Here is a 268,383-nt window from a genome sequence, read left to right on the forward strand (position 1 = left end):
TGTTTGTGGAGTCAGTTTAGAAGATTGTGTTCTCTTAAACGTGAAGATAGTAGGATACAGCAGAACAGAGGGAACAAGGAGAGCAGGATAGGAGGCGCAGTGTGCATCACGTGGAGTCAAAGTGGTACTTGGGAAACTGCGGTTGCAGATTCCAGGCAAAAAGTTTGAAAAACACTGTTTTTGGTGGGTTCCACTTGCACTGAATGACATCTCCTTGGCGTCCTGTTTACTTCGTGGGCTTTCCCCCACTACGTTCCAGGTTGCGCTGATGAAAAGTTAATCAGTTGATCTAAGAGAGAAATGGAAATTTTATTTGGGCCAAATTGAGGATTATAACCCAGGAACAGCATCTCAGAATCCTCTGAGAACGGTTCTGCCCATAGGAAGTCAAGGCAGTCAGGTAACTTTTCGAGACAGAGGGCTGTATGTTAAATGGCGCCTTACTGACGGTTCACACAGTCCAGGTTTAGGCGTCATCATGGCCCCTCACGGGACCAAGAAGGAGTGTTGCCTTTAAGGAGCCGTCTCGCTGATGCTGGGAGAACGCCAGTCTTTACAGTCGGGCAGGCGTTTCTGAGGAGCGGGCAGGCCTGGTCAGCACGCAACGCAGACACACAGTGCACAGTGCCGGGAGAGAGGAGGCCAACGGGCAGAGAAAAAACCACGTCTAAGTCCTTGTTTTGCCGTAAAATGTGTATTTTGTTTCACAACTCCCCCCACTTTGATCATTAGTCTTTCAGTAGGAAGCTTTAGGCGAGCAAACGTTTGGTCCCTCGATGCCAGGGTGGCTGCTTGCCTGCCTCGGGCCCGTCGCGCCCCTCAGTGCAGGGTCCTAACAGCCAGTTCTGTCTCTCGGGCCGGGGGGTGGGGGCTGTACTAGAAGACTGTTCGGCAAGGGCTGAGAGCCAGTTCTAGTTGTTCAGTAAGACTGAAGCCTATGTTCTCACATGCGCATGGTGTATGTCCATCACGGTATAGAGAACTCTAGACGTGATCTATAGTTCCAGGTCACTTAGGCATCATTATCTTGGAGCAGACGACGCACCATGAAAGGCAAGGAACCAGCACCTTACAAGTTCCACGATGATAACCAAAATGTCATTAGCAAAGATTTAAGTCAAGATCTTCCTGAACTAAACCATTTCCCTGGTATTCTCTGAACTGGGAAGAGGATTATTCAGAGCAGAAATCTGACACTTGATGGGTCATAAGATGAGTCAACAAATACTGTGGCCAAACGATCATATCACTGGGAACCTGACAGAAACCAGCTTGCTCACGTTACAGACTGATGTCGCAGATTGACAGGGGCTGTTTGCACGGCTACCCGTAGGTGACCTGAGCTCAGAGGAAACCAACGGAGCATACCCCGAACAAAGCTCATAACCGTGTTTCCTCAACCACTGGGTCCTGTTAGGAGCTACCCAATAGTCAACATCTGGTGAAAAGCCGTATTTATGGCCCGGTTCAGAATAGTCCCCACTAATTGGCCAAGTAAGAGGGTCTCGCCTAGTGATATTGGTGGTAACATTAGCTCGTACGGTGCTTTTAAAATAAAATTTCTAAAGGCCGTTCAGTTAGCGCCTTGGAGGAGAGAAATCCACCAAGTCCACCTGGGAGCACGAGGCTTAGGTAACTGGCCACAAACTCAGCATTTGGATTGATTTTTGAAACTTGCGTATGATTGAGCCCAAGGAGGAAATACACAGGTTCATAAGCAAAACTGTGAGCAGTTGTCACCGTAAGCGCTGCAGGCCTGGCCTGGCGTCTTGGCTCAGCCGTCTGCTTTGGGTGTCATCGTCTCGTCCTGGTCGGGCAGTGCTGGTCCTAACTGAAGCTGCAGGTCAGAAGCAGGAGTTGCAGGGGGCGGGTGCAGCGCAGGTGGCAGAGAGCACGCTTAGCATGCAGGAGGTCCTGGGTTCCATCCCCAGCACCTCCTCCACATATAAATAAATAAATAAACTCAATAACCTCCCCCTCATAATACAAAGAAAGAAAGAAACAGGACTCACAGTTCATTCGGGAGAGGCTTGATGAGGTATTTTCCAAACTGGCTGCAATGAGCACTTTATCTGATGTCTTTTCCAGCATGAGTAATCTCCTGGTTGCAGGTCGTGGTGAATCCGATCTTCTCCCAAAGTTCGGTTACTGTGATGAGCTTCAGAAACAAACTTAGAGTGACTTTTAATAACTAAACTTTACAGGGCGCGGTCTGGAAGGTGAGTCTTAGCCAGTAGACACAGACCTCGATTAGCAAAACCAGAATTTAATACCCACTGAAGCGCAATCTTCTCTCTAAAACTACCCTCATTTCCCTACCAAATATAGCCAAATTAAGACTAATTGTTTGTGAGATAAGTTTGGTTAACTGACCACGTAGACTCTTTAAGTTGGCTGTGCTAAAACTTCTCATGAGGAATCTCAGGCTAAACTTTAAAAACACCCAGGCCAAGAAAGCCAGGCCAGAGGTGTGTCATGGACTCCATCTGTGATATCGACAGATGTGGGTGAATTCCTCTCTCCTTGATGTCCCCAGATTGCCTCGAGATTCCTGTACCAGTTGGGAGTTGGACCTCCTTATATTCCTGAGAAAGCTGCTGGGAACCTAAGAGATTCCAGACTCTGGAGGGATTATGTAGAGAGAAAGGATCAATGTTGCAATTCTACTTGCAGGGTATAGTCCAAAGGGTTCCTTGTATCTGGAAAACGCAGATTAAAACCCAGTAAGTAATATTTCAGAGAGAAAAACAAAAATTATACCCATACTCATAACGTTTGCTCAGCCCTATGTGACTAATCCATGATCTTCTGTTAACAGTTTTATGCAGCCATCAGATTTTCCAGAAGAAATTCTTTAATTTCTTACCCAGTTCAGCATTATGATCTGAAAGTTATCAGAAACCTGTACCTGCCAGAAAGTCTTCTATGAATCTTTTTGGAGATGAAGCATTTTTGCCAAAACATCAGGATAAAATCATAACTGTCCATAAATGACAAAAGTCTTTAAAAATGCAAGGTTAAAGATCTGATTACAATGCGACCGACAAGAAGAAAGGTGGTTACTGCTGGGACATACAACAATTTAAGATAATTACTAAAATCTTGACTGATATCATTTACCAGGACACATCAGAACTTTGGGAGTTCCATATAATGTCTAGAACATCTGTGTTAATAGCATTCACCTATATGACACATCCTAAGAAGCTGTATCCCCACTCATTAGATAAAGTTTCCCATGTAATTTGACATACCCAACAAGCCTGGTTAATTTAATCTCTGTCTCCGAGTTGGAGAGAAAAACGAGTATTCTGAGGTATTCCAGTGACCCTCTGGAAAACCTTCAAGTTAGCTGGAGGTCAAGGAACTTCATTTAGAATTTGACCTTGGGAATTTTGTCCAAAATATCGAAAAGCTGCAAAACACCTGGTCAGATAGGATCAAAGGAAAAGAAGAAGAAATGGAAGGGATGTGCACTATGATTGAAAAGTTGAAACAAATAAAGAAAATGGGTGCAATAGTCTGAGATGAGAGCTCTCTAAAATTTCAACAATTTAGCAGACTTTCCAATCCCAAGGCTCCAAGGGCCAGCCCTGTATTTCCCCCACTAATCGAGTTTCAGAAAAGAGCAAACACTTACCACGGCTGTTTCCAGCAGACCCTGCAGGCACAGAAGGCTGCCAGCTCTAACCCCGTGCTCAAAATTCAGTTTCGGAGCCCAGAAGAACCCCGTCTTGGCCATGTCAGGGCCTGATTTCCTTCAGCTGTCAACTAAGTACTCGCAAGCACACGTAAACCCAGCTGATCAGCTGCCCGCACAGGAAGCGTCTGTCCTTTGAGGCACAATTTCCCAGGATTAATTTCATAGCCTAATTCAGAGGTGCGGGTGGAACAACGTCCCGAGGGTGGAGTGGGGGACGGCGCGGTGCTGCGGCTGAGTCCGGCTCTGCTCCCGGAACCAGCACGCACCTCCCGGAGGGTGTGGAGCTGACAGACGACGGCGCCAAGGATGGGCAGGAGGAAGGTGCAGGAGTCGCAGCGAGTAAGGAGGGCACCGCGGGCCTTTCCCAGGCAGTGTCTCCCCAGCAGCAAAACCGGGGAGGTTTTGAGCTAAGGGTGCGTGCATGTTGGTGAAGGGGCCTGAGCAGAGGGGGAGAGTTCAGCGTAGACTCGGGGCTAAGGCAGACAGAGACTGAGCTGCAGTGATGGAAGCCGGGAGAGTCAGAAAGGCCACGTCCTCCCGCGCTGGGCTCCCGCTGGCTGGGCAGCAGAGCCCTCAGGCTGGTCTTCACCACTGAAACGGAAATGGGGCCTTTACAGCTGACGCACTGTCTCTGCTCCTGCCACTTCTCCTGCTGGTTTCAGTCCTTTGTTCTTCTGTTCCCTTAAGGTCTTATTCCTGGGGAGGATGTAGCTCAGGGTCAGAGTACGTGCCTAGCATGCATTAAAAATATTAATTAAAAATAAACAGACAAATAAAAACCTAATTACCTCCCCCCAAAATAAAAAATGAATTAAAACCACATCTTATTACTGAGAGCTGCTCCAGTTCAAGGCCAAACATTGGGAACAGCTCAGATCATGAAACGGGGAGGCCAGAAATGGCTTCTCGTGCCAAGAAAGCTAGGCCTGGTCCTCCTTCTCCGGGACCGCCTGCCCCGCAGCGCCCCGTCCGCCAGGTACCGCCAGGTACCGCCAGTCTTCCCAAACCGAGCCTTCCCAGCAGGTTCCCAGCGGTGTCTCTCTGGCTTTGGCTTGCGTTTCCCTGGTGGCCAGTGATTTGAGCTCCTTTTTAACATGCATGTGGCCTCTTTTATACTTTTCGATATGAAGTGTCTGTTCAATTATTTTGTTCGTTTTAAGAAAACTGGGCTTTTCAAATTTATTGAGTTTTAAGGTTAAGAAAATACAGTTCTTTATCAGATATGTGTATTTTGAGTCTTTTCTTTCAGTCGATGCTCTGTCTTTTCATTTTTCTCATGGGCATCTTTTAAAGAGCAGAAATTTTTGATGTTTATGAAATCCAGTTTATCGACTTTTTTTAAAGTGCTTTTCATGTCCTTTTAAAGAAATATTTGCCAGCCCCAAGGCTGTGAAGGGTTCTTGTTTCCTAGGAACTCTGCGATTCAGCTTAGATGCTGATGATCTCTCTTGAGCTGCTTTCGGTGAGAGGCCCCTGAGAGGCCCCAGCGCCGTCTGTGGGGCGGCCTGCCCTTGCCCTGGGCCAGTGCCCTTCCAAGACCAGCTGAGAGCCCGTGGTCGTGGGACCCCTCCCCCTGCCTAGCGCCTCCCCCAGCATTGGCGGTGGGCTCTGTCCCATGCTCCACGTGTTCCGGGCCACAGGCAGGATCGTGTCCCCTGCAGCCCAGCATCTGCCACGCAGACGATACTACATCAGCGGCCAACCCCTCCTGCAGCGGCAGGTCCTGGAGACCCCGGTGGGCTGTGTGGCCAGGAGTGTGAACTCAGACCTCCGGCCTTGGGAGCAAGCCTCGTCTGCGTCTCCGGGGAGGATGCGGGCTCTGGCATTGGAGGCCCAACTGGAACCCCAGTCACGCCAGACTCTGCGCACAGGCCCCGCCTGGAGTCCGCGTGTTCGGTCAGGGCATGTCGTGGGACTGGGGTGCAGCCCACCCCACTCTCCCTCAGTGGTCACTGGGGCATCTCCAGCAGGTCATTCTGGGGAAGACCCCATGGAGACAGGGCACCCAGGATGGTGGGCGGTGGGCCTGGGGTACAGGGAGGAACCACTCAGCCCTCAAGGCCCTGCCCGGGAGGAGGACCTGCCAGTGGTCAGACCTCAGATGGGGGCAGGAAGGGGTGCAGCTGCCAGCTCCTCCTGGGGGGGAGGGTGCGCTTGTCCAGCGTCTTCACCAGGATGGCCCTCTGCTCAGGGACTGGTCTGGGGGCCCCTGAAGAGGTTCAGGTTGTGGGGTGGGGGTGCATTGGTGGAGGTGAGAGCCCACCATGCAGAGGCATTTTGGAGTCAGGTCAGGGAGAGCAGCTGGGGCTAGCCATGGTGGAGACCCTTCCTGGGGTGTCACCTCGTGGTCAGATCGCCCCCCCGACCCGTCCCCCATTCCCAGTGGGATGTGTCCCCTGTGACCCTTTCCCCATGAGCCAGGGGAAGGCTGATCCCTCCCCACAAGCTAAACCAGGACCCCCTGGGATGCTGATGAGATCTGGGACCCTCCCATCCATGGACTCAGCAACCCACTTGCTCCTGGGGCAGGGTGTGACCTCCTTCCCTTCTGGGAGGGTCGCTGGGTGTGTCCTTGGGAGGGTTCTTGACAGCCCTTAAAGTTCTGCTGGGGCGGGTGTCTTGCTGGGTGAGTTCTGCTGGGTGAGGCTGCTGGGCCCCGCCGAGGACCAGACCATACTGCAGGTGGACGTGGCTGGGCCCTGCGGAGATGCCGCGGGGGGCCTCTGGGGCTTTTCCAGTGTTTTCAGGCAAAGGCAGTGGGCCTTAGAGGGCGAGCGTTAGCAAGGGGGTCAGAGGATGCTTCTGTGACTTTTTAATTTAATGTCATTTCAAACAAATGCACACAAATGTGTAGTAAATGTGCAAAGAACTTTCATGTACTCTAGACTGACCAGCTGCTCACATCGTGTCCTGAGTGGTTTGTCGTATGTAAGAACTTTCATTTCTGAACCGTCTGAGCAAGTTGCAGGCACCATGCCGTTTACCCCTCCTGCTTCATGTGGGAACTGGTACTTCTTGTCAGTTGTCAAGAGGAAGTTCAGCATCGATGCAATATTACTGATGCCAATTCAGATTGGAACCGTCTAGTAATTTCACAAGCGTGCTTTCCTGACAAATCCCCTCTGAGAACCCAGGCCACATTCTGGGTCTGGACGTTCTGAGGGTCATTTGCCGAGTCTGTGATGTCTCCTTGAGTCTGGTTAAGGTTTGCCTGTGAGCCCCTGTGCGTCGTGCCCAGCGCCCATGAAGTCAGGCTGTCCTATTTCTGCTGACGTCCTGTCCCTGGGCGTCTGCACCACAAAGCCACCTTTCCCTTTGTGGTTGGTAGGGACCCTGGGGAGATACGGAGACTCCGTGCTTCACTCACATGATGAAGGCTGTGGCCACTGTCCTTTCCTAGACTTAGTCCCTCCACGTCCCTCCACGTCCCTCCCAGAGCAGAGTTTTGAAAGGACTGTTCTAACAGGGATGCCGGTGTGGACGGACCTGCTGATGACGTAGGGAGTGCAGAGGGGTCCAGGGTTAGGGTGAGGCCTGCTTGACAAGGAGAGGGAGGGCTGAAGAGGTTGAGGAAACCTGCGTCTGGAGTTTGGGGGAGAATTCCTGCTGAGATGAGGAAACGGGCTATTGGATCTGGATGCCTGTGAGGCCAGAGGGCGATGCAGGGTGATGGGAGTCTGTGAGGGTGGTCATGTCCCTGGTCTCCAGGAAGTCCCTGAGAGTGAGGGTCCTTGGCTTCATGCAGGAAAGAATTCAAAAGTAAAATGAAAGCGGATTTATTCAGGGAGATGCACGGTCCCTAGACAGAGGGTGGGTTGTCCCAGCACGACAGGCCCCGGTGTGGTGGTTTTATGGGCTCGGGAACTTTAGACACTAACAAGTGGGGGGATTATCCCAACTATTTTGGGAAAGGGGCAGGGACTTCCCGGAGTCCACTTTGGGGCCTTGTATGGTCAGCTCAGGACTGTCACGGCGCCTGTGGGGATGTCACGTGGCAGCTGAAGTATTGTGTGAGTGCATCATGAGGCTCAGGGTCGACTGGAAGACCAGTCTTCCGCCATTGTGGGCTTTGTTGTCTCTAAGCAGCTCATGTCGCGCCCCCAATGGCCGCGTCATGCTTCTGAAGGCTGTGCCCTGCCCCCTTCCCTCCCATCAACCCAGAGAGGGCCTGGAGGACAGGTCACGATGTGCATGTGCTGAGACGCCTTCTGTATGCTCTTCCTTCCCGCCAAGCAGGAAGCAGGCGTGTGACGTGACCTCGGAGCACAGCAGTGTCAGGCTGCCTTCCGTCCCAGCCCCGTGGCTTGCTTCTGACTTTTGCTGTTGTTGTTCTCTCTTTGTTTGTACTTCTGATTTTTGTAAGCAAGTTTTGTACAATTGTTTTCTTCTTTAACAAGTGCTCTTGGAAAAAACTCTATTCCAGAACATTTTGTTACCCAAAGCGGAGTTTACCTCTTGGTGTTGAGCCAGAGATCGGGAGGAGGAAGCAGTAACTAGCTGCAGCAGGTAAGGCAGCAGGAATCCCACTCAGTGTGTCCTCAGCAGCAAAACTGGGGAATCTTAAGCTGAGGGTGCACGCAGGTTCGTTAAGGGGCCCAAACAAAGCAGAATTCAGCAGATTTGGGGCCAAGGTCGACAGAGTCCACGCTTTGGCTGATTGAAACCAGGAGTCAGTCAGCATCAACCCGTCCTCCACCTGGTGGGGCCTTGGCTCCTGCAGAGCTCAAGACCGTGTCAGCTGTCCGGGTGTCCCTTGAGGAGGAACTAGGGCTCTTACTGCTGAACTGCCGCTTCTTGGCTGCTCTTCCTGTTCCTGCATTCCCTCACTTACCCCTATTTGCAGACAGCCCCTGGTTTGGCATCCCTGGAGCGGGAGGGTTCTCCAGCCCAGGGCGCTCAGGGCTCCATCATTTCCTTGTCAAACATCATCTTCGTGTCGCTCTCAAACTTTCCTTGAAAGTTCCCTTTTAGGCCCAGCAGTGTCTGCAGGGACCAGTTTCAATCCCAGCTGTGCTGGGCACCACCCCTTCCCCGCCGTCCAGCTTCCTCCTGCAGCCCTGGTGCTGCTGGTCCTGCCTCCCACCTGCTCTGTTCTTCTGGCCCCTCCCACGGCCCCATCCAGGCAGGTGTGGGTGCCTTGTTCCCAGGAGACAACCTTCATGTCACAGAACAAGGGGTGCTGTCCTTGGGAGTCAGGAGACCCAGAGCCCGAGGGACCTTGGAATGCAAAGGCCTGGAAGCGGGGCTTCTGGGGGGTGGCGCCGAGAGCCCTGGGTTCCCAGGGCTCTCCCTGGTCTCTGGGCAGCCTCCTTCCCGTGCAGCCCGCCTGGCTCCTTGTGGGCAGGACCCAGAGACCCTACAAGAGGCCAAGGCTGGGCTGGTCTCGGTCAGGTCAGCGTCATGGGGCCCAGCTTCCCTGGACTAGACACCCCTCTCCCATCATGTTAGCAGAATTCTCGACCCTGCTGCTGCTCCCTTGGCCCCTGGCCTGTGGGAGAGGAGAGTGTGTCTGAGCCTGGACCCAAGGCGTACAGCTCTCCTGACCTCATTCCTTGCTCTTGCCCCAGACTTCCCACTTTTGGTGAACATCCCCAGAGGACCCCCGGAGCCAGGCCAGCAGCAGGGATGGAGTTGCCAGGGTCCGGCACACAGCCCACCAGCCCCAAGGCCACCCAGGAGCCGTCCCTGGCCAGCCCGCGCGCCCTGGTGGACCTGTGTCTGGCCTGCTCCCGCTGCACCCCACATCTCAGTGAGAGCACCTATCTGCGGAGCAGGGTGGAGCACAGCTGTGCCTGCGACATCCTGCTGGCCCGCCTGAAGAGAGCCGCCGAGAGCAGTGTCTGGCGCAAGGTGGACCGCCCGCCCAGCTTCCCGCAGCCTGCGCGCTGTGAGGTCGGCCGCTACTACAGCCCGGGGCTTGGCTGCAGGCACCACCACAACCAGTGCACCTTTGCCAGGAGCCCCAAGGGGGCGCTAGTCTGGTCCTTTGAGCTCGAGCACAACGTTGGCCACCTGTGGGTGAAGGTGGGGGCGCAGAGCGGCGTGGCCCAGGGGAAGCCGCTGGCCCCAGCCGACGCCGTCCTTGCGGAGTTTGGTGGCCACTTCCAGACACTCTGCTCTCCCTGCTTCCAGCGCCGCCCCCCGGGCATCTGTCCGGTGGAGCCCCACAGCTGATGCCTCGATCATGGGAACTGCCCCACTCTCCTGGCTCGCGTGAGCACAAGGGGCTGTCGAAAGCAAGTCCTGGCGGTGCGGGTAGATGTCTGGGGCCACCAGCCCCTGGCCTACTGCAAATGCGTGTAGCGAGGGCGTCGGTGCCAGCACGGCGCGTCCTGCCGCCGCTGTGATCACAACACTGTGGAGGTGCCTGTGTGGGAGGCCCAGCTTGGTCAGAAGGGCCTGCTCACGGCCCTTGCCCTCAGTGGGGATGGGCACACAGCCCTCCACGGCCAGCGCCCCAGAGTCCAGCTGGACTGCCACGCCTGCCTGTCACCTGCCGCTCCCAGGAGGCCTCCGAGAACCACTGCTCCCCCCCTGGAGCACACACAGATGCTGGAATTGAAACTAGTCGTGCCCTTGAAGCACCGCAGCCTGCCTACTGGGCTCGCCCCTCTGGAGCTCTACCCGCGGTAAGGACGGGAAAGCGGGGTTTGCGGATGGGGGATGAACCCCCTTCAGCTGGAACCAGGATTCCCTGTCTTCTGTGTGGCCTCTGAGGGGTGGGGAAGGGAGGTCCACGGAGGCCACTCCTGCCAGGTGCTGGGTGTGCAGCAGTGGGTGGGATGGGGTTGCTCCCTGCCTTCTGCCTGGAATCAGCTTTGCTCCCCGACATGGACGGGCCAGTGTTGGGCTGAGGGCCCTCACCCCCGTGTGGCCTGCTGATCACCCCCGCCCCCTCCAGGCCCAGCCTCTGTGAGTTCGGGGACTTATGAAACAAGGTGCAAAGCAAGAGCTGCAGGAGTGGACCCAGCATTCTGGACCGTGGAGCTGAGGTGGTCGGCGGCCTGGCAGGATGGGCTGGGGTCTCACTGCAAGAAGCTGCTGGCTGAGTACCAGGACAGTGCCAGTGAGGTATTGGTGGTAAGTGGGGGCCGTGAGAATGGGGGCAGGGCTGGGCCAGGGTTGCCCTGCTGACCCCTGGCTTCCTGGGCAGTTGGCTGAGACCCCTGACCATGTATCTGTCGGCTGCAAGCGGCCCCTGGTGCGGTGGACTTGGGAGAGGCAGGCGGCGCACACCTGGACCTTCACCATCTGTTCTGAGGTGAGGGGCTGCACAGTCAGGGGGCAGCTGGGGTCTGGGGTCCGGAGCTCTGCCCTGGGCAACCTCTCCTGAGTCTGGGATCTGGAGCAAGCCTGTGTCTCCCGCTGGGGTTGGTGCAGAGAGGGAGCGCTGGGCTGGTCCCCACTGAGTGCCCCACACTGCCCCCATCACCTGGGCCACAATGGCTATCCAGGCTGGCTCAGTGACCCCATCTTGCAGAGGAAGCCTCGAGGTTCAAAGAGGCCAAGGGCCCTGCTGGGGTCACAGCCAGGAGGGAAGGCAGGGTCTGTGCTGCAGCCTGGACCTTGATGGGCAGGGTGGATTCCAGAGGCCACCTCACCATCCATCTTCTGCCCCAGGAGCCCCTGCGATGTGTAGCCCTGCTCAAGCAAGACTTTGGAGCAGACGTCTCACTGGTGGCCCCCAGCCTCTCAACAGGCCGGGTCTTTGCCCAGAGCGAGCACTTCTGCACGCCCAGCTGTCTGGCCGTGTTCCGGGTGGGGTGCTCAGGCAGAGCGCTTCCCCAGGCACCTTCGAGCAATGGGTGGTCTTTGACTTTGGCTGCCGGCTGGTGCTGCTCAGGAAGCTGGAGTTGCAGGTGGGCCAGGAGCACTTCCGGGGCCCTGGGCAACGCCACACCTGGCCACCTCCCTGAGGAGCCGGACCGCTGGCACACAGGCAACCGCCACGTGGTGCCTGGCATGGAGAGGATGGCGGTGCCCAGGTGGCCAAGTCCGCGGGGTCTGCTCCAGCCCTGGAGGCCCCTGACCAGGGCTCCATCTTCCCCACCGACCCCGGCAGAAACTGCACTGGGCTCTGTGTGAGGAGGAGGCTGCTCAGCGACACCCGGTGGCCAAGTGAGTGGGGCTGGCGGGGGCAGGGGCTGCCGACCCATGTCCTCCCCCGAGGCTAAACTGTCGGGGCCTGGCATCCCTGAGGACAGCACTGGAGACATCAGTCCTGGACACACTCTTGCCGCCACAGGGACCCCTGTACGCTGAGAGATGCCCGACATGGACGAGGGCTTTCTGCTGAGCCGCGCAGTCAGCACGGCGCTCGTGGCCCCCGTGCCTGGGCCTGATCCCAGGGTGTGTGGGGTGTGGGTGGAGACGCGGCCCAACTCGGGGCAGGTGCTGTGGCTGCTGCTGCCTGCCCACTGTTGCGCGGCCCTGGGGCTACAGCCCAAGCCTGGGCACCCCATCTTGGAAGTGCAGTTCCAGAATGACCCGCTGCCCTTCCACCTCTGGCACCAGGCGGTGGACGCGCTGCCAGAGGAGAGCCTGGTGGTGCCTGACCTGTCAGCCTGCACCCTGCCCTGCCCTGGGCCTGTCTCGCCCACACTGCAGGGCGACCGCAGGCAGAAGCAGGCTGTGGCGGTCATCCTGGGGACCAGCCCTGGGGTGGGGGCAGCCTGTTGCCCCTCTGCTCGTCTGTGGCCCCTCTGGCACGGGCAAGACCTACACGCTGGCCATGGCCTCCCTGGAGGTCGCCTGCCAGCCCCTCGTAAGGTGCTCCTCTGTACGCGAACCGACAGGTGAGCTGGGGCTGTTGGGCTGCTCTCCCGCCTCCCCGGCCTCACCTCAGGAGAAGAGGAGGGACCTGGGGGTCTGGGGCTCGGGCTGGTTCCCGGGTTCACTGGAGATCTCGGTGGCTAGTTCCAGGAGAGGGTGGGGGCTGGGCTGGGTGGCAATGAAGCCCCTGGGGCCAGTCCCAGGCATTTGAGAGTCTACCTGACAGTCAGTACCGGGCTGAGGACAGGGGACGCCTGTGCTTCAGGCCCGGTGCATGGTCTCCTGCCCACAGAGGAACATGGGCCAGGCAGAGTGGTGGGTAGGGTTGTGGCTTGACCCACCCAGCATTTCCTGGGGCGAGACTTGGGTGTTCTGAAAATCCTGTCATAGTTCCCCCCAGATGGACAGCTGCTCAAGCACGGGGCTCCCCATCTCTGCCCAGGGCTGACTGGCTACGGGACTGGGGCTCCAGGGGCCCGTGTCAGGCAGAGGCCCTGGCTGGTGGTCCCCTTCGGAGAGGTGGGGCCAGGTCTTGCTGCTCCCTGGCTGCTCGGGGTCAACCCCAGTCTCGGGCCGCGCTGGTGGCCCGGCCCACGCTGCGCCCTCCCCAGGGCTCTGCTGCTGTCTGGTTCTCATCGGGCACTGACCTCCTGCTTCTCTGTCTGTCCCCTGTGCTGCCGGGTTGGACTGCCTGTTGTCTGGGCAGGGGGGACGCACGGGAGGCACTTTAGCAGACAGGCGCTGTGCCCTTCTCCCCCACAGGGCGGCCGACACCTACGCTGCGGAGTATTTCCACCCCTACGTCAGCAGCGGTCACCCTGAGGCCGCTCCCCTCTGGGTGGTGCACACGGACTGCCCACCCAGCCTGACGGACGCGGCCACGCTGAGGTACTGCTGCCTGACCGAGGACCACCAGGCCTTTCGCCTGCCGACCTGGGCCAAGCTGGAGCGGCACCACATTGTGTTGGCCAGCACCTCCTGGACACGCCAGCTCGGGGTGCCCATTGGCTTCTTTTCCCACATCCTCATTGACCAGGCCTCCCAGATGCTGGAGTGGGAGACGCTCACGCCCCTGCGTTACGCCGCGCCCGGCACCCGAGTGGTGCTGGCGGGCAGCCACGTGCAGGGCACGCCCGGCTCTTCAGTGTGGCCGGGCGCCGGGGCAGACGTGCTGCGGCACCGCCTCCTCGAGCACCACCGGCAGCAAACGCTCCAGGTCGCCCAGAGGAGCTGCACTATTTTGTACAAGAACTACCGCTCCACCCAGACCGTTGTCCGCTTTGTCTCCGACCACGTCTCCCTAGCCAGCGGCCACTCCATCCAGGCCAGCGGCAAGATCCCTGGCCACCCCGGTGGTACCCGCTCCAGTTCTGCCGCGTGGCGGGCAGCCCCAGTGCGACGTCTCCACGACGTCTTGGCTGAATGCAGCCGAGGTTCTTCAGGTTGTCGAGAAGGTACAGGAGGTCTGTAACTCCTGGCCCCAGTGCTGGGGCCACCGGGAGCAGAGGAGCACCGCGTTGTGTCCCACAGGGCCCAGGTGAGACCCTGCCGCCCAGGGCAGCTTCCCCCAAGCCCCGTCTCCCGGGGAAGCCTCCCTCCCCCGTGGCCTGGTAGGCCTCCTCAGCCTGCTTTCCTTCCATACGAGAGGCTGAGATATTCAGATACTCACCTCCCAGGGCCTGGGAACCAGGGTCCCGTCCTTGGCAGGGGACGCTATGCCTCACTGGGGCCCCTCACCTGACCTGGTGGTGTGTCTCCAGTGAGCGCGATGAGGCAGGAGCTGAGGAAGCGGGACCTGGGCCAGGTGTCTGTGGGCAGCTTTGAGAATCTGCCAGGTGGGTGATCGGTGCTGGGGGAAGGGGGGCCCCTCCCCTCCCCCTCCCCTCCCCCCTCCCTTCCCCTCCCACTTCTGGCCCAGCCTGACCCTGTAACTGCCCCCCTTGCAGGTGAGACTTCCGGGTGGTGGTGCTGGGCACACTGCACACCACCCACAGCCTGATGAGCCGGAGGCACCGGCCCCAGGGTGCTTCACGGACGCCTGCGTGCTCAGCACCGTCATGACCCATACACAGGCCCAGGTGGTGGCCGTGGGCGATGCTGTGGCCCTCTGCTCCCTGGAGGCTTGCAGCAAGCTCTGGGGGAGCTTCCTCCGTGAGTGTGTGGAGCACGGCGCCGTCTGCCCCGAGGGCCTGTCTCTGGAGCAGATCCAGAAGCAGAGCTGGGCCAGCTGCTGGCAGCCTGCGGCCCAAGAAACAGAAAGGTTTGTGGCAGCAGATGCCAGGGACACTGTTCCAGAGGAGGGGGTAGTGGGGGGTGGGCCACAGCACATGTGGCAGGGGCATGGTCTCCAGAGGCGCTGTGGCAGGACCGTCAGCCCCAGAGATCAGGGAGCCCGAGGGCCCTGTGGGCTTCTGGCCTTTTGACAGGGAGCTCAGCAGCAACGAGCCCCGCCCGCAGCAGCTCCTGGACCACAGCCGGGACGTGACAGTGACCGTCCAGGAGGATGGGCTGCTGGACAGCTTCGCCCGGCCCTTGTCTCCCCCGCCGGCGTGGCAGTATGTGAACCTGCCGGAAGCCAAACAGCAGAAACTTCTCCACAAGTGGCCCCAGCAGCACTGCTGCCACGCCTTCCTGAGGGAGAGCCTCCGGGAGGTGAGAGCGTCCCGCTGGACGACGGGAAGTTTGGGCCCATCCAGCTCAAGGGCCGCCTGCACTGCGGGATGGCCTTCCCTGGGGACGAGGCGCTGGTGCAGGTGCTCGGCTGGGCCAGGTGGCCCCAGGGCCGCGTGCTGAGCATTCACCAGAGGGAGCATCGCCAGCTGGCGTTCGTGTGCCATGTGGACGAGTGGGAACCCTGCGTCATGACCCCCATCGATGGCTCTGCCACCAAGGTCCTCGTGGCTGGGCTGCAGGACCCGCTGCAGGTGCCTGTCCACCGCCTTCTGCAGGGCTGCGTGCAGCGTGTGGGGCACGAGCCACTCTCGGTGGAGGCCTGGCACCACCGCCTCTTCTGGGTGTGTGTCCTTCTGTGGCGGGAGCGCTTCTACTACCCACTGGGCGTCCAGAAGGTGCTGCCCGAGGCCACCACCTGGGAGCAGTCTCCAGATCTTGGACCTGGCCTGCAGGCTGAAGGAGCCTCCCCACACCCGGCCTCGGTCCGCGAGGCGCTGCACAGGCACCACGCTGAGCTCAGCCGGGCGCCCAGCTGCCTGGAGGGCTGCCGCAGCTTCCTGGCCTTCGCCACGGACACCCGCTCACCTGCAACCTGGACGGCGCCATCAGCGCCAGGACCGGGGCCCCACGTATGAGGTGGCCACGCACATCGCTGACGTGGCCAGCTGCATGCCCAGGGACGGGGGCTCTGGGCCTGGAGGCCTGCAGGCGGCGGGGGCCACCATCTACGCCCCTGACCAGGAGCAGTGTCCATGCTGCCAGCCAGCCTCCTGCCAGGCCAGGACCACTTAGCCGTCTCCCTCTTCTTGACGACCGAGAAGGGCAGCAACCAGCTCAAGAGTGAGTGCTTTGCACCCGCTGTGATCTGCTCTGACCACCAGCTGACCTGTACAGAGGTGGAGCAGGTGATCAGGGGGCACCGGGGCGCCGGCCTCAAGCTCAGCCTGCCTGGACTCTGTGGACGCCTGTGTGGCAGCCGCGTGCTACTTCTCCCACATGCTGTGCCAGCGCCGCCTCAGGGGCGACAGTCATTACAAGCAGCTGGACGGGGACAGCGTGCTGGGCTTCCGCGTGGCCCACATGATGGTTGAGGAGTACATGGTCCAGTTCAACAGCCAGGTGGCCAAATTCCTGGTGGACAGTGAGGGTACAAAGGGGGTCACACCCTTGCGGGTGCAGTGTGAGCCCAGCTTCGGCTGGCTCAGAGCCCTGAGCCAGGACCACGAGGACTGGGTGCCGTTGTCCCTGCACCTCTGCCACCACCGGCTGGGCAGCTTCAGCTCCTACATCTCCCCAGACCTGCAGTTCCACGTCCTGGTCTCCGTCTAGAGGTAACTCCAGCTTGCAGCCCACGCCCAGGGCTTCATCTAACTGGCGATCTCATCTCCACGGACGACGTGCACCCCTCCCTGGCCCCTGCCCTCCTTGACTTGAGCAGGGCCCAAGGCCACACAGTCTTCGGCCGCCAGGGCATGGAGCTGGATGGCCACTACTCGCTGCAGGTGGACAGGTACACCTGGGCCACCTCACCCATTTGCAGGTACATGGATGTGGTGCTGCAGCGGCAGATCCTGCTGGCACTGGGCCAAGTAGGGTCCCCCTACGTGCCCGGGGACATTGACGAGCTCTGCCAGGACTTCAGTTGCCAGTACAGGTGTGCCCAGAGCTTCCAGCGCTGGGCTTGTGGCCTGAACCTGGCCGCCTGGCTCAAGACCCAACCGCAAAGCAAGCTGGGCTTTGTGGTGGCCGCGGAGGACACCTGCTTCAAGCTGTTCTTCCCAGCCAGCCACAAGACCCTTCTGGACCTCGACCCTGTGCACTGCAGCTCCCTGCAGCCACCCAAGCACCCCTGTGGCCGGCCAGGTGGCTGCGGCTGCAGCTCCTATGGCGGCGCCGCCCTTACTCCACGCAGGTGGGTGGGCAGTGCCCCCCACTGCCCAGCACCCCGCTTGACCCATGTGTCCAGCCTGTGGACTCCACCCTGTGGCAGCAGCTGCTGAGGCTGATGAAGAAGCCGAGGGCGGGCAGCGGGGCGAGCCCAGCTTCGAGCCCCAGCAGCGGGAGCCGGGACAGGCGAGGTGGAGCACCTGCGGCCCCTTCGTGGAGGCAGCCTGGGAGCTGGGCAGTGGTGATACACTGCACGTACAGCTCCAGCTCAGTGCCGCCCTGTAGCGTGGGCTCCTGGAGCCGGTCCTGCAGCTGTGGACTGTGGCGCCTGGCCTCAGCCTTTGCCTGGAGCACGTGGAGCAGCCAGGGGACGGCTTCTCACCCTGTGTGCCCCTGGTGGGTCGGGACTGGCACCAGGACGTGGAAGACGAAGCCCACGTGTGGGAGCCCTTCTGCTGCCTGGAGTCGGCCACCCGCGCTGCGGCCGAGAACGATCCTGTGACTTTGCAGGATGTGGCCATACCCTGCGGGGTGGAGCGGACGCCCCAGGGGCAGCTGCAGGGCACCTTCTGCCTGGAGCCCGCCTTCCTCCAGGAGCGAGGCATCGACATCAGCTTTGGCCACTGCTACCCGTGCATCCAACTCGAAGGGCTGCTGGCCACGCCACGCCCCCGGCCAGCTGCGTCATCCCTGTCCGAAACATTGACCCTGACACACATACCTGGGTGACACCCGGGCTGGCGGAGGACTGAAGCCCAAAGGAGGGCTGGGCCAGCTAAGTAGGTGCCCTTCTTCCTTCAGCACGTGGCCATGGGTGTGGTTCCGGAAGAGGGGCTAAGGCCTGGGGCCGCTTCACCGCCGACGAGCTGCCCAGGCAGCTCCGGGGCCTGTGAGTGGCTTCCGGGGAGAGGCTGGCGGGTGGGCTGGTTGGGCTGGGAACCCCTGTCTCCTGGGGTGGTGGCCCGTGGGCCGTGCTCCTTGCCCGGGAAGATCCTGCTGGTGTCCGGTATCCATCTTCACCCCCACCTGCCCCAGCTGCCAAGACGAAGCTGTGTGTCGGCTCAAGGGTGCATCCCCGTGGGTCATCAGCATAGCCCAGGGCCAGCCCACCCCCCAACCCAGCCAGCAGCCCCTCCACAGAGGTGGGTGGATGGGGACCCCTTGGCTTCACCTCTCCAGCCCTGCCCCGGCCAGTGCTCAGAGGTCTGCCTCCTTCCTCAGGGACCCCCAGCAGTTTCCTGGAGTGACCAGCCTTCGACATTCCTGGAGGCCATCACAAGATGAACCCAAGCCAGAATGAGGCCGTTAGGGAGGCTCTGAAGAAGCAGTTCACGGTCATCTGGGGCCCACCAGGGGGACCCACCTTGGAGCTGCGGGACTGCCCGAGCAGGCAGGTGGGGGCTCTGCTCACCCCATGCTCTGCCCACAGGCTCTGGGAAGGCGGTGCTGGGTGTCCACACTGCCTACTGGCTTTGCACGTCAAACGAGGAGCAGGTGCCAGCCTGTGGCTCCCACAGTGGCCAGCTGGGGGGGGGCCATCTTGTGCTGCAGCCCCTCCAACCAGTCGGTGGCGTGCTGGCAGGCGCACCGGGGCAGCTGGAGGGGCTCTGCCAGGGGGAGTTGGGTCCGGGAGCCATCACTCACACCCTGGCTTCCTCAGGACTTCTCCTGAGCAGGAGGGCAAAGCTGAAGCCCCTTCGTGTGCACAGGGAGCAGGAGGAGGCCACTGAGTGCCCAGTGCCGGGTGTGGGCAGCAGGGGCCCCCTAAGAAGACCCCTCAGGAGGGGAGGCCCAGCCAGACCCTCAGGTGCGGCCTCTCCACTGTTGTTCTATACAGGGTGGAGGCGAGGGGCGGGGGCTGTCCAGCTGGCCCTGCCTCGGGCAGGGGCCAACACGGCTTCACACAGGTCTTCTCACTGCCACCCACCCCCAGGAGCATCGCCCTGCACCACCGGGTCAGTCAGTCTTCCAACGCCCATGCGGCTGACGTCAGGGCCTCGGTGCCCGGCTGCAGGAAGGGGAGATCTTCTCCAAGGAGATCTTCAGCTGGTAAGCAGCTGAAGCCATGGGGCTGCCTCCTGGCCTAGAGCGCAGGGATGCAGCCTGGGTGACCATATGGTGTCCCCACAGGTACAGGAAAGTCCTAGGGCAGGCTTGGAAATTCGAGCTTGACCGGCACCGCACTGTCCTGTTCACGTGCTGGCATGCGGGCTCCTCCAGCCTTGAGGACCTGGACATCCGTCAGATCCTTGCGGATGAGGCGGGTGTGGCCTCGGAGCCAGAGACCCTCATTCCCCTGGTGAACTTCTCCCAGGCTGAGAAGGTGGGTAAAGCAGGAGCTGAGAGCCCAGGCGTGTGTCCCTGGGGGTGCAGAGGTGCAGGGAATACGAGGGCAGCTCCAGGGTGGGGCGCTGCTGACCGAGGGGTCAGGACATGCCTGCCTGTCCTCCCAGGTGGTCCTTCTCGGGGACCACAAGCAGCTGCGGCCTGTGGTCAGGAGTGAGCTGCTGCAGAAGCTGGGGCTGGACCGGTCTCTGTGGCAGAGGTACTTCAGGGGTGCCTGCCTGTGGGATGTGCAGTACCACATGCTGAGTGCCCAGAGCTCTTGGGCCCAAGGTGGGCGAGGGCCAGTCTGGCCCTGACTCCTGTCCTCGCCTTCCAGCATGAGCGCAGCTGTGCGTTCCCCTCAGGGGAGTTCTACGAAAGGGAACTGAAGATCTGGCAGGGCCTGGGCAGGCCGCCCAGCGTCCTGGGCCACGCTGACGAGAAGGGCTGCTCGGTCATCTTTGGCCACTTGCAGAGCAAAGAGAAGAGCCGGCTGCTGTCTACGGACGAAGAGGGTGAGGATTCCAAGGCGAAGGATGAGGAGATGGCAGTGGTGGCGGCCCTCCCCCGGGCCCTCCCTGGTACCCCTTGCTTGGGAGGGCTCCCTGGGGGAGGAGGCAGAGGAGCTGAGGGAGCCCAGGGTGGGACAGACATCAGGGCTGGCTTCACCGGCACCCCTGGTCCCTCAGGTCTGCATCGCCAGAGAGCTGCCCCTGAGGGGGACAGTGGGCCCCAAGGACATTGCCATCCTCACGCCCTACAACGCCCAGGTGGCGGAGATCAGCAAGAGACTTGAGCATCAGGAAGATGTTCCACGAGTGACTGTGTGTTCCATCACCAAGATTCAGGGTGGGGCTGGCACCGGGTGGGAGGCCTGTGCGCGAGGGGTCAGGTGAGTGGGTGGCAGGGGCTTCACCAGACTCGCCTCGCCTCCCAGGGAGCCAGTGGCACTATGTTATAGTGAGCATGGTCCGCACCTGTGACAAGAGTGACATAGACCCGTGACCGACCAAGAACTGGCTGAAAAACTCCCTGGGCGTCATTGCGGACCCCAGCCAAGTGACCGTGGCCCTCGCCCAGGCCCAAGAGGGGCTCTGTGTCATCGGTGAGAGCTGCTCAGGGACGGAGGGCTGGGGCCGCTCCTCCTGCTGGCAGGGCTACCTCTGACTCCTGCTTCCCCTCACAGGAGACCACCACCTTCTGCGCTGCTGCCCGGTCTGGTCCTGACTCCTGGACCTCTGTGAGGCCCAGCAGAGCCTGGCCCCGCCTCAGAGGTGAAAGTCTATGGGAAGTCACACTCTCCCTGAAGACCTCACTGCCCTCAGGCTGCCAGGACAGCACGGGAGAGTTCAGAGCCCTCTTCTGCCACCGCCTTGGCGGGCCCCTCTCAGCAGGACCCACAGGCCTTCAGTGGTCACTGCCAGACTGAGCAGGGGTCGCGGGGGGCCAGCCGTGGCCGTGCACAGTTACCACCCGGGCTGGGAGCAGGCCAGCCTCGCCTTGTGTGCAGACTTGGGAGGAAAGGGGACGAGTCTGCGCTCCACCCTCCGGAGCTGCTGCACTGGGGCACTTGGTGGCAGGGAGCATCTCGGGTTGGGGTAGTCCTAGTGTCACTGGGAATGTTTGGGGTCAGGACGGGAACCCCGTCGGGGCTGTTCTTGGACTGTCTCTGACTACACTGAGTGTGGTCTGTGGGGCTCAATTTATTCTCTAGTTTCAGATAAACCAAAAGCTAGCGTCTCTTACTGGAGCAGGGTCCTCAGCCCAAACTCAAGGCAGGGAGGCTTCCCCGGAGGGAAGACAGGGCCTTTTCTCTGCCATCAGTGCCCCGTCTAACTCAGACCCACACCCCTGTGTCCTTCAGGGACTGGCCCCTGGCAGGGGAACCAGGTGACGAGCCCCTTGTGGACGTGGGGCTCCACTCTGAGCTCTGCAGCCCCCTCGCAGCTTCAGGCCTGCTCCCAGGGCAGGGCCACCCAGCTGGGTCTGCGTTTCTTTGCAGCACTGAGGACCTGGATCTGCCCCTCAGGCTGTGTCTGTGTCCTGCCGTGTGATGCCGCAGAGTGTGACAGTATGGCTTAGCCCCTGGCCAGCACGCAGCACCATGAATGTGTCAGAGGCTTAAGAGACCTGGGAGGGGCCCCAGGCTAAGACCGCTCCAACCCTGCAGTGCACTGTCCACAGCCGGGGAGGGGGGTGCTGGGCCTTCCTGGCACAGCTGGGGGCCCCTCAACCAGCCACGTGTCAGTGTGGGGGGGGGCTGTCCTTCTGGCCACACCGCCCTGGCCACACCTTCTCTTCTGAGGTCTGTCGTGGTGACCACCATGGTGTCTGTGGTGAGGGGCGGAAAGCTAGTTATCAGTGTACTGGGGGTGGCTCTGGGCCTCTTCCCACTGACAGTACTCCTCGGCCATAGCCGGGGCACACGGCACAGCCAGGGCTGTCCCTCCTGGACCCGTGGACGCAACGGCCACATTGCCTTCCAGAAGTGGACGTGTGTGTGGGGAGGGAGCGAGCTGCTGGCCGATCTGGGGGGTGACACGACCACAGAGGATGAGGACAGACTCCCCAGGTCACCACACGGGCTGGACGCCGGAAGTTGGTGGGGAGCGCTGACAGACTGCAGGGAGGACCACCCAAACAAGAGCTGGCCAGGCTCCCTTACTGGGACCTCAGCCACCCCGGGTGGGCGTCACCCTGGGTGGGGCTGCAGTGAACTTCAGCTTCTTTTGGGGAGAAGATAAGACTTTAATTTTTGTTAAAAGAAATGTCCTCTTGGCCATGGGCCCCCTGTCTTCGGTGAAGCTGGGGGCGGTGGTACTGGGGGCGGTGGAACTGGGGGTGGTGGAACTGGGGCGGTGGTACTGGGGTGGCGGTACTGGGGGCAGTGGAACTGGGGCGGCGGTACTGGGGGCGGTGGAACTGGGGGCGGAGGTACTGGGGCGGCGGTACTGGGGGCGGTGGAACTGGGGCGGTGGTACTGGGGGCGGTGGAACTGGGGTGGTGGTAACAGGGCGGTGACGGCCCCCAGTGGGGCCTGGGCAGGGCCTGGGGGTATTGTCTTCCCTTGGGGAATCCCAGCCCAGGAGGCGGGAAAGAGCGGAGCCTGTGCTGGGCCCACAGCTGGTCATGGAGGGGGTGGGTGGGGGAGATGTGGGAGGGGCTGGGGCCCAGGGGTGGAGCCCTCAGGGCAGCCACATGCTGGGCTGAAGCTTCTCGCTCCAGGGGTCAGTGTTCTGGAAAGACCGGCAGGGGCTCTCCCTGGAAAAGGTGCAGGAGCTGGAGGCCTGGGGCTTGAGGGTGGGCTGGGTTGGGTCAGGAAAGACACTCACAGCTGCTGCCGCCTTTCAAGTGTAAGCAGGTTGGTCTCTCTCATTGTGTGCATGTGTTTACTCTCCTCTTTATTAGTGGATAAATATCAGAAAATCATCTCTCGGAAGGTGTGGTCAGGGGCAGGCCTGGCTTGCCCAGCCGACTGGGGGCAGGCCCTTCGGGGGGCCCTGGCCTGGTCTGCAGGGTGAGGCTGTCCCGCCAGGGCTCGTACACCAGCGTGTAGCTCTCGGCCCGCTTGACGGTGAACCTGTAGGAGCGGTTGGGCAGCAGGTTCCGGACGTCGAAGGTGCAGGCGGCCACGGGGATGATGCCGCACTGCAGGCACTCCTGCTGTGTCCGTGGGTCCAGCAGCTTGAAGCGCAGCTCAAACTGCTCGGGCACAGCTGGCTGGATGGTGACGAACCAGCGCAGGCTGACCCAGTCCTGGTAGGCCACCGACTCCTTGCGGTCGAACATGACAGGCATCTTGGTGCTCAACATGAGTCGGATGTGCGGGATCTTGGTGGCGCCAACGTCGGACACGAGGCGGTGCTTGATGTGCAGACGCCCCGGCACCATCATGGCCAGGAAGCTGTCCATGATGGCCGACAGGTCCGCCAGCCGCCGCTCCACGAGCCCCCAGCCGGCCAGGAAGGGCCGAGGGTCGGGCGACTCAAGCAGGGAGTCCAGCGCAGCGCGGCCGTGGTCCAGCTGCTCCAGCAGGTCCCCGAGCAGCAGGAGCTGGATCTGGGTCTGGGCTGTGCCCACCTTCTTCATGCGCTGGAACTTCCAGGGGTCGATGAGCTGGAACATGGTGCTGGGCAGCACCAGCGGGTTCTGGTCGCCCAGGGCCAGGGGCTTGGGGAGGATCTCGATGTAGTAGGAGCACTTTCTGAGGAGCTCCATGCGGGCGTGGTGGCGCTTGAGCAGCTGGGGGCTCAGGTCTGAGGTCAGGAACTCGCGCAGAGCGTTGCGGCGCTCCACGTAGGTCCGCCAGGCCTCGGGCTCCAGCAGCTGCCTGTCCTCAGCCTCCTCTGCCTCCTCCTGGTCCAGGAAGGACTGGGGGCTGTCCAGCTTCATTTTGTCCAGGCCCAGGCCTGTCACCTGGAAATTCATGGTCTGGGAGCCGGGGAAGGGGGAGGGGGGAGGGCATGAGCTAGAACCATCAGACCGGCCTCTGCCACCCACCTGAGGGCTCGCTGGGGGCAGTGTTTGTGTGTGGGTGACTTCAGGCCCACTGCCCCTCCCACTGCTGGGCCCTCTGCCCTCCCCGGGGGCCGGGGGAGGAGGGCTCATCTCTCTGGAAAGAGGCTGCTTGGAGGGCCAGGCGGGCAGGCTGCAGATCTGGGTGCAAGTGGACGCTGAGGGGCCAACACTACTGGTTGTTGGCTCTGATGGCATAGGGCAGGGCTGAGACTGCGCTTGGGGCCAGAACAGCCTGTGCAGAACCCAGCCATTGACCAGTGGTGCGGCCACATCTGGATGGGGTCGCGGTGCCCCTCTGGAGCAGCTGAGAGGACTCAGTGTGATCCTGTCTGAGTAGCACCAGACCTCAGGGGGGACACCACTGTCCTGCAGACCCTCCACGCCTCACTGCAGGTGCAAAGCAGAGGACCAAGGTCTCTCAGAGACAAGGCAGCTGGGGACGGGGCCAGCTCGGGGGGCAGGCTGGCCGAGGCCTCAGCTCTGAGGAGTAATCGTGCCAGCTCCTGATGGCTGAGGGTGTGTCCTGGGGTATAACTTGGAGAGCTCACTGACTCCAGGAGAAAGGCCCCTAAGTGATGAGGTGTCAGCACGCTGCCTCACAGGGCGGGTGCCTGAGGCCAGGACACTTTGCAACTTGCTCTCAGTCAGGGCTTTGAGCCCAGCAGGGACCCCAGAGCCTGGGTCTCCTTTTGCACCCTCCCCCACGTGGGTTCCCAGCTCTGAGTGTCAGTGGGAGGGGGCCAGTGCACCCCCCAGGCCTGGCAGGCCGTGGCCACAAGGCTGGGGCTCCTCGGAGAAGGAGCCAGCACCCCTGGCTGTTGTCCCAGGTCCCAGCCACTTCCAAGCTCAGTGAGACAGAGCCAGTGGTTTCACTTGGGACATCTCATGTTGTCCCAACCCCGTGAAGTTTGGATGAATTACAAATGGGAGCTGAGAGGCTAAGGGACCCGCCCCAGTCTGCACTGCTAAGTGCAAAGTGAGGCTGGGACTCAAGCTGGTCCCCCCACCCTCCGTTGCCCCCTCCCCCCTGCCCCACCGGCAAAGGCCAGGCCTTGAACTTCCTGGGGCAGAGGCAGACCAGCCTTGGTGCTGCAGAGAGGGTATCAGGGTGAGGTGCCAACAGAGACTAGGACCCAGGACTCCAAGTCCCATGGTGGCCGGAGGCTGGGGCAGATTCAGGCCACCTCTGGAGGGAACTCTTGGTCCAGATCTGGCTACGGGACAGAAGTGTGTTCGTTTGCCAGTGGCCAGCGGTCTCAGTTGGAAAACTGTCTAGGGGCTGCTGGTGAACTCTGGGGAAGAAGCTGCCTGCCCTGGCGGGCCTACCCAGACCTACATTCTACTCGGCCTCCAACTTCATACCCCTGACCCCAAGCCCACTTCCCCTAAATCAACTTCCACTCGCGCCTGCCTGCCCACCTCCGCCTGCACCCCCAGCCCGCCTCTCCAGCCTCCCCGCGCCTCCAGCCTCCCCGCGCCCGCCCACTTGCCCTGCCTCCCGGAGCGGGCCGAGCAGTGCCGCCCACTGTGCGCAGAGCCACCGGCGCCCAGCCTCGCATGCTCGGCGTCCAGCCGGTTGCCATGGGGATCTCCGGCCTCTGTGACGCCCCGCCCTCCCGGGGGTGGAGGCAGGGTGGGCGGAGAGTCCAAGGCGTGGGGGTCGGACACCTGCGGCTGGAGGGGCTGCGGCAAGATCGCGCGCGGCGCGGTCCCGGGTCCCAGGACTCCGATTGAGAGAACCTCTCTTCCCAGCCGAATCTTCAGCCCTGGGCCCGCCTCCTGATCTCAGCTTGGACGGAACCGTCCAGAGGCTTGACTCCCTTCCCTGGGAACCTGGGGCGTCACAACCCGGGAGCCTCCTCAAGGCAAGGGACGCCTCTTCCTCCAACTACTTGGAGATCAGTGGCGGGAACCCTTCCAGCATGGCGTGTCTGCGCCTGGGCTCCCCTCCCAGGCTGTTCCATGGCAGAGCCTCCCCTCGGCACCCCCGTCCCTCCTACTGACCTCACTCTTGGGAGGAGGCTAAGCCCCAATCAGCCTATCCTCTGGGTCCAGGCCTGAGCGTCGAAGCCCCCGCAGGTCGGGCCTGGGAAGGAGAGCCCTGGGCGCTTACTCAGTAATTATGTTCTGTCGTTGTTACGGTTATTTAGGGGTCCGAGGAGCAAGAGTCGGATTATGTGGAAAGGGAGGTGCTGTCTGAAGGTCGAGGGGTGCCTGGCACCTGGAAAGTGGGGAGGGAATGAAAAGTAGTGGGAGGAAGACCCCAGACCTGCAGCCCACCCACAGAGAGGGGGTGGAGGGGCAGCGCAGCCTTCCTTCCTCCTCTGGGCCAGGCATGCCCTGGACCTCTGCCAGCTCCCATCTTCTTTTTTTCCCCCTATTTCTCATTCCTCAGCTAATTTATTAAAATTAAACTTTCATTTTGAGATAATTGTAGATTCATCTGCAGCTGTAAGAAATAACACAGATCCCAGGTACCCTTTGCCAGAAACACCTTGCAGAACTGTCCTACAAGGTCACACCGGGAGAGTGACCTTGACACAGCCGAGACGCTGGCGACTCCTTCCCCAGAGGGACTTCCCCACTCTGCCTTTTACAGCCCACGAGACCCCACCCACCAGGCCCCGCCCCATAGCCCCGCCCCGACGCCTGTTTTGGGACACCCTCTTCCAGGCCGCCTCGACTCCGCTTCTTGGGCGGCTCCCACCCCAGCCGCACCCGGATCAGAGCAGTCGCGGGCCAGTCTTGCCCGCGAGACACCCTCGAGGCCGGGGAGAGGAGCGGCCGTCGTGTGTCCGGGGCTGGGGGCCCCTGCGCTGGTCTGCGCACCGCCGGGAGCGGGCGGGGGCTCTGCGCGCTTGGCCGGGAGCCCCTGGGGAGACCGTCCCCCCTACACCGCGCGCAAGCTGAGGCCCCGCGCAGCGAGGCCCCGCCCGCTCGCCATCCCACCGCCCCTCTGGTGTCTCCCCGTCGGGAGCGTCGCGGGGCATGGAGCCCTTCCTCAGGAAGCGGCTGACCTTCCTGTCCTTCTTCTGGGACAAGATCTGGCCGGCGGGCGCGCCGGGATTCCTGGACCCCGATGCAGACCTCGAGCCTGAGCCCGCGGGGGTGGAGCCCCCCGCCGCGGAGCCCTGCAGTCCCCCGGCGCCCGCGCAGCTCTTCAGGGCGCTGTGCGACTTCAGGGCGCAGAGCGCGGAGGAGCTGAGCGTCGGCCGCGGGGACAGGCTCTACGCCCTCAGGGAGCAGGGCGGCTACATCTTCGCCCACAGGCTCTCCTGCCCTCCCAGAACCGGGCTGGTGCCCATCACGTGCGTGACCAGGGTCACCCCTGAGGCGTTCTCCGACCAACCGTGAGTACCACCGCTCAGGGGAGTCAGGAATAATCACAGGATGGAGTCGGGGGACTGCCCGTCCAGGGATACGCCTCCAGGCCCTGCCCCTCGGAGCTGAACAAGCACACAGGCGTGGGGCACAGACAGCCTGTGACCTCAAGCCGAGCCCTGTACCCCCGGGAGGGAAGGCGGCAAGGACTCTGTCCGGCAGGAGTGGCTAGGTGGCGCCAGGGATCAGCTGCATGGTGTGTGTGCACGCTGCTGGCCAGGCACCCGGCGTGGTGGTCACTCTAGGGCCCTGCCCTGCTGGCCAGGTCCTCCTGCTCCCACACAGGGATTGAGCAGTGTTGGCTGAGTGGCCACTGCTTAGAGGGCCAGGGGCTACGATCTCGGGTGCAGTTCTGACCGAGAGTGAGGACATGAATCGGCGGAGAGGCCGTCCTTGTGCTGTGAGGGGGCAGGTGGTGACCCCGGCGTGGAAGGGGCGATACGGTGGGTCAGAGAGAGGCATTCACCTGCGCCTCTCACCTGTCCACCTTCCCCCAGTGCCCCCGCCTCCTGTGCTGGGCTAGCTATGGGGCAGGCATGGCCCTGGCCTTCGGGATTGCTCCCAAGGAGGCTTGTTTGGGGGGGTGGATGCAGTTGGGGGAACCTGCCCATTTCCCCCGAGTCCTCAAGGCCCCTGGGGCCAGGGCAGTCCACAGGAGGGGAGTGTCTGGCACAGACACTTGGCTATTTGCATGCCAGTCTGTGATCATGGAGGGAAGCAGAGTGGGGCACTCTCCCAGAGGGCTCCTCAGAGGAGGTGACCTCTCTGCCCAGGGTCAGGGTCTGCACTCAGGACAGGGTAGCCTCCTGGCACAGCTGTGTGCCGGCTCTGAGCAGGGCCCCGCCATATGGCTGTAGACATGGTACGTGGGCCTCAAGCGTTTGACCCAAAGCCTGGGCGTGGCCCCTACCTGTCTCCTCTGGATGCGTGGCCATGTAATCCCTGACTTCAGACGGATGGGGCCCCGGCCAGAGAACCCTCAGGGCGGAGATGCCTCTGCCTGGCCCCAGCCTGCAGAGGGGTGACGTGCTGGCTGAGAAGAGGCCAGAAGCTGGTTGGTGGACAGGGCTAGCAAAGCTAGGCCCACTGCCCAGTTCTCGCCCTGACATGGGCCCCTGGTCCCGCACCAAGCTAGGCCTGTGCAGATCAGCATCCGGTCTCAGCTTCACTCCAGCTGCCTCCAGCCTCCTGGGGCCCCTAGGTGTTCCCACAGTCTCCTGGGGTATTTGCAACTAGGGGAAAGCCTGAATCACAGGAAGGTGCCTTCTGAGGGGACTCCAGCCCCAACCATGCCCAGCCATTCTGGTGGGGAGGGGCCTACAGTCACTCCAGGTGGAGGACAGATCCCATGAGCAGCTCCGGGAGGTGATGGTAGGGTTCCGGGGGGAGGGGAGGGGCTGCTGGGAGGAAGAGCTAATGACTGTTTGCCTCTGCTGGGATGAAAGGGCTGACTACACCCACAGTGTCATTAGCCCCTGGGTCAGCTGGGCAGGGGGAGCCACTCTGAGAACATCGCTGAAGTCGGGGTGTGCACCGAGGCTCAGCCTGCTCCTGGCCCTGCTGTGGGTCCGGGGCGGGCTGGGGGCTGGGAAGCACTGCAGGCCTGGGAAGGGCCCCTGTAGCCCCTTCACAGGGGGGAGGCTCTCCTGGCTCAAGGACCCCGGAAGGAGGGCAAGGCCTGGCTGTGGAGGCCCTTGGTGGACGAAGCCCAGCGGCCTCATGTCTGCACCTCCTGCTCCCAAATCTAGGTGACCCAAGATGTGTCGGCTTTCCCCGAGCCTGCTGCCCAGCCAGGTCTGGTCTCTGCGGTCCCATGTCCTCAAGTCCTTGACCCTTCCTCTTGTGTCTGCTGACTTTAGCTCCTAATGTACCCCAGGCCTCTGCCTCTCCGTCCCCATTGCCCTACCTCTTCCTGTCTCCAGCTTTCCGCTCCCTCCAGCCTCAGCCTAGCCCCATGGCTGACTCTAGCCTCTCCCCATATCTCCCCATGGTGGGCACAGGCTCCTGTCCTACCAGGCCCCAACCTCACCCCAGGCTCTAGCAGTGCCCACCTGCCCAGGACAGCCAGCTTTGCTTACCTCGTTCCCTCGTCTGGGGACACCTCCACCTTGTGTTGACTTACTGAATCATGCTTTGGGTCCTCCAGGATCCCTGCTGATTCTGCCCACCCCGCAGTGGTCTGAGAGCTGACCCACCTCCACAGTCCCCAGATCCCTCTGCCCTCCCCCCTTCAGGATGGATGAGGGGCTGTGTTCTCCAAACTGTCCCTGGGCAGCAGTGCCCCCCACCCAGGGGGCAGGCATCCTGCCACTGGGTTCCTGGAAGCTCCCAGAAGCAGGAGGGTCCAGGTAGGAAGCTGCTGATTCAGGGGTGGGGTCCCCACTCTGGGCCTCAGCTAGCAGGCACAGGCCATGGAGCAGGGCTAGGGGCTTTTCCATTTTCCTCCCCAGAATGTGGAACCAGGGAGCTGCACTTAGGTAGCCAGTCGGCCTGGATGGGGTGTCAGATGGGGGAGCCCCAGGCAGGCCCTCGCTCTACCCTGTTCTGCGCTCAGGTGTCTGAGCTCCCGGTGTCTGAGCATCCTCCACAGACCGAGGAGTGGGTGCCTGGGAGCCCCTGCCGCCCTGGTGTTCAGAGCCACCTCAGCACACCTGGCTTCACAGAGGAAGCACCTCTGTGTGCGCAGAGGGCCGGGGGCCAGGGCCTGCGCTGGGCACGGCCCCTCAGGGGCGGACATGCGGTGCTTCCGGCCTCCCCCAGCTTCTCCACAGCCTCTCCCAGCCACTCCAGGGCGAGGCCTGTTTCTCTCACTTCACTTGTCCGCCTCCCAAGGTGTGCGGGCCGCGTCCAGCCGGGTGGTGCGCTGGTCCTCCTTGCCACAACTGCAGCCCCTCCCACGCAGGGGGCAGCTCATCAGGGCCCCCTGGTCCCTGGTGGACCCCTTCCCTTTGCAGTCCTCCACTCTGCAGCCTTGGACTTCGGTGGCCTGGGCTCATGGTCATTTTATGAGCAGGAGAGCCTATGCTGAGGTGGTGGACAGTCACCTGACACAGGTCACTGCTAGTGGCTGTGTCACCCCTGTGCCAGCCCAGTGGTCCTCCCATCTGGTCCCTGACGACCCCAGAGGCTGAGCCCTGGGGGCTGGGGCAGGTGCAGACCCTGGGTTGGGCCACCAGCTTCGGGCACCGTGTGCATCTTCTCCCCGAGAGACTGCAGGACCTCGGGCCTCGGCTCTGCTATCTGCACAGGGTGGGCCTCCAGGGCCTCGGACCCACGTGGGGCCTGTGTGGGGACCGCTGTGCTCACCCTTTGCAGCTGGTACTTCAGTGGCATCAGCCGAGCCGAGGCCCAGCAGCTGCTCCTGTCCCCTGGCAACGCGCCAGGTGCCTTCCTCGTCCGGCCCAGTGAGAGCAGCCATGGGGACTTCTCGCTGTCAGGTACCGCGTCCCTGCCCCGAGGCCCCGCGCCCAGCTCCTGCCAGGCTGACTGCCCCGGCTGTTGGGTGGCTGCTGCCCAGGCAGTGCAGCCCCTAAGCCACCAGGGCCTGGCGGACCCATCCCCCGCCCCCGCACGCATGTGTTTCTTCACTTACACACTCACCCATTCTCCCGTCACCACTCACTCATGTGCTTGCCCACCTGTTCACCCCTGGACTGGTCCCTTCACCTCGATTCACTCACCCTGCTGCTCCCCCCCCTCCACCCACACGTGGACTCATTTGTCCCCCAAGTATCCACTGAGCACCTGCTCTGTGCACACTGTCAGCAGGAACCCCCCCCCTCCGGCCCTCCCCACTGCCCCTGTGGCCTCCACGCAGCTCCAGTCATCCCAGGGCCTCAAGGCGGGAGCTGAGCCAGGCCCCAAGGAGGGTTGGGTGGGTCATCTGGTTGGGGTGGTGGGACAGTCTAGGGCAGGTTGCAGCCAAGACACAGCCTCCTTCTCTGTGCCCCCAAGTCCGGGCCCAGGCCAAAGTCCACCACTACCGCATCTCCACGGCAGCCGACGGCAGCCTCTACCTGCAGAAGGACCAGCTCTTCCCCAGCCTGGAGGAGCTCCTGGCCTATTACAAGGTCCACTGGCAGCTGATCCAGCCCTGTGTGCCCCACGTAAGCCCACTGAACCCCCACCTGCCAGGCTGCCCCTCGCCAGGCCTGAGATGCTGCCCAGAGCACACCCGGCTGGCCTGGCCTGGGCCGGGTGCTGCTCAGGTGTCCCAGTGCCTCCTCCACACTTTGGGTGGGGCCTTGCCCTGGGGCTGGGTCTGCTCTCACCATCTCAGGGGATCCCTGGCATAGGGGGAAAGGAGGCCTGTAGGGTGCCCTCTCCCACCGCCCAGCTCTGCAGTAGAGCACCAGGAGGGCAGGGACAAGTCTGGGGAAAGCGCCCACACAGCCCCAGGCCAGCGCGGAGGCTGTGGGGGATGCGGGAGGGACCCTGCCACACCTGCACTGGGGCCACAGTGTCTCTGCAACCATCCTGGGCGAGCAGTCCTGCCGGGGGCCGGGCAGCAATCTGGTTCCTCTGGTCTCTTAATGACAGCCCAGACGGGTGGTGATGAGTCTTTGTGAGCTGATGCCTACCGCCAGCAAAGGTGCCACTTTGGTCCGGAAGCAATTAGGGCCAAGCCTGGGGAGGCCAGCAGCTGGGCCCCTCACCCCACCCAAGACCAGGGTTGAGCTGGGATGCAGGGGCAGAGGGTGGGAGACCTGGCACCCGGGGAGGAGGTGCCCACTCTGCCCAGGAGCCACGTGCAGAGGTGCTGAGTGCCCCCCACCCCCGAGCAGGACAAGTGGGAGCGGCCACGCTCCGAGTTCACCCTGCAGAGGAAGCTGGGCGAAGGCTACTTTGGGGAGGTGTGGGAAGGCCTGTGGCTGGGCTCTGTGCCAGTGGCGATCAAGGTCATCAAACCAGGTGGATGGGGCCCCTGGAGCCTGGGGTGGGGGGGCACAGGGGAGGGGTGGTGCCCCCGGAGCCTCGGGTAGGGGGTCAGGGGAGGGGGGGGTGGGTCCTGGAGCTCTGCCCTGTCCCACAGCTGACATGAAGCTCACCGACCTCGCCCAGGAGATCCAGACGCTCAAGAGCCTAAGGCATCAGCGCCTCATCCGGTTGCACGCGGTGTGCTCCGCGGGCGTGCCAGTGTACATCGTCACTGAGCTCATGCGCAGGGGCAGCCTGCAGGCCTTCCTGGGCAGTGAGTGTCTGCGGAGGGGACGAGGACTCCAGCCTGGGCTCGTGCCTGCCTTTGACTGCTCTCCAGGCCTCTATCCTGGACGCTCGATCGTCTGAGGCTTGGATGGCCATGGTGGGCTCTGGCCACGTGCGAGGTCGGGCCGGGGTCTGGGCACTGTGGTTCTGGGCTGGGTGGGATGCAGATGCGGCGGACCTCCATGTCACCAGCCCTGGACAATGTCAGCGGGGGCTCCGCCCAGCCCTGGGCGCCCCCTCCCAACATTGGTCCGTTTCTTGACCCAGGCCAGGCTGCCACAGAGCCGCCTGCTCCAAGTGGCCACTGCCCGCGGGGTCACTGTGGCAGCACAGAGCCCTCAGCAGCCTCGGTGGGCAGTGCTGTTCCGCCCCGTCTTAGACTGGCGCATGGAGGGAAGTGACGGGCAGTTGCCTGCGCCCTGACTGTCGGCCCCGCCTGCAGGCCCTGAAGGCCAGGCCCTGAGCCCGCCTCTCCTGCTGACCTTTGCCTGCCAGGTGGCCGAGGGCATGAGCTACCTGGAGGAGCGGCACATCGTGCACCGGGACCTGGCTGCCAGGAACGTGCTCGTGGGCGACGACCTGGCCTGCAAGGTGGCCGACTTTGGCCTGGCCCGGCTGCTCAAGGTCAGGGTGAGCTCTGGCCGTGGACCACGGCGGGGTGGCCGAGCGGCTGGGAGGGGAGGGTGCCACTCTGCCCACTGCCTGGCTGGTCTTGCCTCGCCCAGGACGACATCTACTCCCCGAGCCGTGGCTCCAAAATCCCTGTCAAGTGGACGGCGCCTGAGGCAGCCCACTACTGCGTGTACTCCCAGAAGTCGGATGTCTGGTCCTTCGGAGTCCTGCTCTATGAAGTCTTCACCTACGGCCAGTGTCCCTACGAAGGTGGGCCTCAAGGCCGGAGGCGAGGCGTAGTCTGAGGGAGGAAGTGCGGGAGCCAGCCCGAAGCAAGAGGTGCACCTGTCCCGGGGGTCACTGACCCTGGAAGGGGCTCCAGGCCTCAAGGCTGCCTGCTTGGCAGGGTCTGGCCGATGGCTGGGGGGAGGGCTCCACGGGGACCCCAGGCAGAGGCGAGGCAGCCCCCACCCAGCCCCTCATCCCCCTCCCCAGGAATGAGCAACCAGGAGACTCTGCAGGAGATTATGCGAGGGTACCGGCTGCCGCGCCCGGCTGCTTGCCCCACCGAGGTCTATGTGCTCATGCTGCAGTGCTGGCGGGGGAGCCCTGAGGAGCGGCCGGACTTCGCCACCCTGCAGGAGAAGCTGAGCGCCGTTGGCAGGCGCCGCCACCCTGCCCTCACGTGACTCGGGCCCCAGACACCTGGCCAGGGCCACCCCCTTGCTGAGGAGCCTCCCAACCCACAGGACAGGTCAACACACACAGGGGTCTCTGGTGCCCCAAAACTGTTGCCAGCCCGCGCAGCCTCTGGCCGTGGGCCACACGCCCTGACACGCTCTGACACTTGCATGGGCACGCAAGGCAGACATATGCAGACACCTGCTCAGACAGAGGAGGGGCTGGGGTCCTCTCCTGGTGTGACTGGTGTCCCTGGTGGGGTGAGGATCTCTGCAGAGAAGGCCAGATGGAGCCCCCTCAGCTCTCTCAGAGTCAAGAGTGAGAGGTGGGCTTCCCAGTGTCTCCAAAGTCCTGCTGTGGCCTTACCGAAGCGGCAGGCTGGGGCTCTCTGGCAGACTCGGGGCGCTGGCCACACGTAGCGCAGGCTGGGCACGGCCATCAGCACACGCATCAGCCCCCAGATCACAGCAGGAGCTGGAGCTGACGGCATGGTCCCCCAGCTGGCTTACCACAGCGGAGGAAGAGCTGGTCCCCACCCGCGGGCATCTTTGCGCCCAGAACCAGGGACCCAGGGGCAGCATGACTCCTGGGCTGTTGGCAGGAACCGGCTGAGGCTGCAGAAGCTGTACGAACAGCCCTTTCCATCTCCCTGGGGCTGGAGCAGAGAGGGCTGGGGAGGGGGGTGGGATGGGTCAGGCCACTGGAAGGTGACTAAGTTATGCTGGGGGTCGGTTCTCTGGGGGTGGGACAATGGTCAGGGAGGCAGAGTGCCTCAGGCGTGGGGCTGGGTGCTGGCCTGGCTGTGCAGGTAGGGGTGGGGCAGAGGCCATGTCGTCTGGGCACCTGGGTGATGACCAGCTCCCCTAGGAAAGGAAGCAGCCAGTTTCCAGGATGCGACTTCCCACAGGGCTGGTTTCAAGCCACGTCAGAGTGTCACCAAATGTGGACTGGGCAGGACATCACATTGGTTCCAGATCACCCTGATGGCTTTGGTCCCCAAGAGACAGACAGTGGAGGGCGGGGACTGAAGCCTTCCCAGAGGGGAGGGGTGGGCACTGTGGGCAGAGGCAGCCCAAAGGACTAGGTAGGAGGTAGGAACAGGCCACTTCAGGGCCCCAGTCGGCCTGGCTGTGGGTCAGAGCCTGGGACACCGTCCTCCCGACCCAGGCAGACAGTAGGGGCAGGTGGGTTTGGCCTGAGCCTTTTGGGGCCGCAGGCAGCTAGGGGGTCTGCCTTGGTCTGCAGCCCTCAGGGGTGGAGCTGGGCTCCTTGGGCTCTGGGTGGTTCCCAGATAAAGTGGTGTGAGGTTCAGGGCTCCGGCCATGCTGGAGGGCTCACCCGCTTTGTTTCCTGGAAACTGTGGCATGTGCGGAGCGGGGATGGCAGGCGCACTGTGGCCGGAGGGCTGTGCTGGGCGGTGACCGGAGAGGCGGGTGTGCTCAGGGTTGGGGTCACTGGCACATCCCTGGGGCATCTCTTCAGCACAAGCCAAGCAGGTCTGGTGGTGGTGCCTGGGGAGGGACCAGGGTCTCCACCTCAGAACCCTCCTGCGGCCCACATCCCAGTGTGGCCCCGGGAAAACCCCCGCACATCCGGCCGAGGCCCTGGACGCGGCGCCCAGGTGTCCCGGCAGCGGTGAAGGGTGGGCGTGCAGGGTGGGGCCTTGGAGCCCAGGGGAGCTGAGCAGCTCACCGCCCAGCCCTGGGTCCCTGCCCCCTGGGCCTGGCCCCTCCCTGGTCAGAACTGAGCGGGCTGCTCTGTGTGCTCACAAACTTGTGAAATGACACTTGTACTTGGTTTCAGTGAAGCGAGTGGTCCCATAGTCTCGTCTCAATAAAAGGGAAAGCACCAGGAAGTAGGGTTAGAGTGTGATTTCCCCTGGTCCTTGTCCTCACCGCCTTCCTGTCGTGGCAGAGTTTCCCTGCTGGGCTCAGGGACTGCGCAGGCTCCGTGGGTGAGAAGGAGGCACCTGGCACTTGGAGAACCTTCGGTAGTGGGAAGAGACTCAGTGCCCACCGGGGCTTCCAGCAGCCATTCTGCTGAGAGCTGCCTGTTGTTGTGTCCTGGCTCAATCCCAGCAGCCCTGGGAGGTTTGGGAAGGGAGCGCCCTGGCTTGATCAGCTACCCCACCCTCCCTCCCCTGGTGCTCAGGTCTGGCCGTGTGGCCAGGGACACCTGAGTGGCTGCTTGGTGGGCAGGTTCCCCACAGCAGGGAGGCAAGATGAGCACCCAGACTGATCTGGCCCAGGGGTAGGAGGATGGGGGGCAGCTGCTGGGGCCCTCAGGGTGGAGTCGAGGGTGCTTGGGGAGGCCCGGGAGAAGCTGTCCTGGTGGCACAGGTGTGACCAGCCCCGCCACCTTGTCAGGGAAGTGGGCAGTGGCCCAGTGGGGCGGGCTGGCCTGTCAGCGTCAGCCCTGCCCACACGCTGCTCCTAGCCAGCGGTGTCTGAGCCGGGCCAGTGAAGGCGGCGAGGCCAGGAGGCCCAGTTCTGCCACTGTACCAGCCATGGGGTCCCAGGGCCAGGCTCCCAGGGGCCCCAGGTACGTGGGCCTCTGGGACTTCGAGGCCCGGACAGCCGAGGAGCTGAGCTTCCGGGCAGGGGACCTCTTCTGCGTGGCCAGGAAGCAGGAGGAGTGGTGGTGGGCCGTGCTGCTGGACGCGGCGGGCAGCGCCCTGGCCGAGGGCTACATGCCCTACAACTATCTGGCTGAAGACGAAACAGTGGAGTCTGAGCCGTGAGTGTCCTTGCCGCCCCAGCTGGTCATTCCAGGGTGCCTCTACTCCCTGGGCCCTGCTGCCTCTCATGAGCTCAGGGCAGGGCAGCTGTCAGGACAGAGCTCTGTGCCGCAGTGGCCGGGCTTTGGGGTGGACAGGGGCACAGGGCTGACCAGGAGTGAGGGGCCTGTGGCTCTGTCCCCCTGTGCCCCCATGTGGCTGGACCCACCATCTTGGTCTTGGGATACCTGACTGGGCTCTGCTGCCTGACACCTGGGGACGGGGGCTGCTGAGGCTACGGCCCCTCCTCGGGCTCCCTTGGGACCACTTCACAGTGCCAGGCGCCAGAGAGGGCTGCCAGCTGACAGTGATGGGGTCCGCACAGGGGTCCGAGGCAGAGACTGGGCCTTTTGGGGAGAGGAGTTTGACTCACCTTCCAAACACACGAAACCAGATGGGTGGCCTCGTCAGAGGGAGTGGGAGGGCCATTGCGACACACTTGCATGCGGTGTGGGCTGCAGACACTCCCTGTCCCAGCATGGCTGCCCCAGCACCGGCAAGGTGGCTCCCAGAGGCAGCTGCGGGCCTGAGGGGTGCAGCCTGGCATGGCTATGTGCACGACGACCTGAGGTGCTTCTCTGAGCTCTGGGTAGGGAGGGCCCAGAGGAGGGATCCCCACGACCTGCTGCACGCCCCCGTGACCCAGCACCTCTCCCCATGCACCACTGATTGACTGCCTGCTGTGTGCAGGGCAGACAGTGGCCACACGCAGGGCACCTCCTCCTGGAAGGAGCCAGCTGCAGACTGGGGCCTCCACAGCAGTAGTGCAGGGGCTGGCGTGGCTGGTGCAAAGGCCCGAGGCCCTGGGAACTCAGCACATTTGAGAAGTGGGAAGGTAGCAGGACAGTTGGGGGGAAGAGCAAACGGGGGAGATTCCAGAGGTGCTGGGTCAGCTGGGGGTGGGATGTGGACCCCACAGGGCTCTGTGCCGGGCCGTGATCTTCCCTGCAGGGGCTGGCATTCCAGCGGGGCCTGAGGGAGTTGGGGGTGCAGAGGGCAATGGAGCTGGCAGCAGAGGCCACCTGGGGAACTCCACAGGCCCCACCCTGCCCTCCAGAGTCCAGGGCTTGTCCCCCGCCCCGCACTGGGAGCTGGTGTCTGAGAATGCATGTGATCGCACGTGTGCGCGTGTGTGCATGTGTGAGCGTGTGGGTGCACGTATGTGTCTCAGACACTCAGTCCCAGTCCCACAGCACTAGAGCACAACATGACTGTGGCCTGGGTGCAGAAGGTGGCCACAGAGTCACAGCGTGACATGGCCTAAGAGTGTGGCTAAAAAGCCACATCCGAGGTTTGGGGGGTTGCTGTACCCATAGAGTGGGGCAGCTCTGTCCCCGTAGATGGGACACTGTGCAGGGTGGTGGGAGGGGCCTTTCCCTGTGTCCAGAACCAGCCACATGGGACATTTGGGGTTGGTGTCCGGCAAAGAAGGGGACTCGAGGTCAGTGAGTGTCAGGGGGCAGCTGTGGGTCAGGGTTGGGGGCGTGAGGAGGCAGAGGGTCAGTTGGGGGCTGGGACTCCAGGTGGGTAGGGTTGGGGCATGGGTGGGGGTCCTCACTGCTCAGGATCCTCGCCCTGCAGGTGGTTCTTCGGCCGAATCTCTCGCTCGGAAGCCTCGCACCGACTGCAGGCCGAGGGCAAGGAGCGGGGGGCCTTCCTGATCAGGGTCAGCGAGAAGCCAGGCGCCGACTACGTCCTCTCAGGTACCCCCTTCCCACCTCGTCCACACTGTAGCGCCCCCATGCCTGATTTTGGGGCTTTTTGTCCCTAAACCCTTCTTGCATGCAGAGAGCCCGGCCGCTCTGGCCTGCCCTGCCCCCGCGCTGCTCCGGGAGCTCTGACCCCCGGGTGGGCGCTTGTCCAGAGGTCCTGGCAGGTTTCTCCCTCCCTGGCTGGGAGAGCCTCTGCCTGCGGCCCCTCCCTGCGCCTATTCATGAGCGCCCCCCTCCATCCAGTGCAGGACGCGCAGGCTGTGCGGCACTACAGGATCTGGCGGCGGGCCGGCCAGCTGCACCTCAACGAGGCCGTGTCTTTCTGCAGCTTGCCAGAGCTCCTGGACCACCACAAGGCCCAGAGCCTGTCCCATGGCCTGCGGCTGACCTCGCCCTGCAGTAAGGTAGGGCCGCCCCACCCCGGCCAGGCCCTGCCGCGGCCCCTGCCCACCTACAGCTCTTCCCTCCTCAGGGACACAGCCCTTGGGCAGGGGTGGGTCCTGATACCCTGACTGGCGGGGCCCACTCAGGGAGACTCAGCCTAGGGAGCTGTGCTTGGACAGAGCTGTGCGTGGCAGCAGGAGGGTGGGCAGGGGACACGCCCTCCTTTGCCCGGTCACTCTCACCCCTGGGCAGGTGAGAGGTCAACTATGCTTCTGCCACGTCCTGACTCTCTCTGGGGGGGTGGGAGCCTGGGGACAGGCGACAGGGGCCATGTGTCCCAGCCAGCAGCTGGACAGGAGTTTTGTGTGAGTGGTACTCAGGGCAATGTCACCGGCCCGGAGCAGGTGGTGGGGGTGGTGTTTGTCTACAGGACACAGTAGGGGTCCACCAGGCTGGGGGCAGCCCCTGGCACACACACTGGACACTGGGACGCTCCCAAGCAGAACGTGGCCCTACATCTGAGGGCAGACCAGGGGCTCCCCCTGCTGGGGTCAGAGTGGGGACTTCCTGACCCGCCGGCAGGGATCCCTGCAGCACGTGCCTGAGCCCCTGCCCCTCTGCGACGAGTGGGAGAGGCCGCGAGAGGAGTTCACGCTCTGCCGGAAGCTTGGGGCTGGCTACTTCGGGGAGGTCTTCGAGGGGCTCTGGAAGGACAAGGTCCGAGTGGCCATCAAGGTGATTGCCCGAGGTGAGTGGGCTCCAGGCCAGGCACCCCTGCCCTGCTCACCAGGGCTGAGGCGGCCTGTCCAGCCCTGGGCCCAGGCGCCCACGGACTGCACGCTGCCCTGCCTCGTACCACGTGTGGCACCTACCGCCGCGTCTGGGCGGCTTCCTCCTTTCGTGCTTTTACCTAAGTGCGTTTATCTTTGAAGGGAATTTAAAATTCTCCATGTAAATGGAAGGAAAGCCACCAAAATAAGCAGATCACTGGAAACCTGGACGGGTTCTTCCAAAGTGTCCTGGGACCCCCCCAGAGGCTTAGATTCTCCGCTTCAGGACTGGGGGGCCAGGTGCCTGGGAACACACTCGGGGAACGTCCTGGATCCACCCCTGACTTGCGCAGGCGTAAACCAAGTGGGGGTGCAGGTGGTGCCTGGGGTGTGGGGCGAGCAGACGGTGGGCACAGCAGACCCTCGTGTGAATGGTGGGGACCGGGCTTGGGAGCCAGGGCGTCTGGGGGAAGGCGCCCACGTTTCCTGAGTCGCTGTGGCGTGCAGGTGGGTGGAAGGAGCAGGGATGGGGCCCCACCTTCTCCGACCGCCATACCCAGCGAGGCCACTCGTCCTCACAGACGACCTCCTGCACCAGCGCATGGTCCGGGCAGAGATCCAGGCCATGAAGAAGCTCCGGCACAAGCACATCCTGGCGCTGTATGCGGTGGCCTCCGTGGGGGACCCCGTGTACATCATCACTGAGCTCATGCCCAAGGGGAGCCTGCTGGGGCTGCTGCGGGGTGAGTGGGTGGGCGCCTGGGCCCCTTTCCTGGGACCAGAATGACACACGCTCGTGGGAGGGAACAGGAAACGTGAGCAGGAAGAGAGAGGACCCCCGACCCCAACCCACACACAGGGCTGCCTGGGAATCTTGGTGCTTTGTCCGCTTTTCCTGTCTGAGAAAGGACTGAAAATAGCTTGTGATAAATGCACCACCTGTCGTCGGAGGAGCTGGAGAAAACACAGTTGAGAACAAAGACAAGAGAAGCCCCTCAGAATTCCTACACCCACAGTGGACTGAGGCCACCTTGGTCAGATCCTGGCGCGGCCTGCCCACCCCTCCCGCTGCCAGAGCACCCAGGCCTGGTTCTCACTGCGCTTCTCTTCCTGGAAGGCACTGTCCCTCCTCGCGCTGTGTACACACCCACACTCCAGCGTGCACACGCTCACACACGTATCTCGTCACCTGTAAAAGTCCCATTACTTCACTGAACACCAAAACCAGACAATCGCAGCCAATTCGCTGAGGTGCGCCGGGTGCAGATGCGGCCCAGTTCCCAGAGACGTTACAATGGGAAGAAACGGGCACTTAGGGTGACAGCCAGTGTGCACAGCTGCGTGTCCACGGACGTCGTCACACCCCGGCACGTGGAAGGCTGACACATCAGCTTGATCATCGCAAACGGCCCCCATTTTAAATGCTCTTCAGACGTGAAACTGACAGTCTGCCCGCCACCACGTGATGTGCTGTGTCTGCTTAGCCAGGCGCCTGTTGTTGACAGTTTTGAGGTTTTCAGTCATGTAAATAATGCTGTGATGGACACCCTAGTCCTTAAAAATGCCTTTGAGTTCCTATTGTTTTAATGTGGATTCCCAGAAGGAAATCCCAGACAGCATGTTGGACTGTGTTTGGCTCTGATACAGAATCGCCTTCCAGAAAGGTGGCAGGGGGCCCACAGTTCCAATTTTGAATTAGGCCAGCTGCCCTGTGCCCCAGCCCCTCACTGAGGGCAGGAGCTTGCAGAGTGGACTCAGCCTGGCCGCACCGCTCACCCTAGCCTCTCGCTGCCTCTGCAGACTCTGACGACAAAGCCCTGTTGGCCTCGGAGCTGGCGGGCATCACAGCGCAGGCGGCTGAGGGCATGTGTTACCTGGAATCGCAGAATTACATCCACCGGGACCTGGCGGCCAGGAACATCCTCGTGGGGGAGAACAACACCTGCAAAGTTGGGGACTTTGGGCTGGCCAGGCTCATCAAGGTAGGGCTGGGGGAGGGCGGAGAACGGGGGTGTGGGGCGCAGGGCCACCTCTGGGCAGGGGGCAGGAGACTCCCATGGGCTTCCTGCCCTCAGGGAGCCCGGGTCGGGGGCAACAGGAAGCTGAGGCAGCTGCAACTCTGACGGGTGAGATGACGGGGGCCACGGGGCTCCGGAGGGCAGTGGAGGCATGAGCCTGGGAACTGCAGGAGGAGAGGACAAATGTGCAGGGTGGGGCGCGGCGGGGAGGAGTGGACCACCACTCACTCGCCGTCGGCCACTGTCCAGCTCTGCACACATCAGCATCTCGGGAACCCCAGTAACACAGAAACTGAGGGGATTCCTTCAAGTCGTGATGCCCCAGAGCGAAGCTCCAGCTTCTCGCAAACCACACTCAGTCACTGCAGTTTGCTCCTCGAGCGGCCCCTCAACCCCGTCATGCCTGCTTGGCTGCTAACCTACGACTCCTCCCAGGGTCTCCTAGCAGCTCACTTTGGGAGAAACTCTGCCCCCTTGTCCCGGATTTTGCAAAAGGGTCCTCTGGGGTGGGGCCTGTTGGCATGGGTGGGTGGGGACTTCCTGCTTAGCAGGCATGGGTCCCAGGAGGCCATGACACAGTGTGGGTCACAACTGTACACTTGCCCGCCACGCACCGGGCTCCCCAAGCCTGTCCACGCGGCAGGGGGAGGGCACAGCGGCCCCCAAGACCTGCGCCCAGCACACATCTGATTGCAGGAGGACATCTACCTCTCCCACGACCACAGCATCCCCTACAAGTGGACTGCCCCTGAGGCGCTCTCCCGAGGGCATTACTCCATCAAGTCCGACGTCTGGTCCTTCGGGGTTCTCCTCCATGAGATATTCAGCGGGGGTCAGACACCCTACCCAGGTACTGGGTGCCCAGTGCTGCCGACTGTGGGCAGGGGGGGGAGGCGGCCGTCACCCGGACAGGGCCCCTGCACCATTCACTGAGCACCTGGACGCCTCCCAGGGTTCACCGTCCAGAGGGAGGGCCCTGGAGGTGCCAGGGATGCAGAGGATGAGGGCAGGGCCCCAGGACACTGGCTTCTCTGCCTCCACAGACCCTCTTGTTCTGCCCCCTGCAGGCATGTCCAACCACGAGGCCTTCCTGAAGGTGGAAGCAGGCTACCGCATGCCCTGCCCCTCCAAGTGCCCACCCACCACATACAAACTGATGCTCTGCTGCTGGCACAGGGACCCCACGCAGAGGCCTGGCTTCAAAGAGCTGCGGGAGCAGCTCTCCAGCTGCACCAGGTACGAGAACCCATGAGGAAGGGCCTGAGCAACCGCGGATCAAGGGTGTGGGCTGACCTTGAGTTACTGAGGATTTGTGCTAAGGCTGCAGCTCATGAACCAACTGGACACTCCCAGGTAGGGGCCCCCGGCAGCACTGGGCCCGCCCTGTCCCGGGGCAGGGGAGCTCACCCAGTGCAGTCTAGGGCTCAGACTACCCCTTCCTCCCACCTACTCCTCTCGACACCAGCTCTGGAAAGTGCCAGGCCCTCCACAGCCCACGCCTGCTCTGGAACCCTCCCTTCTTTCCTAAGGGAGGGGACCTGTCCCTGGTCCTGACCCGAAGCCCACTGACTGTCAGGACAGGACTGAGCCTCCCTGGCTGTGCACGGTGGGGACTTAGGCTTTGGCTGCACTCCCTCTGCCACCTGGCCCTGCCTGACCCCTGAACTTGAGGGGACATGGACTTTCCAGCACTCTGCATTGACAGGAGCCCTGATGCCTGCTACCTGGTGCGAGGCGGCTGTCCCTGGCCACCTGCCTCAGCAATCAGCAGCTGCCACCAGGGGATCTGGGGGCTTCATCTGGACACTGTGGCCAGAAAGACTGGGTGGGGCTCAGGCCAGCCTTGGAGGTATGCCCCCTCCCCCTGGCTCATCACTGTCTACCAGCCTTTGGACCACAGGGGAGCCCACCCCCCAACTCTGCAGTCTGTGTGGACACACTGAGGGCAAGCAGGACAGAGGGTGCAGCCTTTGGGGGCCACTAGCCATCCAATTGCCTTGGAATGGACCTGTGCGAATGAGGCAGAGTGCAGATGGGGAGGTCAGAGAATGGGCTCCTTCAAGGGCCTGCTGAGCCCAGCCCATTAACCTCCCACCAAGCCTCCCTCCACTCCCCCGGTCCACCTCTGCTGGACACCACCAGCCAACCACCAGGAGGCCAGCAGAGGATGAGCCACACCCTCACCACCACACACAGAGCCCCTGGAATTGGACTTTGCCCAGAGCTGGGCTGTCCCTGGTGGCAGGGCCCCTCTAGGGCACTCCTACACCTCCTACCCCTCAGCCTTAGTTTTGGGTGCCTGGGGCCACGCCCCCAGGGTTGGGGAACCCTGTCCAGAGAGCATCTTTCAAGAGGCTAGAAAAAGAAGAGGTGACCCCTTACCAGAAGGCACCTGGGAAGACGTGGCATATGAACCACCCTACACCAGCTTGAGGACGGCCTCCTCAAGGTCCTCCAAGGGGCACTGGGCTCCTGAACCCAGAGCCAGAGGCCCAGCCCCCAGCATTAGTGGCAGGGACAAGGGGTGCAGTCAGAGGGCCCTGACCGCAGTGGCTGTCCTGGAGGCCTCCTGTCCAGCTCCTGGGCTGCCTGCTCTCCCCAGCTCCCCAACATAGCAAGGCACCCTACCCCTTCTCAGATGCGAGGCTCCATGCTCACCAGAGCTGCCTCCCCATGTGCACCTGGGCCAGACCTTGGAGGTGGCCCCCTAGGGAGGGGCCCCAGGAAGGCCCAGGGAGCAAAGCCAGTTCCCCACCGCCCAGGAAGTGAGAAGGTTGAGGGTATGGGTGACTTCTCCCAGGGCGGGGGGCGGCAGGGTGCGGGTGGGGCACACAGCTCACACACACCATCAGGCTGATGGCTGCTTGGAGTTTATTTTCTACTTGGTGCAAGGCACAGGGTTGTTAAGTGTCAGGAAGGCTCTCACGTGGCTTGGACAGCAAAGAGTGCGGTTCTCTTAACTTCCTTTTTGGTGTTTTGCTGTTTTGATATTAAAGAACCCAACCGTTTCTGTTGGCTGTAGCCTGCTTAGTCTCAGGGAGGGGAGGGAAGAGGAGGGGGAGGGCTCTTATGAGCCTAGCGCCTTGGAAGGAAGCCTGGCAGCTGGTGGCAGCCACTCAGGACGGGGGCCTGGAGTTGGTTTTGCCAGGCTGGCTGCCAGGCTGCTGCTTCCCCACGGCTTCCCGAACCAGGTCACAGGTGATCGTGCTGGTGGAAGTCTGGGGCGATTCCGAGCTGGGGGAGAGCGTGTGGTCAGAGGTTGCTTTCACCTGCCCACCCCCCTCACTGCCCCCCAGGAAAGTGGACTCACTGCTCTGGGGACTCCAACACTGTGGCCATGAATGGGAGAGTGGACTTCCCGAAAAAGAAGCTAGCCCACCAGTGTCCCAGGTCGGCTTTGGGGAGACCTGAAGGAAGCAAAGTGAAGTCAGGATGCTGCAGCTGGCTCCTTCCAGAGGGCCCCTGGGGACAGATGGGAACGGGGCCTCCACTCACCCGGGTGGTGGGGGATGGCTTCCCCAGGGTACTCTGCACTTCCGCAGGAGCTGTTACTGGAAGTGGAGCCCAGGCGGCCTGGAGAGAAGAGGCCCAGTCAGCTCTGCAGGGTACTGAGCCCCCAGCCCACCAGGCCAAATGCTGGCTTTGCTGGCAGCACAGGGCAAGTGCCAGGGATCTTTAGCAGCTCACTCCCCACCCAGATAAGGGTTCTCAAGACACTGGAGCTGCCGCCACAGGCTGGGTGAAGGAGGCTGGGTGAGACTTGGGGAGGGCGCGACCGAGGGGCTTACTTACGCCGGTAGTAGTCGTGGGTGGCCACGAGCGAGCCGCTGGAGGGGATGGCTGCCATGATCTTGCTTGGGCTGGTGGAAACCTGCAAAGGCACCGTGGGGGAGCCCCTTTGGTCACCGCTGCCCGTCGAGAGGGACGCTCCCCACCCGGGCTGAGCCGCCCGGTCGGGACGCCAGGCTCAGCCCCACGGGCTCCGGGGCGGGGCACAAAGGCTGGGTTTGTTTACCCAACCGAGGCGGGGCTCGGGAACTCCCGGCCCGCCCTCTCCGCGCGGGCGGTTCCAACCAGCCCGAACCGGCCGCGCGGGGTAACAAAGGCGCTTTGTGCGCGGGGCCGCAGGCCTGGGGCTCTGGAAGCGGCCGGCGCGCCCCTAGCTCCGCGTCCCGGGCCCGGCCCGCCGCCCCTGCCCGCCCGCGGCCCCGGCCCCGCCCGCCCTTCCGTCCTCTCGGCCGCCGTGCGACCCGCCCCGCCACCGTCGCGCACGGGCCGGCCCGCGCCGCCCGTTAGGGCCGCTCGACCCCACCCTCGCGCCGCCCCAGCCCCTAACCTCGGCGGCGACCCCTCGTGGGCCTCGGCGCACGATCACAGGTGGCGGGGACGGGGACGCTAGGCCACGGAGCCCATCTGCAGAAGTGACCGCGAGCTACAGCTCCACGACCCAGACGCGCGGGGCGCGCACGCGCGGACGCGTCTCCTTATACGGCGGCGCCGCAGTCTCGTCACGGGGGGCGGGACGAGCTGGCCCTCAGGCCCCGCCTCGATTCAGGCCCCGCCCAGGACCCCTGCGAGGCCTCGGCTCGGCCCCTCCCCAAGCACCTCCCCTCCCCAAGCACCTCCCCGCTCCGCCCCCTTGGCCTGGCCCTTGCCGGCCTGTGCCGGCGGAAGTTCAGTCCTGCGGCGTTGGTCAGACCTGGGCTCCCGAGGCAGCGCACCCTGGCGTGGCCTGGAGTTGGAGTAGTTAAATGACCCTCGCCCCAGTCCTAGAGCACAGCCTGTCTCCCTCCCACCTCCTGGACCCCCCCTTCCCGGGCTCTGGCCATTGCTTTGGGCCCTGGCCCCCAGCTGGTCTAGCCTGCCCCCACCTTTCCAGCTCTGTGGGGGCGGCGAGCAGCTGGACGATGGCCCCTGCGTTTCTGGTCCGTTTCTGCTGCTGCCACAGCCCTGGGCTGAGCCCTTCAGGCCGAGGCCCCGCAGTGCCCCTCTGCTCTGGCCTTCTCCGCTGAGGATGGGGCCTGCCCCTTCTCACCCAAGACAGGTTGGGGGTTTTTGCTTCTGCGTGCTCAGCCCTCCAACCAGACGTGAGCCCCCGCGGGCACACGGTGGTACCCACAACAGGCTGCATGCCTTGAGCTTTCCAGCCCTTCAGGGACTTCACCGCGGGTGGGAAGCTGTGGAACCCACCACCCATGACCCCTCACAGCCCTGGGGGCTCTGGAACCCACTCCCAGTTCTCAGCTCCAGCCTGCATCCAGCTGCTCGTGGGGCGTGGGGGAGGGAGGGAGGGAGAGTGGAAATCAGGGCAGGCAAAGGTGGGGGTTATTTCAGTGGATGAGGTAAAGAACTGCTGTCTGGAGAAGCCTCCGGTAGCTGGAGGTAAGGCCCTCTGGTTTGGGCAACCCCAGAATGTTCCCTGTTGTGGCTGGGCCCTGCCACACCCTGCCTCTTAGTCAGGAGGAGGATTTCCTTTTCAGTGTGGAAACCAGCTTTCCCCCTCCACCACACAACCTCCTCCAGGCCCCAGCCTCCCTCTGCAGGGGGGGAAGTCCCCCTGCATTCTCCCTGGCTCTTTGCCACTAGGCCCTGGCTGGGCAGTCTCGGCCCTGGTGGTCGGGAAGGTCTCGGGAGATCTGTGGGGGCTTCAGGGGGGCCACCAGGAAGAGCCCATAATCCTCTTGGCTGGGCTCTATATAACTTCACACCTCAGTCTGACTTTTCACTCAGCAGACGAAAAAGCCAAGGCCCCAGGAGGGGAGGGATCTGGGTGCCCCGGATGTGGCCCTTTATTGGTCTGGGTGGTGGGTCAAGGCTGCTGACTTCTAACTGTGACCTGCCTTGGGCAGCAGCGTGGCTGGGAGGACCCTCAGAGGAGAGCTACCTGGCCTAGGTGAGTTTTGGTCCTCCATCTCTTCCTGGCGTCCCCACGGACTGGACCCTGGCTGGTCACAGGGAAAAGGACAGTTCCAGGGGCTCTCCCTGCCACCTGTCCAGCTGGGCCTTTCATGGGCCTCCAAGATAACTGTGCTCACGGCGAGAGATGTGGCCCATACAAGTGAGGCCAGACCTCAGAGGAGAGGCACATGGCCCCCCACTGCTCCCACCTCAACCCCACTTCACAGCCAGAGACCTTCGCTTCCCAGAGTCACCCACAGCTGTGCCCTGGCCAGCTTCCTGCCCCTCCAGGGCATTAGTTCTGGATCATGACTTTACTTAAATTTAAAATCAAGTTTAATTCTTACCACTTGCCATTTGCCCTCCCCTGCCCCCGTACACTCACCAAACCCTGAGCTTCGTAGTGGATGAGATGCACCAGGGCCATGTGGCTGGGTTATTGGCCATTTGGGTTCACGCAAGCTCCAGCCGTCACCTCTTCTCGGGGCCTCATAGAGCTGCCCGCTGTGTGGAGTGGCCTCTCCCCTCTGGTCTTAGCTCTCAGCCGGCCCCTGACCACACGCTTGCCTGGGATGGGCAACAGGGTGCCCTCCCCTCAGCTGACAAATTGCCTGGTGCCCGAGTATCTGCCCCTTATGCCCCCCCCCCCCGAGATGCTGGGCATCAGGCCCCTCCCCCAGAGAGGGGCAGCCCCCAGTGGGCTTGCAGCATGATTGGGTTCCATGTTTTGTGGTTCACGAAGGTGATTGGGGTGGTTGGGTGCCAGTTGTGTGCCCCAGGCTGAGGACACTGAGGCCAACGGCACCTGCCTTTGTGGGTTCGTAGTGAGGACAGGAGAGCCAGGCAGGGGCACTGAAGGGGGCCTCTGGGTGAAACTGGGCCTGCCTGGACCGTGCACCACGCTGTTCACTCAATGCTCGGGTTGGCGAGGCACCTTCTGTGTATGTGTAGCTCAGCGAGGCATGGGGGTGGCTTGGGGAGTCAGATGGGGGCTCCTTCTGGCAGAGGGGCCAGACCAGAGGGCAGGGCCCCTCCTTGGTGAGCAGGGACAGGAGGCGGAGTGTCAGGCTTAAGCTGAGGGCCAAGCAAGGAGGCGCTGGGGCAGGGCCAGCACAGACACTCTGAGACCCAGTTCTCAGAGCTGGGCAAGGGCAGGGCGGCGGGTGTGCTGGACAGGCAGGTAGCCAGGCCTCCTCACTGGGGCCCTGAGGGGTCACTGATAAGGCAGACTGGTCAGTGCGATTGACAGCAGGAGGATGGGACATTCTGGCAAGAATGTTCCAGTCTTGTCTCGCTCTGAAGGACCCTTAGCCACAGGGCTCTGCCCCTTCCCTGGATTCCCGTGTCCCTGTGGCTGGCAGCCAGGTGTGTGGGCATCTTGTGGTGTGCCCCTTGCTGGTGCCTCCAACAGGACTGGGGTTCCGGGGCCTGGAGCTGGAGAGGCTGGCGTGAGGCGCCAGCCCAGGACCATGGACAGCTCATATGGTCAGGACGCAAGGTTTGGTGAGGGGTCTGCTCAGAATCCTGGGCCTGGTGGTTGCTCAGGATGGGGCACAGCTCAGGGAATGAGGGCAGGTGCCATTCCTGAGGGCCCGTGGGACGGACGCAGTGTACCCTGGGGGGAGTGGGGAGCAGCAATATGGGAGGTGAGATCCCAGTTGGGCTGGGACCCCTGGGGCAGACTTATCCTATGGCAGGGTCTGAACAGAGAGCAGGGACATGGGTCTGCCCTGGAGAACAGGGTCAGCTTAGCACCCCCTGACCAGGGCAGGAGGGCCACCAGGGCTTCTGCTGGGAGGGGCTTGGGACTGGAGAGAGCCCTGGTGCACTGGGCTGTGGGTGTGGGGAGGTTGAAGTCAGGCCCTCTCTGCTGGCAGGGAGCAGAGGAGATGTCTCAGTGACTCCCCGGGGGTGGGTGAGCTTGTGACACCCTAGTCACTCATGCGGGCCTCACAGCCTGGTGGTCCTGCGCCTGGGGCCTCGGCAGCCTCTCCTCCCACAGAGCTCATGAACAGTGCTGGGCCCCTGGGACGACACTGATGCAGCCACACCCAGCGCCTGCTCCTCGTGGGACCCAGGCCTTGCCTCCCGGCGCCTCCCTGGGCCTGGCTCGGGCCTGGTCAGCTGGGGAGAAGGGAAGTGCTGGGTGGCTGGGATCCTGACACCCCTTCTCCATTCTTCAGGAAACCATGGAGCCCCCTCCACCTGCTGCCCCTGCCCCGGGCAGAGCTCACCTCCTGGGTGGACTGGAAGCTTTGGACCCTCGTGAGAGAGACCTGGAGGAGTTCTCAGGCTGTCCTCTGCACCTCCGGGAGCTGACACTTCCTGGGGACAGTTGCTGCCTCTTCCATGCTCAGAGCATGGCACGCCTCAATTAAGTTCTGTTCTATCCACTCCGGTTCCCCTGGCTCCAGCCGGCAGGGCTCCCCTAGCCTGTTGAGGCCACGTGACACCCTGCGCTGGGCGCGGACGTGTGCTGGGTGCGAGCACGGGGCAGAGCCTGTGAGCGTGTGCTCGGGGCTGAGGGCAAGGCTGGGGTCACCCTGTGGCAGGCCCGGTCAGGGAGCCTGGGCGGGTAGGGCACTCGGCTGTGACCCTCCGTGGCCACTTCCCGTCTGGGACTCCTGCTTGCACAAGTGTCACAAGCTGAGGTCTTGGGAGCAGAGGCTGGGACAGAGGCTGGGATGCAGGATGTGTGTTGATGACCCACACATGGGAAAGGGCTCAGTAGGGGGACATGTCAGCTCAGGTGCTGGCCCGCCGTTGGGGGTGACCTGCATGAGGCCCCACGTGGCCACCTGGGGAAGCAGCCCTGGGCACGGCGGCTCTGTGGCCAAGGCCTGCCCTAAAGGAGCCAGCAGTGGGGCCGTCTGCAGACCATTCCCGGCTGGGCACCTCCCCTGAAGGCGCACTGATGAGTGTGTCTCCCACCTCCCCAGGCCACCTTCCAGCTGCCTGCTTGGCCAGCCTGCCCCAGTCCACCCCACTCTCAACCTCACCGATGGTGACTTCAATAACAGGCAACCTGAAGAGAGGGTTTTTTTAAGTGAACGTGTAAAAGCTGCGTGTACTAAGCTAGGAAGGTGGGGGCTCTGCCAGTCCCTCCCCAGAGCTGGGTCAGCGGTCTTGAGGGGGATGGGGGCACGTCCTGGTGAGACTGGGGAAAAGGGTGGGGTTTCGGGGTCTCAGGTTCCCTCTGTCCATCCCCAGCCTGTGTGTGGACCATCTGGGATGACCCCAAGGTGGCCACACACCCGTCTGGCGTCCTTGGAGTTGCTGAGTTGACCTCAGGGACGCTGTCTTGCTGGCTGCCCTAGGAGTGGCTCTAGCCCTGGGGGAAGGCGGGCTCTGGAGCCCCGAGGCCTGGGATGGAACCCGCCTGCCCACGCTGGCTGCCCCGCCTCAGGGGGGCTACTTCAGAGTGGGCGGTAACGACAAGGTCTGGCACGGGCTGAGCTCGGGGGAGAGAGGTCAGCCCTTCCCTTCCACCAGCCCCGAGGGAATGGTGGCCCGCCTGCTTGGAGGCTTGTCTGGGGCTCAAGGTGGGCAGGGCTGGGCCCGGGGTCAGGACGTAGCACCTGAGCCTCCAGCCACCTGGGAAGTGGGGACAGGAAAACCCTTGGGAGGGCCAGAGATGTTTCCCATCAGGATGGCGTCCAGCCCCGCCCTACCTTCGGGTCAGACGATGCCTCCCTGGGTGGTAGCTGCGGCTGGGCCCTCGAGCAGGAGCTGAGCCTCTGTCGGTGATGTCAATGTTCTCAGAAGAAATGAAGCTACTGACTAGTACTTAATGAGAGCTCATCACGGGGGTCGCTTTGTGTGGCCAGAGGGTTCCTCGGGGAGCCGCAGCCGGCCACCGCCACTCCCCAGTTTCCTCGTCTGTGAGACAGGACGCGCGTGACTCGTGGGACTTGGTGTGGATGCGTAGACCAGGGCCCAGCTCAAAGCAGGTGCTCCGTGGAGGTCAGGTGTGGTCACCAGCTGCAGCGCTGTTCCCACCAAAGATGACCCCATCGGTTTTCCTGCTGGTTTAGTCAAATCTGTGAGAGCCAGGCTTGGACCCACTGTGTCCCCAATGGCTAAGAGAGATCAGCCCTGACAGGCATACGAGAAATACATTTGAGGAAAAGGTGAGCCGTGTAGTAAGAGATACTACAGATTCCCAGCACGAAGGAGTGAGGAGGTCAAAAAACTTCCTCTCCAAAAAGCAAATATGAACCTTGGAAAAACTGTCAGAAACAAGCATTTCAGTGCCCTGGAATTCAGCTCAAGGTGTACAGCAAACCACAAAGTGTTCATTCTTCAAAGACACTGAACTTTGGGATAAGAGCTAAAATCACTCGGCATAAAAGCACCAGGGAAACCTCAGGAAGTGGCACTGGAGGGACGAACCCTGACGCTGAGGGGACCTGACGAAGGCTTTAAAGCAGTGCTTGTGGAAATGCACCAGCTGGCAGCCGTGAGCACGCCGGTCAAATGATGGACAATGAGCTTTGGTAGACCCACTCGTGATGAAAACTCAGCAAGCCAGGAAGGGAAAAGGGCGTCCTTGATCTTGTAAAGAGCGTCAGTGGAGAGCTCACACCAGCCAGCTCCCAGTGAGCAAGGCCACGTGTGCTTGAGGGAGAGAGACAGACTCCCTCCCCGGGGCGGGGCTCTCTCGCTAGGCTTACCCAGCACCCCCCGGAGGCCTTAGCGGTACAGTGGGGCAAGAGAAAGACATAGGGGCACACAGATCAAAAGTGAGGAACGAAACTGTGCCGCTTCACAGACAACTTGGTGGCCCGTCGTCAAGGAACCCCACCAAAAGACTGAGCAAATGAGATCAGCAGGATACGAAGTCAACACACAAAAACCAGCCGTGTCCTTGCATACTAGTGATTTACAATGAGAAGCAGAAATTTCAAAAATACCGTTTATAATGGCTACCCTCTGCTATGGAACACTGAAGTATAAACCTGACAAAACATGTCTAGGGTTTGTACGCCGAGAACTAACTGCTAATGAAAGAAATCAAAGAAGGCCTAAGTAAGTGGAAACACAGCAGAACAGACACCCGTTCCCTCCAAACTGATGTCCAGATTTAATATAGTTTTGATAAAAATCTCAGCGAAATTTTTGAAGCCGTAGATCCTAAACCTGGGGGTTTGCCAGTGTCAGTGGATCATCCCACGCAAGAAAAAAAGTGGGTGCATCGGACTTCATCAAAATTAAAAGCTTTGGTACTATGAATGGCTGTTAAGTAAATAAAAAGACAAGCCACAGACGGGGAGAAAATACTTGCAAACCAACTACCTGACAAAGGACTTGTATCCGGAAGACATAAAGAGCCCTCAAAGCTCAACGCTGAGAGAATAAACAAGCCACTTAGAATCGGGCTAAGGGTCCGAACGGACGCTTCTCCAGAGGAGGTACACAGATGGCCATACGCGCGGAACGATGCTCAGCATCGTCAGTCTTCAGGGAAATGCAGATCAAACCACAGCGAGAGACCACTTCACACTCACAGACGAACTCTGATCAGAAACACAGACCAGTCACGAGTGCGGGTGAGGCTGTGGAGGTGCTGGAGCCCTCCCGCCCGGCCGCCAGGGACGTGAAAAGGTGCAGCCGCTGTGGGAAGCCGGCTGGCAGTTTCTTGAAAGATCACAGGCACCACAAGACCCAGGAGTTTTGTTCCTAGATGTCCACCCAGGAAAGATGAACAGATACCCACCCAGAAAGCTCGGACAGGACTGGCGTGGCAGCACCATCCCTCCTAGCTAAAAAGCAGAAACGACTCGAATGCCCATCAACTGGAAAGTGATGACAAGAATGTGGTACGACTGTACGACGACGTGTTACGCGCAGCCCATGCGCTCGGGCCCAGCCAGAGGGGAGAGACCTGCTTGCTTACTTCTTAGGAGAAAAGGCTGCAACCTACAGCAACGCCTACTCCAGGCCCGACCGAGGAAAGTTAAAGCTGAGTCCCGCAGAGAGCTTTGCGGGGGCAGAGACTGGAGTCTGAGTGTCACCGAGTCGAGGGCCTGGGAGGCACTTCGAGGTTCCCAGGTCAGCAGCAGCGCGTGAGCACAAACAGCCACTGGGACGTGAACCAGCGGTCTCCCAAGGAGTCCGGAGGAGTCGGGACCCGGGGTCTTCACAGGATGCTCAGTATGCAGCCCCAAATCACCAGACGTGCAAAAAAAATAGGACAATTTCCTCTTCGTCGAGGAAGAACACCAGCTATCTGTTTCCCCTTGGCTATAAATTAACCTGTCATTGCCTGCTCTGCGAAAATAGATCTGCTCGCTGTAAAGGAGGAATGCTTACCATGGTTTTGTTCGGTGTCACCGACCAGGTATCAGAGGGGGATCTTACAGCCAAGAGGCAGTGAATGAAAGACTGGCGTGATGTACATACAGCTGTGTGTGCGGCAAATGGAAATATGCACACAGGTGGGACGCAGGGAGGTTCTGAGCAGCTTTATTGGCTGTAGCCCCAAGCTGGAAGTGGAATGCCACCCAGCAGCAAAAATAAACTAACAGCTCCCCTGCGCAGCAGCCTGGGCACAGCCGTCAGCATGATGGCAGGTGAGGGAAACCGCCCAGAGGATACACACCGTGCACACCATCCCCGCAGAGCTCAAGCAGGCCGTGCTGTCTGCGCGGGAGGAGCCAAGGTAGCCGGTGCTCTCCAGGGCGGGAGGGCGGGGCTGTTTCCCGACTTGGGGGCGGGGCCCATTTGTAACTTGTTTCTCTAGGTCTGTTCAGGGACAAGCTGGGGCACTGTCCCCCTCAGTCCCCCTCCCATCCTTTGCCCCGCCCGCCATCTCCGGCATCAGCCCATCCCAAGAGGCCCCAGCGTCTCTGGGGCTCCCCAGGCTGGGTTATTCCCAACTGCCCAATTGAGGGGAGCTCCGTTCAGAGAGGAGAAAACACGGGCTCAGAGATGCTAACGAGCTTCACGTTCCCCTGGGCAACTCCTGCCTGGAGATGCACCCCTTGAACCTGGGGGTGGGGAGGCTGGCTGAGCGCTGAGGCCTCGCCTCCCCCACTCCAGGGCTCCGGGGTGGTGCCGGTGCCAGGGCACCTGGATCCAGCCGCAGGAGGAGCTGGCCTGTCCCTTCTTGGCCCCTGAGGCTGATCCCCGCCCCCCCCATCTCTGGTTGGCCTCCCAGCCTGCAATGGACCAAATAGGGGGCCTGGCCGCTCCTTCTCCTTAGCTCCAGGCTGGAGCCCCTGGCCCTGGGCGCCGGCCCACCAGACCCCCTCTCTGCTCCCTAGAAGCCGGTGGTGGCCTGGGGTCATGAGCAGGGCTGCGCTCAGACGTCTGAGGGCTCCTGTGGGGTGAGGGCCTGGGGAGGAGCCCGCAGGGGCCACCTACTCCTTCGGCACGGTGATGGTTCCCTGCGCGCTGCAGGTACAGGTGGCCCCAGCTCAGGTGGGGGTGGGGCAGGCCAGGCAGCCCCTCCCCCTCTCTGAGGAGCTGTGAGCCCCTCTCCAGGCCTCCTTCCCTAGGTGACTCAGGTTGGCCTCACACCCTCCCAGACACTCAGGGTGGAGTGTTTGGGAGCCTGGATTGTCCAGTAAGTCACCCCAACTCCCCATTTCATTTGGCCCAGGGACTGAGCACAGCCCCGGCAGGCTGTGCAGCCTTGACTGGCCTTGGGGTCCAGCTGGTGTACACATGGCCCCGCCCCGCCCAGCCCAGCCCCCCTTCTCTGATTAGGGGCCGTGACCTTGCTTTTCTGAGGGAAGCTCTGTAGCCAAGAGCTCTTCTTTGCCATGGAGACCACTTAATTTTCTGCCTCAAGGGCAGCTCAGACCCCTGGGCTGGAGAGCTGGGGGCAGGGAACGTGTCTCTGAGGCCATCTGAGGTCCTGCTGCCCAGGCAGGCTGGGAGACTGACCCTCACGTGAGGATGTGCGCCTGATGCTCAGGGGTCAGAGGGCAGCCCGCGGCCCAAGGCCAGAGGTGAGGTCATTCTGAGACACTCCGCCCCCAAGCCCCACCTGCTGGCCAAGGCCCCCCAGGAAGGCGGCACAGGTAGAAAGCTCTGCATTGGCAGGTTATTATTAACCTGGCCCGCGGTGACATCACTCGTAGCCAATGGAAGGCGGGTTTATTTCCAGGGCTGACAGCTTGATAACGGTTAATTTTAGCTGGATCTTCTTTCCCCAGGCTCGTGAAACCCTCGCAGTCCAGCCAAGAGGGGGCTGCCTGTGTTGCCCCAAACAGCTCCCGGCTGGGCCTGGGAGCTACCGGGGCGGGGCCAAGGAGGTGGGGCGGGGCCTGCACCCTTCCTACTGGGAGGCTGCCCTAGCCTGGTTGGCTGGAGTGCCTCCCTCCCTCATTCCACCGCCCGTGCCCTGGGCTGCTTGGGGCTGCTGTGACCATTGGCTCAGACGTGGGAGAAAGCCGCTGTGGCTGGGGTGGTGAAGCCTGACCTTGAGGAGGGGCGGAGCCTGGGTGGGACCCTGGAGGGCTCGTCTAGAAGTAACAGGGGCCTGGCTCAAGCCTTCCGAGCCAGCTGCAAGCCCGGCCTCCTTGCTCTGTGGCCTTGGGCCCTGTGCTCTGCCTCTCTGTGTCCAGCTGGCTCTTGGCCCACGGGTCCTCAGGCTGCCTGGGAGACCCCCCAGCACTCGGTGAACTTGCAAGGCTTGGTGACTGTGGCAATTCAGTACATGACATAGTAAGTGGTATTGCTTAGTAGTTAGTAGTTATTCAGTACTAGTTAGTGACTAGCAGTAAGTTAGTACTATTCACTAGTTACTAAGTACAAATCAGTCACTAGTAGACATTAAGTGCTACTTCATAGTTAGTAGCTGTTTAGCAGTTATTTGCACCACGCAGTGGTGGCAGCTGTCTGCTAGTTATTTATATGACGCAGTGGTTAGGAGCTGCTGACCAGTTACTTGTGCCATGCCTCGGTTAGTAGGTGAGCACTGCTGGTGTGTCAGTATTTAGCATCATACCTTCCTTAGTCTCACTGCCTGCATGAGCCCGAGTGTCTCCAGACGGCCCAGCGGCCTGGGCCTCCGGGGCCCCGGAGGCAGTCCGGCTGATGGGCACGTCCTGGGGACACGGAGTCCCTTTGGAGAAACCACTGGAGACCCCTTGCCAGGGCCAGCGAGGGAGTACACTGCATTCCACCAGCAGTGGCCACTGCTCTGGGCAGCCGGGCCTCCCAGCACAGACTAGCCCTTGGCACGGGCACTCCACTGCGGTTTGATTCCTGCCAACTGTCAGCTGTGGGTGAGGGGGTGGAGAGGTGAGGCTCAGACCTGTGTAGGGGGTGTCTGATGGACACCCTCTGAGGCTGCAGGTAGCTGGTGGTCCCTCGGGGGGAGTTGGGGTGGCATCCACAGGGACCCAGGCCTCCTGCCCTCTTGGTCTGTCCCATCCCAGCCTCAGCCAGTCACGCCAACTCCCAAATCCTGCCTAACCTTCAGCAGGAGGGGGACGTGGTAAATATAGAGGCCAGCTGGGCAGGGTGGGGCGGGTCACGCCTTCTCTGCAGGCGTTTATTTTTAATTCCTGGCTCCCGTTTGATGGTATCAGCAGCACTTGGACGGGCCGGGTCACTTGCAAGCTGCTCCCTGCCTGTTCTGTGAGGCAGACTCTGGGACAGTCCGGCAGGAGGGCCCCTCCCCTCCCTGAGAGACCCTCCCCATGGGCTGGGGAGACCTGCTCGGCCCCAGCCACTGCCCCAGGCCCGTCTTTACCTCCTGACCTGGTGGAGGTCCCATCTCTGGGGCTCTCCTTGGGCACTGCCCATCAGAAGGTGCTAGGCACAAGGCCTCTGCTCTCACCCACTCAACACACATTTTTTGAGACCCTGCCTGACCCTGTCCTGGACCCTGTGGTTACAAAGCTGGCAAAGATGCAAGCGTCCTCCGCATCTGAGGCAGACAGGAGGGGTGGCCACGGGGAGATGCCGTCATGGGTGAACTGACAAGATCAGAGGTCCCTGGTAGAGGCCCACAACGTTGGTCTTCGCTAACCCATTCCCCTCCTCAGAGTCTGTTTTGGCCACTGCGCTGGTATGACCAGGATCCTCAGTGACCATCGCACTTCTGACAGACTGGCTGTGGTTCGGCACTGTGACCCCACCAGGGCCAGGAGTGAGGGAGGCCGAGGGGCCACAGCCTGGAACTCTGTCTGGGAGCTGATTGTTTCACTGGCAAACTCTGCTTCCCTGGGAACCCTCGCCCATGCGTGCAGACTAGCGCAGCCCTTGAAGACTTCGGTGGGCCCTCAGGGTGGACTTAAAGTATTCCGTGCACTCAGGGGGGCCCCGGGTGGAAAACAGTTCTTTCCAGGGGCCTCTGAGGGAGGTGGTCTGACTGGGCCTGCTGATGGCACCTCAGGCCACGTGGCCAGCGGAGGGGACCCTGGAGGTCCCTGTTCGGGGCCAAATCATGGGGCAGATAGGGAGAACCTGGCTTTGAGGGCCTGTTGGGGTGAGCCCGTGTGGCAGGTACGTTGAGGCAGGGGTGCTGGGAACAAGCCGATTCTGGGGTCTCACCAGGAGGGCCTGAACCCCCAGGCCACCTCCGGTAGAAGTCTCAGAACACAGCTCCATTTGAAAATCAGGCACCAAGGACATCCAGGGCCAGCCCTGGCCCTGGGAGATGCAGGCAGGACAGCTGTCCAGACCCCCGACCTCAGCAACCCCCTCCCAGACCTGACCGGTTCTTCCCCTGCCCCACCTGCCCCCTCCCTGGACCAGCCCCATCCGCGGGCCTCCTTTTATGATTAAAATGTCTTTCTGTCTTGTGCGGGGCCCACTGCTCCTGTCTCCATGTCCCTGAGCCTGGTGCCTCAGTCTCCGCTTTATCTGTCCTCCGCCTCTGGCTGTGTGTCTCTCCCGGTGCCTCTCTCCATCTCCGCCCCTCCCTCCCTCTGTCTCCCTCTCCGGGTCCCCACCCCTCCCCTGCCTCCGATGGTGTTTCTCTCCCCGCGCGCCCTTCCTCGGGGGCTCTTCTCTGCCTCTGTAGCTCGCTCCCTCGCCGCATCCCCTTCTCACGCCCCTGCCGCTCCCGCAAGCGTCCTCGGGCCGCCGTCCCTGCATCCCTGCATCCCTGCATCCCTGCGTCCCCGCCCCCGGCCCCGCCCGCGCGGGTACCGCATTGCCGTACTGCAGGGGCGCAGTGCATTGCGCCTGCTCCGTCAATAGGTGGACCCCCTCCTGGAGAGATAAAACCGCCGGCGCCGGCGCTGCCAGTCCCTCTGGCTGAGACCTCGGCTCTGGGTAAGGACGCTGGGCCTCCGGGTCCCCGCCCCCGCGCCCAGCTTTCCGCAGAGGGTCCTTTCCCTGGGGACCGGCCCTAGGGGCAGAGAGGGGCCAGGCTCGGCGCCTGGCGAGGCTGCGCTGCTCACCGCGGAGATCGGCCGCCGGCCTCGCACTCCCGGACCCGGCGCGGGTGGTCAGTCGCCGGGCGTGGGGTGGGGGCACAGGGGTGGCGTTTATTTACGCGGCAGCTGCCGCGGGGGCTGGTCTCCTGGGCTGCTGCGATCGCCCTGCAGCTGTGACCTTGGGAACACCTGGGGCCCTGCGGGATTGGGGCAGGGTCGTCGGCGCTGGGGCTGGTAAAGGTGGGCGCTGGGGGTGCCCTGTCGACGGAGTGGGAAGAGGGAGGCAGTGAGACCTGAGGGGTCCTTGCCGCCCTGCCCCCTGCCTTGCCGGCATGTCTACCCAGTGTCCCCACCCTAGGGTGCACGGTTTTCGCCCTCTTTCCCGCCCCCAGCCACCTGTCCCCTCCTGGTCTGCCTAGGTTTCTTCACTAACCTCCAGAATGGGGCAGGGGCTGTGACCCTGTGACCAGAGGGAAGGAGGAGGGGATGGCCCCTTATCCCACCAGGCTGGGGCATCTGTCTGGTGTCTGCTGAGCTTGGCGGTTGGGGCCAGATTCTCCCTCCTCTGGACAGAGCAGGGACACCCCCCCCCCGCCCTACTGTCTGCCCCCGTCCAGATCCCGGGAGGGCCTGAGCTATTCTGGGCCCCTGATCTGGGCATCGCATCACTGTGCCTGAGCTCTGATCCAGCCTGTCTCCCCTGGTGCCAGCCAGTCGGGCAGGGATGAGAGGAAGATGGCGCTGTCCCTGCTCGGGATGGGGAGTGGGAAACGCTGACCGTCTCTCCTTGGTGGCAGCTCTGCGGGTGGGGGTGGGGTGGGGTCGGGTGCAGTGTCCTGGCCCAGGACTCCGGGTGGGGCAGCAAGTCCTGGGGACAGGGCAGGGTGACTCATCAGCAGGCTCCTGACTGGTCATGGGGCTCACCCAGCCGGGTGTTTCTCGGTCCCTCCAGATGGGGGTGAATTTCTTTAGTGGAGGGGTGTCTCTGCAGGCAGTTGGACTGTTTGGGCTTGCCACCGGGCTCTGCTTGGCCAAGCACAGGCTGGGGAGGCTCTTCCATCCCCACTAAGCTTGGAGACCTCAGGGCCTAGTCTGTGGGCAGGGTGTGCTCCCAGCCAGTGCAGGGCAGTGTCTTTGTTGGGCTTCCGTGTGAGGCCCTCCATCACCTGTGCCCCCCCCTACAGAGTCCTGCTCAGCATCCCCCTCCCCCCGAGCCGGAGCATCCCCAGGTCGTGCCAGCCCCTCCCCACCCCCCAGGCAGCATGGGCAAGGAGAAGACCCATATCAACATAGTGGTCATCGGCCACGTGGACTCAGGCAAGTCCACCACCACCGGCCACCTCATCTACAAATGCGGAGGCATTGACAAGAGGACCATTGAGAAGTTTGAGAAGGAGGCAGCTGAGGTGAGCCCGGGGAGGGGCCCCCACACGGCAGCAGGGCCTGGGGCTCAGGTGATCTCCTCCAGGGCAGGGGGCAGGAGCCTCAAAGGACCCTGCATGGGAGACCTGTATGTCAGGGTGTTGGGGTGGGAGTGGTGTAGGGGGAGCAGAGGTGGCTGCTCTCTGAGAAGGTGCTTGGTGGGGGAGGTGGGATGGCCTGCTGGCCCTGGCCCTGGGGGAGGTGGGAAGTGGCTGGAGGCTGTCATCTGCTGGGCACAGGTCCACAGCAGGCTCACTGGACTTGAGAGGTCTGGGCCTGTCTCTGAGCCCCCAGGGTTGGGTTCCTGTGTCCCCAGGGCTGAGGTCTGGGGCTGGAGGTGGCGCTGTCCTGGCTTGTCCTAGGGCTGGGCCAGGACTCAGGGTGGCTATTTATAGCTGACCGATGGGCAACCAGCCCATCAGCCCCACTTCCCCATGCCGAGTGGGGGCAGGCTGTTTATCCAGGATGGCGCCCTTGGAGGGCGGCGTCTTGGTCGCCTGGTGAGGATAAGAGGGCCCCATTGGCTGACCTCCCTCTCTTGAAGCCGGTCCTCTCACATGGCCGAGATCCATTGTGGGAAGTGTCCACGGAGTGGGGATCTGCTCTCTGTGTCCCCCTTACTCCACCCCTGAGTTCTAGGAGAAGGCCCGTCCAGGGGAGCTGTGAGGGCTCTCACCTGGATGATGGCGGGGCTGGGGTCAGGGCTCAGGAGGGGGCAGTGGCTGGCCTGGGCTAAGCCTTGCGGAGGGGATGGGGGTGCTCCTGGGCCCATAGCTACATCTCCCCTTCCTTGCGGGGCTGGTGTTGAGGGGCGCTGAGGGTGTTAGCAGGGTGTCTGGTTCAGGTCCAGCTGGGCCCTGGCTGCAGAGCCTCCTTAGAGGGCAGAGCCCTGTCCAGCTGGGCAGTGACCGCAGCCCTGGCCCTGGGCATGGGGGTCTCGTGGGCTCTGGGCACAGGTGTTGGCAGAGGGCAGCCCAGGCCTTGCTTCCCCTGCTCAGGTTGGGCAGGGAAGGGAGGAGGCGCCTCGGCGCCACTCGGGTGCTTTAGGGGCTGCAGAAAGAGCTGGAAAGCCAGGCCCCTCCTTGCAGCCTCATCCCATGTCTTTCTTTTTCCCTTAAAAAAAAATCACAGAGGGGTTTTTTGGTTGGACAGCCTGAAACCCAGTGGTGTCGTCAGCCGACACAGGGGTGGGGGGGCTGGCTTCAGATAAAGGGGAGCCCTTGGCAGTGGGGGAGGGGTCGAAACCGCCTGGCGGCTTCTCTCCGAGAGTGGCTCCCAGGCCCTTGCGCCCCCTGCTGGTGGACGCTCGAATGGCGCCCGTTTAGGCGGCGGAGGCTGGCCCAGCAGGGCATGGGTACGCCCCGTTCCAGAGATGGGTCCAGAGTCCCAGGGTCCCAGCAGGACAGAGGGGCTTCTCCGCGGTGACATGCTGCTCCCACGGCCCAGGGGGACCCGCTGGCCGAGCCAGCAGAGTCCGGGTCCCGTCCTGAGCCACGCCCCCACCCCTCCAGATGGGGAAGGGCTCCTTCAAGTACGCCTGGGTGCTGGACAAGCTGAAGGCTGAACGGGAGCGCGGCATCACCATCGACATCTCCCTCTGGAAGTTCGAGACCACCAAGTACTACATCACCATCATCGACGCCCCCGGCCACCGCGACTTCATCAAGAACATGATCACAGGCACCTCCCAGGTGGGCGGGGCCTGGGGCCTGGGGTGGGGCGAGGGTGCCCAGGTGGGCGGAGCCCAAAGGTGGGGCAAGGGCACCTGTCCTGGGAACACTGGGGTCCCGAGTCACTGAGGATAGTTGGGTCTCCTCTGCGTCCTTGCCAGGGCTTGAGACCTCTCACCTTTGTCACCACTGCCCCCCACCAAGAACTGATTAAGTCTCCTGGCATCTCAGCCCAGTGAGGATGCCTGTAAGGACAACCGGCCACTGTCAGGGCCACCTTCACAGACACACGGACACAGGCCAGGATGGGGACACTGCAAATGTGGGCAGAAATGCACACAGACGGTCCTCGACAATCTGACATTGCCAGGAATTCATAGACAGACGGACACTGCCCCTGAGGGCAAGACCCCAGGTTCTACCCCAGGGCGACTGCCCAGCCCCCCGCCTGCTGCCCCGGGGGCCTAGGCCTGGGCGCGGGGCGGGGCTGGGCTCACCCTGCGCGACCTGCGGCAGGCGGACTGCGCCGTGCTGATCGTGGCGGCGGGAGTGGGAGAGTTCGAGGCCGGCATCTCCAAGAACGGGCAGACCCGGGAGCACGCACTGCTGGCCTACACGCTGGGCGTGAAGCAGCTGATCGTGGGTGTCAACAAGATGGACTCGACGGAGCCCGCCTACAGCGAGAAGCGCTACGATGAGATCGTCAAGGAGGTCAGCGCCTACATCAAGAAGATCGGCTACAACCCGGCCACCGTGCCCTTCGTGCCCATCTCCGGCTGGCACGGTGACAACATGCTGGAGCCCTCGCCCAACGTGAGTGCCCGGCGGGGGGCAGGGGGCAGGGGCTGCTCAGACCCCTCGCCGAGGACCCTGGGTCAGGGTGTGGCACAGACAGCCGGAGCGGGAGGTCGGAGGGCTGTCCCTGGGCTCCCTTCGACTCTGTCTGGCTCCCTGGGTCTGTACCAGCGCGGAGCCAGCCCCGGTGGGTGTCTGTGCTGGTGGGGAGCCCCAGCCTCAGACCCTCAGTCCAGCCTTCTCATGAGGCTGCCTCCACAGTCCCTTCTCTGGCCAGGGACAACACCCCCCCGGCAGACACTGTGTGGGCAGTGGCCCAGGCCCACCTGCCACATCTCTGGGACACCTGTGTGGTGGGGTTAGTTTTCATCTTCCCTGGGAGCCAGGGCCTAGAGGGCTCCCAGGTACCTCCCTGAGGCCTGGAGCAGGTCAGGCTCTCTGCTGGTCAGCCAGAAAGCTGGGGGCCCTGGCAGCCCGTGTCCCAGGGACTCTGACTCAACAGGGAGTGAGGAGTGGAGCCTGGTTGTTATGAATGTGTGGAGCCCAGGACCCAGTGCCTCGCACGGCCAAGCCAGAGGACACCCCTGGCCCGGCAGGGTGGGCCTCATCCTGGTCAGGCTGCAGCTGCCCACACTGAGGGAGGCGGGCATGGAGGGGACCTCAGGGGAGCCAGGGGAGACCTAGTTCTAGAACCCTGTGGTCGGGGGCTCCTGGGTCTGGCTGGGCAGCGTGTTTGGTGCTGTGGATGGCACTCCCCTCACTGGATCTCACGTAGGGAGGGCTGAGCCAACTACGGGCGGACCTTCAACAGTGCTTTCTTCCTCCTGCCCAGATGCCATGGTTCAAGGGCTGGAAGGTGGAGCGGAAGGAAGGGAACGCCAGCGGTGTGTCCCTGCTGGAGGCCCTGGACACCATCCTGCCCCCCACACGCCCCACGGACAAGCCCCTGCGCCTGCCACTGCAGGATGTATACAAGATTGGTGGTGAGTGAGGGCACCATGATCTGCCCATCCCACCAGCTCCACCCTCAGACCTCCTCCTGAGGACAGGCCCCTGACAAGGACCATCCGTGGCCGGGTTATCTCTGCCTCTCCCTTCTGCTGCACACTCTCTGGGGGACCATCTACCCCCTGTCTCCATCCATCCATCCATCTATCTGTCCACCGGTCCACCTCACCCCAACCCATCCAGTATCCATTTGTCCATGTGTCCATCCATCTGTCCATTCATCCGCCCACCTACCCCCACCCACCCAGCAGTCCATCTCATATTTGCCAGGATCTTCCTCCCTCCAGAGAAGTGCCCAGCCCTCAGCCAGGACCTTGGCACGGGGTCAGTCACGTGTTGCCTTTCACCTGGAGGTTTTGGTCTTGTGGGAGACACGGTCTATTCCAGGGATGGGAAAAGCTGTTCGTGAAATGGTACAGAAACCATGAATCAGTATGAGGCCAGTGATGGGTAGCAATAGGGGCTCCTGGCCAGGCAGCTATGGTAAGAGACGTTGGGGGCCTGTGTGCAGGGTGCGGGTATCATGCTCACCCAGCACAGGGAACAGCCACCAACCTCAGTCTCCGTGAGGCCACGCGAGCCTCTGTCACAGCCCAGGAGGCCAGGGTGAAGCCCCCCCATCCCCTGCTCTGGGGGGCACCAGACACCTACTGAGTAGCCTTGCAGTGTAAGCAGATTGTGGCAAGTGTTGGGACGCCCGTGCCCTTCAGGACTGGCCCCGAGACCCCCAAGACCGCAGCACTGGAGCCAGCTGGGCCATCCCCAGTGGGGCCCGCTCAATGTTGCTGCCCATAGGCAGGGTCCACCCCACAGTGCCTCCTTGGGGACTGCTGCCACCCAGGGGCAGGGTGGGGCCCTTCCAGACTGCCTCCCCTTGCCTGTTTTCCTTATGTTCTGGGAACTTGCTACCTCAGTCCCTTCTTCTCCTAGTGGGGCCGGGGGAGCCTCCACTTCTGTCCACATGTCTCAGTGTCTGCCTCGCTCAGTGTCTCCCTGTTCCCTCCCTCCCTCCACATGGCCACCCCTGCCTGCCAGGGAGAATGGGGCAGCCCTCGGCCCCTGCCTGCCCTCATGGCCCCTTCCTTTCACCCAGGCATTGGTACCGTGCCCGTGGGCCGGGTGGAGACGGGCATCCTTCGGCCAGGCATGGTGGTGACCTTTGCACCAGTGAACATCACCACGGAGGTGAAGTCAGTGGAGATGCACCATGAGGCACTGAGCGAGGCCCTGCCCGGCGACAATGTCGGCTTCAATGTGAAGAATGTGTCCGTCAAAGACATCCGCCGGGGCAACGTGTGTGGGGACAGCAAGTCTGACCCACCCCAGGAGGCTGCCCAGTTCACCTCCCAGGTGGGCAGCCTGGTGGCCAGGGGGCCCACCCCAAGTCGTCACCAGGGCTGTCCTCAGTGAGGTGGCTGCCTGGAGCCAGGGAGGACTCAGATCCCCACTCTACCGAGGGGGCCACTGAGCCTGTGGGGTCCACCCTGGCTGAGGGTGCTTGCAGAAAGAGCAGATGGGTGCAGGCCCAGGTCTTGTTGCCCCCAGCCTCACTGAGGTCCCACTTAGGTCCTGAGAACACTTTTGTCAGTTTATTGGCTGGGACAGGTCTGTGATGTTCTTATTCTCTACATTTTCACTGTGCCCTCTTTGGTCACCTCGTACATGACTACAATTTTTAAAATTGGCTTTACTGAGATGTAACTGAAAGATGGTCACCAAGGTCCAGTCTTATCACCAGTGCCCCTGTCCTTGTCTGTCTCTTGTGGCTTTTCAGGGGCTTGATGAGGACCATAGGTCCAGGTCTGGGGGCCTGGGTCCCCCCAGCCTGACCTTCCCCATGGTCAGCACTCTGGGCCCCAGGGACCCAGGAGGTGGGCAGAGCCTCCTTCAACTTGGTGCCCTCCCCAGGTGCCCACCTTGGGCCTGCCTGATGGCCTCGTGCAACCCTGCCCACAGGTCATCATTCTGAACCACCCTGGGCAGATCAGCGCCGGCTACTCACCGGTCATTGACTGCCACACAGCCCACATCGCCTGCAAGTTTGCCGAGCTGAAGGAGAAAATTGACCGGCGTTCTGGCAAGAAGCTGGAGGACAACCCCAAGTCCCTGAAGTCCGGCGATGCGGCCATTGTAGAGATGGTCCCAGGGAAGCCCATGTGTGTGGAGAGCTTCTCCCAGTACCCTCCTCTTGGTGAGTTGGGTGGTGAAGGAGGGGCTGGGGGGAGAGGGGGGCAATCTAGGCCAAGGGTGGAGGACCCCTGCTGGGGGAGGTGGGTCCTGCACTTTTCTTCTGCGGCTTAGAGCTTAGCAGAAGCCCCCGGCCTTGGCCTTTGTCTCCAGGAGCACAGGTGGCCCCACTGGGCAGGTCTGGGATGGTGTCCCTCTCTGCAGATGAAGGCCCCTAAGTGACTTGCCCAAGGTCCACAGCTAGTCTAGTGGCAGAGTTAGGACTAACCACCCACCTCCAGCTGGCCCGCCCCAGATACCCACAGGATGACCCACAGATCTATATCGGAGAGCTGCCTTATGCAAGGTTGCTGGCCATTGTTAAAATAGCTAAAAGGGCACATTCGGTGCCAGGCATGTTCTAAGGACGGGTCACATGCCATTTAATTCTCACAACAAGGCCTTGGCCGAGTCCTATGTGAGTCATTCCTGCCACCGAAGTTAGGAGACGGGAGCTTCGCACTCCACCGCCCCCTCCCCCCACCCCCAAACCGGCGCAGGGATTGGGGCGGATGCTGCGGGCGCTAGGGCGCCTGCGCGCTGCATCCCGGCCCGCGCCTCACGCCCTCTCCGCCAGGCCGCTTCGCCGTGCGCGACATGCGGCAGACGGTGGCCGTGGGCGTCATCAAGAACGTGGAGAAGAAGAGTGGCGGCGCCGGCAAGGTCACCAAGTCGGCGCAGAAGGCGCAGAAGGCGGGCAAGTGAAGCACGGGCGCCCGCGGCGCGACCCTCCCCGGCGGCGCCGCGCCCCGCCCCCGCCCCCGGCCCCACCCCCGGCGCGGCCCCGGAGCCCCGCCCCCCCTCCAGGCGCATGTCTGCACCTCCGCTTGTAAGAGGCTCTCCGTCAGCGACTGGATGCTCGCCATCAAGGTCCAGTGGAAGTTCTTTAAGAGGAAAAGCGCCCCTGCCGCCCCGGCTTCCTCGTCCAGCCTTCACCACGCTCAGTGCCCGTTTTACCAATAAACTGAGCGACCCCGGAGCCGTGTGCGCCTGCTGCTGGGGGTGGGGTGGGGCGAGGCGGCCTGTCCTGCAGGAGGGTGCTTGTTAGGGCCCCTTCCGGGTCCCCGACCAAGCTGCTGGCCTCTCCCCGCTCGGCGTCCCGCCCGGGGTCCACCAGCCCTGCCGGCGCCTTGACCAGTGTCCTCCCGGGCTACCTGGGGTGGGCCGTGGGGCGCTGGATCCCGAGTCCAGCTGGTGAGGGGGCTTTGGCATTCCCCCTGTGGGGGCTTCCAGGACAAAGCCACTTCGGACCCGCAGAAGGGGGTTGAGTGTTCTTGGGGTCTCTCTAAGGACAGATGGGCTGAGGGCTCCTCCCCCACGCGTGATTGTCATACACACACACACACACCCCTCGGATTTTCCAGCTCCCACGCCCTTGGAAGCCCTGTCTTACTGTCCTCACCAGCCGGTCACTTGTGGCTGGAGACAGCTTCCTATCCATCCTGCTTCGCAACGGGGCCCTTGGCACACCCAGGAACTCCAGCCCCAGGAACCCCAGAGCAAGCCCTGACCTTGGTCAGCGAGCACAGGGTGTGGGGGTGGGAGTAGGGGGTGGAGCGGCAGGACCACTCCCATCTCAGCCACTCCTGCTGCCAGAACACAGCCAGACTGTGCCAGGTGTTGGTGCTGCAGACCGAGCTCAGGGTGGGGGTGAGCAGATTCCCTGAAAGAGTGCACAGTGCATACTTGTCTGCCTTCAGCAGGAGCTGGCCTGCAGGGTGCAGGCTCCCCTCCAGGGTGAGCACTGGGCCAATCGCAGGGCACCCTAGTGTGAGACCCCTGGGGCTGCAGCAGCAAATGGACCTCAAGCTGGCAGCTTAACACAGCAGCAATGAACTCTCAGTCCACAGTCAGCACTGGGACTAGATCCAGTGTGGGCAGGCCCGCGCCCTGCACTGGCTCTCGGGAAGTGTCCATCCCATGCCTCCTGCAGCTTCTGGTGGTTGCTAAGTTTCCTTGGCTTGTGACCGCATCTCCCTAATCTGTCTGCATGGTCCCATGGCCCACTGTTCTCTGGGTCAAGTCTCCTCTGCCTCCCTCCTACAAGGACAGATATGAGGGCACCGAGGGCCCACCTGACCGATCCCAGATAATCTCATCTCAAGACCCTTGATTTAGTCACTTCTGCAAAACGCTTTCTTGCCACATGTCACAGGTTCCAGGGTTGGGCCTGAAATCTTTGGGAGCATAACCAACTCACCACACTAGGTGGGGATGGGAGTTGTGCAGGCGAACAAGGGGCCAGCCAGGAGAGGAGGGCACACGTGGTTTAGGGTTAAGCCCATGGAGGGGCTGCTGGTGTCTCCCCACCCAGTCCCAAAGTGGGGACGGGCCTCTTGGAGTGGGGATGGGCTGCACGCAGGGGGAGGACCAGGAAAAGGACAGCTGAATTGGCCAGGCAGAAAGTGGGTCAGGACACCCTTCCCAGGGTCGTGCTGGTAGCCGGGAAGGGTCGGGGCTGACCCACAGAGGCCTCCAAGGAAGGCAGCTTGAATCAGCAAACACAGACACAATCCCCAGTCAAATTTGGATTTCAGATAAATGGTGGATAATTTTTTAATATAAATATGTCCCATACCATATTTGCACTGAAAAAGTATTTGTCGCTTACCTGAGATTCAAAGTGGACTGTGTGTTTTATCTTGTGGCCCTACCCAAGGAAACTGGGGGCCTCCTGCAGCTCTCCGGAGCCCTGGCAGTCCTGGGCCTCCTTGAGCCACCATTGCTGGTGAGAGGAACCTGGTGTGATCCTACAGGCTGTGCCCCAGGAAGCTGTTCTGACACATTTTGGCCCAGTTAGAATTAGGGTCAAGCCAGAGAAACTTGCCAACCTGAGACAAGGTAAGAGTGAAACCAGCTGGGGTCCAAGGAAGCCTCCTGTGTGGTCCCTGAGGGGACCCTTACTCACTCTCTGGTCCCAGCAAATTCTGATCATCGAGATGTCCCGGGCAGGGCAATGTCAACCTGTCCTGCCCACCAGAGGGCTGCCCCTGGGGTCGCACTGCCCGCCCCTCTGGTCGGCGTGTTTCTGGTGTGGGGGCACAAATACTTCCAGGCTCATGGGCTCCTAAGATGGCATGAGGACAGAAGTGGAAGCGTTTCCTGGTGCCCAGCACAACCTGAAGCAGACGGAGGTCCCCACCGCGGTGGAGGGTGGGGTGTCTCAGGAGGACCTGGGCGCCTCGGGCCCCTTTGGGGATGGAGTACTAAAGCCAGGCCCAGGAAGGTGCAGGCTCCTACTCTGTTGCCTGGTAGGGATCCGTACCTCGCTGCGCCCCTGGTGCCTTTCTCAAAGTGGAGTCCGCGGGGCGGAGGAGAAATTGGGTCCTAGCTGGTGAGGACATGCAGTAGCTCCCAGTGTCCACGCGGGGGCAGCACACCCAGCACTTCTCCCAGGATTTTCCCGCTGACCTCCAGGTTGGAGCTCCCCTACCACCAGTACCCTGCAGAGATGGGTGTGGGCAGAGGCCAGGGTCTCTGGGCTGTTCCGGAGGGGCTTATGGGGAAGGATGGGCTCTGGCCACACCTGGGGCCTGACAGCGGGAAGATGTGCCCCAGTCGGGAGGGGAGGACTGGGTGGGACAGCTGAGCCCTTCACGCTCCGGGCGCCGGTTCTCAAACCCTCAGTGTCAAACACCACTGGGGTCGTAGCCATGTGTTTTGTGCCCAGGAAATAAAATCAGAAATGCATAAAGCACAAGATCACACAGCACGTGGCCCCGAATACCCCACTGTAGGAGGGAGAGCAGGCTGGACAGAGACCAGGCCTCGGTATTGCGGTGAAAACAGCTTTGACCTTGAGGGCCTTCTGGAAGGTTCTTGGGCCCTGGGGTGCCTGGACCGAACTTTGAGAACGGCAGTGCAGGCAGCAAGGGTGCAGGTTCTGGCCTAGGCTCCCCCCACCCCCCAACACGCGCGGATGGAGCGGTGGTGGGTGGAAGGAGCCGCTGCGGTCAGGTGCTCGCTGGCGCTGCGCAGTGGCCTCCCAACTGCCCCTGCCGCTGTCCAGCTCCCAGCGCGGGCGCTGGAGTCCAGGCTGAGGTGGCGCGGTGAAACGTTTGGAGTGGGGGGCCCTCCCTTTGGTCCAGCGGGCTTTCCCACTGCCGGCTGGGGCAGAGGAGCAGGGCAGGGGGCGGAGTCCACCGAGCCTGGGGGCGGGGCAGCGGGTGGATGGGGTGGGCCACCAGAGCCTGGACAGTGAACCCTGGGGTGGGGGCAGTGGTACAGCCTCAGGGCCGGGGCCCAAGCTGGGGACAGACCAGTGCTCACACCCAGCTTGAACGCCTGGGCTGCCAAGGAGGACGTGGGGGCCCAGGGGGCTGCCCTCCCCGCAGCCACAGAGCTGGTGCCAAGCCCAGGCAGGGCGAGTGGCCCCTGAAGCTGGGGCCTGGGGCCAGGTCTCTCCCGCTCTGCTGGTCTGGTGAATAATTTAAAGCAGGACCCGCCATGACCGGATTGGCAACTTCAATCTGCACTTTGGGTGCCTCTGAAAAATTAATGAGTCCGTGGAGATGCAGGGTCCTGCTGAGCTGGGCAAATGGGTTGGCTCTCCTGCTCTTGTCTCCCCAGGATTCCCAGTGCCCTTCCCTCAAGGCAGGAAGCACCTTCCCTCCCTCCTCCAGGGGTTGGGGTGACCCTGGTGGTGACAGTTTTGTGTCTGATCAGGGACCTCAGACTCCAGTGACGGGACCCCAGGGTTTCTCATTTTGTGGGTGGCTGTGGGTGTGTCTCCTCCTGGGTGCCCTAGCATGTCTCTGAGTGGGACCGTAGGTGTGTCAGATTACATGTGTGCCCCGGGGGTGTGTACCCAGCCGTACAGACCTGTGCGAGAACAGTGCACATCTGCGTGTGGCTGTGTAGAGTGTGGGCAGAACATGGTGGGGTGAACCGGAGTCCTTGGGAGCTGGGGCAGTGGATGTGTGCAGGTGTGTGTGCGTGTGTGTATACACGTGCATCTTGTGTGTGCTCAGGAGAGCATGCATGTGCATGCACGTATGAGTACCTGAGCATGACTGTGTGTGTGAGCACACACCAGCTGTGTCTCGGCTCCACCTGCGCTGATGGCTGGCTGCCTGGAGTCAGGACTGCGTCCCTGGGGGTGCCCATGGCTGGCTGCATGAGGGCAGCACTGGGCAGCTTTCCTGGCCCAGCAGCCATGTGGGGAGAAGCCAGCCAGGCAGCCACACTTGTTGGGCAGAGTATGAGTCCAGGCTGCTCCTGACTCCGCTGGGCTGGGTTGTGGAGGGATGGAGCTCATGAAAGGGGGAGCTGCCTCCTTTCCTGGCTTTATTTCCTGCTCTTGGTGTCTCTCTGTGGGGGTCAGCTGGGGAGGAGGCAGAGAAGGGCTGGGGGTGGCCATGACTGCATGAGGAGAAAAACAGCTCAAACGTGGGCTCATCAGCTGGGAGCCCAGCCAAGGTCGCTACCAGAATGGCTGTCCAGTCAGCCTCACACCAGGGCCTGGCCTGCACATGGGCTAAGGGGGCCTGAGGCAGCAGTGAGCAAGGCGCCAAGACCAGGAGGAGGCAAGAAGGTGCCCAGGCCCTGCTTGTCCTGTGTCCACTCTGGGTAGAGTGGGCGGCCTGGAAGGGTCAGTGGAGCAGGGACCAGATCATACTCTCTGGGCCGTCTCTAAAGATGCTTGGCGAAGTGGCCCCAGCCTCTGAAAGCCATCTTGCGAGGCACACTGGCAGCCCTGTGGGGGCTGGGGGCTGGGGGCTGGGCTTGTGCCAGCCCCGAGTGCCTGATGGTCCCAGCTCCCTGGCCCAGGGAGCCCACCCCAGGCTCTGGCAATGAGCATCATGCCAGCTGCTGTTTGAAGCTGGGCCTGTATTGCCGGCTGGGGTCCTGGGGTCCAGGCCTCAGCTGTCCAGAGAGTAAGGGGCAGTACTGAGCCATGGGGACTTGGAGGACAGGCAGAGGGAGGGAAGAGGGGTGGGGCCGTGCTCCTGAATCCCACGGTGGGGTTTTGTAAAATTTCCCCTTCCGTCTCAGGTCTCTGAGCAAACTTCCTGCCCCTCAGAGTGGGAAGGGCCTGGATGGGGGCTCCATGCACCTTTAGGCCTGGGGTCTGGGTGAGACCAGGGCTGCTGCCTGTGCCCCAGCTCTCTCAGAAGGAAGGCTGCAGTGGCCTCTGCTGGGGTGGGGGCGGGCTCTGGGGACACTAGGTGCCTCTGGTGTCCTCTCAGCCCTTCCTTTACTGTGTGTCTCCCGACACCCAGGATCCACAGCCCCGGTGTCGAGGAAGGGGGTACATACACGTTGGAAATGTGATCACTCAGAGCCGGCCCTGGAATCGATTCATTTATTTTTACTTTGAAGCTTATGTAACGCTTACTCATGCCAGGCATTGTTCTAGGTGCTGTGCACTGTCATTACACTCCCGTGACATCTTTATCAGCATCACCCCATCATTTACAGGCTGAGGGACGGAGGGACAGAGAGGCTCACAGCTGGCCCAGTCACGCACTTAGAGTAAGCCAGTGAGCTGGGAAGCAGAAGCAGAGATTCCTTGTTCTGTGATGGTGTAAAGGTAGACGTTGTCATCAGGCTAGAAAATAGCAATATGGAAAACCTAGGGTTACTTTGTTGAACTCCAGTGAGGAGCTATCCTGTCGCCACTTGGCAGATACTTGCCACCCAAAGCCGTTCCTGGAGTGGGGGGAGTTGCTCTCCTTCCCAACACCCCAGACTCCTTCCTCCTTGCCCGTGAAAGCTCTCCTCCCTTGGCTTAGGTATCCTTAGGAGCTTTAGGGAGAAAATTAATTTGTTGGCACTATTTCATACTAAGGTGTGAATGGCTAACTTATCAGAAATATTTGCCTTTTAAGAAAGAACACTTGTTAACCTAAATCATGGTGTCTTAACCTCAGTACTCTCATCATCTAGGGAGAGAGAATTCTCTGTGGGGGTGGGAAGCTTGTCCTGTGCACTCTTGGAGGCCTCTACCCATTAGATGCCAATAGCACCTGCCCCCATCATACCAATCAATCAAAATATCTCCAGACATTACAGATGTCCCCTGGGGGACAAAGCTGCCCCGCGTGAGAGTGACTGGCTTAAGAGGATCTTATCTCTGTGATTAGACACCGGGAGGAGGCAGGGGTGGTGTGTCAGCAGGTCTGAACTGGGAGTCTTCCCCCATGGGAGGGTTTGCAGGAAACCAAGGAAGCAGGGGCTTCTAAGCTGGGACGGGGGTCACCGTGTGTCTCCCTGCTCTTTCCTGGGCACTGCCCTGTCCTGGGTGCTGCTCTACAGGGTCATCTCCATTTAGCACCAGGCAGCCTCATGAGGTGGGACCATCTCCCTCCGCCTGACCAGTGAGGAGCTGCCCCCGGCCTTCTGCACTGCCGCGAGGTGAGCTCCTGTTTGCCAGTGCTGTGGTTCTTCAGTGGCCACCCCAGCAGGGCCCCTGCTGCTGGCCAACGGCTGCAGCTCCTCCTAGGCTGATGTGTCCTGGTGTGCTGGGACAGGAGTCCACCCTTTCTGTCCCATCTCCCTGGCTTAGTGTGTGGTGACCTTGTCCTGGGTGAGGGGGTGAGGGGAGGGGGGACTTTCACAGCCCATGGGCTCTGCCCCGGGCTGGACTGTTCTGCCCAAAGCCTAATGGACATCTGGCCAAGCAAGCAAGCAAGCACTCAAGCGAGCCTGGGCTGGCAGTGGGCGGGCAGCCAGGGCCTAGATGCCAACAGCCTGTGTGTGGGCAGGGCGGCTGACCGCTCTGTTGCTGGGGAGCTTGTCTCCACGGAATTGAGCTCTGGCTCACATCCTCCCTGGTCTATCCCAGCAGCTGCTGCCCCACACCAGCCCAAGGCGAGTCATCAAGGGTGCATCCTGGCTGGAGGCTCCAAGTGACATCCAGCCCTAGAACACGGTGTTCACTCATACAAGGAAGGTTGATGAGCAGCTTCTGTGGGCTGGGCCAGTGGCCATGTGCACGGGGAGGGAGTGTGTGCATGGGGCTGTGAGTGCACGGGTGTGAGTATATGCACGGGGTGTGAGTACACGGGGTGTGAGTGTGTGCACTGCTCTCCTCTTGAGCTTCCTGTCTAGTCAGGGTAGCGGATGAACAGGAGAGAGAAAGTAAGTAACAAAGTCTCAGGTTGTGATGAGAAACCGGAGCTGAGAGGGAGGGCTGGAGTCCCACCTCAGGGGAGACCCACAAGCAGGGCCTCCCTGAGAAGAACCACAGGGACCTTCCGGTGCTCGTGAAGGAAACTTCTGGTGCTAGTGAAGGGAACAGCATTCTTAGCAGAGGGAACAGTACATGTGAAGGCTCCTGCTTGAGGGTCCTTGCAGCTGTCATGTGCCCAGGGTAGGGAGGTGGGAGGTAGGGAGGTGGGGTGAGGACGGGGTGGTCTGTGAGTTGCAGGGCTGGATCACAGAGGTGAAGAGTCTGTGGCAAGGAAAGTGGATGTCCTCAACTTGCCTTGGGAGGGACGGCAAGTTGAGAACCCAAGTGGGGCCTGGGTCACACCTCAGGTCCAGAATGTGTGAGCTCTGAGCCCTGTTTTCTCTCTCACGGAATGAGGATGAGTGTCGCAGACTCCCCACTTGCCCAGAGGTGTGGGAAGGGGAGGGTGAGTTGCCTTGTACAGAAGCCATGGACTGATGAGGACAAAACGCACAGCCTCCCAAACACCCCCTGCTCCTAGAAGCTGGCCAGTGGAGTGCGGGGTGGGGGCACCTCGAGGCAGAGCGCCAGGCTGGGGGTTCCCTCGAGGGTCCAGGATCTACAAGTTGATTTATGCCCTCTAGACACGTCCAGGGCCACCCTTGCCTGGCCTGTTTCTGCTGCCCGGGCGACTGCGGGCTCCCGGTGACAAGGTGTTGACTGGTGGACGAGAAACACCCTCCCACACAACTAGCTGGTTTGCCAGGGGCTGGGGGCTTGCTGAGAGTTCTGATCTTGGAAACAACTATAAACTAAATTTATATTGCCTTTAGTGTAAGATGATTTAAAAAATCAGTGCCTTCATATCTTAAATACTTTCCTCGCTTCCCTGTTCCCCCATAAGTTGGATAAATAGTACAGCCCTTCTCCCTAATAATGGAAAATTCCTTGGCAGGGAGGGCCGGGACTTTCTGTCTGAGTAGGCACTTCTTGCTGCCCAAACCACAGGGCTAGGGCAACAGCAGCCCTGACCCAGGTTACACGACTGAGAACCTGGCTCTTCTCATTTCCCCAAATTAAGCCTTGCTTCTCTGTCTGGTGGAGCTTTCTCTCTGGGTGCTGTGGGGTCGTCTGCTTTTCTGAAGGCACCATGACTGGAGAAGGAGCTTGCTCCTTCCCTGCTGGGAGGAAGCGGGGAGGGGATGGGACGGAAGACGCTGTTTTCAGTGTTGGTCCCCCGTGTCCATGTGGTCACTGGCCATGAGTGGGGTGTAAGGATCTTCTTTGTGACTGCAGGGTCTCAACAGAGCATCCCATGGGGCTGTGCCTAAAGGGCCCCCGCAGCAAGGTGCTGGAGCCGCCTCCCCCTCCACCAGAGTGGCCTGCACGCCCTCGCAGCTGATGGCCCTTGGCCAGGATGGGCAGCCGGTGGAAGTTGGCTTCTTCCCCACTGACTCCCCTCTGCTCTGATGTCTTCCCTTCTGGCCCCACCGTCCAAGGTTGAGTGTGTGGAACTAGAGACACGAGCCACCGGCCTTGTGGAGAAGTGGGTTCCCAGGAGGTGCTGAGCCCACTGTCTCAGCTTCACCATCATGGGGAGGGTCACCATTGTAGTTTCCCCAAAGATGGGATAATCCAGGTATATTTCCCGATGGCCTCTGCCAACAGCAGCTGTGACATCCCCGGACTACATCGTGGGCCCTGTCTGTGACAGGCTCGGGGGGACATGATGGTGGGTGAGAGGCACACAAAGGCAGGGGAGCCAGGACAGGAGAGGCAGGGTCACAGCCCTGCGGGGTGAGCTCCCCATGGGAAAAGAATGCACAGTAATACTTGGGGAGGGGATTTGTGAGACCCCGAGCTGGCCTCTGATGTGACAGTGGCCAACATCAGTTTTGTCAGCTCAGCATTCCATTCTGGCTACTTAGTGTAACCAGTGACGTGCACCAGGAGGAGGAGGCCACGGGGAGAGGGCAAAAGAAGAGGGTATCTGGCTCGGAAGTTTCAGGGGAGCGTGCGCTGTGCCGATGGTGCTGAAAGGACAGCGCCCGGCTTGGGCGGCTGCTGCCCCAAAGCTCCGGTGAAAGCTTCCTTCCCAAACTGGAACTGGGTGTCATGTGCATCTGAATTTTTCCACTCCTCTTCTCTGGATCCTGTCAGTGCAGTCTTGGCAAAGATGGCTTGAGCCTGAAAGCTCTTCCCGTCTGTTTTTAAATAAATGGAATTCTTGTCGCTTGCATGAAATTCAGCCCCAACTGTCTTCAATGGACCTGCTTTGCCTGGGTTGCAGGGGTGGGGGCAGTGGTGACCAGGACGCTGATGGCACACTGTCTGTGGTGTGCAAGACACAAAGCTGAGGGCGTCAGTGATCATGGACAAGATGCCCTAAACAGAGGAAGAGGTTTCCAAACTTTGATGCAGGCTTGCCTTCCAGAACCCCTGAGAGATGTGGCAAAATTGCTGGTGCCAAGGCCACTGGGGACAAGTGAGCGGGGGCTCAGGGAGGCAGAGGCCACCTGCACCTGAGCCTGGTCCCCTTCCAGCCTTTGGGTGAGGGGTCCCTTTCAGCACTGCCTCCCCCAGGAGATCTTGAAGGTAGCCAGGGGCCCCTCAGGCTTCAAGGACACCCCCTCCTCTTTCTTCCTGCTCAGTGCCCTAGAATGCAGAGCCCAAACCTTGCTCCTGTCTCAACGCACCAGCTAAAGTGACACCTTCATCCTCTGTGAACCACCCTAACCATGGGCCCACTTTGCTCTCCCATCCAACCCTGGGGAGGGGCTCTCACTGTCCAGAAGATACCATGCCCAGCTCAGGTGGCACCCCGGGGTCTGGAAGGCTCCTCCTCAGTACGACAAGATGGCCCAAACCTTGTGGCATCTGCATGTCCAGTTTCTGAGGACTGAATGTGAGTGTCCCCCAGACGTGCCTCCTCCCCATGTAGACCCAGCATGTGCGGGGACCCAGTGGTCCCTTCTTTCCTTTTGTAACCCAGGTCCACCCCCGCCCCTTGAACTGACCAGGTTGGCACCTCCTTCCTCAGCCTGGGTTCAGTGGGGGTGCCTGCAACCACTTGGGGCAAACCTACCTAATGCTGATGATCATAGCTAGTGACCAGGCATGGAGGCAGGCAGTTGGGGGTCAGAGGTGTGGCCCCAGGACGAACCTGTGTGCACAGGTATGTGTGTGGCATGAGCTGCAGTCCATCCCCAACCTTCTAGGTGACCTGCATTGACCATTATGTTTTCTGCCCAATTAAAAAAAAAAAAAAAGCCCAGGCCACTGGCTTTGGAACCCAAAGGGCAAACAACACAGCTGCCCTGATGCCAGGGGTCCTACTGTTTTAGTGGCTGAGTTACTTGAGGGGGCAGCACCAGCTGCTCAGCAGGGCCTTTCTCTCGGTAGACCCCACAACGCCGGATGGATGTGGGAAGGGGCTGAATGTCATCAGGAGGGGCACCTGCTGGCAGCACCATCCCAGGTGTGCAGAGGGAGGCGCCCGTGGGCACAGGGGAGGCACTGACAGCATCAAGTGTGCAGAGACCCCTCAGGGGCTGAGGAAAGGGTCCTTTGGCCTTCCAGCAGCAGGGTCCAGAGTGACCCCTCAGGAAACCCATGGCTAGGGGAGGCCAGCTCTGCCGAGTCTCCTTCAAGGGGACAGCCTGCCGTCTGTGTCCAGAGCTTGCCCTCCTTTGTCCTGTACTGTGGCACCAGCGTCCCTACTGGCCTCAGGCCTAGGCCTTGCCTGAGACCCACCCTCCAATTCCCTGCTCCTGTGGCAGGCCCCTCTGGGGTCTGCAGAACAAAGACTTCGAGGTCCTCCAGGGGTGAGTCTCTCAGGCCTTGCCCTTCTGACCATCCTTGCCCCTCTCCCTGCCGAGAGACCTCTGCAAATGCCCGCCTTGCCCCTGCTGTCTCCCTTCCAAGATGCCTTCCTCAAGGCCCAGTTCAGGCTACCTCTTAGGTTCTCCCCAGACACCTCTCTGCGGGTCTGGGGTCTTGAGGGTCCTCATGCCTGGTTCATCTAGAGGCCAAGAGCATATTGTCCCCAGGCGGCTGGGTCATAGCCTGGCAAGAGCTGGTACCTGCCTCACTCCAAGGTGTCCAGTCTCAGGGCCCAGCTGGTAAGAATTCAACAGGGCTTGGGCCCTGGCACCGCTTGGGGAGCCAGAGAGAGCTGCGGGCTCTGCTCAGGCAGTGTGCTTGCCCGGTGCTGCTCACCCCAGGTGAGACCAGGGGGCCGATTCCCTCGTCAGGGCACAGGTGTCCGGGGAGCGGGAAGGTGTCCGGGGAGCGGGAAGGGGTCCGCTTCCCTCATCTCTCTTCCCTCTCCTCCCGCCCTTTCCTTCCTGGGGCCCAGCACGGCAGCGCAGGGGTTAACGGGGGGCGGGGCGAGGCGGCGGGCGGAGCCGGCGCGGCCTCGGGCCAGGAGCCCAGGAGCGCGGAGCGAGGTGGCCGCAGCGTCCCCGCGCGCGGCCCGGGGCCCATAGGAGCGCGGAGCCGCCGCCGCCGCCGCCGCCTTGGCCATGCGGCTCCCGGGCTGGGGACCTGGGCTCGGGCCCGCGCCGCCCCCTACGCACCGCCCTCGCTGAGCCCGTGCCCGCCCGGGCGCCGCCCGGCACCATGGTGCAGAAGTCGCGCAACGGCGGCGTGTACCCCGGCCCGAGCGGGGAGAAGAAGCTCAAGGTGGGCTTCGTGGGGCTGGACCCCGGCGCGCCCGACTCCACCCGGGACGGCGCGCTGCTCATCGCCGGCTCCGAGGCCCCCAAGCGCGGCAGCATCTTGAGCAAGCCGCGCGCGGGCGGCGCGGGCGCCGGGAAGCCCCCCAAGCGCAATGCCTTCTACCGCAAGCTGCAGAATTTCCTCTACAACGTGCTGGAGCGGCCGCGCGGCTGGGCGTTCATCTACCACGCCTACGTGTGAGTGCCCACCCGCCGGGCGGCGGGCGCGGGTCGTGCGGCACCGCCGGGCAGGTCGGCTGCTGGCGGCCCGCAGCCGCGCAGCCGCGGGCCATGAGGGCCCGCCGTCTGTCACACGGTCACACCGTGTGCCTGGGGTCCCATGGTTAAAGCGAAGGGAGGAGGTTGGAGAGCGATTTTGGAGATATCTGGCTAGAAGGAGTTCTGGGGTCAAGCTCTTAGGTCGGGGTAGGGGCGCCTGTCCCCCTCCCCCGCCCGCGGCCTGGTTGGGTTGCATCAGCCCCTCCCCCGCAGGATGGGGAGATGTGCAGCGCCCCAGCCTCCCCTCCTCAGCCCGAGAGGCCCCTCCCCACGGCCGCTGCACCGAACAAAGGCCAGCCTGGGAGGGAGGGCGGCGCTGCCTGTCCTGCCACTGGATCCGGACTCCTGGGGGGGCCCCCTCTACATGGGCTCCCCCAAGGAAGGAAGCATGGGGGAGGGGCTGGCCTACCTTTCCCCATCCCCCCAAACCTCTCACTCTCCATCTGGGGTGAACTTCTGGGTTGCTGACATGGGGGAGGGGTCCTACTTGCCGAGCCCTAAGCTAAAGGCAGTTAGTTGGCCATCCTGCCCCCCTGTGCCTGCATCCAGCCCTGGCTAGGCCTGCACCCCCCACTCTCCCCTCCACCCAGTGCAGCCCTGACCCCTCTCTGCAGCAGCCAGCTGGGGACCAGGTGTATGCTTGACACCCCTGCGCACATTCTGGGCTCTGGATCCCCTCCTTGGCAGAGCAGACCTCCAGGAGGAGGCGTGCCACCGTCCTGGGGCCCACCAGCCCTGTCCGTAGAAGGGGCTGTCAGTGTCCTCAGGCTGGGTTTTCAGGGAACTCCCGGCTCCTGGGGCAGGGCTGGTGGCCTCGGGCAGGCGTTGTGTGCACATGGGTGTTTGTGTGTGTGGCATTTGTGCAGGAGTCGCTGCATGTGCATGTGCGCCTGTGCCGTTGGCGTGCACAGCCTCTGAGCGTGCAGGCGCTCTCTCCCATCCCAGCTAGACTGGGACCGGGACTCGGCCATTTTGTATGAAAGAGGCATTTTGGGATGGGAGTGAGGGGTGGATTCTGGGAAACCGGCTCTGACCTGGTGCCCACCCTGGGGTGAGGGGGTGTGTGCCCCATGAGTGTGCCTGTGACTTGTCAGTGTGTGCTCTGGACAGACCCTGTGTGGAATGGGGGAGGAGACCCGGGAGGGAAACGCCAGGCTGCTGGCGGGGTGGGTGTGCTGGAGCGACCACAGCCCTGGGCACTGTCCCCAGCCCCAGCGCTGAGCCACCCTGGGAGTTCCGAGAGGCATGGGCTCCCCTGGCACCAAAGTGGCAGCTCCTGCCTGCCCCCGGGGAGGTGGCCCTGGCTCTTCCCAAGCAGGCATGCCCAGGTGTGCCCTGCATCCTTGAAAGAGCCCTGTGTCTCCTCATCCATGGCCCTCCTCCCGCCTTCTCCTGCCCTGCCTGGCTGGGGCTCAGGGGTCTCCTTGGTCAGGCAAGACCTGGCCCGAGGTGACCTCCAGTACATAGACAGAGCCTGCCCCCACAGCCCACCCCACCTGGCCTGTGGCATGGCTGCTGGAGGACTCGTGCTTTGGGTGTGAATGTCCCTGATGGTAGCCTTTCCTGGGTCCCGTCTGTGTGGCCTCTCCCTGCCTGGGCCTGAGTGGTCCACCTCCCTGTGCGTCCTGCGTCCTGACGGCTGCAGCACCTGGAACCGGGGACAGAGCGTGTGTGGCCGTGCATCAGGCAGCTGCCTTTGCGTGTGGGGTCTGTGCTGCCTCCTCCTTGGGTGTCCCTGAGTCGGGACAGAAGGGCCTGCTGCGTGGGGGCTCCAGTGGCAGTAAGCAGGGCACAGCTCCCCTGTCCCCAAGGCATTGTGGAGGTGAACCACGTGGGGTCTCCACTCTCCCAGGTCTGGCCCGGGGTCTCTCCCTGAACAGCAACATCTCTGTCCTGCTCTGTTGCTCATCGGCTGTGCCCCAGCTCCCCAGGCCACTGTCCCTAGGTCCAGCCCACCCAACCCAGGAGGCCTCTACTGCCCCTGTGCTGGTCCCAGAGGGTGTGGCCTCCCCTGTGCACCCACACCCTCCACTCCCACCCTGCATGGGCTGGCCCACATCTGCATCAATTGGTTGGTTTGTTGATTCCTTAATTAAGCAAGTTCAAGTCCCTCCTGAGCTGGGCCTGGGGAAGCTGGTGGGGGCAGGGACTAGAGTCCAGGGCTGGGGGCCCCTCCTAGGCCACCTTTCTCTGCCTTTCTCACCAAAGCCTGGCTTCTGGAAGGTGGAGATGTGCCGGGCTCTCTGGGTGTCCCAGTGGGTCCAGGGGCAGCAGCTGTCAGAGGTGGGGAAGAGGCGGCCGCCCAGTGGCCCCCAGGCTTGGTGGGCATCAGACCAGGCCTCCTGTCTTTGCGGGGGGCTGTCTCCGCAGCCGTGCCTCTGGGCATGGAGCCATGGCCATCACGCCCTCGCCTGTGAGCTTCTCCAGAAGCCCTTCTGGAGACGGGAGACTTCCCTGAGTCAGGGACGAAACAGCTCAGACCACCCCTCCCTGCCCTGCAGCCCCCAGAGGGTTCTTTCCTCTGCCCAGGCTGGAGACAAAGCCGTCTCTTGGGGGGGGGCAGGCCCCAGCCTGCATGAGTGCGCACCCAGACCTGGGTGGGCTTCTGGGGCACAGGCTCGCGTCCTCAGTGGTGGTGGGAGCCCTGTCTCGAGGAGCTGGACCACGTGGGGTGGGGAAGGGTGTATCTCAGGGTCCCGCCGCCCACCCTTCACACTCTGCGGCAGGTGTCCGGGCTCTGGGGTCTGTGCATCTCAGGACCAGGCGTCTTTACAGAGAATTTTCTAGGTGCGGTTTTCATGAGTTTCTCAAAGGGCGTGTGAGCCACAGAAAAGGCCCCGGACCATCCTAGGTACACGTGTCTGGGCACACAGGGCTCCTAGGTTACTCACCTGCTTCAGGAGAGCCCTCGAGGCTCCTTTGAGAGCCCGCAGGTGAGAGCTGGGAGCGGCAGTCAGTCCATCCCCGGAGGCGGGGGTGGGGGGGTCTCAAGTTAGGCGGGAGATGGACCGACACCTGCTCTGGGCCTGCCGTGTGCGGGGCCCAGGCGTCTCTTACTTTGCTGGCCCTCGCTCGCTGTGGGGAGACCGAGGCCAAGACGGTCGAGTTCCGGATTTGCCTACTGGTGCCCAGAGGGGTCTCTGCCCAGGGGCGCAGCTTGGGGTGCAGATAAATTGACGTTTCCAACATCCCAAAACTACTCTGAGTTGTCAGGATGAAACCGTGTTTGAAGTAGGCCGAATGGAAAGTGCTGGTGACAGCAGAGGGTGGGACTGACCCCCGGAGGCTGGGGCCCCCTGGACCGCTGGCCTTTGAGAGTCCCCCACCCCACCCCGGGCTGGTCCGTCAAACCCTTTCCATCCTCGCGTGTCACCCAGGGGCATCTTTGAAGGCTGACATATCGGGGGCCCATGGCTGGAGGCTGCTGGGCAGCTGTGGTCATGGCAGTGGGATGGGGACCTGGAGCCCCAGGGCCCTGCTCCAGTTCCCTGCGTGGCCTTGGACGACCCACGTGGGTCCCATAGCCCGGCTCACCTTCTGGCCCCAGCAGGCGAGCCTGGATGGGAGGCGGAGTCGGGGCCCCCGTGCTGGCTGCTCTTTCCTTGGTCTGACCGCATCTGAGGGTGAGTGTGGGCTCAGGCTAGTGGCCAGGGTCTCTGCCGACGGGTGTTCTGCTTCCGAGCAGGGGACTGGAGACTGCACGGCTGAATTCTCACCTTCTTTCAGGTCCCAGACCTCCCTACAGCCCCAGGGAGGAAGTGGCTGCTGATTGGAGAGACATACGGAAATTTCCCCAAAGGTGAAAGCAGGGGGAGGGTGTGGTTTCCGGGGAAACCTGGGCTCAGCAGGCTGTCCCGGCTGTCTGGAGACCTCGGCCTCCTTGTCGGATTTCTCCCCCACAACCGTGAGCTGTTCCTGCATCACTGTGTCTCACTACACTGTGGAGCAGATCCCACAGGCAGTCTCATGTCTTCGAGGCAACGGGGCAGGCCAGAGCCCCAGTTCTTGACGGTGTGGTGACTGGGGCAGAGACAGCCTCTGTTTTGCTGGAAATCAGTCAGATGTCAAAGCGGGTCTCCGTGGAGACTCAGAAGCAGGCCTTCCGCGCGGGCACAGCCTCTGAAGAGGCGTAAGTCCCGGAACATTTTCGAAGAGACCGAATCGCTTCCCAGAGCGCAGGCTGAGTCCAGTGGTCGGTAGAGTGTTCAAGGCGGTGTTTCCCCAGCTTGCTTCAGTCAGTAAATGATCTTCAGACCTTGTCAATTCTGCACTCCGGCCTGTCCACGGAGGCCCAGCATGCCTGTGTATCAGTGTCACTCACAGGATGCCCTGAGTCCCTGCCACCGAGAGCCACAAGGCTGGCCTCCACCCCCCAGGAGGCACACTCTGACGCCCTGGAGAGGGAACAGAGTCCAGAGGACGAGGGCTCTTGGGCATTTTATGGAAGGTGAGAAGGTGGGGGAGGCAGGGGAGACCACGGGGAAGATGAACCTCTTTATAGAATATCGCGGAGGGACACGCAGCAGGTGTGCTGGGCCACCTGAGCGTCTCCTGGAGGTCGGGCGGGAGGGGAGGGGCCAGAGGCCGGGCTGAGCCTGTTGAAGGGCCAGGCTGGTGGGTGGACTCTGGGCTGGATGCTGCACCGGGAGGACGCTGGCATCTTGTTACTGCGTGTGCCGACATCTGGTTACGACAAACAGTGGTGCCCAGGCTACCTTGCAGCTGGGACGCGGGAAGCATTCTGGAGCATGAACGTAGGCGTAAGCCAGGCGCTCCCTGGGTGGACGTTGCTGGGTGTGCGCTTCAGTGACACACGTCACCTCTTCACTCCCACGCCCCCCGCGAGGTGCGATGTGAGGGTATAACCAGTGGAAACGGTTCAGAGGGCGTGTGTGGCAGAGGATGGTGAGTGGTGGGGGCCACGGGCTCTGCCTCTGCCGGGGCTTCCGAGTTGGGGCCCGCATCTCCTCGTCTGTGACGTGGGGACAGTTCCGTGCTGGCCTCCTGTGACTCGCTCAACGCTTGGTGTGTGTGGTGTTTGGGGGGCTTCTGGCCATCGTCCCGTCTGCGTGATTGTGGCTTGGTCGGGAGAAAGGCAGACGAAGGCGGCTGGAGGCTGGTGCGTCTTGGACAACACCCTGGGCCGCCTGCCCCCACCCAGTTCTCAGTCCAGTCGGCCAGTGGCAGGACCTGGATGGAGAGGTTTGGGGCTGCTGTTAACTGGACCTCATGATTAGACACAGGGCCCCGGTCTGATGCTGTGCATTTGCCCAGGGGGCCTGGCCGTTTTCCTAAAGGAGACTGCTTGCTCCATGGCTGCCTGGGTTTGGGAGAGGCCTTCTGTGCACAGTTGACGGACTCACGGCCCCAGCATCCTGAACCTCCGAGCAGGGAGGCCGGGATGGCTTTGGCTTGAAAACCACCATTGTGGGCGGGTTGTACCAGTGGGTGCCCTAGACCTTAAAGGGGACGTCAGCTTTCCACGTGGGCTGTGTCCCCGTGAGCACCCCCTCTCTCCTAAGCTGTTGTGTGGTGACTTGGTGCATGTGGGCCCCTGCACGTGGGAGTCGCCTGCCGGTGGGGCTGCTCCTTCCCAAAGGCTGGATCTGCGCCGTGCTTTCCACGGCGGTTTGCTGACAGTTCTGGCGGCCTCCAAAAACGGGCCTCACCTGCTCCATGCAGCGTCCTCGTGGCGTGGCCATGGGCCCCCGGCCAGCAAGGCCAGGCCAGCTGGGTCAGGTCCAAGGAAGGAAAAAGAGGGGCATGTAGCCCCTGAAACCCCTTGTGGTGAGGTGGGTGCTTGCAGGAGAGGCTCGGGGCAGAGAGATGACTACTTCTTAGGCCTGTCTGTTCCTCACCTGAGCTAAGACAGTCACAGCCACGGAGTTGGAGGGAGGGGCCCGGGGCTGGTCAGCAAACAGACCGGTCAGGAATTAGAGAGGGAGGACCGGGGTCTTTGTTGCTTGAAGCTGGGACGCATCATGCTATTAATTCATCTGGGAGGAAACAGGACTGGACACTCGAGGGTCACGTGCCCTGCCTGGGCCGCTCTGGGACCTGCGTTCCTCGTGCGGCTGCAGGGCCCATGTCCCCCACCTCGACGCTGGTGAGCTTGTGTGGCTCCCTCTGCAGCCAGCCAGGGCCCTCGGGGGACAAAAGCCCCAGCATCCCCACCTGTGAAGGCCTGGGCTTGGCAAAGTGTGGGTTCTGCCACGGAGAGGGGTTCCCACGAGAACAGGCAGGATGGTGCCCAGTGGAGAACAGGGACGGTGACTTGCCTCCCGCCAGGTGTTGTGACACTGAGGTGGTGGGCCCAGGTGGGCCAGTGCAGTAACCGAACCAAGACCACACGCTGGCGAGCGAGGCCGCCAGCTCTGCAGCGTGGCTGGTGCAGCGCGGGGGCTGCGCCTTCTTCAGCAGCCCCGAGCACTGTGGGGAGACCCCTGGTCCGGGGCAGGTGACCTGTGCATGATGGGGCTCTCACTGCTCCCCAGCCACCGGCTGTCCAGAGCCTTAGCCCCACTGCCCAGCAGCTGCAGTTGGCCAAAGGGAGGGGGTGCAGGCGGGCAGGCGGAGTTTTCCGGCAGCACTTTGCAGAGGCCGTGGTGGTTGGGGGCCGCGGTGGCTCCACTTGGGGAAGCGGGGGGGAGGGCCCGGGTTCCAGGCTCTCAGTCCTGAGTCTGACTTTTGTCTCTGGGACGTGCTCAGAGCTGAGAATCCTTGGGCTCAACCAGTTACTGGCTTGAATAAAATTAGGTCTTTAATTTTTTGGATTACCCGGAATAATTTTGTAAATGTACAAAACAGCATTGGTTCCAGAAAGTCCTCCTGGAAGCGATTGGAAACACAGTGTGTCCAGAGATCCCTTACTCACTGGTGGTGGTGGCGGGTCACAGCTCCCAGGGCCCGAGGCAGCCTGGCCTGCAGGGAGTGTCCTTCAGGTTGTTCTGGTGTCTGCTGCGAGCAGCCCCCTGCCCAGGCCCCACCCTCCTCCAGGCCCTGTCTGGTCTGCCCCTTCCCTCCACAGAGCCTCAGTCTTGACCTTTTGAGTTTGCTTTTCCATTTAGGTTTGGAAAAAAATATTTGAAGTGTTTGTAGGAGGGAAAGGCGTATTTCTCCTGGGACCCCATGTTTTGAGGGGAGGAAGCTGGGTCACCAGGAGGGGATGTGGAAGTGGGAGGAGCCGAAGTGAGCACTTGGCTGATCCGTGCAGAGCCCTGAGCCAGGTGTCCAGTCAGTGGACAGGTCACCACAGGAGCCTGGCCACATCCACGGGGGGTTAGAAGCCTGTTCACCCCAGAGGTGAGGAGCCTGATGTGGGATGTAGTGGCACCACCCGGGAGGGCCCCCGGCAGGGCCCCCGGCAGGAGGGCAGGGCAGACCCAGCGCTCCCAGGAAGGGGGAGTGTTTTGGAGCTCAGCCTGTGGCAGGGGTGGGGGTGGGGGGCCGGGTCGTGTAACCAGGTGGGTGACACAGGGGAGGGCCGTGCCGGGCGCTGGCCATGGTCCTGAGCACAAGCCCCCAGCCGTCTCTCCGTGGGGGCTCAGGCCCAGGGAGTGCTGGGGCTTGGCCCACTGCTGCTGGCACGGGGCAGGGCTCTTGGGGCCGACACCCAGGCACGGCCACTCCTCCATCTCCAGACTCAGCGATTGTGCTCCCAGGACGCGTCCCTCCTCATTAGGGTTCTCCAAGATGGTCCCCTCTGGTCTGTGCGGTTTAATTAGCTGAGAGCTGAATTAATATTGTGTGCATGGAAAGCAAGTGTTTCGGCCCACGCGATGGGCAGGCAGCACTGCACAGCCTGAGCGGGGGCACGATGGCTCTTAGGAGAATGCTCGGTTGTGCTCTATTATCTTTTCTGATTTCAGAAATAATACATGTCCACTGCAGGAAACGGGGAAGACATGGAAAACCCGAGGGGGAACGTTTGTCTGTTCCGATGTGTTTCCGACTGTCTGTGCCCATCTCTCCTTCCTTACAGGAGGCAAAACTCAGACTCTGCTGTCCTCCTCTGTGTTAACCACGTGCTGTGGCATCAGATGGGCCGCCCATGGGCGAGTGTTGGCTTTGCCTCTGTCGTCAGGGCTCCCGGTGCTCCCTGGGGCAGGGGACGAGGTGGCCTGTCCCCGACCCCTCACCCTGCGCCCTCGCTGGCTTACAGCTGGGGAGCAGATGGCGGCAGTGGGTGCTGGCCTGGGGCAGGCCCCCGAGTGAGAGCATGCCTGGTGGCCACCCGGGGTCAGGACCAGGGCTGCCCTGGGAGGGGGCTTGTTAAAACGAGGTCCTGCCCATGGGTGAGCCCTGTGTCGCTGGAAGCATGTAAGTGGAGACAGAGAACACTGGGAGTGGTTTAGGGGACCAGTGAGCCAAGAGCTGGGGAGCCTGGGGGGTGGGCCAGACAGAGAAGCACTAGGAGGGTCTTCAGAAAGAGTCTGGGGGAGACTGACATGGGGGAGGTAGGTCTGTGAGGCACCCTGGGTCAGCAGAGCTGTTGCTGGGGGCCCTGAGCACCTGCGTGAGTTCCTGTGCTCACGAAGGGGATGTTAGATGCCAGGGGTGTGGCCCAAATGGACCCCCTTGTTGGGGGAAGAGCACCCCCTGAAAACTGGTGTCTGCACAGTGAATTACAAGCTCTGTAATCGCATCCTGATCGCAGAGGCCTGTCCACAGCAGTACTGCCCTCGGGGAGTCCCTCCCAATCCCGCTCCTGGGCAGGCTCCACACAGCAGGGCCGAGATCCGGCAGGGCGGGGCTGTGGGACCTGCAGGGGCAGGAGTCAGCCGTGCTGGTCTGGTTAGGCCAGCTCCGGACAGGGCAGGGCAATCGAGGGACCTAAAAGGTGCCTGTGTCAGTGGTGTGTGTGGCAGGCCAGGGAGACACACCCAAGGACGGGCCCCCAGAGTGAGCCGGGGCCAGGGGAAACTGGGGCTTATGAGGACAGAGCCCAGAGGAGACCATGGGATGGGTGCTCCCCCACCAGCTCAGGAAACCGACTGGCCAGTGGTTGCCCACTCCCCGCAGGAGGCCACCTCGTGTGTTGGTGCTGAGGCTTCACGAGGGGGAGCTGGGACTGTTCCTGGACAGACCTCCCCCCCCAGGACGGGGCCAGGCCCCCTGGCAGGGGGGGTGGGGGCGGGGCGTCTGGGGGAAGGTGGTGGCTCTTCCCACACAAATCTGTGCCGGTGCAGAGGGGGCCCAGGGCCCAGGTTGTGGGGGGGGGCACTGCCGGGCACAGGCAGGCGGGCGGGGCTTGGCTGCTGCTTCAGACCTCAGCGGCCTGGCCTGTTCTCTTTCCTGTACCTGAGGTGAAGTGCACGGGACACACAGGGAACCATTTTCAAGTGGCCAGTTCGGTGGTATTCAGTTCCCAGTGAGGTGTCTTTTTCTCACCCCATAAAGTGCCCCAGCCCCTGTAGGCCCCCGTCTCCCCACCTCCGGCCCCTGTAGGCCCCCGTCTCCCCACCTCCGGCCCCTGTAGGCCCCCGTCTCCCCCACCTCCGGCCCCTGTAGGCCCCCGTCTCCCCCACCTCCGGCCCCTGTAGGCCCCTGTCTCCCCACCTCCGGCCCCTGGAGCCAGATTCTGTGTTCTTGGCCTTTCATGTGAGCAGGTCGTATGCCCCGTGGCCCGGCGTGTCTGTGTCCTCTCACTGAGCATCGCGTTTCCAAGGTCTATCCAGGTTGTGGCGGGTGTCGGTGCTTCACTCCCCTCAGGCTGAGCTGCACTCCGCCGTGGACGGGCCCCCAAGTCCACCACTCATCTACCGATGACCGAGCCCCTCAGCCTCGGTCTGCGGTGCCCAGACTGGACGTGGGAGTTCAGGTTCCTGTGCTGACACACGCAAGCGTTTCTTGTGGAACTGCAGCCTTGTTTTTAATGAGCTGCATTTCCCACCTCATGGGCTCAGATGTGGCCAGGCCCCCCCCGGGGCCGGCTGTGCCCTCCTGGTCTCGGGACCTCCAGGCTGGCCTTTGGAAGCCTCTGCGTTCATTGGGACACAGGTCTCCTGTCCATGGCCACTTCTTGGCTCCTTACTCCTGAACTGTCCAGTGGGTATACGCCTTCGAGCTGAGGGCACTGCTGTGTGTGGGCTCTGGCCGTGCACTTGAGGGCCTGTGGACAGAGTGGGCGAGGAGGGTGCTGGCACTAGGAGGGCTGAGGCCCCAGGAGAGAAACTGAAGAGAGTTGGGGGCTGGGCAGCCTCTCAGAGAAGGTGACGTTGAAGGTAAATCCTGGACAGGAGGAGGAGGCAGCCTTGTGACAGACGTGCTGGCAGAAGAACATTCCAGGTGGTGGAGGAGAAGGTGCAAAGGGCCTGGGGCAGGGAAGCTGGCTTGGTGAGGCCCAGAAATAGGCAGGAGGGGAGCAGGCACTCTTCCTGTGGTCTTAGTGTTGGTGGGGGCCACAGGTGGCAGGAATGGGGGTTGGACAGCTGTGACAGTCGGGGTACACTGGATGGGACAGCTGAGGTGAGCCCTTGGGAGGGAGGACCTCTGACTGGGGGCTGTGAGCCTGGTAGGGGGTACTGTTGTCTCTGAGAAGGTTGGGGTGGGAGGCAGAGGGAGAGCCCAGGGTATGGGTGTGGTGGGGTCAGGTCCCCCATGCTGCCCGGTATGTGTGTGAGTGGGCTCTGGTGTGGGATGGGGAGGGTGCGCAGGTGAGCCTTTGATTCTACAGTCTGCGTGTGGACAGGTGACCAGTGGACAGCAAATCACCCGGGTAGAGCAATGTCTCCCGGACGGAGTGGGAGGCGCCTGGGGAAGTGGCTTTACTGTGCGCTGAGCCAGCAGATCCGCCGCCAGGGCCCTGAGTCCCCCCACCCAGGCCCGGCCCCGGTGGCAGCTCCCCCCACCCCCTGTGACTTCCCGAGCACCTGGAGCTTCATCGAGGATGCCCGGTCTTTCTGGGGGGTCTGGGTTCTGCAGTGAGCAAGGTGGGGCTGGGGGTCCCTGTGAACCTAGAGCTTCTGGTGGGTGAATGGTTAGGGACTGGTGCTTAGGGAGGTTAGGACCCCAGACCACCAGAGCCCCCAGTCCTGGACAGTACTCATGGCTGAGGCTTTGGGGGACACTGGCTGTTCGGAGGTCACTGGCCAGTGGGGGTCATCAAGGGGCCCCCTGAGTGTGCCTTCCTGCCCTGGGTGTGGGGAGAGAGGGGGGCTGGGTGGGGGAACTGGTGTGGAAAGGCCACAGACGTGATGTGCCCTCGGGTCCAGCTGGCAAAGGGGCTGGAGCAGGATGGGGGTGGGGTGGGGCAATGGAGGTGAGGCCCGTCGGTGGAGGCCTGCGGGTCTGAGGCATTTATTGAGCACTTGCTGTGTACGAGGGTCCCTCAGGCTCTGGGGGTTCTCCGATGAGCAGGCTCAGAAAGGGACGGGCTGCAGTGGGCTGGGGGTGGGCTGACCATGGGCTCTGGGAGAGGGGTCTGTGCATGGTGGTCTCAGGCATGTGGCCTCCTGCTCCCTCTGACCCTGGCAGGATCTCAGTGTGATTCTTCACGTCTGGTTTGCACCTGGAGCAGCCGTCAGCAGTCCAGGCTTCCCGTCGCTCCCAGAGATTGGAAGTGGCAGTGGGTCCTGGGGGCAGAGCAGTTTATTAGGGGGTGAAATTAGATTCCAGGCTGCAGCGCCAGCCGCAGAATGGACGATGCAGCGGGAGGTTCCCTGGGGAGCCGGGTGTGGGCCTGGACCTGAGGGGACCGGGTTGGCCTCGCACTGGCTGCTTCTCCCTCCCATCTCCCTCAGGTTCCTGGGCTGTGTGGCCCCCAGGGAGACGCAGCCTTGTTGGAATGGGCGTCATTGTGGGGAGACCCCTCCCCTGGAAGGGGTGCTCAGGCTCGACCCCGTGGGGTCACGGTGAGCTGCTTTACAGCCTTATTTTTCTCATCTGTGAAATGGACGAGCATCTCCCTGTCTGCAGGGTTGTCATGATTCTAGCCTGCGGGTGGTGCTGTGTGTCGGGGACCTCTCCCCACCCTCCTGTCCCAGCTTTGCCGGCCGGGGGCCGGGTGAGCGAGTGGTGCTGGTGACATGCCCTGCTTTCCTCTCAACCCTGCCAGTTGCTTGTGAAAGGTTTGTTTCCTTAAATACGTAAAGGGAGATTAATGACCCCTGCCCTCTCCCAAGCTGGCCTTTGGAGGGAGTGGGGGGTCTGGGCTGAGGCACCGACCTCCAGCGCTCTGTCCCCGCCTGGGCTGCATCGCCATCCGTCCCCGGCGCCCCCCCGCCCCCATGGTGAAGTGGGCATCAGATGTGGGAACAAGGTGGCAGAGGCTTTGTCAGGTTTTTCTAGAAAAGAAATACTGCCTGCAGTCCGATGTGGGGGGGCAGGAGGGGGAGATCCAGAAGCAGAGGGTTGGTCTCTTGAGGCAGGGGCTGCCCTTCCCGAGAGTTTAGGGGCAGGCAGGATTCGGATTCACAGTGCACCCCAGGAACTGCGGGTGTGGCAGTGGCTGCCTGCCGCAAGGTGTGGGGTGTTGTCAGGCCTTGACTGGGGTCTCCTCTGGCTGGCGTCCGTCCAGCCTCCACCACCCTCCGTCCCTCCCGTCACCTCCTGCCTCCCTGGGCCCCTCCCCACCTGTCTCCCCAAACATCAGAATCCCTGCACTCAGGACCCTGCCGGGCCTCCACCTGTTTTAAGAGAGGGGTCCACCTCCCCCAGAGTGCAGGTGGCAGAAGCCCCTCCTGAAGCCTGGCTGAGGTCTGTCCTGCTGTGGGTGAAGACAGTCTGTTTGCTGTGGATCCTGCAGTGCTGGGGCTTGTGAACTGGGCGCTCTGGCTGGAGCACACCTGGGACGAGGCTGTTCTGGCCGAAGTTCGCTCTCCAGGTGGCTGCCTTCCCTGCTGCTCAGGTGAGCATGGTCTGAGGTCCTTCTCCTCCCAGCTCCGCTGCCTGAGCCATCTCGGCCCCTGGAATCTGGGGCTGGGAACCAGCTGCTTGAATTGCTTGTTTCCTTGGCAACCGCAGCCAGGGAAGCATCTTGATGTTGAATTCATTTTCATAATTAGCCTCGGTTGTAGGAGAACCACCGTGTCCTGCCTCCCCGCCTTTCTTTCCTGAAACAGCCTGGACAGTTCCTGGGTTGGAGGGCCTGGGAACCCTTCCCCTAGGGCCCCGAGGCCTCGGTCTGGGTGTTGGGGGGACGCTCAGGTGGTGCTGGGCTTGAGGCCAGAGGCAGAGCCCCTACTTTGCAGCTGAGGGGTGGGACCCCCAGCCTGCGGGCGGGTGGAGCGCCTCAGCTAGCTGTCCTGGGGAGGGAGCAGACCAGGCTACCAGCCCCCCCATCGTCTGGGGCCTGTGGGTCAGCATGCAGCACCCCCCGGTGGTGTCAGTGGTGTCCCCTGTGCATCTGCCCAGCTCCTCTCCCAAGGGGGTTCTGGTCCATCTCTCCTGAGCCTGCCAGCAGCCAGGACCCAGAATGACCAGTCGCCTTTGGGCAGGGAGGCCCCTGCCTGGCTCAGACTCCCCAGTGTCTCCTGGAAGCGGCGGAGCCAGGACCCCGACATAACTCCAGCGGGTGACCTCTTGATGGGCTGCGGAGCTGTGGGTGGTCACCCTTACTGTCCCATGGGAGGGCGATGCTGGGGTCTGAGCCAGTGGGGCTGGGCCCCAGTGAAGTGTCCCCATGACTGAGGACGCTGATCTCAGGGTCTGTGAGGCTAGAGGCAGAGCCCCTACCGGCCTCTCGTAGCCTCAGCTGCCCCGTCTCTAAATGGGTGCGAGCACCAGAGGTCTCGGGTCCAGGAGGTGGCTGGGCGCTGGTCACTGTGGTGCCTGCGACAGGAGGAGGTCTGGAAAGGTTTTCCCGTCGTTCAGCTGCCTGGAAGAGTGGCTGAGGGGTGGCGAGAAGCCACCACGCTCTGGAGCTGTTCCTCTCTTGACCTGCAGGGGCCCAGAGGCGTGGGTGGGGATGCGGGTGCCCGTGGGACTGTCTCCGCTTTGGGACCTGACAGGGTGACAGGGATGCACGCAGCTGCCTGGCTGTCTCCTCCTCTTGTCCGAGTGGGCGGGCGGCCTCTTCCCGAGTGTCTGACCTGCTGCCCCCACTGCACACCACCAGGACGTGCCATCTGTGGCCATCTGTCCCCAAACAGCAGAAACAAATCTTGGAGTGTCGCCGGCACTTTTGGGTGGGGGCCGTCTCCCAGGCCTGCTTCTCGGGAGCCAGCCCTCCTCCCCCGGGCCACGGGACCTTCCGGCTGCAGCTGTGGGTGTGTCTCCTGAATTGCTGGCCTGGTGCCCGGCATCCTGGCCACTGCCTGCTGGGAAGGGCTGCGCTTCCGTACAGCGTGGCTGGGTCATTCTGGAATGTTCCGAGATGCTGGTCAGAGCTGCCCTCGGGAAGCAGGGCTGAGAGAGGATCTGGTCACCTCGGGACCTGGGCCTTTTCTGTTTGACTTTAGGGAAGTGGTTTTATACCACACGAGGCGCTGGCCTTCATGGGCACAGCCCTGGACTCTGAGTCTCCCCGACAGGGTCCTGGACACACTGTCCACCTCCACGCCCAGCCACCCGCCTTGCTCTTTACTCTGCCAGGAGCTCCCGTCCCTTCTCCCCGATGCCCACCAGCCCTTCACCCTGCAGTGCTGTGTGCACCTCTGCAGGGAAGCCTGCTGGGTTATGCGTCCCCCCGGGCTCCTGCATCACAGTGCTGAGCTGAGCCGGGTCCAGCTGCCCCCCTGAGTGGGCAATCCTGTCAGTCTCTCCCACCGCCCAGGCCTCCGGAGTCCTGACCCACAACCCGGGGTCTCCTCCAACCCTGGCAGGCCCCCTCTGGGCACGTGGGCTCCTTCCCACCAAGAGCTGGGAGAAGATACCCCCAGGCAGAGAATTACGCGCATGAGGCACACGAGATATCTGGACGTTTTTTCCCAGGACTCAGCTAATAGGATAAATTGGCTAATGAGCAAAGGAAATTAATTGCGACTTTGAAATGTGACCGTTTCCCTGCGTGCATCTGTCTGCTCCAGTGGCCCTTGTTATCCTCTACCAGCGCCTCTGCCTGGGAGCTGGGGGCGCGCTGGGAGGCGGGAGGCACCAGGTTGGCCCCGTGGGGGCGGCTCTCTCTGGGCCTGCTCGCCAGGCCTCTTCAGGGCATGTGGGCGGGGCTGCTGGAGGAGCCTGGACCCTCCCAGGCTCAGAGTTCTCGGTGTCGAGCCCCCGCTCGGTGGTGCCGGCAGGATGCCCATCTGGACAGGGCGGGGCTGGCCCGAGCCCTTGTCGCTGTGGCTGCCCCGGGGTTGGCCTGTGCCGTGTGGCTCTGAAGGGTCTCATCCCCCGTCTCCACCAGGGAGGCTGGTGGTCTTGCCTCCTCGGGCCAGTGGAGCTGGGGTGATGAGGGTGTCCTGGGCGGTGAAGATGTGGGAGGGGCGTGGTGTGCGGGCCCCTGTCCAGTGTTCCACACCACGTGCTCTGTGCCTCTCAGGAGCCCTGGACCCCGTTCTCAGCCCTCAGGGGCTCTGTTCCCTGGGACCCTAGCCTCACCTTGTCCACTTTGGTGGGACATGCTGGACGGGGCCTCGGAGTCCACTCCTGCTGCCCAGCGGCTCTCAGTTCCGTCAGTCAGGAACTGCGGACACAGTCTGGGCGTTTGGGATGGGTGTGTGTGAAGCTGGTGTTAACTGCTCCTGAGCCTGGGGAGGAGCCGGTTGTGGGCGAGGAGAGGGATGGGCCTGTATGGGTGCCTTCTGCGGGGGCGGGCTGTGGGGTCTGCGCCTTTCTTGTTTCCAGGGCAGCCCGGCGGGCGGTGCTCCCCGTTTGCTCTGAGAGCTCTGTGGACTCTCCCGAAGCACGTGTCTTCAGGGCTGCAGCCAGAGAGACGAGGGACAGAGGGGAGCGTGGTGGGCTCCCCGGCGGGCAGCCGAGGCCCAGGTGGCCGCTGTGGGCCCGGGCAGCTGCCTGGTGTCCCCCTCTGCTCTGCCCGGGGCTCTCCCGGCTCTGGGCCCGGCCTGGCTGACCCCCCGCCCCCCCGCCCCCCCAGATTCCTGCTGGTCTTCTCCTGCCTCGTGCTGTCCGTGTTCTCCACCATCAAGGAGTACGAGAAGAGCTCGGAGGGCGCGCTTTACATCCTGGTGGGTCCCCGGGGGGGGCGTAGCCTGTCCCCCTCCCCTGCTGCTCTCATCCCCAGACCGTCCTCCCTGCAGCCGGGGGCCCTGCTCTTCCGGCTCCAGCCTGGTGGCCCTCGGTCCCCCGCTCCCGTCCTGACATCGGTGCTGGCGCAGGTCAGCAGCCCCCCCGCCCCTCCCCCCAGCCCCCGCAGCACCTGGTCCTGCTCCAGCCTGGTCCTGGCCCCTCCCTGTGTCGTCACAGCGCCTGACGGCACCCCCCCCCACCGCCGTCCGTACCGCCTTTCCCACCTCCCGTTCTCCACCTCAGGGGGCGGGGTGTTCCCTAGCAGGTGTGGGTTTGGGCTGGGAGCTGCTATGCTCATAGCAGCCCCATGACGGGTAGGGGCAGGCGCCATGGCAACCACAGGGTAACCTTGGTGTTGCTCTTGGCGATGGAGGGGCCGGCCCGCAGGGAGGCCGAGCCTGCTTCCAGGGGCACCTCTGGGGGCCCCCCCCACCGCCCTGCCCTTTGTTCTGGGCTACCGCAGGCTTGGGGGCCCCACCACTCGGCAGTTACCTGAAACCCTCCGTCAGCTCTGCCCTCTGTGCCCCACCTGCACACCAGCCACACAGGACAGGGGCCCCCGCACGCGCACTGGCGGTGTCTCAGCTTTGGCTTCCCCTGCAGGAAATCGTGACCATCGTGGTGTTTGGTGTGGAGTACTTTGTGCGGATCTGGGCTGCGGGCTGTTGCTGCCGGTACCGTGGCTGGAGGGGGCGGCTCAAGTTTGCCCGGAAGCCCTTCTGTGTGATCGGTGAGGCCCGGTGGGGGTGGGGGGGCTGGGCTGGACCCCGGCTTTGGGAAGGACCTGGGTGTCGTGTTGGCTCTAGGGGCGAGGGGCAGGTGGGACCCCGTGACCGACTTCTCGTGGAAGCCTGCTCTCTGGGCGTCGAGCCCGTGGTTAGCGTGGCCGAAGTGCAGGGAGCCAAGGTGCCGGGCAGCTGTGCCCAGGCCGGCACTTCATGTGCGCCCCTCTGTCCGCCTTCCCGGAGCCGGGCTCACCCCGCGCTCGCCGTCTCCCGTAGACATCATGGTGCTCGTGGCCTCCATCGCGGTGCTGGCCGCCGGCTCCCAGGGCAACGTCTTCGCCACGTCCGCGCTCCGGAGCCTGCGGTTCCTGCAGATCCTGAGGATGATCCGCATGGACCGGCGCGGCGGCACCTGGAAGCTCCTGGGCTCCGTGGTCTACGCCCACAGCAAGGTGAGAGCCAGTGCTGCGCCGAGGGCGGCAGGCCCTGCCGGGCGGGGCGGGAGGTTCTGTTTCCTCCAGGCGTCTTCCCCTGACTCCACCACGGTCTCCCCAGCTTCTCTGCCAGGCCCGGTCCACTTGGCCCCATGGGAGCTGGCTCGCCGTGTGCTTGGCTGGGTGTGCTTGATCGGCACTCCCAGTTACCTGCCCGTTTAGGCTGCAGCCTGCGGTGGCCGCTGGCTGGGGACCCACGAGGTGGCTGCAGGCCCATGTCCCGTCCAGATTCCGCCTCCGTGTTCCAAGGAGCCCTGTCTGCCATGCCAGGCTGTGCCGAGGCCACCTGCTCCTGGGTGGGCTCACTGGCCCAGCAACCCCCTCCCCACTGTCCTACTTGTCTGAGCCCTGAGGCTAGGGCTTGGTGGGCAGAGCAGAGAGGGTGTTAGTCCCCACAGGTACTGAGGTGTCTCCCCCAGGCTCGGGGAAATTGGGGTAGGGTCCCCACAATCCCGAGGTTCTCCAGCCTGACTGCCTGGAGGCCACCTGACCACACACCTAAAGCCGGGTGGATGTGGCGCTGGGCCATCCTTCCCCGCCGCCCTCCCAGGTGTGAGATGCGCAGAGGCTGGACAACCCAGGGCCAGGACTGGAAACCAGCCGCCCTTCTTGTCCGCCCTGGCCCTGGGGTGCTGGGGGCTCTGTGGCTGGCACTCTGGAAGGGCGTCCACCCCCTGAAGCCCTGGCGTCGCGGAGCCCAGCAGGCCTCCAGGCAGGCGGGGCCTCAGTGCTCCAGGGGCAGACAGGGCTGGACGCTGGCCCAGAGGCTGTGACGTGGCCGTCTCTTCCAGGAGCTGGTCACCGCCTGGTACATCGGCTTCCTCTGCCTCATCCTGGCCTCATTTCTGGTGTACTTGGCGGAGAAGGGGGAGAACGACCACTTCGACACCTATGCAGATGCGCTCTGGTGGGGCCTGGTGAGTGGGGCTGCGCTGCAGTGAGGATGCGCTCGCTGGGCACGGCCCCTCGGGGGTCCTTCCGCCACTGTCTGCCCCTTCCCCCCGGGTGTGCCCTCGACTCCCTGGGCTGGACAGGAGGTGCAGTGACTCTCCCTGGCCAACCTGGCTGGAGACGTCTCTCGGGGGCCACCTGCTGGCCACTCCTGACCAAGAGGCCCGGTGGCGGTGCTCGTCCAGGCTGGGTGGGGATGCGCTGGCCCATGTGGGGCGGAGGGAGGCCTGGCCCCCGGGGATCCCGTGCGCAGCCTGGCCAGTTACCTTCCTGCCTTACTGACACCTGTGTGACCTTTGTGCTGGAGGGGAGGAGGGGCGGCCTTGCCCGTCATGTGAAGGGACAGGAGAGCTTGAAAAAGGGGAACTGGACCCCCTGGCTCCCTGAGCTCAACCTCCCGGCTGCCCCTGCCCAGCGTGGTAGGGCCGCCCCCGGACTTCTGGTCCACGCTCATGGCCACCCCGTCCGGGGACCAGTGCTAGTGGCCTTTTGTGAGAAAAGCCTTCTTGGGCCCCTCCTGCTCCTAGTGGGGACCCCGTGTTTTCAGAGAGTGCCCTCTGGAGACCGAGCTGGGCCCCACAGGCCACAACCCCAGTGGCTGAATGGATGTCAGCCTGGCTCCTTCTCAGCCGTTTCCAGGGACGCCTCCATGTGGGGGGTCCCGAGTACCCCTCCTTTGTGGCACTTCCTGGGCTTGCTGGACACTCCGCCTGGGGGGCACCAGGCCCGTGAAGGGTCCCATAGGTCTAGGAGGGCAGAGCCCATCATCTCTGGGACCCCAGACCCAGCTCAGAAAATGATGACCTTGTGACGCTAGGCAGGTGCTGTAAACCCAGTTGCTGGGAAGAGAGATGCCAGCCTCCACCCAGCGTTTAAGCAGAATGCAGTTTACTTGTGGTCATTTTAATTGCCACAAGGCTCGAATCCGTGTCCTTCTATCTCACCACGTGGGCAGCAGGGTGGTCAGGGGCCTGGGCACAGGGCAGGTGAGGGGAGTTGAGGCTGGGGCCCACAGCCCACAGCTCCCTGCAGGTCCAGGCTCTGACTGGACAGTCTGCCCTCACTGGTGACACGGCCTGCCCTTCCTGAGGGCCTTCCCATATTTAAGAATTGAATCCAAAATTTTAATATGCCGAATAGTGCCTGAGTGTTACGTGGAACCCCCGCTGGTGCCCCTCTCCCCAGCCCGGCCCCTCCTGCACGCTCCCCAGTCACACCTACACCGTGGCCCCCACTGTGAACGTCACACTTGGAAGATTTCATTTTGTTCTGTGACAGGATGAGGTCAGCCCCCTTCCCATCCTTGTCATTCTTGGGAAGCCTCCTGCCTGAGGCCCCCTTTCTTCTGCTCTGCAGGCCTGTGGTCCTTGGAGGGGCTCCCTGGTGTTGGGGGAGTCCCCCCACTGCCTCCCTCTCAAGCCCGCCTCCTGCGTGTGGGCCATGAACGCTGGCCCCCGGGTGCTGGCCCCTGGACGCCGAGTCTCCCGGTCCCTCCATCGCCCTAGGGCAGCCCGCACTGCCCGCCACACCTCAGGGAGAGGTCCTTTTCCTCCCCCAGCCCTCTCCCACTCCTCTTCTGGCCTCAGCTTTCAAGCCGCCTTCTGAAGGCCCCCACACAACCCTCTCTGTGTCCCTGGAGGGGCCCTCTGGGCACTGTCCCCTCTCAGGCCCTGCTCTCTGTGAGCCTCCTGGCCACCCGCCTGGCCTGAGCTCAGCTGGAGCTGCTGCTCTGTCCACAGTGAACCTGCCCTGCCAGCCTGGGTGACACGCAGGAGCAGAGCCTTTGAGTGACCCCCGCCCGGCATGGAGGGAGGGGGAGCGTTGGGATGAGGCTGCTGAGGGGTGAGGGCAGTTGGGGGGGTTGTCCAGCTGCCCAGGGGGGCGGGCGAGCCCTTTGTGTAGACCCTGGGGTGGAGGAGGAGGCGCGTCCGGCTCAGCTCCCTGGCCTCCCTGTGGCCACTGCCCGGCTTGGCAGTGACAGGCCCCGCTGTCCGCAGATCACCCTGACGACCATCGGCTACGGGGACAAGTACCCCCAGACCTGGAACGGGAGGCTCCTGGCAGCGACCTTCACCCTCATCGGTGTCTCCTTCTTTGCTCTTCCTGCTGTAAGTCCTGCCCCTCCTGCCTCTGCTGGGGATGAGTCTCGGGCTCCAGGGACCACAGTGACGTGAGGCGGGCACATGGCTCCCAGCAGGCCCCCAGCCCCCGAGCAGCTGCAGGTGGTACCTCCATGGGGACAGAGCTCCCACAAGGCTCCATCGGGGGCTCTGAGTCTCTCCCAGCTGTGCCTTCTGACCCACACCTGCCAGCTCCCCCCAGCCCAGTGGGCTGGGCCAGGAGGGGCCCTATTACCAGGAGCAGTGCTGCGGGGCGACACGGCTCCCCGTCAGGTCCCAGGGCACCAGGGACCCCATCTCCTGCCGAGGAGCTTCTGATAACTCTTACCCACAGCCGGGCAGGGTCGGGGGTGGCCAGTGGGGCTGCTCCCCAGGTGGCCCTTCTGTGACCCTGGGCCTCACCCCTCCACTCACGTCAGTGTGGACAGACCAGGGCAGGAGGACTGATCTCTGGGCCCAGGTGTGTTCCGTGTGGGCAGGCCCTGCCAGGCTCCTGTGAGCCCAAGTCTTTCCCCTTAGCTTGTCTCCTGGTGACTCCTGGTGATGAGGGGCTGAGAAGGTGGGAAGGCAGAGCCAGGAGTGCAGGCAAGGGTGGGGGGGGCTGTGGTCCCTGGGGCGCCATCTGATCCCAGTGGCCTGCAGGGCATTTTGGGGTCTGGCTTTGCCCTGAAAGTTCAAGAGCAGCATCGTCAGAAGCACTTTGAGAAGAGGCGGAACCCCGCAGCTGGCCTGATCCAGGTGAGTCCAGGCGGCCCCCACGTGGACCCCCATGGGAACCCCCACGGGAACCCCCACGTGAACTGGCGGAGCCTCTGGCCGGGCCCACGGCGTCGGAGCAGAGCCCTGCTCAGTGTCTCCCTGTCGAGGAATCTGTCTGTGCCGAGAACCAGCTCAGACGCCCCGGGCTGCATGGTGGCTCCAGCCCAGGCAGCGTGGAGGCTGGTGCTGGCTGTGGTTCTACCGGCCCCGGGCTCTGGGCCAGGCTGTCACAGCTGCCCCTGAGGTGTCCCTTCATAGCACTGGTACCCATCCTGCAGGTGTGGGATCAGGGTTCAGAGACCCCACCTCAGGTAGGTGCCCCAGCTGAATGCCCGCCCCACCGCCAGGGGCCACAGTGGCTGCTCGGCGTCCAGCAGTGCTTCCGGAGCCATCCTGGAAGTGTGGCCTGATGTTCCCACAGCCCCTCTCAAAGCGTGGGGGGGCCCGGGGACCTTTGGAACTGACCGACTCTACCGCTGGCTGGACATGGCCCCAGCACCTCACGTGTCTGTCTTTCTTGAAGACATGGTCCTGCCCTGGGTGCAGCCTGCTTTTACAGATATATGTACGCATGTGTCTTTCACCATAAGAGCTTCAAATGGCTACTTGTTTTAATTGCACAAAAATATAAAGAAGAACAAAAGCGCCCCCAGTCTCGCCCACTACTGGCAGTGAAGTCGCAGCCCTGCCTGCGGTTCAGAGGCTCGAGCATCGCAGGGAGGGAGGGAGGCCTGAACACATGGCACCTCCCCTCTTCCTCTCCTCTCCAAGAAGCTCAGAGGTTTGGGAAGGAGACACAGGGGACTGAGGGTTTGGGAGGGACCCCCATGTCTCGGGGTATGTAGGCGGCCACTCACTTGCGCAGTGCCGGACGCAGGCTCGGAAGTGACTAGAGAAGACCCTCAGTGCTCACCTCAGGCCGGTCTTTAGACTCCAAGCAAGCAGGAAGTGAAGGCTAAGGCGGAGCTGTAGGCGGCCTTGCCAAATGTTGAAGGAGTGCCCCCATGCAGGGCTGGTCTGCAGGGACCAAGGGTGTTTGTTTCCTCTTTGGTTTGTTGGGTTTAGTGGAACCTCTGTTAAGTCACTGACCACCGAGCTAAGGGGAACAGATGTGAGTGACCACATACAATGAAGAATACAGTGTTTGCAGACTAGCTTAGAAAAGTCATTGGACAAACAGCTACCGTCAGAGGCAAGCAGCAACAAAAAGCTCCGGGGACAGGGGAGGATCTGCTTCTGAAGTACCACGTGGTAATACTCCAAATGTCCAGTTTTCAACGAGAAATTGTGAGGCATGCAAAGAAACAAGGAAGTATGGTCTAATCACAAGGAGAAAAATCGGTGGAAGCTGTCTCTGAAGAAGCTCAGGTATTTGATTTACTAGACAAAGACATCAAGTCAGCTGTTTAAGTATGCTCAAAAGACTAAAGGGATCCATGGAAGAGAATGAAAGGAAAACAGAAGAATGACGTCTCACCAAATGGGGAGTGTCAGTAGAGATCAAAATTATAAAAGGGAACCAGAGAGAAATTCGGGAGCTGAAGAGTGCAGTGGCTGGAACGAAAAACTCACCGGAGGGTCAGCAGCAGACCTGAGCCGGCAGGAGGAAGGGTCGGCAAACCTGCAGACGGGTCAATCGAAGTTACCCAGGCTGCGGGGCAGAAAGAAAGCAAAGGAAGGGGAATGAACAGAGCCCGTGAGACTGGCGGGACACGAGCTAACCTGCCGATCTTGGCATAATGGCAGTCCCAGAAAGGGAAGAGAGGCGGGCGAAAAGACTGAAAACTTCCCAGATTGGATGAAAGACGTGAATCTATACATCCCAGCAGGATACAGTCACAGAGATGCTCCGGGACACACTAGGAGCACACTGGCGAAGGCAGATCTTGGAAGCAGCGAGAGAGAAGTGACTTCTGATGCCCAAGGGGCCTCAGTGAGAGTAACTGCCGATTCCTCACCAGAGACTGCGGGGGCCGGAAGGCGGTGGGGTGACGCATTTCATAATAAGGGCTGGCCAGCGGGTCCCTGGCTCTGCCCCCGCCCCCAGCTCCCGAGTCCAGTGGAAAGCTCCCTCAGGGCTGGGGGAGGACAGGAAGGCAGCCACGATGCCAGGTGGTAGCTGCTGAGCCTCAGGTGAGATGAGATGAAAGGAAAGAAGTGGAGGCCCCCTGCAGACTCACCGTGTGCTTGACCTGCACCCCTTCCTCCAGACCCCGCCAGCCACAGCGGGCAAACGTGTGTCCATTCTACAGAGGCTAACTGAGGCCTATGAGGGGTGGGGCAGGTGCCAGGGGACCGCAGTCCAGAGCCTGGTGCAGGGGGGCGCTCAGGGGTCAGGCCCTGGGAGAGGTGGGGGGCCCCTCCTGAGGCCTTGGGCCCTGCCAGCCCCGCCTCCCCTCAGGGCCGCCTGACCCCCCTGTCCTCCACCGCAGTCCGCCTGGAGGTTCTACGCCACCAACCTCTCGCGCACGGACCTGCACTCCACGTGGCAGTACTATGAGCGCACGGTGACCGTGCCCATGTACAGGTACCCCCCTGCCCCTCCCGTTTGTTCTTTAAGCCCCATTTTTTGTTGTTGTTCATCATTCTGATTTTTTTTTGTTTCTTTTTCTTTAAAATGTATGTAACTTTCAAAAAAGAATTGTGTGTGATTTATTTTGAAGTGTTAATTTTGTTCTTTGTTTTGTAGTTTGCGGCTTTTATTTTTCACCTTCATTCTGCCCCCCTGCTTAGTGTCCTTGCTGTCAGGTGCCTTGTGTGTGAGCACCGCGGAGACAGCCCCCCAGAGCTCGCGGAGGTAAATGCTGGCCAGTCCGTGAATCGCAGCCCCGGCGCGGCGCGGCCCTGCCAGGGTGGCCCCGCGTTTAGAAGTGAAAGGCTAACCTTGACCCTCTGTCCTTCAGCGGGGGCCAGGTTCTCTCCCCGAGAAAGGAGAGGACCCAGGACCACAGTGAGGCCCCAGATGGACAAAGCACAGTCACCCCTAGGTGCCCTCTGTGGGAGAGAAGGGGGCCGGCAGTCCCTCCCCGGGGGCGGTCGGCAGAGGCAGTGCCAATAGACCCATGAGGCCGCTGGTCAGCCGGCGGCTTTCCAGGCCACCCTGGGCTTGTCTGTGTCAGGCTCTAGCTTAGACGAGGTCTGAGCTGAGAAGTGATAGGGCCGCCCGGAGTCCATGCAGGACTGGTGCCCTCAGGTGGGCACTGCCCTGCCAGCCTGCCCTCCACCCTTGGAGGCCTGGGGGACCCCAGTCTCCTTACCTGCTCCTGGGGTTTGCGCTCACGGAGCTGTCAGCCACCGGCCACCTGCCTCTGTGAGGATTTGCCACCTGGAGAGAGGGGGCCGCCCAGCCCTCCTTCAGCGTCCATCCCACCCGCACTTCCTGGAGCACTCAGCTTGGTGGGGGCGCCTGGTGCCACCTTCCTCCCCGGAGGGGCCTGCCTTCGCCCCCGCACGGCGCTCCCAGTGCTCCGGTCCAGGCAGCACTGACCCTCGTGCTAATTTTCTTTGTTCTTTTGTTTCCCCCACTTTCCTTGACCATTTTTTTCACTTCGTTTTTCTTATCCCGTTCTTTTTCAATTTTCGTTCCTTTCCCTTTGTGTGTGTGTGAAAACACTTGAAAGCTCGCAAACTCAAACCTACGGGGCCTCCAGGTAGGACTGCATGGGCAGAAAGTGTGTGGTGTGGTTCTGTTCTGTTGGGGTCCGTTCCGGGGCCGCCCTGCGCCCCTGCCAGGCGCCCCTGCACCCCGCCCAGCCTGTGGCCCCAGCCTGGAGCCACGCGCGCCTCCCTCGCTCCCCTGGCCGCCTCTCTCGACTGCCCCCACCCCAAGCTGCTTTCTCGTGCTGGATCTGTCTGTCCCAGGTGTCCTCTGTTCCTCGTCCCGCTTCCTGCCTTGTCTCAGTGGCTGGGGCCCCTCCTCGCGCCTCCATCCTGCCCCACGGGCCCCACTTAACACCCAACGCGGAGGTGGTAGAGATGGGGCTCCCCAGCCTGCGGCCCTCTGCGCTGCTCACGGGGCCTCTGCCCCGCCAGCTCACCCGACCCCGCTTGGGGGCTCCCTCTGTGCCCTCGCTCCCCCTGCCTCGAGTCTTCCCACTGCAGCGAGAGGGAGGCCGCAGGCCCTGGGAGGAGAGGCTGCGGTGCACCCGTGTGTCCACGCGTTGTGTCTGCGCCGGAGGGCTCTCCTCCTGCTGTGCCCTTAGTCTGGGGTCCTGGGCCTACTGGGGGCCCTGAGCTGCTATAGGAGGTTTCCCCGAGCCCAGGGCCAGGTCCCCCTGCAGGCCCTGTCCTTCCCTGAAGAGTGGTGGGACTGTGCTAGACGGGGACGTCCACGCACGGCCCTGCCGAGCCAGGGACACCGTCTCCCTGCGTAGGCCAGGAGGGGCCCTCCAGGGGTCTCTCACCCTCCCCTGGCACCTGAATGGGCGCCCTGTTAGAAAGTTACCCTTCCACTCCCAGAAGGGAAGAGGGTGCCGTGCTGGGCAGTGCAGGGCAGGCTCCATGGGAGGGAGGGACCTGAGCCCCTCGGCCTCTCCACCCAGCAGTGCTTACCCTTCCCCTTGGCTGCAGACCCTGGGGGCCTCACTCAGAGGACAAGGTGCCAGTGGGAGCAGCGGCCTTCCCCAGCTACTGATCCTGGTCTGCTGGGGCAGACGCAGTTGGAGGGTGCCTGCGTCAGGCCCTGACAGGCCCCTCCTAGACCTGGTGGTTCCCTCGGTCCGTCTTTTCCAGCCAGCCCCACACCCCTCGACGTCTGTGGAGGTGCCCCCCTGCCCCAGGCCTCCTGGAGGTGGCTGACTCCCAGACTAACAACTGCTCCCTCCTGGGAGACGCTCCCCAGCGTGTCCCCACCCCTGTTGCTCACGGCACCCTCATCCCCCACACCGGTGCTGTGTGTGCGTGGCCCCGATGTGCGTGGTGCGTGCACGTCCCTGCCCGTGGCCCTGCCCGCCCGTGTTCTGTTCCCTGCCGCTGTGTGTCCAAGGCATGACGTCCTCACTGCGTGTCCCTACCCTGGACCTGTGTGTGTGGGGGCTGAGTGGGGCCAGCTGTCTGGGGTCTCTGCTCTAGGCCCTGTGGTGGGCGGTCAAGGGGGTGGGAGGACCAACTCTGCCCCATGTCCAGTCCTGGGGCTCTGCTGCACCCATGACATGAGCCGACCCGACTGCCCGGGCCTCCTGCTTGGTCTTGACCTATGAGGACAGGGGACAGCCCTAGAGGGGGAGGCGGGGGGAGGGCGCGTGTTCCAGGATCCAGGCCTGGCTCTGCTGGGGCCACAGTGGGGCACAGGGCACTCCACCTGGCGCCAGAGGGCAGCGCTGGGCAGAGGAGGGGGAACCAGAGCAAAGCCAGAGACTAGCAGGGAGGGCCGGCAGGCGCGTCCGGGTGCAGTGGGGTCAGAGATCCTTCTACCTTGGAGGCAACAGGGCGCTCTGGAGAGTCTGAGCAGGAGGGTGAGGAGAACGAGCCCCAGGAAGGGGGGTGGTGGGCATCCAGGGAGCCCGAGGGGAGGAGGGCACAGGAGGGGCGGGAGGGGAGAGGCAGGTCCAGGAGGAGACGGAGTGGGGGGTGGGGTGAGGGCTGGAGCCAGGCCTGTGCCGGGGGTGGTGGCACTGCAGGACACAGAGGGAGCATGCCCAGGAGAGGCTTGGACAAAGGTGCTCTGGGGCATAGGGGGCCTCAGGGTCAGGAACCATGGAGGCTCAGGACAAGATTCGGGGGCTGAGACTGGGTGGGGGTGTCACAGCCGTGGGGGTGTCCCAGCGGGTCGGGCTGGGTCAGGAAGGAGAGACCAGGGTCAGGAAGCAGGGCAAAGAGACGGGAGCCTGTGAAGGGGCAGAAGGTGACAAGGAGCTGGGAGCGAGGTGGGTGAGGGGTGGGTTGGGGGCGGGTGGGGGGCAGGAGTCTCTGCAGACCTAGTGAGGGCCTGAGGCTCCTACGGCCGGAGCGGGGAGCCTGGGCTTCCCCGGGAACCTCCCAGGTGTGCAGCCCGCCGCTGGCGTCGCAAGGAAACTTGATTCACCTCTCGGCTTCCCTGCCTGGTGGCTGCAGTGCTGAATGTGGGCCTGGTGGCCGTGACTTGGTTTGGGAAGAGGGGCCTTGGAGTGGAGCCAGGCCAGGTGGTGGAGGGTCCTGGGCCTCTCCTCCAGCCGTCCTGGAGGCTCACCTACAGACCAGTGGGCCTCTCTGCCTGGCACGGCCCTTCCCACTGACCTCGGCCCCGCCCCAGCTTTGGCAGAGAGTGTGGCTCTGAGGAGATGGGTCGGGGAGCCTCAGGACGTTGGGGGGCTGCATTTGCCACTGTGCTGCCCCCGGGGGGGTGCTCAGGGCTTGGGAGAAGCCCCCTAGCCCCTGTCCTCCAGGGCTGTGCTGGGCCCGCTCCACGTGGGCAGGGCCGGGTCTCTAGGGACGACCTGGGCACCGCCAACTGCCAGGGCCAAGCCCCTGGAGAGTCCCCCCGGGGAGTGCGGCTGCTGCCGCGGCCCCAGCGGTGGAGACGCCAGCCTGGGCCGCGTGAAGTCCCCCTCTCTGCCTGTGACAGGGCACAGCCCGAGTCCCCCAGGCGCCGCCCGCCCCGTGTGTGAGGTGACCCCGGTGAGGGCGGGGTGCGGGCCCTGGGCTGCGTGGCGGGGGCTCACTGCCCTCTCCTCTCGCTGCAGACTGATTCCGCCACTCAACCAGCTGGAGCTGCTGCGGAACCTCAAGAGTAAATCTGGCCTCACCTTCAGGTTAGCGGGTGCTGCAGGCTGGAGCTCGGGGCCCTAGTGTCTGGGACTCCTGAGGGGCCCTGGCTGCCACCGAGCCCCGGGGCGCTCCCGGTGGGCTGGCCATGGGACCCGGTGCTACTGGTGGTTTCCGCTTTTGCCGACCCTGCCCTAGGCTCCCGTCCCAAGGGCAGCTGCTTGCGGGGGTGGGGCAGAGGGTGGACCTCCACGTGGGGCCAGGAAGCTCTGGCTGCGGGTGAGAGGCAGAGTCCAGCCCCGCATCTCCCTGGAGCACTGAGTGGACACACATGTGGGTGGTAACCGCTGGTTCTCCCGTGAACACAAAATCTGCGACTCCCAGAGTGCTGGACAGAGACGGATGTGCATGGGAGACAAGCTTGCAGATGGGAGAGAGGCAAGGACGGTGCCCATGGGGCTCCCCGACTGAAGAACCCTCCTTGGGGTGAGCAGCCGTCGTGGGCTGAATGGTGGCTTCCACCCTGCAGAGATATGTCCATGTCCTGCAACTTGCGAATGGGACCTCTTCTGGAAGAAGTCTCTGCGACTGTGATTAAGTGAAGGGCCTCAGCGTGAGGTCCTCCTAGATCAGTGTGGGCCCTCAGCCAATGACAGGTGTCCTTCACAAGACACTGAAGATGGCCACGTGGGCAGAGGCAGACACTGGAGGGAGACGGCCGCCAGCCAGGGGATGCCTGGGCCACCAGGAGCTGGGGAGCCAAGGAAGACCCTCCCTGGAGCCCCAGAGGGGTCGCCCTGCTGACATCTTGATTTTGGAGCCTGGCCTCCAGAGCTGGGTGAGGACGCACTTCTGTGATTTAGTTAAGCTGCCCTGTTTGTGGTGCAGCATCATGGCAGCTCTGGCAGCCGAGCAGGGATTTTGGGGCCGGGAGGTGGGGTGCTGCCAGGCTGAGACTGGAGAGTGGTTGGAATTGGATGACGGCGGCAGCGTTTTGAAGAGCACGAGACAGAAGGCCCAGATTGCCTGGGAGAGGCAGTTGGTGGGAATACGGACGTTAAAATTGGTTCCCGTGGGAGCTGGCAGGCACGATGACCGAGGCGCACGGGGATGTCCCGTGACGCAGGAATTGCCGTGACTGCTCCACATACGATGCAGAGGAGGGGCTCGGATGGCGTGAGGCGAGTCGTTGGGGACTGGAGGAAAGGTGACCCTTTCTGTAAGTGGCATAGAAAGTGGCCGAATCCCATCCCAGAACTTGCACTCGATGAACTTGGACGTTTAGTGAGGAGATTTCCAGGCAGAGTGTGGGCAGTGGGCCTGGCGTCTCCTCCCTGCTTGTGGGAAAACGCAGGTGGAGAGAAGGCGGGTGGAGGCAGGAGCGGCCCGGGCCCGTCCAGGGTGCACAGGACCACGAACCAGGACCCTGGGTCCAGGAGAGCGTGCTCTGGAGAGAGGGCCATGGGCGTGGCTGGACGACTGTCATGGGGGAGACCGGTGTGTGATCGTGGGTGCAACCGGCCCTCCTGGCAGGAGCGGGACTAGGGTGGGTCACCGGGCAGAGGTCCCTCCCGGGGCATGTGCAGGTGCCCACGAGGCTTTAGGAGTTTCATCCTGGCAGAAACACTGCCTGCCTGGACCAAGAGCGAGGGAGGGAGGTGGGCGGAAAGCAGGAATGCGGCAGCCCTGGGGTTCCGCCGCGGGAAGCAGGCTGGTGGAGCCAGTCGGCTGGCTGCGCACGCGTGGCCCTCCAGGAGGAGGGACGATGACTCGGCCGGGGGTGCGGGCAGAGGCTTAGGGAGCCAGGAGCACAGAGGTGGGCAAGGGGCTTCCAACCAAGTGGATTTGCCCTGTGGGATTTCAAATGTGGGTGACCAGTGACTGTTCCTCCTGGTTTCCCGTTTTGAACGGGCGCGTCTGGCCTGTGCCGGTCCTGCCGCTGCATTTTGGAGCAGATCACTTGCCTTCTGGGTTCACAGGTCCACTCGCGGACCACACCCAGAGCCGCTCACACCGGATTCAGGTGATTGAGACGATGACCTTCGGGACTTTGTGGGCTGATGAGGCTGAAGTGAGGTTTTGGACACAGAGCTGATGATGTAACGGGCTGGGTCTTTGAGAGACGCTGGCTTGGGGTGAATGTGTTCTGGATGTAAAGTGGGCATGAACTTTGGGGGACGGACTGTCGTGGGTTGAATGGTGGCCCCACCAAGACGGGTCCGTGCCCTGGAGCCTCGTGAATGTGGCCTTGTTTGCCGCTGTGGTTAAGGGTCTCTGGATGAGCTCGTCCTGGGCTGTCTGGTGGATCCCAGAGCCAGTTACAAGTGTCCTGAGGAGACGCATCCACTGAGATTGGAGGGAGGCAGCCACGAGCCCAGGCCAGGGCCTCCAGGAGCTGGAGGGGCAGGAAGGACCCTCCCAGGGCACCTGGAGGGAGCCCAGCCTGACGGACGCGTTGGCTTCGGACGTCTGGTCTCCAGAGCTGGGAGAGGGCGCGTTTCTGTTGTTTTCAGTGCAGGTCTGTGCTGCCTTGCTTTTGGCATCCCAGGAACCTGACACGTCCCGGGAAACGGACACGGGCGAGCCGGACGGCCCCGGGCCGGGCTGAGAGTGCCCAGGAGAGCTCTAAACGTTGAGCTCCCGGTGGGGCTGTCGGGATGGGGCGCCCACGGAGCGTCCACACACGCGTTTCTGAACTAGTCTCTCTGGGGTGGACGTTATTCCTGAGGGTGTGAGTTCCGGGGGTCGGTCCCCAGAGACCCCAGCCCCAAGCAGGTTGTCTGGCCACACCGTCTTGTCTTCACTGTCACGTTGGCTCTGCCAACGTCATGGTGACACAGAGCCTGTTCTGCAAAGACTTTGGACGTGCACGGAGCGCCCGCTTGGTGACACAACAGACCAGTGTGAGCACCACCGTCCCCAGGTACCTGCAGGGTGTGGCCAGTAGTTGTCCGTGGACCAACCAAGAACAGTCCAAGCCCTCAGCCTTCTATTTGGTGTTCACTCGTGGAGGTCACCAGCCCAAGCAGAACAGGACCTGGGGGGACACACGCCCAGGGCTTGGCGCCAGCCCCACCCTCCAAGAATGGCAGTTCCATCAAGTCCATGGTGGGGGGAGCGTCTCAGCTGATGTCTGTCCTGAACGTCGACTGTGGAAGTTGACCACCTCCAGTGCCTCCCTCCTGTGCCTCTTTGAAACTTTGTTAGTGTTGGTGATTCTGATTAAAATGCGTGCCCCCACGCGTGGGGAGGTAGTGACCCCAGGCTCAGAGCTTCCCCCAGGGGCCCTCAGGCGGGGGGCTGTTTCTGCACCCCTCACACGCAGACGCCCGCCCGTGGGAGCATGGGGGTGGGCCTGGGCCGGGTGTGGGGTCTGTGCTGGGTTCTACATGGCGGGCCGGCTGCTAATAGTCTTGTGCTTCTGTTTGAAGGAAGGAGCCTCAGCCGGAGCCCTCGCCAAGGTCAGTGCCTGTCTGCCTCCTGCTCCCTCCGCGCCTGCTGCACGTGTCACCCGGTAGCCGAGGGCTGTCGTGGGGCCTGGGCGTGCTCCCGTGTGGAACTGTGTGCAGACCCCTGCCCGCCAGTGATGTGGGCCCTTCAATCACCTGCTGTGTGCATGTCCCCTCCCAGGGCCCGGGGCTGGCTCACAGCCTAGGGGCAGCTCCCTCCCGCCTCCCACCCAGGACTGCAGCCCCTCGAAGGCAGGGGCTTCTGGGAGAGCACGCCCGCCAGTCCAGGCACAGGGCTGTTCTGAGTGGACGGGTCTCCCTCCGACACTGCGGGTCGGGGCGGAGGGTGGGAGGTGGGGCCACTCTACCGAGGCGTCTTCGCTCCACCCGCTGGCAAGTCCCGTTAGCTGAAGTTTCCTGGACTAGTGGGAGAGGGTCCCCTTTTGGGCAGAGTCTCCCGCCCCCTCACAGCCCCTCGGTGGGGCCGGAGCTCTCCCTCCCCGTGTCTGTTCAGGCCCCTGCAGCTCTGTTACTTCTGGGAGTTAGAGACTGGTGGGTGTAGGGACCCCCACGGGCCGCCTCTGCTGGGGGCAGCGAAGGCGTGCTGGCAGCCTGCTAGTTTCCTAGCGTTTAATAGAAAATCCAGGTCAGTTCACAACTTCCGAGACTGATGAACCTCAGCCTGCGTGTGGGTCACTGTGTATCTCTGAGCTCAGGGGTCCCTGGTGCCCGCTCCCCCCATGCAGAGTGAGTCCAGCTCCCCAGGCTGTGGTCCAGAGGTGCCTGCTCACCTGGACCGAAGGCAGCTTGGCCGGCCACTCAGCTGGGGAGGAGTCAGGCTGAGCCCCACTCTCAGCCTCCATCAGAAGGGGGCCTGCGCCTCCATCCCTCACGTCCCCAAAAGTGGGGTGGCAGCTGGGACTGGGATTGGGGAGGTCAGCAATGCTTTTGCCCCCAACCAGCCCAAAGAGCAGAAGTGGTGACCCCCTCAGACCCGGGACCAGAGGGTTCAGCCCGGGCAGCGAGCTCTGTTCTCATCCGCAGGATGGGAGCGAGGGGGTCCCGACGCGGGGCTGTGGTCAGGGCCGGGTGGGAGACATGTGCGGCAGGGCCTGGTGTGTGACGCGCCCCAAGGGTGTCCTGTTCTGTCAGTCCCCGCTGGCGCTGCCTTTGGCCCTTCCTGCCTGAGGAAGCAGGTGGGGCTGCCCTTGGCTCTGCCCTGGTGGGCGCTGCTCCGGCCCTCAGCCCGCCCGCCTGGTGGACCAAGGCCCCTCTGGCCGGACGCGGCTTCTCGAGCCCTGCTTTACTCCCCAGCCAACAACTGTCGTCTCAGCCTGTCTCTCTCTCTCTCTCCTCTCCTGCCCTCCCCTCCCCCAATCTGGAAAATCTTGCTGCCCCCCCCAAGTGCCTTTAATCATGTCACTGCCCTTCTCGGGCCCCTTTCACGTCCGCTCTGTCTTTGGGGATGAGGTGGCTGGCCCTGAAAGCAGGACTCGAGGTGAGGACACAGGGAGCCCCCGGCTCTCCGGTACGTTCTGTGGCTCCTCCCTGCTTCCCGCACACCACCCCTCCGTTCCTCCCCGTGTGTCCTGTGTCCCTGCCTGCCTGTGACCCAGCGGCTTCCCGGGCCTGCCTGGACCAGCCCTCCTCCCGGGGACCCTGGGCTGAGGCCCTGGGAGCAGAGGGCCTGCCTCTCCTGGATGCACACCTGTCCACCAGGTGACAGAGGCGGCATTTCTTTCCCCTGACTGGGGCGTCCAGAGCCACGTTTAGCACCCGGGGCACAGCAGGTGTGCGGGAAAGTGTCCTGCCACTGGGCCCAGGGTGGGGTGGGCCTGTCCCTGAGCTGCCTGGCGAGGGGACCTTGTTCCACAAAGTGCAGGTGGGCAGGGTGGATCCAGGAACCCTCCCTCAGCTGCTGTGAGACCCCCGGCCCTGGCTCAAGGTGGAAGCGTGCCCCTTGCCTGTGTGGGTGTCACACCGAGGTGTGGGGCTGGGGGTTGGGGCGGGCGGGGGGTCTCGGGCTATGCTGCTCCGGGTGTGTCTCTGACCTCTCCCTGTGTCCGCCCTGTTTCTGACTGCCCCTCTGTGCCTGGGGGAACCCCTGCCGCTTTGCCCTGGTCCGTGTGGCCCCCTCCTCGTCGCAGGCGGCAGTGTGCCTTGCTTGCCTGCGTGTCTGTCCAGTCTGGTCTTGGTGAGTGTCTGTGGGCACCTCTCCCACCTTCTTGGGCCCCAGGTCCTCTGGGCTTGCCTGCCGGCAGTCTGGATGGGGTGAGGTTCCATGGGGCTGACCTGGGCAGGAAACCCTGGTGCCAGCCTGGGGCCTGGAGGAGACGGGCTTTAGCCAGGCATCCTCCCACCCCCAAAGCCATGGGGCAGTGCCCGGGGAGGGCCGTGTGTCAGCAGCCTGCCGTCCCCCGCTCTGTCATGCTCTCAGCCGGCAGTGCCCCACACAGGAGCCACTGGCCACGAGAGGCTGTTTAAGTTTTCACTAAAATTAAAGATTCCACGCAGTTAGAGAACTGGTCTTCGGTCTCCTGGGCTTGGGAGCCGGGCACGGGGTGGTTGACTGAGCCCACAGAATGGTGCGTTTGGTGGTGTTGGGCCACGGGGCCTGGGAGATGCTTCTGGGGCAACTGCTGGGAGCTTCAAAGGCAGCAGGAAGTTTGAAGGTTGGAGGAGTGGTCAGAGCTGGGTCTGTCCCAGGGAGCTGGAAGCAGAGGCCATCCCCGCTGCATCCTCTTCCCAGGGGAGGAGCCTCCAGGCAGGGTGGGCAGGGCCCTGTGTGCAGGCCTGGGGACCCCGGGCGGAGCTGGCTGGGGGGTGGGGTCTGGGTCTTTAGGTCCTTTGCTGTCCAGCAGGCCCTGGTGGAAATGCGGCTGCCTCCAGAACGCACCCTGGGAGAGCATGTTTGCCCCAGTTTCAGGGGCCGCTGGGTGAGGTTCCGGGTCCTAGGGACCCCTGCATGAGTACACTCACCTGACAGCTGGACCCCGGCTCCGTCCTGCCTGGGATCCACCTCTAGTTCATTTTGTTCAACACCCCGAAGTGACTAGGGAAGGTCCCATCGGGAGGAAGCCATGCTGGCGGGGTCCCCTGTGGGGATGAGGCCGGGGAGGGGTCCAGTGACTCTGAGCCGTGGGCAGCCAAGCGAAAGCTCCTTAAGGAACCTTGACCTGCAGGCTTGCTGGTGTTAAGAAAGGGTGTCCTTCATGCATAGTGGGGAGATCCTTGTCTGGACACTGGCAGGTGCCGCTGGAATGTAGGTGAACGTAAGGACACGGGAGCGTCTGGGTTCCTCAGGTGCACAGTTTGAGAACTACTGTCACAGAAGCAACAGCACTGAAGGTGGAGGCAGAGAGGCCCCAGGAAAGTGAAGAGTTTCTTAAAGTTCTTGCTTGTTCTTGTTCTTTTCATTTTTGCTTAGAAGTTTGCAGGTTCTAGTGCAGAGATGAGTCTCGGGCCTTTGGGGAGGTTCTTGGGCAGGGCTGGCCGTGGGCCTTCTGTCTCCGCCCTGCCGGGGCCTCAGCACGGGGTGGACTTCACCCAAGATCCGACCTTGGCGGTCCCTCCAAGTCCAGGTGCCCTGAGCCCCCTTCTCCTTGGCTCCCTCCAGGTAGAGGCAGCCGCTGTCTCCTGGTAAGCCGGGGCCGCTCTGATCGGGCCGCTGGCTGGGTTGGTTTGTGAAGCCAAACTGGCACGTTTTTCCTCTGAAAACGTGAGCTTTCTGGAGTCCTGTCTTCCCAGAACTGGCAAAGCCTTAGCCCATGTATTATTTTTTTGTTGGCATGAATAGAGCAAAAAATAATACATCTTTTAAAAGACGTGGTCCCAAAACTGACGCTGGAAGGAAAAGGTATTTTTGGAGGAAAAAACAGGGATTTTTTTTCCTCCAAAAATAGGGGCTATTCTTTTCCAGGCCAGCGGGAAGACTTTCTTCACGGCCTCCTGGCTGCTCTCGCTCAGACGCGAACTCTGGAGCCAGTGGGGCCGGAGCCCAGAGCTGCCCTGGGTCGGTCGGTGGCTCGGTTCTCCTGTGCCCTCTGCCCGCGCGCCGGGCAGGCCCCTCTGGTCACGTCCTGGATGCCGGCGCCCCCGGGACTAACTGTCCTCTCCTCATTTCCAGTAAAGGCAGACGGTGCAGAGAGTCCCTGTGTGGATGCTGCCCTGGACACGCTAGGTACCTCGGACACGCCGCTCGGACAACCATTGCTGCACGGCTCTTGTCCCCTCCCGCTCCGGACACTCTGCTTATTAGAGGTTCTAGATGGACCAGGGAGAGGTGGCACCGGCCCGGCCCCCTAGGCCCGATTCTGATTGGCAGCCGCTTCTGGAGCGCTAGGCTCCCTCTGACTCCGAACCCTCCTGGTGACGTGGTCATGGAGCCAACGCCCTTCCTCATCTGCAAGCCAAACGATGCTCTGCTCCCAGCAGGAGGGGGGCTGGCCGGGGGCTCTGAAACCCCGACAGAGCACCGGCGTGTCCAGGCCCTGACTGCTCTCTGGCGAGCCGCTCCCCTGCGGCTGGCCCATCTAGCACCTCTACTATGCAGCAGAGGGCCGCTGCCCTTAACCCGCCCGCCCGCGGGAGGCGGCTCCGTTCTGTGTGTGCCGGGCCCCTTGGTCCTGACACACCAGACACACCGGAAAGCCGGAGGTCCACAGCTCCCCCTCCCCCGTACAGGCCTGGCTCAGGGCAGACTGGAAACAGGGCGGTGAAAGTCTGCCCGACCTTTGCCCCGTGGGCTCCCCGACTGCTGGCACGTTCCCTCTCTGTCCACTGTCTGCTGTCGGGCGTGTGGGGCGTCTGTCCTCCTGCTTGCTCTGGGTGCCCCTCCTGCCCGCCCCCTCCCCGACCGGGGCGGCCCTGCAGGTGCCGGCAGCTGTGCTCACCTGTCCTCATGTGCATGTGGTCCGCGCTGGCCCTGGGAGCCGTGGTGCCCAGCGGCGGGCGGCGGGAGGGGCTCCACAGCAGGGTCAGGGCCCCCGGGGCGGCGGCATGCTTGTCCATCTGCATCCGTGCATGCTCCAAGTCCCCCGCCTGAAGAGGGGCTCGAAGGGTGGCCCCCACCTGCCCGCGCTGCCTGTGTGTCCCCCACGTGGGTGCTGCAGGGGAGGCTGTTGCAGCCCCACGAGAGGAGATTTGGGGTCCCAGCAGAAGCTGTACTGCTTGCCTGGAGCTTGTGTCCAGGGTGCTTCTGGCCACAGGCTGTTCCTTCAGGTCAGGGGTTGTGATCAGGCTGCTGGGAATCAGAAGGCCCAGAGGGGCCCACGGCTGGGCCAGGAGCCCGGGCCAGGCTCAGCTCTGTGGTGCGCGAGTCCCACGAGCGTCACTCCGCCCCCTACCTCCCCTGGGCGTCCGCGGTCTGGCCGTGGGCTGGGCAGGTCTCTGTGGATGCAGCTCCCCGCCACCCCAACCCTGCTGCGCTGGGCCCCAGCTGTGCAGACTGGGGTGTGGCCGATCTCCGCTGGGGCCTCCCGCTCGCCTGTCCCTGTGGATGGCTGGCCTCCTGTATTTGGAATTTCGCCTTGGGAAGCGTGGCAGGCAGGGGAGGAGAGGCTGGGCCTGGCTTTCTCCCCTAGATCCTCCTGGACTTGCTCCCTGGGCCCGACGTAAACGCCGAAGTCCAGGTGCCCCCAGTTAGTCTCCCACACGGAGGCTGGTCTGGCCTCGGGCTCCTTCCCTGTCCTGGGTTTGCTTCTGTCCTTGTTTGTGAGCTGAGGGAGGGCCTCTCTCACACCTGCAGGACTGTTGGCCAGCTGTTCCGACACCTGGAGTTGAGGCAGGGCTGGGGTGGCCGGGGGGGCTGAGTGCCTGTGGGCACTGAGCTGTTATGACCTTGGACGTCCAGATGACCACCCGTGGCCTCCTCCAGCAAGGCACCCCTTCCCTGGTCTGAGCAGCCTGAGGGCCTGGGACAGGGGACCCAGGCTGAGGCCAGGAAGGCTCCCTCCTATGGCTCTGTCCTTGCGGGCAGCTGCATGGGCCAAGTTCTTATGCTGCGCCGGGCATCAGGTCCAGCTGGGGTCTTCTGTTCTCCTGGTTTCATGGTCCCCCTGGACCAGCTGGTGGTCTCCTTTGGGAACGAAGGAAGAAGAGGGTTACCTGCACCAAAGCCCCCATGGCCTGGCTACTGATGTCCCTTGGCCCCCAACCCCTGTCTTGGCCTCATGCACAGCAGATCCGGGCTTGGGGCCAGCGGTGTTCCGAGCAGCAGACACCCCCGCTCCTGTGCTCATGGGACACAGAGCCCCCAGGGGCTCCTGGGGAGCGCTCCCTGAGTGGGCTCCAAGCCTCGGGCTAGCACAGATGGGTCTCATCTGCCCGGGGGCAGGGAGGGGGCACAGACCTGGACCTCAGTGTCCAGGCTGGCTGCGGACTAGGCTGTGGGCTGTCTCTTGTCCTTGGCCTGCCATCTCTGCACCGTCTGATGGACGTGTCTCAGTGGCAGGTCCCCCTTGGCCAGCGGAGGCGGCCGACTCGGGGTGGCTGAGGTGGGTCTGGCGCTGTCTGAGGGATTAGCTGGTGGTGGCGGCTTCCCAGGGCCAGCAGGGGCCCTGCCAGGCGCCACTTCAGGAGGCTCTGTGACGAGATGTGGTGGTGAGTGGGTTCACAGTTCACCACTCTCCTCCTGGGCAGGTGTTGGAAACTGCCGGCGGGAGGAAGGGAGTAGCTGCCTGGCCCCGGGCCTGACCTCTGACCCCGACCAGAGACAGCCTCTGTCTCCTGGCTGTCGCTGGACTGTCAGGACGGTCTCCACGATTACCAGGAGACACAGGGGCAGGGAGGCCCGAAGACCGTGGCAGGGCTGTGACTGTGGCCTTGGGCCGGGGCTGGGGCCGGCAAGGCCCGTTACAGCTGGTGTGACCTGCCCGCTTCCACCCCTCGGGGGGCGTGGACGTTCTGCTCCCAGATGTGTTCGGCGGTGCTGTGGGCCTGTGCTGGTCCGGGTGGGGGGAGGCAGGCAGACCCTCACCCTCCGTGCTGCACCCTTCTGGTGCCCTGCTCCCCGGGACGCGGCAGAGGGGCCCATGGTCAGCTGCAGAGCCCACCCTCCTGCAGGTGGGCTGGTGGTGGAGGCACAGGTTGGAGAGTGCCCCCTGGGGCCGTTCCGGGGGCAGGGGGTTGGAGGGCAGGCATGGAAACCACTGGAGGGGCCGGGCCCTCAGCCGGTGCCAGGGAGAGCCATAGCCACGCAGGCATTTGGCCGGATGGCGTGGAGAAGCCTCAGGCACCTTTCGCCCACTGATCACTCCCCGGCCAGGCCGGGCATCCGCACAGGCTCTGAGGTGGAGCTGACCGTGTCCATCCCCTCGGCCACGGCGGCCCCACATACGGGGCCAGCCGCCAGCAGACACGGGTGTGTGTGTTCTTTGCAGAGTGACCTCTCTTGCTGTTTTTCTGTGTATCTGTCTGTCTGTCCGTCTGTCGGTTCTCGCGGGAGCAGTCAGAAGGTCAGTTTGAAAGACCGTGTCTTCTCCAGCCCCCGAGGCGTGGCTGCCAAGGGCAAGGGGTCCCCCCAGGCCCAGACCATGCGGCGGTCGCCCAGCGCCGACCAGAGCCTGGAGGACAGTCCGAGCAAGGTGCCCAAAAGTTGGAGCTTCGGGGAGCGCGGCCGCGCACGGCAGGCCTTCCGGGCCAGGGGCGCCGCTTCCCGGCAGAACTCGGAAGGTGGGTCGGGCACCCCTCGGGCAGGGCCTCTCCTTCCCCGCCCCTTCCTTTATTGAGGTGAAGAACTAGCCCCTGAGAGTGAATACTCAGCGGCGTGCAGCAGAGTCGACCTTGTCCACCACCACCTCCAGTCCTAGAGCACCCCACACCCCGAGGAGGCCCGTGTCTGTGGCGGCACTCCCGCCTGGACTCTGTGGGCCCACTGTTCTGGGCCCCATGCAGTGGGGTCACACGGGGTCGTCCTTTTGTGTCTGGCTTTGCCCTGCGAGTCTGTTCTCCAGGCTCATCCCCACTGCGCTGGTGACCGTGCTTCGCTCTTTCTCGTGGTGGACACTCCCCGGTCACCGTGTGTGGACGTGTCACACTGTGTCTACTTGACCAGTCATAGGATGCCCTTTCAAGCCCGCGTGGTGGCCACTCCCCATGGGCCACGGGTGGGGGTAGGGGTGGGTTCTGGAGCTGGGTGTGCTCTCTGACAGGTGTGTGCCGCGGGGCTGTGGTGCTGGGGCTGCTCTGTCCCGTCTGCCCCCTCATGGCTGTGTCCTTCCACCCAGAAGCAAGTCTCCCCGGGGAGGACATCGTGGATGACAACAAGAGCTGCACCTGCGAGTTTGTGGCCGAGGATCTGACCCCGGGCCTCAAAGTCAGCATCCGGGCCGTGTGGTGAGGGCCCGGCTCCTGGGCGCGGCGAGGGGGCTGGGGCCTTTGTGGAGCTGGTGAGGGCGCACACTCCGGTGGGATGCTTCTTGGCTGAGACCCCTTCAGCCTGGCTCCCTGTGACTCACGAGGCACCTGCCCTCACAGCTGTCACCTGTGTCCCGGGGGCTGGGTGCCCGAGGCTGTGAGTGGATGGCCGGGAGCTGCTGCCGCACAGGGGTTCTCGGGTGGACAAGGGTCCTTCTGTGTGGCGGGGCCCAGTGCACAAGGTGGGGGGTGGCTCAGCTAATAGGGACAGGTCATCAGTGGCCTTACTCAGAGACGCTGGGAGGGCCACAGGCAGGTGAACACTGGGGACAGCCTTTGATGATCTCTGCCCAGGGCTCACAGCCCCCTGCCCATCCCCTCCAGTGTCATGCGGTTCCTGGTGTCCAAGCGAAAGTTCAAGGAGAGCCTACGGCCCTACGACGTGATGGACGTGATCGAGCAGTACTCAGCCGGCCACCTGGACATGCTGTCCCGCATCAAAAACCTGCAGTCCAGGCAAGAGCCCCTCCCCTGCCCGCCCATCCCCTGGCGCCAAAGCCAGGCATGAGACGGGACAGCGGACGGCATGGGCTGGTTCTCCGCTGGAGGTGGGGTGGGGGTGCGGCTGCAGGGGCACAGGGGACCCTTCCTCTCCGGCCCCACGTCAGCCCCGTGTGGGCTTTCTGCTGTGTCCTCGTGTGTTGTGTCTGGTTTTAATCTCTGTTGTTTCTCCTTTCTCTCCTCTCCTGCCCCTGCTGTGACGGGCGGGCGAGTATGTGTGTGTACGTGTGCGCACACGTACGTGTGCACATGCATGTGCGTGTGTGGACGCACATGTGTGTTTGCACGGGGTAAGCCTCAGGTGCATGTACGTGTGCACATGTGCGTACAAGTGCATGCACGTGCATGTGTGCACACGTGTGCAACACATGTTTTGCAAAAGTGTGGATGCGTGCATGTCTGTGTGTTAGTGCGTCCATGCGTGGGTGTAGTGTGTTCATGCACATGTGTGCGCACATGTGCACACGTGTGTGTGGGGAACAGAGCAGTTCTGTGGACAGGTGAAGCTGCAGGGTTTGGGGGCCCCACCAGGCAGCAGCTGTGCTACGTAGAACCTCTTCTTCCAGAGCAGAGAGGCCCGTCCACCCTCCCCGCTGCGCAGAGGGACTCCCACGTCCCCAGCAGGCAGCAGGGCTGGATGCGTGTGAGAAGCGTGGCCGTGGCAGGGCACATACCGAGGCTGTGGTCTGTGGCCCCACACGTGTGTATAGACACGCAAGGGCCTGGATACACGAGCGCAGACCCACGTCCACAGACCCATGTCCACTCCCGCATGCACACGGGTGCCAGCCTGTGTAACCGTGCTCTCAGCCTCATGCCCACATGTGCGTCCCATGGGTCCCACGCATGCTCATGCACACTGAGTCCAGGGTGCTCGCAGGCACACACCATCCACCCACGCACAAGCAGCGGCACATACATCTGCGGGGCCTGTAAGGAGGGTCCCCTGGAGGGGGCCCCACACTCCTGCTCATCAGGACTCTCCAAGAGGCTGTAGCCAGTTCTCCGCCCCTGAAGCCTGGGCGCTGGCTGTGGGGGTCTGGAAGGTCGGGGCAGTCCGGGGGGTCAGCCCAGCTCCCGGCCCCTGAGCAGGCAGCGTCTGCTCTGTCCTGCTTGGGGTCCCAGGGGAGGGGCTTCTCTGGGCCTCCAGCTGCTCCTGTTGGGTGGGGCCGCGGGGGACCCCTTCCTGCCTGCCAGATCAGGCCGACGGCTCAGCGTCCTCTTGGAGTGTTGAGTAGACCTGCGTTGTGCATGTGTGCAAACGTGTGTGAACGTGTGAGCCACGTGTGAGAGCATGCATGTTTGTATAGGAGCGTGCAGACACGTGAGCGTATGTGTGTGTGGGTGTGAGCACATGTGCGAGGGAGAGGCTGGCCTGTCTACTCCTCTCACGGCAGCCGTTTTTGTTCACCAGGTGCTTCTGCCCTAAAGGTTCCCTCTCCTTCCCTTTCTGTCTGAAAACAGACGAGACAAACCGACCCCCAGGAGCCAGACGGCTGTGCCCGCTGGCTGGGCCTCGGCGTACTTCCCCGCGCACCTGGCACTTTGCTGCCCCCCCACCCCCGGCCGGCGCGCGCACGCTCGCCCGGGCAGCGGGGCACCACCACAGGGCCGTGGCCCCGGCTGGTGCTTGCTTGAACAAGGAGAGGTTGGCGAGTCTGAGGTCCCAGGAGCGCGGGGTCTGTAAGAAGTGTCACTCTTGCTTTCGGCCGGTCGATCCCTTTGTCTCTGCAAGTTTCCAGCTGCCTCCCTTTGGTGTTGCTTCATGATGCATTTTCCTGGTGTCTCTTTTCTTGTTTACTCGCCAGGATAGATATGATTGTGGGCCCCCCACCCCCTTCAACTCCCCGGCACAAGAAGTACCCCACCAAAGGACCCACGGCCCCTCCGAGAGAGTCACCCCAGTACTCACCTAGGTCAGGATGCCAACCCGCTCCCGCCTGTCTGTGTGGGAGGCCAGCCCCCTTCACTCCAGGCCACATGACGACAGCACCAGCACTGCTCTTACAGGACCGGATGGAGGGGAGGGTTTTCTGTCCCTGACAAAATGACCTCCGGGAGAAGCCTGGTCCTGGGCAGGTCCCGGGGGCTGGGTCAGTGTGCCCCTGAGCTGCCCCTTTTGGTGGGGCCCTGCGGAGGCTCTCCAAGGGACCCCTTTCCACGGATACCCTGTGTGATGTCCGCCTGGACGGGGGGTCCCGGGGCAGAAGCAGAGGGGCAGCCCTGCGAGGATCAGAATCATTCGGACGTGCGGGGATGCCCCACGCTGGCCCTCCCGCAGCACCGACTCTGGCCCCAGCCCTGCCCCCCGTGGGTCGGCCTGGGCTGCTGTGAGGCTCTGAGCAGGCCCTGCCCTTTTCTTGCCTTTAAACTCTTTTGGTGAATGAGTGGAAAGCCCCGAGCAGGTGCCCAGCCCCAGTGGCCTCCCAGGGAGCGCCGAGGGCTTTGCAGCTCCGTTACCAGTGTTGTCCTCGTGGTCAGTGTTACTGAAGATGGCCCGGCTGCCAGCATAGAGGAGGTGGGTCAGTTAGGCGGAGAGTCAGCAGAAGCAGGTGCCTTGGTGATGGACTCAGACTTGGGAGGCTCCTGCTTCCCCAGAGGTGATGGCTGCGACCCTTCCGCCTCCTCTGGCAGGTCTGGGAGCACAGACCTGTGAGGGTGAGGGCAGACGCACCCCGGCTGTGCTGGCGGAGGGAGCCCGGGGCGTCCGGAGGCCCTTGGGGATGCTGGCAGCCGGGCCAGCGGAGCGACTGGGGGCATCTGACCCATACTCCTTGTGCGCAGGGTTTCTGTACGTGAGGCTGAGGGTCAGTGAGCTGGGCATCTCAACCTGGGAGCTCTCCCATGTGAAAGGAATTTCTGGGGAAGCAGGCCTGACCCAGGGCAGCCCAGACAGTGTTTGCCGTGTCCCCTCTCCTGCCTGTGTCCCCCATCCCAGGATGCTGTGCCCCGAGACAGAAGCCCTTCTTTCTGGGCGTCGCTGCAGGGCACAGGGGCTGGGCATTCAGAGCCCCGGACCTCCAGGCCTCCCAGGCCACTGTAGCCTGGGGACACACAGATTCCCACAGGGAGGGGACCAGGAGGACAGACCAGTCACTGGGGGGTGGTTAAGCCCAACTGGTCAGCGTGAGGCTGTGGGAGGGGGTGGCACAGGCTCCACAGAGGACCCTCTCCCAGTGCCCCACCAGCAGCAGCTCCAGGCTGACCCTTGGCCAAGGCTCTCAAGGGGAGCGGCCAGGCAGGTGGCCCGTCATGTGGCAGGGGTGAAGGCGCTGAGCGCCCGTGCCTGGACTGTGTGGACACTCGGATCTCCAGAGAATCCCCTCCCCCTGCTCCTTTCCCACCAGCGTCTGCTTGGAGCCTGAGGGCCCCCCGCCCCCCAGCTCCCACCCCGTGCATGAGTCAAGCATGACGCCCAGTGGAGCATGAGGCGGCTGCCCTGCGGCTGACCCGAGCCTGAACCCCTCCCGCTTCGTGCGACAGAAAGAGCAGACCCCTTGAGCCCCTGGCAGAGGCGGCAGGGACGGCCCTGTGGGTGAGGAAGGTGCCCGATGTGACGGCAGCGCGAGCTGCCGGGGGCTGGCGCCCTTCTGTGCTCCGGAGCTTGGGAGGCGCGCTTTGTGCCTGAGACTCCAGGCCAGAGACAGGCGGGGGCTGCGTGGCTGCACCCAGGGCGTTTGCCCAGCTGGTTCAGGGACTGACCCAGTGGCTTGCAGACCAAGCGAGCGTCCACGTAGGCGCACCTCTCCGGCTTGGAGAGTTGGGAGCCCACACTGCCGCTCTGAGGCCCCTTCTGAGCCCCTCGGTGGCCCTGCCTGTTCAGCACGGGTCTGGCAGAAGCCCCCTCCTCGAAGGAAGCGTCCTTCCCCTCTCGCTGGCGTTCGTGACCATGGCCTTGTTTGAGATCAGCCCAGCTGTGTTCTGCACCCCACATGTGCGCGCACATGCAGGCACACCCACGCACACGCACCCTCGCACCAGCGCACACGCGCACACACAGTGGGCACACACGTGCACACGCACGAGCGCACACAGACCTCCTCTGGTTGGCAGTGGCTCTGTCCGTCTCCTCCTTTGGTTGTGCGTGGCGGTTTCCTGTGTTGGTCTGTGTCCCCTCTCACCATGGCGCATGGAGCGAGTTCTGCTTCTGTTTTCCCGCTGCAGATGTTTACCCCCGCCCTGCCAGAGCGGGGCGGGGCGGCCCCAGTGGCACATTACGCAGGAGCAAAGCTGGTGTGGGGGTGGGGCAGGGTGGGGGCTGGGTTGCTGGGGGTGCGTGGCCCTAGCTCCCTTCTCTTTACTCCTTGCTAATGTGCCAGCCTGCTGGGACAGAATGGTCTGGGGCTGGGACAGAATGGTCTGGGGCTGAGCCCCGAGGACGTCAGACAGCAGTATGAGGACCAGTCACCTGGCATCCATCTGTCCTGGTTCCTCACTGTCCCCGGTGGGTTCTGGGCTCAGCCTGGAGCCTGGGCCCCGGGGGCTGCAGCCTGGCCCAGGAGGAGAGGAGAGGGCCGCGGCCCCGCTGCTGCTCCCACCCGAACTCATGCTGAGGGTGTGGTCTCTTCCTGGCAGAGTGGACCAGATCGTTGGGCGGGGCCCAGCCATAGCGGATAAAGACCGGAGCAAGGGCCCGGCGGAGGCGGAGCTGCCCGAGGACCCCAGCATGATGGGCCGGCTGGGGAAGGTGGAGAAGCAGGTGGGGAGACCAGGGGAGGGCCCCCACCCTGCAGGGGCGCTCAAGCTTTGAGGGGAGGGGAGGGCTACTGCATCTGGACCCGGCACCCCGTGAGCCTCTCCTGGGTTTGGGGCACTTCCCTCTGCCCTCTGGTACCCACAGGCCTACGGGCTGAGCCCCAGTTTACGCCCTCTCCCCTTGCCTGGGTGGGGGCCTCTGCGAGGCCCCAAGTACTGGACGCCCTGTGGGGCCGTCCTTCACCCCACCTGGCTGGCCTTCTCCCCCTTGCCTGACTCCCCACTGCTCTCTCCTGGGAGTGAAGCCCCCCACTCAGGGTCTGCTTCTGGGAGCTGAGGAAAGGAATGGCTGGTTCTTTCCCTCCAAAGAGCCTGCTTTAAGGGGTGGACCCACAGTGGGCAGCAGGGGTGCCCAGCCCAGCAGGAGGGCTGGTGCTCTGAAGCCCTGGGGCCGCACACACAGCAGCTGAGCTGCTGCCGGGCCTGCCTGCCAGGTGCCTCGCACCTCTGTGGGAAACATCCCGGGCCCCTCCAACCCCGGGAGCGGCCCTGGGAGGGGCCCGGTCCCCCACCCCGGGAGCGGCCCGGCGCGGCCCAGCAGACCCTCTTGCAGGTCCTGTCCATGGAGAAGAAGCTGGATTTCCTGGTGAACATCTACATGCAGCGCATGGGTGTCGCCCCGACGGAGACTGAGGCCTACTTTGGGGCCAAGGAGCCAGAGCCGGCGCCACCATACCACAGCCCCGAGGACAGCCGGGACCACGGCGGCAGGAACGGCTGCATCGTCAAGCTGGTCCGCTCCACCAGCTCCACGGGCCAGAAGAACTTCTCAGCGCCCCCGGCCGCGCCGCCCACACAGTGCCCGCCGTCCACCTCGTGGCAGCAGCAGGGCTTCCCGCGCCAGGGCTACGGCACCTCGCCCGTGGGCGACCACGGCTCACTGGTGCGCATCCCGCCACCACCTGCCCACGAGCGATCGCTGTCCGCCTACAGCGGGGGCAACCGGGCCAGCACGGAGTTCCTGAGGCAGGAGGACGCCCCGGCCGGCAGGCCCCACGAGGGTGCCCTGCGGGGCAGCGACACGTCCATCTCCATCCCGTCCGTGGACCACGAGGAGCTGGAGCGCTCCTTCAGCGGCTTCAGCATCTCCCAGTCCAAGGAGAACCTGGACGCCCTCAGCGGCTGCTACGCGGCTGTCGCGCCGTGCGCCAAAGTCAGGCCCTACATCGCCGAGGGCGAGTCGGACACAGACTCGGACCTCTGCACCCCCTGCGGGCCCCCGCCACGCTCTGCCACGGGCGAGGGCCCCTTCGGTGACGTGGGCTGGGCCGGGCCCCGGAAGTGAGGCTGCCTCCAGCCTCTCCCTGACTCCCAGCAGCCGGGTCTCTAGGGGGACCCTCTGGGGCCTCTTCCTAGAGTAACGCAGTGGGGGTGCCCGTGTGGGGCAGCGGGCGGGCGCAGCCCTTGGTCTCTCACACTGCAAGTTGGCAAAAATTCTTTTCCAGCAAGGGGCAGCCAGGCTGGCCGTGCCCACTCTGCAGACTGCTGGCCCAGCTGTGACGGGGGCCGGGGTCAAGGCTGAAGGCAGCCCCTGGTGGCCCGGTGGAGGCATGGGCCGGGAGCAGGGCCGGGTGAGGGTGGCAGTGAGGGGTCTCCGAGAGGATCAGCGGCCTTGCAGCCTCAGGGGAGGTGTGGCCGGCAGCACCGCTCGGGCGATGACCTTTGCCTCATGGCTGTCCCTCCAGAGCTGCTGGTCAGTGTCATCCTATCCCCCCATCCCAGGTTCTGAGTGTTCTGTGATGGGAGCCCATCCCAAGTCCAGGACCCTGGCCGGGCACCGCATGGGTGCACAGAGTGACCCTCAGACATCCCGAATGTGGCTCTTGTGGGGAGGGGCCCACTCTGCAGACTCCTGGAAGAGGGTGCTTGGGGCTCCCGTCTATTTCTAGGAGACTCCTGTGGTCCTCTCTGCCCTGCCCTAGCGGGCACTGGTCACCAGGCTGTGGCCAGCTCTGCAGTGTGGACTGCTTGCAGGAGTGATGTGGTGGGGGTGTGGCGTCCCCCTGGCCGGGGCTCAGGTTCTGGGGTCCTGGGCCCGGCAGGTCATGGTGAACAGGTTTGCACTGTCCTTCACCAAGGATCCTGCCTTGCCTGTCCCCATCAGTCCCCTCACAGGACCTGGGGCTGGGCAGTGTGCTAACCCCCAGGATAACCCTTCAGGGCCCCACAGGGCAGTAGAGCCCCCACCCCAGTCCAGAGATGAAGGCAGCTCTGTCTTGTAGAGTGTCTCTCTTGCCCCTGCTGGAGCTCACCACCCACTGTCCGTCCTCCCCCACTGATCAGCCCCTTGGCTGTGACCTCTTGGTGTCTTGGGAGTCAGAGAAGCCCATCCCCACACTGGGCCCTGGGGAGCAGGGATCCCCATCCCTCTAGTCTTGGGCATCTTGGCCTGAGGGGCAGCAGCTTCGAGCCAAGAGTCAAATCGTGGGGGACGGAGTGGAATCCCCACCCCAGCTGTCCATGTCCTGGCGCTCTGAGACCTTTGGGGAGCAGTGTGTTCTGTAGCCTCTGCGTGTGCCCCGCACCCTGGCCAGGCCATGCAGGGTCCCACCCATGGACACCTCTCTGCTGGGGCTGCTGGCCGGGCAGCTGGAGGGTGGGCTGGGCCCAGAGCAGGAGGACCCAGGCTTGGACTCAGAACCCGTGGTCTGTGCTCAGGGCCGCAGTGTGAGGGCACCCCCTCCTTCCCAGCAGCCCAGAGGGATCGGGCGTGGAGCCTGCCATGTGGCCTGGGGAGGGGCTCCTGCTGCCCCTCCCCCTGCTGTGTCCCCCTCTCAGAGTCCTCCTCGTTCTCAAGGGCAGTGTTTCTCCAGCCCCAGACCCTGCAATGCTGAGAAAAGCCCCTCCCAGTATTGGCACGAAGAGGCCCAGGCAGAGGGCCGCTCCTGGGGTGGAGTCTGAGCCCCCCTCGCCCTCCCGCTGTGGGAGGGGAGGCCCCACCTCACCCCGGCCCCGGCTGCCGTTCTCCGGCCCCGGGGGGAGAGATTCACGTTGCCAGCAGCAGCGACCCGTCCGTGTCAGACCTTGGCTGGCATGGACCCCTGGCCCAGGTAGGAGGGGTCCTTGGCCCCTGGTGAGAGTTTTGTGTCCTGCACCAGGCACCCCTGTGCCGTGGGGCCCTGGCAACGGAGGAGCCAGCTCTGACACGCCTCCTGTCCCCAGCGCCGCGGAGCCTGGAGCTGGTGCCAGGCCACTGCCGGGAGGGTCTCCAAGGTTGCAGCAGGAGGGACTGAGGCTAGACTGTGGACATGCTGCCCGCAGCAAGGTGGTTATGAAGTTCATCCTGGCCCCTCTGTAAGACAGGAGGCCTGCGTCTCTGCTTGGGGGATGGTTTGGGGGTGTAGTCTGGGGAGAGGATGGGGTACAGGCTTCTTCTCAGGGGCCCCCAGACCCAGGCCTGAGCAACGTCTGTCCGCTGCCCAGGGGCCCCACTTTTGGGAAGCGTAGGCTTCAGGAAAGAGGCTGGGCGCTCGCTGGGAAGTCGGTGCCCTTCCTGGGCTGCGGGCCCGCCACTGCCCCGCGGCTGGCGCGGCGTGTCTTTCCCAAGACGAGCAGGTGTGCTACCAGAGGTCGCACCCCCAAACAAACCCCACACACACCTGTGCTCACACACATGCAGCAGCTCGCACTCATGTGCACACCCGCGGGCACACAGTGCACATTCGCCTGCACATGCAGCGTGCACGAGTGTACCCACCCCCACACCACATGTGCACGCCCACGTGCACGTGCACACATGCCCCCACGTGTGCGCACATCCGTCTGACCTCTCTCTGGCTCCCCCCACTTTAAGCCAGAAGAATTAATGACTTCGGGAGCCCAGGTGATCCTGAAACGCTGGGCCCTGGGTGAGGGTCCCTGCTGTGTGGGGCCTCTGGGCAGCACTGGCAGAGGGTCCGCCAGAGCCCATCCAGGGTCCCACGCTGCCCTCCTCCGTACCCTCAGCTGCCCTGGTGGCTGTCTGGAGTGTTGAATCAGCCAGATGCCAAGAGCCTGGGCCAGGGCGGTCCCTGCCTCCTTAGCCTTGCAGCCCGGCCTTGGCAGCCTCTCTCTTCACCGGCCCGGCATCTCCCTCTTCTGTCCACGTGAAATCACGAGCCATGGTCTCAGCTGGGGCAGCTCTGGAGGATGGAGGACCCCAGCCAGGGGGCGGGGGTCCTCCCGGGCCTGCCCCCTGCCCACAGGAGCCCCCACCCCCAGCGGCACAGCTGTCCTTTGGGTAGAGTCACTTCAAAGCCCTGTTCAGAGGCTCTGGGAGTCCACCCCGCGAGGGGGCCACCTGGTCAGAGCAGTAAGAGCCAGCCACCGCCTCTCCCCACCCCCGCCCCACGCCCCAGCCTGGAGCTCAGGCACCAGCCGGGTGGCTCGGCACATCCTTCACGCATGGGTTGATTTTGACCCCTCCTTGCACTAGGCTGGGGTTCCCCGGCGCTCACGAATCTGAGGTGTTAAGATGGGAGGGGATGGGAAGGCATCCCCTTTCCTGCCAGCCCCACTCTTGTGGGGCACCCTGGGAAGCAGGTGCCCCGCCCCTGCTGTTTGGACAGAACTTGGCCCTGGGACATTTCTAGATGCTTCCGAAGCCCCGGAGGGTGGAGGGCTGCAGGGAGGCCTTTGTAGAAACACTGGCATGTGTACGGTTTCACCCTCACCCTGAGCTGTATATAATGGGCAGAGTGCCGGATGGAGGCGCCTGCCCGGGTCTCCTGCTGCGAGGAAGGACGCGTTCCCGGCCCCCGCGTCACAGACGCTGGAATAAACGTGGTGCGAAGAGGGCTGGTTTGACAGTGAGGACCTGCCGGGGAGAGTTTGGGTAATCCTGCACCCGTGGGAGGGTGGGGAGTTCTGAGCAGCAGGTGGGGCTCCGTGACGCCCAGTGCACAGTGACTCGAGTCTGACACTCCTTTCCCTGGCCGATGCTGTCCTGAGTGGTCCTAAGGCTGTGGCGTGGATAACCCTGCCCTCCGTGACCCCCGAGCAGATCTCCAGGCCTCCTGCTTGTATGCACTGACGTCCAACGTCTGGTGTAGGGCAGGAGGGCTGGGTGGGGCCCTGTGAGGGTAGGTTGCCTGATTGTAGCGCCCATGGAGGTGCCTGCCCAGTGTGGCGGTCCCAGGCCAGCTGCCTCCCGCGTTCCTGCCCCCAGGGGTGGGCTCCACTTGGGCTCCTGCCAAATGCTAAGTGGGAGAGACAAACAGGGAGGGCTTCCTGGAGGACGTGGTGTGCTGGGAAGTGGGAAAGACATCCAGGGAGGCTTCTGGAGGAGGTGGTGTGCTGGGGCCAGTAGCTGGCACCTTTCTTCTCTCCAGGGGCCAGGGGAGCCAGCTGCCCAGGCCTAGACCTTGCGTAGCCCTGGAGCATGCATGAGGGGTCCCACACTTCCCTGGGTTCTGCCGTCTCGTGAGGGATGGGGGCTGACAACAGACATAGGAAGACGGGGTGTTGGAGGGAGGGGAGCTTAGGGAGCAGGGCAGAGAGAGTGAGGAGGATGCTTCTTGGGAGGAGAGACCCCTCTGGGTTGGAGGAAGAGTCGGGTGGCCTCTTGTTGTGGACATTTGCATGGGTGCCCCTGGTGTGGCTGGGTGGCCCTGTCCAGAGAGACCCTCAGGATGGACAGATCGTGTGCTGGGAGAGGGAGGAAGGGGCCCTCCTGGGGGGCGGCCCTCAGTCCTAGGGCTTCCAGGTGGGCCTGTGGAAGTCACTGCCTTAATGAATGTTGATGAAAATTCACCGAGGTCACCCCATGCCCCCTTGGAATCCGCCAGGCACCAACACCAGACCCTGCCGTCTCCGTCCGTGGTCTGCGGGACCAGCTCACAGCAAGCACAGAGTGGGCGGCGGATCTCACATCATCGCACCTGCTGGGCTCCACCCACATGCCCGCCTGGGGTCCCCCTGCGCCCCTGGGGTCCCCTGCACCCCTAGGGTCCCCCTGCACCCCTGGGGTCCCCTGCGCCCCCATCCCATGCTGTCCTCGCAGCCGCACCCTCTGGCCCAAAGGCGGCTGTGACCCCCACCCGCGCTGTTGCCTTGGCTGTCTGCACTTTTGTTCACGTTCATGCTCCAAAGAAAATGTCATGATGCCTTCAGTACTGACGTAAACTGTCTCCCACGCGTCCCTGCAGCAGGCGCCGGGCCTCTCCTCGTGGGCGGGTCACCACCCTGTGACGGGGGACGTACACACCGGCCGTTTTCTAGGGACAGACGCCCAGGGAAAGAACTCTATAGTTTTCTACGGACCAGCTGAGATTCTCACTCAACTCACTGTCAGGTTGACGCTTGTGCCACCAGGAGGCCCAGTGCTGTTTGCCGGGGACCGCGGGCGTGGAGGCGGCAGCAGGGATGCATGTGGAAAGTTCTGCCACAGGGACGAGTTCGGATGCCCAGCGGACCTGTGCACTTAGTAAAACACAGTGATTCAACCTGAACAGCGTGTGGCCTCTGTCCTCTCACGCCGTCTCCGGCCTGCGGGCTCCTGGCCGGTCTCCGGTGGGGGGGCAGGGGAGGCCTTGGCCAAGGGGCTGCTGTGCTGCAGGGGGTCCCGCTTCCCAGGGTCAAGGCACTGGGCCCTGCCGGTGTGTCCTAACAAAGGACCACAGACTAGCGGCTTAAGCAGCAAAAACTCACCCTCACCTCCCGGGGCTGGGGCTGGGCCTGAGCCTGTGGGCTTCCCGCCTGCGGTCTATCCTACCTGCCGCCACTGGGAGCAGCCAGGGTCCTGGACCAGAGCCCCCAGCCTGGGGCCGGGCGAGCCCTCTGGGCCCTCAGGAAATGCTGGGTCTGCCCACTCCCAGGGGTGGGCTCTGCGCACATGGGTCTGCAGTGTACGTGGAGACCTGGAGCTCGGCGCTGGTGCCCGGCCTGGGGTCTGACATCCTCAGAGCCCCTCCTGCTGTTCGTGGCACCTGCTTGGCCACCCCCCACTCTTCCTCTTCCGACTCGCTCCCCTCAGCTGGCCCAGCGAGGGGTGGTGTGGAGAGCGGGGCGATAAGGCCATCCCATCTCCCAGCAGAGGGGCCAGGCAAGGGCCTGGGGCGGGCGGGTCTGAGATTGAGCCTGTGCGGGCAGTCAGCTGTGCTGCCCTCTGGCATTTTCCCCTCCACTGGACGCTCCCTGGGACTCCTAGGGGTCGGCCCTCTGAGTAGGAAGAGCAGCTCCGCAGGGTGTGGTGGCCTGAGAGGCAGTGACCCGGCCAGGACTGGTGCCCAGACCGGCTGACCTCAGCAGGGCCCAAGGCCCGCTGCCCCACAGCCCCATCACAGGCGATCGGGCCCTGTAGCACGGGGGTTCGAGTGGCCCTGGCAGGCTCCGACCACCACCAGAGACCTCTGTGCTGCAAGAGTCCCATTAAGTTACGGGCTGGGGTGTCCTTAGGTTTGGAGGGAACTGGGCTCCAGGTGCAGCTGGGCCCCTGCCCGCCTGCCTGGGCTGGCTGCTCAGCTCACCTCCATCCACCTGGAGCTCTAGACAGGGTCCCACTGTGTCCCTGCCCATCTCTGCTAGAGCCGGAGGGAGGAGGGTTCCAGAGCCATCCCAGGAAACCCCGAGCCTGTGCTGTGAGCTCTGCTGGCCCTCGGGCTCATATGGCCCTCAGACGCCCCGACAGGCCACTCTGACTAGGTTTCTCTGCAGTTCCTGGGCTGATGAAGACCTGGAGTGCTCTAGGGGTTCTCTCAGTGCCCAGTTCATGCACCTGCCCTCCGTGCTGTGTGGAGGGGGCTGCAGTGGGAGGCAGGAGCCCCACCTCTGTCCTGCTTCCTCCATGGGCACAGGAGAAGAATGTCCTTAATCTGCTTCCATTCAGCGGTCTTCAAACTGCTTGCCATGTTTCTCAGTGCCAATAAATTTCTCTCGGTTTCTCTAGGAACAGTCCCCTAGGACTAGGGTTAGGTTTAGGCTTGGCTGTAATTTATAGAGAAACCCTAAGTAACTGTGGGTTCAACAGAATAGGCTCATATTTGTTTCTCAGATGGAGGCTGTCAGGATGGGTGTGGGTGCCAGGCACTCAGGACTCTCCTGTCTTACTGCTCTGCTCTACGTGACTTCCTTAGGGTCACCACATGGCCCAGTGTGGTTGCTGGAGTCTAGCCATTATAACCGCATTCCAGCTAGTAGGAGGGAGTATGGGGAAGGAAGGCACACTGTTCCTTTAAGGACTGGTCTCTGCAGTCTCATGCACGCACACACACAATCACGCGTGTGCGCTGCCCGTCCATTGTCGAGAACCCTGTCAGAGTCTGCAGGGAAGACTGGGAAATGGAGTCTGCACCAGCTGCCAGCTGTGCAGCTAGCCCGGGAATTCTACGCTAAGAAAGCAGGGAAAATTCCTTGGGGAGACTCCAGCAGCCTGTGCCCCCAGGTCCACCGTGGCCAGGGTTCTGCTTCCGGCAGGATTCACAGGCTGGGGTTGGACACGGGCCACCAGACGGCAGAATGGGCAGAGCAGTGGGGGAGGGCAGCGTCCGAGGCTCTGTGTGCCCCCGGGTGCGCGTGCCCATCCCACATGGCCACACTATGTACCAGGTTCGCCTGGACCTGCACTGTATCCCCGGCTCAGTGACTATCACCCTGACCCCAGGAGGTGGCAACATTCCCCAGGGGAGGAAACTGAGGCACCCCTGGTGGGAGCTAAGTGCCCGCCTGGAGGTGACGTGGGGGCCCGCAGTGGAGCCTGGCCCCACGTAAGCAGACGCCCTGGTCTCTGGGACCGTCTTGTCCCCTGGCCCCTGACTGGGTGGGCCAGACACAGAGTTGTGTCCTGCTATCACCTGGCTCCACTGGCCACCTTGTCCAGCCTGGCAGCCGGAGCCAGGTGGGCAGGCGGGACGGGATGGGGGCTGGGCGTGGGGTGTGGTGAACCTTCTTCTCAGGGCAAAAGGTGGGGGCTAGAGTGGGCTTGGATGCTTGAGGAGCAGTAGGGGGGGGTGCCGGGGGCTCTGGGCTCAGACAAGGGGCCACTGCAGACCTCGGGGGACCAGCCCTCCCTCCCAGAGGTGCTGGACGAGCTCCTGTCCACCAGCTCAGCCACCGCCCGCCCGCCCACCACCGCAGGGCCACTCAGTCACCTCCCGTCCGAGGCCCCTCTCCCTTCCTCCCCGTTCCTGCCCCTTCCTCCCACCTGGACCAGCCTACAGGGCCAGGAAGATGACTTCCTCCCTGTGGTGTGTGAGCTCACATGCCCTCCAACCCTGTCACACTGCCCCTGCCTGTGTGACCCCACGTCCAACCGGGGCTCTGGTCCATGGGCACCTCTGAGTGTGAGCGCTGGCCCGGGAAGGGCCAGACGGGGCCATGGTCAGGGGGTGACAGGGCACGGGGAACAGATGTTGTGGCCAGGGCCGGGCTGTAGGGAAGCTGGCAGGAGCGCCAACCCCTCAAGTGTGCTGGGCCGCTGCACACCCCTGGCGCGCCCAGACGCCACTAGGTGGCAGCACTCACCTGGAGGAGCTCCCGGAGATAGGGGACGGGGCAGCCCCGCTCCTTCCAAGGACCCATGATTCCACCTCCAAGTGTGCCACCTCCCATCAGTGAGGTCGGCACTTGGCTCAGAAGGCTACTGCCTGTTTCTGCTGGACAGACGTCCCCAGCCCTGGCCTGGGCTCTGTGGAGCCCGGGGAAGGGCCCAAGGGGTCAGAGGGGGACCCTTGCTGTGGGGACAGCCATGGGGATGGGCTGGGAGGGAGGGGCTGGGCCGCTAGCCAGGCCCTCAGATCTCAGGACAGTAGGAGGCGCTGCTCCTCACCCCCTCGGCCTGGCTCCGTATGTCCGTCCACCTTGCCTGGTCCCTGTGCCCGGCTCCTTCTGCTGCCCCATGTCCCAGGGCTCACGCTGCCGGGTGGCCGCAGACCCAGCCCCACCTGGACCCTCAGGCCTGCAGCCCACGGGGTTCTGAGGCCGCGAAGGGGTGTTCTCAGAATTGGCCTGGCTCTGTCTGCCACAGGCCTGGAGGCCTCTCTGCAAGTGGCTCCTTCAATCATTCATCACGCATGCATTCAGTCACATGTTCACTCATTCACAAAGCAGGTCTGTGTCCGCCCCCCGGGAAGCAGCCAGAATGAGGCAGGCACAGCCGTGGGCTCACAGAGCCTGAGGCCCAGACTGCAGACCTCACTTGTGTAGCCTGACCTTCCCTGATGGCTGCTGGAGCACAGACAGTGCAGGCGTGGCAGGTGCCCAACAACGGGGCTGCGCCAGACGGTGACCCCACAGAGGGGACCGCTGGGCCAGACCACCCGAGTACCTGTCCACTGGGGCATTGCCTCCTCCCAGAGGGAAGGGCCAGGGTGATCATCTTGAGATCTGCCCAGAGGTCGAATATATGGCCGAGATTCAGGCCTGAATGTTCGGCAGGTCGCGGGGATGTCTCACGGGTCTGGCCTCCCTGCCCTGAAGGCCAGGTCAGGTTCTGGGGCCAAGCAGCAGAGGTGAGCCCCTCAGCCCCTGAGAACCGTGAGCCGCTGTGATGGCAGAGGTTCTGGGCTGTGGGTCTGGGTGGACTTTTCGGTGGTGAGTTTGCCTCGGACGGTGAAGAGAAGCCAGAGTCCGGGAGGTTCTGTCCAGGGGAGGCTCTGGATGGAGGAGGCCGTGGGCAAAGGAGGGCACTGGCCTCTGGACAAGTGTGGGAGCAGAGAAGAAAAGCCGGGAGGGTCGGCTCTCTTCAGGCTGGGATTAAACTTCTTATTAAAAAGAAACATGCCAACTACAGGATGGCAGCTGTCAAAAAGCATAGGAGACAACAGGTGTTGGAAGGATGTGGAGAAAGGAGGAACTTGTGCACTGTTAGTGGGAAAGTAAAAAGCTACAGCCACTGTGGAAAATGGTACGGTTCTCCTCAAAAAAACAAAGTATAATTACCATGTGATCCGGCAATTCCTCTCCTAGGCACATACCAAAAAGAATTGAAAGCAGAGGTTCAAAGATTTATCTGTACACTCATGTTCACAGCAGCCAAATCATGGAAGCAACCCAAGTGTCCATCGATGAATGAACAGATAAGCAAGATGTGGTCCATCCCTATGATGCAACATTATTCAGCCTTTAAAACGAAGTTAGATCCTGACACAGGCTACAACACGGATGAGCCTTGAGGACATTACGCTAAGCCAGTCACAAAGAGACAGGTACTGTGTGATTCCACTTACAGGAGGTTCCTAGAGGAGTCAAATTCACAGAGACAGAGAGCAGGCGGTGGGTGCGGGGAGGCGGGTGGGAGAGTTCCTGCTTAGGGGGCCGAGCGTGTTTTGCAAGATAAGAGGTTCTGCAAACGGACAGGGGTGATGGCTGTACAGCAGTGAGACGCGTTTAGTGCCAGAGAACCACGCACCTAGAAATGGTTACAGTGGTTCAGTACCCATGTATGAGTCAAACTCACCAGAAAGTGGTCATAGAAGGAATGCACTTCAGCGTAACAAAGGCCATGAGTGGCAGCCCATAGCCAACATCACACCAGAGGTGAGAAGCTGAGAGCATTTCCTCTGAGATGAGGAGCAGGACAAGGGTGCCCACTCTCACCACTTCTAGTCAACATGGCACCGGAAGTCCTCGCCGCAGCAAGCAGATGGGAGAAAGAAAGAGAAGTTCTCCTGATTGGAAAGGAGGAATTGAAACTGTCACTATCTGCGGACGACATGGCGTGACACTATGCGTAGGAAACCCTAAAGATTGCACTAAAAACCTAGCAGAAGCACTAAATAAATCCAGTGAATCTGTGGGGTGTAAAATCAGCATACTGAAATCTGTTGCATTTTACACACTAACAGCAAGCCGCCAGAAAGTGAAGTCAAGAGAACAACCCATTTACAATTGCATCAAAAAGAATAAAATACCCAGGAATGTACTTAACTAAGGAGGCCAAAACCTGTACTCAGAAAACTGTCAGACTCTGTTGAAGGGAACTGAAGATGACACGAACAGATGGAAAGACACGTCATGCTCATGGACTGGAAGAATTAATATTATTAAAATGCCCGCGCTCCCCAAGGCAGTCCACGCCGTCAGCGCAGTCCCTAACATATGCTAATGGCATTTTTCACAGAACTGAAGCAAATACTCCTAAAATTTGTACAGAACTACAAAACACTCTGAATAATCAAAGCAACCTTGAGAAAGAGGAACAGAGCTGTAGGTCTCCCATTCCTTGACTTGAAACTATGCCACAAATCTGCAGCCATCAAAGCAGTGTGGGGCTGGCCAGACGCAGGCACAGCGCTCCGGGCTGCAGAACAGTGACCAGAGACAAGCCCACACCCTCACGGTCCCTTAGTCTGTGACAGAGGAGGCAAGAACACACGATGGAGAAGCGACAGTCTCTTCAGTGGCGGTGCTGGGAAACTGGACAGCTGCCTGTAAAAGAATCAGACTGGACTACATTCTCTCACCATATCCAAAAATAAACTCAAAATGAATTAAAGGCTTAAATGTAAGACCTAACACTATAAAAATCCTAGAAGAAAACGTAGCAGAATGCTCTTGGACATCGGTCTTAGCCGTATTTTTTTCATCTTTCTCCTCAGTCAAGGGAGACAAAAGCAAAAATAAACAAATGGAACTACGTCAAACAAAAAAGCTTGTGCTCAGCAAAGGACGCTGTCAACCAGGTGCAAAGACAACACGCTGACCGGGAGAAGGAGTCCGCAAAGCTGTGGCAGGCAAGGGGTCAGTGTCGGAATACACAAGAGCTCGTTCAATGTAGTACGAGAAGCAGCCAGTCTGGTTTAAAGGGGAGCAGAAAAGACACTCAACACCACCGACCATCAGGGAAACGCAAATCAGAACCACAGTGAGACCCCACTCACAGCTGTCAGAGCGGCCCCCCAGCACTCCAAGGTGGCTCCCCTCTCGGGCGACCCCCACGCGCTCCCTCCTCCGCGCCCTGCCCCCAGAGCCTCTGGTTCCTCCAGGTCCTCCTCCGCTCCTGCCTCCTCCTTGCCGATAGCTCCCTCCATGCCCTCAGCCGTCCTTTCCATGGGCTCCTTCTCTGAGTCCCTTGGGTCTCCCCAGGGCCAGGTCCCTGAGCCTGGGCGCTGAGCCTTGCAGGCTGGCTGGGTGGGGGTGGAGACCAGGAAATTCCTGAAATCCGGGCACTGCTGCGTCCCTAGGAAACCCTGCCCGTAGCAGCCACCATCTGCTGTTACAAGATGCAAAAATGTAATTTCTTTTTCCATTTAAAAGTGAAATGGGTTAGTACAAGAAATTGTGCAGAGGGAGGTATAGCTGAGGGTGCTGGCACGCGGCTTTTTCTCAGCCACCGCTACTCGGAAAATGCCTGTTGGTTTTCAAGGATGACCTTAAGACCGGCTGGGCTGGGCAGGGGTCAGCCTCGGGTGGCCCTGGACAGCCCCTCCTGCCTACAGTGAGCCGGGTGGAACCAGCTCAGTGCTGCAATGGGCCAGTGGACAGAGAGGGTGCTGGGCCCAGGACCCACGCTCCCTGGAGTCAGAGACCACGTGGTCAAGAGCATCTATGGAGCACCTGCTGAATGCAACCTTTGTTCTCTGCACTTGGTGGGGTGGTGCAGGGGAGAAGGCGTGGCCATGCCCTGAGCCCCTCAGGGACCCACCAGACGCAGGGGCCTGTTGGGAGCTTTGACAGTCCAGTGGCTGGTCTGTGCTGGCTGTGGCCCTACTCCAGATGCCTCCTCCCTCAGCCCCCGAGCCCAGGAGCCGGAGAAAACAGCTCAGCTCTGTCCACTCCGCCAGCCGGAGCCAGATAGCTGGAGCTGGGGCTCCCTCCTTGACATTCAGAGCTGCTAATTTTTCATCGCAGGGTGGGTTTGACATTTGCATTGGAATCAGTTTGTGTTAACTTCCTCCCTGAGGTTGGTGCAGAGACCAAATCCTCCTGGCTGCCCACCCTGCCTTGAGGAGGCTCAGGCCCCACCACCCAGGTGCTGCAGGTCACCCGGAAGCTCAGGCCTCCACCCAGCCTCTGCCCCCGCCCTGACCTCAGGACATGGCTGCCTGTCCTGCTCCGTCCATGCTCCAGGGCGGCCTCCTGCTTCAGGGCCCCACTGAGCCCTGGTCCTGGAGCCGTCTCCCCTGGCGAAGCCCGAACACACCTGTTCACCATTATTGCAGTGCGCAACCCCCTTAGGTCAGAGGTGGCTCCATTCTTTCCTCCCCAGCCCAGCGTCAGCACGAGGCAGGCGTCCCCACAGCCCCCAGCGCAACCCGCCGAGGTGCGGGTCCCTGCAGTGCCTCGGCCTGCACGCTCCACCACCCTCCCCAGGGTTCTGCAGTGCGCGCACCGGGAGCAGAATGGGTGCCTGCCAACTCCCGGGAGCGGAGGTAGCGGAGGTCTCCCCTGTCTGGTAGCAGGAGCCAGCTGGACGCTGGAGGCTGAGGCTGTGGGTGTGCTCGGGGGAGCCCCTCAGGGCCTCAGGAGACTTCCCCTGGAGGCACCCAGCCCCACGCCAGCCTCGCCTCTCTCCAGGCAGGCGGAGAGTGGGGCTGGGGTCTCTGGCTTGGGGGTGGAGGGAGAGGGCTGCCTAAGGAGAGGGAATTAGGTGGGTGCAGAGCGGGGCTGCCCGAAGGCCTTGCAGGTGGGGGTAGGCTGGGACGGAGTCCTCTGCTGAGGGGCCAAGACCGGGACACGCCTCCCCGAGACCCCAGCCCAGGACAAGTCCGCCTGCCTGGAGTTTGCTCTCTATTGCCACTTGGCCTGGGCTCCCAGGCCCCCGCACCCCCTCCCCACGTAGGGGAGGAAACTGAGCTCTGGGAAGCCAAGTAACCTGGCTGGAGGAGCCCCCGGGGAGAAGGCAGGCTGAGTCTGAGCGGCTCTGCCCTTGAGCGCAGTTCCCCTGACTTCCCAGAGGGCCGCCCAGCGGTGTGGTGGGGCAGGTTGTTTTCCGGGGTCTGAGGGGGTTCCCGGCAGGCCTATGCCTGTCTCGGGGCTGCGGGTCTCTGCCTTTGGCCAGCCAGGCCATCCCTCAGGACCCAGAGCTTGAAGTCAGCAGAGCGGGGGAGGTGGAGGAGCCCAGCTGGGGTTTTGAGAGGGGCCTCGGGGCCCTGAGCCACCCCCTTCCCCGCTGTCCCCATCCTCCAAGGGCCAGACTCCGCGCGGACGATGCCTGCGTTATTCCGTCTGCGGATGGGAGACCCACCCCTGGGCTGGAGGGAACCTGAGATGCCTCCCCTGTGCGGTGCTGACGGGCACCCCAGGCTGTAGCCTCCTCAGGGAAGGGGTCCCTGTCAGAGGGGAGGAGGGGCTGGCCTGGAGCCCCCAGCCCAGAGCCTCCCTACGAGAATGCTCAGAGCCCAGGAACCATGGTTGTTTACGCCATGTGAACCGGCAAGACAGGGGTCATCCAGGGACGGCCACACCACCTGCCCATGTGCTCCTTGCACGCGGGACACTGGCCTCTGGAACCCAGCCAGGGCCACATGGGGCCCCCATAAGGCAGCTCTAGCCGACAGCCAGCACCAACACCAACCTGTGAGTGAGGCCTTCAGACGCCCCCAGCCCCGGGGAGGCCCGGATGCCAGGGGCAGAGGTGTGTCCTCCGGGTCCTGTCCAGAAGCTTGGTCCTTCAGAAACAGGGCAGGTGATAAACAGCGTCATCGTTTTCAGCCATGAGGTTTTGGGGCAACTTGTGCTGCAGCGGATGCACAAGCACACGTCTCAGGGTGTGCAGGATGCGGACCCCACCAGACAGCTCTGCAGCTATGTCACCACTCGGGGAGCGAGCCACAGCACAGCGAGGCGGACGGGCAGACTGCGAGGGGGGCCCCGTGGCCAGGCCCCTGGCCAGGCAGGCGCCCACCGTCTGCTGGGACCATGTCCAGTAGTGGCCGGACATCCCCCCAGGGGACATCACCCCAGCCGAAGGGGACATGGCTGCGGAGGACACGAAAATAAATTATTTTCGTCAGACAGCAGGAAGGGATCAGGTAAATATTTCATGTGCTTTTAAAAAAATTTGGATGCGAGAGGCCTCTGTTCTTCAGACAGCCCTGGGGGCACTGACAGGGCCGGTGATGTGGAAACCGGCAGGCATGTCACAGTGCTAAGCCCTGCCTGTCACCCACCTGCTCCCCAGGGCCAGGAATCGGGGTGTTTCTGGCCGCAGGACCCTCCTTGAAGGGAAGTTTCCAGGTCAAGGGCAGACTGGACATCCTGGTGGGAGGGGCCTACCTAGGTGACAGCTAACGCAGTGGCCTGGGCCAAGGGTCCAGCTGCCCATTTTCTCACACGACTTGGGGGCCAGGGCTCAGATCACAGGGGTCTCTCAGGTCCCGGAGACCCTCACTGAGGGGGATTGCCTTCCCTGTGGGCAGACGGCGGATTCCTGGTCCTGCCCAGCCCCTTCTGTCCCATGTCACCCAGGGCTGGCGGGATTTGGGTCCCTGGGGGGGCTGTGCTGCCCTCCCCCTGCAGACAGGGCCTGAGCTCAGACCAGGAGGGAGTCCCAGCCCCGGGACGGCCGCCCTCCCATCTTGACAAGGCCGGGAGGGCCCATCTCTGGTTCACTCACCTTCCTTCCAAGGGCCCCACTGACTCTGCCTAACACATGCTCTTCAGCACAAGGGCACAGAACCCCTGGGGGGCTGGAGCCCCATTTTAAAGATCAAACAGAGGACCACCACCGCCGCCACCCACGCCGGGGGCCACCAGCACCCGGGAGGTGTCCAGCAGGTGGTGCTGCGGGGCGGCGCGCTCCCAGTTCTGCTGGGGGCTTGGTGCTGCCTGGGGTGGGCTGGGTCAGCGTCTCCCGCCAGCAGCCCCTCGGGAGGGAGCACGTCGGGCAGCTGCCTTTCCCAGGAGGGGAGGACAAGCCCCAAGAGCCTAGTGGGAAAACCCGTCTTCCTCCCTGACTTGACACTGACTTCTGCTCCACTGGCGTCCAACCTGAGCCAGACCACCGCTCGGGAGGAGAGGACATGGGGTCTCGTCGCAGAGCTGCCCCCCACGGAGGGTGCTCCCCAGGTCAGCCCTCCCCTCGGCGAGGGGGAGCCCCCTCCACACTGTCCTCCCCCAGGAAGCACCTGTCCTGTCCGGCCTTGCAGGGGAACCTTCCCTGGCTCACCAGGCGAGGCTTGGAGGGGAGGGGCTGGTGCACGGAGCAGGGCCCCTGGGGTCACGCAGGAGGCGAGGGCAGGGGCTGGGGGCGCCAGCTGCTCCCTCTCCGTCTCCTGGTCTCTCTGAACTGAGCCATCCATCCACGGAGGCCAGGCCAGGCCAGACGCTCCGACTGCTGGGGTCCCGTCTCTGCGTCTGCTTTTCTCTTCTGTCTCTGGTGACCGTCAGGGCCACTGTGGAAATGAGGATGACTCCCTCCCCGGGACGCAAATGGGTTCGAGACTCGGCTCGGACGACCCAAAATAAGGCGTTTTGTGTCCAGAGGGCCACCATCCCACCAGCCCCCGTGTGCCCCGGGCCTGGGGCCACCGTCCCACCAGCCCCCGTGTGTCCCGGGCCGGGGGTTGTGGGGGGACAGGTGGCTCCCTTTCTTGTTCCCCAAGTCAGGCAAATTCCAGCCTGTGGGCCGAGAAATGTGTGTCAGAAATACTGATTTCACTACCAAAAATTGAAATGCAGAACCTGGTGTGTCTGCGATGATACTTGCTATGCAGGGAAGGGAAGAGCCCCCACGTGCTTTCCGGTTGCTGTGGTCGTGGGCCCAGCAGGACGGAGGCCCGTGGCTGGATAACAGCTGTGCGTGTCCCATCTAGGACCTGGGTGGCCCCTCTGCGGAGATTTGCTGCCCCCCGCGGCCCGGCCTCTCTGCTTCGCCCTGGGTCTCTCCCAGGTGCTGGAAGACTGTGTGCCTTGCGTGCCTTGCCGCGAGGGGCCGCCTGCCAGACAGAAAATCAGCTGCTTCAGAAGGGTTTGGGCACCAGGGCCGACACTGCCCCCAGCAGGGGCGGGAGGCCCCCCACTCCCCATTTACCGGCAACCTCCCCAGGCTCCAAGCAGCAGGAGGGAGCAGATAAAGGCGGCTCCTGCCCTTGACCCTACAGGGGCTCGGGGTGAGAAGGAGGCGAGGGAGGGCTGAGGCCAGCGAGCACCTGGCCTTCCTCTCCCGGGACACGCCCTGCTGGGACACTTCTCATCAGTGTCTTCTGTCTCCTAGAGGCGGGACGTGGTTTTCACCAGTCAGCAGGAGCCCCCTCACACTGTAGCTGAGAGGGAAGGTTTCCTCTCTCTGGGCCTCAGTCTCCCCATCTTCCAGGCGGCTCTGGAATGACTGAGGTCACGGACCTGAGGTAGGAGGCGCAGCTCCGTGTCTGCAGGAGGCACGTTCGGTGTCATAGTGCGCCCCCCACTCCCTGCTCTTGTGAGCCGTCCAGGTCAGGGCCTGCGCCTTCAAAGAGCTCGCGGTCTGATGAGATGTGACCAGCAGAGCCACCCGCTGGTTGCTATGGAGACACACACGGGCTGGGGGCTGGGGGATGGGCCGGGGAGGGTCTCAGATGAGCTGCTGAAAGATGAATGAGTTTCTGAGCCAAGCAGGGCGAGGAGGAGGTGGGGGAGAGTGTCCCTCTGGGATGGAGGAGAAAACCCCACACACGAGGTTGCTCAGCTTGGCCCTCACCAGGCACCTCCTTCGTAAAAACCTCAGCAAAGCTGTCGTCTTTGGGCTCAGGCCACGCTGTCTTCTCCCTGGTCTATGTGTGTGGACAGAGCCGCGGTGATCCCTGGTCACCTGTCACCTCCCACGTGGAGCTCTGCACAGACGCACGCCTGGGCTGGAGAAGCATGGGTGCCCCGGCTGCCAGCGAGGCCAAGTGCTGAAGCGTCCAGGTGCCAGGCTCCTTACCCACCCCCGAGAGGGTCCTCCGCAGCCCCAGATCTGCTGCCAGGGTCCACCGGGTGGGCCTCCGCGTGAGCACATGAGTTCCCTGCACTCGAGGTCCTCAGTTGCCCTGTCAAAGCCCTGCCAGCTCACCCCGGATCAGTGGGGCAGGGCCCTTTCAGGCGCAGCCTCATGGGGCGCCCTGCCATATCCTGGTCCACGCGGGCCCCTGGCAAATGCCAGGGGAGAGGCGGCCGTCCCGCTGTAGTTGGAGCAGCGACTCTCATCACGGCAGCCTCAGCCCACAGGTCGCAGGTGGGGAACGCACCTCCCCAGGAACAGCCTGGGGTCCTCTCACAGGACCGCCATGGTAACGGGCAGGGGGAGCCCGCACCTGCCCCTGGCCCTCCCCACCACCTGGTTTCAAAAGGCAAGCGTCCTTTGTAGCTTTGCCCTGTTTAAAGGGGGCAGGGCCCCAGAGCACCTGGTCAGGGCCGTGGTGGTCTGCGGGAGAGCCTGGGAGGGGCCTCTTCGTGCTCAAGTGGACCGTTTGTAAGCTCTGTGGGCTGGGACCCTGCGGAGACACCCCCGGGCTGGTGCCCTCCCTGCCAGGACCCCAGCTCCCTGATGTCTGTCCAGCCCCACTGGGCCCGGGGCCTGTCCCCAGGGCTGCGCTCCGTCTGCTCCCCGGACACAGTGCACTCGCAGACTGTGGAGGGTGACTGAACGTTCCCACCGAAGGTGCCGCCTCTGACCTTCCCGTGTTGTCCTTCTCTGCCCTGACCCGTCAGCTTTAAATTATAACAGTGTGAGAGGAGCCAGACCCCCAGGCCTTTGCAGGCAAGATCACCCAAGGTTGCCTCCTCCAGGCCAGGCCCCGGGCCTCCTTGCTCTGGGCGGGGGCTGTGTCCTCCCAAGGTCTGAGTCTCGGGAGGTTAGGGTGATGCTCACACCATCCCATCCCATGTGGAGCTGGGCGGGCTGGGGGCCGGCGATAGAAGCAGGGCTGAGACGGGGCCTGGGCGGGCCCGCAGGCCAGCGCTGCCTCCTCTGCTGGCCCTTGCAGAACGCATGGGGAGGCTGGCTGGGTGGAACACCCAAATTTCACATTTTGAGGACCGCTTCTAAGGAAGAGAGGGGGGGACATGAGGAGAGGTGGCTGAGAGTGCAGCGCAGGGGCTGGCGGATGTGTCGGGACCAGAGCCTGGAGCCCCCCTTGGACCCGGGGGCCCCAGGACTCCTGGGCCCACGATGTGCCTCCCGGATCCGGGACAGAACCAGACCCACTGTTATCACAGCCTCAACGTCCAGCCCCTTCCGAGGGGACTCCGTGGCCCCACGGCCCCAGCTCTGCATTCCCATTCTCGTGGGTGGCATGCAGACCGCAGCCGGTGGGGCCATGAGGAGCTCAGCAGGGTGGCAGCTCTGAGACATCTGGTCTGGTCGAAGGAAAGCGCTGATTTCTTTAGTCAGGATCCACAAACGTGTTTGACCAAAGGTTGCTCGTCCAGAAAGGCCCCCACTAGCCGCCTGTGGGTCTCTGGCTCACGCCGTCCTGCACCTGGGCTGGTTCTGACGCTGTTCCTGTTAAGGGTGACGCTGGGTGGATGGCAGGACCCTGGGGGGGCACCGGCTGCAGAGCATGCAGGGTGAGTCGAGGGCTAAGCACAGCTTTCAGCCCAGGCTGCTAATGAGGGAACTCAGCCTGGGTTACCTTTCTCTGAGGGCTGGACTCGAACCTGGGCCCTGAGGACAGTGGTCTCGGCTGTGGTGCTGACATCTCTCCCTTGGCACCACCCTAGGTGTTTCCTTTAAATCTGTATCTCCCGGGCTCCACCTCTGGCCCACGGGTGGTCTGTGGGGTGAGGCCCAGGAGCTGGTCTTTCCTCCTGGGCTCAAAACACGTGGCCTGCAGTGCCCACCTGTGTCCATCTGAGCTGGCCTGGGGGGTGGGTCCCCAGTGGAGAGGCAGGTGGGGAGAAGTGGGACCAGAGCGGCCTGGAGTGGGGCGCCCTGCTCAGCCTCTGGTTGTGTCCGGGTGGGGAGGCAGGGGCTGCCGGTGACCTAATGCGCTAACTGTGCACGGCTGAGGATTCAGCTCCAGGGAGAGGCTGGGCTGCCAGGGAGGAGGGGTGTGGCCTGCCCTGGGGCCCCGCCCCTACCCCACCCTTGCCCTGGCAGCGCCTGCTCCAGGTCTGCTTCCTTGGGCGGAAGTTTGACTTGGAGGAGGACAGACAGGGAGTTCCTCCTCTGGGGAGGCCTGGGCCTGAGCTCTGGGGCTCGGAAACCCACCTCCAGCCTGTACCTCCCGCGTGCAGGGCTCTGGGTCTCTCCACGTCCTTTGGGTGTGCAGCCTGAGAACCTGGTGACCCCTAATTCCAGGGAACAGGGGGACGGACACGTGGCGGGCCCTCCCTCTGGACCTGAATTTTGAAAGGTCTTTTGGCTTTAACAAGCAAAACTGTGGATTCGCCCAACCCTTGAAGTTCTGAGTTCTGGAGCCTGGCGAGCCCTCCCTCCCCTGCTGTGGTCACCACTGAAAGGCCAGCCATGGGCCCGCGGTGATGCCTCCACTGGAAGCTGAAAGGATTTGCCCAAAGTGGGGAGGGCAGGCCTCTCCCTGAGCCCCGGGCCTTGGGGTGGCCTCGGCCTTTAGACCCCAGGCTCTCCCTGGCGGAGCTCCTGCCCAGCCTGTCCAGCCCTTGGCTAGTGTCTGCCCAGCCTGTCCCTCATCGCCCTGGAGTCACTCTCAGGCCTGATTCTGAAGACGGGCTCTTTTCAGTTTCCCTCTCCCCCACCAGGCTGCGCCCACAGAGAGGGAGGCAGCAACAGGGGTCTCCGGGAGGGAGTGGGGCTGCACGTGCTGGCAGGAGCAGAGGACAGACAGGGACATGCACGTGCCTCCAGACAGGCCTATCAAGATGCGGTTAGTGGCTTCAGTGAGCCAGTGCGGGTCATCGGCGGGCAGAGACGAGACAGCAAGAAGGCCTCAGGAGATGGTGGCTGGGACGCAGTGCTTCCTGCACGGGCGCAGCTGAGGTCGGGTCTGCAGCAGGAAGAGGCTGGTGGGGCGGGGGCCATGCTTGAGGGTCTGGGGACCTGGGGCTGCTTCTAGGAGGCAGATCTCGCTGGAGGATGGATGAGGGCTGCAGTCAGCACGTAGCTGTGGTCTCCTCGCCCGTGTCCTTCAAAGTAGATGCACCCCTCTCAGCCCAAGCAGGGTCTGCGGAAATGGGGTGCAGGGCCCCACTGGATGGGGCGCGGGGATGAGGGGCTGTCAGGGCCGTTGGAGGAGAGGCTGCCTGGCCAGTGGGGTCAGAGAGCGCTCGGGCTCACCACACCATGAGCTCTGCCCTTGCTGGTCACTCCATGAAGGTGACCATCAGGGAAGCAGGGGGTTGCAGGGTGACTCCCTGATTCCAGGCCCAGAGTGGGTGGAGACGTACCCTGGCCCAACTGGACAACTGCTATCTGACCGTCTCTCCTGGGCCGGAGGAGCCCAGCAGTGAGGTGAGACGCCATGTCCTGGACCTGGGGTGTCCCCGGCAGTACCCCCCTCACCCGGCCTGCATCACAGAGGCAGCCGCCTGAGGGCAAAGGTGCGGGGCCTGCATCTTCCAGCTTCCACGGGGGCCTGCCATGTTCCAGGAGGGGTTTGCTGGGTGGAGTGGGATGTTTGCAGGGCAATGGCCCCCTGGGTTCCTGGCGGCCAGGTGCAGCCTGTTCTGAGGGTCCTGCATTCCTGCTGTGTGGCCAGCTCACCTCAGCTCCGGCGCCCGTGAGGCTGTTTTTACAGAGACGGATGCTGCTGCTCTGAGTGAGGTCAGGACGGGGGCTTTCAAACCTTCCAGACCTTCCAAACCTGCATCACTCTGCAGCATCTCCACACAGGTGGGGAGTCTAGGGCAGGCTCCCTCCTGCTTCCTGGTGCCCCAGCCCCCTGCCCCTGGAAGGAGCCTGCAGGCGTGGCAGCAGGAAGGGCCAGCACAGGGCTCGTGGGGGGCAGGGGCGACCCTCCCTCAGGGCAGATTCTGAGAACCAGGTCCCAGGTACGTGCGGTCCACGCCGCGCTCGGCACTGGTTGCTGGAGTAGAAGGAGCCACCGAGCCCTTCAGTGGTGGAGACGCTGTCCCGTGGGGCTGAGCCAAACAAGGATGCAACCCCCTACCCCCATAGAGCGCCACAGCCAAATCTATGTTTAAACTCTGCAAACGGACGTCAGGGTAATTATCTCCACCCGGGACTGGGACAAGGTCCAGGGCCTCCCTGAGAACAGGCCAGGGACATGTCAAGTGCTGGAGAGAATGAGCTGGAATGGGGTGCTGGCTCCAGGACAGCCCAGATACTGGCCCTGCCCAGGCACGGGGAGGGAGGCTGAGACAGCCCCCGCCCGCCACCTCTCGAGGGACTGGGAGGAAGAGGAAGGTTGCGGAGAGGGGGCAGAAAGTGGAGGGACTGGAGCCTGCGAGGCAAGCTGGGTTGGCTTAATTCGAGATAACTGGGAACCCACCGCGAATACTCATGAGCCTGCAGCCTTGCCCAGGTAGCGGGGGCCGGGCTGGCGCTGCTGCGTTGGCTCCCGCCTCCTGGGCTTTGGAACTGAAAGGAGCTATTTGCAGACGTGCCTTTGCCAACAGGAAGCAGAGCTGGGTCCCCTGAGCCCTCCCGAGCATTCAGCCCTGGACACATCCTGGGAGGACGGTAGGCTGGGGCAGCACGAGGCTTGACTGACAGGGACATGGGATTCTGGGAAAAGGGGTGTCGAGGAGCTGTGACGCTGTGGAGGGGGCTTGGACGCGGGGTCCGGCGGCCCGGCCCCCTCCTTGGCTGAATGACCCCAGCTGTGTCATCGTGGGAGTGACAGGATAATAGGGCCACCCTAGATGTGGTCACCATTGATCTGGTTCAACAGACATTAGAACATGCAGTAAATTGATAAGCACCCCACGCTGCAAATGAGCCCCCTTTCTCCCCGCCTCCCCAGCCCTGAAGAGATGGGCTCAGAGGCCTGGAGGAGCAGCGCTCCTCCCTTCCTCCGCAGGGCGGAGGGCAGACCGCACAGGCACCCGTGCTGGGTCTAAACCAGCTGGTGGTCAGTAAGGGCCGAGGCTTGGAGTCCAGCAGAACCTCCAGGACCTGGTAGAGGTGCATCTCGACCGCCCGGGCGTCCCACGAGGACAGGATCAGCAGCCTCCTCTGTGGGTGTCCTCCAGCCAGCACGGGGAGCGGCGCCCTGGTTTGCTGAGGGCTCCTGAGCTGCAGGCCATGGTGCAGGAGCGGCCTCCCCTGCAGGGTGGAGGACACCGAGCACGCCTGAGGAGGGCCTGCCCCACGCGCTTCCCCAGGAGGGTGCTGATTTGAACATCCAGCCGCTGGCTCAGGGAGCCTCCACTCTCTGGAATCAGCCCTGGTCCTGGGGACTGGAGTGCCTGTCGCAGTGCCCCCTCCCCAGGATGCAGGCAGGCTGTTGGATGTCCAGGTTCTGCCTTCCCTGCCGGGTTCCCTCCTGGGCAGGACAGCTGGCCACAGAGACGGGGCTGGAAGTGGGCAGAGCAGGCCAGGCCCAGGGCCATGGAAGGGGTGAACTCAGCCTGTTCGCTCCTCCCTCAGTGGGGCCAGTTTCTGAGACACAAGGGCTGATTTCCACCCCCAGGAGGGGCTCCTCCATGCCCTGGAGGTCCCTGGGCAGCGGCCAAGAGTGGTCTGAGCAGGACAGCCTGGATGCCTGCCCAGTGCCTCCTCCGGGATGTCCTGCAGCCACCTGCCTTGAGGGGCTCTAGATCTGGTGGGGGAGATGGACACCCGACCAGAGATTTCAGGCCAGTCTCCCCCCATGCACTGCTGTGCTCAAAGAGGGCGGGTCCCATGGTGTCGGGGTTGCCAGCGTCAGGTTGCCCAGATGTGCGGGAACCCAAACAGGAGCAGCAGCTTGGGGCCCTGAGAAGGTACTGGCACTGGCTCAGGGGTGCCTGGCAGGCCGCAGGGTCTCCCGTCCCTGCAGGGGTCAGGTTCAGGGACCCCGAGGGAGGGTGAGGTGACTCGGAGGTGAAGGAGAAAGAGGAGGACTTTCCAGGAGGGCTCAGCATTCCCCTTGGAAGGTCACTAAGTCCCCCACTGGTACTGCCCTCCGTCCACAGAAGAGCGACTCAGCATGGCCCTGTCCTCCCTCCCTGACCCCTCCTCTGAGGGACGCTGACCCTCTGGTCTCCCAGGCTGGAGCCACATTGATCCTCCAGATGGCCGGAGGGCTCAGGTGGCCAGCTGGCTGGGACAAAGGGCTTTTCTCTGCCCACGGCCTGTCCAGACATAATTCTTCATAAACAGCCTAACGTCTGCCTCTGGGGCGGCTGCCAGAGGGGCCGGCAGGTGTCCAGAGACCTGCTGCTCTGGTCCTGGGTTAGGCCACGGGGGGCGGAGCCCCGTGTAGGGATCCTCAGCCCCCGAATTGGGAGGGATGCCCTGGGACACTCTGCAGGCCCTGGGGCAGGTGGCAGGGCCCACAGGTGGCAAGGAGAAGGCCCTGTGTCTGCACCGCAGCTGGCCTGGCCCCGGGGGCCCTGAACTGGGGCTCTGGCACCTGAGTTGTGACCCCACTTCTAGCTCTCAGCTTTTGGCACAGGACCCTCCCCTGAGAGATAAGCTATTGTCAAGATGTTACTGAGAGTAATTTTAGCAGCAGATGCCAGACACCAGCCAGCCCCGCACCCCCACCCCATGAGCTGGGACAGTTACTACCTCACTTAACAGCTGGGGAAATGGAGGCTCAGAGAGGTGCTGCTGGCAGGGCCACCTAAGCGCCCACATGCTCGCTGGGCCAGCGGAAGGAAGACCTGGGAACAGACGCGAGGGCCAGGGAGCTCACCTCCCCAGCCGCAGAGCGTTTTGCCCTCCTCAGGAGCGTGTTTACAGATAATTAACTGCTGAGCAGAGGTGGGGGGTGGGGCGGAGGCACGTGGAGCTGTGAAAATGGAGGCCGGCCAGAGGCAGATCGATACCTTCTGCAAAGGTGCTGCCTGGTGTCAGAGGACAAAGCCCCGCTGTGGCGGGGTGCTCTTGACCGTTGGGGAGCAGGGCTGAGCCCCAGCCAGACTGGCTCCAGGCGGGGGGCCCTGCACAGCCCTGGCAGGAAGGGCCCTGTCAGCAGCCCTGGCTGTAGACAGCACATTCCTCCAGGCCAGGGCTGTGGGACATCAAGGACGCTGGCCAGGAGGAAAGCTGCTGGGGCAGCAGGCCCTGAGCTTGGCACAGCACAGCTCCGGTTCATGGCTTAAGTCCAGACCTTGGAGGATGAATTGCCAGTGACTTGGGGAGGGCCAGCTCTTTGCTTCCTCTGAGCTACTGTCCACTCTCCCTCCCCCTGCAAGCAAAGCATTTGATGATTTTTAGATCGCGAGGCCTCGTAGCCACCCTCTCCCCCACCCACCCCTCATCGCAGCATCTCTGTGGCTGCCAGCCGGGCAGCAGGGACATCTATGTAAGGGGCCTGGCTGGAAGCATCTGCAAACGGGGAACGACCAGCGCACGTCCCCTTTGGAGAAATGGCCCCAGTTCTCACATTCCTCCTGCACTTGGTGGCTCTCAAAACTTTTGCTAAAAGAAATGGGCAAAGACAGGAACTCAAAGATGGGCTTTCTCCCAAGAGGCCCAGGGAAGGCATTGTCACAGGAGGCTGGAGTGTTGGGGCGGGGGAGCTGTCCGTGGTGCTGAGAGCAGGGAGGCCGCTGGGAGATCTGGGAGGAGGCCAGCCTGGGTAGGTGGCCCAGGAGTCCTCTGGCCCAGGACGATACTTGTTCCCATGTAGTGGTCAGGGTGACCTGAGGACTAGACACAGTGCTTCTCCCTTGGGGCCTCACTGGTACTGTGTGCTGGACCAGGACTCCTGCTGAGGGATTCGATCCCAAGGCCAGGCCAGGATCTTCCTAACAGCCCCAGAGAGAGGGCAGCCTGAGGCAGCCTGGGGCTCGAGGGTGGCGGGGTCCCCTGAGCATGGGGTGGGGGGCCCCACCACAGGACCGGCTGAGAGGGGTGCTTCAGGGGTGGGCATGACCCCCGACCTGAGGGAGGGTAGGGTGGTCCTGCCAGGCCCAGGGAGGCAAGAGCACTAAATTCGCTCCAGCTCCATTCCTGACGGATGATGGGAAAGGATGAGGAGGAAGTGACAGCCTCTGAAACCTCCCCAGGTCCCACCGTCCATGCCCTTGCTGACCCAGCATGGCTGTCACTCCTCCCTCCTAGGCAGCATGTGCCTAAGGCCCAGGGCCAGCCCCAAACATCTGGGCCTCTGAGCCTGAGGGTGTGGGGTTCGGTGGCCGTGTGGGAGGGGTTGACGTCTGCATAACAGGGGCGCCCTCTGGTCAGCCCCCCATGCCCTCCTGCCAGGCACCCGCTCACCATCCATCCACGCACAACAAGCACCAGGCACGCGTGCAAAGCCTAGAGCCTCAGTCATGGACTGCCATTGTCAGCGGGGTAGGGGCAGGCGAGAGGCCCTCAGATGACAGGCACCACGACGACTGGTGGGGAAGAGAGGGGGCACCATCACGGGGCAGAGGTGGGGAAGCGGGAAGCCCACCTGACAGCCCACGTGCTGGGGAGTGCTGGGCTTCCAAGTGGCCCGTCTCAGGGGTGCTAAAGGGCCTGCTGTGGCTGAGTCTAGGAGAAACGGACCGACAGGTGGACCTCAGGTGCAAGGCCTTCCGGGTGGGACAGAGGCTTGGGCAGGGAAGGGACGCACCAGCCTCTCCCCTGGGGAGAGGCCTGGCTGAAACACTGGAGGAGGAAGCCCCCCAGGGGTGTGGGGGCACAGGCAGGGCCCCTGTGCCCGGCCAGCTGGGCTCACAGCCCTGCTCCTGGGCTCACGTGGGTCACTGAAGCCCCACTGGGCCCTGGTGCTGAGGAGCCCCCTTGGGTCCCCTCCCAGGCCCACCCTGCTGCCTCTTCCTGGTCTGCCTCCTGATGCCCCCAACCCAGCCTAAGCTCCCACCTTTGATTCAAATCCCCGTTTATGCCGACAACTGGTTACCATGGGAATGTCCTTGGGACAGGGTGGAGGGTGGAGAGGGCAGCAAGGGAGAGGGAGGCCGGTCCTGCTGAGATGAATTTCCGGTTCAGCCAGCGGCCTGGCATTGGCGGGGCTGGGGGCGTGGGGGGTGGGAGGCGGGTGGGGGGGCTTGTGGGGAGGGGTCTCCAAGGAGCCTGTTCCACCTCTCCTCGGCCCCCACCCAAGGTCTCCTCAGAGGACATCAGCCCTGCCACAAAGGCTCCAGGACTCAGCATGGGAACGTGGAGGGGCTGCCCCCCAAAGCTGGTCTCCTTTGTGAACTGGGGGTTTTCCTTTCCTCCAAAGCAGCAGTTTCCGGAGCAGCCGGAGGGAGGGGCTTAGTGACCTGGAGTAAGAATCTAATTCAGTGGCTACAGTGATTATTAGGTTCCTGCAAAGAGTATTCTCCAGCCGGGCGCAGGTGGGGAGGGACGACCGTGCAAATTAATTAATCTTGCTGCATTAGCAAATCCACAGGGAAGGCCAAACAAGTCAGGACAGATGTGTGTGAGCGTGTGCGCTGCTGTGTCCGCAGGAGCCTCCAGCGCCCGCGCTAACCCCAGCCTGGCCTCTAGTGCCAGGAGACACGGGGAGGCAGGGCTCTCTGGCTGAACTCTCCTGTGGGAACGGCTGTTGAGAGCCACCTTCTCGACTGTCACTGTGTGAGCTGACCAGAGTGCAGGGAAGGGAGGCAGGTGGACCTGGCCTGTGAGCGGCTGCAGGCTCCTGCTGAGAGCCCTGTTCAGACGCTGTCCCAGGGAAATGCCAGCACCCGGCCCAGGCCAGGACCCCAGGGTCCCAGCCCTGCCAGGAGTGGGGGCCTGGCCTGATCCCCTGTATGAGTCCTTGGGCCAACTCAGCTCTCAGTCTAAGGCCTCCTGCCTCGGGCTTGCGTGGAGGGGGGCCTCGGCCGGGGCTGAATAGTCCCTGAGGTGGGGGTGCCAAAGTCTGGGACTTAAGCAAACTCCCCAGGTGATTCCCTGTGCAGGGCTATGAGTGGACATCCATAGTCCCCCGAGGCTGAATTCCTGTGTGCCCCTTCCTCCAGGAAGCCTTCACAAGTTGGCCTCCTCTCTCCTCTTACTCCAGCCTTTAACATTGGCAGGAGGGCCCAGGTTTAACAAGTCCCGAGAGATGAGCCTGGCGGCAGAGGTATGAGGGAGCATCCCCATTTGGAATGTGTGGAGAATGCCACAGGGTGACGGGATTGCCTTATCACAACCAGTGACAACTGTTCATACCTCGTCTTCCTAGCTCCCCAGAGAAGGTAATGCTGACCTCCGCTTCACGGAGACGCTGAGATCCTTGGAGGAAGCTCCAGATGGGACCTGGAATGTGATCGGCCTTTATCACTAGGAGAAGAACGTCAAATCCATCCAGCCGGCCAGCAAGCCAGGTGCCATCCTGCTCAGGGACAGCGCAGAGCAGGGGCCCTCTCATCACGACAGACAGAGAACCCCTCAGGGAGTCACCAGGGCTCATCCCCCTCGCCCGGTCCCTTCCCTGCCAGGGCCCTTGGCAGGTTCTGAACCTCATGTGGCAAGGGCCCTGGGGAAGACAGGCTTTTGCCTGCTGCGTGGGGAGGAGTGGTCCAGGAGAGGCGCGGGGGTCGGGGTTGCCCTCCTCACCCCCCTGCACCCAGTGAGCCGTGGGCGTGGCCTGTTCACCAGCTCATGGTTCAGTCCAACTTTTCAGCTTAGAGGACTTCTGGCTCCTGGTACTTATCTGGCTCAGGGAAAGGGCTTAAGAATGTGAGGAGCTCAGGATCTGGCACCAGGGTAGGGGTGAAAAGAAGGAGGGAGTGAGAGGGGGACTGCCTGCAGAAGTAGGTCACAGACCAGAGCAGGCTCTGTGCCTGTGGGGTGGTCCAAGAGAGGGCCAGGGGCTGGGGCCCTGTGGTCTAGGGGTCTTCCCCAGGGCAGGCCTCCTGGCTCCAGGAAAGGGCAGACTGTAGGGTGGCACCAAAAGGTTAAATCTGTAGAGGCACAGGCCAGGACATGCTCTCCCTGAGTCTAGGGGGGGTCAGGGTGCAGACCCTGAGGCCAGATGGCCCAGCTGGAACCCCGGTACTGAATGCATCACCTTGGCAGGTGGCGTAACCCCTCTGTCCATCCATTTCCTCATTGGGTCCCATGGGTAACAAAAGAGCCCACCTCACAGGGATGCTGTGGGAGCTGCATCCATGTGGCTCAATGGCCTGGGCCAGCATCTTGGACAGGGAGTGACCCACCTTCACTGTTGAGACTGGTCACTGCTCAGGACCAAGCATTTTGAAAGCTCTATTTGTAGGTACCTCTGAGAGTGGACAGAGAGCTCCTGTGAGGAGAGCCCTAGAGGCCTCAGAGCAATTGTGTGTGACGTGTGATGAGCTAGACCTGGGGCCAGAGTGCAGGAGCACTGGAGGAGGGGCAGGGAGATGGGGGAGGGGCAGGGAGATGGGGGCAGGGAGATGGGGGAGATGCAGGGAGATGGGGGAGAGGCAGGGAGATGGGGGAGGGGCAGGGAGATGGGGGAGAGGCAGGGAGATGGGGAGAGGCAGGGAGATGGGGGCAGGGAGATGGGGGAGATGCAGGGAGATGGGGGAGAGGCAGGGAGATGGGGGAGAGACAGGGAGATGGGGGAGAGGCAGGGAGATGGGGGAGAGACAGGGAGTTGGGGAGAGGCAGGGAGATGGGGGCAGGGAGATGGGGGAGATGCAGGGAGATGGGGGCAGGGAGATGGGGAGGAGAAGGGAGATGGGGGAGAGGCAGGGAGATGGGGAGGGGAAGGGAGATGGGGAGAAGGGAGATGGGAGGGGAAGAGAGATGGAGTGAAGGGAGATGAGGGGGGCAGGGGAGATGGGGAGAGACCAGCTGGGAGGGGCAGGAGCTGGGGAGACAAGGAGGGGCAGGGGCATCGCTGATGGAAGCTGCTGAGGAGGAGATGGCTCCAGCCCCTGCTTCTCTACCCCCGTTCCAGACCCGAAGTCTCCCTTTTGGGCTTGGTCCCCCTGCAGAGCTCCCTGCTGGAGGCGGTGGCGCACAGGGATGGTTGAGAGTGCCACATTCCCGCCGAGTGGCGCCCTGTGAGCACCGCAGACTGTGGTTCCATCCGCACAAAGCTGCCCCTCCCACCCCCTCCTCTGAGCACCTGCTGCTCGGTCAGCGGCTATGTCGACCCACCTGAGGGCGGATCCCCTGCCAGGGCACCAAGCGCGGCTGATACTGTTCAAGACTAGTCTGGAGGCACCGCGGGTCTATCCTCCAGTCACCTGGGCCCGAGGCCTTCCGCAGCCGCCCCTCAGCGGCTGCCCACCGTGCGTGGGATGGGGTCTGCGCTCAGGCTGGCGCAGCCCACCGGCTCGCAGGCAGCGCAGAGGTGGGGGTGGCGGACCCCGGCCCAGGCCAGAACTGGAGGCAGCAAGAGGCGGCTTCGCCTGGGGCGGGGGCGTTAGGGTCCTCCCTTGCCCAGGAAAGGTGGGCCGTGGGTCCTAGGCTCCCCTGGACGCTTCCCGGTGGTCCGCCAGGAACAGGCTAATAGCGGGTGGGCTCTGTCCTAAAGGCCTCACTGGAGAAGACCATGAGGGACTGGTGATTTCCAAATTGCAAAGCGGGGTAGGGGTGACGAAGTTCACCAGATCGTTGCAGGCGCCCCTCCCCGCTCCCGGAGTCCCTCGGTGTTCGTCCTCCCTCCCGGAAGGTGGCGGGGCGCGGGGCTGGGGCGGGGGTCAGTGTCTCCGGATCCTCAAACCACTCCGCGCTGGGATCCCCCAGTAGCACGCAGTGATTACGTGGTCCCTGCCCATGGCTCGGGCACGTCCCCAGCCTAGGGAGGTCGAAGGAAACTTTGCCCTGCGCTAGCCAAGCGCAGCCTCCGCGCCCCGTCTCGGCTCGTGGTCCGTCCCCCCTCCTCCTCCCCTCCGGCCCTCGCCCTCCCTCCTGCTCCCTCCTCCTTTCCCTCCTCCCCCTCCTCCTCACTGGCTGGAGGCGGGCAGGTCCGGGCGGGGCCGCGCCGCTGAGCCCACAGCCCCTCGCTCCTGGCCCGGCAGCCGCCGCCGCGCCAGGCAGGAGGAGCGGCCGAGCCAGGCCCGGCGGACGGAGCGGCCCACGCGGCCTGGGGGACATGAAGTTGGGTGTGCACGGAGCTCGGGGAGCCCCACGCAGGGGCTCGGCGTAGCCGGGAGCCGTCCGCATGTAGAGCCGGCTCGGTGCGCCATGGAGCTCGGGGGACCGGGGGCGCCGCCGCTGCCACTGCCGCCGCCGCTGCTGCTGCTTCTGGGGGCCTGCCTTCTGCCCGGTGAGTTTCGGGGCACAGAACGGACGCCTTTTTGCCCCGTTCAGGGCGGCCTCAGACCTCTGGAGCCAGAGGAAGGGAGGCTCCTGGCTGCGGTCCCAAGCTGCGGGTGCGCGCAATGGGGCAGCTACGGAGGCTCCCCCAGCCTAGACGCAGACTCCTGGGGCATGGGCTGACCCAGGAAGGGAAGGAATTAACTCACTCGTGAATTCAGGGAGAGGGGTTTGTGTGGATGTGGGGGGATGCTGTTTCAGGAGCTGGACCCAGAAGATCCAACTTGGATGGGGAGTGGTGGGGCCTATCTTGCCCCCACCCCAATTTATCCATTCTGCCAATTTCTCCTGAAGACTCCCCCATGCCTGCTCCCCCCGCCCCTGGTTTGGGGGATCAGCCTCTAGGCCTCTGCCCTTAGCAGGGTCCCACCTGCACCTTTTCTGCTCCCCAGGCTCACTGGGACAGGGGAAGTTCCAGCCTCCCTCCCCCATCCCTATTTAGGGTTAGTGGAGGGAATTTAACCCCCCCGGCTCCCCAGTGAGGAGTGGGCCGCACCTCCTATCAGAGGGACCAGGAAGAACAAGGTGGGACTTGGGGCTGGGAGTGAGGGGTCTTGGGGCTCTGGGACTGACCCCAGGGGTGCTTGTGAACCCCTCCTCAGGTCCTGTCTGCGATTCACAGGTGAGCAAGTTGGAGTTCAGAGGAGCAGGGAAGCTGGGGTTTCCCGTCCCCCTCCTCTAACCCTCTCCATGCAGTGGCCCCAGTGCAGGTGCCCAGGACAGCAGGAAGTCCTCAGACTACAGATTGGCCGATGGGCTGGACTGAGTGAGGGGGGCCTTCCCTAGGTTTACTCCAGACCTGGTCATCAAGGGCAGGCTGTGTGTCTGTCCAGGAACACAGATGCCAGATTCATTGTCAAAGTCTGCACTTAAAATGCCCCTTAGGCATCAAGGCACGGTTCTTCCTTGGTGATCGCTTGGGGTTGCTGCAGCCATAGGGAACAGACTCTCTGTGGCTGGACCCTCACTCCCCTTCCTCCATCTCCCTGCCTGGGCCTGCCCCTGCTACCCTCCATCCCCTTGTGTCCTGTGGTTATCCCCACCTTGTGCTTTGAGGCAATGTTCTCAGCACTCTGCTAGTAGCTGGAGATACAGCCCTTCCCTCCGCAATTACAGTATGATGGGGAGACTTCCAAATCAGCCCTTATCACATCAGTTGTTTGCTTTCATGGTGAGAGGCAGTGTGCTAGGAAGGCTTCTCTGGGGAAGTGACACTTACAAACCCAGGGGGTAGAGGAGAGACTGAGGCTGGAAGTAGGGCCGCATGTGCAAAGGTCCTGAGGTAGGAGGAATGTGTATTGAGGAAGTGGAAGGAGGCCCAGGTGCTGAGCATGGCCTGGCAGGAGGCAAGAGAGGGCAGCCTGGATGGCCACTGTCCCCTGCTCCTGAGCTGCTTGTCCCTGCAGTGAGCAGCCATGTGGAGACCCGGGCCCAAGCGGAGGAACGGCTGCTGAAGAAACTCTTCTCTGGATACAACAAGTGGTCCCGGCCCGTGGCCAACATCTCGGATGTAGTTCTTGTCCACTTCGGCCTGTCCATTGCACAGCTCATTGACGTGGTAGGTGCCGGGGTAGGGTGGGGGCCGCTCTGAGCCTCGGCCATCACACTCAGCGACAGAGGGGAGGGCCAGCCTGAAGGAGCACTTGTGCCTGGGAGGAGGTGGGCCTGGAGGTGGCCTGGGGGCTGGGGGAGCCCCAGTGAGCCGCGAGGGCCGCCATCAGCTTTGCACACTGGCCGCGTGTGTCCTGGCCCTGCCTGAGTCCAGCACCCACACTGAGAAAGTCAGGAGGCAAGGCAGGTTCTGTGCCACCCGGCCCCAGGCCCCAGGCCCTGCCCTGTCCTCCCTTCTACGTAGAAAAGCTCAAAGTGCTGGATTTGCAGCATTGGGTCAGGGCTGTCACCTTCAGAAGCAAAGAGCAGAAAACATGTCTGTGGGGCAGTGAGAGGCAGGACTGTGGTGGCTTCTGTGCAAGTTGTGGCACCAGGTGGGGCAGCAGGGACTCTGAGGTGCCCTGGCAGCACCCTGACCCTGGCCTGGTTCAGGAGGTCCCCACTTGCACTGGTCTGGGATGGGGGGGTCCTGTCGAGTGTTGGACAGGTGGTTTGTCGGGGATGTGTTTACCTTCCTGGCTGGGGACCAAGGAGGCTGCTGGGAGGAGGCCAGGAGTCTGGCCTCCAAGTGGCCGTGGCTATGGAGGGGCTGGGGCACCCATGAGGGGGCCCATCCTGTGGGACTGACTGGGTGGTGGCTGCACAGCCTGGGGCAGGGTCCCAGGGGCCTTGGGGACTGGGCTCCTGCCTGGTGGGGAGAGCTGGTTGGGGGCTGGGCTCATGGGCCACAGAGGAGGTCGGAGGCCGGCTCAGCTTCGGGTGGGGTTTCCGCAATAGGATCCAGGGCAGGAGCTGGAACTTGTAGATATCTCCAAATGCCCACCCATTCCCTGCCAGAACCCCAGCCCCTGCGGGTTCAGCGAGCGGGGAGTTTTGGAGTCTGGAGGCCCTGGTTCCAAGCTAGTGCTGGACATGCTAGGTGACCCTTGGGGCCCTGGTCTTCTCACCTATAAAATGGGATGTGTGACAGCTCCATCCTGAGCTGGCAACTTCTGAGGGGCTTTGGGAGGTGGGAGGGGCTGTAGCCATTTTCACATGGACAGAAAGGGCCAGGCGTGGGCCCCATTAGCAGAGAGACCTGGTCAGGCACCCGGTCCTGGCCTGTGCCCTCAGGCCTCCTGGAATCAGGCCTCAGATGCTTCCTGTAGAAGACTCCTGGCTGGAGTGCAGCCAGAAGGGAACACAGGGTGGCAGGGGCCCCAAGCCGCTGCATTTGCAAACACCGATCCCCGAGGCGGCTGCGGCTCAGTGTTCCGGGTCACCTGCCTCAAGGCCTGGCCTCCTGCCTCAGCTCCCGGGGCTGTCCCATCCCCCACCCCCACAGGGCTGCGTCTCCCCAGTTTGCCCAGGAGGGACTGAGCCTGGAGCACTGCAGCTCTGAGACATCTGAGGTCCCCACCAAGGCCGTGTGGCAGCGCTGGGCCAGACGGGAGCCACTTCCAGGCTGTGCTGTCTGCAGCCAAGCTGGCCAAGGATATGCCTGCTCACATGTGTGCCGGCCGTTTGCAGAAGGGGGTGCCTCCCATCTAGGCTGCTTTCTGTCCGCTAAGGTATTTGCTGCAGGTCCAGCGGCGAGCGCTTGTGTGAGTTCACGCCTGCAGGGGAGGCTGGGATCCCCAGTGCTCTGGGGCCCTGGGCTGAAGTTTCATGCGCCTGAACATACCAGAGGGCACTTCACACGGGTGCCTTGGGGAACAGCTGCACAGGACGGGCTGACATTCGGGGAAGGAGGCCAGGCCCTGCCACCTTGAAGCTTGTTCTGAGCCTGGGGGCGGGAGATGGGCAGGGCAGGGCAGGCTGCCCCCAGAGGGAAGGGCAGGGCCGTGGTGGTGCGGGCCACTCTGCAGGGCTGCACAGCCTGGGTCGTTGGACGTCGTGTCTGGGCCCTGCTCAGGTCACACAGATCCTCAGCATCCTCTGGGTGGCCTATCTCAGATGGCCCCGAGGGAGAGCAGGACCAAGGGCAGTGGTCCCCGCCTGACCTGGCTGACTAGGGGCAGGAGGGAGAGGCTCCCAGGCCTGTGCCTTTGGGCGCAAGCCCCCACCCCCAACCCTAGTCTAGGTGCTGGGCACTTTTCTTGCTTGACCATCCTTGGGTTCCTTGGCCTAAGCAGTCCTCTGATGGCCTATGTGTCCCTGGTCTGGGGTGGATGAGGGAAAAGCCTGGACCATTGGAGAGTGGGAGGAGCTTTGTGCAGGCGGGGCTCACAGCACCTGCCCCTAGTTGGGAGGGAGTGCTGCAGGTGGGCAGGGCAGCACTATTGCCTGGGAAGTGCTCGCTTTCCTTCTGGAAAGGTTTCAGGGGGCCTTGTCCTCACAGTCCCAAGTCCCCTCAGGACCTGCCATCCTGGGCTTGCTTGTCTCCAGAGACGAGGCCCTCACTCCTTCCCAAGGTCGTCCACTCCCCACATTCAGCCGTGGCCTGTCCTTGTGGGTGTGGAAACTTGGCCAGAGATGTGCCCCATCTGTCCCCAGGGGATCACCACCTCCCTTCTCCTTCGTGTCCTAGGATGAGAAGAACCAGATGATGACAACGAACGTGTGGGTAAAGCAGGTGAGTGAGGGGGCCCCACGCCCTGCCCCCTCCCCTCCCCTCCCCTCCCCCCCCACTCCTACCCCTCCCCATCACTGCCCGGGCTCTCCTCCCTCCCCCAGGAGTGGCATGACTATAAGCTGCGCTGGGACCCTGCTGACTATGAGAACGTGACCTCCATCCGCATCCCCTCTGAGCTCATCTGGAGGCCGGACATCGTCCTGTACAACAAGTGAGCTGGGGGCCTTAGGGAGTGCGGGCGGCCGGTGCCAGCCTCCCGTAGGGCAGGTCCACCACGGCCGGTGTAAGCAAGAGGCCGGCGGCATGTTTGGGCCCTGCCTTGAGCCAAGGCTGAGGTCAGGCTCCAGAGGAGGAAGAGGGAGCGAAGGAAGGTGTTGTGGGCAGGGGTGGCCCATCGGCAGGCACACTAGGGAGGAGACGGGGCTCAAGGGCAGCATGGACGCCTGGGGCTCCGTCCCGGCCCAGGCCAGCCCGGGGCCTCCATCGCTCTCCGGGGAGAAGGGATCTGAGCCCCTCCCTGGCTGACTGCAGGCCCCACAGATGCTGCCCTTCGGGCTGGAGTTGGTTTCGGCATCACTGCCTGGCTGGCGAGAGTGGCCCCGTGCACACACCCCTCACTGAGTCCTGGAACACAGGTCGGGAGGTGCAGGTGCTCCAGAAAGGAGAGGGAGCCCCCAGAATGGCTGCCCATCCTGGCGCACTGCCCCCAGTCCTTCTGCTGCCCTTCCACTGCTGCTTGCACCCTCCCTGCACAGACGTCACCAGAAGTCCCCAAACCCCGGCTCATCACACTCAGCAAACAGCCTCTGTCTGGGCCGTGCGTGCGTCCCCAGCTCCGGGGAAGCCGAGCTGAAATCTGGTTGTCTGGGGGATGTTTCTGCGCTGGGGAGCCAGGTTTTCATGGGCATGGCCTTAGCAGACGGTGGGCTCCCCTGGCTGGCACCCTTGACCTTGTCCTTTCCCGGGACCCTCATGGGGTCCCTGACCTCAGGGCCGCCTGACGTCCACCCGTGTCCCTGTGTCTCTGCTGTGTCATCGCTGGGACAGCTCCTCTGAGCTGAATCCACTCTGGCAGATTCAGGCCCGGCCCAGGCCGTGGCGGCTTGCACCGCACGTACAAATAAAGCAAATGGAAGCCCTTGGTTCCCTCCGGTCCCAGCCATCTGCCCACAGCCCGCTGCCCCCACCAAGACCCTGCAAAGCCCTGCACAAAGCCCCTCTCAGGCCCCCGGGGTCAGACCTGACCTACAAAACGCTGCTGTTGATTAAGAACGATTGGGCTCCTTCCCAACTTAATTGATTCCAGCCATGGCAGCGGGAAGGACGGCCGTGTGCGAGGGGGACGGTTTGTGGGGCAGCACGAAGGTGCGAAGGGGGCCCAGCTCAGTGAGTGGAAGGTGGGGGGGGCTCTCCATGCTCCCTCTGCAGGCCGCCTGGGCTGACCCTGAGCCCTGGAGTCCTCCAGTTCCCCCTGCCCCGTCCCCCTGGGGTTCACACGCAGCTCCGCCAGCTCCCCATGCCCCAGGACCTAGCGGCCTGGGCTAAGTCAAGGCCGGAGGCCATGCTGTCCACTGGGGTGCTCCCCTATGCTGGCCCCTCAGGCTGGGGGTCTCACGTGGATGGGCGTCTCTGGAGCAGGAACCTGGGCTGCTAGGGACCGGGTCCTCCTCTCCTGCCCGTGCTGGCCACAGCTCCACGTGGTAGGTCTGGAACAGGCTCACAGTCGGGCCGTTCCATCCTGACGTCCACACCTGGGCTTTCCGGGGGCACAGCCCTGCTGGGAGTGGGATGTGGGACCAGGCAGTGTGGAGAGGTGCTTTGTCTCCGCTGGCATGGTAGAAGCAGCTGCGGGAAGAGGGGTGAGGACTGATGCGGCGGTGACAACGTCCCTCGGGGAGAGCTGCTCCTTCCTGGGGCTCTGCCGGGCGGCTGGCTTCCTAGTACAGAGCCAAAGGCCAGCTCCGGGCCCTTCTGAGGACCTTATGGGGCCAGATGCACCCTCAGCACATGTCGTGGAGACAAAGAAGCGTGATGACCAGCGTCCAGTGCCTCAGTCCTGGGACCAGCTGTCTGCGAGGATGTCCTGTGGGGACGAGAATAGGTCTCCAGGCCACGTTTCAGAGCCGAAGCTGGCAGGGGGATGGCTGTCGCCTCCGTGTGTCTGTGGGCACCATGCCCAGAGTGGACAGCTCAGTCTTTATGGGGAAACTGAGGCTGACAGAGTGCCCCTCCCTGCCCCCCAAGGTCCAGGTTACACCCACTCAGGACCCAGACTGGGGGCCAGGCGCATCCAGTGCAAAGGAGAGAGTGGCCCCCTTCTGGAGCAAATGGGACTCTTGGGGAGCTGCATGCGGATGTCCCCGTGTCCCCACGGGATGGCTGCCTCCCCTCTCATTGTGCTGTGGCCCTCCCCTCTGTGGACATCTTTGGTGAAGAAAACTGAGGTGGATGGCACTGTCAGGGAGGCCCAGCACCAGGGCTGTGGGCTGGGTGTTCTGCCCGCAGGAGGAGGGCAGGGGACAGCACCCCTCACCCTGCCGCCCACCCCGGCCTGTGGACAAGGCCCCCGGGCTGAGGGGGAGGCAGGAGGGCTGACGGCCTGGAATGTGATGGGTGGTGTCCATGTCCCACTCAGGAGGCCTGGCCTGGTCTTTGCCTCGTCGGGCCCCATAGTTCTCACCTGTGCAGGAAGGGGGGTCCTTCCTGCCTCAGTTTCAGGGAAGGGTCAGTGGGGGAAGGCGCTGTGTGCTCAGCATCACTGGCACGCCCGGTCTGGGGCAGGAGAAGGTGGCCAGACAGGTCTCACTCCAACTTTGGCCCAGCCCGGAGTGACCACAGGGGATGAGGCATTCTGAGTGCTGCCCAGGGGCCACTTGTGCATCTGGAGCCCTCGACATGGCTGCTTCAGCCCAGATGACCACTGTCAAGCGTGGGTGTCGGGTAGGGTGTGGATGGCGGAGACAGTCCCCACTGTGTGTCGGCCCCGGGGCAGGGGTGAAAGCCGTGGTGGGCCGCGGGCCCAGCCCAGCCCCACCCCACCCCCGGCAGAGCCACCGGGAGGCAGGGGTGCACGTGCGGCGGGCGGGGATGTCTCACCATGCTCTCTCTCCTACCCAGCGCGGACGGGGACTTCGCTGTCACCCACCTGACCAAGGCCCACCTCTTCCACGACGGGCGGGTGCAGTGGGCGCCGCCCGCCATCTACAAAAGCTCCTGCAGCATCGACGTCACCTTCTTCCCCTTCGACCAGCAGAACTGCAAGATGAAGTTCGGCTCCTGGTCATACGACAAGGCCAAGATCGACCTGGTGCAGACGGAGCAGATGGTGGACCTGAAGGACTACTGGGAGAGCGGCGAGTGGGCCATCGTCAACGCTGCCGGCACCTACAACACCAAGAAGTACGACTGCTGCGCGGAGGTCTACGCGGACGTGACCTACTACTTCGTCATCCGCCGCCTGCCGCTCTTCTACACCGTCAACCTCATCATCCCCTGCCTGCTCATCTCCTGCCTCACCGTGCTCGTCTTCTACCTGCCGTCCGAGTGTGGTGAGAAGATCACACTCTGCATCTCCGTGCTGCTCTCGCTCACCGTCTTCCTGCTGCTCATCACCGAGATCATCCCATCCACCTCGCTGGTCATCCCGCTCATCGGCGAGTATCTGCTCTTCACCATGATCTTCGTCACGCTCTCCATCGTCATCACGGTCTTCGTGCTCAACGTGCACCACCGCTCCCCGCGCACACACACCATGCCCCCCTGGGTCCGCCGCATCTTCCTGGACGTCGTGCCGCGCCTGCTTCTCATGAAGCGGCCGTCCGTGGTCAAGGACAACTGCCGGCGGCTCATTGAGTCCATGCACAAGGCGGCCAGCGCCCCACGCTTCTGGCCGGAGCCCCAGGGGCAGGCCCACCCCAAGAGCAGGGGCCCCTCCCCCTCCCCGTCTTGCGGCCCAGACCAGCCAGTCAAGCCCCAGCCAGCCTGCCAGTCGCCCTCAGACCAGGTCCCCACTCTGCAGCCTTCAGAGGCTGGGACAGCCAGCCCCTGCCCTTCACCTCAGCCCTGCCGCCCACCCACCAGCACCCGGGCCCCAGGGCTCATCAAGGCCAGGTCCCTGAGCGTCCAGCACATGTCCAGACCCAGTGAAGCAGCGGAGGGTGGCGTACGGTGCCGGTCTCGGAGCATCCAGTACTGTGTTCCCCGAGAGGATGCCGTCTCCCGGGGCGACCGCCTGGTGGACAGCTCCCCCACCTCTGTGACAAAGGCCCCCTCAAAGACCCCCTCAGCCAAGCTCCTGCCCCCAGACCAGGACTCCCCCTGCAAATGCAAGTGCAGGAAGGAGCCGGCGGGGACCCCAAAAGCCACACTCAAGGCCCCCAGCACTAGAGTGCCGCCCCCGCCCCCACCCCTGTCGCCAGCCCTGATGCGGGCGGTTGAGGGTGTCCAGTACATCGCAGACCACCTGAAGGCAGAAGATACGGACTTCTCGGTAAGTTCCTGGCACAGCTGTGTTGGAAGGGCCCCCAATGCCCTGTCCACTCCAGAGGAGGGAGTGGCTGGGAAAATCCCAGAAGCCGGGTCCCAGACCCGGCCGCTCAACTTGGGGGCCCTGGGTTCCCTGCTCTCTCCTCCCTGAGCCTCTGATGCCTGCTGGGGATCCCTGCAGTGCCCAGTGGCTGGCAGAGAGCAGAGTGCCTCTCAGGGTGTTCCCTTTGGGCTTCAGGGCGCAGGGAAGCTGCAGGCGGGGGTGGGGGCCTCCAGCTCCATCTGTACCTGGTGAGCACCTCCCTCTGACCTTGCTGAGTGCCCTGCCCCATGGGCCCCTGGGGAGGGACTTGGAGGTGTCTGGAGTTGGGGTGAGAGGAGATGGCATGGGATTGAGCAGCCTCTGTGGCTCAGCGGGAGGAGAGGCGGGTTCAAGCCTGGGACCTGTCCCTCTGGCCAGCACCCCCCACCCCTCCGAACCAAGCTGGGGAGAGGGAGTGTGGGATCCAGGTGGGCGTGCAATGGGGGTGCTCAGATGTGGCCTAGGCTCCAAGACCCCGAGGCCCAGGCTCTGCCAGCCACGTCTCGGGGTGTTTGCGAGGGTGAGGCAGGCTGATGGCTGAGCCTCAGTTCAGGGCACAGCCGGCGGAGGGGGAGGGCAGGGCAGCACTCAGGCGGGCGGGGTGGGCACTGGTCAGTCTACGTGGTCAGTGCTGGCTGCTCAGCCTGCGCATCGGTCGTGGTGCACCAACCTCGCCCCACGTCTGCCCCCTCCTGCCCTGTGACACGGTCCCCTGGTGGGTGTGACACTGCTGTCCCTTCCCCCACCCTGGTCCCTTTGCCGCCTCGGAGACCGGCCCGTGAATGCTTACTGGGCCCGGTGATCCCAGGGACTGTGTGTCCTGTGGCTGAGCTCCCCATCAGTAAGCTGGTCTCCCAGTGGCCCCCTGAAGCCCAGGGGGTTCCTGGAAGCTTCCACCTGGAGACTCGGGCTCTGGGGCTGCTTTACTGCCAGCTCAGAAACCAGGGGAGCTTGGACTCTGACATGCGGGCCTCGGGGGCTGCTGAGCAGAGACGACACCTTTGCGGTGCCACCAGGATACTGGAGGAGCCAGTGGTCCTCAGCACAGGGCGGGGTCCTCGCCCCCAGACCCCTCCACCCACACGGTGGCCCGGCAGTCACGACCTGGTTCTGGTTCCTCGTGTTGTTGCCGGGCTCCAGGGAGCGATGCGGACTTCACAAGAGCCCACCTGGGATCAGGACGGCGCAGCTTTGTCTGCGAGCCACTCATCCTCAGAGGGGAGGTTTGAAAGGCAGAGCCGAGGAGACGCCGCGGGGCTGCTTCCTGGAACAGAGGGTCCCGGCGCTCGCTCCCTTATAAGTGACCCTGTTTGCTCTCATCTTGAGAACAAACACGGCCCTTTCAGCTTTGGCTTAAAACCGTCACGATGCCTCTGATTACTTTAAAAAATCAGGGCAGAAAACAGCAGCGAACAGTCCTCTCCCTCGATGCCCCTAAAATGGGAGAGCTGGGCCTGCCAGTCCCCAGGCCAGTCTGACTCATCAGTGTCCGGCTGGCCTAAGCCAGGGGGCTGTGTCCTTTCTGGTCACTCAAGTGCCGACAGCTGTCCACCCAGGATCCACCTGTGGCCTGGCCAAGCCACCTTGACCTCCCTAAGCCTTTGTCCTGGGGCACCCCAGGACCCGCTGTGTAGACACGTAACAGTGTCCAGCACCATCCTGGACCCCAGTGTCCCCATCTGTAGGCAGGACAGTGCGGCCACCTTCCTCATTGGGTCCAAGGGAGCAACTGCAGGTAACACGGTCATTGTGTTTCACGTGTGCTCCCAGCGCCCCTCCCCACCCTGGCCTCGGTGCCGGCTCCCACTGCAGCCCGGGGGCCCCTCCCTTGCCCCTCTGAGGACCCTCCCCCGGCAGCTCCAGCTCAGAACCTGCTCCCAGCACAGGGCTGTGTGGCTCTCACGTGTGACCCTTACCCTCGAGGGGCTTTAGGGGCAGAGCTGAAAGACCCCACTAAGCCATGAGGGGCCTCGGGCCACATGAGCAGCTGGCCCGAGCGCTGCCCCTGCAGCAGTGGGGCAAGTAGGGGGCAGTCAGGCCTCAGCTGTCTCTTGCCAGACGCTGTCCCCCCCGGAGCCTGTGCTGGGGCTCTTGTGAGAGGTCAGGCCTGTTACCCAGGATGTACCTGCACAGCCAGGGGATGTGGGCGCCCTTGTCACCTGCCCCATCTGCAGGTGGGGGTGTGCTCATGGTCTCCACGGTGTCCGGCTCTAGCAAACCCAGAGTGCATCTCACCATGAAACAGCCTGGTGTTCCTCCAGAGGCACTCCCATGGCTACCTCCCTGGAGCTGACACCTGTCAGGCAGGTGAGGTCAAGTGGGGCCATGATGCCGGAACCCTGTCTCCCATGGTGGCCCTGCTGCCCGCCCCCTATGGAGGGTATTGACTCCTGCAGCCCAGAGTGTTTCTGACTTCATCTGGACACATCATTTCTCTGTGCCCCCTCCCCACCCATCAGCTCGCACAGGTGTGCCTGCAACCCTGGTGACCTTGGTGGCAAGGATAGAAGCAGGTTCTAGAAGCTTCTCACTGCAGCCTGGAGTGACTGGGTGTGTCTCTCCACAGGTGAAGGAGGATTGGAAGTACGTGGCCATGGTCATCGACCGCATCTTCCTCTGGGTGTTCGTCATCGTCTGTCTGCTGGGGACTGCTGGCCTCTTCCTGCCGCCCTGGCTGGCCGGCATGATCTAGGGGCTGGAGGCCGGGCGTGGCCCAGGCACATACATGCAGGACACGGGCAGTGTCTGCGGACAGCTCACTGGGGCTGTGCCTGCCTCTCTGTGGGATTCCCTGAGATGTGGTCTCCTGTGGGATGGTCTTGGAAGGAGCTGCCTCCAGGGGACCTGCCCCAGGTGGGAAAGGGCCTACGAGGCAGTGTCACTGCTTGTCTTATTAAAGTTTACCTGGAGCATGGCAACACGATGGCCTTCTGCCCAGGACCTGCGTCTGACTGTCCTCGGCAAATGTCCCAGCAGCCCCGACTGTCCCAGGACCACGACCGTGGCCCCCCTCACCCCCCAGACCCCAGGCACTGAGCCAGGCCTAGCTGCCCTCCCTCCTGGGCGTGGGGCACCACCTGGGTCCTGCTCTTTCCGACTCCAGAGACAAATCAGCAAATATGTGAATCTCATTTTCCAGGGGTGGGTCCAAGCACAGGTTTGATCTTGGTTGGTTCTGGGTAAATTAGTGAGAACCCAGATCTTGTGCCTGGGGGGCCTTGGGGAATGGACTCGTTAGCCCTGGTCCCACTCGGAGGGACTTGGTGGCAGGTCTCCCGTGGGTGAGGGACCCTTGGCCCCTGGAGCCCAGACACCTGCCTTATAGCGGTACTGGGGGTCTCAGGCAAACACTTTGCAGGGGCCTGCTGATGCCCCCAGATCCTCTGTGGGCCCTGGTAGCTTGTGGGGGACCCAGAGACATGTCCAGAACTGGGTCTCCCTTGGTACCTCCCATGGGTTCCCCTCTGCTCACAGCCCGGGGACCCCTCTGGGCACCGAAGTAGGAAGGACTTCCCTGACACAGTGGCCACGGGGATCCTGGGGATCCCCAAGGACAGCTTGCCTGGGCCGACTTGGGAGCCCCCTGGAGTGTGGTCCCTGGGAGTGGGGGTACCCTCCACAGGCCTCCTGGCCTCAGACTTGTCCTCCCAGGGACAGCACAGGCTGAGCACCGGGGGCACCCACAGCGTCGCCTGTGATCCTGAGAGAACACTGGCCCTGAGGTGGTGTGGGGGTGGTCTGTGCCGCTCCACCCCTGCTCTCCCGATTCTTTGGAACCTTCAGGCTCCAGGCGCGAGGTGGCGGTGGGGCAGGAAAATGTGGCCCCTCCCCCAGGAGCAACATCTGGATGGAGAGAGTGCCCCCACTCCATGCCCCTCAAGGAATCACTCCTCTTATGATGGTCAAACTCCCACCTCTCCAGACCCATGGGTCAGGGGTGTGGCTGGCAGGTTGGAGCCCAGCCTGGGGGTCCTCGGTCTTCCTGCCAAGACAGTGCCTGGGAGAATTGAATGAATAATTGAGTGACGCTCAGCCCAGCACGGACCAAATGCCTAACTGAACGGTGCTGCAGATGTCCAGCCAGACGGCAATGCTGGTTGGAGGAGACGGGCTAGGGGGCTGCAGTCCTCACCCCATAGACTGTGACGGCTGGACTGGCCCCATCTGTTGAGCTGTGATCAGCACCTGCCTCCTGGGGGCCATCTGGGGCCCCAATCACAGGATGCTGTGAGGAGGGCAGTTCACCAGGACCCAGCGACTGGGCGGTAGCGGGACACTGGGCCCCCGAGGACTCAGCTGGGACGCAGATTCCAGATGTAAGCACCTCAATCCTGCTTACGTAAGCAGGTCCAGTGCCAGCTGTGGGGCAGCTGTGGGGGCCTGGGGGGGGCCCAGCTCAGATGTGGGACAGCTGTGGGAGTGACTGGGGGGCCCAGCTCAGACGTGGGGCAGCTGTGGGGGGCCTGGGGGGCCCAGCTCAGACGTGGGACAGCTGTGGGGTGGCCTGGGGGGCCCAGCTCAGATGTGGGGCAGCTGTGAGGGGGACTGGGGGGGCCAGCTCAGATGTGGAGCAGCTGTGGGGGGCCTGGGGGGCCCAGCTCAGACGTGGGGCAGCTGTAGGGGGGCCTGGGGGGGCCAGCTCAGATGTGGGGCAGCTGTGGGGGGCCTGGGGGGCCCAGCTCAGATGTGGGGCAGCTGTGAGGGGGACTGGGGGGGCCAGCTCAGATGTGGGGCAGCTGTGAGGGGGACTGGGGGGGCCAGCTCAGATACTCTTCTGGATCCGGAGAGACTGGGAGCCCAGAACTTCCCCTTTCTTGTTTTCATTTTTCTTTTTTTAAGAGTCAGAAACAAGTCAGAAAACCCCCCAGCGCACAGAGCACTGATATTCCCACCACATTAACCACGAGCACTGTTTTGGGATATTTGCTTCCAGGGGTCTTCTGATTGAGGTAAAATTCACTGATGACAGAATGCCTGGTGTCAGGCCCTCAGATCAGTGAGTTTCACTAAGTTTGACGCCTGGGTCCCCGCCCCCCAGAGCCAGCAGCCCTGCCAGCCCGTGCTCCGATGTCCCCCCAGAGGTGGGCGCCGCCCGGCTCTGACCCTGGTGTGAATGGAAGCCCTGTGGCCCTGCCGATCCTGGGCGCGGTGTGGTGCAGACCCACCGTGACCTTGTCTCCATCTGTAGATGCCGTCTGTCGCCCTTGGCTGCCACGCCGCGTTCTGTCCTGAATAAACTAAACCACGTCCGTCTGTCGCCTGTGCTGGCCTCTGTCCGGTCACTCTGACCCGAGCCACTGCACGCAGGTCTCAGTGGGCCTTCCTGTTTCTCTGTGTTGACCATGTTTCATTTCTGCTCCTTGTGGTGCCTCGACCTCTGGGGGGCCTTCCAGACTCCCTTACTCTCATGCCAAGCCCGCATTTCCTGTCCTGATCACCCAGGGCCAGGTGCCAGGCAGCGAGGAGCAGCTCCTGCACCCCAAGGCCTCCTGGAATGACCCCCCCACTAGCCAGTCCCGGGCTGCCCCCAACTCAGCCCTGCCTTTCCTCAGGAACCCCAGTAGAGGCTCTGGCCTGGGCCCCCCGTCACTGCCTCCGCCCCCCGCCCCGGCCCTGCAGAGAACTGAGCATCATTCCCCCTTTCTGCAGAAAACACCCCCTCCTTTCTAAGAGGATCCTGGGTGCCGTGTGACCGGCCTTCTCAGACTTCTGGGGCCTCAGATCCCATTCCCACCGCGTCTGTTTCAGAAGCAGTTCTGCCGGGTGTAAAATTTGAGCTCTTCCCCTCAACACTGGGGTCATGTCCTCCCATCCTCTGATGTCGAGGGTCTTGTTCTTCTGTGGACAAGGTTTTAAAGAATCTCCCCATTGACTTTGCTCGTTTCGCATCAGTGACTCTAAGGGTTCGTTTTAAAAACCGGTCCCACCTGGCCCTCTGAGCCCTTCAGTCGGAGATGTTAAATCTTTCTCTAAGTCTCTGACCTTGGAAAAGCTCTCATTTCAACATTCTGACCCCTCTGTCGACTGTTTCTGTCTGCTCGGAGCCCCTTGTTCGAAGGCAAGGCTTCCGTTTCTATGTTTAGCCTTCCCCGAGCCTCCGGGGGCTTCTCCTACCTTATCCGACAGCCTGGCGGAGGCTGAGCCCGTGAGCACTGAGCCTGCCTCCTTGACCCGCTCCTGTTTTCCCTCCGTGTCTCCTCCCACCTGTCCATTTCGGCTTCGTGTTCTCACCCTCCATCCTTCCTCCGTGAGGATATTGTGATTTTTAAGTTAATGGACCAAAGGAGCCTGCACCCTCCTCCCTCTCTTGCGTCCTGTTGTGCCGGGCGTCTGTCTCATTTTCCCCTTGTTGACTCATCTCCCAACACCAGGATGTGCTGTGCGTGTGGATGTGTGGGGCCGTGTGTGCACACACAGGGAGATGCACGCGTGTGTGTGCATGTGAGGAGAGATTCGGGAGGGACGTTTACTGTCCTGTAAGGGCTTCCTGTGGACGGCTGTGCAGGCAGCTCAGGACGCAGGTCAGACTGTAAAGGGCCAGGGCCCGGGGGGGTCTCTCTCCAACCCCCCGAGCCCCCAGGCTGGGTTGCTGGGCGGGGCGTTGGGAGCCAGTGCCCGCTCCTGCCTGTCTCCCTTCCCACAACGGCGGCTCTTGGGACAGGTGTCACCTGCCGCCTGTACCAGACACTTCCCAGCTCCTGCGCTGTCTCATCGGCCCCTCGCTGGAGCATCTGGACAGAGGGTCTCAGAAGGGTCCATGCCCTCCTGCTGCCACCCCCAGCGGCCCCGCTTGGCCTTGGAGATGCACGGGGCTCAGTCCTGGTATGACCCCAGCCTGTTTCCCTCCCAGGGGCACCAGCCCCGCAGCATCCACTCACCTCTGAGAGGGTGGCCCCCACATGTCTGCCACGTGAACCCCACACTCGCCAGCACACACGGCCCCTCCCCTGCACTGCCTGGCTGATCGAGGGCACCTGGACCTGCCGTCCCCTCACCTTGCCAGGGCTTGGCCCCGCCTGCCCCTTCCAAGTCGTCGTCTCCTCAGTCCAGCCACCTCCCTCTCAGTGGACGCTAGACGAGGTCCCACTCCCTGGCATCCTGTGGTCTGTTCTACAGGCTGTTTCAACAGATGCCAGGACACAACAGCCCCTGCTCAGAACCCAGGCAGGGGCTTCCAGTCGCTCTGAGGACAAAACCCAGACCCCCCCATCACAGGCCCACCCCAAGCTCCAGCGGGCTGCCCCTGTCCCCAGCCTGTGCTCGGCTTCCTCCGTCCTCCTGCCATTCCCTGGTCAGGCCCAGCCAGGCCCTGCCCAGAACGTCCCATGGTCCCCCGCTCTGTTCCTTCTCTGCACCACAGTCACCTCAGGGCCTTCGTTGGCCACTGTGTTTGAAGGCGCCCCCGCCCCAAATTCTAGTGTTTAGAAAACTACTCGACGTTGGATTGGCTACAGCAGGTGCCGCCCCAGGGCCCAGAGCTGGCGAGACTCCCAGGGGGACCGGCCGGCCAAGGGCAGTGGTCACTGCACCAACTGTGGCACCGGGCTGGTGGGCGGGTGGAGGGCGGGGCCAGGGGGTCGGGGGTCCCCGTGAGCCTGAGCACTGGGGGGAGAGCCGGATGCCATGACGCTAGGGGAGGGGCCGCCCAGGATGGTCACGTCAGCCTCTGAGGGTGGGTCTGGCACGTCCTCAAAGCCCACCCCTACCCAGGTGACGCAAAGAGGCCAAGGCCCCCTGAGCAGGGATGGAGCTCTGGAGGGACCAGGCAGCACGACCCGGGGCCTCACAGGAAGGGGGTGAGCCCTAAGGTAACAGGGAGGCTGTGCGGGACAGAGCGGCTCCTGAGCGACGAGGGCGGGGAGCCTGGGACAGGGATGAATGGATGTGGGGCCCAGGAATGCGCAGCCGCTGCCCGTGACAAGCATTCTGGTTTATCTGGAAACTGCACAGAGCGAAGGTCTCCTCTCCCTCCCCTCCAGGTTTCTCCAGCCGCTCTTGGTGTCCCTGATCCAGGGGGAAGTGCGGGCTCACTTGGGACAGCACAGGGTCCATCCTGTCAGGAGAAAAGGGTGGACAGGTCTGGGGGAGGCAGTGGACAGCTGACATTGTCAGGACGCACCTGCCCAGCATGGTGGACCAGACCCAGGCGTGTCCACGTGAAATGTCCCCTCAGGGCACTGCCCCCTCGTGCCTCCTGCCCAGGTCCGCACACCAGCCTGGGCCAGGTGTCTGCTGTGGTGCACACCTGCTCCACCCTCCCTACTGTGCTGACCCCCGATCAGGGCCTCCCTGGGTTCCCACTGGGCCAGCTCGGCCTCTTGGGCCCAACTGGAGTCCTGCCGGGCTCCCTTGAGGCCCATGAGCCTCACACGCCCCACTGCTGCCCCAACCCCCGCTGCTTTGTCCGAACCGGCACCATCTGTCCTTACTGAGCAACCCCCCCTCACTCCTCCTGCAGGCGGGGCTCACCCATTCCTCCAGGGGGTCCCAGAGGCTCACTCCCAGCCCATCTGACCAACGGCTCCAGGCTCAGCCAAGGGGAAGGAGGGGTGTGCTAGGACCCACGGGTGCAGGTGGCCAAGATTTCCTCTCTCAGGGGCCCTGTTCTGATCCCAGGGGAAGGTGGGCCCTGAAACTCCTAGGGCCAGCCTTTGGGTCGGGGCTGAAAGCTAGGGGACAGGGGTCTCTGGCCTCAAACAGGCATCAGTCATTGTCTCGGAGGTGGGGGGCAGGAGAGGGGGCTGTGTGGGCGTCACGACAGCAACTGGGCACAGCGAGGGGGCGGTTCTGGCAAAGGCAGTATCTGCGGGACGCTGGAGGGCGCTGATGGACGGGGACCCTCTCCCCACAGAGGCACAGCCCCTGGCAGGGCAAGAGGGGCCCCCGAATCTCCCCTGCTGCCCCCCACCCCATCCTCACCCCATCCCGGCCCTCCATGTAGAGCTGTCCTCCTGGCCGGCCGGCCACAGTCCCATCCCAACCTGTCTCCTTTCTCCCCCATCAAGGCCACGAGGCCCGTCTCCCCTAATTGGCCTCTCCATCCACCTCAGCTTCCGAGCTGTGAGCAGCACCGCAGCCCCACTCAGACGGACGGACTCAGGACAAGGTCACTGGTCATCCCAGCCAAGGAGGGGGGTGGAGCAGGGACGGCAGGGGCAGACTGGGCGGGGAAGCGTCCCTAGCCCAGGCTTCCCAGGAGAAGGGGTCACTTTGAGGACCCCAGGAAGCCAGGCAGCTCCGGGCTCCGTGTGGGCTCATGGGCCTGTCTCCCCACCTGGAGCCTGGGAGGGCAGGAGGCCTGGTGCAGGGGTTGCCTTGGGCCACACGGAGCAGCCAGCCCCTGGACTGGGGGAAGAGCACCAGTCCCCGCAGACCCCTCCCCAGAGGGCCAGCACCTCTGTCCTCAGGGAGCTGGGCCTCACTACGCGAGCACCGGAGGCCTGGCGCCCTCGTGGATGTGGGCGTGGAGCTTCAGCACGTGTGCTGGTGGGGGAAGGTGGTCAGCAGGAGGCGGGGAGACCCTCCCTCACTCTCTGGCACATGGCCCAGAATGGCCTCGTGAGGCTTGGTATGCGCATGACCAGGTGCCAGGGAGGAGGGAGCTGGCAGGGGTGGGGGGCACGGGAGGCTCTGGGGTCCCCATGAGGAGGCTGGGCCACTCACTCTGGATGGCAGACTCGCAGGCTTGGCCCACGAGCTGGTAGATGGTGGCCAGGGACTGTGGCTCACCCTGCAAGGGAAGACGGACCACATGGCGATGGCTCAGCCACCATGGGGGTCAACACCTCCCTGGGCCTGGGCCCCAGACACCCCACACTCACCTTCTCTCCTCGCTCGCCCTTGGGCCCCGGCAGCCCCTGAGTGGGAGAAAAGGAGAAATGCCTGGGCCCCACTGCCGCCCCCTACCAGACCTCATGCCCAGCTCTGTCTGGGCTGGGTGAAGGCCTCATGCCAGAACTAATCCAGGGACTCCCCAGTGGGCAGAGGACCCACCTCTTCTGCTTCCAGAAGGAGCCAGCCAGGCCTGTTCCGGCTTCCCTGCCCCCGGGGCCCCGCCTTCCTCCACCTGCTGCAGGCCCCCTCCCCGCAGCCTGCAGGCCCAGGCCTGCCCCCGAGGCCCCCCCCCCCCCCCCCCCCGAGCCCAAGCTCCACTCCTGCCCGGACCTTGTCTGTCCTGGGCCTGGCAGGGGGCAGCCTTGGGCTCTCTCTGCTCTGAGCTTTCTGCCCGTCCTGCTTTACAATGGTGCTGGCCATGGGAGGTCCCCAAGGGGCCAGTGGGGACAAGTCTGCATGCGTTTGTCCCCCACTTCCAGCTGGCTGGCTGGCTGGGTAGACGGGAGACTTACCGTGGGCCCCACGGCCCCAGGGGGGCCTCGCTCCCCACTGCTGCCCCTGGCCCCCGCCGTGCCCGGGAGACCCTGCAGAGATGGGTGTAGGGCTTGGCTGCAGCCCCCACGAGTCTTGCCCCCTCCCTCTACGTACCCCCAGCCCTGGACCCAGAGCAGACCCCTTAGCTTGTCCCCAGCCTCCCCAGGCTGTGCCCCATACCCACCCAGCAGGCCCTGCACTCCCCACCCTGTGCCCAGGGCTCCCCCCGCCCGCCCACCCATTGGCGCTGACTCTGAACTGAAATGTCCTGACTGCCGGCTCTACCCCAGGCCCCAGGCGGCCTCTGGCAGGAGGGGCAGCCCAGCCCCCCAGTACCCAGAGGCCAATGCCCAGGGTTCTCTTCTGGGTCTGGGCTGCTGGTCCTGGGCCCCCGCTCAGAGCAGCTCCCAGGGACTGCGCTCAGCATATCGGGTACGCAGGCCTTGGAGGCAAGGTGCTTCTGAACGGGGGCAGTGCCCACAGCCCTCCAGCAGGTGGGGCCCTAGGCTGCCGGTGGGTGTCTGGAGGGAGAAGGGGGCCCAGGCCACGTCCTGCAGCCAGACTCACTTGTCTACCCTGCCCACCCTTCCCAGGCCCAACGGGGAGCCCAGGCACCTTCCTGCCGTGGGGAAGCGGGGTGCAGGCGTGACCGGGGGCTGCGCCAGCCCGCCCCAGTGCACAGGACACTCCCATGCCCAGCAGAGCCCAGGAGGACCCCAGCCGACGAGAGAGAGAGGCCGCCCTGGGTCGCTGTGCTCCGTTCAGCCCCAAAGAACCCTGGGGGATGTGGGTGGGGCGGGCGGGTTCACAGAGGAGGCAGTGCCTACCCTAGGGCCAGGGGGTCCAGGCAGGCCAGATGTCCCCTCCAGGCCTCTCATTCCCTGAGGGCAAAGGAAGGGACAGGCTGGGTGGGGGCACGTACCCTGCGCACCCCTCCCACGGTGACCCCCATGACCCACACCTGGGAGGGGTACACACTTGTGCCTAGTTCTGAGAACAGAAGAGGCCAGCCCATCTCAGGGCCAGCCCCTCCCTCGGGCGGGGACCCCACCCGGCCCCAATCCGCCTGGGCCGGCGCTCCCTTCCCCTGGCCAGGCCACTGCGGGGGCAGGACAGGGAGTGAGTCGGGTGTGGGGCAGAGGAGGAAGACCCCCACAGCCTCCGTCCCGAGACCCTCTCCCACCTTTGGTCCCTGGATGCCAACCTTCCCGGGGGTGCCCTGGAGGCCGGGGTGGCCCTGGAATAGAACAGAGGTGGCCAGCCAGGCTGGGGCCAAGGTCAGAAGCAGAGGAGGAGGCCCTGTCCCCAGACCCGGGTCCCGAGCACACGGCCCACGTGCCCTGAGCCTGGTCTGACCCACTACCTGCAAGCCGGGGAGTCCATGGTCCCCCTTTTCTCCTTTGACCCCTGGTGGACCCTGGAGGGGAAGATGGACTGGGCAGCAAGGGGACAGGAGAAGAGTGGGGAGGGGGCTGGGGGTAGGCCACACCTACCATGGGTCCCTGGATGGTTCGGCCCTGGGTGCCTGGTGACCCCTGCTGACCTCCAGGACCCTCAGGTCCCATCTGTCCAGGTGGCCCGGGATCTCCCTGGAGGTGGGGTGGGGGTGGGGCTGGGGCTGAGGAGGCACGTGGCCCCTCCTGCAGCCCCTCCTTTGATCCTGCCAGTTGAAGCCCTACCAGCCCTCGGCCCGAGGCCACCCAGGGGCCTTCACCCTCGCTGGCCACCCCGGGAGGGGTCCTGGTACGACCCTGCTCTGTATTTATAGACACCGGAACATTCTGCCAAACTTCTAAGGGACAGATAACACGAACGCCATTTAAACTGCTCGAGGGGGAGGGTATAGCCCAGTGGTGGAGCGTGTGCTTAACATACACGAGGTCCTGGGTTCAATCCCAGTGCCTCCATTAAAAAATAAATTAAAAATAAATAAATAAACCTAATAACCACCACCTAAAAACAAACTGCTTGATTTGCAGGTTAGAAAAAAAGTGCTTTCAAATAATTGCTGTGAATTAAGCATATCGGTGAACCCGATCCTACGAGGACAACGACAGGCTTTCCCGGCGGTGACTGTCCCTGTGGAAGCCCTACGCAAGGCGCGAGCACGGGAAGCCTGCAGCCCGCTCGGCGGCGGGAGGCGCTCGAGGGCCGCGCTGGCTTCTGCTGGAGCAGGAGTGGCTCAGCACCCGGGAGGCCCTGAGCTCAGTCACCAGACTAACAGCTCCAGGAGAGAAGAGATTTGGTCGCGTCCCAGCAGCTGAGGAGGCGAGAAGTCTTATCTAATATCCGTTCTTGCGTTTGTGAATCTCCTAACCAGGTAAGATCGGGACTTGACCGTGGAAAATGTGTCTGCCTCCCGGTACCACGCTCCACCTGCAAGCCCTAGAGCACTTCCATGAAGTCACGGTGAGCACATCCACTGTGACCACGGTTCTTTGACAAGACTCTGGAGTGTCAGCAACACCAGAAAAGTGAACGGGAGTAGTAAAAATCAGAAAGGAGACAGTGAAGTAATGTTTTGCAGGTGATGTAAATTTGAACCAGGAAATTCCCAGAAAACCATCTGAAAATAAAAAACTATTGCAAGTAAGATAATTGAACAAGAAGCTGGGGCACGAAACAATACACAGAGAGAACGAGGACTTAGGGCAGATGACGGCGGAGCCGGACGCCAGGAACCGCCTCCCACGCTGACAACAGCCGGGCGGGCAGAACCTGGCCCGTCTGTGCGGACGCGGCGGTCCGCGGAAAGCGCGCCGCGTGGAAGACTGCGTTGGAAATCGGCAGGGGGGGCTGTGAGCAAATGGGACGGGTGACGGGGCGGTGGTCTGGGGAGGCTGGAGGGTGGGGTCGTCCCCCGCACCTTAAACACAATAAATTTAGCTGAACCCACATTGCTGTGTTTGAAGGTTCTAGAAGCAAGAGGAGAAGCCACAAGGAGGTGCACACCCTCAGACTAAGAGAGACCTTTTATAATATGGTGCAAAAGCCAAAAGCCTTAGAAACAGACCACGCATTGAGCAAAGAAGGCGATTTTAAAGTCTTCACGGAGACACGCGTGGTGAACCAGGTCAGAGGGCAACACAGCAAACCCAGCCACAACTCAGGGCACAGATGTTTCCACGAAACGTACAGCTCCCCACAAATGAGTAAGAACGCAACCCAGCAGAGCAGGGGGTGGAGGACGCATGTCCAGCAAGAAAGTGGCAGCAGTTGTCAAAGGGGCTGGAGCTGCTGGACGGAGAAACGGGCGAAGGCAGAGGATGCCCATCACGGCCAGCCCGCCCACACATGATTCGCAGGGTGGGGCCGTGCAGGGGGCACCACATCCCACCTGGGGTTGGGCTGCGTGGGGCCCCACTCCTGCATCCAGCCCCCCAGGACCCCCATAACTTACCCTGGGCCCTGGGAAGCCCTGCTCTCCTGGGGCTCCGTTCCTCCCAGGGAGGCCCTGCAGGTGCACAAGCAGGGCTGAGCCCAGCAACCCCCGCCCAAGACCAGGGTGCACATCAGCCCCCCCAGCAATGCCCTGGACTCCAGCCCCCACCTTTAGGTGGAGAAGAGGCAGGGGGTTCGGGGTGAGGGTTTCCTGGTCCCCCCACTACCCACAGTGGCTGGTCACGGCACATGCTCCGGCTTGGGCAGGTCTGGGTTCCTGCCCTGGCCCCTCTCTGGTGAGGTCTGTCAATCACCAGTGGAAGCCTCAGGGTTGTCAGAGGGTCTGGACCTGCCCCACAGCCCAGAGCGCCAGAACAGAGGCTGCCTGAGTGGCTGTGACTCCTGGCCAGCCCAGGACTGATGCGGTGCTGCAGACTGATGGGCCTTCCCAGTGGGGAGACATGGGCTCAAACAGCAGAGAGGGCCCGGCTGGGGAGAGGGAGGCCAGTGGGAAGGAGGGGGTTAGCCAGGAGGGGAGCTGTGGGCCAGGGTGGACAAGGTGGCCAGGAGACGTGGGAAGGGGCCACCCTCATCACTATCAGCTGCCCGATGTTGCCAGGAGTCCCTGGTCACCCCGGGACAGGCGCTGTGAACTCACCGGAGGTCCCTGGGGGCCCGGGGGCCCAGGGGTCTGCAAGGAACAGGTGCAAGCAGAAGGAAAGGCGGGGCAGGACTCTCCATCCTTCTGGAAGAAAGAGACCCCTGCCATTAAATGGACCCCTCCCCTGGGCTTTTGTACAACCCTGAGCTCCAGGGTATCCACAGACACCGGGGACCAAGGGATCTCCAAACCCACCCCTGGAAGGCTGGGGTAAGGGGTGGGAACCTGGCCCTGGGTGCTCACCCCCAGGCTGCCTGGCACAGGCCCTGGACAGGACTCCCTCTCTCACTCCCTCGTAGGCCCCTAGCATGGCCAAGCCCAGTGTGAGCACATGGGGGAGTCAGTGAGGACTCATGCCCACACCTGTGCCCACAGAAAAGGTCAGTGGCCCTGAGTACATGGCAGTGGCCGCTCCTGCAGCTGGGGGCTTCCTGGCCCCAGGACACCCATCCAGCCACACTAGCTTGGGCACCAGGCCAGGGGCCATCTCCTCCAGGAAGCCTGCCCTGATTTCTCCCAGAGCTGCAATGACCTGGATGGTCCTTATACCCCCAGACTTTTTTGTCCTCAGTGGCCACTTTCTCACCTACCGAAGCTGGGAGCTCGCAGCACCTGTCCTCCTCCGCCCAGGAGTCGCTGCACACAATCTGCAGCAACTGGAGCTGGAACTACGGAGAGAGAAAGGGTAGGGTCAGCCGGACAGTGAGTGGAAGGGGCTCCCCGGCCCCCGGCTGACTCGGCTCGGCGGGATGGGGCCCAGGCTCACCGAGGCCGAGCTGCTCCGGGGTCCCCTGGCCTTGGCCAGCCTCCCCAGCGTGACGAAGCCAGCAGCAGGCAGGCTGCCAGCCTCCCCGATGGGCCTCTCAGCCACCTTCCGGCAGTCCACGTAGAGCCTGACCTTCGAGTGGCCCACGGCCACATGCACCTGGGAGATACCACGGTAGGTCCCCCACCACCCCAGCAGGACAGGCTCCCCTCCATGCCCACAAGGCCAGGGCCATGGCTGGGAGGAGGGACATGACCATCCTGGGGCCTAGGGTCAGGATCCTGACTGCACCGCAAGTCTTGTGGGACCCCCTTGCTGGGCCTCAGTTTCCCCTCTGTAAAATGGACCAAATGACACCTGCCACAGGCCCCTCCCAGGGACTCAAGGGACCCAGGAAGAGGAGTGGATACTCTCTGACCCCAATTAAGGTGAGGATGTCCAGGGTAGAGTGGAGTGCAGGAACAGAGGCTCTCAAGGAAAGTTCTATCATTCTGGATGAGCCATGGTGACAGGGGCAGCCTCTGTCCTGCAGAGCCATTGGGGGGGGGGGTCTGTCCCAGAACGTGGGAGCCGAGAGGGTCTTAGGCCAGGGAGGGACGTGCTGTGGTTCTTCTGGGAACTTCCAGGACCTTGTGGAAGCTCCCAAAGAATATTCTTCTCACTTCGGGCAGGTCGAAGGTGACCTCCTGCAAGGTGGCCCTGGGGTCACGGTTGAAGTAGGTCAGCGACTTTCTGCCGGCTGAGGAGGGGCAAAGAACACGTGAGACCCCTGGGTGGAAGGTGGGGGGACCCTTCCAGGCCTGCCCAGAGTGGAACAGGGTGAGGGGGTTACAGCCCCACAAAGGGCATGCAAAGCCTCACATGCCCCAAACCTCAGAGGCCACGCTGCGGAAGCAGCCCCCGCCTTCTGGGGCAACCTGGGTCCACTGCCCCCCCTCCCAACTGACCATCCAGCAGGACCCCCAGGACGGGCTGGAAGTCCTCGGCCGCCACCTGCCACAGCGCGAAGGCCTCTCGGGGCGTCTCGGGGAGCAGGCGCAGGAGGAAGACCACCGTGTGCTCCGGGGGGAGGGCGGCCGGGTGGATGTCACTGTCGGGGCACAGGGGGGGCGGCTGCAGGCCCGAGAGGAGGCCGGACCCTCGGGACTGCCCAGGGGGTCCTCAGGGCCAGGCTGGGCCTCTCCTGCCTCCGCTTCCCCGGGAGTAACACGGGGAGCACAAGGGTCAGAGCTCCCCTCCCGGGGCTGCTGGGACCCCTGGGGTATCACGCAGCCATGAGCCCCGAGCCCCAGGAGGGACGGGAGGCCGTCCCACCACAGCCAGCATCCACGACAATCTGTCCTTCAGTGGGTGGGGCAGGTGCAGGTCAAGGGGTCTGGAGCCAGAGGTCTCTGAGCCTGTTTCCCGGGGGTCAGGAGCACACAAGCCCTCGAGAGCAGCTCACTGGGTGAGTGGTGGGGGTCTGTGCTGGTGCCATGCGCCCCCCGGGTCATTGGAGTCACCCAATAAAATTGTTCCTAAAGGCCTACAGCCTCCCTGCTTTGCTCCTGGGATAATTAAGAGCCTGCAAAACCCAGCCCAGATGCGATCTTGAAATTTTTTAAGCAAACAGACCCCAGGGCCTTGGCACATGTTGCTGTTTTACCCGAGTGCCCTCCCCTCCCCCATTCTCTCCCTAGTGGCTCCTACCCTCTGCCACCTCCTGGGGAGCCTTCCTGACCCAGGGAGGGACCCTCCTACTCTTAGCAGCCCCAGGTTGCATTCGTGGCAGGTATCGTGATGGGGGTACTCCTGTGCGGGGTGACACACCTGGAGGGGGTGACCACACCTGTGCTGGGTGACACACCTGCAGGACCGTCAGCGCCCACCTCTGGGGCTGTGAACTCCGCAAGGACAAACAGGAAGCACCCATGAGCACTGTGAGGCCCTGGGAGACCCCCACTCACAGGAGAGGGACGATTGTGGAGAGTCTCTGCAGCGTTTAACAAGCGCACAGGGTCTGCTGCGAGGGTGGAGCCAGGCCAGGGGCAGAGGCAGCAGAAGCAAAACCTCAGGGTTCCTGGCAATCAGAGCGACCCACCCGAGCAAAGAACCCAGACTAAGGCTTGGGAGGGAGGAGGGGCAACCGAGGAAGAGGCAGGCCTTAGGCCCCTGCATAAAAAGTAAACCTTGCAAACCAGCCTAAAAGGAAATCAGAACGGGAGCAGATCATGGGGAACATTCGCAGTAAAGCTCTGGCAAAGGAACAGGACGCCAGCCTGGGCCACACCTGCCACACTGTGTCACGCCGAGTCCGTGGGGAGAAAGCCGGCTACATGAACCGCCCTGAGTCTAAGTCGTGTGGGGTGGGCTCTGTAAACATACATGTTTCTCATTTTTCAAATTTCTATTTTAAAGCATGTGATTTACCTTTGCAACTTCGAACATCTTAACTTAGGGAAAAATTATGCTGTGCAAGTGGAAGTTCCAATCTGTGATTAAAGACGTCTCTCTGTACACAAAGTGGGATGGTTCTTAGATGCGGGGTCGTCAAACAAGCCTTTCTGGTGGTTCGTCAGTGAGCACAGTGACTCAGACTATTCGCAGATTTGTGGAATCAAACTAAAGCACATGGGAGGTAGGAGGTCTCACAAGAGACAGAGCTGGTGGCCCCCGCCCAGAAGTCTGCAGGTCTGATCAATCCCCGGGCCACATGGGGAAAAGGACCCCCGTGGCCTCATTCTGCCCACGTGAGATTTACTCATTTGTGGGACTCAGGTTCCTGCAGCCCCTGTGCCAGGGGAGTCTGCCTGGCTGGCTCTGGGGGCGGAGCTGCTGGGCCTGGGGCCCCCTCTCCCACAAACCCCCAGGAGGGTGCCCTCCCAAGCTGCTCCAGTCACAGCCCCCCCTCCTCCGCCGCCCAACCTGGCCCGGCGAATCAGCTGAGCGTCCTTGAAGAGCGTGAAGGTCCTGGTCGGGCCAAACGCCGAGGGCTCCATGGCCAGACCGCGGATGGAGGCGTATTCCTTCTCCACTAGGCCGAAGGCTGCCATCAGGTCAAAGCCTGGGGGAGCCGGTGGTCCCGAGGGACAGTCAGAGACAGGGAGTTGGGGGGCCGGAGGCAAAAGCCCAGGTGTGGGTGAGAGGAGACAGCGGGAGCAGCAGCAAGAGGAAGATGCGAGGGAGCAGAGGGGCCCTCCGGTGCGGGGCGGGGGGCGGTAGGGGCCTCAGGGGCCTGGTCTCCCACCCTCTCCACCCTGACCTGGGGAAGGACACGCAGGCAGCACCGTCCTGCCCCTTAGGTTGCCCCGGCCTCGGCCTCCCCACAACCCTCAGTGTCCGGACCCCCTCAACCCTGCAAAGTCACAGCCACAGCAGAGCAAAGTCCAGCACCCACTGCGACTTAGCGGGTCAAAGTGGCCATGACTTTGGCGACATGAAATCTCCTGTTACTGGCTCAGCGGCCAAGGCCCTGAGCAGGCAGGAGTGGACGACCTCACCTACCCTGCCGCCCAGCCACGAGCAGGCCCTGCCCTGAGGCCCGGTCTGAGCAGCTGCAGCCCTGTTGCTCGCTGGAGGTCCCGCGGGAGATGCAGCCCTCGAGCTGGGCCGCCCTCCCTGCAGCCCACCCTTGCCCCAAGCCAATCTCCCTGACGGCGCAGGGGCGCACACGTCAGCCCTCTCTCTGGGGAGGGCCTGTGACCCCAGGCTTCGCCCCTCGCCCCACCAAGCCCCTGGTCCTCAGAGGCTCACGGAGGCCACCCTGGATCTGGAGCCCCGAGCGTGGCCTCTGCCCTCCACATCCAGGCTGTGACCTTGGACAAGTGACCCTGGACAGGCCCCAGTCGCCTCTACTGTGAAGCAGGAATAAAGGCACCAGCCAACCTCAAGGGGCCTTCCTGGAAAGGTGTCAGCCCCACCTGCCTGCCGCCCTCTCATGTCCCCACAGCCCCTCTCCCAGGCCATCCTCCCCAACAAGGACCCGGGGGAGGAGGAACGGGTGGGGGCTGGAGAGCAGCCATCGAAAAGGGCAGGACCTACCTGGGAGGGAGCCGTCAGGGTGGAGGGCTGGGCAGGCTGCTGAGAGGGGCAGTAGTCAGGGTCAGTGGACCGGGGCCTCGGCCTCCACCTGGGGAGGGGCCCCTTGTGGCTGGACGCCCTGCCTCTGGCTGCAGGTGGTTGGAGCTGTTCCCTGTCGGCACCCACTTGCAGGCCTGCTGTCCCACAGCTCAGGGACCGGGAAGGGACAGAGATGGGTCCTGCTGTGTCAGGTTCTACTCCCGGGAGACAGCACCTGGCTGGGGCACTCCCACAGGGCACTGAACCCCGGGAGAGGACCAGCCACCCTGATGTGCCCCACGCGGCAGGGCCAGAGAGATGCCGGGGTGTGCGGACGTGCTGACCGTGCACCGCTGCCCTGGGGCTGGCGTGGCTAGCTGGCTTGCTCCACTGGCAGGCACCACTTGGGCGCTCGGAAGGTTCGTGGGCAAGTGAGGGCAGGGACCGGGGCCCTCGGAGTGGGAAGCAGCTCTGCCCTTGGACAGGAAGGGTGCTGAGCCTTGACAGCTGTCCTCTGGGCAGTGAGGCCCCCATCCCCAGAGGCATTCAAGCCAAAGCTAGGCGACCACACGCAGGAGACTCAGAGGGAAGCTGGGGCGGTCAGGCTGATCCGCCGGCCTGTGAGGATCCTCTGCTCTGAGGGTCTGATTGTCTAGGAAAACCAGCATGAACAACAAAACAAAAGCCAAGGTCCCTCTCAGCTGGGTCCTGGCCCATGAGTGGCAGGACCCCAGGGATGACCTATAACACCGAGGGCCCTGGGCTCCGCTGCGGCCAGTCTGAGGCTGGGCGTCTGCCCCACTCCTCCTGGACACAGATCCAGGGGAACTCCGGCCTGTCCCCAGCTTCGGGCATCTGTAGGCCAGGCTGCAGCTGAGGCCCCTCGGGGGCGGCCGGTTGGCCCGTTGTGACCTCAGCCCTGGGGTTGGCGTTGGCATTCTACTTGTGGGCAGGGTCTTGCGTGAAAACCCTGACTCTCCTCCCCTAAGCTCTGCAGCGCCGGCCTGTGTGCGGGGAGAGATAGGCCCATGTGTCCTGCTGAGTGGCCCTGTGGGTTCGGGCTCCTGGGGGCCTGCCAGGGTCTCAGGCCTGGCTGGGGTCTGCCGGGGCCTGGGGTCTTGGTGCCCACCCACCTGTCCGGCCCATGGCAGACACTGCCACACTCTCCCCGGCTCTATAGATGGCCGAGACCAGGACCCTGTACTTGGTGGCTGCCAGCAGGTTGGGGAGCGTCACCTGGCTCCTGGGTCCTGGAACAGAGATCTGGGGGGTGGTCACGGTCACCCGAGCTGCCCCTCCCGAGCGACTTTGCTCATTTGGGCATCTCGGCTCCCCGTCTGTGTGTCCTGCCATGGGAGGGTGGCCCCTCAACAGAGAGGGTGGGACGTGTCTCCCCCATGGCCCAGGACCTGGGGGCCCGTGGGGGCATCGGCTTCTGGGCTCTACCCAGACCCACCGATTTCTCTGGTCCTGAGCCTGAGGCTAGTGTGTAGGTGAGCCGGTAGTGGAGGACGTGGCTGCTCGGGGGCGTCCAGCTGACTCGCAGGCTGTTGGGCGACTCAGAGGCCAGGGCCAGGTCAGAGGGCGGGCTCTGGCTGACTAGGGGAGAGCACAGGGTGGGGCCTCAGACGGCAACATGCTCCCCACTGCTCTACACCTCACCCACCACCCTCCCACTCCACAGCCCCTGCCATGCCAGCCACACCATGCTGCCCCGTGGCCTTGGCACAGGCAGGGCCACCACGCCAGCTCTGGGACTGTCTTGGGCCCTGCGTCACCTCTGGTGACTTGGACCCTCGGCCACTCCAGGTATGGCTGTCTGGAGGGCTCAGTAAGGCCACAGGATCAGGGACTGGGGAAACTGCCTGTCGGCGGTCGTGGGCCCACAGGGCAGGGGATCTCAGCAGAGCAGGGGTCACTTACGGGGGCTGTAGCGGAGGGACACAGGGTCGCTGTGGGCCCCGTCCCTGTAGTAGGCCAGGAGGGTGATCTCATACTCCAAGTGCCTCCCCAGGCCAGGCAGGACGGCCGTGGCCAGGTTCCCTGGGACAGAGATCTGTGGAGAGGAGAGACCAGGGGTCCACCCTGGGGGACTGGTCCTCACATTGGGGCCTGGCCCACAGGCCAGGGGCGGGCAGATGTCCCACGGGTGCAGCACTGGGGTCTGAGCTGGTGGAGGAGGGTTTCCCCCCACACCTCATGGGCCTTCCCATCTCCCAGGGGCGTCCACTTGATCTGGTAGACCAGCACGCCAGATGCCGCTGCGGCCGCCCACTCCAGCCGGACTTTGTCCCCAGGGAGCTTGGTCACCGACAGCTGGCTCGGGCTGGGGACTTTCCCTGGAAGAGGGAGGAGGCAAGGGAGGCCGCCTGTCCCCACGAGGCCGTGCCCACGTCCCCCTTTCCCAGGACAGGCTGCCAGGTGGGCACTGGCCCTGCTCCCCGGAGGTACCCTGGGGACCCTGCACCCGACAGTCGCACCCGTCGGGGTACCTGGCTCAGCCCTACGCAGAGCAGACACCAAGCATAAGTGTTGATTTGAAATGTCTGTGGGAGTGGAGGGAGGTGGCCTGGAGACCCCATCCCCACCTCTGCCACTCACGTGTGGTCAGGTGGCTGGTCAGTGTGGAGGAGCTGCCCCTGGGGTAGAGGCAGGTGACACGGACTGTGTAGGTGGTGGAGGAGGAGAGGGGGCCCAGAGTGGCCCAGGTGGCGTTCCCAGGGACCTCCGTCTGCAAGGGGTTAGGGACATGGGCAGCTGGGGCGGGGCAGCCCCTGCCAGAGGGAGACCCAGGCCTGGGACCTGCTGGCCTGGACTGCCACGTGGCCACCTGCCAGCCCACTCTCAGCCCCACAAGCTGGCATTTTCAGCTCTCACGACGCCATGCGCCCCCGCACGCCTGTCGCAGCTGTCACCTGCGAGTATCTGTACGATTCCTTGCTTCACGCCTGTCCCCACCCTCCCTCCAAGGCTGAGGCCCACCAGGGCCGGGTGGTGTCACCCTGCCCCCATGCCCCCTGCCCTGGGCCGAGGCTGGGCCTGCGGAGGTGCAGCCACACCCACTGACCCTGAATGCAAGGTGGGGGGCGGGGAGGCTGGGGGCACTGGGCCCCCATGGGCACGTCATCCCCCACCCCCGGCACTGCAGGACATCAGGCTCCCAGCAGGGCCCACTCTCACCTGTCCTGAGTGGCCACCCTTGCTGGAGACATAGCTGACCCTGAACAGGCGCACAGGTCTCTGGATGCCTTCCCAGGACACGCGGGCCGAGTCGTGGCTCACATCCGAGAAGTCCAGGCGTCTGGGGGCGCCCAGGGTGGCTGCAGAGCACGTGAGGCCTCAGGGACCTCCCCAGGCATATGGGGAATGGCGGGAGATGGCCAGGGCTGCTGGGGCTACCAGAGGCCTTGGGGGACCCCACCCCGCGGAAGGTTCAGGGGTGGGGAACCAGAACGCGGCCTCAGCCTGCGGGGGCGGGGCACTCACGAGTCCTGGCGCGGATGCCCTGGGCCTCACTGGTCTCTGCCCCTCGCAGGCTCTGCACCCAGATGTCATAGTCCCTGCCCGGGTCCAGGCCGTCCAGAAGCACCTCCGGCTGCCCCACCCGCACCTGCAGGGACGGCACTCAGGCTGGCCTGCCTGTGCTCCCCCCAACCCGGCTGCCCAGCCCCGCTCTCCCTCCTCCCCAGCCCCTCTGCCTCGCACCTCTCTCGCCGCCTCCTCACCCTTGGGGGAGGCGGGCGAGCAGCGCACCAGGTACTGGGCGGCCCCAGCCGAGGGCTGCCAGGCGAGGCGGACGGTTCTGGGCGTCACTGCAGCAAGGGTCAGCGCCCGGGGTGGGGGCAGGGGCGCTGGGGGAGAGGCAGAAAGCAGACCCATGAACCAGCAGGACAAAGGAGCTCAGGAAACACCGGCCAGGTGTGTCTTGATGCAGACGCAGAGCCGGGGGTGGGGGTCAGGGTGCCCACAGATGCTGTAAGTCCCTGTCCCAAGTTCGCACCGGGCCAGCTTCCCGCTCCCAGCTCTGGGCACACAGGCCACCTTGTGGGTTTCTGTTAAGCCACGTGCCCTGAGGGTGGGAAGGAGGGCTGTGGCCTCTAGGGGTTGGACAGCCGGGGAGAAGCCAGACACTGAAGGCCACACACTGTACGATCCCATTTCCTCGGAAGGCCCAGACGTGGCAAGTCTCCAGCGACAGAAAGCAGCTCAGGGGCTGACAGGGGCTGTGGGGGAGGGGGAGGACCGAGGGTGACCACGAAGGGTGCAGGGTTTCTGTTTAAGGTGACGGAAGTCAAAGGGGACTATGGAGATATGAGTACAATGCTGTGAATGTACGGAAAACCACTGACTTGGACACTTTAAACGGGTGAGCTGTGGGCTGTGTGTCTCAGTAAAGCTGCTAAGTGGGGGGCGGTGGGGCTCATGGCAGTCCCCTGGGCGCCTGCAGACCGGGCCGGGCGGAAGCTCCACCAACAGTGTGAGAAGCAACAGTGATGGGTCCCAGCTGTGGTTGGGGTGATGACAAAAACGACATCACTTGTGCTCAGAAGAGGAGACAGAGGGTCAGAGAGGCACAGTGACTCAGCCTCGGTCACGCAGCAAGCAGGGAGTGGTGCCCCCACCCCGGGGTTAAGACCGCCCTTGCTGGTGCCAGGCTCCGAGGGAGGCTGTAGGTAGGGGGCACAGCTGAGCCCGGGTCTGTTCCTCCCCACCTGTGGTCACCAGGCCCTGCAGGCCCTCGCCGACTCCGGCCTTGTAGACAGGGAGCACGGAGACCAGGTACTCTGTGCTGGAGGTCAGGTTGTGCAGCTCTGTGGACAAGGCGGGCCCCTCCACCACCACCTAGAACAGGAGTCGCGGTGGGTGGGCAGGGAGGGGTGCAGGGGTGCAGGCTTGGGCAGGGCTGGGTCAGTCCTCGCTCCCTGCAGGGCTGTGTCCCTGGCTCCTCCTGGACACAGGCGTGACACAGGCGTGAGCACTCACCCCACTCCCACCATCTGGGGGCTCATGGAGCCAGTTTGGTAGCCCCCCTTCCTCCTCCACATTGGCTTTGTCACGTGTGGGCCTCACTCCAGCCCTGTCTGTGCAGGGCCACCTCTCACCTCCCTGGGGGTGCCGCCCTTGGAAGGCTGCCACACAATCAGATACTTGAGGGGTGGCTGTGGGGCTGGGGTCCAGGACAGGTGGACGCTGGAGGAGGTCACCTGGGTCAGGACCAGGCTGGTGGGAGTGGAAAGGGGGTCCAGGGCCAGAGTGGCTGCTGCTGGTGTAACTGTGGGAGGGGAGGTATTGGCAAGGCCCCCAGTGGGCAGCAGGCACTGTGGCTCTGCCTGCTCCCTCTGGCAGCCACTTCCAGGAAGGGCAGTTGTCCCTGGGTGGTGAGAGATGGGAGAGCCAGCAGGAGGGCTCAGGGAGTTCCTTACTGGAGCTGCAGTCCCCCGTCCCTCTGCCCCAAGCAGCCTGGCAGGGCCCGGGCGGCTGCAGCCAGTGGGGGTGACCCTGCCCCAGCGTCACCACCCTCCCGCTCACCTGAGCCCCCGCGCTCACCGGACCCCCTGCGCAGGCTCCTGCCCTGGATCTTCTGGCAGATCAGCCGGCTGAGCAGGCCGGCCAGCGTGCAAAGCTGGGGAAAGTCCTGCACACTGTGGACAGTGCTGTCCAGCGGTGGGGACGCCAGGAGCCTCAGCTCAGCCTCGTCGGCGTTCTTCACACCTGCCACGGGGTGGGGGTGGGGTGAGCCCACTCAGCGCCCTTATCCGGGGGGCAGTGGGATCGCTGGACCCTGCCCGGCCATCCAGTGGGCCAGGGCTCCTTCCCAAGCCACAGACCCCAGGCCCCACAGGGCCCAGAACGGGGTCACCCGGCGGTGTCCTGGTGAGAGAGGCAAGTGCAAAGGTGGGCTCGACCCTGAAGGCCCCTCGCAGGCTGCGCCATGCCCACAGGGGTCTCTGTGGGGTTTGGGGCCAGGAGGGAGGTCAGTGTGTTTTCCTGGGGGCCCAGCACAGGGGCACTGGGGAGGGTCTCTGATCCCAGGAATCCCCGCCCTCGAGTCTGGAGTTCCCTTCTCAAGGGATAGAGTTAACAACTGACCGGTAAAGGGAGTAGCACAAGGCCCCTGAGGGGTGCTGGGCACCTACGGTGCAGCGAGGGGGGCCCATGTGGATGGGTGGGGTGCAGAGACATCTACAGAAGATGCTGCCAAATGACTGCCTCATCGGGAACAGCCATGCTGCCCAGGCCAGCTTCTGGGGCTGCCTTCCCAGAGCCCAGGGATCAGGCCCTCAGGGCAGGGACTCGCCCTCCCCATTTGAAGACCCAAGGCTGAGGCTGAGGCTCAGAGGCCACAAGACCCACACCCCAAAGCCACCTCCTGGGCAAACTCCCGCGGAGCCCGGGGGCTGCTCACCCACAGCAAAGACGTCAACACCCAGGCCCTTGAGGACATGGCCAGCAGTGCGGGCGTCATCCTGGGACTTGCCATCCGTCACCAGAATCACCAGCTTGACCACCTCTGGACGGAGACCTGCTGCGGGCTTCAGGTTCTGCTCCAGCACGTGGGTCAGAGCCAGGCCTTGGGTGCAGTGAGAACAACGTGGGGGTGGCTCCAAGTGCCCTCCTTGCCTGTCTGCGGCGTCTCCATCAGCCAGTGGTCCCCGTGCTCGCCCCCTCGCCCCATGTCAGTCCTGGCCCCTCCAGGCTGCTGGGACCTGGAGGGCAGGGACACCACCTCTCCTTCTGTCATGGGAACCACAAGGTCCAGGAGCAGTGCCTGCACCTGCTGCTTGACCAGCCGGCGTCGGTCCCAGAGCAGCGAGGCCCCAGGACCGGGACAGGGAGGGTTCTGCCCAAGAGATACAGTGAGGGGCTGCTTTCAGCAGGCCACCCGCAAACCACTGGTGGCTCCCCCCAGGAACCTCTGCCGATCAGAGGAGCCACTCAGTTTCAGCAGGACTGCCCAGCACCTACGTTCACCAGAGATAAATGAGGGTGGACTTGCCCTTAGGGAAGGCATGAATACAGAGCTTGAGCCCAGTTCACACCCGTTTCCAAATCTGGGAGGGGAGCAAGGGAGGGTGACTGCCAGCCCATGAGGGGCTTGAGGACAAAGACCCGCCCGGACCCCAGGGCAGGGCCGGGCCAGGCAGACCTGTGAACGTGTTTCCCCCTCTGTAGCGGAGACTGTGGACGGCCGCCAGGACCTTCTCCTTGGTGCCAAAGGTGTTCAAGTCCCACTCGGTCCAGGGGGCTCCGCTGTACTGAGTCAGGCCTGGGAGGGGAGGGTCCCAGTGGCACTGTCAGGCTGCAAGGGGAGGTCCAGCGCGGTCTGCTGGCACACAGCCTCACCAGGTCACCAGGGAGGGCACATTTGCAAAGCCCAATTTTCCACACAGCAGTGTCCCCCCGGAAACCAGCTGTCCTGCCGGTGCACGTGGAGAGCCCTCCCTGCCTGGCTGGTGGGGGAACTTAGTCTTAGCTCCCAGAGGCTGCATCTCCTCTCCCACTTCTCACTCCTTCTCCGAGGCGTCGCCTGTGCTAGGGGCTGGGGCTGGTGGGGAACTGCGAGGACCACCTCTGGGTGGGCCACAGGGCAGGGCTGAGACCCACCTACTTGGACTTTGTCCGGCCCGATTTCAAAGGGCTCGATGACACTGGCCAGGAAGTCTTTGACCTGCTGGAAGTGACTGTGGCCGATACTCCAGGACCCATCCACCAGGAAGATCATGTCCGCGGGCATGGGGGGTGTGCAGCGGAACCGGGCACCAGCTAGGGTGGGAGCGGAGGGAGGTGAGGTGCTGGGCAAGGCTGTTGCAGCTACAGGACCTGGAACAGCTCCGGGCCGGTCTCCAGCCCCTGGGAGCTCCTTCTCTGCGGTGGGTGGAGGGGCATCTGGCCTCAAATGAGGTGGGCAGCTGAGTGTTGGGGGACAGGACCTAAGGTCTCTCCAGACTCAGAAGAGCCCACATGAACCACAGCCCATCATCTCAGCCCCTCCAAGCCCCCTAAAGATGGCTAGTGGGTCATCCAGTTGCCCTGGCACCTCTGGCCTCCATCAGCCTGGGCAGTGCTGTTCACTGTGTGGATGTCAATGCAGGGGTCCACGTTCCTCACCCAGCCGACACCCAGGTCCAGCTGGCAGAGGCTGCCCAAGGGGGTGCCGGCCGAGGTGGACGGGGTCAGCACCGTGGACAGCTCCAGGCAGGGCTGGGGGCTGTCCATTCTACCAGCTCTGGGCTGGGGCCTCACTGTCTGGGGTGGGGGCCTGTCCTGACGACCAGGAGCTCCTTGGACACAAAGCCACACCTCTTGACCTGGGGGTCCCTGAGTTTTGCAGATGGTGCTTCCAGGCTGAGCCCCAGAGTCAGGTCAGACCCCACCTGGAGCTCCTGGGTAAGGTATGTGTGGTGAGACCCCCATCTAATCGGGGAGGCAGGCCCTGGCCTTAAGGTGCTGCACTGCAGGGGAGCCCATCCTGGCAGACCCAAAGTCCACTGGGAGACACCGGGGGTCCCCACCTGAGGAGGAATGTGCCTGTCTAAGGAAGGAGGTGCCTTCTTCCATTTCAAATCTGATGGGGAGACAAAATCGGAGACATCTCAGTTCTGGAGGGGGAGGCACAGCACTGCCTGCAGGGCCTCATGGGAATGCCACCTGCCTGCCCGCAGTCCCGCGGAGGCCGGCACCCTGGCTGTCTTACCTGGCTTCTCTCTCCCTCCAGCTGAGGCCCTGGCGTGGTTCTGCCCTTCCGGGTCTGGTGGGGGCTGAGCAGGGGCCTTTCCAGTGGGGCTCCTGGGTGGGTGCTGCCCCTCTCCAGGCACTCCTGGGGGGATGGGTAACAGCCGCATCACCTCTCACCTGCCACACCCAAGCTGGGGGACACCTAAGGGGGTGAGGGTGGTGGGACCAGGCACTGAGGCCCCAGGGACACCTCCAGCAGATGGCCTGCCCCAGTGGGCTAGTGAACCCAGGAGGCTGGAGGTGAGCTTAAGTAAAGCAAGAAAGCATGAGGTCAGAGGGAGGAAGAACTTCCTGGCCACATGGAGAGAAACCCCGAGAAGCCGGCCCACCTGTCCTCCCAGGGACTTACCCCCATCCAACTTCGACCCACCAAATGTGGGCAGATCTTGGCTTGGGGCCAAGGCCAACCAGGGTTCCAGGTCTAGGCTCCCCACGTGGGGGGGGGGGGGCTCCAGGGCTGCCCCCGCTGGCCTCCTGCCGCTCCTGCTCGTGGAGTTACTCTTCAAATCTTCGACTGCAGGGAGATGCGAGGGTCTGTCAGGACCCCACCGCCCAGGGAGGGAACAGAGGCCTGGGGACGGCACCCACAGCCCACCCCGCAAGGGCTTGTCCTGGCTCCTGGGCGGCTGCCAGGACTCAAGCCGCGGCCCGGGGGCTCCCAGCCCAGAGGAGCTGCCAGGGCTCAGCTCCGCCCCCTCCTCTGTGCAAACACGTGCACCCCCAGAGGACGGACTTACTCACAAACTCCCTCCGAGCCAGCAGGGTGTTCCCTGAGCCCGTGAGCTCGAAGACTTGCACGCTGTAGCCTTTGGAGGGGCTCAGGCCCCCCACCGTGGCCTTGGGGGTCTTGGTTGTCAGCATCACCTCCTGCTCTGGGTCCCCTGGGGTGGGGGTGGGGAGAGCTGTCAAGGCCGCCGAGCCGGACAGTCTGCGTGCACGTGTGTGTGCCTGTCGGGGAGTGGTGAAGTCCTCCGGGCTCCCCCCACCCCAGCTCCTCCCCTCGGGGCAGAGGAGGGAAGAAGGGGAGAGGCCTTTGCTCCTCCCTCTAGGACCTGATGAGAGGGAGCAGCACTCCTGGGCAATAAACTGAGGATGAATGCATCTGCAGCAGCAAAGTAGTGTGTCCTTTACCAAGCCTCCCCGGAGGGATTTACCCACTGCGAGCACCCATGAGCCCTCCAGATGCCCCAGCGCAACAGTCCTGGGGCCACCACGAAGTTGTGACGATGGAGGCTGCACAGGGAGAGAGGCCGATGGCTGGAGGAGCCGGGCCCCCACCCGCCAGGGCCAGCACCTGGAGGACACGCGAGGTCCGGGCTGGGCTTCCGCTCTGGCGCCGGCAACACCCCCTCTTGCTGAGAGTTGGGAAACTAGGTGGCGTTTTTCCACAGAATCCCTTGAAGGCCGAGCGCGCTAACCGGGTGGCGATCCGGAACAAAGAGGCCATCCCTGCCCCCGGCCCGCTTGCACGCCAGGGTGGGCTGTGGACTGAACATTTGCATCCGCCCAGGTTCACAGGCTGACATCCTAACCCCCAAGGCGACCCGTCAGGAGGTGGCCCCCGGGAGGGGACGAGGTCATGAGGGTGCAGCCCTCACGAGGGGGCCAGCGCCCTGATAAGAGGGCCCCCCCTAGAGCTCCCTCGCTGTTTCTGCCGCACGAGGAGAGAGCGAGAAGAGCACGGTCTGTGAACCAGGAGGAGAGCCCTCCAAGAACCCGGCCGCGCTGGAGCCCTGGCCTCGGACGTCCAGCCTCCTGGACGGCGGGAAGCCAATGTCATTCAACTTGTTGCAACTGCAGCCTGTAGGCCCTTGTTGGAGCAGCCTGAACAGGTGAAGACAGGGTGTCTGGGAGAGAGACCCAGGCCAGCGGCTTTGACGGGCGTGGAGGCTTAAGGGGCAAGAAGGGCCTGGGGCCCTCTGAGGGTGTGAATCCTTGGCCCATGCCCGCCCCCCCACAATTCTTTGGGTTGAGACACTGAAGAGCTACACCCAGGAGCTAGGATTCGTGAGGACAGATTGGGTCTTGAAGGGACTGGACCCCAGCTTCAAACAATCTTAACTTCTAAGATGGAGTGAAGATGACCCAGGTTGTCATCTGTCAGAAACAACCACAAATTGTTTCTGAAGGAAGACAATGTCATACGAGGCCATACACTACTCCTATAGGTTTTCACAGTGTCTGCAACAACAAATAACCAGGTGTACAAGGGAGCAAGATGGCATGGTTGAAAGTTAAAAGAAACGAAACCTTAGACAAGAGAAAGGGACCCGCAGATTTCCCAGATAATGGAGTTACGAGACTTCAAAATGACCAAGCCTATGAATTTGGATATCAAACTATGAAAACAAACCAATGAAAAAGAAATTCTGGAGTGGAAAAACCAAGTGCAAATTTCCAAATGGGAATTCTAGAATGGAGAAACACAAAAGCTGAAGCTAGAAATTCTGAGAATGACTGAACAGCTTGTTACAGACAAATGAGGGGGTAAGTAGGGGAAGGCATTTCAGAGTGAGACCAAAAAGGAAGGCTGGAGAGAGAAAGGAACTGAAAACACTGGAGAAGGCGTACGAGGCACCGATGCAGTGACAAGACCCCCATCGTGTAGCCCATGGGGAGACGGGGAGAGCAGGAGCAAGTATGGCTTGAGGAGATCAGCTAAGGAGGTTTCCAGAGCTACAGGGCGTCAGACCTGGGTCCCGGCAGTCCGACGGGCCTGAAGCAAGACGAGAGACCCGCACGCGCACGCACACCAGACTAAATGTGCTGGAAACTGCAGCAGAGGGAAAAGTCTTAAAAGCAGGGATTAGGGAAAAAAGGAAGCAAGACATCTCATCTAATGGGGCAGCAACTGGGCTGGCAACCGAATTCTCAAGAGAAACGGTAGGAGCCGAAAGACAATAAAAGGAGTCTTCAAGGTGCTGAAGGGAAGTTCCAACCAAAATTCTATACCCAGCAATGACATCCTTCAAGAACGAAGGTGGAATACAGACATTTAGGAAAAAAACAAATCCCCCCAAAACACAGAACCTGCAGCCAGGAGACCCTTACTCAAGGAAACGTTTCAGGCAGAAAGAAGACAGCCCCAGAAGGAGAGGCACTGGAAGGAACAAAGGGCAACGAAGGGGTAAATACACGAGCTGGTCTGAATTAACATCAAATCAAGCAACTGAAAAAATGGAAATGCTTTATGAGATTTGCTGTAGGTTACGGAGGAGCACACATGAGACAGGGTGGGCACCGCTGTGCGGCGTCTGTGCGGGGAAAGCTACGGAGCTGTCACGATGCTACGTGCTAATAAACCGAGGGCGGTGCTGCGGCCCCTGTCCACCACACGAGCAAAGGGGACACGGAATGCGGAAAGTGCCCACTCCTCTCACAGCTGCCAATCCGTGGTAACTCCACACGAGAAAAGAGGCAACAGACACTGTGCACCTCCAGTGAGGGCGCAGTGGGACAGGAACCACTCACAAACGATTCCTGTCCACAGAATACAATCAAACCCGGATCTGATCAAACTCCGGGACCTAACTGCCAATCTACGGGGCAGAACGGGGGACAGGAGCAATCTAAAAGGCACCACGGGGATGCCGTCAGCAAGACGTAGGACGTGCAAGTCCTCCAGGATGAATGATCTTTTTTTTCCACAAACAAGTGCCGAGGAAAAGGAGGGGAGAGGACACTGTTCTGGACGGAACATTACCTGAGACATGGGAACCAGTACAGTGTGAGGCACAGTGCGAGGGCCCTGCGGGGACCCCCGTGCAAGGAAGTCAATTGTAAAAGACATTTACCTGGCAGGCTGGATGATTTTTAACACAACAGAATATTTAATGATAGTCCTGAAGTATTTTCATTTTTCAGGCATGCTAGCAGTACTGGAGTTATTTTTCATCCCTTCCTTTTTAGAGAAACATACTGAAACATTTATAGGCAGAAGTATATGCTGTCTGGGACTTGCTCAAGATAACACAACCTAAGGAAGGTGCTGGGAGAGAGGCACAGCGCGGCCCCGCCGCGTGCTGGCAGCTGTTGGAGCTTAGTCCCGGGCGCACGAGGCTGCATCACACCGAACTCTCTCCTTCCGCATGTTTTAAAATTGTTCTAGAAAAATTCAGTTCCAAAGAAGACAGGAGAGGAAGAAGTTATCACCAGTGGAACAAAAACAAAACAAATAGAAAGATAGTAGATTTAAATCCAAATGTATCAGAAATGTCATTAAATGTAAACGGGGAAATGTTTCGAGGAGAAGGGAAAGACTGTATCGCTGGATAAAAACAACAGCAATTCTGTGCTTCTGAGAAGCAGCGTCTGAAGCGAAAGGCTGGAGGAAGGTCAAGGAGAGGAACGGAGCACGGCATCCAGAGCAAACGCTTCCTGGTGGAGCAAAACTGACCTTACGGAGAGCAGAACGTAAAAAGCATGGCCGCAGGGAGGCAATGAGGAGCGCTTTGTCACCAGGAAGGCACGACCGTTCTACATTTGTATGCACCTCATAACAGAGCTTCGACACGTAAACCGATTAGTGAGACGCACGAGGAAGGCGTATCTGCAGTCACGCCGGGGATTTAAAATACTTCTCTCAGCAGTTGATGGGTAAGTAGATACACACACAAAACATCAGTAACGATATAAAAGACAGGAAAAATAAACAAAGGCGGCTTAGCTGAAATACTAGGGAAACCACAGCCAGGTCAGGCTGGGGGTCTTCTCGGGGCAGCGCCAGTGAGCCCGGCGGGGCCTCTCCCCGCAGGGACTGAGCGCAGGTTCGCATCGTGCATCTGGCCAACGCGGCAGCCACACGCCCGTGACTGGGGACTCGCCTGCAGGTGTCACACCTCAGTTTTGGAAAGGGTTTAATACTCGCAGCCCTCACCCTGTCTGGAGGTCTGTGCTGAGCCACCAGGCGTCTCTGCCACCGTCCTATAAGACATGGGCCGCTTGCGCTGGCAGAGTCCTGACAGCTCTAAGCTGGAGGAGGGTCCTTGACCGAATGCCCCTGCGTGTGCCAGGTGTGGGGACACAGCTATGGGGACTCCCTAGGACCTGTCCTCCTGCCATGATTTCCCTGAGTTAGCAGGGCAGATGGACAGGAGGGAGGGCAGACTCACAGAGGAGCCGGCCACTGCAGCGCCTATGGTGACCGCTGTCACTGTGGTCCGCACGGAGGGGAGGCGCAGGCCCTACCTGCCATGGGCTTCACCCGCACCAGGAAGCCAAGGCTGCGCCCCTCCGACTCCCTCCACGTCATCTGTAGCCGGTCCTCAGGCAGCACCACCAGCTTCAGGCGGCCGCTTGCTGGGGAAACAGGACAGGGTGGCCAGGATGACCTCTGGGGCCCACACCAACCAGCTGTGGAGAGCTGGGAGAGGTGTGAGGGGCCCGCCCTGACCACCTGAGGAGGCTGTGGCCCCACTGAGGGCTCACTTGGGTGGGGCTAGGCAAGAGGAGGCCCCACCTGGGGCTGAAGGGGGACCCGGCTTCTGAGGGCTCTGAGGCACTGGGGCCACCTGGCAGCTCCAGGGAGGGGAGACTGCTCCTTCTGAGGAGGCTCCCGCCTGCCCCTAGGGGTGTCCCCCCATCCCCTAGAGAGAGGCTCAGGTCAGCATCTGGGAGCGGCAGTAACTGCCCCCGGAGACGCAGGTGCTGCGCCAACACAGCAGCTGCCTCCCAACCCGGGTTCCCCTGCCTGAGTCTGGCAGCGGGAGGAGCAGCTGTGCGGCCGCAGATCGCAGCTGCCAAGGTCACGGTTGGTTTACACAGCCCATGAGGGTAGGGTGCCCTGGGGTGGGCGCCCTGGGTGTGGAGAGCCCTGAGTGTGGGGCTGCACTCTGGTGGGTGCGCTGGGGTGGGTGCCCTGGCCGTCCTGGGAGGAGGAAGGGGCAGTGGAGGCCTGGGGCCCCAGGCACAGCCTGACCTCCAGGGGAAGCTTCCGGGAGCTCGTTGGTGGGGGTGGCTATTTTTGGAAAACGGGGAGAGACAGGCTTCTTCCGGCTGCCCCTCTGAAGTCAGGAGCACAGGGGAAGCACAGGGCTGGCGGGAGCCCACAGAGGCACAATGAGGGCTTCAGAGCTGGAGGCAGCTGAGCCGGTCTCCGGATGGGCCTCTGCTCCCTGGAGCACGGGCTGAAAGGCAGGAATGTCTCGGGGGTGGTGGCTTTGAAAAGTCACTTGTGAGCAGGGAGCCCAGCTCATGAAGAGCCTCTGTCTCGCTGTGCCCCTCACGTCTTGGGGGAGGCTTTCCAGGCCGCCCTCTGGGTCCACAGGTCGGGGCCTTGGTGGGGCACTGGGGAGACAGCCGGGGGGCTGGCAGTGGGAGGCACCCACCCAGGAGCTCCTCCCCCACCGCCCTCGGGGAAGGGCAGCCTGGACGTGGAGCCTGCACCCCCCGCCCCCCCAGCTCACCCAGAGCCTGGGGGACCTCGTGCTGTCTGGACTCAAGCGTCTGTGAGGCCCCTTAGTGGCTTAGCCCCCTGGGTGACCCTGAGGACCCAGGGCCCCACCCACTCAGCCATCACCAACCTGCCTGCAAAAGCAAAAACAGGAAGACAGGCCACCAGGAAGAGGGGGCTGGCAGACCCTGGGCTCCAGGCTGGTGGCTGCGTGATGCCCCCTGCCGCCCTCGCGAGGCCGCTTGAGCCGCATCCACGAAGCACAGCTGAACCGGCAAGGAAACGTGGTCCCCCACCCTCGTCGCCCATGGGAGCCGGGCGCACGCCAGGGACGCGGCCCGCAGGGCAGAGGAGGCTCCCTGAGTGACCGGAGCCTTGGACGCCACCTCCCAGAGTCGGTCTAAGCAGCCTTCCTCCTCAGGTTCGGGGAGTTACAAACGACACTGCAATGCTCGTTACCCCAAAAGGACACCCAGGAGGGAGTGGTCAGATCGAAGCACCCCTTGCTGGACGCGGTGCACCGCACAAGGGGTACGGGGATCTGGGGTGATGGTGGCAGCCAGCATCTTGGGGCTCCCCTTGGGGGTGGGGGTCACTTTTTACTCTAAATTCTAATGTTTGAAAATTTCACTTTGAAAACGTGTTTGTGGAATGACTTTCTAAAAAAACATACATGTAAGAGGACATTAAATGCACAGTGTGTTGATAACTGTTAAAAAACAAAATAGAAAACACAAAAAAGCCCCAAGTGAAAGAAAGGACTGCAAGGCCAAAGGTCAAGCCACAGCTGAAGGTGGGGCTGTGGGCAGAGGGGCCGTCCTGCCTCCTGGCTCTGCTTGCAGAGCGCCTGTCCCTGCCAGGGACTCAGGACAGAGGGAAGCCAGTCCCACTGCAGGGCCTCCGCCCCGAGCAGGAGCGCCCTGCGGGTCAGCTGGGGTGGAGGGCTGGGCGGGCAGGTGGGTGTCTGGTGGGGTCCACAGTCCCAGGAAGCCCCCTGCCCGTGTCCTTACCTTGACCCTGGCCAAGTCCCATGGCAGCCCCCAGCAACAGCCAGAGGCCGACCCCGAGGGAGGGGAGCACACAGTCACTCATGGTGCGTGGCCTGTGGGAAGAAGAAAGGCTGCTCAGCCATCCGTTGGTTCCTCCATTTGTCCACCCATCTGTCCATCCCCTCCTGACCTTGAAGCCAGAGCATCTTCACCTGTGGCCCTGTGGGCAGGGAGGCTCAGCCCATGCCCCAAGGCCTGCAGCCACCAGCCCTGCTGTCCACCTGGGCAGGAGCTTCCTGGATTGAGAGGTCAGCTGCCCTCCTGCCCCCCTGAGACAGGGCAGCCCAGTCAGTTTCTGCGTCGTGCCCTGGGACGTTCTCTATGGGACAACAAGGGGCCCTGGTTGCTGCTCTGGTCACTTGTCATTAGACCAGACTACGGTGGCCACTGTCAGGGCTGGGGGTCTGGGGAGGAAACCGAGGCAGGGACTGGGACTCCAGTTTGAGCAGGACCCCCAGCGTGCCTCCCCTCTGCTGGCCCCAGAGCCGGCCTACCAGCGAGGGGGCGGGGAGAAGCCCTGAAGCGGGGTTGGGACCTCAGGGCCTCTGCGCCTCTGCTGACAGCAGAAGGGACATGCAGCACAGGCTCTCAGGGCCCCGGCCACCCCCAGGGCAGCCAAGGTTGTGGGGGTCCTCAGGGCTGTGGAGGGGCTCTCTGGGCACCCCAGGTCCTTGGCCCTCCTGATTCACATTCTGAAGCCAGACCCCTCCTCTCCCCAGAAACCCGGTGAGACCCCTTCCAGGGACACGGAGGCCAGTGCTGGGAGCAGGACTCCTCTATGCCCCGTGGCCCGGGGGTCAGACCCCAGCCCCACCCTGACTGTGCCTCTGGTCCTGCTGCCCCCTCCCCAGGAGCTCCACTCCCCCCTAACCTTTCTAGGAGGTCAAGGTCATCCTCAGATCACAGACCTGGGCACATCCCCGGTGGCCCCGGCCCCCAGATGAGTCACCAACCTGCTCCTGTCCGAGAGCAGCGTCCCTCGGTCTCGCGCACTCCCGTCCAGCCCGGTCCTGCTGCAGCCACAGGGAGGCCGCAGCTTATGAGGCCCTTGTCCACCGACGTCACTGCCTGGCCCACCCCCGGCCCACCCCTCCCCCGCTCTACACTCTTCCCATCTGGTGCCCAGGACGTTCCCCTGAGCTGGGGGCACAGGCACCCCAGGGAGAAGAACCCCATCACACTGCAGGGCAGGGATGCAAGGCAGCAAGGGGTCAACACCTTCAACCCTCACACCACAGGGTCTGTCCCAGAGAGGCTCACAGGGGAGGCGCCTCAGGGACAAGGGCACCACAAGTGGCCCCATGCAGCACGCTGTGGGAGATGGGCCTGGGGTCTCTGGCAGCCTGGGGGGCGGCCTGGAGCAGCACCTGGACCCTGGGGGTCAAACTAGACTCCACTCCCCCCACTCGCCCATCATCGCCTCCAGGACCCAGGACCCCAAACCAGAGCCACACGTAGGTCTCTCCAATGACCCAGCCCACACTAGCCCCCTCCCCGGAAGCCTCCTCTGCACTGGCCGCTTCTCCACAAGCCCCTCCCCAGTCTGCGAGGGCCTCCCAAGCAGGGCCTCTCCTCAAGCGCTCCCCACCTGCCCGGACGGCCCCAGGCTGGGCCCGGTGACCAGTGCTAGGGGGTGCCCAGCTGGGCCCCAGGGCCTGCCCTGACCAGACCCACTCTACCCAAACCTGGACCTGACAGGCCCCCTCCCTAGGGTAGCCAGTGTGTGTCAGGGGGGTGCTGAGCGCCGTGTGCCGAGGCTGCCAGGGCCACTCTGACCCTGCTCTAGGTTCAGCTTCTGGGAGCAGAGGTGCTCTGGGGGAGACGGGTCCAGCACAGGACACTCAGGATGCACAGGACACAGTCGTGGACGCGATATTCGCTGGAGACTGGGAGGGGTCGTGCGTAAAGGTCAGGGCTGGATGCTGCTGGAGGGGTGGGCGCTTTTGCCCCTCCCCCAGACCCCTAGCAACCAGGTGGGGCTGCAGGACCCAATCAGCTCCACAGCCTTGCACCAGGTGTCCTGCGCCCCGCCCCAACCCCGCCCTGTCATCCTGCCTGGCGGTCAGTGCTCCTGACCTGAGCATCTCAAGGCAAGGGAGGTCTGAGACTTGTGGCCCGAGAGCCGCCCAAGCCTGTGAACCCATGGCTAGATGCTATGGATGCTGCAGTGCTGGTGGATGCCTTGCACTGGGTGCTGGGTGCTGGGGTCCTGGGGTCCTGGGACCCACACCCTGCCACATAGGTGGGCCCTGCAGACCCAAGCAGAAGCCAGCAGAGGGCGCCTGGTCTAGTGGCGACAACTAACACCATCAATCCACGTCCATGGCTCACAGGCACGCAGGACACTCATGTGCATGTCCACACGCTCCAAGGAACTGCCCTCCACTCGTGTGAGCCAGTCAGCAAGTGCCCTTGGCTGGACCCCATCTGGTCCCCCACCCCATGTGCCCGCCCAGGAGTCTCTGAACCGGTGCTCTGTGCCCGCGAGCACCCGAGGGCTTGCAGCCGACCTAGCAGGGTCAGGGATCGGCCAGGGCATGCGCTGCCCAGGGTCACAGCTGAGAAAGGACAGGTTAGAGCCAGGCAGGCCCCTCGCTGGGAGAGCTCTGGAAGTGGCACAGCCGTGGCATCCTGGCTGGTGCAAGTCCCCCATCATGGCCCTCATTCCAGCGTCCAGGTGGGGACCCCGAGCAGAGGCCCCACTTCCCCCAGCCCCAGCGGTGGGGAGGGACCCCAGGAGCTCCAGTTCTGAGCGCCTGGGCAGCCAACCCTCAGTACTGAGCCGTGCCTCAGTGTAGCTGCTGCAAGCCCCACCCCGTGCGACCTGGCTGCTGGGTCAGCACACAGCACGGCTGGTGGGACCGGAGTAGGTGCAGAGGGTGGGGCGCCCACCACCCAGGAACCCCAACCCATACAGCCCCCAGGAAGCTCTGCTCCCCGTATTCCTGCAGGGCTGGCTCAGGGCGTGGGGCCCCAGGAGGGCTGCCAGCATCTGCACTTACACGCATAGGGCCCACGGGGCAGGGCTACCTGGCTGGGAGGAACTTTTGGACAGGGTGGCAGCAAAAGTGGACACATGTAAAGGGGGCAGCCAGGAAAAACAGGTCGTCCCTGGTTGGATGCAAGTTCTGGAAAAGGGACCTAAGCTGACCAGGGGCTGCCCTGAAGTGTCTGCTGATCAGTCCTGGCGCCTTGGCCAAGTCTGGGGCAAACAGGGAGTGGAGACTGGCCAGGAGGCCCAGTCTGGGTGGGCAGCACACAGAGCTCGGGGGCCGAGGGCAGCTCCATGGCTGATGGGTGAGCTGTCTGGAGAGATGGAGGCCAGCCTGGCCTGTACAAGCCAGGTGGGGTGGGGGTGGTGACTGGGATCAGCCAAGAACAGGCTCCAGCACTGTCCCACCCAAAACCACACCCAGCCCAGACAGGCCTCCGCACCCAGACCCAACCACCTTCACCTGTTCGGTCTGGGCCCACCTGCCCCAAAGTGCTGCCCCGGACAAGACAACACGGAAGACCGACCAGGAGACACAGCCTCAGGTCCAGAACCTCCGGCGGTCTCTAACCCGCACACCTGGCCTGGTCCCTGCCTGCACCTTTGTTGGAAGTGGCCCTTTGGGAGTCAGCCAGACCACTCCGTGTTCCTGCGTGTTTTTATGGTGACGTCAGCGCCTCCATGCGGGGGGGGGGGAGAACCGGACGGTCAAACCACCACATCCCAGCGCTCCTGAAGTGGGCGTGGGGGGCAGAGATCCCCACTCAGCCCCAGTCCCTGCACCTGGTGGTGAACAGGGCCCCAGGGCAGAGGGCACCTTACTCCCAGCTTAACGTGGACTCTGGGGCAGGGCCTCCTGGACCAGAACCAACAGAACAAATGCCCCTGAAGCCTGCAGTGGGATGGGCCACACCCCCCCACCCGGACGGCGCTGACCTGAGGGACGCCACAGCGGCACCATGTCAGCCCAATGGGGATGCTCGCCTTGCGCCTGGCTCCCCTGAGCTCCCCAGCTCTGGGCCCGACTGGCCAAATGCGGCCCTGGCTTTTGGCCTGACCTGGGTCTTCTTGTCAGCCTAAGCCTGACCTCTAACCTCAGATCCAGGTCAACTACTGGCTCAGTGACTGAGATCCTCAAAGTCAGCCAGAAGCACGCGTGGACATCCTGAAGGGAGAGCTATGGGCGGCAGGGCTGTCCCACACTGGCCCCTCTGTCAGCCCCCACTTCAGGGACATACTGCAGCCCTGACACACAAGCCCTCACGCGGGAGAGGGGCCCATCTGGCAGGGCCGTGGCCACCAGAGTGGGGCAGGGATGGGGACGTCCTGCACAAATCCCAAAGGACTCAGGTCTGTGCAGCACCAGGTCAAAGCCCGGCTCACAGACGGGAGGGTCAGCAGAGGCAGGTGTGGGGACAGGGCACCGACCACGGCCTCATGTCTCACGAGGTCATCAGAGCTGATGGGTGGACCAGGCACCTGTCAGTGCCAGGCCACAAGAACAAGGGGGCCGACACACAGGGGCCAAAGTCAGCTGGGCTCTAGGCCGACAGAGACCCAAACTGTGGTGCGAGGAGACGGTGGGGGGCAGGGGGCCAGCATCTCAGGCGCAGCCAACACCAGCAGGGCTGGGGCTGCGAGGAAGGCTGAGGACCAGGAGCACCACCAGACTGGCCGGTGCTTCGAAGTACCGATGCGCCCCCATCCCAGAGCACCCTGGATGCCCACGGGCCTCCCTGCGGGCACCGAGTCCCAGCGCTGAGGCCCGGCAAGCAGACACTCGTGGAGGGCTGACGGCAGGTGGGCGACAGTGCAGACCCCGGCCCGCGAGGCACAGGCCCTACCAAGACAGGGCTTGGGAGTGGAGTGCAGGAGGGGCGATGGCAGCTCCGGAGCTTCCTCAGGAGGGAAAAAGCCGGCACCAACAGAAAGTCAGGATGCGTCGGGGGAGACAAGCCTCAGCCACCGACACGTGGCCACATGTGCCACCAGGAAGGATGTTTATTACTGAGTGCGTGGGGGGACGGCAGGGTGCGGCCGGCTCCCCGCAGCAGCACGGACCCCTGCCCTCGACAGCGCCTGGCCCAAGTGCCCAGGGCTGCCGAGAATCCAGGAGAGCGGGGACAGGGACACAGGACCGGCAGGCACGGCCCAGGGGCCCGCCCGAGGCTGCCTTCCACAGCACTGGCTGCAGGGCTGGGGCCTACCAGTCCTGGTTGTCCCAGACCTCGTCCGCCGTGGGTGGCGCGGCCTTCCTGGTGGCCTTGGCTGCGCCCTCCCTGGTGGCCTTGGCCGCGCCCTCCCCGCCGCCCCACCAGGCCTCCCAGCCATCACCACTGTCGCTGTTCTTGTTGTTGGACGCGGAGCCCGAGCCCCACACGTCCCAACTGTCTGAGCTCCTCTTGTCGGCTGAGGCATCCGCGCATGTCCAGCTGTCGCTGCTCGGGGACCGGTGTGCCTTGGCGGGGTCAGTGGTCCCAAAGGCCTCCCAGAAGCTCTGATCAATGGTGTTCTGGGAGTTGTCCCCACCGCTGTTCTGGTAGCTCTGGCCCTCTGGGAGTCTGTGACAAAGAAGAGGCCTCTGAGTGGCTCTCACAAAACCAGAAAAGCTGCTGCGGCGGCCCTGAGCCGCCTGGCTTTCTCCCCGCTTCTCCCCAGAGACGGCTCAAGGCCGAGTCTGAGACCCCACCCAGGATGCTCGGCCAGCGCCAGGCAGGGTCGTGGAGCTGTTGTTCTCGCTCCAAAGCAGAGGAGACCCATCTACAGAGCTGAAATCCGGGAAACACGCAGATCTTGGTTTTCTGCGATGATTAAGGGCAAAAGAAAACCCAGAGACCTGGCATCGGCATCGTGAAGGGTCAGCTCAGGATGGAAAGCCCCTCACCAGAACTGCAGTCACATGGTCCCACAGCGGGCGGCCAAGCAAGCGCTGCGGCACCCTGCCTGCCGGCAAGCGGGACGCTCCTCGGCCCCAGGGCAGGCCGTCGGCACCGCCAAGGCGGTTGTGGCCACTGCTCTGGCCCAGCCCCCGGCCATCTCTCCCATCAGATCCCAGGCTCCCCCTGGGGTCAGAGAACCAGAAAGCCAGGCAGACTAGGATTCCAGCAGGAAGGCCTGGGCCCAGCCTCGAGTGGGCCAGTGAGCGCTCCAGACCCCAGGAGGTGGGATCAGAGCCCAGCCACCCCTCGTCTCCACACCCAGTTCCCCGCCTGAGACCCTCCCTCCCTCTCCAGCCCTGGGCAGCGGCAGCTCCTGCCAGGTCCAAGGAAGAGCTTCAGAGTAAGAGGTCAAGGGCTTGGGGGCCCTCTGCCCTGTGACCCCTGAACCCCTGGGGGTGACACATCTGCCTCCCAGAGACCCCAAGAAAGAATACCAGAAAAGGGGGGCTTACATCAGGATGAGGGGCCCGGCATACCTGTCCGAGGTGTCCTCCACTTTCCCAGAAAAAAAGGTGGTGACGTCCCGCCATCCCCTAGTGCCAACCCCCTGGACCTGTAAGGAGACATGGGGCAGCTCAGCCAGGGCTCCGGCGCCGAGAGCACGGTGTCTAAAGACCTGGAATTTGCACCCATTCACCCGGGATGGAATCTCCCGGGGCACGCAGGACGCCCGCCGTGAGCACAGTGAGAGGCTGTGGCCCCAGAAGGTGGGTGCGAGGCTCCCTGGGTGGACGGCCGCCCCACACAGAGCCTCGTGCTGGGAAGCAGACAGACGCGCTGCCCACTGTGGCTTTAAGGCAGAGAAGGCGGGCAGGCCGCCCCGGCACACTCACCAGGGAGAGGTCGGCAGCAGCAAGACAAGGACAGAAAGAAAGGAAGCAACAGGTTAGTGGCTGTAACAGGTGCCCGTCCAGCTGTTTCCAGATTCCTCGAGCCGCCGGCACCGGAGCATCTACCTGACCCTCCTCATGTCCCAGAGGCCACGCAGGCCGCAGACACCATCCGGGGCAAGAAGCGCCCAGGCCCTTCCTGCTCGCGGTTCCCGGTGCCCTGGAATATGGAGACTGGCTTCCAGCTATGCCCAAGTGTCAGGCGGGGCCACCCTACCTTGGATGCCAACTGAGAGAACCCACTGGACACATCATCAAAAATCTTTCCCTCCTTCACCTGGTGGATTGAAACAGCGCCGTCAGCCGAGGGGCAGAGGCCCGCTGCCCGCCCCTGACAGAGGACACGCCCGCTGGCGCCTGCTCACGGAACTTGCCTCCACACCACGCTGCCCCTCCCCAGAAGTGAGAGGAAGTGGGGCTGCCAGGCCACAGCCCAGGCTGGTCTAACTCAGACTTTCCCCGGGTGGTCTCAACGCCACCCACAACCTTCTGAGGACAGGCTGGCCCTGTCCCCTAAGTCCCAGCCCCTCAAAGCCTCTCTCAGCCCATCCGGGTCTCCTCTGAGCACTGTGGCCAGGACGAGAAGCCAGGGGGCACACCCAGCCACACGGGACAGGGCTCTCCCCGACCCAGCAGCAGAGGGCAAGGCCAGGCCCTGCTGAGACAGGGATGAACCCACAGGTACAGGGCACCAGCCACCCGGGGGAACACGGGGCACCCTCAGGAGTCCGTACCCCTGAGCAAAGCCCCCACACCAGCCGCCCCCAAAAAGAGCCCACGGGAGCTGCAAGGAGCACGTGGTGGAGCACCGTGGGTCGTGGCGTTACCTTCTCCTGGGCGGGTTTGAGGACGCTGTCGTTCAGACTATGCCCCAACTCCGACGCCTGTCAGAAGAAAAGACTTGATGAGGAGATCAAGTGAGCTCGGCGGCAGGTCCATCCCAGGACACAGCAGCACGGTCACTGCGAGCTCTGCGCACAGACAGGAAGCAGCGGCCAGCGAGCAGCCCGGCAGCACACAACATGCCAGGCTCTCACGGCGGGTGGCACGTGGGCAGATGCGTGCAGGCCAGAGGCTGCCGCCCCTGGCCCACCTGCTCTGGGAAGGGGCCAGGACGGCGGCAAGCCCCTGGGAGCCTACACCATCCAGCAGCCACCTCCAGGGTCTCCCCGTTGGAGCTCACGTGACCCATCCCGTGAGAACAGCCTGTGTGCCGACAACGACCCCCCACCGGGACACAGACGGGCAGGTCCCGAGCCCACCTGCCCTCCAGGGCCCTGCTGGAGCTTGGAGAAAAGGGGGTGGGGGGAACGAGCCCGGCCGGCAGCTCAGGTGGGGGTGGGCAGGACCAGGGGAGGCAACACAGTGCGTGGCCCTGGCCACCGTGACAGGACTCCTTTGGATAATTTGGCTGGAAGTAATTAAACCACAAAGTGAAAATCTCGCCAAGAAGCTCCAAGCACCCGGGCCCTTCAGCCCCGGCAGCGGCAGCAGCCCCCAGTCCTGGGCCGGTCCCGCGTCTCCTGCCCACGACACGGGTGCCCGAGCGCCGCGGACAGGTCAGGCGGAAATCGGCAGCAGATCAGAGCGCGAGCACACGGAAGCACCAACACACGCCACAGTGCGGACGGTGGGGAGCAGAGCTCGTGCCGCGCGGATGGGGGCATGCAGCAGTTCGGACGGCCTTACCAGCTCGGGCTGCTGCTTGGAACCCCAGAACTTTACCCAGGCAGCACAGGGAGACGACGGAGAGAGAGAGAGAGCAAGGCAGTGGCAGCAGCGTTGGCAACAAGAGGACGCGCCCTGGCAGGGCCCCATGGCGCCCCCAGTCCTGGCTCTGCAAGTCCAGGGCCACGCAAGTGGGTGGTTCAGGAGCCCAAGGTAGGGGCTCAGAGAAGGTTCCCAGGTGGGGGCTGGGACCCCTCCTCAGGGCGCGAGGGGCCCGTGTGGCCGTGGGCTCCTGTGACAGCCTCTGTGGCCGCCCCTCCTGAGTCCTGACCCCCAGTGCCGGAGGACGGGCCGGCCTGAGCCTGGCACCACATGGGGACCATGTGGGCTGCACACCAAAATTCGGAAAGATGAACACCAGGACCCAAGACACCATCCACAAGAAGAGAGAGCGCTAACTGGGGACGAGGACCTGTCTCCGCGGGACTCAGCCCGTGTCCTACAGGAGGCCCCAGTCACCCCGCCTGGGGCTGCCCAGACACAGCAGAGCCTCAGCCACACTGAGCCTTCTCTCCCCATCCCGGGGCCACTGCCTGCTCCCTCCCTATGAGGCAAACGGTACAGCGGCCCACAGCTGCCAGATACAGGTGACGACTTTGGCCCCACAGACCCTAAGCAGGTACAGCCTTACTCCACCTGCTAAACCCGCAGGCACCTGAAGTGACCCCTGTGACATGGGAGCTTGGGAGACAAGTCCACATGTGTGGGCGTGCCCGAGCTGCCTGCAGGAGTGTCCCGGCCCAGAGCACACAGAGGGCAGGCTGGCCAGGAGCCTCACACACCAACGTGGAGGCCTCCCTCGTTACCTTCTGACTTGCGTGGGATCCGAATTTCGTAGCCTGAAAGAAAACAGAGAGACGCCTGGTGTCTGGTCTACTGTCCTGACGCTGGCCACTGGGGCTGCCGCTCCCTGGGGTACAGACAGGTGATCAGTCCCAGGCCTGTCTCCCGACGGCCACGAGGCCCTGTGCTCACCCTACAGCAGCTCTAAGGGGCCCTCAGAGATGCACACGATTTCAGCTCCCCCCGGGAGGCCATCAGGGCAGGGGGGCCTGTGCAGCACCCGGTGTGAGGGAGCAGAGCTAACGCTGACCTCCCCAGTCCAGGACGCAGGGGCCCACAGGCCTCCCACAAGCCCAGTCTGCTCAGGCCTCTCACCTCGGCCCGGCACCCAGGCCACTCTCAAAACAAGCAGTCCTGGACCCCCCGCCGCAGCGCCCTTGGGAGACAAGGCCTCAGAGAAAACAGGCAGAGGTGACTCAGGAGCATGGGTGGCACTGCCCGACGCTGGGCACACTGGCCCACTGGGGCACACCCGAGATGTGTCCCAGACTCTACTCCAACCCCAGGGTTCCCACTGGCTGGCTGGGCAGCTACGCTCTGGCCTTCAGAAACTCCTGTCCTGGGCTCCCTTGGGCCCGTGTGCCCTGGGTCAGCCTGCCAGGCAGCCTCCAATCCCTGCTCCGTGCTCCCCTCCTCACACCCCTCCTGTCACCACCACGCCATGGTGGCCGCAGTCTCCCCTCCAGGATGACATCCTCGTACAGGTTTCTGGCCTGATCCTTCCCGCCCGGCTCTCGCCCAGGTCACTGCCCAGTGTCCACTCATCTGTCCTGACAAAATCCCCAGTCATCCCTCGCCTTAGGCCAAGGAGCAGGCAAGGCTGGGAGTGGAAACTCGGACGGCCTACACTGCACTGGAGACCCGGGAGCTGACACTCGGGGGGTTGCAGGGCCAACACCGCTTCACCAGGGCAAGTGGAAGCCACCCTGTCACCTCTTTCTCCTGGAACCAGCCAGGCCCTGCCAGCGACTCCTCTGCAGCCAGCACAAGACCCACTATTACAGCAAAGAAGCTCCGCGGGGCCTTGAGGACCTGCCCAGTCTCAGGGCACCGGCCGAGGGCAGGGCGGGGGCCACTCACCAGGCTTCCTGGGGCAGACAGATGTGCGGCCCGAGCCCCTTCAGGACCCTCCGTCCTCCCCAGCCCTCCAGCCCACGTGGCTGCGCTGTGGGACAGGCTACTTACTCCCTCCTTAGCTGCCGAGGCGAACCTGCTGGCTCCGGTGGTGAAACTGCTCCAGCCCTGAGAGGAAGCAACACGGAAGGTGCTCCTCTGACCCACGCCACCCGCCTCGTACACAGCTGGATGCCGTGGGACCGTCCCCACCCCACACGTGGTTGGACCAGGAGGGCTGGAGGGCGGGGCCCCAGGGTGGAGCCCCCACCACTGGGGTGAGCCGGCTCCTCCCACTGCCTGGCCCGCCGGCCCCTCTGAGGGGAGACACAAACACACTGCGGTCCTGGGAGGGTGTTTCCGGAAGACAATCTCCTCACAGCAGGCTTCGGGCCAACAAGCCACAAAGAGCACCCGGGAGAGCGACGCTGGGGGCCCCCAGATCCCGCTACAGGCGCCTCAGGGGCAAATGGGGCTTAAATATGTTCTGAGTGAGATGCCCGTTCATTTGGGGGACAGACACACGTGGTTCAAGGAGCGCATGCAGTGGTGACGGCGACCTCCCACGGCCCAAGTCTGGACCCCCTCCTTGGGCTCCGTCCAGAAGCTCTGTGCTCACACAGCCTGGGACCAGCCCAGCCTCCAGTTCCCTACAGGCCCCCCAGCCCTCAACCCCATCCTCTCAGCACACAGAGCACGTCCGTCTTTCTGTGCGCTCAGCGTCCAGAGACGCTTGGGACGGCCGCAATTACCGGCGTCGTAGACCAGGTTGTGACAAATAGAACGTGTTTTTAAAAAGTAAGTTTCTCTGGAAAACGATGGTTTGACCTAGAGTGGCCGAGGGTGGGGGGAAGGCACACGTGTGACCAGGAGCCACCTCCAGACGGTGGCCCAGCCTGCGCAGCTTCCGAGCTTGTCACCTCTGCCACCGACAGAGCCACGGAGTGACACCCAGAACCAATGTGGCTCAGGGAGGCTCTCCACACGGGGCGTTAGTTCTCTGGAGAAAACGCACCTCATTAAACCCAAACTGCGCGTCTTGCAGCTGGAGTAACGGAGCTGAGTACGCCGCGCTCCGGGAAGTGTCAGCGGAGGAAAGGGGAGGGGCCCGCGCCAGCCGCGGGAGGCCCCTCGGGGCGCACACGGGCGGCACGGGGGAGCAGCACGGGCGTCCTCACCGAGTACAGGGACGACATGGCGCTGTTGAGGAAGTCGTCCTCTCTCTTCTGAGGTGGCGCGGTGTTCCCAAAGCCCACATAGCGGGTCTCCTGGGCCCTGGAGGGGGCACAAGCAGCAGCCGTGATGTTCCCGAGAGCCGTGGGGTGGGGGCGCCCGGACCCCAGACGGAGCCCCTGGAGGGCGTGCAGGTGCGCCCACGGCCCTCCGCGTGGGGGTCAGGCTTTCCTGCGCTCAGGGACGAGGCCCCCCCTGCTGCACTTGGCCTGAGAATCTCAGCAAGACCCAGAGCTGACGGCCAGCGACCGCAGGGAGCGTCACAGTGGCTCAACCCGACAGCTCTGGGGACCCTCTTTCACCTGTTCCTCCTAAGTGTTCCTAGAAGTGATCGTCTCTAAGGGGTTTCTCTCCACTCAAGCCCCTACTCGAACATAGGCTGGCCCGTGAGGCCTGCCGACTCTGCACCTGTGAAGCAGCAGCAGCGCCCACCCTCACCAGGACAGCGCTGCCCCGAGGGACCAAACCCTCCACAGCTGGGTCCATGCAGGCCCCCAGCCCCCCAGCGCCCTGAGGCCTGACCCTTGACAGGAGCCAAGGCCATCGCTCAGACCCCCAGCGCCCCCCGAGGCCTGACCCTCGACAGGAGCCGTCGCTCAGCCAGTCTTCGGAAGCCTTGTCAGAGGCAGCGGTGGAGCTCTGCAGCTGGCCAGGGGCTCTGAAACGGAGTCAGAAGTCAGTGAGACCAACAGGGCAGGCACACGTGGCAGGAGCTGTGGTCATGAAGGTGCTGCCACGCCCACCTGATGACACCCAGCTCCTCTGAAACACTAGCACCTGGGCTGAGCCGGCCTCCACCTCTGAGCAGAGGAGGCAAGGAGCAAGAGGAGGTCGAGGCAGCCTGGCGGGCAGGCTCCCCAGCGGCTCCACGCCTGCCTGCATCCACAGGGAGGCCAGAGGGACCGAGGCCAAAGGAAGCACATTGGCAGTGGTCTGGAGACATTCTGACAGGGGACTCTCGCCACAGGAGGGGGACTGCAGGGCACCCCTGGTGTAAACAGGGAGCCTCTCCTGATGCCAGCCCCCCAGAACACGAGTCTCCTGTGTGCCAGAGGACCCGAGACACCTGCATGGGGTCAGCCCGCCCTGCGTTCCTGTGCCCTGGGGAGGTGGGCAAGCCTCAGACCAGACCACCAGCCAGGCAGATTCCTCCAGAGCTGCCAAGTGTCGTGGGCACAAACCTGGAGACTCTACGCTGAGGAACGGGGGACGGTATGCTCTACCTTGAACGTACCCTTAGTGGTTGAATTTTTACTGGAAGTTTAAATATGGAACTTAAAAAGTTGGTTTTCCCTCTGCCTTTAGAACAGCTGACAATCGAATCGTTGCCACAATAGCACGGGGACCCTGAGCCACAGTCAGGGTCAGGGCCGGGCTGACAGCAGCACCCTCCAGCCAGCAGGCCAGAGAAGTTACCGATGGGCAGTGGACAGCAGTGCCCTGGGCTGAGGTGGGGTCCAGTTCTGGGCGGGCGACGACTCCAGAGACCATTCTCTACCTTCAGCCAGGGTGGCCACCTGCCAAGGGGACACGGGAACCGTCGGGGCAGCCGTGGGCGCGCCTGCTCTAGCGCCCCCGTGCCCCTCACGCAGCCACTTTGGCTCAGCCACGGGCTAGGGGCTCACCCAGTCTAAACGCTGAGACCAGGCCTCATGACAGACAGAGCATGAGCGAGTTCTTGGTCAGTGTGGCTCCAACCCCAAATGCCTGGGGCCCCACTCTCTGCCCCCTAAATGATGGGCGTCCCCTGGCTGCGAAGAGATGGGGCCTCAGGTCCTGTCTGCCTGGGGCTGCACACAGCCCCCGTGGCGTGTCAGGAGCCTCTAATCCCAGAACCACGGCAGCAGCCGACGGGCCTGCGGGCCTGTCCTCACCTTGTCCCTGAAAAGGGCGGCGGCCTTGCTGCTGTACTTCTCCTGCAGGGACCACCGGGGGTCATAGTCCTCCTGAGACTCCAGGAACTCTCGGAATTTAGCGTTTCCGCCGGCTTTCATCTTCTCCAGCTCCACGTCCTTCCACTTGTCCATAGTGACAGAACGGACGAAGCTGCACACCAGAGGGTCAGCCTCATCACCAGCACGGGGCATCCTCGAGCCCCCAATAGTCTTGAATTGTGCACTGGGGTCCCATGGTGCTGGCCCATGAGGGGCCTGCCCCGGCCCGTCTCCCCACCCAGGCCCGTCCCCTGGCCCAACACCCCGTCCCGGCCTGTCTCCCCGCCCTGGCTCATGGTGCAGCAGGAGCAGGCGGGCACTGACCTCAGGTGCACCCCGAGCCCGCGGTGCTTCCCCGAGCACTCCAGGCAGATCCAGATGCCGTAGGTCACACTCACCCACTGAGGGTTGAACGCACCGCACTCAAAACACACCTGCAGAGAGGGCCACAGGCAGCTCACCCAGTGGCTCAGGGCAGGGCCCGATGGGTGGCCCCAAGAGGCGCAGAGGGAGGCTGGCTGAGAGACCAACCGTGCGTGACAGGGAGGGGAGCTCTGAGGCTGCGAGCAACTTCCGAGAGGTTCGTGAAGCCCGCCCGAGAAAAGCAGACACTTACGTTGTTCTCATCTTGCACCCGGACTTCTTTAAGGACCTTCCTGGTTCTCGGGCTGGCCATGGTGCTGCAAAGGAGAGAACAAACTCCTAAAACTCACAAGTAGGTCACTTTACGAGAAAATCAACTGTCAGTGCAAAAAAGCTGCTTAGAAGCTACAGGGTAACAGGGCTACGGCCCGCAAGAGTCCGTTCTCCACACTCTAAGTCGAGCAGTGTGGATGCTCCCAGGCCAACAGTGCCACAGTTATTAGGAGCGAGAGTAATTACTGGCATCCACTCTGCCTGAGCCTCATGGACATCAAGATTGCACAATTTACAGAAGGCCTGTCTCCTAGGAACATTCACAGCAAGCAGTGGTCCTTACAAGACGTGCTCAGATTGTCCGCAAAACCTGACTTCCCACTTTCAGGGCAATATGGCAGACGTGGGCTGGCGGCATCCGAACACAGGGAGCTGCGTTCTCTGCGGCCACATCTTCCCTCCAGCTCCCAGGCCTGGTGCAGCGAGGCTCCCGGCCTGGGATGGAAGCAGCGGCATGTGGAGAGGCTGGCAGATGGAGGGTCCAAAGGTAGGTCCTCCCTGGGGCCATCTGAGGGAAGGAGGTGACAGATAGCATGCCCATAGCAGGGCAAGGACAGTGGCCTATGGACCAGGAGACCTGCCACCACGCCTCACAGGGAACCTGTCGGGTCCTGGGGCTGAAAAGGAAAGCTGTTCATTTCTTTATAGATCATCTAGCTTTGACTAAATTCAAGCTCATCTGGTGGCCCGTTTAATCCATGACCAGGAAAGTCGACAGAGTAAGACTCAAGCAGAGGGAGGGGAGGGGGCCGAGCATGGCGCTGGACACAGTCCGTCCCACCTCTCCCGCACACACCACTGACCCTGGCCCTCAGCTCGCCCTGCGCTCATGAGTGGAACCTGCAAGCTGTCTGACCTCCCACAGCAGCACGCGTCTTCCCAAGAACACACGAGCCTTGTTAAGTGGCAGAGCCACCCGCATGCACCGCTGTGGGACATTCCCACCCTCGGATGCTGCTCTCCACCTACTGCGCCTGTGAGGCGGCGGCTCCGGCCAGCTTCCCTGTGACAGTACAGTGAGCTCTGTGCAGAGGTGCAGCATCAAAGACCCAGAAGGTCTGTCTTGTATTCCATCTGTCACCTTCAGTTACTTTCCAAGGGGACCCTGCCTTTCCACACAGTCACACTTCCTGAATCTGGAACTCCAGAACTCCTGATGCTCAAGGGCCCACTTTTAAGCTTAAGTTGAAAATAAACACCTGTTTTCCGTTATCGATGGAAACAAAACCAAGAGTTCACCCAAGGTTCCCTTCTGCTCTGTACTTCTCTGCTGCCCAAGATGGTCTCCTGACCTCGAAGGCAAATATCTAAATGCAAAATCCTGCCCCGGACTCGGTGCCTGGACCAACCTACACAGCTCCACTCACCCCTGGCTCAAAGGCAGAGACGGGTGGACACTGGGGGCCTGTGCTCTTCCCAGGGAACTGTGTCTGCCCAAAGGCTCCTATTCTGGCCAACTGAACACAAGCAAACAAAAGCCCGAACAGGGGTGAGCCTGCCCTGAATTTCTAATAGTGCAAAATAAGGCAGAGTGAGTGTCTGCAGAACTACTATGGGAAATATGTGAAAAATAAATGACTTGGTTCAGATCTCAAAGGACTCCCCTAGGTGACTGGTTTTGGATATGAGAATCCTTTAGTTCTGGAAAATGCTAAACTTAAGACATAAGAACAAACACTTAACTTTCAAAGCCATAGTTCATCTTGAAAAATAACCCAAGAACTTCTGTTTTAATGCTTGAAACCAAGATGGTAAAACACAGCTTTCTGAAAGCAGGCGTGATTTCAATAAACATTGAACCAAATGAGGACGTTTTTCTCAGTTCACGAAGGAAGCCACTTGTCAGACTGCAGAACACTGCTTGTTAAGTTGGGACTTCCTCAACGTCTGCGATTAAAAGCGATGACTTCAGGACACTGCTCAGTCCCCAGGGCTGTCACACAGGCCACAGGCAGAAATCACACCCGTCTTTCTCAGAAACCACCTAACGCACTCAAAGCACCTGTGTTTACGAACAACCCTTTCTCATTCTAAAGCACGGGTACTTCTGAACTTCAGCAGGGCAGGTCATGGAGGGCACACCAAAGCAAAGGGAAATGCTAGTTCTCCCCTGGGCCAGTATCACAGCCCCGCTTTGCCGGATCACACACAGCACCGCGAGATGAGGCCTGCGCTGAGTGAGCACAGCCAACTCTCACATGGCTGGTGGGCAACGAAGCCGTTTAACAGGGCAGACAGGGAGCCTGGTTCTCCTACCTGAATGCACCTAAGCTGAAGGAGAATTTTAAAATCCCTTCCTGGTTTCCTCTCCCTCTGCCAAGACGACCACCCGCGGCAGAGGGTGAGGAGGAATAGGGACTTAAGGCCGCGGAGGCTGTCGATTCTGATTAGACTAGCCTCTAGGGCGCCGGCGGGCACAACCCTTCAATGGAAGCCCCCTGAGAACTCAGACCGGATCTGACTGAACCCTGTGTCCACACCAGGTCCTGGGACCGAAGGAGGGGACAGGCGTCAGGACCGGCTCTCCCCCTAGAGGAGGTGCGGGCGGGCGGGGGCCGGTAACAGCCTCAGAGGAGAGGAGGCTGGGGGCCAGGGGCGCTGCGCGGCGGGCGGGGGTCCGGGCGGGGGCGGCCGCCGGGCGGGGCGGTGGACTAGCCCCGGGGGGAGCCGGGGCCTCGGGGCCTCGGCGGCGCGCTTACCGGGCAGGTGGGCTCGCTCGTGCGCGCGGGGGTCCGGGCCGGGGTCGGCGGCGCCCCGAACTGCACCGAGGACGCGGGCCGACCGCCCACCTCGGCGCCACCCGCTTCCGGCTACGTAGCGCCTCGCAAGGCTTGACGGGAAGCCGGGGCGGGCCGGCGGGGGAGGGACTTCCGCCCGCCCGCCCGCCGGGCCGGAAGTGGGGCCCCGCCCCCCCCGTTGCCACGGGGACGCGTCCTCCTCTGGGCTGCTGTGTCAGAGCTGGTTGTCTAGCGGGGACCGCGATGGTCTGGGCACCGCCAGCCATGCTCACTGGGGTGCACCGTCAGGATCCGGACGGGAGACTGACGGCCTGCTCCGATTAGGACGATTCATGGGGGGTCATTTACAAGGGCGCTGATTAGGAGGGTGTGGGCGGGTTTAGACACGTCACAGGAATTCTGCGAGAGCCCAGGGCTGGAGCAGCAGAGCTGTGACGTCAACACGCTCCAAAGAAAAGGGGGAGGCGAGGTTCCCGGACTCTGGAAGGAAAGAGTCCTCAGGGCCGCCACCCAGAGGAGCTGTCATCTTTGGTTGAGGGCATGGCCAGCCCAAGGTGACCTAGCAGAGGAAGCCACAGGGGTAAATGCCGGTCTCTGTGGCCTCTCAGACTCTCATCTCCCGATTTTTCTCCCATTGGCCAAGCCCATCGGTGCAGTCCGAGGTGGAGAAGGGTGGGGAGTGGACACGGAGGGTGGCTGGACGGGTGGAGCGAGGGCATCACGTAATGCAGACGATGCAAGCAGGCTGCAAAGCAGGGCGAGCACCAGAATCCCTGATATATGGAATACAGCTGTAGAAAGAGAACTGCCGAGAGCAGTGACCTCTGGGGATATAATTGCAAGTGATTTGGGTTTTGTTTTTACTTCGGGCTTTTCCACGTATTTCACATGTTCTGCACTGATCTGTGTAACTTTTGGAGTGATCCAGTATAACCATGTTTCCTGAGGTATCATTTACATTCAGTAATTTTCACTCAATGAATTTTGACAAATGCCTGCCCCAAGGTAACCTCCACCATGATGGAGTATAGAATACGTCCATCAGAGGCAACTACTGTTCTGATTTTTATCCCCATATCTCAGTTTGCCTGTTCTAGAACTGCATATAAATAGATTTATGCAATAAGTAATGTTTCAAAGGACTTCTTTCACTTCTCATAATATTTTCAAGGTTCATCCATCCACATTCATCAAGCGTGTACCAGCATTTCGTTCTTTCTTATTGCTGAATAGTATTCCATTAAGTGAGTATAGGGCTTTGTTTCTACAGTCACATGCTAGACACTGGAGTCGTTTCTGAATCTCAGCCATTGTGCATAAAACTGCCCTGAAATTCACTTGCAAGTCTTTTTATGAGCATACTTTTTATTTCTCTTGCATAATTGCCTAGAAGTAATCGCTGGGTGATGGGGTATGTGTTGAACTAAGAAATTGCCAAACAATCTTCATAATGATTGTACCATTTTATATCCACCAGCAGTGTGGGAGTTCCAATTGCTCCAAGTCTTTGTCAACACTTGGCATTGTCAGTCTTTTTGTTGCAGCCAGTCTAGCAGGAACAACACAGTATCTCATTGCAGTTTCATTGGCATTTCCCTTCATTGTCGGTTGAAAGCTGCCCTGGGTGCTCATCTTAGTTTCCCAGCACTTCCAGTCTGCCCTGTGCCCAGCTCACCATGTGCACCCTCCTGCAGCCTGGGGAAACCCTCAGGAAGGAGTCAGCAGTTCTTGCAGCCAGAAGCCTCTGGCGTTCCCAGAAATGAGAGGGCACCAACAGGGTCCACCCAGGGGCAACGTGAGACAGTGTCGTTTCAGCACAAGATCCTGTGGTTGGGACTGTGTAGGCTCCACAAGTTCAGAGAGTGAGAGCCCTGTGCTGGGTTCCTTCCAGTAGGCTCCCTGGAGGAGGTGGGCTGTGAAGGATGAGATGTTGAAAGGGCAGGTCAGAGCAGTAGCCAACATTTGGCACTAGCTAGAGCAAGCAACAAGTCGAGGCTGAATTTTCAGTTTTCTGATCATAAAGCTAAAAGGTCAACCCCCACTCCACCCCTGGCTCTGGGAGGCACGGGGCTAGGTTCACCTCCAGAGTGAGGCCCAGGTCCCCAAAGACAAGAGCAGGGGGGTGGCCCTTCCAAGGACAGGGCAAGCTGCCACCTCACAGCCTCTGCAGCACCCCTGCCTCCCTCTGACATCTCAAGGCTCGTACAGTGAGCAAACAGCAGAGGATAAAATGCTCACTGACAGCAGCAGAATCTGGGCAATGAAGTGGTGGGTGAATGGCAGAACATGTAGCTGCAAATTGAAAACGTTTTATTACCCCATCTAAAATATTTACATAATTTGTTTCTCTTTTAGAACCACCAGCAGTCCATTAATTTCCAGTTACAGTAATGTGATCATCTTCGTGGTTACCTCCCTGGGGCTCCTGCAGTTCTCCATGTGAATAAAACCAAAGAGACTATGAGGACAGCAAAATGAAAACCTGAGTCAATGACTCTGAGGGGCTGGGTGGCTCCTGGTGCCGGCCCAGGCCACACGAGCTCACCTGCAGGGTAGCCATAGGCCTGTTTCCTGGACTCAGTTTCCCCATCTGTGAAAGGAGGGTTTTGATCCCCCTTTTCAGGCCAGGGACCTCGCCTCACGGACCTCGCCTCCTGCCCCCTGGAAGAAGTCAGGCCCTGGGCCCAATCAGGAAGATCTTGTCTAAGCTGCACAACAAAGCACGGTCTTTCTGATATGAACCCATCATTCAGATGAAGAAACAAAGGCCCAGAACAGTTAAGTAATTTTCCCAAGGTCAGAAAGGCAGTGAGTATGGAGCTGAGGTTTGCACCCAGCTTCTGTACCGTCCTCTTCAGAGTAGGAGGGTGTGGGGAGCTGGGGGTGTGAAGGCCGGGGACGGGCAATGGTGTCTCTGATCTGACCCAGCCCCAGTCTCAGAGGTCAGGTTCATTCCCAACATGTGGAAGTAATGGACAAATTGGGTAAGTCTGTGCGCACCGGTCATCAGTGGTCCTGTCTGGGCCTCACAGCCCGGTCAGCTGGGTCCCAGGGTTCAGCCAGCTGCCAGCAGGGGTGGCAGAGCCTAAAGAAGCAGCTGAAGCTACACAGGGCAGGTGAGGGCCATGTGTGTGCACTTGTGTAAGTGTTCACCTCTGTGTGTGGGTTCTGGTCCGGGCTCTGCCCTGCCCCCACCCTGGCACTCAGGCCCTGCCAACCCGGTGTTCTCTGCTCTCCTTTCCTTGTGGAAATCCTGCTCATTCCTCAGGGTCCGCCTCCCTGCAGCCCACCCTGTGCTGCCCTGCCCTGTGGCTTGGGAGTTGCGGAAGGGCCTGCCCGCGGCTTTGATCTCTCCAGTCACTGAGTGTGCCCCGCAGGGTCTCACACAGAGCAGCTCAGGGTAGATTCCTGTGGCCCAGCTGCCTGGTCCTGCTTTGCCACCAAGGCCTCAGCAGGCTCCAGCCAGGATGGGTGAGAACGGGCCGCGTGTGGACAGACATCCCCTGCAGGGCCTCACACAGCCAGACGGACACAGCCTAATGCCCCAGGACGTGGTGCGCGGCCCTCGGGTCCAGGGCAGGCCCCTCCAGAGGAGGCTGTGTCCAGCAGTTCGGGACGACCTGCCGAGACCAGCCTCCTCATCAGCACATTCCCTGGCCCTTGCTCAGCAGGCAGCCAGCTCCCTGGGCGCCTTCTCCTCACTTTATCGCGGACACTCTTCCCAGCTGCGGGGTCGTATAAGGGGTTCCCTGCCTGGCCGCCTGCTGTCACCGCTATCCTCATCATTGTCAGGATTTTGCTGCGCTGTCTCAGTCATACCGGACATCTGTGTACAGCCAGCTCTCCGCGTTCACGTGAGCGTTTCCGTGGTGTAGACGTCTGGCAGTGGAGGTGCTGGGTAAACTCTGGCGGATTCTGTCAGGTTGTTTCCACAGCCTCTGGACCAGAGGCCCGGATGTGGGCGCCGCATTTCTCACGACCCCTCGGGGCTCAGTGTTACCAGCGGCTCCTTGGTGCCACGCTGTGAGCGTGTGTGTTGCTACTGCGACTGAGGTTTTCATTTCGTTAACGGTGGTGGAGCTGGGCATATGTGGACGTCCCCCCGTGTCGTTCCCTCCACGTTTCTGTCCTCCATTGACTACCTTCCACCACCAGTGCCTTCCTGAAGTGGCTCCATCCTGCGCCCAAGAAAAGGGCGTAGGGTTGGCTCAGGCCTGCCCAGGCTCTGGCATGTTGGGTGGGGGGATGTGGCCCCATGGGGAGAAGGGCCTGGGCGGCCCTGCCCCATCTGACCCTGCTGCTGCCCCAGGTGATGCTCAGGAAGAACTGGGCCCTGGGATGAAGGAAATGGAAGAAATGTCGGAACATGGCCCCACCTTCTGTGGGCTGTGCATCGTGACAGAGCACAGCGGTTCAGGAATCCTGAGCCGTCGCTCCACCCTAAAACAACCCAGGAACTAGAAGCTGCGCTGAACGACACTTGCCCACACAGCTAGGGAGTCCCAGCCAAGAATGTGTTGAGACAGGGCCAGTTTTTCACACTGCAGGCCTGAGGGCTCAGATTCTGGGCTATGACAGTAAGACCCACACAGCCCCTGCCTTAGCCCTCCCACACCCATCTTAGTCAGGAATCTTTCCGGATTCTAGTCATTAGAGACAGAAAACCCAACCCCAACTGGCTTAAAAAAAAAAAGGAAATTATGGACTCTTGTGGTGAAAAGTCCAGAAGTCCAGGCTTTCAGGTGAAGCTTGATCCAGCGGCTCAGCGATGTTGCCGAGAACCAGGTTTCTCATCACGCCTTTGCTCTGCTGTTTCGTTTTCATGCTAACATCCCAACATGCAGCTCCAAGGCTGTATGCTCCCTGGTCTGCATGCAGCGGCAGGAAGTGGCTTTGCTTCAGCATCCCTGCCAAACGCCAGAGAGTCACCAGCCTGGGTCATGTGTCCACTTCTAGGCCAACAGGGGCAGGGGATGCACTGACCTGTGGCATCTCAGCCCTGGGCTCCAGCCCTGGAGCTCAAGGGGGAGGCGGGTTCCCCCGGATGGGTCGCAATGGAGCCAGGATTTCAAGGGTCTGCGGTTCAGCAGGGCATGACTGCATCCACTCTGTCCACTCTGAGGGACCAGGAAACCAGAATCTCTGGTCCTGGGAAACGTGGAGGCACTGCCTCCGGGAAATCATAGGCCAGGTGTCCTGGGCTCCCCAAGGTTCAGATGCACAAGCTCTTCCACACAAGAAAGGCGTCCTGAGGCTGTTGTTGAGGGGGACTGGCCTTTCAGGATGGAGGTGTGGGTGCTGGCTCCTCCACAAAGGGGCTCCTCCTCTTTGCTTTTCTGCTGTGCCCTGGAGACGGCCCGGTGCATTTTCTTTCAAGGGAAGAACAGAATTGGCAAGGCCTGCCGCTGGGCTGCCTCCTGGTCCGGAGGAAGGGCTCGGGCGGCCCCCTCTGTGCAGTTCCAGGGGTCAAGGCTTCTGTTTTTCCAGGAGTGTTTGTGGATAGTTGGAAACTTCTCTCAATCTCATCCGAAAGCATTTGTGCACATGGCAGTTCCTGTCGCTCCTGGTGAACAGGGATGTCGAGAGGTCTGGACGGAGCGGAGGTTCTTCCAGCCGCTGTGAGCTGACCCTGCACAGACCGGGGATCGGGGTCTTTACCTGTTGTTTTTGCCACAGGGAGGGTGGGTGGAGGTGGCGGCAGGGTGCCAGGAGCCCCCCAAAACTCAGCCTGGCCTCTCCAAGTGTAGTGTCGAGTGGTGGCCTCCAGAGGACATGTTCCTAATGCCTGGAATCTGTGAACGGGAACTTGTTTAGGACAAGGGTCTTCACAGTTGTGACTGGGTTAAGGGCCTCGAATGAGACTGTCCCGGATTACTTGGGTCAGCCCTAAAGGCCATCATCAGTGTCTTTACAAGAGACAGCAGAGGACAGACAGAGAAAAGGGCCACGTGAAGATGGAGGCAGAGATGGGCGTGATGTAGCCACAAGCCCAGGGACGCCTGGAGCCCCCAGAGCTGGAAGTCGAGGATGGGTCTGGAGCCTCTGGAAGGAGGTGACCCTGCCTGCAGACACCTTGATTTTGGACTCTGGCCTCCAGAACCTCAGAGAAAACATTTCTGTTGCTTTAAGCCCTCCCCCTGCCCCCAGTTTGTAGTGAACTGTTACGGCTGCCACAGCAAATGAATGACTGGGTGCATTAAGGAAGCACACACAGAGCCCTGCCCTGCAGCCCTGCCTGGAGGCCTTCCCTGGGAAAGACCCCTCCAACCCAGAGGGAAACAGTCCCATACTCGGAGTGCCTGTTTTTGCTGTCTGGAAACCAGGGACACTTTCCCCTGACTGTGCCGGTTCGGTCCGCAGACCCCAGAGCAGGGCTTCCTCCCTTCGTGCTGTCAGTGCTCAGACGCGGGTGGTGCGAGCACTCCTGACCTCGCCTTGCTGACTTGGCATTGTTGCCCGGTGTCAGGCTGCCATCCGTCCCCCAGCCCCTTGGGCGGTCTGCTGGGGGCCTGGAGAGAGCTCACCCCTGTTCTCTGGTCTTGACTCACAGCATTGCCGTTTCTGCTGTCCTGAATCCGGAGGCGGGTGTGGGTGCCTCTGATCAGTGACTTCCTGTCTGGGAGTCTACGTCAAATGCGGATCTGGCACCATTCAGCTCTCAGGAACCATTAACCCTCAGCAAGAAGGAATGTGAAATGAGGTGTTATGTAAAACCCCACAGCCCAGGGATGACCCAGTCATAGACTTGCTGCCCTCTGCACTCCGGGGCAGGAGTAGGGGGGAGCCCCTCGTCCCGTCCACAGCAGCTTGCCTGCCCTGGGTATATGGACACCATCGACCCCATGCAGAGCCCCACATGTGAGAGGTCAGTGTCTGAGCTGCTCTGATGGATCCCTGACCCCTCCACCAGGACGTGTACTTCTGGAACAGGTGACGCTCAGGAGGCCGCCAGGAGGTGCCAGAAGGGGAGGCTAGCAGGGCTCCCCCCTCCCCTGGCATCAGTTTTCAGGAATGGATGGCCCACGATGACTCCTTTCACTTGGCGTTTTCAATGTTCGGCCGAGGTACAGTGCATATCCGAAGCTTGATTCCTTCTTGGAGCCAAGGGACAGTCCCTCAGCGGCTGGACCACATTTTAGATGTATCCACCCAGTTAGGGACGCTTGGGTTGTTTCCGCTTGGGCTATTAGAAACGCTGGTGCTGAAACGCTGTGCACATGGTTTTATGAGGGTATTTCTGTTTCTTTCAGGAAAATACCCAGGAATAGAAATGCTGGGCCCTACGGTAACCTCACATTTAACCTCTGAGGGTCTGCCGGGCAGTTTTCCACCGCGGCTGCACTGTTTTGCGCCCTCTCTAGCAGGGTGTGAGGGTTCTGGTGTCTCTGAGTCCTGGCCAAGGCCTGCTGTGTCTGTCTGTGGGTTCCAACCATCCCAGTGCGTGTGAAGTGGTCTCTCGCGGTTTCGAACGGCGCTCTTCTTTTCCAGCGCTTGTTGGAAACTACAACTATTTAGTCTGGCTTCGGTCTGCAGACAGCGCAGTGGCAGCCATTCCCCACGCGTCCCAGCACAGGTGGGCAAATGCGTGCAGGGGAGACGTTTACTCTGCTCCATTCCAGGACTGTCAGTTGGCGACGCGATCCCCGTCCCGCCCCCTTGATCTATGCCATTCGGAGCAGACGCAGGGCTTTCTATAAAATCGAGGCCACCTGGACAAGAGTGAGGGCGGTCCCAAGGGACGTTCGTCCTTCTCTGGATACGTCTTTGACCGTCATGACTGGCAGGAGTGTCGCTGGCGTCTGGTGGGAGGAGCCCAGGGCTGCGGCCAGACCCCCTCCCCCACAGCAGTCACGGGCCCACACCTCACGATGCTGCCGTTGAAGAGATCCCCTTGCCACCTGCTCCTTCACTGAGTCATTTCTCATGAACACCCTCCTGGGGAGTCCTGCCACTCTCACTCAGCTCACTGTGAAGGTCAAGACGTGCAAGGAAGGTCAAAGACCTTGGGCAGTGAGTCCAAGTTTTTCCCAGGAGGGGGGTCTCTTCAGGCCTGCTGAGTCATCATGCCAGGGACTGGGTGTCACTCTGGGGGGCTTCAGAGGCCCCTCCTGCTCCCCTGGCCCAGCCCCACCGTGGCTGTCCTGAGTGGTGTCCGGGGCCCTCCTTGTGCCCCACGGGCGTCCTGTTCCCTCCCATTGACAAACAGCCTGAGGACCCCCTCCCAGCTCACCAGACCTTTCCTCCCACCCCTTCTGTTTGCCGGGGTCTGGGAGCTGCCCCCCCAAGTAGAGCCTGGGTTAGGCATCTGGTGCGGCTTCATCCCCAATTCGCTGAAGACCTTAGGAGGACTTGACCTTGCTCCTCCATCAAATGTACCGATGAACTTGGCCTCTCCCGCTTCCAGGGACTGCAGGACAGTCAGCCAAAAACTCGCATGGGAAAACTCTGGCTAGTCTGTGAAATCACATGAGCGAGGTCAGGAACTGAGCTTGCCATGGGAAATTAGTCTCAGGTCCCTCCTGCGTGAAGGGGGTAGCTGATAACAGGGCAGCCAGATCTCCAAGGACCCGATGTCCAGTGCCCATCATCACTGCAGGGCTGGGACCTGGCCCTGGACCCCTGGAACCAAGAACAATGGCCCAAAGCTGAAATGCAATGTGCTGTGCCCCCTCCCCCAACCCACTGCCACTCTGTTAGGTCCTGGCCAGGACCACCTCCTGCCTCCCAGCACAAGAGTCACTTGGTCACGGCCTACCCTGATCTAGACCCCAGTGGCTCCCTATGACCAACAGAATAAAGTCCAAGCTAGTCTGTGCCCAAACTGCTGGGCCCCACCCTACCTGCCTCCCCTCTCACCATCTGCCCCACACCTTGTCAGTCCCACCTCTGCACCTTTGCACATCGGGGTCCTGGCCCAGTCCTCCCCCCACTAAATGCAGGACCATTGCCCCAGGGCTGCCTGCAACCCAAGGTCTCCCAGGTCCCTCTCTTCCCCTCAGGCCTGACCCTGGCCTGGCCCCTCAAAGAGCAGACCTGGCCTGCAGGTTCCCCCACATTGCCTGGGCAGGTGAGCTCCTGGTAGGCCAGCTCACCCCTCCTCCTACTCCTGGGTCCTCACCCCCAGGAGGGGGACATCTGAGCTGGTCCAGGATGCCTCAGGAATGCGGTGTGCCTGAGGCCTCACCAGGAAGGAGGCTGATTGGGTAGGTCACTCAAAGACCCAGGGCAAGCACAGGAGGTGCCTGGCAGGAGAGTATCATGGGGTTTTCCTGGACTCTGCGGAGTGGCTTTGCAGCAGCTTTGGGTCTGTCTCTGGGCCACAGGCTGACCCTCACCGCTCCACACAGCCTGAGGAGTCGTGCCATCGCCCCTTTAAGAAAGGGTTCCTCGCCCCCTCCCCAGCTGGCGAGAAGCCCCTCAGAGGCTTCCAGTCCAGTCTGGGGCTGTGGGAGAAAGACGAGGCGCAGCTGTTATTCCGAGGGGCGGAGCTGGGCCGAGGGCAGCCCGAGGAGGGGGCGAGCAGGGACTGGCCCAGGGCCAAGGGCCGGCGAGGGGAGGGCGGGAGGACGGAGGGATGTGCCTGGTGCGACCTGGCCAGAGGCGGTCTCAAGTCTGTGGGGCGGGGTCGGGGGCCGCCAGGGACTGAAGGGACCAGGGATCTATGGCAGAGCCGGCAGGGCCGGGAATGGGGGTGGTCTGCAGGGTGGGGCGGGGCCGAGGGGCCGGGGCGGGCGGGGCGCTGCGCGGCGGGGCGGGGCCGGAGGCGGGGGGGGGGCAGGAATGGGGGGAGCTGCGCTGCTGGGGCTGCGGGCCGAGGCGTTGGGCATCCCGCGCGCGGGTGGCTTCTGGTTCAGACTGGCAGAGGCGACGCCCGCGAGCCGGGCAGACATCATGGGCTGCTGCTCTGGCCGCTGCGCGCTCATCTTCCTCTGCACTTTCCAGCTGGTGAGTGGCGACCCCTCCTCGGGACCCGCAGTCCCTGCGCAATGGGGGATCTGGGCGCCGTCCCCCGACCCCAGCCCTGCCCGCTGGGTCCGCGCCTGCCTCTGGAGGCTCCTGACTGGGCACAGCTCAGACCCGAGAGCTTCTGCGGCCGAAGTTCCCGGCAGCTGCCAGGGGCGTGGGAAGCCAGCGCCCTGTGCGCGACCCCGACGGCCCCTCGGTGCAACCCCGCGAGCGGATCTCGGGGGCAGCCGCGGGGCCCCAAGCGGCTGGGCAGGTGCTGGGGAGCTGCTGGAATTGGCTGGCGAGGAACAAAAGCCTTCAGGCCCGGGCGCCTAGCCCTCGATCTCCAAGCCCTGTGCGCGCGGCGGGGAAGGGGCACCGGCGTCCACGCGTGACAGAAAGTGTGTGTGGCCCCAAGTGTGCACGCAAGGAGCGTGTACCGGGGTGTGTGTGTGTCTGTCTTGGGGTGTGGGGGATGTGGGGTGTGTGAGGCCCACCCTGCCGGCCCCTGGCCCCTCCCAAGCCGGTGGAGGAGGTGGCCCCTCCCCTTTTGCCCTGGCCAGGGGAGATGGGGAGTGGAGAAGAGGCGGGTGCCTGGGGCTGCGTTTCTGTCTCTTGTGTCCAGGATTAGCTGGGCCCCCTGGGTACAAAGCTTTGTCAAAGAACTTGGACATCCCTTGGCCAAGTTTTCGCCTGCCCTTAGAGCTCCAGGGACTCCGAGTAGTTCTCACTCCTAGAGCCCTGGAGTAGAGGCCCAGGGCTGGGGAGAAGATGCTGATAGGTTCCTGGAACTCTGGTCTTAAAAGGGAAATGCTGCTTTGTGGAAGGGTGCTGGGTGTGCTCCTGGCTCAGCTGGCAGGGTGCTTCCTCCTGAGCTAGAGGGGGCTGATGGGGAGGAGGAAGGGCTTGCTTCAAAGATGTTGTGAGTAGGAAGTCCTCCTGCACCCATGGCTGTGCCAGGATTGGGGTCCTGTCCTTTGCCTGGGGACAGGGCTGGCAGGGGGCTGAGATGCACAGGCTGGTATGTCCTGTTTGGAGGAAGGAAGGAGTACTGGAGCTGCCCTGTGAGCTGAGTGCTGCGGAAGCATGGGGGGCAGGCAGATGGGGAGCATGGAGGAAGGTGGGTGGTCTGCAGGGTTTTGCTGGACAGATAAGGTGGAGGGAGAGCCTGGGCTCTGCAGCAGGCTGTGAGGCCTGAGGACTGTTGCGCTGGCAATAGGGAGCTATTGCAAGCCTTGGAGCAGAGGTGTCACTCACTGTCTTTGGGTGGGAGGGCTCCTTCTGTGGCCAGAATCCGTCCTGGGGATGGGGCTAGGGGGCAGGGGAGGGAAGAAGGGATCATGGGTAGGAGGACAGGAGGAGCCCCGGCTGACGGGGAACTTTGCAGTCTGGAGGCTGGCAGCTGGCTGGCCGTATCCGGGCATCAGGAAGCAGAGTTGCTTCGGCGGTGGCATGACTTTGGCTTCTGTGGGTTGAGTTTGGTGTGAGGGATGCACCTGAGGGCGACTGTGGGCTGAGATTCAGAGCAGCAGGAACAGCTGCAGTGGGTGAGGGAGGAGGCCCCAGGGCTCTGGGGATCAGGCTGGGCCATGTTGCCTGTCTGGCCAGCAGAGGACAGGGGATGGTGCACAGGTGGGCCTGGCACAGGCCGCTGGGACTCTGACTACAGCTGATGCGGGGTGGTTCTCTAGGCTGGAGGGCAGCAGGGTTTCCCTGGATGGGGCTTCTCGCAGACTCTTTGGTCTCAGCCAGGTGAGCCTGAGGGCAGAACAGAGCTGTGTCCCCGTGCTGCCAGTGGCCAGAGCTGAAAGGCAGCAGGGACTACAAAAAAAGGCTTTTTTGTCCTGGCTGTCCACCCACCCCTGCTCTGCCCAGTGGAGGGGCCAGCGTAGTGGGAAGAGGTTTGACACCCTCTCCGCTCTGGTCACCGTGTGTGGGGCTGGGGAGCCGAGGGGGAGGCTGTGGGCGGGGTGGTCCTTGGCTTGCTTTTCTGTTTTTGACAAGTGTGCGAGTTTTCTCGTTACCCAGCTATGGGACAAAGGCCCGACCATCCCAGGGCCTTCTCCCTGAAGAATAGCTTGACCTTTGCCCAAGCTTTCCCGGGCTGTGCCCCAGGCGTTGACAGGAGCCAGGGCTCAGCGAGGGGCTTGGGGTGGGCAGGCGGCCACTGAGGCATCTCAGGGTGCTGAGCCTTCCAGTGCTTTGGCTTCAGAATGAAAAGATGTCCCACAGGCCGCCACCTGTGCTGGCCAGCCTGCCAGCGCAGGGTCTCTCTTCTGTGAGCAGACCCTGGGAACCCCCTCAGACTTAGAGAGTGGTTAGCAGGGATGCACACCCTGTCCGGCCAGGAGCTTCGGTCATCCCAAAAGAATGCAGCCCCCTACCCAGGTCAGGAGGCTCAGGACAGACCCTGCTCAGTCCCTGCTGGCCCCTTGATTTACGTCTGGTGACACCCTGAGCTGAGAAGACAGCTAAGATGTGCCTGGACCCCTACACACGGACATCGTGAGGTAACACTGGGTGTGGCTCAGAGCCCTGAGTGTGGCAGCCTGTTCGCAGCCACAGCCAGCTCACACACACCCCCTCCCGGCCCTGGGCCCAGCCGGCTCACAGCCCCCAGCCCTGGGGCGCAGCCAGCTCCCAGCCCCTGGCCCTGGAGCCCAGACCAGACAGTGGCTGGAGCCCTTGCCTTGGCCCAGAGCTTGACTTGTCAAGGTCCTCCCTGCCGTGTGAATGTCTGGCCTGGTCTGTCCAGGGGCATGGAGGTTGTTGGGCAGCCCTCTGTCCTGTGCCTGCTGACTGGGGGGGAGCTCTGAGAATCAGCGCCAAGGACCCCTCTGAGGAGCCCCCAATCCTCCCCCTGCTTCCTGGCACATAATTACCACTCTCTTCTGTGCCATGTGTGGGGACTTTGTTGGGGCTGCAGTTAGGGATCGAGCTTAGCGGTGGGAACTTGGGCACGTGGGGGCCTGTAACCCACAGCTACGTCTCTGCTGTCACCCCCGGGTGTGTCTGCGGCCCTGAACTGGCCCCTCTTCGCCATCCCCAGCCTGTTAGCACCCTCCAACCTTTGTCCCTTTCCTAGAAAGCCACCGAGCAGGACTGTCGCTGAGGTTCGCAACCTTGGGGGTGAAGGACACAGGGCTGTGATCAGGGAGGCTGCAGCCTGATGGCGTCCACCTCAGCCATGGAGGGGAGGCGCTCTGCCCCGTGGCTGGGAGCCTCCTCCTCGTGACTCGCAGGGGGACGCTGTCCTGGTGGGAACACCAGGGCCATTTCCTGATGTGATGCACTGCTGTGCACTTGCTCCTGCCTCTCCACCCCAGCTGTCTCCTAGGACGGACCCCAGCCCTCCAAGGGGCATGCCTGGAATGTCCCCCTCCCTGAAACCTCTTGGAAATATATGCCCCCAGCTCGGGGCCGTCCATGGCAGCTGGGCAGTGCCCAGGACGCTCCCACAGCAGCTGCTTCTTGGGGGCTGGTCGGGGTCCGGAGAGGGCTCCAAGACACAGGCCAGGGTGGGGGATAGGGGTGCGGAGCTCCCTGGCTGTGGCCAGCAGGCCATGTGGGAGGGAGGCTGGCCCCTGCCACCCCGTCCTGCCCTCTCCCCTCTGCTCTTGGTCTCAGCCCAGCTAGTCCTGAGGAGGGGCATGCAGTGACCTAGCCTGCCTGGCTGTGGGAAGACTGGCGTCTCCCTCCCATGCCTGAGGCTACCTGCTGGGAGGGGCTCCCCACCCCACCCCCGGCCCTTCAGAGTCCTCCCCACCCCAGGGCTCAGCTGACACCCCGTCTCCGCCTCTGCTGGCGCTGTGCTTCGGGATGGCTCTCGCCTGCCTCCGTAGTCTGTCCAGTGGCAATGAGTGCTGGGCGCGCAGTGGGCCTGTGGGGAAACCGTGGGAAGCAGCCATGGGCCCTGCTGGGTTGCTGTCCCTTCTCTGCCACCATCCTTCCAGGACGTGCTGGTCCTTTCTTGCCCTTGCTGCGCCAGCTTTCCTTGTCCTCAACACGGGTGGGATGGTGTCTGGGGTGCAGCGGATTCAGCTGTACTTTCTCCTAGTGTGTCGTCGGCCCACAAACGTGATGAATGAGTGAATGAAGGAATGAATGACTGCTTCCTGAAGTCAACTGAGCTCAGAGCCAGTCTGTCTCCCTACGTATGAAACAGCAGTTTCCTTAGGTGTCTCTGATTCCCTCGAGTTGGTCCTCTGTTGGCCATGCCTGCAGGGCTGGCGTCCACAGAGCTGGGGTAAAGAAAGTCCTCGGAGGGGAGGAGTACCCCAAAATGGTGAGAGAGCCCCACAGACGAGGAGGGTGCTGATCTGGGGGGCCTAGGAGCCCAGCATCTGCTCGCGGCCGAGAGCACCCTGAGACCCGTGTCCCAGGCCTTCACCTTCCACTGTTTGCTGTTGGCCCTACAGCCCCCTTAGGGCAGCCCCCTGTGAGCCCATTCTGCAGATGAGGAAACTGAGGACGGGGGCTCACTGGAGGAGGAACACCCCAGCAGTGATGCTCCCAGGCCCATCCAACTCATTTGGAGATTTTTGTTGGAAGAGCCAGGACCGCAGTGGGTGTTGGATGGTGATGATCAGGCAGGAGAGGGGGGCCGGGGCCTCCCCCAGGGGGTCCGCCGCCCCTCACAGGCCCGCTCTGCTCCTAGGTCACCGCCCTGGAGAGGCAGGTGTTTGACTTCCTGGGCTACCAGTGGGTGCCCATCCTGGCCACCTTCGTCCACATTGTAGTGGTCATCCTGGGGCTCTTCGGCACCATCCAGTACAGGCCTCGTTATATTGTGGTGGTGAGTCCACTGTGCTCCGGCCCTTCCCCTGCAGGAAGGTGGGTGGGAGGTCTGGCAGGGGGGCTCCAGTGACAGTTCTGTCAGGAAACCCGGAAAGGCCAGGATTTCAGCCATACACCATCTTTCCAGAACCCCGGGCTCAAACCTTCCCAAAGCCTGGATAAGTTCCAGAGTTCAGACCTGGAAATTGTGGCTTTGGGGATGGTTCTGGGAAACTGGGGTGCAGAGCACCTGCTGGGGGTTCAAGGCAGGATTGGAACCCAGTGTACGCCAGCCCTGCCCCTCCCCCCACTGCCATCCCGTCTCTGGAGATGCTCAAACAATGTCCAGAAAGTTTTCTCCAAGCGGAGCAGCATTCTCGTTCAGTGCAGATCAAAATAATTGGTCTCAACCAGGGCTTGGAGCAGACACTTCTCTGTAAAAGCCCAGATGTGGGTCTCCCAAGCTTTGTGGGCCATGGTCTCCGTGGAGGGTACCTGGCTCTGCACTGGCACAGCCCGGGCGTGGCTGCATCTCAGTAAAACTTGACAAAAGCAGGTGCCAGCTGGCAGCCCTCCTTTCCCTGCAGCAGATCTCAGGGGCTCTTTGGGTGGATTTTGGGGGTTCAGACTGCTCATACCCTTGCTTATCATTGGTCCACCTGGGACGGGCCATGGGCACCTCTGGGCCAGGAGATTGGGTCCTTCCAGCTGGCTGTCCCGGCAGCCCCATCTCCTGGGCGCCCCTCTTCCCATGGGAGCAGGAGCCCAGCCACCCTCTTGGCACAGTGTATGAGGCTCCATGGCTGAGACCTGTCCCTAGGGGGCTCGGGATGGTCATCCTCTGAACAGAACACCCTGGCCTCCAGACTCAGGGAGCAGAGACCCCTCTACTGCTGCAGAGGCCTCGTCCTCCAAAGGCACTGTGCCAAAGCAAGTTGGGCTCCCTCCCCTCCAAGGTCTGGGCTCACCTCCCCCTACCCTCTCTTGTCTCCCTAGTACGCTGTGTGGGCAGCCGCCTGGATCACCTGGAACATCTTCATTATCTGCTTCTACTTGGAAGTGGGAGGCCTCTCCAAGGTGAGTAAAATGGGGGGAACTCACGAAAACGGAGGGGGTCTTGGCCAGGCCCCGTGGGCACTGGATGTGTTTGTCTGTCTGTCGCCTGCTTCCCCCGGCCAAGGCAGAGAACGTTCATGCCTCTGTCTCCAGCACTCAGAGCACTCCTGGCCCACAGCAATGACTCAGTGAATGTCTGGGGAAAGTGATGTGATGGATGGATGAGGGGCTGTGGGCATTGCTGGGCAAGTGGTCACCAGCTGGAAGGAGATGCACCAAAAAAGGCTTCCTGGAAGAGGGGGCCTTGGAGCCTGGGCAGTGCCTGGAAGGAGAGTCAGGACTGGGGAAGGGGAGCAGAGGGCCCAGCCTCGGCAGAGGCATGCAGATGGAAACAGCACTGGTGTGGCCAGAGGGGACACTGTCCTCCTGCGGCTCTTTCAAATGCTGATAAAGCCCAGGGTCCCTCCTGTGGGGAGGGGGCACCACATCCAAGCCATGTGCTGCGGAAGCGCCCGTGTGAGTGAATCCTGCCTGAGCTGCTGATCTGGGCCCTTCACACAAAGCATTTCAGTTCATCCTTGCACGATGCTCAGGAGTGGGATGGCAGGTGTGCGGTGGGGCAGACGGCCCCTGCTCCCTGGGACCATACCTGGGGCGGCACTGAGAGAGACAGACCTTAGTTCAAATACACCTGAAACGGCAGCATTCGCTGGAGAGGTGAGGGAGGGGCCCAGGGCACTGTGAGAGCACGTCCTGGGGGTCCGACCTGGGCAGGGAGGCCTTCCTGGAGGAGGGGCTGTGAGCCGGGGGCTGTTGGCAAGAACAGCAAGGCCTTCCCTGCAGGAGAATGGCCGAGAGGGCCTTGGTGCCCCTGCCCCCCTCTGCAGGCAGGGGAAGTGGGAGGTCTGGGCGCCCACGCTGGGCTGGGGTGGGTGGAGGCTGACCATGTCCCTGGCACCAACCTAGCTCCACCCCCTCACCCCAGGACAGCAAGCTCCTGACCTTCAACCTCTCCCGGCACCGCTCCTGGTGGCGTGAGCATGGTCCAGGTTGTCTGCGAGAGGAGCCAGCAGCTGGCCTGGGCCCTCTAGACAGCCAGGCCCCAGTGCCGGCCATCGGCTGCACCCTGGAGCATGGCTACGTGGAGGCCCTGCACAGCACCCTGCAGATCCTGGTGGCGGTGAGCTTGGGGGAGGGGAGGAAAGGAGGGGAAGGGTGGAGGGGGCTCATCCTGCTATGGGACCAGGTCCCAGGCCTTTCCTGCACAAGGCAGGACCACTGTCCTCTGCCAGGGCTGGGAGCCCCTTCCCACCCATCCCTGCCCAAGGGTTAAGGAACCACACCCCCTCTCCCATCTGTGTGGCCTGGGCCACCTCAGCCTCAGTGCCCCGCTCTGTAAAGTGGGCTCGGAACTGACTCCAACCCCAGGGTCGGAGTGAGGATGAAACGAGGGGACAGAACCGGAGGCTCTGGTGATGCTGTGGGGTGGGGGGGGCCAGGTGAGGGGGGGCCCTCTGTGGGAGGGATCAGGATGGAGGCTCCTGCAGCCCTCTCCCCACCCTGGAGGCAGCATGGGCAGGTGAGGAGCCCCGAGAGCTTCTCCACAGCCTCCTCCAAGTCAGAAGGACTGTTTCCATGTCCGCCCGACAGTGGGTCGTGGAAAGGGGGGCGGAGACCTAGCCAGCTGGCACACTGGCCGCTTTCAGCTCCTGCTACGTTGAGAGTTAGGGGTGTAGATTCAGTGAATAAAAATGCATGACGCCCAGTTAAATTTAAATTTTAGATAAACAGCAAGTAAGTTTTACTGTAAGCGTGTTCCATGCCACTTTTTGGCTGTACTTACTAAAAATAGTTTCATCGTGTATCTGAAGTTCAAACTTCAGTAGACATCAGGCATTTTGTCTGCAGAGAAACGATTTGATGTGGAGGGAGGGCGGAGAGTGGGCTGAGCAAGTAAGTGCCTGGCAGCTGGCCGACTCCAGGGCTCTGGCACGCGCGGTGGGCCACCGCAGGGCACTGGTCAGATCTGGGGGCTCCTGACCCCCTGGGTCGATGCCAACATGTCCCAGTGGGTGTTGGGTTTACAGGACAAAGGTTCTGCGCTGGCAGCTGACATCGGAAACTGAATCCCAAGTCGAGGGCCTCCCCTGGCACGAGGCTCGAGACCGTGGGGGCAGCCGTGAGAGCTTGCTGGGCTGCCCGCTCCCCCACTCTTGCAGGTCCAACAGAAGCCAGACTTCGGGGCGCCTGGGCGCTGCCCCTCCTTCAGGTGCTGGGACCTCCTCTCTCCCACCACGGTTTACTCGCTGAGGCAAAAAGAGGGCTCCGGTTACCCCAAAACACGTGGGAACCAGGGTACGTTGCTCGAAAAGAGAAAGAACCACTTGCCAAGGATACAAGTCAGAACTTCTGAAGTCACTGACAGGGTTTGTGAACAGGCAACAGAAAGGAAACTGGAAAAGGACAAGTGACGATTCTCGCAGGGCGTTTGCATCGTGCTGTTGGTGCGCAAGCGCTGTGCACTGTTGGGGGAGACACCGCTGGGGATTTCTGCAGTGAAGTGCGAGTTTCTGAATACCTGTCAGCCTCTGCTGTTTGTCCTCGGGGGTCCAGGAGCAGCAGACCCTTGGCTGCACAGGTGGGCTGGGGGAGCAGGTCCTGCGGGCCGTCTGAGAGCCTCACGGAAGAGCTGGGCCGAATCCGGAGGAGGAGGGGGAGGAGGAGGAAGAGGAGGAGGAGAGGAGGAGGGACTGGAGGGCACAGGAGAGGCAGTTGGGACGTCCTTCCCCGGCGCCCCGCCCCGCCGAGGAGGAGCAGGGCGGCTGTGGAGGTTTCAGCACCGCGGCCAGCGCCCAGGGCTGCGCCCCGTTCTCCCAAGAGGAGCTCCAGGCTCCTGTGGGCGGCCTCCCCCTGGGCCCACGGTGCCAGGAAAGGCTGCTTGGGAAGGTGTCTCAAGTTTGCTGTGCAACGGCAAAGAGACAGGCACAGAGGAGCCGTTGACCTGCCGCCTGGACAGACAGGCTTCCACCTCCTCCTTGGAGGCACACTGGGCCTGTTCTGTGGTGAAGAAACCAAGACACAAAGGTTAAGTGCACCCCCTGAGGTCTCGCTGACGGAGGGCCAGTCTCTCGCTCCCTCAGCCCTTTGCTCCTGTGCCAGTGGCTGCCTTCCTGTTCCCCTTCCTCCACCAGCCTCTTGTCCCCTCCCAGGCTGCAGTTTCCCCACCACCTCGCTCAGAAGACTGCTTAGCTTCTCCATGGCAGGAATCCCCATGAAACATCTTTTCTGTTTATTCCCCTGATCAGGCGAGGTCCCACCAAGACAAATGATGCATTCAGATTAGGTGAATTCCTGGGGGCTAGTGAAGGGTGGGTGCCCTGTTGGAGACCACATGGGATACCAGACTCCCTCGGGGCTGTGGCTGAGCCGTTGCCACGCTGGACTGAAGGGACGCAGGGAGGAGTTATGGTACACCACAGAGATCTGCAGAGCTGTGGCCCCGGGGCTGGGAGGCAGTCCTGCAGACAAGGCACTGGGAGATATACGTCCTGCTTCTCCCCCAACCCCCTCCCTCCCCCTAGTCTCCTGCTGGGCTCCCCATTGGCCACCCCAAGCTGGAGGGCGCGGGAGCCCATGGGTGGACCATCCACACCATGCAGGGTGGGGAATGTTGGGGGAACGTCTGCCCGGGGCAGCTGGGGCACCTATGACCCACCACCATTGGGACCATCCTCTGTGCTATGTCCTGGAGGTCGAGATCACCACCTGGTGTGGGGGTGATCAGACAGTTGGTGATGCCCCAGAGCGTGGAGGTCTGACCTACTGGGCTTGGAGGTCAGAGGGCATGAGCTCACTGTCCTGGGCCACCTCTCAGGTTTCCAGCTTCTGTGGAAGAGGCTTCCCTCTGCAGAGCCTCCGGGATGAGCTGGGGTGGGGCAGCCCCTCCAAGGATCCTGGGAGCACAGGGAGCTGTGGGCCCCTCCTTAGCTGCCCCTGCAGTGTCGAGATGCACTTTGCTGTCTGCTCCAGGCCGCTGTGTGCTGAGGGCTGGAGCCGGGCCCCCTCGTTCTCATCAGAGAGGATGCAGTTCCATGAGGCCAGTAAACTCCACACTTGGGAGTAACTCACCCCATGGTTACTGTTGCCTGGGCTGTGCGAGATCGGAGGGGCCAGCCGTGGGCAGTGCCGGCCTTGCCCGTCTCAGTGGAAGCCCTTTCTCCTAGCAGCCCTGGGGCCCGGGCGTTCGCCTGTCCTCTTTCCCCTGCAGTCTGAGCATCCTCTGAGGAGCCTGGCTGAAGAATCTCTGCCAGGTCAAGCCCTCGACTCCCGCAGGGCAGCAGCCAGCCCCATCCACTCTGCCCGCAGTCGCCTGCTGGGCAAAGGCCTCCGTCTCTCTCTCCGGCACTCTCTTCCAAACCGTGCAGCTTGGTGGGCTCAAAACTTGTCCTCTGTGGCTGCCGCTAGATGCCCGCTCCCCCAGGAGGAGAAACCCAGTGGTTGTCTGCTTAAGGCCAGAGACCCCAGGGAGGACAGCCCGTCTGTAATGGGGGTGTCACGCTGGGGGCACAGTCGGCCTGGGGCCCATCCAGGCCGTGGCTACGGGTCTCCCAGGGCTTCTCTCTGCATCTCACCCCCTGTTCAAGCAGGGGCTTGGTCATCTTCCTGACTTGCTTGTCCACTGGCCCCCTCACCCTCATGTGTCCCCCTCACCCGCAGAGGTGCTCCCCCCACAGTGGGGACTCGACGCCGTTAGAACTCCAGAGCTTAGGAGGCCAAGGGATCTCTTTCCTTGTTGTGTTTTATAGGCGAGGACACAGAGGCCGAGAGGGCAGTGGCCTCATAGTTAGGATGCCCTGGGGCCCACTTCCCGTAATGATGCTTCTCCGGCTCCCGGGTCCTCGCCCTGAGAATCCTCTCATGTCTTTCAGCTCCTGGGCTTCATCTGTGCCTGTTATGTGGTCAGTGTTTTCACCGAGGAGGAGGACAGCTGTAAGTGTGCGGCCACCAGCCTCCTGCCAAAGCCCCTTAGTGAGCCGTCTGGCCCCACCAGGCAGTGGGGGAGGGAAAGGGAAGCTGAACATCGACTACAGAGGCCTGTCATGGCCCAGGCCTGAGACCTGGCCTCTTAAATGGGTCCCTGTGCCACAGAGGTCCTGGCCTGTCCTGGCCCCCCTGGCCTGGGGGACGGTCCAGCCACCTGAGAAGAGATGAGGAGGGTCCCGGGCTGCGGCACCAGGGCGCAGTGCACCCCTGCTCCCCCGGGCTGGGGGCTCCTGTGCTGCGGGCTGGCCCCCAGTGATCCCCACAGCTGTTGCAGGCGGAAGGCTGAGTTCTGACCTACAGAGGAAAGTGCCCTCACTGCCCCGCTGCCCCGCCGAGTGCCTCCTTGCACCTGGGGCCGCTTCAGGCCCCAGCTCTGGCTGGGCCCGTCTGAGAGCATTCGTACATCCCCCACCCATGAGCCCCCTGGACTGTGCTTTAATTTGCAGCGTCAACGCTGGGGTGCTCTCGCTGGCCCTGACTGCCTCAGGCTCCAATAGGGTCTCCTGGGAAGAGGAAGACCTTGCAGAGGAGGACGAAGTCAGGGTGGGCGGGGCTGGGTGCACCTGGGGAGAGCGCCGTGGCTCCACAGGCAGCAGCTTCTCTGGGGTTGGGATCTGAATTCAGAGCCTGTTTCCAGAGGTCAGGCGGCCGTTGGGTAGGCGGTCCATACATCCTTCAGAGAGCAGGCTGACTCCTGGACCAGCCCCCAGATACCTTCAGTCCTTGTGTGGTGAGACCCCCAAACCGTCACTCAGCCCACAGCTGGCTGGGAAGAAACGGAAGGGGCTTCCTGTGTCGGTCGCACTAAAACGTTTTCGCATGGGAGCCAGCCCTGGGGTTCAGAATGTGTTAGCTTTGCTCAGCAAGCCCTGGCCAGGAATGCACTGTGCAGCCACCACCTCAAGGTGCTGTGACTGGGAGAGCCGGGCAGCCCCCGCAGCCTCCTGAGAGCGCCAGCATCCTTTGAAGCTTTTCCCCCAGCGGGAGTCCGCCCTTCATCCTCCTGTGTGAGCCCGCCCGCCCGGGGCGCCACCTCAGGCCGCTGCCTCTCTGCCTCTGCATCCCTGCAGGGGTGTTTGTGCTTGGGGACGACCTCACTCTGCCATCTTGTCCATTGTTTGGGTTTGTTTTATTTGGGTCTTGGTTTCTTTCAGTTGATTTCATTGGTGGATTTGACCCATTTCCTCTCTACCATGTCAATGAAAAGTCTTCCAGCCTCTTGTTCCAGCAGGCGTACCTGTAAGTACGGCCGCAGAGCCTGCCCCGGCTGGCCTGGCCAGTGCGGTTAGCACAGCCACCTTGGGAAGCCTCACCAGGCAGCTGTCTTTCTGTCTGTCCATCCATCACCCATCCGTCCATCCATCTCCCACCTTCCCAAGGTCTCTTCACGCCGGCAGCAGGCCTGGACTGGGGGTGCAGAGCGCCGCACCCAGCAGGGTCTGTGGGAGTGGGAGCTGAGCTGGCTTTGTGCCAGGGACCCAGGAGGCGCTGAGAGGCCTCCTCCCGGGAGGTGACGTGGCGATTTTCCCAGTTCTCACCGTGGCAGGAAGTGTGAGGTGTTCCCTGCCATTGGAGGGTCACACTTCCCTCCTGAAAAGCAGTGTCCACGGCCCTGCACTCCCCAGGCCTCAGGTCGGGGCACCTGGGCTGCTGGCCCACCTCCTCTGAAGGGACCTTTGCTGCGGGCCCTGTCCCACGTGGAATCCTGAAAGCTGGGGTCAGAAGAGGCAGCTGGTGGTCCTTCTCCTGGGAGGGCTGTGCTTCCTCTGTCCCACCCTGGCCCTCAGGGACAAGCCTGCCCTTGGGGCCACACTGCAGCTACCCTCTGGGGACTCTGGCCCTCTTGGCAGCCTCCCAGCCTTTCTATCCTCTAAGTAACCCACGTCAGCCAAGGGCCGTCAGAGGTAGCAGGTGTCCAGCTCCCACAGTAGGGGACCTCGCTCGGGCGCCCAAGCCAGGGCAAGGTGTGTGGGAGTTGATGGCCTGGACACACAGGCTCTGGAAGAGCTTGCCAGGCTGGACAAGCTTCTGGGATTTCCCTCCAGCCATGGATCTGGGTGGCCAGAGGGACCCAAGGTGAGCCCCTCATTCTGCTCCCAGTCTCCTGGCCCAAACCCCACTGAGGTGCCTGTGGCCAAAGTCAGCTGTGTAGGGACAAGGCCCTGAGATTTCCGTGGCAAGCCGCAGTCCTGGCCAGGCCTGGCAGAAGTTCAGCCTCTTGCCCCTGGCCCTTTCCCAAAGGCCAGGAAGCCTTCCTTTTCTTGGATTTTGTCCCATTTGTTCTGGAAGGGAACAGGGTACAGCCGCCCCTGCTGACCGCTGACCCCTTGCACTTTCCTTCCGGGTTCTCTGACCCTGCTCACCCCCACCTCGCCCCCACAGGCCTGCGTAAGTGAAGGAGCGCCCACCCCCTCCTGTGACCCCACCAGCCTCAGTGACCCACTGCAGATGGTGAGCAGACGCCAGGCAGCGGGACGCACTGGGCCTTCCTGCCCCAGGGACCCTGCAGGGGCTGAGCACCTGCCCCAGGGTCGAGTGACTGGACCTGAGCTGGTGGAAGATGGATGCAACATCAAAAAGTTTGCTGTTTCCTTTTTCTTAAAAAAAAAAAAAAGAAAGAAAAAGACACAGAAGGAAATGTCATACCTGGCCTCTGGCAGCACTAGGGTTGCTCTCTGTCCACAGCAGGCCTGGGGCTGCTGTCCAATGAGCCCCCTTCCCTGGGAGCCCTGTCCTGGGGCAGCTAGGCACCCAGACGCTGCACACACCCGTGCTGGGGAGAGGGGCTGGCCCCAGGACTGCGAGATGGGGAAGTGTGACCCCACCATGAAGGTCAGCATGAGTCCCTAGAGACCCCCACCCGAGTGCAGGTTCCTGACTCAACACTGTGCCCACCCAGGCCCCACCTGCCCCAGGTGCTGTGGCTGGTGGAACCCTGGGGTGGGGGCTGGGCTTGCCCAGGAGCCACAGGACAAGAGCTGCCTGGAAATGTGCTGATGGGGGGCGGGTCCTGTTCAAGCCCCCCCCCCCATGAAATAGTCCTAGGGCATCCCCCAAGGTGCCCACAAGTGGATTAAAAGGAACCTGCCCTCCAGACCATGTTTCTGAGATGCAGGGGCTTGTGGGGTATTCACAAGTTTAGTTTCAGGAGTGGCCCAAGGCCAAAGAGAAGAACCAGGGAAAGTGGGGAGCGAACGGGAGGGGCAAATAGCCTGGAATGGGACAGACTGTTTGGGGCAGGGTAGTGGGGAGGGGCTGGAGGTTCTGGAACAGAGGCTGCAGAGCACTGTCCAAGGAAAACCCACACTTTATTTCGACTCTTCCAAAGCTTCCACAGGTAGGCTCCCACCCCCTCCACCAAGCCGTCCACAGCTCCCTCTTCCTCGCTGGGCTGGTCAGTGCTGGACACCAGCTCAGCCATCCCCAACGGGCCGCCGAGTGGGCCAAGGGACAGGCTGAGCGAGTGGGGTGCCCTCCTGGAGCGGTACCCACAGCTCCTGGAGGGGAGGAGGTGGGAGCAGCAGCTCCAGTTGGCTTGTCCACCCGGCTGGGACCCCTCAGCCCTGAGAGGTTCCTTCCCTGCTACTTCCACCCCGGAAGATTCTTGGGGAGATCCTGGAGCACAGAGACCCTGAGAAGGCCGTGGCTCCTGCCCCCACCTCCGTGACGCCGAAGGGCCCCCCCCCACACCATGCATTTCCATCAGGACTCTGCTCCCAGGTTGGGATCCCCGTGGGGTCCACGCTCAGGCAGACCCCAGCCCCCTCCCCTTGACAAGGGCGGCATGTGCTCTCCATACACCCCCGAAGCTGAGCAACCCTCGGCCAGGCTGCTGCCCTCTATGCCCGGCTGGACGGGTGGCACCATCCCTCTGAGTACTAAGAAACCCGGGCAGAGATGTGCCCAGTGGGTGTGGCTTAACACGCCCAAGCAGGGTGGCAGTGGCCGCCTGGGATGCTGCGTTGAGAAGAGTTCAGTGCAGGTACCCAAGCACCAGGGGGAGTGGACGGGCAACATCTGTGGGGCCAGGGAGGTGGCGGGAGTAAGAAGTGCCATCTCCTGCCCCCCCCCCCCGGTCCCTGCGACGCTGGGCCACCATCAGGACCACAGGAGACGGCATGCTTGTGGCCACTGTCCAGGCCCGTTCCAAAATCTCAGGGGGAGCCTGGTGGCCAAACACTCACCTGGCCTAGGACAGGAAGGTGCGCACGCAGCTGCCGATGGGGGCCCTGCAGATGGGGCACAGCTGCAGGCTGGGTGCGCACTCGGCACAGGCCAGGTGGCCACAGGGCACGAAAACAACGGCCACGGTGCGGTCCAGGCACACGCGGCAGGTCCGCTCCTCCCGCAGGCGCTGCAGCTGTTCCTCTGCATCCCGCGCTCCTGGGGACTCTGGGGCCACCAGCACCCACTGGGCCTGGGCTCCACCCGCTTCTCCACAAGGGCGACCTGTGACACCATCCCCACACCCTGACCTCAGCCCTCTGTGCTGGCAGATGTGGGAGGCGGGCCAGACCAGGGGTGGCCGCCCCCACCGCAGGAGGCAGGAGGCCCGGCCCCACTCCCACCCTAGGCGCCCCCTCCACCTGGCTCCCTGGCTCCTTCCAACGGGGCCTCTCTTCTGGGCATGGGCAGCTCAGGCCCCAGGTGGACAGGAGCTGTGGGCAGTTAGAAGAGCCTTAAGGCCCAGGTCCCCGGGGAGGTAAGGCCTGGCCCAGAGACAGCCGGCTGCAGGCGAGGTCCAGTTCTGACTGGCAGTACAGCCCCTGCCACCACATCTGCCCCCCGCCCCGCCCAGCGCGCCAGAATCCGGGCTCCCCCTCCACACCGGGGCGCTCTGCCTGTGCAGCACCTCACGTGGTGCCATGGACACTGTGTGCCGGGCACTGTGGGAGCAGTGAGGCAGGAAAGGTGGGGGCAGTGTCCAGAGAGGCGGAGGTACCTCTGGCCCCCACAGCCCGGCCCCTGTCCTCCTCCTGGAGCAGGTCGGCCACCAGCTGGGACGCGGATACGCTGGTCGGCACCGCCCGGCGGTACCTGCGCTGCAGCAGCTGCCACACTTGGCCCTGCCCGAAGCCCATCCCAAGCACGGCCTGCACGGCGGGGCACTGGCTCCACGCGGGCCACTCCTGGCTGTCCCCAGCATCTGCAAGGTAGTATGAGGGGTGCTGGACGCAGGGCAGGCAGGGCCCAGGGCCTCGGGGTCCTAGGAAAGAGGCAGTGGCCTGCCACTCTGATCCGTCACCAGGGCCACCTCCACGTGAGGGCCCCTGTGGCCATCATGGCTGCTCCAGCCATGCCCAAGTCAGGGCTGTGTTCCCAGTGCCTGGATCAGAGGTGCCCCCACACAGGGAAGGTGACAGGCCTGAGACCAAAGCGGCCACAGACAGTCCTGCGACACACCAGGTGCTGCTCCCGGGGCATCACTGGACCCCGTTCAATCCCAAATGAGGTTGGCTCCATCCCATTTCACAGCTCAGAGCACTGAGGCTCAGAGAGCAGAATCATGTGTTACAGGGCTGGGTGGAAGCACGGGACCTGAACCCTGGAGCCCCTCAGACCCTACCCCACTGGGTCCTGAGCACCACACGGGAAGCAGAGCTCAGCACGGCGGCTCCTCTGTGTGCTGGTGACTCTGGCCAAGTGAGCTCTTGAAGGGTGACTGGCAGACACACCGGCAAAGGCCGCCCCTCTCCATGCCCCCGTGGCCACCTTTGGGAATGGCCGTGCCCACGGTGGCCAGTTCTGTGGTCGTAGGGGATGGCTTTGGCTTCACTGGAGTCCTGGACGCACACATGGTGTCTGTGGAGCCCCCCCATGAGGCCAGCTCAGACCCCTTCACTCTCGGCTGTCCTGCGGAGGTTAGGGGGCACCCGACAGCCCCAGCCACAGTCAGGCTGGAGATGCCCAAGGGAGCAGGGCCCAGGCCGCGCACCCTGGCTCACCTGAGGGGGCGGCTGGACCCGTGTCTTCTGGTTCCTCTGATCGGTCCTGGAAGGACCAGAGAACATTTGTGGAGCAGGGTGGGAGGGACCCGTTCCGCCTGCCCCCCAAAGCCCTAAGAACAGGCAGAACTCACCCAGGAGCCTGGCGGGCAACAAGACTCCTGGACGCTGCAGACAAAGTCCCTTCCTTTTGTCCGGAGCAGGAATTCACACCTGAGGGAGCAGGTCAGGAGCCCCGTGGCCAGTGGGCCTGCCCTGTCAGAGAGCCACCCCCACCAGGTCCAGGGCAAGCCCTGCAGACCGCCTGGCAGGGATGGCGCCATCATCTACCGCTCCCCCAGACTCCCCGCAGGAGACACTTGGGGCTGCTGCGTCGGGGTCTGTTGAGCGTCAAGGAAGAAACAGCACAAGTGCCATCTGGATGGGGCCCCGTCCCTGAGACCCTACACCCCGGGACACGGCAGGGGAGGCTGGTGCACGCCCAGCCCCAGGACCCCCCCACAGAGCCAGTACCTGGGGAACCACCGGGCGTGCTCCGTCCAGGGGTCATCTCCTCGTTCCCAGCTCTGCAGACCTCCGTAGCAGAAGAAGCAGCGAACTTTGTCCTGCTGGCCTGGGGCAGAGCAGAGATGCTGGCCCCTCACACGGCCAGGAGTGTCCCTCAAGGCTGGGGTTGGGGGTTCCCACTGGCCTCTGCCACCCCCTTGCCCTGCATTCTCCTTGGAATTCACTCGTGCCTGTTTTATTGCAGGGGGAACGGGGGTAACAGTGGCTGGAGCACTTGCCAGAATCGAGGCAAATGTTTGGTGAATGTTCGGGAAGGGAATGCAACTGCTGGGTGTCTGTGCTGTTCACAGAGAGGCTGAGGGACGGGCCGCCCAGCCAGAACATCCCGTGTCACTGCAGAGCTTTGGAGACAGAAGTGCCCCCCACACCTCCACCCTAGGCGTCACCTCCTCAGGATGGATTCCCAGTGACCACAAGAAGGGACTGTTTGCTGCCAGGCTTGGTTTTAGAGGCTGACACCACCCGGGGGTGGGGACCCCGCATCTCTGCCCCTGCAGCCCTCACCTCTGTCTCACCCCATGCTGTCAACAGACTCATCCTCTTAGAGCCTGTCCCTGGCCCCCAGGGGCCCTGCGGATGCCCCCCACCTCCTGCTTCTCCTTCGGCCCCCACTGTCCCACCACTGACCCCTGACACCAGGGTCCATCTGTGCTGTTCTGGCCTCTCCCCGGGTGCACTTAATCTGAAGCACGAGCCCAGGAGAGACCCTAGGGCCGGGGACAGGTGTGGAAGGGCCCTGCGGCCCTCTGCATCAGGCCAGCACCTCCCTGCCATGGGGGAGGGGCTCCGTGGAGAAGGTGGAGCCCCAGCCCGGGAGGGTCCTGGATGGCCCCAGGCCCTCAGGACTCACCCGTGTGGAAGAAGCCGGCGGCAGCCAGCAGCTCGGGCTGTACCGCGCTGGTCAGCGGCCAGTCATAGAAGGAGGCCAGCCGCAGCTCCTCGGAGCCCATCCCGGGGAAGGCGGGCCTGGCAGACAAGGCCCCAGGCCCCTCTTCCTCCTCCTCCTCTGCCAGGGGGCGCAGCTGGCTCAGGATCTGCCCATCCGTGTGGTCCTGGCGCTGGGTGTGGCCACACCGAAAGTGGGGCTCACGGTGTCCCTCATTAGGGCTGCCGCCAGCTACCCAGTGGCTCGGCTCCGGGCCACAGTACTGACATTTGCCCCTGTTCTCCAGCCCCATAGAGAAAACAGCAGTCCTGACCAGTTCTGCAGCCGCGACGGGGCCCCTGGACAGCCAGCCCTGGAATGTGCCCAGCCAGCCCGCCTCGGGGCTCTTGGTCCCTGGGCCCTGCCCGTAAACAGCCGTGGCCTTCGCTTCCAACAGCTGGGCAACGGGGCAGGAACAGTCCTGTCCACCAGATGCCCCCAGGGGCTGGGAGGGGCCCTGGGGCCTACCACCTTCTGGAAGGGTCCAGTGTGACAGCCCGTGTCACATGCTCCCTGCAGTGGGAGGTGTCATGGGGCTCCTGGGCAGGGGCCTCAGCGGGTGGGGCCGCCGTTGGGGCTGCAGCCCTCACTCCACGCTTCAGGGGAAGGTGGTGTCTTGGTACAAGGGGAGGGGCCAGAGCACAAAGACCCCTCCCGAGGCAGCAGAGGGCTGGTCCTGGCTCTGGGACCTCCGGGGAGGGGAGGGGAGAAAGGGTGGGCTTTGCTGTCGGTTGGCTCTGAGTTCCTGGGCCAGGCGCCAGGGGGCTCTGAAAGCAGAAGGTTCCAGGTCACCTGAGCCAGGCAGGCAGTGCCGCCCAGGAGGGGAGGGCAGCCTCCTCTACAGGGACGACATGGGGCAGCCAAGGCAGTCACGTGGGCGGTGGGAGCCATGTCTGCTGTGGTTCTCTGTGGGGTCCCGAGAGCCTGGGCCAGAGTGTCATAACGTTTGGTGGAAATCGAGCGAAAGGGGTGGAGGGAGGGGGAAGGATGGGTTTTATTTTACTCCCCCTTAGAGAAGGATGCTCTGCACTGCCTCATCTCCACTCTGAGTAGAGCTCTCCAGAGCAGACCCTGAAACCAAGGCCAGGGTGTAAGAACTTTATTTGGGGGTCACTGCAGGAAGCAGCAGGAGGCAGTGGGCAACATGCCAATGCTGGGTGTGTGCCAGAGGGGTCCTTGCCGTGGGTTCCCCTCCTGGGGGCCTCAGAGCCTGTGCACCCCTAGCCGCTGGGCCCAGTTCCCTGGCTCTGGGCAAGTGGCCAGCGGGCAGAGCCACAAGGGGCTAGCAGAGGCCGCCTGGGGAGAGCGAGAGCCAGGGCAGACCCAATCCTGGGCTCCTCCCACCCAAGGGCTGAGGCTGGACCTCCAGACCTTAACCCAGCTATGGGCCCGCGTGCAGCCATCTGGACCACAGCTTCAGGGCTGTCTTCCCAGCCCAGTCCACATCACTGGGGCTTATTAAATCAGACGATTTCATGGGCATGTGTGGCCACAGGCCTGGGCAGGAAGATCGGCCTGTCCCTGCAGATGATTCAGCACAGCTGAGCCTGGCTCCTTCCTGCCCTTCTCCAAGCCCAGGTGCCCCTTGAGGCAGAGCTGGGAGGCTGGGGGTGAGTGGAAGACATGACATGGGGCTTGACATGGGAGGAGGGAAGGCTGAACGGTGGCGCCTTCTTGTCTCAGTCCTGCAGACCCTGAAATGTTCACTGACGGGACAGACCACCTCATCTGGAGATGTAAGAGGTCCCATCTCCAGCCCCAGATCCCAGCCCAGGGCTCCAGGGGATTGCTGGGTTCCGCTTCAGGAAGGGCTGGATCAGGGAGCTTGCTAACCATGGTCAGCAGGTAGCAGGCCTCCAGGGAAAGCTGAACTGATAGGCTGCAAGGGTAAACGGGTACTGCCTATCCCAACTCCATGTGGGCTGAGTTCGGGGGTGGGGGTGGTGAACAGATTACAGGGGCTCAAAACCTCTGTCTTTCTGCCTCTCCCTCTCTCCTTCACACTCTGTAGATTTTCAAGCTCACAAGGAGGCCCTTTTTGGGGCAGGGCGTCTCAGGCATGGGTCGAGCAGAGCTCTTGCAGACAACTGATGACCTGGCTGGGCCCCAAGTGGCCCCAGGGTGAGCATGAGGTGCAGAGGAGCCGTGGAAGGGTAGGACAGACCACTCTCACGGGAGAAGAAAGGAAGAAGCAGCTGAGCGTGCTGTGCAGAGGGCAGGGAAGGGTGCCACAAGCAGAGGGAACAGCTGCAGTGGAGGCTTGTCTGGTTGGTCCTCAAGGGCACTAGAGGCACAGGGAGGTGCAAGGCTGTCTAGGGCAGGTCAGGGGGACCCTGGAGCCAGTCAGGAGGTGCTAGCTGAGGTGCGAGGTGGAAGGCTGTCTTCATCTGCAGGCCCCTAGAAGCCAGCCATTGAGGGACCCATGGCCAGGGCCACCGCCCCTTAGGCCCCACCCCCAGCTCCCTGCTGGGGAATCAGCACAGCCTCTCTTGGGGGCAACCTGCCAGATCTGACAACATGCAGGTGGCCAATGTGAGTGCCTTCTGACCCAGGGACCCCCCTGCAGGAACCTCCCTCCAGGGGTCCTTACACAGCTGTACAATGGAACCTGAACAGGCTGTGAGAGACCTTCCGTCTTCCACCCTGTACTTTCGAGTACGAAGACGAGGGTTTTAACCATGTGCCCATATGCCTTTGAAATAAGTAGAAAATCAAATCTCTTTAAATCAATGCTGGCAATGTATACACAATCCCATACCAGCTGGGTCCGGCAGAGAGGGGGTGCCTGAAGGTAGAGGGTCCAGGATGGGGTGGGTTCTCTCTGCCATTGGACCTGCAGGGGAGGAGACCTCTGTACCCCGTGCCTGCATGGACTCAGCTGCTCCTGGAAGCTGGAGGATGGCCAAGGGTCAGGTGGGGAGGGCAGGAGCAGAGGGTTCTGGACAGTGGGAGAGCCCATGGGTCCCAGCACAGACCCTGGGGCTGGGCCATCTTTGCCCCAGAGGTTCTTGTGCTGTTCCAAAGCCTGAGCTGGTCAGTGTCATTTGAGGCCCCTACCACACCTACTTGTGCCAGGAACTACTCTGTCCCCAGCTTGCTGGACCCGGGCCTCCCTGTCCCAGAGAAGCTGGGCTGGAAAGGTGAGACTGGAGCAGTTTTCTCTCACCTTCTTCACAGCTGGACCATGGTAGTGGTGCTCTGCAGTTACAGGAAGCTCGCTCTAGACTCCTTGACACCAACCTTCCTGTGTCCTCATGCCTGGCAGAGGAAAAGGCTTCCCCTGAGGCTGATCTGAGGGCTTCAGCCACCAGTGCTGGGCCCACATAGTCCCTTCATAGGGCTTTTGGGGTCCCATGTTTCCTGCCAGCTGGGACCACGCTGCCCCCTGCCCTGGACGACCCTCGCTCTCCCCCTTCACTGAGATCAGTGAGGGACACTGCCAGATTTCCCAGCTGGCAGGGTGGCAGCCTGGAGGGTAGTGGGGAGGTGGTGGCTACCAGATCCTGTCTGCCCCTTCCCCGGTCAGCAGGCTGATCTGACCACACCTCCTCAGGCCTCAGTTTTGGGGGCTACTCCTTTCACTGCTCAGTCCTATAGCTCATCTCCAACTTTTTCAGTGGACATCACCTGTGATCCTTGTACTGGCTGAATAGTGTCCCTCTGTTACCTGGAAATGTGATCTTATTTGAAAACAGGGTCGCTGCAGATAGAATGAAGTTAAGATGAGCTCATACTGGAGTAGGGTGGCCCTAAATCCAATGATGTATGTCCTTATAAGAAGAGGAAGAGTCAAGACACAACACAGTGAGAAGACCATGTGATGATGGAGACAGAGCACCAAGGACACCTGGGGCCACCAGAAATGGAGAGAGCCAACATTCCAGGCCTCTTACCTTCAGCAGGACAAGGACAGGACCCAGACCTGGGCCTTGTGAGGGTGGTACACCTGCCAGAGCTGGTAAAGAAGAAAAGACCCACTTGGAAGCCATGCTGGGAAGTAGTCACAGGGGCCCAAGAGCCAGGAGGGACATCCAGGCTGGAACCTTCCGTGGGTTAAGGCATGGAAGTGAGTAGGAAGTGGGAACTGGGCTCCCTTCAGGAAGCTGGAGCCAAGAAGGGGCTGTCCACCCCTGAACAGAGACCAAAAGGCCCAAAAGGGCGCCATGCAGAGCTGACCTCTCTTTTCCTTCCCGTGGTGAAACCCGGAGTCAAGAATCTAACATGCAAACTGGTTATAAACTGGGGAGCCCCTTGTAGATCCAAGAGTGCTTGCAAAGCCGACCTTCAGGGAGGCCCGAGCCCAGGGCTCTACCGGGACAGCTGCTGCAGAAACCAAGGAGCCGCCCCGAGGACAGCAAAGCTCGGCGCCTGGGCGCCCCTCCGAGGGATGCCGGCGGGGCGTTTGGGGCGAGCAGCAGGGTACAGTGGACTGCAGCCTGCTGTAAGTGGCTTTCGGGGTGGCTGCACTTGCTGGCTTCGCTTCTCCCCGTCCCGGGGACCAGCGCAGGGGTGTCATCGGGCCCACTACCTGAGCCAGCCAGCGGCTGCAGGCGCCGAGACTCTGCAGCACCACTGCCCACGCTGCGGCTGCGCGCTCGAGGCCCAGTAGGTGACCCCCTGAGTCGCGGCCCCCGCAGCGCCATTGGACACGCCCACGTGACTTCCGGGGCTCGCCCCGCCCCTGAGCCGCCGCGCGAGACTGGGCCCCGGGCGCGAGATCCGTCCCGCCGGAAGGCGCTGCGCAGGCGCGGCGCGTGGCAGCAGGTCGGCCTCCCAGCCTGCCCCGCGCGCGCTGACGTCGCGCAGCCTCGTTCCGGTCGCCGCCGCTGCTGCCGCTGTCGCCGTCGCCGTCGCTGCTGCCGCCGCCGCCGCCGCCGCCGCCGCCGCCGCCATTGGAATCAGCACCTGGTCAGTGCGTCCGGTCCTGCTCGCCGCCCTGCGCCCGGCCCGCTCGCGGCCTGCGCGCCCAGCAGCCGCCGCCGCCGCCGCCGCCCGGCCGGCCGGCGCCCGGGAAGGAGGCGGCGGGCCCGGGGCCGCGAGAGCGCGGGTGACAGACCCGGCCTCGCGGGGAGGCCCGAGCCGGCTGGCGCCCGGGCCCCGCGCCGCGCTGTTCATGAAGCATGTCGGCCACCAGCGTGGACCCCCAGGTAGCGGCCGGGGTCGCGGGCCCGGGGGCCGGAAGCCGGGAGCCGGGGTCGCGGGGCCAGGGACCGGGCCGGCGTCGCCTGTGACCGCGGGCCCTTCGTGCCGGAGCGCGCCGCCTGCCTGGGAGGGGTTCTCGTGAATAACTTTGTGTTTCCTTTTCCTGGCTTTTGTCCACTCGCACGTCCGGGCCTGCGGGGAAGCAGCGAACAAAAGGACAAGATAATAAAGGTGAGCGGAGCCGGGACGGGCCGTGCGGGCCCCGGGGCGGAGCGGGAAGCGGGGCTTGTTGGGAATCGGGCGCTCCGTGCGGAGTAAGAGCAGGGCTCCGGAGAGGCGCCTGGAACCGCCAAGTTTTCCACGCGCAGGTTCAGGGAGATGCAACTTTAGGTTGGGATACTTGGGGAGATTTAACGGGCTTAAAATAGACTTTTCAAGAGATGAATAAACAGGTGGTTAGAGAATTCCATCTTCCTTTCCTACCGCGAGATGCTTGATTTGAATGGGGGAGGGGACCCTGGCCAGGGCCTTGCCTGTCTGTGCCCCAGGTGTGGGGCTGACTCTGGGTGACTTGCCAGCCCTTGGCCCTGTAAGCTAGCTCTTACTCTAATAGCTGGAACCCTTGTGATCTGTCTTGAGGCAGACCCCCAGGACTCATTCTTGTGAGAACTAGTGACTCTGCTTTATGTTTACTCAGAAGATTGTTTTTAACACGTGTGTGTGTGTGTGAGAGAGAGACTCGGGTGTAAGCAGATACGGTTCATCGTGTTTTAAGGTTGGAGAAGGCCCAGCACTTCCTTACCTCCCCCTTCCTTTCCTGGCTGGGCACGGTGACAGAGGAAAATGAGAACAGGGCAGATAACAGCACGTTCACCAACGCCTTGTTCTGTCCCACTCTCTTCCCAGCCACGCTGCCCTGCGTTTCCTGGTCTCCTCTCCTCACGTGAACAGCTAGGCTTTGGGAAGCGCCATTCTCTGTGTGGTACACGTGGGTCTCAGACCACATCATCTTTACCAAAACCTGGCTACGAGTGCCTCACATTATTTTGTCTGCACCTCTGTTTTGTCAGCATTTACCAAATTGCAGTTAATTTTTATCAGAAAGGTAGCTTAAGTTATTGAAAGTTGTGCATCATCTTTGTAATTAGTTGTGTAAGTACCAGTTTTGTAATGACTGTTTTTAAGTAGAAGCAACGACTACTAGGAATTGATGGAGATAAGCCTTATTACCTTTAATTTTCATGCTTAAAAGTAACTTTTTGAAATTTAAATGTAGTATTTTGCAATTTCTCGTTTTAGTACAAAATGGTTCTTTGCATCAGAAGGACACAGTTCATGACAATGACTTTGAGCCCTACCTTTCTGGACAGTCAAACCAGGTGAGTTTATCTTTCTTAACATGTATTTTTCCATTAGTTTTGTAACACAAGTTTACTACCGTAAATCCGACTTTTATTATCCTAAACAACAAAGAAGTGGACTATAAAATGTTGTAAATGACGTCCTACTGGGGCTGGCGTTTGACCGGAGTTCTAGTTGGCCTCAGCATTGGCGGGCAGTGATACACTGCGTTTGACAGAGTGGAGGTGTGCATGGTTCTCTGAGGTTGTCCGGTGACTTTGTGTTAGCTCTGGACAATTGGAATTGTGGACTGGGAGAGCAGCTAGGAGCAGGACTCTGGAGTGAGACTCTGGCCCTGGGTTCTTCACTCCAATGATGACTGTCTGACACTGCCTCAGTGGCTTGCCCTCTCTGTGCCTGCTTCCTTTTCTGTAGGACAGTTCACAGTAGCTCCTGATAGAACTGGGGAGGCTAAGACTAGACAGTTTGTGTAGAGCTCAGGGTGGTACCTGGGTAAGTCAGTGCCACTTGGTTTTCTTAGGTATTTCAAGGTCTCTCAGCATTGGCACTGAGGATGTTTTGGACTGAAACAGGCTTTGTTCTGGGGGCTGTGCTGTGCATTGTCGGATATTTGGCAGCCTCCCTGGCCTTCGTTCATGAGATGCCACTAGTACCCCCTCCCCTGCCCCCTAGTCACATGGTTTGGTTTTGGGACAACCAAAGATGTCTTGGCAAATGTCTCTGGGAGGCTGAATAGCCCTGGTTAAGACCACTTGGCTAGTTGGATTTAGGTTTAAGCCTAGTGTGTACTGCTTTTAAAATGTACTGTGCATGTTTGCTTTAGTATAAAACCAGGTTCTGCCTCTTCCTGTGGTGTAAACCTACTCAGCCTCTTTTCTTGCTAGTCTGCCCCTCTCTGAAGTGTCTTAGAACTTTTCTTCACCCTCCTCTTTCTTGCTGCACTTGGCAAGTCAGCAGCTGAGGGACCTGAGAGACCCTGTACAGAGGGGCCCCGAGAACCCACCCTCCTGGGCAGGATGAGGGCTGCACAGTAGAACTGGCTGCTCAGTGATGGGCGGTCAGCTTGAGGTAGTGACCAGGCAGTTTAGTGGACTTACTTTGTTGACCATCTTATTTCTCTTATGTAATTGGATCTAGAAGTGTTACGTGTTTAGCCTTATGTTTACAAGGCAGGAGCTTTCGTCACTCCGGAGGAGTTCCTTCCAGACAGAGTGGGTGATTTTCTGATATCAGAAGAGGGCCGGCTGTCCCCCGGGAGCCGTGTGGAAAGACCCCACAGGTTGGTGCTGTCAGTGAACAGCCTGAAAATGGCCCCTTCCTCCCGGATGTTAGATGTGCAGTTTTCAGCAAGATCAGTTCGCACAGTGAACCTGCTGAGAAGGCTCTTGATTGAGAACAGACTGTCCAGAAATGCCCGACTGCTGGAGGGCACAGGAAGCCTGTGACCGCCGGGGCTCTTGGATCCTCGTCGTCTCGTGGATGAGGAACCTGAGGGCCAGTGCCTCGTGCCAGGCGTGCAGCCGGGTTCTCTGGGTCCTGTGTCTGCCTCTCCTTTCTTCGCGTGAGCTGTGATGCAGTCAGGAGTCACTGGGGATGGTTGCTGCCTCTCCACGTGGACTTTGCCGGTGGAGGTTTAGGAAGGTGCTCAGACTGAGGATGTGCCGTGATGTCCAGCCTGACTGCTGGTGCGTGAGCCGGAGCAGTGGTGGCGTGGCCAGCAGAGGGAAGCGTGCAGCCCTGTTTGCGCCAGGTTCTGCTGAGGTGGTGCTGCTGCCAGGTGGACTGTGGCGAGAGGGCCCACTTGTGTACACAATCCTCCCTCATGGAGCCAGCACCTCCGTCAGCTCTGCGATGCTCACCTGTCAGAACTCAGGTGTGGTTTCTAGTAGCCTCTTGGAGACACTGTGGCTTTCTGATTTGTGAAGCCTTCGTATTGAAGATGACTTGGAAAACATTTAGAAGCAGGCCGTCTAAGTTCAGTTGGTTAATGGTAATGCTCTGTAACGGGACTGTTGCGCTCTGGTGGCTGGTCCTTCCCTCAGGAAGGCTGGGGCCACTGCTCCCGGTGTGCATGTCCCTTCCTGGGGCTCCCGGGGCAGCACACGTTGGTCAGCTTTCCTGAAGCAGCGGGGTCCGGGTGGGGGCCCGGGGTGAAGGCGTTGGGTGGGGCTCTGCCGCTGCTGAGTCCTCCTGACTTTGTCCTCAGGGCCTGCCTCCTTTCCAGTCCTGTTTTGTTTTGTTTTTTCCCCCCGAAAGGACCCAGAAAAGTTCCTCTTCTGAGTTGTTGCAGGTGTGCCAGCCAACTGCCAGGCCGGGAGGGAACCGACGGGGCGCCTGCATCTACACTGGAGGCACTTGGCTGTCGATGGACCTGTCAGTGTGCCCGGTCACACCTGCCCGGTACAGAAGGGATAAAAGCGAACTTTTTATTCCTCCTTAACAATTCTGTTGTGCTTGGAGTGTAACGAGAAACACCGTACGAGAGCGCTCTGTGAAGGTACTTGTTTCGGGTCCCGGCGCCGGCCGGCCGTCTGTAACCAGAGGAAGCTGTACTGTTAGTCAAGTCTTGACCTGTTGTGTGCAGAACCACCTGAAGTGCTGGGCATGTGTTTTACCACTTGAGGGCGCCGCGTGGCATCTCTTGGAGACCTGGTGTACAGTGTCTCACAGATGCTATCTTGTGTGCGCTGGAGTTTGTGCCTCTGTACTCTCTTTGCAAGAAGCTTCTGCCTGGCATCCCTGACAGCGCCCTCCTTGACACCTGTGCTGTGTGCAGGGACCCTAGCCCACCTGTATTGTGAAAGCTGTCAGCAGGGTTTCTGTCAGGTTTTGGGTGGCAAGCACAAAGCTGGGCTAAATCGATACCTTTTCTTGGCGTTGGGGCCACTGTGAAGAGTCTGGGAGGAAGCTGGCATGTGACTCGCCGCTGGTGGGCCAGTGAGCCCGGGCAGCGAGGAGTGCCTGGTCAAGTGGGCACTGGCTGAGCATCCGTTTCCTGTAGCTGCATCTGAGAGCCAGGGACGTCCTAAAACACAAGGATGGTGCACACAGTAGGGGCTTCCGTCTGAAATGCAGCTAACGGTGCCTGAAGAGCGGTGACAGACCTCTTTGTGAGGTCACTCAGAACTGCTCGCCGAGGCAGGAAGCAGATGCAGGACTCCGAGGGGGGAACCAGCCGCACCCCCAGGCCTCTCCCCGGAGCCTGTGTCACTCGCTTTGTCACTGCTCCTCACTGCCCTAGGTGCTTTTCCTCTTTTACATAATTTATGATAGTCACTCCCCTCCCCCAAGTAAATGCTGCTCTGCAGACTCCAGAGGTGTTCTCTTTGCCTTGAGGTTCTGAAGGGGCCTTTCTGTTTTTCCTTCCATTTGCCTCCTCTTGGTCACCTTAATGGCTGCGTCGCTTTACTGTTTGTGAAACTTAAAGCATTTGAGTAATTCTGGAATTATTCCTCCTAAGACAGCTGGGTTTAGGAAGCAGACATTTCCAGTTTAAAATAGATGGTTCTGGTTGTTGAGGCTGAAAGGTTTTTTTTTTTTAACGTGGGTGAGTGTTGGTGAGTATAACAAACACTTAATGATAGGACAGGCTTATGGCTTTATTGTCTTTTACTGTTCGTTCTTCAAAGAAAGTGACCTGGGAGTAACTGTCACGACTGCTTGAGCTTACTTTGGAGGGCACGTTTTGTCTGTCACTTCTGCCTTGGCCTAGGGGTGCAACGCTTGGGGCTGTGTTCCCTGCAGTCAGCAGACATTTTGCCGTGAAGACCTGCCGCCTCCCTTCTCTGAGGCCCTAAGTTGTGCAAAGGCTGTAACTAGAAGCCTCGTGCAGTCAGGGCGATGGCTTTATTGTTTTACCTGCTTTGTCCTCGAAAGAATTTTTTCCTGTGCTGCTCCTTTCACAAGACCCACGACCTGCCTGCTCAGAGGCATGAAGGCGTGGAATTTGTTTCCATCCCTTTGGCTTCTGCACCCGCGTCCCTAGCAGGTGAACCCACGCACTCTAGCTGGGCCTTGCGGCTGTCGCAGGAGCCAGGCCGGACAGCGTTTGAGCTACCGTGCTGAGTGTTTTGAGAGCCTGAGGCCAGGGCCAGTGGCTTCCGAGGGGCTGCCTGTGATCACGAGCGGCCCAACTCTGCAGTGCCGTTGGCGGGCTCACGTAGAGTTCATGTTTGAAACAAGTGTAGTTTTAGCTTTGCTGTAAGTTGAGGCCAGAACAGTCACCGCCACCTCCACCCCCCCACCCCGTGCTGCAGATGGCCTGGAACCACCTGGAACCACGCCCTCAAGGCAGCGAGGAGGGGAGGTGGTGCGGTGCAGACCACAGTGCTCGGGGAACACCTCCAAGTTCTCCTGCTGCAGAAGGAGCTCTGCCGGATCACTTGCTGCCTTGCTTTCAGAGTTTTGCAGGAAATGTGGCAGAGGTGGTGGGAAGTGTGCTGCCAGCAGGGTGGGGATGCAGGTGGGCTAAGGTCCCTGCACAAAGCCTGCTGTGTGCTGGTGGCCTGGCGGGGCCAGACAGCGTGGGCTGGGCTGGTATGGAGCCCAGCCCTCCAGGTAGCCCTCACCACCAGCCTGCTTGGCCGCTCCTCTCCCAGATGCCGCCCTGCCTGGCCTTACCCCAGGGCTGGACGCAGGTTCCCGGTGATGCTGGCTGGCTTGTCTCCTCTTTCCCTTGGACAGTCCTGGCTGGAGGCGGCCGAGAGCCACCTGTCCACACAGTGGTGCTGGGGTGACCGGGATGGTGGACTTGTCCATAAGTGGCTGGACTTGGGACGGACGTGAGGGGAGTTCAGGGCTGAGCATGACACACGAGAGCTCGCGTCCTGGGTTGCGTCCTGTCATGGCTCAGGCTTACGTGTAGGTCAGAGTGAGGCGCTGGGTCTTTCGGGGAGCACAGTGCCGTGGCCCCGCTGCTGCCGCTCTGGTTTGTCCAGGTGGTTCGAATGCCGTGAAGCCCCTGGTCCTCTCTTCTCCCCAGGGCCTTCCTTGCGTGCGAGGGAAGTGCATTGATGCCAGGAGGGCCAGGCTGGCAGGAGGAGGGCTCCGAGTCAGAGGCCTGAGCCCCTGGGCCCGCCCCTCCTAACACATCCCCCAGTGGTCCCCTCTCCTCTGCCGCCTCTCCAGCGGGCCCAGGTTGGGCTGAGGCAGGCTGACCGAGAGGTTACGGTAAAGGGGCCAGAATCACTGAGGTCCTTTCCCCTGCATGTCCGTCCTGTTTCTTGTATCCCGGAGAATCTCAAGGGCATGTGTTAACAGGCAAACCGTTACCATTGCATTTGAAAAGGTGATTCTAGAATAATCTGCTGTCAAGTGGAGCAGCTGATGGGGAGGAGATCTGAGTCCTGAGGCCTCGAGAGCCCCAGGATGGGCAGGGAGGCAGGAGGTGGCCGTGCAGACCAGCAATGTCAGCGCTGTCTCATGTTGGGCTGGGACATGCCTGGGGACTGGCCTGACCTCCGCAGGGTCTTCTGGGGGATCCGGAGAGTGCCTGCCCGTTCTCATTCCCCATAAGCAGAGCTGCTTTCCTCTTGGTGTCCTGGACCCTCCCTGGCTGCCTTCGCCCGGCTCCCTGCCTGGACACCAGCCACCCTCTGCAGACGAGGTGGCAGGTGCTCTCTCCCGAACATGGGCGCGGGGTTAGGGAAAGAGTTTAAAGCCGTTGCTCTCCACGTAGAACTCTGGCTGCTCGGGGGACGTGGGGAGGGGCTGGGAGCGGCGTCACAGGCTGGAGGGCTCCACGTCTGCCCTGCTTTGTTTCCCTCACAGCCCTTCCGCTCCCAGGCCCCGGTCTGACCAGCAACCGCGGGTGAGTCTCCCTGAGCAGCCACCCTCCCAGAACTGGCTGCAGCTCTAAATCCGGCAGAAGTGAGGGATGCGCTGCGGCCTCAGGGTCCAGCGCTAAGAAACTCCTCCTGGAGGTTCCAGCTGCTGCATGGAGGCGGTTTCTCAGTGAGGGGCCCGGGCGAGGCAGGGGCTCCTGTGGTCCAGAGAACAGAGCGGGACACTCACTGGGCAAAGGGACTGGACCAGCCGGGGCCTCCTCCGTCACCCGGCCTGCTCCGAGAGCCCCAGGCCATGCCCAGGAGACGGTGGGGACTAAGGAGGTGAGACCCTGGAACTCAGAGGCGGGCTGTCAGGAAAGGCCCGTGGAAGGGGCCTCGGGAATGGCCCTGGGTGGGTGGCAGGGGTCCTGTGGGTGGAGAGTGGGAAGGGGTGTCTAGATGCATAACTGTTGAACTTGAAGTCAGTCTGCAGGGTAAACGCCTGCAGTGCTGAACGTCCTGACTGCTGTGAGGAGTCTGCGGCTCTTCTAAAGCCTCCCCCCGTCCTCCTGGGCTGCCCGTGGCGGCCCGTGCTCCTCACAAGCTTTGCTGCCAGTGGGGCAGAGGGTAGCTCCTCACTCTAGGTCCCTTTAAACGGGTCTCTTCTTGAAGGTAAAGTGGGGACATGGGGTGCTGAGTAGATTGTTGTCACCTGACTTGAATCCATGTCATTGCAAGTGATATTCTGTGTTTGGAGGTGACCAGCTGGACTGTCCCTGACCTCACCCTCACCTGTCCTTGGTGGGCTCCTGTTGGAGGTGGGGCTCGTGCAGGACAGGCCTGGTTTCCCATCAGCCTGCACTTAGGCAGGAGCAGTTGGCGTTCCGGTGTCTCCTCGGTGTCGGGACAGCATCTAACGCGGCTCGTGCTTGTTTCCGCAGAGTAACAGTTACCCCTCCATGGCCGATCCCTACCTGTCCAGCTATTACCCGCCGTCCATCGGATTTCCCTACTCCCTCAACGAGGCGCCCTGGTCTAGCGGAGGGGACCCTCCCATCCCGTACCTCACCACCTACGGACAGCTCAGTAATGGAGACCATCACTTTATGCACGATGCTGTTTTTGGGCAGCCTGGGGGCCTGGGGAACAATATCTATCAGCACAGGTTTAATTTTTTCCCCGAAAACCCTGCCTTCTCAGCCTGGGGGACGAGCGGGTCTCAGGGGCAGCAGGCTCAGAGTTCTGCTTACGGAAACAGCTACACCTACCCGCCAAGCTCCCTGGGCGGCACGATTGTGGACGGACAGACAGGCTTTCACAGTGACACCCTCAACAAGGCCCCTGGAATGAACAGCCTGGAGCAAGGCATGGTGGGCCTGAAGATTGGGGACGTCACCACCTCTGCGGTCAAGACAGTGGGGTCGGTGGTCAGCAGCGTGGCGATGACGGGCATCCTTTCTGGCAGTGGTGGGACGAACGTGAGCCTGCCGGTGTCGAAGCCGGCCTCGTGGGCTGCTATTGCCAGCAAGCCCGCGAAGCCACAGCCGAAAGCGAAGGCCAAGGGTGGCCCTGCGGTGGGGGGTGCACTGCCCCCTCCTCCCATAAAGCATAACATGGACATTGGCACCTGGGATAACAAGGGGCCTGGGCCCAAGGCCCCGGCTGCCCAGCAGGTGCCGGTCCCCCAGGTGGCCCCCCAGCCGACTGGGCAGCCTCTTCCCGCTCAGCACCCCCCTCTGGCCCAGCCGCAGTACCAGAGCCCCCAGCAGCCTCCCCAAACCCGCTGGGTCGCCCCTCGCAACAGGAACGCTGTGTTCGGGCCGAGTGGAGGGACAGGCGGTGACAGTAACTCCCTCGGGAACACGCAGCCCAGCTCTTCCCAGGGCGCGGAGTCCCACCCCATCCTGGAGAAGCTGAAAGCGGCCCACAGCTACAACCCCCGGGAGTTCGACTGGAACCTGCGGAGCGGCCGCGTGTTCATCATCAAGAGCTACTCGGAGGACGACGTGCACCGCTCCATCAAGTACTCTATCTGGTGCAGCACCGAGCACGGCAACAAGCGCCTGGACAGCGCCTTCCGCGCCCTGGGCAGCCGGGGGCCTGTCTACCTGCTGTTCAGCGTCAACGGCAGTGGGCACTTCTGCGGGGTGGCCGAGATGAAGTCACCCGTGGACTACGGCACGAGCGCCGGGGTTTGGTCCCAGGACAAGTGGAAGGGCAAGTTCGACGTGAAGTGGATCTTTGTCAAGGACGTGCCCAACAGCCAGCTCCGGCACATCCGGCTGGAGAACAACGACCACAAGCCGGTCACCAACTCCCGCGACACCCAGGAGGTGCCCCTGGAGAAGGCGAGGCAGGTGCTGAAGATCATCGCCGCCTACAGGCACACCACCTCCATCTTCGACGACTTCTCGCACTACGAGAAGCGCCAGGAGGAGGAGGAGGTGGTGCGCAAGGTGGGTCTGGGTCTCGGGAGGGCGTGTGCGGCCTCGGCAGCGATGGGCAGGCCCGCTTGGATGTCACCACATAATTTGGGATCCCTTGCCACGCTCACAGAACTCGATTGGGCCCACTCATTTTTGTGGGGAAAAGACAAGTTTGTCATTTATTGCCAGTTACTGCGATTCTCTGTTTTAGCTCTTGGGTATGAAATGAAACTGAACTACTGAATTTACAGGGACAGAACAGACAGCGTCGCTAGTGAAACTTGAGGTCCCCAGCCGCAAGGAGCGGGCTCACTGTGTGTGGTTTGTCATAAATGCTGTGACCTCTGGGTTGTGAAGCTGTGATGTGCTGAGGGATGATTTTCTGCCCCTAACCAGGTTGGTGTTTTGAGGAGCTAGTGTCCTGAAACGTGCATCGTGGCGGTTGGAGCCTTCGGTGCCCACGCTGGTGTGTCCGGGATCGGGAGTGAGGGAGGTGGCTATGGTCACGGGATCCATGGTGCTTCTGGCTTTGAACTGCCCCTCCAGTGGGCTGGAGGGAGATGGGCCGTGCCACCAAGATGTTCCAGTTGACAAGCAGGGTTGTCCTCTGTCGCTTTGCTGTGAGGCTTCACTGGGCGCTGCTCCTCCCCCCTTGTGGCGGGGACGCTGTGGAAGCAGGTGAGTGGCCAGGGGCAGGATGCCTTTGTCCGCAGCTGACAGTGTTCGATTAAGTCCTGTTCCTGAGAGTGGCAGAGAAGAGCCCGCCCTGTTGCTGCCCTGGTGGAGCCTCAGAGATCCCAGGAGTCTGGTTTCCAGAGAGGGCTAGGGTGTGTCCTTCACTCTGATGGGCACGGACGCCCTTACGACCCCGAGCGTGTCTGTCCTGGAGACTCTTAGGTCACCCTTTTGTTCATCATCTGGAGTTTGACTCCATTGTTTTCAAATGATTGGAAGTGCTTAAAATTGGGTCTTGTTGAGAGGTCAGGTGTGCTTGCCGCTTTGCAGGCGCGCTGGCCGTCCTGTACCTGGGCTGCCCGTCTGAAGACGCGCTGCTGCTTTGGGGAAGCACCAGGTCTTGTGGCAGCTGGGTCAGACCAAGCCCCAGAAGCCTGTGGCTTTCAAGTCTAGAAACAGTCACTCCTTAGGGCGCTTAAAATAGTGCAGGTTTCCAGTGACAGTTGGAGTGAGCTGAGAGTTCCTCGGACAACTCGACTGGCCACGGCCCAGGGTCACTCCGTGAAAAGCCAGGTGAAGACAGAGGGTTAGGGGTGAGCCCTTGCTGGAGTGTTTGTTGTTGAGTGTCCCTCTCAGGAAGGAACTCTGCTTCCCATGAGGTTCAACTGTTTTGAGAAGAGCACGTCTCACAGTTGGAGGAGTGGAGGTGGTTTAGCAGTCAGGGTGCTCAGCCCGGGAGGCTGCCTGTCTGAGCTTGAAGGAGAGGTTGCCATCTGCTCTCCGGGGATAGAGGGCAGTGCCTGTGACTTTTTTTTTTTTTAGGAGAATGTAAAATACAGAGTTCTTAATTTTTCCAGTGTTTGGAGTTCAGGGTAGGGAGGAAATGTTAGTTGTTAGAGGAGTGACCATAGGTGCCCCTGTGGCAAGCCATGTCCTGGGTGATGACGCGGAGGGTGGGGGTTGGTGTCGCATTTCCCTGAAGACACGTCTGGTCCGTTCGTAGCAGAGGAGAGGCTTTCACTTGCATTGTGCGTTACACGAGTGGCAGTCCTGAGTGTTGGGAGCTGAGTCATCGCCAGCCCGCGAGTGGTGCCCCCATCCTGGAGGGGCCAGAGGGAGCCGGACTCGGTGTGTCTCCTGCGAGTCAGTTGCGGCTGCGGCCTGACTAACGAACGAGAAGGCTGGCGGGTGTGGGGAGGACTGAGCGCTGGTCACAGGCTGGTCCTGCACGCACTGGGATGGGTGGTCCTCCTGATGGAGGAACAGACTGGCCAGGGGAGCCTTCCTCGCACAGGTGGCCGCCGCGGGTAGGTGGTTATCAGAGGCCAGGTCCCACGCCCGGACCCCAAGGCCTGGAGCTGCCGTGGCGTGGCGGTCCCAGCAGGGAGCTCGGGTCCAGACCTGTGGCCGCGGCCCTTGGGCTTTGGGGGAATTTGTGTGCACGGCATGTCCAACTCCTCTCCTTTCTTTTCACAGGAACGGCAGAACCGGAACCGACAGTGAGGCTCAGAGGGGTTCTCGCAGGTCTGCGGGGTGCGGCCCGGGTGGAGGGGCGTCTTGGTGCTGTCTCCGGCGGGGCTCCGGCCGGCCTCTCCTGCAGGCTCCACTGCTCATGTCTTACCTTCTTCGTAGTTTATTTTTGCCCAGATGGCTCTGCGTTTGTTTGTATTTTTTCTATGTATTAGAATGTTGGAAACTCACTCAGCAAAGGAGTGTTTCTGTCAGCTTGTCAGTCAGACTGCCCTAATGTGAAATGTAAGTATCCTTAAAAACAAGATTCTAATACATCCCAAAGATTTATTATTATTATTTCCTTTCGGTGAAAATTATGTTCTTATTCTTACACTCAGCCATTTCACATTTCTGTATGAGACTCGGTTCTTGCCCCTTATACTTTACAGCGAGCGTGAGAAACCACGAGCCGTCTGCTGAGCTCCGCTGATGCGCTGCTCTCGAGATGCCAGGGTCAGCGGGCTGCGGCTCACCTTGTTTGGCTGGTTTGCCATCATTTTATCTTTGTTACCTATTATCAACCTAAAATGCCAGCCTGTCCGTTTGATTTCCACTAGGCAGAAGGACACATTTTAGTTGTTCAGATTTGGTGAACATGCTGTTTCCTTGGGGCCCCCGCCTCCTACGGCCTTGCGTGCCCAGAGGGGCTGCCGTGCTCCTGGGTGGGCAGTGGTGAAAGGCCCGGGCCTGGAGGGGCTCCTCGCTGTGTGCAGACTTTTACCTCCCCCTTTTCTCTGCGGAGCGTCCTGGCGCCATTTCATGTTTTTATACCAGTAATGCTGAGCTTTAAACGTCGGGTCTGGTAGGACAGACGGTGTGACAGGTGATGCCGCCGATTGTAAATTTCACCGTGTGTGTCTAATTTTTTTTCCTGAATGGATAAAAAAACAAAAAAAAAATCTTCTAGAAATTGAATTTGCCGGCATGTTTTGTGGACTAAGGGGCTGCTGAAGAGCTCGCCACAGGAGCTGGAGTCGGAGTGTGAGAGCCGTGCACACGCCTGCCCCACACACGCCTCGCGCACGCGCCCGTGCGGAGGGCCACCCACCTAGCGTGCAGGTGCTGTCTGCGAGCTGCTCGCTCTGCGGGCCCTCGGGGCTGGGGTTTAAGCTGTTTCATTTAGACGTGTGTTCAGGGCGCTCGCTCTCGCTGAGCTGCTGCTGCCTGTGCGGGGTCCGGGTAGCGTCGGGGAGCCTCGCCTCTAGGAGAGCACAAGCCTGACAATCGCCTGTTCGGCATGTCTGGCGCCGTCTCACTCTTCCGCCCTGCCTTACGGGCTGGCGACGGTTTAACTGCAGAGCCGCTGAAGGGTCCCTTTGCAGAAGCGTGTGTGTCTGAGTCTCCCTGCTGTCGCCTCCCAAGTGCTTGATGGTCGGGCTGCCTTGAAGAGGCGGTGGCTCCCGGCTCGAGATGTGGTCGCCCGGCCGATGCCCTGACACATGTTACCACCTCTTCCCGCGAGTCAGGGCAGCAGAGAGGGTTGGGGCCAGTTACCGGGAGTAGAGGCTGTGGCGGGTCAGTTACTGGCCGGCCTGGGTTCCTGGTCCGTAAGTGTCGCCTGGTCTGCAGGCTCCCCTGCCCCGCCAGCTCGCTTGCTGTCCCGGTGCTCGGGGTGTCTGGGAAGGAAGGGCTGTTGGGGGTCACGGTGTGGGAGGGGAGCTGGACCTCACGCCACCTTCAGCGTGTGTCAGGTTTGGCTCATGAAGGGCTGCTGCCCGTCAGTTTTTCCCCCTCAAGCCAGCCAGTTGGCTACTTTTCTCCCTCTGCCCTGCTCCAAAGCACAGTACTTCCAGATTCTTAAACTCCACGGTGGGTTGGCAGCCCAGTGTTCTTGTGGGGTGGTCCCTCTGGCTCTAGAAGTTTCCTCAGAGGGTCTGACTGGGGGAGCACACAGCATCCTGACAGCTGCCCAGGGCGTCCCTGGGTGGTTCGCGGAGGGCTCCTCTGTACCGGCTGTTAAACTGTGGGCAAGCAGGAGGCCGGAGAGAGGCTGCTTGGCCTGCAGGGGCCCCTCCCTCGGTGAGGACCCTGCCCTTGGACTCTGAAGGGGGAGGCAGCCCAAGCTGAGGCCCGTGAGCGGGTGCCAGCCTTGTCTCTGGTCCCCGACGTCCTCCCAGGGGTGTCGCAGCCACTGGACGAGGCCCCAGGACCCCTGAGCTGCTGTGTGGAGCGCTCGCTGCTCCCCTCCACGGGCTCCCGCATGAGCCTCATACGCTTGTTTCTTCTGCATCCCTGGGTTGCTTTTGAGATTTGCACGTGCAATTTCTTTTTCGAAACCAGTGTGTCGTAAAAAGAATTTGAACAGCTGTCCACCATCTCTTCATGTAGTAACTGTTCCTGTGGATGAGTCACGTGGGGAAACGTCTTAAGCTAAAAGGTTACTCGGTGGACTATCTCTTCTCTGTTTATCTATATTTACCGGAAAGGACCTGCTGGGGAGGGTCCAAGTGAAGATGTGACGGGGAGAGGGGCCACACGCAGGGAGGCCACTTGAACCCTCCTTTCCTGGCAGCGCGCGCAGGTGGAGTGTCTGCCTGCAGCACCCACCGTGCTGCAGGGAGAGCCGGTCAGGGCCCAGGCTTCACGCCAACAAGAGGCCCTCCCAAAGGGCAGCCTGGGAGCCACAAGCCAGGTGCCCGACCTGCTGGCCCTGTGGTGGCGCAGGGCGCAGGGTCGCTGTGGCTGCAGAGCCGGGAGATGCAGGAACATCTCCAGGTGAAGACAGCTCGACCTTTGACCACTGGCAGCCCGGGGGTTGGTTTCTGATGTGGCCAGGCTGCCCTCTGCTCCCCAGGGGAGTCCGGGAGGGGAAGGGAGCTGAGGGGGTGGTGGGTGGCCCCTGTTGTGAAGGCAGGGGCATGTCACCTCAGACCTGCTGAACTGGCTCCTGCCTGGAAATGGAGGGCTTCTGAAGGCTGGCGGGGGAGGGGGGGCAGCTGCTCTCCCAGGGAGGGGCCTGGTCAGGCCACGTCTTGGTCACACCGGGGGTCCAGGGTGAGCAGTGCCCCTCCTGCCCCCCCAGGTGTTGGTTCTGCTCCATCTCCACCCGGCAGGAGAACCCCCAAGCTGTCCCTCCTGTCAGGTTGGGTTGGTGGTAGCCACGGCCGACCCCGGGGCCAGGGGGACATGTTGGCAGTTGTGGCTGGTGTTTCTTGATCTAGGCGGTGGGGGGGGGGGCGTCAGGAGGGCCAGCTCATCAAGGACATCTGGTCCCTGGGCGGGGCTGCTCCACAGGGTGGGGGAGAGCCTTCCTCCCCCTTGCTCTTTGGGGGGGCCTGCCATATCCCAGGGACAGGGTTTAGGCACCTGGAGATGGGGTAGGTACCCGGTGCCACGAGAGGGGACTTGTCCCAGATCCAGGAAAGGTGCTCACAGGTGTATTCTAGCTGGTTAGGACGGGGGTGGGGGCTGGCGAGGAATCCACATTCTCAACCTTTTTATTTGGAAATAATACCAAATTTACAGTAAAACTACAAGAATAAGAATAGTACAGGAGGGTACCTTTATCCAGATTGCTCATGGTTAACATTTTGCCCCATTTCCTTGGTCATTTGTTTGCTGTGTGTGCACGGGTGTGCGTGGAGCGTGGGGGCGTGAGGGTGTGCCCCTGTGACTTGTATGTGCGCCCGTGTGTGTGCACGGGTGTGTTGTGTTTAGGCGTGCTGTGCGTGTATGTTGTAGGGTTGCGTGTGAATGTGTACGTAGTTGCGCGTGGTGTGTGGGGGGGGCCGTGTGTACGTGTGCTGTGTGTGCTGAGGGCGTGTTTTCTGCACCGTGTGATGTCCGTGCATGTGTTTGGCTGCAGCACACCAGGCTCGTCTGCGAGCGTGTGGCTGTGGGCCCTGTGGTCAGCACCTCGGGGTGGCGAGGAGGCTTCTTGGCCTAGCTCCCCTGTGTCTGGAGGAAACCTCAAGGCCGTGCTGGGCCGGCCTCTCCTACCACAACTCCTCGCAGACCTGGGGAGGCCACAGGGTCAAGTCCACCCCTCCAGCTCCTTCCTGTGGGGTCCCCTGGAGATGGAGGATGTTGAGGACAGCTGGTGATTGCTGTCCCAGGGCCACTGTACCGGGAGCCCCAGCACTAGGTGCTTTGCAGCCGGGAGGCCCTGGAGAGTAGCCCATGGAAGCGGAAGTGGGTTTAGTCCCAGGGCTGGTGCAGAGGGAGGGGGTGCCCACTGGCAGACGTAGGGGCCAGGGGCCAAGGCTGGGCCAGCAGGCGCACAGCAGGGCCCGTCCCGCTGTGGAAATAAACCGGTGTCTCCTTGCTCACGTGAGACGAGCCACCGGCTCCGACGGAGGCGTGTCATCTGAGTGTGTTCTGAGCGATGACTGCCCTCTGCACCCCCACCGTGGGTGTCAGTGATGCAGTGTGGACCGCATGGCCTCTTCCTACCTGCACCCTGTGTTAAGACATCTGCTGGCGAAAGTTCTGACGTGGCCCTGGTAGGACCGGGTCTGTGCTTCATGCCTGAGCCCTGGGACAGCCCCACCCGAGGACAGTTACCAGGGAGTGACAGGTGCCTGTGGCTCACCCCCTTTTGGTTGGTGAAATGCTACCCTTTGCCCTGGTACCCCAAGCCCCGGGCTGATACTGGGGTTCCTGCCCAGGTGCACTCCTGGTGCAGGCACCTGAATCCTTTCACTGCAGGAGTACATGTCCCTTAATGCAGGTCCCCGAGAGCCTCACTGTCCCCAAGCCTCAAAGTCACTGGAAGTTGGAGCTCAGCCAGCCTCTGGGGCTCTGGCTGCCTTCCTAGGGGCAGGGCTTGGTGACACAGTCCCTGCCACTGAGGGCCCCCCAGGGGTCGTAGAGCACACTCAGCAGGAGAGCTGATGGCGGCTTGCTGCTGCTGGAGCTGGGAGAGGAGGGGGAGGCTGGTGCGGATGGGCTGGGCGGGGAAGCCTTCACGGAGGCGAGGACGCCGGGGGGCTGGGAGTGGGCAGCGGGCCAGTTGGCTGTAGTCTCCCAGCAGGCACGAGTGGGGGTGTTGTGGAGCAGGGGCAGCCAGAGGGAGGCCCTGGGCACTAGGGCAGAGGGCAGGGTGGGTGGGCCCATACTGGGGGCTGGGCCGGGAGGGGCGTTTGTATGCAGGTGGTGGGAGAGTGGCAGGCAGCAGTGTCTGCTTCGCACGCAGGTCAGGAGTGGGTCATGGTCTGAGAGGGGCTTGGTCAGGGCAGCACAGGAGGAGGCCGGAGGCCAGGGGCTGTGTCCGAGGCTCCCTCTGGGAGCTGGTCCTTCCCCCAGGCACAGCCCTGCCCCAAGCAGGCCCCGCTTCTGTCCCCACCTCTGAGAGCCAGGAGCAGGTTCCCAGCCTCCTGGGGGTCTAACTGCTTCTCAGGGTCCCAGCTGCACAGGAGGTGGGGGCACCGGGGGCGGAGTAAACGTGGATGCTGCCAGAGCACACACAGCCCACTCGCCTTCCTGGGACGTCCCCTGCCAGGGCCTTACTCCCGGGCACTGTAGGGGCAGCGAAGCTTAGAGCTGGGCTGACCCACCCCGCACCCGGCAGCCAGGGCCCAGGTGAGGGTGGCACAGAGCCGGCTTGCTCTTGCCTCTGTCCAATTTTTGGTCCGCTGGCTGTGGAGGGGCATGGCCTGGTGGATGCCAGAACGGGGTTGGGTGAGGCTGGGTGGAGGCCCCACCAGGCCTGGAGGGCAGAGCCTGGCTGGACAGGAAGGCAGACAGGCCTGCAGCCCTGGATGGTGGGGCAGGTCTGTGTCTGCACTCTGGCTGCCAATGAGGGACTCCAGGGTGGGGCAGCTTCAGTGGATGGCAGGAGTAAGGAGACAGCCCCCCAAGGAGAGACTGGCCTGGCATTCCTGCCCTTAGGTGGGTGGTCATGGGAGCCTCCAAAGGAGCTGAAGCCCGAAGGGCTATTTGGGGAGGATGGCAAGGGGCTTTCCAGTTGGCGCAACTGGGAGTCCACAGGGCTCTGTTTCTTTCCGACCCTCGAACTGCCCTCTGTGCGCACACGCACCAACACACATACAAACACAGACGAGAGCGTGAGCACACACACATGTGTCCTATTGTGTGCACACAGGTAACCGGTTAC

At 62.4% G+C, this 268,383-nt stretch overlaps 13 protein-coding genes across 41 annotated transcripts; 8 read left to right on the top strand and 5 right to left on the bottom strand.

Moving 5' to 3' along the window:
- Window positions 1-5,318: 5,318 nt before the first annotated feature.
- Window positions 5,319-20,638, top strand: HELZ2 (helicase with zinc finger 2). The gene is given in 49 exon segments (XM_064475972.1): window positions 5,319-5,599; window positions 9,271-9,859; window positions 10,007-10,187; window positions 10,190-10,239; window positions 10,241-10,332; window positions 10,605-10,627; window positions 10,630-10,677; window positions 10,680-10,783; window positions 10,857-10,964; window positions 11,324-11,471; window positions 11,474-11,588; window positions 11,590-11,678; window positions 11,681-11,755; window positions 11,758-11,821; window positions 11,873-11,964; window positions 11,967-12,367; window positions 12,369-12,462; window positions 12,465-12,498; window positions 13,238-13,824; window positions 13,827-13,868; window positions 13,871-14,032; window positions 14,236-14,314; window positions 14,422-14,474; window positions 14,477-14,735; window positions 14,827-15,122; window positions 15,125-15,727; window positions 15,730-15,756; window positions 15,759-15,890; window positions 15,893-16,088; window positions 16,090-16,520; window positions 16,523-17,056; window positions 17,139-17,729; window positions 17,732-17,783; window positions 17,785-17,882; window positions 17,885-17,924; window positions 18,071-18,177; window positions 18,257-18,385; window positions 18,462-18,567; window positions 18,569-18,606; window positions 18,678-18,806; window positions 18,809-18,842; window positions 18,969-19,030; window positions 19,033-19,084; window positions 19,166-19,358; window positions 19,489-19,629; window positions 19,698-19,916; window positions 20,050-20,209; window positions 20,298-20,465; window positions 20,547-20,638. Coding segments are annotated over 49 exon segments (8,400 nt in total).
- Window positions 20,639-22,744: 2,106 nt separating this feature from the next.
- On the bottom strand, window positions 22,745-24,184 carry FNDC11 (fibronectin type III domain containing 11). The gene has a single exon (XM_031433424.2). It carries the CDS (start codon window positions 24,071-24,073, stop codon window positions 22,787-22,789), a length of 1,287 nt encoding a protein of 428 aa, XP_031289284.2. The 5' UTR covers window positions 24,074-24,184; the 3' UTR covers window positions 22,745-22,786.
- Window positions 24,185-26,546: 2,362 nt separating this feature from the next.
- On the top strand, window positions 26,547-35,612 carry SRMS (src-related kinase lacking C-terminal regulatory tyrosine and N-terminal myristylation sites). 2 transcript variants are annotated; one of them, XM_031433433.2, is made up of 8 exons: window positions 26,547-27,228; window positions 30,575-30,696; window positions 31,214-31,365; window positions 32,044-32,170; window positions 32,292-32,450; window positions 32,907-33,088; window positions 33,190-33,346; window positions 33,572-35,612. In XM_031433433.2, exons 1-8 carry the CDS (start codon window positions 26,867-26,869, stop codon window positions 33,763-33,765), a joined length of 1,455 nt encoding a protein of 484 aa, XP_031289293.1. In that variant the 5' UTR covers window positions 26,547-26,866; the 3' UTR covers window positions 33,766-35,612. The 2 variants fall into 2 exon arrangements, with proteins under 2 accessions (XP_031289293.1, XP_064352955.1); XM_064496885.1 differs by having other exon boundaries at window positions 33,670-35,612.
- A 532-nt stretch (window positions 35,613-36,144) lies between these two features.
- On the top strand, window positions 36,145-44,425 carry PTK6 (protein tyrosine kinase 6). Its single transcript, XM_010997015.3, has 8 exons — window positions 36,145-36,493; window positions 38,115-38,236; window positions 38,489-38,649; window positions 39,224-39,377; window positions 39,981-40,142; window positions 41,200-41,381; window positions 42,114-42,267; window positions 42,485-44,425. Exons 1-8 carry the CDS (start codon window positions 36,264-36,266, stop codon window positions 42,667-42,669), a joined length of 1,350 nt encoding a protein of 449 aa, XP_010995317.1. The 5' UTR covers window positions 36,145-36,263; the 3' UTR covers window positions 42,670-44,425.
- PPDPF (pancreatic progenitor cell differentiation and proliferation factor) lies at window positions 44,272-45,909 on the bottom strand. The gene is made up of 5 exons (XM_031433434.2): window positions 45,754-45,909; window positions 45,210-45,288; window positions 44,913-44,990; window positions 44,728-44,824; window positions 44,272-44,651 (listed from the first exon to the last, which is right to left on the bottom strand). Exons 2-5 carry the CDS (start codon window positions 45,262-45,264, stop codon window positions 44,534-44,536), a joined length of 348 nt encoding a protein of 115 aa, XP_031289294.1. The 5' UTR covers window positions 45,265-45,288; window positions 45,754-45,909; the 3' UTR covers window positions 44,272-44,533.
- A 12,553-nt stretch (window positions 45,910-58,462) lies between these two features.
- EEF1A2 (eukaryotic translation elongation factor 1 alpha 2) lies at window positions 58,463-66,754 on the top strand. The gene is made up of 8 exons (XM_031433435.2): window positions 58,463-58,550; window positions 59,839-60,060; window positions 61,588-61,767; window positions 62,263-62,559; window positions 63,374-63,524; window positions 64,643-64,899; window positions 65,506-65,740; window positions 66,353-66,754. Exons 2-8 carry the CDS (start codon window positions 59,917-59,919, stop codon window positions 66,478-66,480), a joined length of 1,392 nt encoding a protein of 463 aa, XP_031289295.1. The 5' UTR covers window positions 58,463-58,550; window positions 59,839-59,916; the 3' UTR covers window positions 66,481-66,754.
- Window positions 66,755-78,391: 11,637 nt separating this feature from the next.
- KCNQ2 (potassium voltage-gated channel subfamily Q member 2) lies at window positions 78,392-130,284 on the top strand. 11 transcript variants are annotated; one of them, XM_064496887.1, is made up of 18 exons: window positions 78,392-78,804; window positions 94,862-94,952; window positions 95,617-95,743; window positions 96,015-96,190; window positions 97,024-97,149; window positions 99,181-99,291; window positions 99,946-100,041; window positions 102,495-102,589; window positions 102,752-102,859; window positions 106,722-106,790; window positions 110,175-110,204; window positions 114,319-114,372; window positions 117,640-117,863; window positions 118,418-118,526; window positions 118,932-119,063; window positions 120,917-121,024; window positions 123,684-123,807; window positions 124,417-130,284. In XM_064496887.1, exons 1-18 carry the CDS (start codon window positions 78,509-78,511, stop codon window positions 125,146-125,148), a joined length of 2,808 nt encoding a protein of 935 aa, XP_064352957.1. In that variant the 5' UTR covers window positions 78,392-78,508; the 3' UTR covers window positions 125,149-130,284. The 11 variants fall into 11 exon arrangements, with proteins under 11 accessions (XP_064352957.1, XP_064352958.1, XP_064352960.1 ...); XM_064496888.1 differs by having other exon boundaries at window positions 118,421-118,526; XM_064496890.1 differs by lacking the exon at window positions 102,752-102,859 and adding an exon at window positions 103,683-103,712 and having other exon boundaries at window positions 78,393-78,804.
- A 25,395-nt stretch (window positions 130,285-155,679) lies between these two features.
- Window positions 155,680-167,611, top strand: CHRNA4 (cholinergic receptor nicotinic alpha 4 subunit). Of its 3 annotated transcripts, XM_031433436.2 has the most exons (6): window positions 155,680-155,911; window positions 157,368-157,519; window positions 160,082-160,126; window positions 160,228-160,337; window positions 163,244-164,615; window positions 167,260-167,611. In XM_031433436.2, exons 1-6 carry the CDS (start codon window positions 155,830-155,832, stop codon window positions 167,383-167,385), a joined length of 1,887 nt encoding a protein of 628 aa, XP_031289296.2. In that variant the 5' UTR covers window positions 155,680-155,829; the 3' UTR covers window positions 167,386-167,611. The 3 variants fall into 3 exon arrangements, with proteins under 3 accessions (XP_031289296.2, XP_064352969.1, XP_064352970.1); XM_064496899.1 differs by lacking the exon at window positions 155,680-155,911 and having other exon boundaries at window positions 156,829-157,519; XM_064496900.1 differs by lacking the exon at window positions 155,680-155,911 and having other exon boundaries at window positions 157,454-157,519; window positions 160,048-160,126.
- A 5,000-nt stretch (window positions 167,612-172,611) lies between these two features.
- COL20A1 (collagen type XX alpha 1 chain) lies at window positions 172,612-200,197 on the bottom strand. The gene is made up of 35 exons (XM_064496901.1): window positions 200,045-200,197; window positions 197,831-197,941; window positions 193,381-193,524; window positions 192,993-193,157; window positions 192,603-192,725; window positions 191,513-191,671; window positions 191,055-191,174; window positions 190,314-190,478; window positions 189,455-189,619; window positions 189,010-189,179; window positions 188,620-188,749; window positions 187,613-187,758; window positions 187,394-187,517; window positions 187,088-187,227; window positions 186,509-186,638; window positions 186,104-186,246; window positions 185,831-185,963; window positions 185,364-185,506; window positions 185,041-185,170; window positions 183,890-183,928; window positions 182,774-182,912; window positions 180,817-180,959; window positions 180,499-180,608; window positions 179,870-180,028; window positions 179,694-179,771; window positions 179,101-179,187; window positions 178,462-178,515; window positions 176,555-176,650; window positions 176,425-176,478; window positions 176,245-176,298; window positions 175,889-175,942; window positions 175,040-175,111; window positions 174,515-174,550; window positions 174,357-174,423; window positions 172,612-172,746 (listed from the first exon to the last, which is right to left on the bottom strand). The coding sequence occupies exons 1-35, from the start codon at window positions 200,124-200,126 to the stop codon at window positions 172,721-172,723; spliced, it is 3,891 nt and encodes a 1,296-aa protein (XP_064352971.1). The 5' UTR covers window positions 200,127-200,197; the 3' UTR covers window positions 172,612-172,720.
- Window positions 200,198-205,058: 4,861 nt separating this feature from the next.
- Window positions 205,059-217,265, bottom strand: ARFGAP1 (ADP ribosylation factor GTPase activating protein 1). Of its 11 annotated transcripts, none has more exons than XM_064496903.1 (14): window positions 217,151-217,265; window positions 214,372-214,435; window positions 214,080-214,189; window positions 213,696-213,867; window positions 213,238-213,338; window positions 212,399-212,479; window positions 211,767-211,863; window positions 210,661-210,717; window positions 209,439-209,471; window positions 208,594-208,623; window positions 207,732-207,788; window positions 207,122-207,181; window positions 206,491-206,561; window positions 205,059-205,636 (listed from the first exon to the last, which is right to left on the bottom strand). In XM_064496903.1, the coding sequence occupies exons 2-14, from the start codon at window positions 214,429-214,431 to the stop codon at window positions 205,279-205,281; spliced, it is 1,287 nt and encodes a 428-aa protein (XP_064352973.1). In that variant the 5' UTR covers window positions 214,432-214,435; window positions 217,151-217,265; the 3' UTR covers window positions 205,059-205,278. The 11 variants fall into 11 exon arrangements, with proteins under 11 accessions (XP_064352973.1, XP_064352972.1, XP_064352977.1 ...); XM_064496902.1 differs by having other exon boundaries at window positions 206,491-206,567; XM_064496907.1 differs by lacking the exon at window positions 210,661-210,717 and having other exon boundaries at window positions 206,491-206,567.
- A 9,740-nt stretch (window positions 217,266-227,005) lies between these two features.
- Window positions 227,006-241,182, top strand: NKAIN4 (sodium/potassium transporting ATPase interacting 4). Of its 4 annotated transcripts, XM_010987864.3 has the most exons (7): window positions 227,006-227,134; window positions 231,792-231,929; window positions 232,907-232,987; window positions 233,952-234,146; window positions 237,895-237,955; window positions 239,164-239,248; window positions 240,392-240,511. In XM_010987864.3, the coding sequence occupies exons 1-7, from the start codon at window positions 227,081-227,083 to the stop codon at window positions 240,399-240,401; spliced, it is 624 nt and encodes a 207-aa protein (XP_010986166.2). In that variant the 5' UTR covers window positions 227,006-227,080; the 3' UTR covers window positions 240,402-240,511. The 4 variants fall into 4 exon arrangements, with proteins under 4 accessions (XP_010986166.2, XP_031289316.1, XP_031289312.1 ...); XM_031433456.2 differs by lacking the exon at window positions 239,164-239,248 and having other exon boundaries at window positions 240,392-240,505; XM_031433452.2 differs by lacking the exons at window positions 237,895-237,955; window positions 239,164-239,248 and having other exon boundaries at window positions 240,392-241,182.
- Window positions 241,183-241,315: 133 nt separating this feature from the next.
- Window positions 241,316-250,112, bottom strand: BIRC7 (baculoviral IAP repeat containing 7). Its single transcript, XM_064496914.1, has 10 exons — window positions 249,975-250,112; window positions 249,340-249,401; window positions 245,372-248,704; window positions 244,468-244,567; window positions 244,089-244,167; window positions 243,955-244,000; window positions 242,952-243,155; window positions 242,596-242,667; window positions 242,194-242,458; window positions 241,316-241,506 (listed from the first exon to the last, which is right to left on the bottom strand). Exons 3-9 carry the CDS (start codon window positions 245,697-245,699, stop codon window positions 242,199-242,201), a joined length of 1,089 nt encoding a protein of 362 aa, XP_064352984.1. The 5' UTR covers window positions 245,700-248,704; window positions 249,340-249,401; window positions 249,975-250,112; the 3' UTR covers window positions 241,316-241,506; window positions 242,194-242,198.
- A 341-nt stretch (window positions 250,113-250,453) lies between these two features.
- YTHDF1 (YTH N6-methyladenosine RNA binding protein F1) lies at window positions 250,454-262,625 on the top strand. 3 transcript variants are annotated; one of them, XM_031433460.2, is made up of 6 exons: window positions 250,468-250,593; window positions 250,795-250,819; window positions 251,888-251,967; window positions 257,720-257,759; window positions 258,657-260,171; window positions 262,293-262,625. In XM_031433460.2, the coding sequence occupies exons 3-6, from the start codon at window positions 251,894-251,896 to the stop codon at window positions 262,317-262,319; spliced, it is 1,656 nt and encodes a 551-aa protein (XP_031289320.1). In that variant the 5' UTR covers window positions 250,468-250,593; window positions 250,795-250,819; window positions 251,888-251,893; the 3' UTR covers window positions 262,320-262,625. The 3 variants fall into 3 exon arrangements, with proteins under 3 accessions (XP_031289319.1, XP_031289320.1, XP_031289322.1); XM_031433459.2 differs by lacking the exon at window positions 257,720-257,759 and having other exon boundaries at window positions 250,454-250,593; XM_031433462.2 differs by lacking the exons at window positions 250,468-250,593; window positions 250,795-250,819; window positions 251,888-251,967; window positions 257,720-257,759 and adding an exon at window positions 257,782-258,057.
- Window positions 262,626-268,383: the final 5,758 nt, after the last annotated feature.

Source organism: Camelus dromedarius, chromosome 18 (genome assembly GCF_036321535.1).
Source record: "Camelus dromedarius isolate mCamDro1 chromosome 18, mCamDro1.pat, whole genome shotgun sequence".
Lineage (NCBI taxonomy): Eukaryota > Metazoa > Chordata > Mammalia > Artiodactyla > Camelidae > Camelus > Camelus dromedarius.

Coding starts and splice junctions, on each gene's coding strand:
- FNDC11 (XM_031433424.2), bottom strand. CDS start 24,073: ATGCCATCAGAGCCAACAACCAGTAGTGTTGGCCCCTCAGCGTCCACT.
- SRMS (XM_031433433.2), top strand. CDS start 26,867: ATGGAGCCCTTCCTCAGGAAGCGGCTGACCTTCCTGTCCTTCTTCTGG. Junction 30,697..31,213: donor TGGGGACTTCTCGCTGTCAG/GTACCGCGTCCC, acceptor TGTGCCCCCAAG/TCCGGGCCCAGGCCAAAGTC. Junction 32,171..32,291: donor GATCAAGGTCATCAAACCAG/GTGGATGGGGCC, acceptor CCTGTCCCACAG/CTGACATGAAGCTCACCGAC.
- PTK6 (XM_010997015.3), top strand. CDS start 36,264: ATGGGGTCCCAGGGCCAGGCTCCCAGGGGCCCCAGGTACGTGGGCCTC. Junction 40,143..41,199: donor CCTGCTGGGGCTGCTGCGGG/GTGAGTGGGTGG, acceptor CTGCCTCTGCAG/ACTCTGACGACAAAGCCCTG. Junction 42,268..42,484: donor GGGTCAGACACCCTACCCAG/GTACTGGGTGCC, acceptor TGCCCCCTGCAG/GCATGTCCAACCACGAGGCC.
- PPDPF (XM_031433434.2), bottom strand. CDS start 45,264: ATGGCAGCCATCCCCTCCAGCGGCTCGCTCGTGGCCACCCACGACTAC. Junction 44,991..45,209: donor CACCCACGACTACTACCGGC/GTAAGTAAGCCC, acceptor TCTTCTCTCCAG/GCCGCCTGGGCTCCACTTCC. Junction 44,825..44,912: donor AGCCATCCCCCACCACCCGG/GTGAGTGGAGGC, acceptor TGCTTCCTTCAG/GTCTCCCCAAAGCCGACCTG.
- EEF1A2 (XM_031433435.2), top strand. CDS start 59,917: ATGGGCAAGGAGAAGACCCATATCAACATAGTGGTCATCGGCCACGTG. Junction 63,525..64,642: donor GGATGTATACAAGATTGGTG/GTGAGTGAGGGC, acceptor CCTTTCACCCAG/GCATTGGTACCGTGCCCGTG. Junction 65,741..66,352: donor CTCCCAGTACCCTCCTCTTG/GTGAGTTGGGTG, acceptor CCTCTCCGCCAG/GCCGCTTCGCCGTGCGCGAC.
- KCNQ2 (XM_064496887.1), top strand. CDS start 78,509: ATGGTGCAGAAGTCGCGCAACGGCGGCGTGTACCCCGGCCCGAGCGGG. Junction 78,805..94,861: donor TTCATCTACCACGCCTACGT/GTGAGTGCCCAC, acceptor CCGCCCCCCCAG/ATTCCTGCTGGTCTTCTCCT. Junction 100,042..102,494: donor CCGCAGCTGGCCTGATCCAG/GTGAGTCCAGGC, acceptor CCTCCACCGCAG/TCCGCCTGGAGGTTCTACGC.
- CHRNA4 (XM_064496899.1), top strand. CDS start 157,226: ATGTGCAAAGGTCCTGAGGTAGGAGGAATGTGTATTGAGGAAGTGGAA. Junction 160,127..160,227: donor CGAACGTGTGGGTAAAGCAG/GTGAGTGAGGGG, acceptor TCCCTCCCCCAG/GAGTGGCATGACTATAAGCT. Junction 160,338..163,243: donor GACATCGTCCTGTACAACAA/GTGAGCTGGGGG, acceptor TCTCCTACCCAG/CGCGGACGGGGACTTCGCTG.
- COL20A1 (XM_064496901.1), bottom strand. CDS start 200,126: ATGAGTGACTGTGTGCTCCCCTCCCTCGGGGTCGGCCTCTGGCTGTTG. Junction 191,175..191,512: donor GCCGGACAAAGTCCAAGTAG/GTGGGTCTCAGC, acceptor CTCCCCTCCCAG/GCCTGACTCAGTACAGCGGA. Junction 189,620..190,313: donor TGTTGACGTCTTTGCTGTGG/GTGAGCAGCCCC, acceptor ACCCCGTGGCAG/GTGTGAAGAACGCCGACGAG.
- ARFGAP1 (XM_064496902.1), bottom strand. CDS start 214,431: ATGGCCAGCCCGAGAACCAGGAAGGTCCTTAAAGAAGTCCGGGTGCAA. Junction 212,480..213,237: donor CTGCTGTCCACTGCCCATCG/GTAACTTCTCTG, acceptor ACTCCGTTTCAG/AGCCCCTGGCCAGCTGCAGA. Junction 211,864..212,398: donor AGCGACGGCTCCTGTCGAGG/GTCAGGCCTCGG, acceptor TGCCCCCTCCAG/GGCCCAGGAGACCCGCTATG.
- NKAIN4 (XM_031433452.2), top strand. CDS start 227,081: ATGGGCTGCTGCTCTGGCCGCTGCGCGCTCATCTTCCTCTGCACTTTC. Junction 231,930..232,906: donor GGCCTCGTTATATTGTGGTG/GTGAGTCCACTG, acceptor TTGTCTCCCTAG/TACGCTGTGTGGGCAGCCGC. Junction 234,147..240,391: donor CCCTGCAGATCCTGGTGGCG/GTGAGCTTGGGG, acceptor TCGCCCCCACAG/GCCTGCGTAAGTGAAGGAGC.
- BIRC7 (XM_064496914.1), bottom strand. CDS start 245,699: ATGGGGCTGGAGAACAGGGGCAAATGTCAGTACTGTGGCCCGGAGCCG. Junction 244,001..244,088: donor GTTGCCCGCCAGGCTCCTGG/GTGAGTTCTGCC, acceptor TGGTCCTTCCAG/GACCGATCAGAGGAACCAGA. Junction 242,668..242,951: donor CCGGGCTGTGGGGGCCAGAG/GTACCTCCGCCT, acceptor AACTGCCCACAG/CTCCTGTCCACCTGGGGCCT.
- YTHDF1 (XM_031433459.2), top strand. CDS start 250,567: ATGTCGGCCACCAGCGTGGACCCCCAG. Junction 250,594..250,794: donor CCACCAGCGTGGACCCCCAG/GTAGCGGCCGGG, acceptor GCGGGGAAGCAG/CGAACAAAAGGACAAGATAA. Junction 250,820..251,887: donor AAAAGGACAAGATAATAAAG/GTGAGCGGAGCC, acceptor TTCTCGTTTTAG/TACAAAATGGTTCTTTGCAT.